Source organism: Lepidochelys kempii, chromosome 5 (assembly GCF_965140285.1).
Source record: "Lepidochelys kempii isolate rLepKem1 chromosome 5, rLepKem1.hap1, whole genome shotgun sequence".
Taxonomy (NCBI): domain Eukaryota; kingdom Metazoa; phylum Chordata; order Testudines; family Cheloniidae; genus Lepidochelys; species Lepidochelys kempii.
The window spans coordinates 135685424-135924743 of NC_136384.1; the positions used below are offsets into that span (position 1 = coordinate 135685424).

Below are 239320 nucleotides of genomic sequence, written 5' to 3' on the forward strand. Positions count from 1 at the left end.
GTTTGGGACCCAGCAGGGGCCCCAGAGACAGAGGGACCATCTCGGAGACTCTCCCCGGTGGGCTGCTCCCTGGCCCCTTCAAGCCCAAGGGCAGAGATAAAGGCTGCCCAGCCCTTCTCCCCTTAGCCCCCTGCCCCTAGGAAGCTCCTCCCTCCATCTGGCCCACATGTGGCAGGGCCACGCTCCAAACCCACTCCCCACTGAAGTGAGCTGCAAGTCTCAGTCCCAACCCCCTCCCACCCGCCCGGTGCACTGCCTGATCCCCACCCCACCCAGAGCTGTTCTTTCTCTTCCCCCACCCGGCTCATGGTGGCAGGCTCAGATTAGAGCAAAGCTCAGCGGGTAGTGATCAATGGCTCCATGTCTAGTTGGCAGCTGGTATCAAGCAAAGCGCCCCAGGGGTTGGTCCTGGGGCCGATTTTGTTCAACATCTTTATTAATGATCTGGATGATGGGATTAATTACACCCTCAGCAAGTTTGCAGATGATACTAAAATGAGGGGAGAGGTAGATACACTGGAGGGTAGGGATAGGATCCAGAGTGACTTAGACAAATTAGAGGATTGGGCCAAAAGAAATCTGATGAGATTCAACAAGGACAAGGGCAGAGTCCTGCCCTTAGGACGGAAGAATCGCAGGCACCGCTACAGACTAGGGACCGAATGGCTCGGCAGCAGTTCTGCGGAAAAGGACCTAGGGGTGACAGTGGACGAGAAGCTGGATATGAGTCAACAGTGTGCCCTTGTTGCCAAGAAGGCCAATGGCATTTTGGGATGTATAAGTAGGGGCATTGCCAGCAGATCGAGGGACGTGATCGTTCCCCTCTATTCGACACTGGTGAGGCCACACCTGGAGTATTGCGTCCAGTTTTGGCCTCCCCACTAAAGAAGGACAAATTGGAGGGAAACAAAAATGATTAGGGGGCTGGGGCACATGACGTATGAGGAGAGGCTGAGGGAACTGGGGTTATGTAGTTTACAGAAGAGAAGAGTGAGGGGGGATTTGATAGCAGCCTTCAACTACCTGAAGGGGGTGCCAAGGAGGATGGAGCTTGGCTATTCTCAGTGGTTGCAGATGAGAGAACAAGGAATAATGGTCTCAAGTTCCAGTGGGGGAGGTCTAGGTTGGATATCAGGAAACACTATTTCACTAGGAGGGTGGTGAAGCACTGGAAGGGGTTACCTAGGGAGGTGGTGGAATGTCCTTCCTTAGGGGTTTTTAAGCATCCCTTGGCTGGGATGATTTAGCTGGGGTTGGTCCTGCTTTGAGCAGGGGGTTGGACTAGATGACCTCCTGAGGTCCCTTCCAACCCTGATCTTCTACGATTCTGTCTGGGAGGCAGCGGGGTATACTTCTGCTGCAGTGACGGCTCTCCGGGGCGCTGCTGGCCCTGCCCTGTGGCCTCAGTGAGCAGAGCAGCAGAGAGAGAGAAGGGGGTGGGGGCGAGGAGAGCAGGAATGAATTTACTTCTCCGAAGGTTGAAAGTTGATTGGACCCAGTTGGGGACAGTAACTGAAGGGTTAATTTTTGTGCGTGGCTTGGAGCAGGACTGAACCCGAAGGCACGGAATGCGACGGAGGCGAGCGGACTCGCTGGGTCTGAGCTCGCGCTCTGCTCCGAGGGGTGGCGAGCTTTCCCCTCGGGCGCTCTCTAGCGTGGCTCTCTCCCCGGTGCCTGGCCCGGTCCCCGCTCTCTGTGAGCGAGACCAGTCTGTCCATTACACTGGTGGCCCTTGGCTCCTCCGCGTCCTGCTCTTGGTTCCATGGGGCTCCTTTCCCTTTCAGGGGCAGGGCCTCAGGAGGAACGAGGGGTTCTGAGAGTGGTAAGTAGGATCCTGCTGTTCTCGTCTGCCTTGCTCGTGTACGGCCAAGCGCTAGCCAACGCGCTGGGCAGGGCAGTGGGGAGAGAGCGTGGACAGGGGCCCTCTGCCACTGGGCTGTGGGGAGAACAAGGGCGGCTAGCACTGCCAGCCCTACGTGCGGAGAGAGGACCCGGGCAGAGCTGAAAGCACAAGAAGACACAAGCGAGGGGGTTCAGGAAGGGAGGAGGGCTCCCCGTCCAGGCTGCCCCATCAGTTCAGTTCATACAGCCCCCACCCTGCCACCACCATTCACTTTTCCCACTGCAGACACCGTTCATGCTGCCCATCCCCCAATTAGTTCCAGCTACCCTGCTGATGCAGGACCCCCTGCCAGAGCTCAGGCACTCAGCCATCCCAGGGAATCCCCACGGGGATCGGGAATAATTCTGAGCCACATCCCTGGCACAGTGGAGGCTGTCACCAGCACAGGGGCTCCCTGATTGCTGCAACACTAACACGGCAGGAATTAGATCACTGCTCTTTGGCTTCTGTCTTTCCAGCCGGCATGTGAGCACGCTGCCCTGGACCAGCGTGCCCCTTGAATTACAGGCCTGTCTGCGGGACTGATGGAAACCCGACAGCAGCGAGTGCCTTCTCTGCAACAGGCGAAGGTAAGGTCATGCCCAGGCTATTGCTCACGCACAGCTGATTACATGGTGGTGCGGAGAGTGCTTTGCCTTAGGATGTCAGGGCTGAGAAGGAGGCAGGGTTCACGGGCTGTCCCAACCCAACGTAAAGGCAAACGGTGATGTTCCCGAGCGGCTCCAGAGTCAGGGGGCCGCTCTAGCACACGGGCAGTTTCATCTCTTGATGGTAGATTGTGACTCAGGTAAGAACCCCCCTTTGTACCCTATCCAGGCTGCCGGGTCCAGCCACATAGGAGCCAGCGGGGCTGCTCCCTCCCGCTCTCTCCCCCTGGGCTGGGTGGGCTCCAGCCCTCTCTCACTTGCCCAAGTAGCTGAGCTGGACCAGTCTCTGCAGGTAACGGGAGCATCAGCAGGGAGTCTGGGGCTGCTCCTAGGGCAGCTGGCACACGGCCCCTCACTCTGGGCCATGCCCAGAATCAATTCTAGCCCCTTGCACTGACGCACTTCCTCACACACACAGCATTATCGCACGACACTCTGACCCTGTGCGTTAATCCAGGGCTCTCGCGGACTCCAGCCAGCTCAGCTGGGCTGGACCCTAGCAAATCAGAACAGCCCCACCATGAGAGGGGAGGAAGAGACTTCCTACCTGGCCCCAGTGACATTGCACTTTTCTGACTGAATTAAGGAAAAACCCTTGGGCTGGATTTTTAAATAAATTAGCAAAATCCACATACTGCCTTGTGCTTGGATTGCCCTTTGCAGTTACCACAATCGGATGCCTTGTCAGTTAGACATTGGCACACGGGTAGACATCGTACCTCATCCGCCTGATAGTGGCCTTCACCAGGAGGGAAATTGCGCTTTCTGAAATGGTCAGCTTGCCAGAATGTTTTCAGAGCAGAGTGAATCCCACTGCAGTTTCCTTGTATTTCCCACTCCAATATTTTTCTACGGTCTCACTGGGCCAGATTCTGCCCTGGTTTACATCCCATGGAAGTCAACAGCAAACAGACTTGGCTTCGCCAGTTTTGAACAGGATGTCAGCAATTTGACTGATTTCTATATAAACAGACACACAAAAAGCGCCATTGTATGCTTAATTTGTACATTAAATTAGCGGCATTAACTCTTCAAATTAAATAATTGTGCATACAAATAACCAATTATGCGTATAACTGGCTACTATGCTAATTCTGTATGCAGTTTAGATGTGTAATAATGCACACATTTTGAATGGAAAATTGAACAGTTTTTAGAAAATCAACCCTTTTTCTATTTGCTAGACAAAAATCCTAAATGTCACCTAAGGAATATTTTCTAAAACTCTTATTTTCTTATCTTCTGGTATTCTAGATTAACCAGAATTGTGAAGGATGAAATATGTTAATATTTGGAGCCCTCCAGGACACCTTATGAACCACAAGAAAGCTCCGTAATTGATGCTCTACTCTCTAAGTTGATTCAAAAGTACAAATAACAATAATTTCAGCTTGTTATTCTGAATAATAAAATTAGCATAGGAAGCATTCACAAGAAGCATTCTTATTTGAAACATTTAATTTTATGTACTGGAAAGACACACATGATCTCCTCAAGAATAGGGTGACCAGATAGTAAGTGTGAAAAATTGGGACGGGGGTGGGGGGTGGGGGTAATAGGAGCCCATATAAAAAAAAGTCCCAAATATCGGGACTGTCCCTATAAAATTGGGACATCTGGTCACCCTACCCGAGAAGACCAATTAAAGTAAGTTCTTGTCTCAGATTCACGGTGTGGATCTCTGAGCCATCATATGAATTGTTTTCTTCCCATGTTCTGTTGCTAAGAGGGCCACAAGAGGAACTAGCCCAGAATACAGAGGGCGTTGAGATCCAAGCATGGGAGGCACTACAGAAATACCAATTCTTGTTCCGTGGAATGCAGTACAGTTCTGCAGTGTGTCGAAGACAGAGGAATGCTAGTAAGGGTGTGAAAGGAGAATTTGGCCTTAAGTGGGCTTTTTTCCTTTTGCTAGGGGCCACCCCCCATTGGTGGAAATTATATATAGTAACAATGCTTTGTAGGTAATAATTAAAGCACCTTTCAGCCAAGGATCTCAAACTGCTTTACAAACTTCAGTCGACCCTTATGACACCCCAGGAGGTAGGTATCACCATTCGACAGCTGGTGACAAGGAGAGGGCGATTGACAAGCACCAAGTAGCACATCAAGTCAGCAGGAGAGCCAGGAACAAAGGCCATAACCCCCTGATTCCCTGTCCTCTGCTCAAAGCATGAGGCAACACAGCATTCCCAAAGTGAAACAACTCTCCCACAGCAGCTTGTGCACTGAAGTGTTCCTGCAATCACTCTCGCTTGCTGCTGAGAGGTTGCAGAATAAAATGATCCATTCACAATAGCGATGGGCCCAAGCCTCAAATTTCACCTTGAGTCAGTGTTGAGATTTGAATACTCCTGGGTGTAGGGGGTTTGAATTTGGGGCCTTGGCTGTGGCCTGTCTTTAATTGAACACCACTCAGAATGAAAACACACACACTCTCTCCCTCCTGTACCTACTGGTCTCACTACACTTTCTGCATCACCTTCCCCTCTCCCTCCCAATTGCGGGTGCTCGGACCTCAATCTGTACACAGAGCAAAATAAACCCATGTCACAAGGCTGCGATGTCATTCTAAACTGCTATGTGGCTGTCACTGCACCAGAGGCCTGGCCAAGAGCTCCCTGCAACCAACGGAAGGGCTTGCGTTGCCCTCCATGGGGTTTGCACCATGGGAAAGGTCAGAGGACAGCCGTAGGGCAGTGGTATGTTATTTATTGTCTATATTACCTGAGCGCCTAGGAGCCCCACTCCTGGAGCAGTGCAGAGCAACGTGCCATGTGCTGTACAAAGACAGGCTCTGCCTCAAAGAGCTGACAGTGTAAGAATAAGACAAGCCAATGGATGCCTACAGCCAGCCCAGTGGGGAGCACAAGGAGACAGTAGTGGCCAGTATGATGGGCCATGGTCTCAGCACAGCTGCAAGCAGCCTAGGACGGCTAAGACTAAAGTTAGGCCCCAATGCGGTGCTGCCCCATCAAAGGCTCCCTGGTGTGAACTGTGGGTTCAGGTTCCTGGCGTAAAAGCCTTCACGCTACCTATGGCAGAGCTCCCTAGGCAGACCCAGGAAGGGCCGGCGTGCTGGCTGTAGGGGTGTTGTCGGACAGGCTCGAGTCTTTTCTTTCAGGGGATCCTATTACAGCTTTGAAAGCACAAGGGGTGACTGCAACCCATCAGTTAGCTCCTGAACTGCAAGGGACTGTGCCAGCCAAAAGCAAATGGGGCAGCAGAGAGGGAGGGGGAGGGGTGATGAGTCCTCTTGGAGACTGCCAGGAAGACTCCATGTTGCATCTGCTGACAAACCCCTCAGCCTGGGGGAGTGGGGCCTACAGTCAGGGAGAAGGGGGAACTTCTTCCCACAGGCTCTGGTGGTCTGCTGGGCAGGGGCGGAGAGGGACTTCTGCTCACCTTGACTCCGTGTGTGTGGAACAACCAGTGCCCCAGTGGGGTGGAGGATCAAGACCCTGGCCCTAGAGAAGCTGAGGGTTAGGCCACCAGCGTCCCCAAGCCCTGATCTCTGGAGTGGTGGGGTGGAGAAAAGAATTGGGCTATGGGGGAGGTTTGAAGAAGTGCCCTGGCCTGACACTTTTGCTGTTGAAAGCCGTGCATGGCTGAGCACTGCTTCACAGGGAGGCAGCCCAGCCTTAGTTCTCCCTTTGGGCCGAAGGCTGGCTGCTGGTCATACATCCAGGGTGTGGGGCAGCCAACTCTGGGGGTGAGGAGAGGAGAGGGACACCACACACACCCTAGAACTAGATGGGAGTGGGAGGATCAGGTCTCAAGTTTACACCCAAAAGTTCTGGGATCCCAAGGGGCATGTGAGAGTGTAACACTGACACACCCCACTCATCGGCAGGTGGGACTGAACCTGGGGTCTCTGGAGCTTAGTGCATGACCCTCTACACCATGAGCTGAGCTAACTGTTAGCTAAGGCTGTAGCTGACTCATTAATTGCTCCGTAACTGGTCTCGGTGCCACTAGATGGGACAGAACCCCACACCCAGGAGGTGTGTTGTGTGAGCACCAGCCCCTCAGCTCTAAAGAGAGCAATGACACATGATGGTTGTCAGGTGATGCTGTACGGCTGAAGACTGCCTGCTGGCTCGCTAGCAGAATGCTTGTTATACACACAGGTGAAATGTGAGCTAATGGCAGACGCGCCATTCAGGGACTAACCCTATCCAGGCAAGAGGACCGTGGGGTCCCTAAGGATGCCTGCCCAGCACCTAGTTACACTGATTTCTGTGTGCCAGACATGGCACTTTGCTGCACTAGCCAGGACAAACCTTACTGAATTCAGGTAAAACTGATTGAATTAAGTTTAAGTAGCCTAGGCGTTCAGTGTAATCAAAATGTGAACGGTTGTGTGCTGGTGTGGGATCGTATGGAACATCTGTGGGGGGAGACATGGCCAACGTAACCCTTGGGAAGTGCTATGAGCTGCAAGGAACAGCTGAACCACTGTGAAGGTTTAAAGTTCAGTGAGCGTCCCAGGATGTGGCTAGGGGGAGGTGTGTGCAAATGTAACTCCTCCAGGTATCCAAGAATGCTGCCTTCTGCCACTTCGCCCTGAGGACGGGCCCTTTTGTCCTGTTCCATGAGGACAGAGCAGTGGCCCTGGTGGTATAAAGAAGTGACTCACAGATTCATGGAGTATGTGTTCTGAGCCAAGACGGTTATGAACCTGTAACCACAGGAGACCCCTGGGTGGGGTTTGAAGGCCTTTCTCGGGCCAGAGCCCTTGCTGGCATTGGGGTGATCATTGGTGAGCACATTAGCAGGTGTGTAGGTTCTTTTATTGTGCGCAACATGTTTTCTCTAGAATACTTTCACCCTATGACTAAATGTGCTTGCTTAGGCAGAGCCGTGTGGTGCCTTAGCACTGTGGCAGTTACGCGGGGGAGGAGGCAAAGCAGGCCGGCTTAGGCTATCTGGCTTGCTGGTCACTCACAGTGCAGGCAGGGAGCTGTGCAGCCTGGAATTACCTGGGTGAGGAGGAAGAGAGAGACAGATCTCCACCCAAGAGAGAACAGCTGAGAAGCCTGATGACTAGTGTAGGTGCCCTTGCCAGACTGCAGGGGGGAATACAGGTGCAGTTGCCCTGAACTGTGACATTTCACACCCTGAGCTGGCAAAGCAGGGCTAGATTAAGGCAATCTGGGCCCTAAACACCATGCCAGTGTCTTCCCTGCCCCCCCACCCACACACCCAGGCTCTACCTCTTTAGCCCTACTCCATGCCTAGTCCTGGTGAAGAGAAAGTAGATAAGGAAGTGTTGTTTACTACTTCTCATAACACAAGAACTAGAGGTTGGTCACCCAATGAAATTAATAGGCAGCAGGTTTAAAACAAATAAAAGGAAGTATTTCTTCACACAACGCACAATCACCCTGTGGAACTCCTTGCCAGAGGATGTTGTGAAGGCTAAGACCATAACAGGTTCAAAAAAGAACTAGATAAATTCATGGAAGATCGGTCTATCGATGGCAATTAGCCAGGATGGACAGGGATGGTGTTCCTAGCCTCTGTTTGCCAGAAGTTGGGAATGGGCGACAGGGGATGGATCACTCAATGATTACCTGATCTGTTCATTCCCTCTAGGGGACCTGGCATTGGCCTTGTCGGCAGACAGGATACTGGGCTAGATGGACCTTTGGTCTGACCCAGTAGGGCTGTTCTTATGTCCTACCACCACACCATATCCTCCTTGGTGTGAGGGTCTCATTCCCGCCCAGAGAGACAGAGGCAGTGGCATGGGGCCTCCTTCTCACTCCAGTGTGGCAGGAGGGCCACCCCAGTAGTTACGCTACCAATCAGGATGCAGCTGCTTAAGTGTGTGTGTGGGGGAGGGGGCGGCAGGAGATGCTGCTGCAGTCACAAAATCATAGAATATCAGGGTTGGAAGGGACCACAGGAGGTCATCTAGTCCAACCCCCTGCTCAAAGCAGGACCAAGCCTCAACTAAATCATCCCAGCCAGGGCTTTGTCAAGCCAGGCCTTAAAAACCTCTAAGGAAGGAGATTTCACCACCTCCCTAGGTAACGCATTCCAGTGCTTCACCACCCTCCTAGTGAAAAAGTTTTTCCCAATATCCAACCTAAACCTCCCCCACTGCAACTTGAGACCATTACTCCTCGTTCTGTCATCTGCCACCACTGAGAACAGTCTAGACCCATCCTCTTTGGAACCCCCTTTCAGGTAGTTGAAAGCAGCTATCAAATCCCCCCTCATTCTTCTCTTCCATAGACTAAACAATCCCAGTTCCCTCAGCCTCTCCTCATAAGTCACGTGTTCCAGTCCCCGAATCATTTTTGTTGCCCTCCGCTGGATGCTTTCCAATTTTTCCACATCCTTCCTGTAGTGTAGTCCAAAACTGGACACGGTACTCCAGATGAGGCCTAACCAATGCCGAATAGAGGGGAATTATCACGTCCCTCGATCTGCTGGCAATGCTCCTATTTATAAAGCCCAAAACGCCATTAGCCTTCCTGGCAACAAGGGCACACTGTTGACTCATATTCAGCTTCTCGTCCACTGTAATCCCCAGGTCCTTTTCTGCAGAACTGCTGCCGAGCCATTCGGTCCCTAGTCTGTAGTGGTGCATGGGATTCTTCCGTCCTAAGTGCAGGACTCTGCACTTGTCCTTGTTGAACCGCATCAGATTTCCTTTGGCCCAATCCTCTAATTTGTCTAGGGCCCTCTGTATCCTATCCCTAGCCTCCAGCGTATCGGCCTCTCCTCCCAGTTTAGTGTCGTCTGCAAACTTGCTGAGGGTGCAATCCACGCCATCCTCCAGATCATTTATGAAGATATTGAACAAAACCGGCCCCAGGACCAACCCTTGGGGCACTCTGCTTGATACCGGCTGCCAACTAGACATGGAGCCATTGATCACTACCCGTTGAGCCCGACAATCCAGCCAGCTTTCTATCCACCCTGTAGTCCATTCATCCAGCCCATACTTCTTTAACTTGCTGGCAAGAATACTGTGGGAGACTGTATCAAAAGCTTTGCTAAAGTCAAGGAATAACCCGTCCACTGCTTTCCCCTCATCCACAGAGGCAGTTATCTCGTCATAGAAGGCAATTAGATTAGTCAGGCATGACTTGCCCTTGGTGAATCCATGTTGACTGTTCCTGATCACCTTCCTCTCCTCTAAGTGCTTCAAAATTGATTCCTTGAGGAGCTGCTCCATGATTTTTCCAGGGTCTGAGGTGAGGCTGACTGGCCTGTGGTTCCCCGGATCCTCCTTCGTCCCTCCATCATCCTCTCCTGCCTCCCAGCAACTCTTGTTGGGTGGCTGGGCCCCCAAGTCGGTGGAGGGGCATGCTATTGGACTCTTGCAGCTAGTCAGAGGCTCAGGGGTGGAAAGGTTTTTATCGCCTGGGTTTGCAATGTCATCCGGTAACATTTTGCGGAGCCAAGGCTCGTTTATCATGCTTCCGCAGGCTGCAGGAGAACGAGCACATCCCCCCATGCACGAAAAGGAAGCCCAGGCAGGCCCGAATACGAGCCTCTCGGTTACTCAGCAGTTTTCCAACACAGACTATTCCAGAGCCTTCAGTCACACCTCAGCTGCTGGCCAGCACAGCCAGCCCCGCAAACTGTTGAACGCGATTATTCTGACAGGAACCCACAGATACCGCTTCTCCGTGTACCGTCCTGTATGTGGGGCCCCGAGGCAGAGCTTCCCTACTGCTACGTTTTCAGCAGGGCTGCTTTAGACTAGAATACCACCACCGCTGCTGTGTCGGCCCTCAGAAGGTATTGGGCCACCTAACTCCCATCGAAATAAATAGGAGTTGGGCACCTCAGTGCCCGTCAGGATTGGGGCCGAGGGCTTGCATGACCCCACTGCAAGGAAGAGGCCTGAGCCTGCACCCATTGCAGCCAATGTTGACTAATGTCGGGGGCTTTGGACCAGGCCCCTGTGACTAGGGCAATGGCCAGGAAGCATCATGCTTGTCTCAGGGTTAGGGGAACAGAGAAATCCCTCGTGTGTGTCGTGTGATCTCCCTGTCTGTCACTTGGGACCCCCATCAGGCCCACGTGCCATTCATCTTCCCTTGCTGGTGCCATTTGGGATGGGACTCCTTGGGTGCACGCTGCACACACCTGCCCTTCTGTTCCTACTGTGCCAGCTAGTTCCTAGGCATGTCTGTGACAGGCCTCATCAGGGCACTCGCAGTGCCCGGGGCTCCTCGGACATTGGTTCTCACCTCTAGCCAACAGGGTGCCCCTTTTCTTCCATGCACCCCCCCTGAAGCAACACAAAGGGGCTAGATGCGAGGCACTGGGGAATCCCTGGTGCACAAACATCCTCTTGAAACACCTGGGGATTCCTGCCCTCTTTTCCAGATTTCATATCACCCTAAAACCAGACACAGACCCTGTGAAACAAGACCCAGCCCTCACCCCCACATTCCTCCAGCTGACCCTGCGCCCTGCTCCCGGCCCTCCGCTCCCCAACCCTGTACCTAGGGCTTGGGTCCCGGCCGCTGCTCCCAGGCCTGCTCCTGGGGCCCCGCGCCCGGCCCTGCATGTGGGGTCCCAGCTGCCAGCCCCTGCCCAGGGTTCCATTCCTGGCTCCACACCCGCCCCCGGCTGTGGCCACAGCCCCAGCCCCCTGACCTCTGTCTGGGTCCCCCCATCCCAGAGACACGGCCCTAATCCCAGCCTCCGCTTGGGGGCAGGGGGGCGCGGACAGGGTAAAGGTGCCGCCTTTGAGCACACCCAAGGCTAAAATGTTCCATTGCCACTGCACTTGGGCACCCACCCTGGAGGGGGCGGAGAAGAGGTACGCTGTCCCTGCAAAGGGGTCTGAGCTTCTGTCCCCTCACCCCCCCTTTCAATTTCCTCATCTCACAGGCAGCCATGGAGTGAGCCTGATAACACCATGCATGCTCCACCCCGGTGGACAAAGAAGGCAAGCAACTGGAGTTTTATCGCCCACCACTGACACAATGATTCAGAACTCCTCAGTTCTTCCATCAGCAGCCCTATGAGCCTCTCACAAATAACAGAAAACCCAACGGCCCCCTTCTCTAGGTTCATCTCCACAGCCTTTAGCATCTCATACTCAGTCTTCGCAGAAGTGATATCTCTGAGTGCATCTAGAGAGCCACCAACCACCTTGCCTCATGCCACACGCCCATCTCACCCCCTTCAGGGGGCACCTAGCACTCTTCTTACCAGTTTGGAGTGCAGTAACGGGCAAGTGAGTCCTGGATGTCATTCAACATGGCCCTACGATCGAGTTCACAATGCTACCTCACTCATGTCCCCTGGCCACACCTCAGGGACCACTCTCAGGGCAGCGTCCTTGTGATGTTGTACTCCATATGATTTTATGAAAATATGCTAATCATAGAAACATAGAATATCAGGGTTGGACCTCAGGAGGTCATCTAGTCCAACCCCATGCTCAAAGCAGGACCAAGCCCCAACTAAATCATCCCAGCCAGGGCTTTGTCAAGCCTGACCTTAAAAACCTCTAAGGAAGGAGATTCCACTACCTCCCTAGGTAACCCGTTCCAATGCTTCACCACTCTCTTAGTGGAAAAGTTTTTCCCAATATCCAACCTAAACCTCCCCCACTGCAACTTGAGACCATTACTCCTCGTTCTGTCATCTGCTACCACTCAGAACAGTCTAGATCCATCCTCTTTGGAACCCCCCTTCAGGTAGTTGAAAGCAGCTATCAAATCCCCCTTCATTCTTCTCTTCCGCAGACTAAACAATCCCAGTTCCCTCAGCCTCTCCTCATAAGTCATGTGTTCCAGTCCCCTAATCATTTTTGTTGCCCTCCGCTGATGCTTTCCAGTTTTTCCACATTCTTCTTGTAGTGTGGGGCCCAAAACTGGACACAGTACTCCAGATGAGGCCTCACCGATGCCGAATAGAAGGGAATGATCATGTCCCTTGATCTGCTGGCAATGCCCCTACTTATACAGCCCAAAATGCCGTTAGACTTCTTGGCAACAAGGGCACACTGTTGACTCATATCCGGCTTCTCATCCACTGTAACCCTTAGGTCCTTTTTCTGCAGAACTGCTGACGAGCCATTCGGTCCCGAGTCTGTAGCGGTGCATGGGATTCTTCCTTCCTAAATGCAGGACTCTGCACTTGTCCTTGTTGAACCTCATCAGATTTCTTTTGGCCCATTCCTCTAATTTGCCCAGGTCCCTCTGTATCTATCCCTACCCTCCAACGAACCTCTCTCTCCTCCCAGTTTAGTGTCATCTGCAAACTTGCTGAGGATGCAATCCACGGCATTCTCCAGATCATTAATAAGATATTGAACAAAACCAGCCCCAGGACCGACCCTTGGGGCACTTCACTTGATACCGGCTCCCAACTAGACATGGAACCATTGATCACTACCCGTTGAGCTCGATGATCTAATGAGTGTGAATATAATGTAACTGGAATATGCTTCATGCAAAAGATCTCTTGTAAGGTATCATTACAAAGCTTATAATCTATTGAGTGTGGTCATCCAATTTGTATGAATGTATTGTTCTTGTATCTGAAAATAGAAATATGAAATATAACTCTGAGGTCCTATTGTAATTATGCAAAGTGTGGGCCATTAATGGTGATTTGGAATCTTAGTGGCTCCCATTAACCAGGACAATTGACTGTTAAATGGCTCTGTTTAGTTGCAAGTCTTCCTGTGAGTCAGGCTGGGAAGAATGAAGGCTTGGGGTCTCATAGGACATGTGACCATGTCACCTGGTACTGGAATCCATCTTAAACCTGGTGCTTTTCCATTTAGAAGGAGGAGTGGGGACCTAGAGAGACAAAAGATTCCCGCCTTGTGCCAAAGCTCTAAAAGGGGGTGGAACAGAACAAATGAGGCTGCAGTCATGAGAAATCCCCTAACTACCACCTGAGCTAACAAGAACTGTACCAGGGGAAATGATTGGGCCCAGACTAGGAAGGAGTCCAGTCTGCGAAAGAAGCTTATTGGAACACCTCTGAGGGTGAGATTTTATCTGTATTCAGTTTTCTACTGTATTAGGCTTGGACTTGCGGGTTTTTGTTTTATTTTGCTTGGTAACTTACTTTGTTCTGTCCGTTATTACTTGGAGCCACTTAAATCCTACCTTTTATATTTAATAAAAACACTTTTTGCTTATTAATTAATCCACAGTAAGTAATTAATATGTGGGGGAGCAAACAGCTATGCATATCTCTCTATCAGTGTTATAGAGGGCCGACAATTTATGAGTTTACCCTGTATAAGCTTTATACAGAGTAAAATGGATTTATTTAGGGTTTGATCCCATTGGGAGCTGGGTATCTGGGTGCTAGAGACAGGAGCACTTCTTAAGCTGTTTTCAGTTAAGTCTGCAGCTTTGGGGGACATGGTTCAGACCTGGGTCTGTGTTTGCAGCAGGCTAGGGTGTCTGGCTCGACAAGGCAGGGTTCCGGAGTCCCAAGCTGGCATAAAAAACGGGCTCAGAGGTAGTCCCAGAACATCAGGTGGCAGTCCCAAGGGGGTTTCTGTGACCCAACCCATCACAGTCCTCACCTTAGAAGTGGACTCCCTGCTGCAAAGCTGAGTGATAGAACCTGCTCCTACAACCTATCAGGGTGCAGGGTTCTATTCCAGCTAGTTCCCAAGAAGAAGGGTGGGTGGAGACCGATCTTAGACCTCAGTCATCTCAACCACTTCATATGCAAGCCAAAGTTTAGTACGGTCGCCCTAGCAACTGTCATAACTTTGCTTGAAAAAAGGCATGTGGTATAGAATCATAGAATATCAGGGTTGGAAGGGACCCCAGAAGGTCATCTAGTCCAACCCCCTGCTCGAAGCAGGACCAATTCCCAGTTAAATCATCCCAGCCAGGGCTTTGTCAAGCCTGACCTTAAAAACCTCCAAGGAAGGAGATTCTACCACCTCCCTAGGTAACGCATTCCAGTGTTTCACCACCCTCATAGTGAAAAAGTTTTTCCTAATATCCAATCTAAACCTCCCCCACTGCAACTTGAGACCATTACTCCTCGTTCTGTCATCTGCTACCATTGAGAACAGTCTAGAGCCATCCTCTTTGGAACCCCCTTTCAGGTAGTTGAAAGCAGCTATCAAATCCCCCCTCATTCTTCTCTTCTGCAGACTAAACAATCCCAGCTCCCTCAGCCTCTCCTCATAAGTCATGTGTTCTAGACCCCTAATCATTTTTGTTGCCCTTCGCTGGACTCTCTCCAATTTATTCACATCCTTCTTGTAGTGTGGGGCCTAAAACTGGACACAGTACTCCAGATGAGGCCTCACCAATGTCGAAGACGGGAACGATCACGTCCCTTGATCTGCTCGCTATGCCCCTACTTATACATCCCAAAATGCCATTGGCCTTCTTGGCAACAAGGGCACACTGCTGACTCATATCCAGCTTCTCGTCCACTGTCACCCCTAGGTCCTTTTCCGCAGAACTGCTGCCTAGCCATTCGGCCCCTAGTCTGTAGCGGTGCATTGGATTCTTCCGTCCTAAGTGCAGGACCCTGCACTTATCCTTATTGAACCTCATCAGATTTCTTTTGGCCCAATCCTCCAATTTGTCTAGGTCCTTCTGTATCCTATCCCTCCCCTCCAGCGTATCTACCACTCCTCCCAGTTTAGTATCACCCGCAAATTTGCTGAGAGTGCAATCTACACCATCCTCCAGATCATTTATGAAGATATTGAACAAAACCGGCCCCAGGACCGACCCCTGGGGCACTCCACTTGACACCGGCTGCCAACTAGACTTGGAGCCATTGATCACTACCCGTTGAGCCCGACAATCTAGCCAGCTTTCTACCCACCTTATAGTGCATTCATCCAGCCCATACTTCCTTAACTTGCTGACAAGAATACTGTGGGAGACCATGTCAAAAGCTTTGCTAAAGTCAAGAAACAATACATCCACTGCTTTCCCTTCATCCACAAAACCAGTAATCTCATCATAAAAGGCGATTAGATTAGTCAGGCATGACCTTCCCTTGGTGAATCCATGCTGGCTGTTCCTGATCACTTTCCTCTCATGCAAGTGCTTCAGGATTGATTCTTTGAGGACCAGCTCCATGATTTTTCCAGGGACTGAGGTGAGGCTGACTGGCCTGTAGTTCCCAGGATCCTCCTTCTTCCCTTTTTTAAAGATTGGCACTACATTAGCCTTTTTCCAGTCATCCGGGACTTCCCCCGTTCGCCACGAGTTTTCAAAGATAATGGCCAGTGGTTCTGCAATCACAGCCGGCAATTCCTTCAGCACTCTCGGATGCAACTCGTCCGGCGCCATGGACTTGTGCACGTCCAGCTTTTCTAAATAGTCCCTAACCACCTCTATCTCCACAGAGGGCTGGCCATCTCTTCCCCATTTTGTGATGCCCAGCGCAGCAGTCTGGGAGCTGACCTTGTTAGTGAAAACAGAGGCAAAAAAAGCATTGAGTACATTAGCTTTTTCCACATCCTCTGTCACTAGGTTGCCTCCCTCATTCAGTAAGGGGCCCACACTTTCCTTGGCTTTCTTCTTGTTGCCAACATACCTGAAGAAACCCTTCTTGTTACTCTTGACATCTCTGGCTAGCTGCAGCTCCAGGTGTGATTTGGCCCTCCTGATATCATTCCTACATGACCGAGCAATATTTTTATACTCTTCCCTGGTCATATGTCCAACCTTCCACTTCTTGTAAGCTTCTTTTTTATGTTTAAGATCCGCTAGTATTTCACCATTAAGCCAAGCTGGTCGCCTGCCATATTTACTATTCTTTCGACTCATCGGGATGGTTTGTCCCTGTAACCTCAACAGGGATTCCTTGAAATACAGCCAGCTCTCCTGGACTCCTTTCCCCTTCATGTTAGTCCCCCAGGGGATCCTGGCCATCCGTTCCCTGAGGGAGTCGAAGTCTGCTTTCCTGAAGTCCAGGGTCCGTATCCTGCTGCTTACCTTTCTTCCCTGCGTCAGGATCCTGAACTCAACCAACTCATGGTCACTGTCTCCCAGATTCCCATCCACTTTTGCTTCCCCCACTAATTCTACCCGGTTTGTGAGCAGCAGGTCAAGAAAAGCGCCCCCCCTAGTTGGCTCCTCCAGCACTTGCACCAGGAAATTGTCCCCTACGCTTTCCAAAAACTTCCTGGATTGTCTATGCACTGCTGTATTGCTCTCCCAGCAGATATCAGGAAAATTAAAGTCACCCATGAGAATCAGGGCATGCGATCTAGTAGCTTCCGTGAGCTGCCGGAAGAAAGCCTCATCCACCTCATCCCCCTGGTCCGGTGGTCTATAGCAGACTCCCACCACTACATCACTCCTGTTGCTCACACTTCTAAACTTAATCCAGAGACACTCAGGTTTTTCTACAGTTTCGTACCGGAGCTCTGAGCAGTCATACTGCTCCCTTACATACAGTGCTACTCCCCCACCTTTTCTGCCCTGCCTGTCCTTCCTGAACAGTTTATAACCATCCATGACAGTACTCCAGTCATGTGAGTTATCCCACCAAGTCTCTGTTATTCCGATCACGTCATAGTTCCTTGACATCACCAGGACCTCCAGTTCTCCCTGCTTGTTTCCAAGGCTTTGTGCATTCGTATATAAGCACTTGAGATAACCTGTTGATCGCCCCTCATTCCCAGTATGAGGCAGGAGCCCTCCCCTCACAGACGTTCCTGCCTGTGCTTCCTCCCGGTATCCCGCTTTCCCACTTACCTCAGGGCTTTGGTCTCCTTCCCCCGGTGAACCTAGTTTAAAGCCCTCCTCACTAGGTTAGCCAGCCTGCTGGCAAAGATGCTCTTCCCTCTCTTCGTAAGATGGAGCCCGTCTCTGCCCAGCACTCCTCCTTCATGGAACACCATCCCATGGTCAAAGAAACCAAAGCCTTCTCACCGACACCACCTGCGTAGCCATTCGTTGACTTCGACGATCCCTACCCAGGCCTTTTCCTTCCACGGGAAGGATGGACGAGAACACCACTTGCGCCTCCAACTCCTTTATCCTTCTTCCCAGAGCCACGTAGTCTGCAGTGATCCGCTCAAGGTCATTCTTGGCAGTATCATTGGTGCCCACGTGGAGAAGCAGGAAGGGGTAGCGATCCGAGGGCTTGATGAGTCTCGGCAGTCTCTCCGTCACATCACGAATCCTAGCCCCTGGCAAGCAGCAGACTTCTCGGTTTTCCCGGTCAGGGCGGCAGATAGATGACTCAGTCCCCCGGAGAAGAGAGTCCCCGACCACCACCACCCGCCTTCTCCTCTTGGGAGTGGTGGTCGTGGAACCCCCAACCTCAGGACATCGCATCTCATGCCTTCCAACCAGCGGAGTCTCCTTCTGCTTTCTCGCCCCAGACATATCATCTGGTCCACTCTCCGCAACGGTACCTGTGGAGAGAACATGAAAGCGGTTTACAGCTCTTGATGTGCAGGATACGTACTTTCACATGGATATCCAGACTATCCACAGGCATTTGAGCTTCATGGCAGAAACTCAACACTTCCAATACATGGTTCTACCTTTCGGCTTCACCGCTGCTCCACGGGTCTTCACCAAAGTTCCCTCGGTAGTGGTGGCCTACCTTCAGCACCAAGGGGTCCTTATATTCCCTTATCGCAGCAACTAGCTGATAGCAGCATGATTCAAAGAGGAGGCTCAATCCTCAATCTCCAGTCAAGCTGCTCACACTCTTCGCCTCCCTAAGGATGAGCATAAACATCAGAAAATTGACTTTGGATCCCAAACAGTCCCTAGAATTCATTGGGGCCCACATCAATGTAGTCTTCGCACGGGCCTATCTACCAGAGCACAGGTTCCAGAGACCGTACAAGAACGGATGGTCTCCACCGCCAGTTCTTCTGTTCCAGCCAGGGCTTACCTTCCCCTTCTTGGCCTCACAGTGGCCTGCACATATGTTACCGCCTTTGTTCATCTTCACTTTTGTTGCCTACAACTGTGGCTCCAGAGGGCCTGTTCTCCCATGCACCATACCGTGGACTTCCTACTGACAGTTCCCCCCCGCCCCCGCCCAGGGTCTCTCCTCTCTCCAATGGCAGATGGACCCAGGTCAGGTCTGCACTGGGATACCATTCCTCCCGTCCTCTGCACATGCCTAAGTGTTTTGCTGGGTTGGGGCCTTGGTATTGCAAGTAAGAGGGCTAACATGATCTGATTAAGGGCAAGACTGGGAAGGACTGCTTAAAATGCAGCACCGAGGGCACAGAAGGGTGTGCACGGTGCCTGCTGAGCGGGTGTCACCAACATTCTCACAAAGCGGGCCGCGGACTGGGAAAGACACTCCATGCACAGGCTTGTGGAGAACTGACAGCTCAGAAAGCAGGAACTGCCTGGGAGGCCATGCCCAGCCACAAAAGTCTTTCCCTGGGGGCAAAGCTGGTTGTCTTTACATGCTCTACCCCGGAGATTGGAGATGCACCAGTGTCCTCTGAAAGTGAAGTTCACCCCTGTGCTGAAGGCCTATGGCCACTTATGTCCCACTTAAGACCTCAAACGAGAGCCCTCTGCCTGGGGCAATGCCTCCTTTGTGTTGGGCTTGCTGCCATTTGATGTGAGAGGCAGAAGGGCAAGTAGAAGGGACTGCTTAGTTCCCTCCCCACACCTTATTAAACAAGAGGGTCTCTACACACAACAGCATCAGCCGCTCTTAACTTCCTGTTTGAGGAGCACCAGTCGTGAAGAAGCACACTAATGTTCCTTTGCAGCAAGACGACAGGACATGAGCCCAGGCTCCCCCAGCTCTGTGACATGATAAGAAGAACAGCAGTACCAGACCCGTGGCCAGGCCAGATAAGCCATGTTGCGTGGGCGGGCTGTGTTTTTCTCTAACTACTCCTTTTGCAGTATGTAGCCTAACTCCTGAGGCCCTTACTGCACAGCTAAGCTGCTTTTTAGTTAAAACCCAGAACCCCAGCAACAAACAGCAAAGAAAAATGGAGGGCTTAGAAAAGGACCATCCTTACTCGGAATCTTCCCAGCAGCCTCCACCAGCCAGAGAGGAACACACTGAGCCAGGTAACATTACCAAGTTAATGTCATGAGTGGTGGAACGGGAGCTTGTTATAGTCTAATGCGTCACTAGATTTCTTAGCAAAAAGGAGATAAAATTGCATACTAATAGCATACCAAAAAAGATTTAAATGATCAAAACTATGTATGTAAGCTACAGTAGATGCTTGGTATACAGAGTATGGAAGAAACAGATGATTGCCCTGCACAAAACAACAGTCAGGTTATTTTTCTCATTGTTGCAAAGGGGACAAGCATTTGGAAATGCTTCTCAGAGCGGTCAGAATCCTGTGCCATTACAAATACCCAGTAGGGCTATATAGAATTTTATGCCTCTTTGATCTGGACTTTACTGTGTGTATCAGTGTTCTTTTGTTAAAGAATATGGGCATTTTGCATCAGGTTTCTGTCCTGTGAGTGAGGTGGTTAATGCAAAGCACTGCCATTTGCTGTGAAACCCATCTAAGTTATTGCTTTTACCTGCACACAGGTCTTGGAATCAGGTGTGTAGTGAAACCTCTGCAGGGGGAGGGTTTGCAAGCATGCAGCTGAAATCAGAGATACCAGGGTATTTTAAGCAACAAGACAGTTTGCCATTCCAGTTTAAACAGGCCTCTCACAAGCAATAGGGGGACTTCATACACCAGACTTCAAATGCCAACATCTGGGGACTGTGGATAATAGAATGCATGCAAACCCTCGTCAGTCTGCTTCTCAGCCGTTCAGTCCTCTCTTAGAGCAACAAAAGATGGGCTGGAGGTCTTGGACTGATCAGTCAAAAACAACTTGCTTAGGCTGGTGTGTAAAGGTGGCACAGGTTTTATTACACTTAGCCTAGAATATTTTTCTCAGTTTGTTTCTCAGCAAGTTTTGACAGTCTCTTAGCTCGCAAAAGAAATAAGGGATTGATCTCGGTTACACATGCAAAGTATAACATGCATCACCAGCTAAATGCATCCTGGTTTAATAACCATCAGTGAATTCATCCTGTCAGCCCTGCGAGCGTCCTTCTACCATTCGACATGACCAGTCTTCTCAGCAAATCTCCTGCTGCTTTACTATTTGGCAGACAACAGGTTATCCGCTGATCACTGAAAGCCATGGCATGTCCCTAAAGTAATTCCTTTGGAGGGGCATTGTTATTAGGGATTGTCAATATGGCATTTTATACATTTAGAAGGGGATATTTCACAACGCTCATGTGCTGAGAATTAACGGCAGCCTCTGCCCTCGTATACGACGATCAGGCTACGGCACACACCCCTTACTACATATTGTTGTCTTTCTATTACACATTTTGAACCACATTGTGATCTCCCACCCCTTCCGTATCGTTTGTTTGGATTGTGAGCTTCTCATGGATGGGGACTGTCTCTTACTGGGTCTCTCTGGGGCCCAGCATGAGGAGGCATTCAGGCATTACTGTAGTAATGGTAATTCTGGACCCTGGTGCTCAGCTCAGGGTGGGATCCAAAGCACGTGAAAGCAGCATTCCCAGAGTTAATTTCCCATTATTCCCTCCTGTTCAGAGATACTGATCCAGAGAAGGTTATTCTTGGCTTAGCACACCAGCTGGGCAGTCAAGAGATGCTGGCTCTATTCCCAGAATAGTCAGATTCCTTGTGACCAAGTCACTTTGCCTCAGTTTCTCCATTTGGTGATAACAGCCCTTCTTGGTTCTCCCAGGGCTTGTTTGGGAAGCTTAATGCATTAATGTGCTTTGAGGCTGTTGGCTGGAAGGTGTAATTATTTAGAACAGTTGTCTGTCTTTAGTTTAGTGTGTATTCAGGAATGCTGTTGTGCAGGTCTGTTTGAAATTATGAAAGTCACAACTCATTTATTCTTTTAAATGTATATTGCATGCCTCATTCCTTACTCCTGACTTCACACCGTCCCTTGCTAGAGATGCATTTTTTCCTGCCTGCATGGCACATCTGCTGCTCTGAGTCTCAGCAAAGGAGTATGCTAGCAGCTCTGCCATGAGCCTTGTTTGTGTTGCACTCGCAGATGAGGCATAGGGAGGGAGAAACAAGGCATGTACATACGGACCAAGTTACCACAACTCGGTGACTCGGTGTTCCTAGTGGGCAGGTGTCCGTACCACAAGGATAACTTTGGGGCTGGGGGTTAGGAGATTGGGGTGGAAATCCTGGCCCCAGTGAAGTCAATAGGAGTTTTGCCATGGACAGCAGGCGTTAGGGTTTCAGCCCTGAATTCTGTCCCCAGATCTACCACTGGCCAGCCATGTGACACTGGGCAAGTCACTGAGCCCAAAACCACTAGATCACAGGGGCAGTGAGGAGTAACTCATGAATGGGTGATGTGCCCGGCCCTGTGCCCACTGGAGCCTTTCACACAGGGTTTAACTGGGGTCTTGTGCTGGGCCCTGCACAGTGGGGAATTGTGTCCTCCTTTCTGCAAACAGCCTTCAGCCCATGGAGTCACTCTGGGTGCATCTACAGTGCAATCAGACCCTGCAGCTGGCCCGTGCCAGCTGACTCAGGCTGGCTTGGGCTGCGGGCTGCTTCATCGTGGTGTAGACATTCAGGTTCAGGCTGCAGCCGGAGCTCTGAGACGTTCCCATCTTGCAGGGTCCTAGAACCCAGACTCCAGACCAAACCTAAACATCACAATGACATAGCCCCTTTGCTCGAGCCAGCTGGCATGGGCCAGCCAGTGCAGGTGTCTAATCGCAGTGCAGACATACCCTGTGACTGTCATTATTCCCTGCAGTGAGTGCTCAGCCCTGTCGGACAGAAATGTTCCTGTTCCCTGACTGGCTGAAACCCATTAGGCCTCAGTCCTGCCAGGTGCCAAGCACTCTGGCCCCGTGCCAACAAAGCCCAGGAACTCACTCCTGACTGAGCCTCTCCCTGCCCCCATCAGGACTGCTCGCCCACTGAGCATTCTGAGTGCGTTCCCGTACTGCCAGATCCGGGCCAGGGTGCATCGCCTCTCGCAGGATCTGGCCCTTCCACAGGAGAGGAGCTGTGAGAAGAGCCACGTGTGAGCACCTACTGCAGATTGTCAGATAGGGATCCCTGGCTCCTCTCACTAGTAGATCTCAAAGAACTTTGTAGAGGAGTTCAGCGTCATTACTGACAGGAAGTAAGAATGGCCACACTGGGTCAGACCAAAGGTCCATCTAGCCTAGGATCCTGTTTTCCGACAGTGGCCAGTGCCAGGTGCCCCAAAGGGAATGAACAGAACAGGCAATCAGCTAGTGATCCATCCTCTGTCGTCTACTCCCAGCTTTGGCAGCCAGAGGCTAGGGACACCCAGAGCATGGGATTACATCCCTGACCACCTGGCTAATAGCCACCGATGGACCTACCCTCCACGAACTTCTCATTCTTTTTTGAATGCAGTTCAAAGAGACTTCCCCAGGGTCATCCAGCAGCCAGTTGCAGAGCTGGGATTAGAATGCAGGTCTGATGAGTCCCAGGCCACCAGTGTGTATCCACTAGGCCACAATGAATACTCCGTGTAGGTAAAACAGGGTAAACCTTGGGATTCATGAATACCTGGCAGTTCTCCAAGTACAGATGAGCAATACATACATGAGCCTTCAAATAGCAGCAAATTCAACTCAGAGGGAGGTAACGCCACATGTCCAGGCCCACTCAGAGCCAAGGGAGCCAAGGGTGAGACTAACTAACAGACAAGGGAAGGGAGAGACTGAATGTCACCCTGCCAATCCAATGGGCTTTGGGTTAACAGCCTGCAGGCTTTCCAACTAGCTGCTATGCAATGATTTAATGGGAGACAATGTTCTGGATGCAGGACCCACTGCTGCCAGGTGGGAGCTATTGTCCAAGAAACTGGGCATGTCCAGTCCATCCCCAAAGCCCATCTGCTTTCATTAAGGTGTTATTTGCAGCATGAAGGATGTGATCACTTGCCCCTTATCTGTGGCCTCTAGTGCACTTCTGTCCCGGGTGTTATTTACATGATAGCTCGCTGTCTGGCTGAGGTGACTCCCTTCCACTAGGAGGCCCCACCCCAGGGTGCTCCCACTCGACTCACCTTGCTGTGTCCCTGTCATCGCCAGGAAGACTTATCACAGGTTAGTCTTCAGTCATGGCACCACATTTACACTTGGTCTGTTCTTGTAGGGGCCATCACACGCCGCCTGAGAGACCGAGAGCTGCTGAGGAAAAGGAAAGCGGAGGCACAGGAGAAAGATACTGTCCAGTGGGTTCTGGGGTAAATTATACTTACACCCTGGGGAAATTTTATCTTAGCGACAGGGAAGCACCCCTTGTATACAGGGAATGGCCACCTGCCACATTGTGACTTGGACTATGTGCTCACATAGGGGTGGGTGGCAGAAGAACCCCTTTGCACTGTTATGGGGAGTCCCCTCTGGCAGAGCGGGAAGTGGGCAGAGCCTGGGGTCTGATCCAGCACAGCTGAGCTGGTGCTGGGTGAGAGAGATGAGCCCCCACTGAGAGCTGCAGGGCTGTAACTCTCCTCCAAGGGCTACTCGTGGGATGCCACCTACACACCACCCCGGCTCAGGGTGGGGCCCCGAAGGCCAAGTCGTCTAGCCCTGTCCCTTTGAACATGTGCAGTGGTAAGTGCAATGAACGCCGCTACGCACTACTGCCCAGGGGAGGAGCACAAGTAAAGAAAAGACCCACAGATCCAAATCTTCTGCTGGTCAAACATTCACACGCCCTGGTGAGCTCAGGGATCACTCACAGAGCACATGGGGGAAAGCCAACCCGCTGGCCAACGCAGCCATGTGGTTTTACCTAGGGTGCTGCACACAGTAGGGCTCCAGATCATGCCATACGCGCAAGGGGGCTATTCTGCAGCAGGTGGCCAGGCTGGTGGACAGAAAGGAAAGGGTCTCGATACTAGCCCCAGGCTCCCTCCTGCAGACATCCTCCCACCACGCCCAGAGACAGCCCTAGTCCCCTGCCAGCCCCCAGGTAGGACTTGATACACATCAGCCTCCTCATCTACCTTCTAGCCCCCACTGACCCAGACACCCCAGCACCATCCCCACCTCCTCTGGTGCCCCAGACACCCTCCAGCCTACCCACCCCTCCACCTGCCCCAGCCTCAGAGCTTCCAAGTGGTGTGCAGCTCCATGTCCCATCTCCCACCACTGCTCCAGGCAGAGTGTGTTGCCCGTAAGCTGGCACTTATTGTGATATGCAGATTGTGCATATGCAAAGTAGCTCATTAAATAATTTGCATAAATGGTCAGACAAGGCACCACACAAAACTTGGCAGCTGTGGGAGACCTTGGGCAGGAAGGAGGAATTGTGATTCGGGGTGGGAGAGAGTCACGCTTTCTCTCAGGGCTGCTCCTGCTCCTTTGCTCTGGACTGGGCCATCTAGCCCTATCTCCGGTGACCACACCATCACAGCTCACGGCACCTGCCCCTGTTTTCCCTTGCTGTGGCCCAGCAAGGGCACCCACTGTAGGCTCCCAGCTTCCCAGCCATCTTTCTCCCTCCTGACCAGACTGCACAGCTCCCTGCCTACACTGGGAGATCCTCAGCCGTCTGGCGGCCTATGCAGCCTGCTTGACTTTTCTCCTCAGAGATGGCAAACAGGGTAGTTGCCATAGTTAAGTTACTACACGGCTCTGCCTAAGCAAGCACATTTATTCTTAAGGTGAAAGCATGCCAGAGAAAACAGGAAAAGAACCTACACACATGCCAGTGAGCTCACCAGAGATCACCTTGACTCCAGCAAGTCCTTCAAACCCCACTGAAGGATTTTCCTGCAGTCAGAACTTCACCCCAGCTTCAGCTCAGAACAAGCCCTCTCAGTCTTATGCTGTCTCAGTAGGCTAAATTCCTTCCAACTTTTCCCTAAGGACTGGGGGCCCCTTGGGACCAGAGATCTGGTCCGTTTACTGGTTCAGGAAGAAGGCCCCGAGTCAGTTTAAACTCAGGATATTTAACCTGAAGTCCTTTATTTGGCTGCTGGTCCCTGGAGAATCCAGCTTGAACCAGTATGTGTAAGCCTCTCTCCAGTTGGTGGTACTGCTCTGGAGGTGTGATTTTGCCTACTCACCTCCCATGGTTAGTTCCTGGAGGGCTGTGATTCCCCCTCCCCCATGGAATTACAGACAATCCCTGGCCCACATGGATACATAAATGCAATTCAATAAGATTTGTCCAGGATATTGCCCTGTCTCACACACTCTCTCTCAGTTCACTTCTAAGATCTGAACAGCTGTTCCCAACATTCCATCATGGCTTCAGGCCCCGCTCAGAAGGGGCTAAGCCCTGGACCCACCTAGGCAGAGGCTTCAGGCAAGCCCCTGTGTCAGACTGCTGGCAAGACACTTGGCTTTAGGCGTGAGCCCCTATTACCCAGGCAAGCTCAGAATTCACCAGCTGTGTGCATCAATCCATAGGGAAGGCTGTGCCGGCCATGGTGCGTTATTTTCCCAGGCAGTGATTTCTCACCCAGAATAGCAAGTTTGTCTCTGTAACCTAGAAGTGGGCAAAGGGGAGAGGCACTAAGGCCCAGGCCAGGTCTAGCGACAGACTTTGGCCAGCGCGGCTCTGTGAGGCCTGCGAGGGATGCAGCTGTGCCAGCCAAAGCCCCTAGTGCTGCCAGCTATAGCAGCAGAAGTGCACTTCTGGCAGTAGAGTTCGGGGTGCGTGGGCCAGGGGAGAAGAGGAGTGGCTGGAATAAGCTGCACCAGCGCTGAGGGCTACTGGCCTAGCTGTGTCCACAGCAGGAGCTCTTTGCTCGCAGAGCACAGCAGTACAGCTACACCGACAAAGCGCTCTGCACAGGGGAACCCACCGCCCAGCTCCCACTGACAGTGCCTGGCAGCTGGGGGCTTCCCTCTCCTATGTGCCCGCGAGGGCTGTCCCCTGGTTCACGGCGCTGTGCGAGATGCTGTACTGTTCCGACAGAGAGCGGGGAAAGAGCAAAGGGCCAAAGAGGGGCCGAGGAGCTGGAAGAAGAAGAGGCCGACAGCAGGATACAGAGCCGGAGCCTCAGCCTGAAGTGCAAGAGGAGGTGGAGAAGGAACCCCCAGAGAAAGCACAGGGATCTCCAGGGCACCATGAGGAGGAGCCCACCTTATCTGTGGCTCAAGAGCTGTCTGTTGGGACTCAGCAGGAGGCCGTGGAGGGCCCCCCAGCCGAGGATACTCTGCATCCAGTAGGTAAGTGGTTAGAGACCCTCTGGGATCAGAGATTATCAGGGTTGGAAGGGACCTGAGGAGGTCATTTAGTCCAACCCCCTGCTCAAAGCAGGTCCAATCCCTAATTTTTGCCCCAGATCCCTAAATGGCCCCCTCAAGGATTGAACTCACAACCCTGGGGCTAGCAGGCCAATGCTCAAACCACTGAGCTCTCCCTCCCCCTTCAGATCAGAGCATGTTTCCAGAGAACTCGCCCCTAGGTGCATCCTTTGGGAGCAGAGGAACTGTCCAGCCAGGCAATGGAGCAGTGACTCAGCAGCATCGGGTCTTTGCCTCTGGCTAGCTGCAGAGCCTCTTCCCTGCTCAAGCCTGCATTTGTACACAGCAGTGACAAAGCTGCAGCAAGCTCCTGGCATCCCGCTTGCTGAGCCAGTCTGTTCCAAATGGCAGCCCCTGGGAAGGCCCTGCTTCCCTGGCCACAAGGCGGGAGTGGAGCTGATGGCTCTGTCTAGGCCTTTGGGGAATTTCCCCACCCTTCAGGTCTCCCCAACAGGGATGTCCCAGACAGTCAGTGCAGAGCCGAGCCGAGCCGGGGACTGGGCAACAAGAAGGGGATCCCGCCAAGTCCAGTCCCAAGAGGAACCCATTCATCACCAGTGCAGTCTGGAAATGGCAGGTGTGGAGACTCTGGGGCCCAGGGCTTCTCCCCATAGGTGCCCCGTGGGACAGCTACAGAGATGACAGTGTCCCTGTATTACCTGGGCCCCTTCCTGGCTCACAAGGAACTCACTGGGACTTAGGGCTGTTGATATCAGGCCCTTCATATTTATTCCACAGGGGGCTATCTGGAGATTTGAGCTGAAATTCCTAAAACTGGCTATGGGATTTGGGTGCCCATTTCCCATTGACATTGATAGAAACTGAACATCCACCTCCCCTAGGGGCTTTGAAACCATCCCCTTAGGGCCAGCGTGTCAGAGGTGCTGGGTGCCTGCTACGCCCATCAACTTCCATTGGAGCCCAGAAGCCCTGAGTGCCCAATCCTGCATCAAGATCCCATGTGCCTTCACAGGCCCCCACTGACCTCCCAGGTCTCTGTGCAGGGGCAGGAGTCCCCCCCATGCAGAGCTCATTGCAGGCTGGGCCCATGCATGTAACCCTTCTATACAAAGGAGATGTCTATGTACCCAGAGGCCAGCATCTTATCTGCCACTGCTATGCAGGGTCACCCACCCACACATTTAAATATCTTGAGTCAGACCCCCCAAATCAGTGCACATAGAAACAAAAAGGTGTCATGGGATTCACCCACCCTTGGAGCACCTCCACCAGGTTGCTCTGGGAATTAGCTAGTTCCAGATCTGATACTCCCTCCTGTTGGTTCCTTGGCCCATGGTCTCCCTCTTTCTCTGGCACACAGGATGCTGCTTCTTCAGGACTCAGTCCTCCGGTCAGGTCACTATAGTCCCCCCCTTCCAGGGTAACAAAAGATCTCCCAACAGCAGTCCTAGGGAGTCTGAGCTCCACTGCCTGGTCCATGCCACTTCCCTAGTAGCTGGCAGGAGAACCTGGGTCCACCCACTTCTCCAGGTTCCCGCCCAGGGTAACTATACCTGCAACTGTGGTCTGCCTTCCCTCAGACCCTGTTGCTCTTTTCCTGGACACCTTCCTACTTCTGATCTTGACCTTCTGGTTCCCCCAATTTCTGGGTTTGCCAGTCCAAACCCCCTCCTCCCAGGCAGTAACTGTAGACTAAACACCATAGCCCCAAACACACATCCCCTCTCCCAGAACAGGACTACAGACTACTTTCCCCACAGCCCCCTTTCTGCTGCCAACTTCCTGGCTTTATTAACCCGGCCCAGCTCCTCCCCCAGCAGGACTTCATCAGCAATTAGGCTTTAGCAGTCCCTGGCTTTCCTCCAGAAGCAACTTAATTGGCCTAATTTACCCCTTCAGGCTTTGTGTGTGGAGGACACCCCCTCACAAAGGGATAGGAACCTTTCTTTCTTTCTTTCTTTCTTTCTTTCTTTCTTTCTTTCTTTCTTTCTTTCTTTCTTTCTTTCTTTCTTTCTTTCTTAATAAAAGCTGAGATTCTCAAGTGATCACATGAGTCCAGCAGCTGGGGAGTTAAGGAAAATACTGTGACACTCAACATGGAAATGGCTTTGCTCTTTCTCTTTTACAGAGCATGGGGAAGTGCCAAAGTCAGAAGAAGCAGGAATATCAGAGGCTTTGAATATCCCCCTGGAAAATGACCACACAGATAATGGATACTACCCCTCAGTTTTATTTTGATCTTTTTTTCCTTCCCATTGCTTTGGTCAAAGTCCAAGCACTGTAGAATGATTTAGATCTGCTATTCCTGTGTGAGAAATAAAAACTAAACACTTACACCATCGTCTACCATCACTGGTATTTTGCCTACCTAGGAATACTGGGGAAATCTGTTCATTCCCCTCCCCCTCCCCAGATATTATACCTCTAAAACTCAGCAGCTGCGTGCTCAGGACTATACCACAGACCTTGGGGATTCTCCTCCAGCCCCCTGCCCTGACCCGATTCCCTGTGCTGCTCTTCCCCAGCAGCCCCTACTCCCGCGGAAGGCCAGAGGTTTCCATGGCAGAGCCCATTTCTGGATTGGGCCTTGCAATGTAGACTTAGATCTCAGGCAGCACTGAGGAGCCCGTTCTTTATCCAGCTTTCCAGCCGCTGCTGAATGGGTAACTACAGCTTAGCTTCACATGACTCTCCCAGACAGATCCAGGAGATGGGAGCTGCCTGAGTTTCATCGAATGCCCCCAGCAGCTGTGGTATTCCTCTCTAGCGGTAACAAATCTTAGGCCTTTCCGAAGTCTCGTCACTTTGATCTATATTTTGTACTTTTCCTTCGTGGCCCCTCATCTGCTCCCCACAGCCCCTTCACGGACTATGAGGGTGGGAAGCTGTGTTGCACTTTCACCTTTCACTTGTCAAACTCACTCAGACACTCCCTCTTTAGCTGCTTTGCACAAACCGTGGACCTTGGACATGGCTTCCTGTGTCGACAGTGCTGGGAGCACACAGATGGCCAGGAAAAGGACAAGAAATGCACTGAAGGTGTCCCAAAGGCTTTCAGAGAGACAATGCTGGGTTTCTAGCCAACCAAAACCATAACAGTGCCCTTTAATCAGTGTCTGGATCACAGGGAGGATGTGGCTTACCCCCCTAAGCATTAAGCTGGGCACATATCTCCACATCCCATGGCTAAAGACAGCCATAGATTCCATGCTTATTGCTATGCGGAAGAAGGCTAGAGGCTGGCAATTTCTTATTCCATGCCTACATGTTATAATGGGGATAAGGGGTTGTCCAGGCAGGGTGGTCAGTGCCTTGCAGGACTGAGCCCAGAATGGCTTCAACTAAGTGGATGCTGCAGAATATCCTAGCACAATGGCCCCGTTCTCAGGGGTGCTGAGCTCCAGGGTGCACGTTGGCTTAAACAGGAGTTGTAGGTTCTCAGCACCTCTGAAATCAGGCACTGTGGCCAAAATCTTCATACTTGGGTGCCCAGAGATAGCCAGTTTGAGGGCCTCCTCCAGCTCCCACTGAACTCAGGGGAAAGTCTTCTTCTGAGCTCACTGGATACTGGCCTAATTTTCAGAGATGGGAGCCTCTGCAGCCACATTGATCTACTCAGGAACTGTGGGGTCTCAGCATGTCTGGAACCAGGCTGGGTTTATAGGGGCACCTACCTGTATCCTTGTTTAAAAATGTTAGCCTGTCAGTGCCTTAGTGAGACTGCAGCTCAGTAGCCAAATGATGTGTTCAGAAGGTCAAGGAGATTTTGGCTAAAATACATGGTTTCTAGTCAGCTCTGGATACTGTTACCAGCTCATTTGCAAACAGACTCTGGTGTGAGCGAGCAGGAGTGAGTGGCCAGTTAACATTACATTACACCAATCTCTCCTGCCCCTCTCCTGAGTCTGTCTCTGTGTTAAGGACAATCCTCCCTTCTGGTCCCTGCCAGGGCTCTGTGGATGCCCAGGACCCCCTGCCACTCCTGTGTGCCAGTCCCTGGCTCCCCATGGCAGGTGGAGCCATGCAGGGTTGGTCTGAGATCCCTCTACCCTGGCAGGACAAAGAGAGCTTAGTGGGCCCAGAGGATTGACTCCATACACCTAGCAGCCGAGTGATTAGCACGGATCAGGCCCTTGCATTCAGCTTAGCAGAACTATGGCCTGTTTCCACTGGGCATGGATCTTTTACTAAATTAATCAAAACATTTGCTGTGCGAAGAGACCTAGTTGTGGAAATGTGTTTCCTTGTATTCCCCTCTCTGTCCTCTTGCACTGCCAGCAACCGCTTTACAATCCCCTGGCTCCTGAACCCCAGTGTGACAATATCGCCACGGTGCTAGGGTGGAGCCGACGAGAAGTTCGAAAGCAGAAGCCAAGTGGCTGTTCCTGATCATTTCCAACTGAAAGCTCCCACTTTGCCATCACATCACTGAGTGCGGTCGATGGCTAGCCACAGACTGCGGTTAGAAAGGAGCACACTTTCCCCTTGGCACACTGCCTTATTAATGGAGTCGCCTGGTGAGATAACTCTGGTACAATCCTTGCTTATCTGTAAGAGTCAGATGCATCAGGTTTCTTTCCACCTAGCCGAGGGTAATATTTTTGCTTTGACATGTGTGCCCAAAGCTGACGGGAGCTAGGATGTGCAATGCAGGACACAGTCTCTTGCATTCGCCATATAAGGGATCTTGTTTCACAAAACTCCTGTTGGAAATGCCAAGAAGCCATTACCTAGCACAGCCCTGATGTCAGACGCCCCCTGAGAGCTTTCTGACGTCCCCGCAGATTGCAGGAGAACATGCTTCTCCTCTAGAGTGATTAAAATGAGAGTGCTACAGAGAGAGAGACCTCACTAAAAACCACAGTCCCAGTCCTACCGGGCCATTTAGGTCCCACAGTGCCATGTGAGAGTTTAGCTGGCCTGGGCTGCATGGCTCAGGGGGTTGTACCAGGCTGGCACTAGTATAGGATACGGACCTGTTACCCTGAATCGTTGGTTCTCTCCAGCCCAGCTATGTGGTGACAGAAAGACGCTCTAGCTGATGGCTGTTTGGCGACTTGTGTGACGTGTGTTAGTGGTGTGGTGCCATGTTGTTTGTGAACAGATGGCTCCGCGGAGCAGAGCCCAAGGCAGGATTGGCAAGGCTGCTGAGCTTCCTGAGAGAGGGGCTCCCTTCAGCTCAGACTGGGGGCCAAGCACACGGGGGGTGGGGGCAATGCGCTGGCCGTACTGTACCTGTGCAGAGCTGGAGAGACCTGGAGCAGTAGAGACACTGAACCCGCTATCAGCAAAATCTTGCTTTGAACAGGTGCTCTAGTGCGTTGCTGTGAGCAGTGCGTTCCCAGGCAGGAGCTAAGGTTACTAGGGGAGGAAAGTCCATGTCGCCAGGGAGCACTGGGCTGGGACCCTGGAGAGCAGCAGTCAGGCCCTTGCTCTGCCGCTGACATTCTCTCTGCCTCAGCGTCCCAGCTGTGCCAGAGGGATGATGGTGCTTGACCTCAATGGGAGTTACGTGCCCCGTCTGCTTAGCCGCCTAGTGGGGTCTTCAGAAGCCCCTCTCTGCATCTTCAGTGTCTACATCCCTTTGGACTCTGGCCCATAGCCCTGTGCAGACAGACAGTACCCCGTGCAATGGGGCTGGAGTCCGGCTGGGTCGGACTATACTACAGAGCATCCCAGCCAGGCTGGGCTCACCCCTTAGCACTGAAATCCTCCGCCACTGGGCTTGGTGCAGGAGGCTGCAGTGCAAACCAGCCCCCCACAAGAGCAGCAGGAGAGAGGACTTCATGGCTGTAATTAAATTATTTACTAGTTCCATACCAGACAGTTTTAGGAAGTGACAGAACACATATTGTCCTTTAATTGTCTGTCATGAGGAAGCCTTTTCTCTTAACTGTTACATTAATTATTAACAATGATTTACAGTCTGGCTCTAAAATGTTCACCTCCTATGTAGGTTGTGTAGACAACTGCTTTCACCTAGTCAGTAAACAGGATTATCTTGCTTTGGCTTGTTCTGACATGTCACTATAAAATCTTTGTTGATTTTCTGTTCAGAGAATCCTCATTAATCTAGCTGTAAATGCTGGGTCAAAGAAGAGTGATTGGGCTATAAGCAAACACAAAGAAAACAATGGCAAAGGCAAAGAGACTGGAGTTAGTCATTTGATATAGTTCAAAATTTCCCCCCTCCTTAAAAGTCCCTTGTGAAAGCCAGCAGCATGTCCAGGATCAGACATCAGGAATTCATCTTCCCCGTTATTTTACACCTCTCATGCTCCACAGCGGTCAGTGAGTGACACAAGCCATCAAAACTGGGGACAAGTGACCAAGAGCGGAATACCTTCCTTTGATCCAGCAGTATTTTGAATGATAAAGCCTGTCTTGCAGGATGTTCGCTCACTGTGTGAATTAAATAAGCCATTTTAAAGACAGCGCACAGGGGAAAATGCCATCGCGTGCAACTATTAGCCCCTCCCCAGGCAACAGAAGGGTTTAGACCTTCACATCCTAGCACAGACCTCTGTGACTGGAGCTGAAGGAACAACTTGTTTCTAGTCTGGGTCACTCCCTATCGGGGCAGTGCATACACTTTGCCCGTGAAGTGCATGCCCGACTGCTGGACAGAAGGAGGATGTAGGAGCTCAGGAATCCTGAGCTCTAGTCCTGGCTGTCTGGGAGAGGAGTGTGACCTAGTGGTTAGAGCGGTGGTGGGTTAGAGGAAGGGTAGCCCAGCACATAGATTTGGCACAACCTTTCTGCAAGGTTGAGTGAGTGAGTCTTGCATGCTTCCCAGTGGAGACCTTTGTTCTACTAGCAAGGAGCCTTGTACCTCATTTGTTAAAGGGGGCGGGGAGGGCACAGGCGCCGACTTCTAGTGGTGCCGGAGGGTGCTCAACGCCCCTGTACCTCCTGCCCCTTCCCCAAAGTCCCTGCCCCAACTCCGCCCCCTCCAGCCCTCATTCTAACCCCTTCCCCAATTCCCCGCCCCGGCCCCGCCTCTGCCCCTGAGTGCACCACGTTCCCGCTCCTCCCCCTCCCTCCTGGAGCTGGCTACAGCTGTTGAGCAGCGGCAAGGGCTGGGAGGTAGGCGGAGGAGCGGGGACATGGCGCACTGTGGGGGGAGGAGGTGGAGGAGGAGGTGAGGTGGGGCGGGGCGGAGAGCTTGGCTGGCAGAGCACCCACTAATTTTTCCCTATGGGTGCTCCAGCCCCGGAGCACCCATGGAGTCGGCACCTATGGGGGAGCGGAAGATACTTAACTGCGTGCTGAGTTATGGTGTGAAGCCTTGCTCACTAATAAGGACTTTGAAACACACAGCAGTCAGCAGAGTGAGACCAGAAATGGTCTCCAGGCCTGAGGGTATTTGGATGGGATGTCCGCTGAGTGCTAATGGACTTGGTGGAACAGACTGATTCTATTCATAGGAGGCATGTCCCACAGAATCTGAGATCTCTGAGCGCTCTGAATAAACACACAATACCTGCTGCCAATTTTTATGCTGATAAAATACCACAACGTGTTCATGTCATTAGTCAAGATGTTCCTTCACTGTAATTTAAAACTTTGTATGCAATTGTTTTAGGAACTGCAAGAAAAATATCTGTAGCAGTTAGTTCAAACGCCTTTCCCAAGACGTTGTTTGTAAAGGTGTATGTTATTTTGTAGAAAAAATATATTTTTGTTAATAACTAACAACTGCAATGTTGCCAGTTGTGATTTCATTATGAGAACAGTGAGACTGGATGTTCTTCATCAAGCACCAGCTCCTTAAGTCATTTTATTTTCTGAAAATCACATTCTTGTTTTTTTAAAGTAAGTTTCTCGCCCTAAGGTTGTAGAGAAAAGCTTGAACCCAGGGCCCCAATGTACACTGCAGCTTCCAAAACCAGACGGCAAATAGCAAGAACCCAGATTTCTTTTTTTTTTTTTAAATCTCTTGATTTTCATCTGGTCCCCTGATTCTCAGCACCTGAGTTCGGCACGGCTTCCGCTAGCAGTGCCCAGGGCTGCGGGGCACGTTCACCACAGCACAGGCTCCACACCACGCGCAGCAGCTTGGAGCCGGAGCAGTGCACAGGCCCTACCATGGCATCAAGGAGACTGACACGGCACATCATCGCTCTGTACGGGCACCTCGGCACGGGTGAGCGCCAGCCTCTGACTGGGGCAGGTCAGTGCGCTGGGAGCAGCTGCCTCTAGTGGCCACGGGGGGAACTGCAGCCACATACTGCTCTGCCTGCCGGCACTAAATGGCAGGAAATCTTGGACTCGGGAACGATTCCTAGCCCTGGCGGTATGCTGGTGGCAGGAGGGGAGTGTGGGCTGGGCACAGATGGGGCAGAGTGCTCAGGGCCATGATGCACTGTATCTGGGGGCTCTGGTAGATGTGGGTGGCAGGGGGGATAGACTGGTGCACACACCATTGCCTGGTGCCTTCACCAGCCTGCTCCTGGAGCAGGGCTAAGTGTGTGCACACGTGAAGCCCCCAGAGACTGATGGGTGGAGCAAGGAGACAGTGGGAGGAGCAGATCTGCACCAGGTCACTGGGGGCCTCCCAGCCCCAGATCACCAAAGCCCCAGGATGAGCCCAGGGCAGGAGACGGTGGTGGCACATGCAGGCTCCTGCATGTAGCTGTCTCTAGAGGACAGTGAGCGGGAGAGGTGCCCTGCAGCCCACCCACCCACCCACCCCCACACGACAGCCCTGGCCAGAATCCAAACTGCAGGCAGCCCCCCAAAACCTGATCCCCTGCCTCCCGTCCCACTGAGCATGCAACCCCCTGACACCCCTGCTTAACCCACAGGCGCCTCCCCCCCCCATGTCTCTGTGCTCTCAGGGGTCATGTCACTCAAGCTAGGGAGCTCCAGCACAAGCAGTGACCAGCATAGGCTCCACCGCCCAGCCCAGCACCTCCCCGCTGAGAGCCCGCGGGCTGGAACCACTGCAGGAGGGCAGCAGAGAAGCCCCATCTCCTGAGACTTCAGCCCGCGGGGTGCAGCGAAGGAGGACACTGCACAGGGATGGACTCTTACTCTGCTGCCCTGCCCAAGAGGGTGGGGCTGATAAAGGCACTAGGCTGGTGTCCAGCTTGGTGACAGCCGAAGGGTGGGACAGGCAGCTTAGGGGCACAGTGAAGCTCAGCAGCAGCTGCTGGAAATGGGAGGTGAAATGCACATGGGCACACACACATACACGTGCACACCCCCCGGCCAAGATTCTCAAAAGTGACTGGTGGTTTGGGGTGCCGCTCCCTGAGAGGCTTTGGCCTCCCCAGGTCTGAAACGAACTCTTGCTCTTCCCCGTGGAAGGAGGCTGGGGTTTGGAACCAGGCTACTGCTGCCTGCTCGCTAAGGTGGGTACATATGGACAGGGATTTACCATGCCCCCTCCATTCCTAGCACCTTTCATGGTACAGACCTGCTGAGAACACAGCTCCCATAATCCTAACTGCTGGAACGGTCCACTCAAGTCTTGCTGCCCAGTTCCCTCCCACACAAGGGCTTGGCCCTTCCTGGGGCAAACAAGGGCAGCGGAAGGACTGGGCTGAGAGAGGCTTGTTTGAGGACATGCAGACAGCCTTTGCCACAGTAAAATCCCACAGCAGAAATACTTCCTGACAGAACACTTTCCATACATCCGGCTGGACACACTGGCTGCTCCAGAACAGCCCGGCTCCCTTCTGAATTAACTGCTGGGGGGGGGGGGGTGTCTGCAGCCTGTGTGCAGTCTGGGGGTGCTTTGGTAGTACTCATGTCACATGGCACACAAGGAAGGAAGTAAAAAGAACAGGAGGACGTGTGGCACCTTAGAGACGAACCCATTTATTTGAGCATGAGCTTTCGTGAGCTACAGCTCACTTCATCGGATGCATGCTGTAGCTCATGAAAGCTCACGCTCAAATAAATGGGTTCGTCTCTAAGGGGCCACACGTCCTCCTGTTCTTTTTGCGAAGACAGACTAACACGGCTGCTCCTCTGAAAGGAAGGAAGTGCCCTTCAAAATGTCTGTCCCTTGCAGTATTGCATAATACTGGTCAGCGCTATGGGTGACATCCACTCCAGCCTCTTGCTCTGAATTAGTGAATGCATTTGGCACCCAGGCCAGCAGCGACACCTCGTGGTAGCATCAGTAATTGTGATAGTAAGTCCCCATGTCTGAGTTCATACAACTCAAACACCGTGTTTGCAACAACCTTGCAGTAGCTATTGGTACGACACAGCCATCCCTCAGAGCACAGCTTGCCGTAGGAATAAAAATACCGCTCGGGCTTGCAGCAGTGAAATCAGGAAGGCCAAATCACACCTGGAGTTGCAGCCAGCAAGAGACGTTAAGAACAGGAGGACTTGGGGCACCTTAGAGACGAACCAATTTATTTGAGCATAAGCTTTCATGAGCTACAGCTCACTTTATCGGATGCATACTGTGGAAAGTATAGAAGATCTTTTTATACACACAAAGCATGAAAAAATAGGTGTTTACCACTGCAAAAGCTTTTCTCTCCCCCCACCCCACTCTCCTGCTGGTAATAGCTTATGTATAGTGATCACTCTCCTTACAATTGTGGGGTGGGGGGAGAGAAAACCTTTTGTAGTGATAAACACCCATTTTTTCATGGTCTGTGGGTATAAAAACATCCTCACTGCATTTTCCACTTTTATGCATCCGATGAAGTGAGCTGTAGCTCACGAAAGCTCATGCTCTAATAAATTGGTTAGTCTCTAAGGTGCCACAAGTACTCCTTTTCTTTTTGCGAATACAGACTAACACGGCTGTTACTCTGAAAAGAGATGTTAAGAGTAACAAGAAGGGTTTCTTCAGGTATGTTAGCAACAAGAAGACAGTCAAGGAAAGTGGGGGCCCCTTAATGAATGAGGGGAGGCAACCTAGGGACAGAGGATGTGGAAAAAGCTAATGTACTCAGTGCTTTTTTTGCCTCTATCTTCACGGACAAGGTCAGCTCCCAGACTACTACACTGGGCAGCACAGCATGGGGAGGAGGTGACCAGCCCTCTGTGGAGAAAGAAGTGGTTCGGGACTATTTAGAAAAGCTGGACGAGCACAAGTCCATGGGGCCGGATGTGCTGCATCCAAGAGTGCTAAAGGAGTTGGCGGATGTGATTGCAGAGCCATTGGCCATTATCTTTGAAAACTCATGGCGATCCAGGGAAGTCCCGGACGACTAGAAAAAGGCTAATGTAGTGCCCATCTTTAAAAAAGGGAAGGAGGATCCTGGGAACTACAGGCCAGTCACCCTCACCTAAGTCCCTGGAAAAATCATGGAGCAGGTCCGCAAGGAATCAATTTTGAAGCACTTAGAGGAGAGGAAAGTGATCAGGAACAGTCAGCATGGATTCACCAAGGGCAAATCATGCCTGACTAATCTAATTGCCTTCTATGACGAGATAACTGGTTCTGTGGATGAAGGGAAAGCGGTGAACGTGTTGTTCCTTGACTTTAGCAAAGCTTTTGACACGGTCTCCCACAGTATTCTTGTCAGTAAGTTAAAGAAGTATGGGCTGGATGAATGGACTATAAGGTGGACAGAAAGTTGGCTAGATTGTCTGGCTCAACGGGTAGTGATCAATGGCTCCATGTCTAGTTGGCAGCTGGTATCAAGTGGAGTGCCCCAAGGGTTGGTCCTCGGGCTGATTTTGTTCAATATCTTCATAAATGATCTGGAGGATGGTGTAGATTGCACCCTCAGCAAGTTTGCAGATGACACTAAACTGGGAGGAGAGGTAGATACACTGGAGGTTAGAGATAGGATACACAGGGACCTAGACTAATTAGAGGATTAGTCCAAAAGAAATCTGATGAGGTTCAACAAGGACAAGTGCAGAGTCCTGCACTTAGGACGGAAGAACCCCATGCACCGCTACAGACTAGGGACCAAATGGCTCGGCAGCAGTTCTGCAGAAAAGGACCTAGGGGTGACAGTGGATGAGAAGCTGGATATGAGTCAGCAGTGTGCCCTTGTTGCCAAGAAGACCAATGGCACTTTGGGATGTATAAGTAGGGGCATTGCCAGCAGATCGAGGGACGTGATCGTTTCCCTCTATTTGACATTGGTGAGGCCTCATCTGGAGTACTGTGTCCAGTTTTGGGCCCCACGCTACAAGAAGGATGTGGAAAAATTGGAAAATGTCCAGCGGAGGGCAACAAAAATGATTAGGGGACTGGAACACATGAATTATGTGGAGAGGCTGAGGGAACTGGGATTGTTTAGTCTGCAGAAGAGAAGAATGAGGGAGATTTGATAGCGGCTTTCAACTACCTGAAAGGGGGTTCCAAAGAGGATGGCTCTAGACTGTTCTCAATGGTAGCTGATGACAGAACAAGGAGTAATGGTCTCAAGTTGCAGTGGGGGAGGTTTAGGTTGGATATTAGGAAAAACTTTTTCACTAGGAGGGTGGTGAAACACTGGAATGCGTTACCTAGGGAGGTGGTGGAATCTCCTTCCTTAGATATTTTTAAGGTCAGGCTTGACAAAGCCCTGGCTGGGATGATTTAATTGGGGATTGGTCCTGCTTTGAGCAGGGGGTTGGACTAGATGACCTTCTGGGGTCCGTTCCAACCCTGATATTCTATGATTCTATGATTCTATGATTTGACAATGTGAGAGATTCTGGGCAATGTGAATGTTCCTAGTATTCTGTGCTTTTAGCTAGCTGTGCCCCTATTTTGAGGGGGGGTGGGGGAAGAGGCTATGGGGCGTTTGCTCATAGTTAAGGGTGGTCTCACTGATATACTTGGTCCATGTGCTGCTTTTTATGCCAGCTTGGTTCTGCTCCTGGTATGGCACATTGAATCTTGGCAGGACACTCTAGTGAACTCAGCTACACTAACTGGCCTGAGTGGCTGTGTACATATGGACCCATGGTGCCCGTGCTCCACCAATGTTCAGAGCACGAGGGCCTGGCTCCACCAATGTTCAGGCTGGGCCTCTCCCCTGGCCCCGCCCCTGTGTGCTTCCCGCAGAGCGTCCCTCACCGGCTGCTGGTTGGCTCCTTCCACGCTGCGCCCACCAGTGCCACTCCACCGCTCCAGCTACAAGGGAGTGGGGTGGGCTGAGGCGGCTGCTGATGCAGTCAGTGGAGGAAGGAGGCACATGAGACGTGATGGCAGCCCTCCCCTGGGCCCTGACCCTTCACCAGTCAGGCCATTCGCTGACAGGGAGCATCCTCTTCCTCCACCAGGGCCGGTGGAGAGAGGCCCTAGGAGCACATGCGGTGAGGTGCGGGGTGAGCGTGTTGTCAGCAGCAGCCCACCGACAGCTATTCTGGGCCCCAGGACAGATCAATCAAGGGACCCCCTGCCCGCCTCCCTCCGTCAGGGCCACAAGCCCCCCTGCCCAGAGAAGCCCCGAGTGCTGCCCTCCTCTCCCCCCCGCCAGAGGAGCCCTGGGCCTGCCACAGTCCCATCCCCCACCTGCCTGGAGGAGCCCCAGGGCAGCGACAGCTGGACTAGGTGACCAGATAGAAAGTGTGAAAAATCAGGACGGGGTGGGGAGTAATAGGTGCTTACACAAGGAAAAGCCGCCAAAATTGGGACTGTTCCTATAAAATCGGGGCATTTGGTCACCGTAAGCTATGTCAACCTGCTCTGGGGAAAAGCTGCAGCATCTCTTGATTCAAAGACCCTTTTGATTCACCAAGGGCAAGTCATGCCCAACCAACCTGATTGCCTTCCATGATGAGATAACTGGCTCTGTGGATATGGGAAAGGGGTGGCCACGATATACCTTGATTTTGGAAAAGGTTTTGATACAGTCTCCCACAGTATTCTTGCCAGCAAGTTAAAAAAGTATGGATTGAATGAATGGACTATAAAGTGGATAGAAAGCTGGCTAGGTCGTCGGGCTCAACGGGTAGTGATCAACGGCTCAATGTCTAGTTGGCAGCCGGTATCAAGTGGAGTGCCCCAGGGGTCGGTCCTGGGGCTGGTTTTGTTCAACATCTTCATCAATGATCTGGAGGATGGGATTAATTGCACCCTCAGCAAGTTGGCAGATGACACTAAACTGGGGGGAGAGGTAGATATGCTGGAGGGTAGGGATAGGGTCCAAAGTGACCTAGACAAATTAGAGGAATGGACCAAAAGAAATCTGATGAGGTTCAACATGGACAAGTGCAGAGTCCTGCACTTAGGATGGAAGAATCCCATGCACTGCTACAGGCTGGGGACCGACTGGCTAAGAGGCAGTTCAGCAAAAAACGGACCTGGGGATTACAGTGGACGAGAAGCTGGATATGAGTCAGCAGAGTGCCCTTATTGCCAAGAAGTCCAAGGGCATATTGGGCTGTATTAGTAGGAGCACTGCCAGCAGATGGAGGGAAGTGATTATTCCCCTCTACTCAACACTGGTGAGGCCACACCTGGAGTATTGCGTCCCCTCACTACAAAAGGGATGTGGACAAATTGGAGAGAGTCCAGCGGAGAGCAACAAAAATGATTAGGGGGCTGGGGCACATGACGTATGAGGAGAGGCTGAGGGAACTGGGCTTATTTAGTCTACAGAAGAGAAGAATGAGGGGGGGGGGATTTGATAGCAGCCTTCAACTACTTGAAGGGAGGTGCCAAGGAGGATGGAGGTCGGCTGTTCTCAGCCGTGGCAGATGACAGAACAAGGAGCAAAGGTCTCAAGTTGCAGTGGGGGAGGTCTAGGCTGGATATTGGGAAACACTATTTTGCTAGGAGGGTGGTGAAGCACTGGAATGTGTTACCTAGGGAGGTGGTGGAATCTCCATCCTTAGCGGTTTTTAAGGTCAGGCTTGACAAAGTCTTGGGTGGGATGATTTAGTTGGGGATTGGCCCTGCTTTGAGCAGGGGGTTGGACTAGATACCTCCTGAGGTTTCCTCCAACCCTGATCTTCAATGATTCTATTTCCCATGCAGGTTTCGGGGTGGCTGAGGCAGTGGTATTTCCAACTCCGCTGCTCCAGAACCTGCACGGGGCATATCAAAGCATCTTTGAATCAAGAGACGTTTTTCCCCAGAACAGGAAGAGCTACCTTGGCAGCGGCCAGGGCCCCTGGACTCTTTTAAATTGCCCAGGCCCCTGGGCAATTGCCCCCTTTACCTCCCACACCCAATTGGTGGGCCTGGCTGGCGGGAAGAAGGGGACCCCTCCCCCAGAGTTCACTGCTGCCGGCGGGGAGAAGGCTGGGGGAGTCCTCCTCTGGCCCCAGCCCTGAGGCAGCCTGCCTGCACCCCAAACTCCTCACCCCCCCCCACATTGTACAATATAGGGAATCTGTTTCCAGTCCATTTTTACGTTATTTTTAAATATATATATCTGCTTAGAAGGCAATGGAGGGGGGGCAGGACTTGGACCCGTTCTGGGCACCACCAAAAATTATACAAACTTGGCGCCCATGGCTGTGTCAAGGAGGCGGGGCACGCACCTCGAGTGCCTCTGAGCGGCAGGGTGCAGTTCCACACGCCGTTCTCACCCGGGTGCCCCACGAAGGCTCTGGCCCACCTCGGCGGGTATTCAGCAGCTTAGGCCCCTGGCCGAGTGAACCCTTCTCGGGTACTAAAGAGCCCGATAGAGAAACCGTCTATTTGCCATCACTCGCATCACCCAGACCCAGGCCCTTTAAATTCAGCTCTTTGTTCGGGCTCCCAAATAAGCCCTGTCCCGTTCTTGGGGTTGGCAGCACCCTGCCTGCGGCTGGTAGGGGAACCTGGGCCCGCTCGCGCCTCCGGGCTCCAGCCCGGGGACCCTGGGCACAGCCGCCGCGCTCGGCGATCTCCGTCCCTTGGCGACGATATCCCCGGGCCTCTTCCTGCCGGGCCTCTGCTCTCCAGACCAGCCTCCGCGCCAGCCCCCCCCGGCTCCTGCTCCCTCTGCCCGCCAGCCACGAGGGCGCCCGCCTCCCGCCTCCGAGAGCGCAGGCCCCTTCCGCCAGCCGGCACCGGCCTGCCCCCGCCAGCGGGGCCCGGATTGGCTGTTGCTAGCCCCTCTAGCCCTTGGAAGACCGGATCCCCGTGGTTTCCAAAATGGCTGCTCAAAGGAGCGTCCTCTTTAGGCACGCTTGGAGGACCCACCTTCACTGCTCTTTTCCTCTCCACGTGCCGCTTCTTGGGGTTGAATGTAACAGGCCCGCAGGGATGCCATGACCCACAGGCCTCGAACCCGGGTCCACAGGAGCAGCCGTGCTGCAGCCCTCCACCTGCTGACCCAGGATCCATGAAGCCCAGCCCCAGTTTGAGGCTCCACCCCCGACGCCCCATTGCCGTTTTAGGAAGCTGTCTGAACAAAGCTCTCGGCATCCCATGGATGCCGGGCGGGCTCCGTTTCCCTGTCCTCACAAAGAGATCTCTAGGGACCCTCAGGGCAACCACATCCCATCTCCTCATGGCACTGCCCCAGCAGAAACTCAGGCAAGGGGTGGTACAAAAACTCCTTCGGGGTGACGTGCATGCTGAGGGACAGGGAGAGGCTATACGTGTCCTCAGCCCTTGCACAGGATGTGCTGAGAGTAGGAAGGCTCCTTGTGCCCTCCTGTCCTGCACGTGTGGGCCAGGGGCAGGGACAGTCTGGCCATAAGTGTCTGGAGTTTTCTAAACTCTTTGACTCAGCGGGTGGGGTCTCAGCCCTACCAGTCAGCACAGGTGGGGAGAGGTGCAAAGCTGGCTCCAAGCCACTTTGGGAGCTTCCCAGTCATGAGGCCATTTTGTGCTGCATAAGTAGAGCGGCCTCGTGGCTGCTCTGTATTATAGTACTTGCCAGTGGCCTGCAGTATGCTGGGCCTGGGGAGAGAGTGTAGGATTTGCTACAGCAGCTTTATGCCAGCTGGGGATTTACCCACGCCAGGGGAACCCTCAGCCCCAGCTGTCTGTTTAGGTCAGGTCTGTGTCATGTGATGTAACTATGAAATCTTTGCAGACAAATGCACAAGGACTCTGTGTATTTGTACAAACAATAGGAAGTGGAGATCAGTGAGGGGGTCTGTTGTGCTTTGCTAGCTAATCCAGTCTTCTCTTTATGCACGTTTGCATCATAGTCACCACCCTCACTGCCTTGCTGCTCCAGGCATTTGTTAATTGGTTTTCTCTTCTTAATACAAATCACAAACCAAGCCAAGATGAAGCCACTAGCTAATCATGTATTCTCTGGCTTGCTATTTTAGCCCGCAGCCATCAGATGGCAGTAGTAGAACTCTCCAACGATCACTAACCCTGTCTTACTAGGGCCTGGTCTACACCTAAAACGTAGGTCAACCTAGCTATGTCCTTCACCCCCTTGAGAAATGTAGTCAAGCCAACCTAAGCCCCAGTGTAGACACAATTAAGTCAATGGAGGAATTCTTACATCGACTTTGCTATTGCCTCTTGAGGGGTGGATTCACTACAGCGATGCAAACCCCCCGCCCGCCGTCGCTGTAGTAGGGGTCCACACGACCAGCAGCGTATCCCTAGAATGCTTTGGAAGAGGGCTGTAGAATATCTCTGTGACACTTCCCAGGGTCCCCAGGCACCACGCCACCCCCTGCCCTTAGCGGGAAGCAGTCTTGTCCGTGCCTACTGTGGTTCAGCTCCCTGAAACCACCAGCCTCTGTCCCCACAAACCTGGCTTCCAGTGCTCTGCAGGCCGCACTCTCTGCATGCAAGCTAACACTAGGTACACACCAAGCCGGGTCCTCAGAGCACTCCCTTCAGGGCCCAGCCTGTCAGCAGACACTCACAGTAATTACCAGGTAAGCTGTGCCCAAGTACACACAGCTTGACTGGAACAACTCAGGGTCAGACTCTTTATAACAGCACAGCACTGGAATCTGCTTATCGTGAAAACAACTATGAGTTTATTAACAAAGATTAAGGTTTAAGAGCTACTGAGAAAGGATAATGAGTGGAAAGAGAAGTGGTTCCACATATAACACAAAACAGAAAATGCAGACCTACATCTATTACTAATGGCATCATTCCTATTTTATAAAGTAGATTTTCTCCCAAGGATTCAGGTTTTGACAGAGCAGCTGGTTCTCAGTCAAAATTAGGATCCAAGTTTTCATTAATATCCCCATGCCCTACAGGAGGCTTTTTGCTTCTCCTCTCCACTAGATTTACAGCTTATTACAACAATCTCTAACCCATTAACCCCCCTTTTTGTCCTATGGCTGCACAGGCGTTAACGGGGCCACTCTACCTTGACTGGTCCCTTCGACTATATGCTAAGTTCTCACGCTAAACAATGTGTTCCACTTGGCCTTTAGCTGTGACACTTGGAGTAACTGTCCCTGACCTGAAGAGGAGCTCTGTGTGACTCAAAAGCTTCTCTCTCTCCCCAACAAAAGTTGGTCCAATAAAAGATATTCCCACATCCACCCTGTCTCTCTAATATCCTGGGACCGACACGGCTACAACACCACTGCATACAAGGTTTTCTTTACTTTATCAAAACCTTCCTGACAAGCCTTTGCCCAAACAATTTTGTTTGGGTCTGGCTTTTTGCACAAGTCTGTGATTGCAGACACAATATTACTAAACCTACATGCCAATCTCTGGTAATAGTTAACCAAACCTATGAAAAACTGGACTTGATTTTTGTTCTGGAGTATGGGCCAGTTAACAAAGCTTCTACTTTCAAGGAGAAATTTGGCCACCCCCACACCCAGTATCCTATGTAAGGAACTTTGGCAGCTTCCATTTTGCACTTTGACACCTTTACAGTGAGACGGACGTCTTTGAGTTTTGTTAAGCATGGAATTACTATCCAGAGATTTGACAGTACAGTTTGCTTCATTTAAGATTTTTACTACACTTGATTCTATGCTTTCTTTCACATATAGTGCCACTCCCCCCCGACCTGTTCTGTCCTTCCAATATATTTTGTATCCTGGTATCACTGTGTCTCATTGATTATCCTCATTCCACCAAGTTTCTGTGGTACCTATTATATCACTATCCTCATTTAATACAAGGCGCTCTAGTTCACTCAATCTTATTATTTAGACTCCTAGCATTTGTATAAAAGCACTTTAAAAATTTGTCACTTTTTAGCTGTCTGCCATAACATGATGTAAGTGAATGGGACTCTTTTTCATTTGACTGTTTCTCATCAGAGCCTACCCGTATTTTATCATCTTCCATCCTCTCCTCCTTACAAGGACATAGAGAATCTCCATTAATAGAACCTCCCCTAAGGGATGTCTCTGTCCGAACCTCATGCTCCTCCGCCCTTATCGGCTTTCCTCCAGCCCTTAGTTTAAAAACTGCTCTATGACCTTTTTAATTTTAAGTGCCAGAATTCTGGTTCCATTTTGGTGGAGCCCATCCTTCCGGTATAGGCTGCCCCTTTCCCAAAAGTTTCCCACAGTTCCCAAATGGTTTTTATGATATCACCACAAATTGCTATATATTGCAATATCAACAATATTAAGTCCATGCAAAGTCTTGTAATCTGTTTAACACTTGATTAATGAGCCTCTGCAAAGTGATTCCTGCATTAATGAACCCAAAAGGTAACACTTTGTACTCACAAAGTCCCATATCAGTAATGGAAAATACCTTTAGACAGCAAAGCATGGAGAAAATCTACTTTCAATAGCCTTTAACCAACCTAGGTATTTTGCCTTGCCTAAAGTATCTAACATATCGATTCTGGGCATAGGATAGTTGTCAGGTACTGTGACAGCATTAAGCTTTCTATAATGAACACAAAACCTTATAGTCCCAGCTCCCGTAGGAATCATAACAACTAGTGAGGCACAGGAACTGTCCAATTCTAATATATCTCCATTTCCAACATACTGTGTATTTCTTTACAAACCTGCTCCCTTATTTCTTCAGTGGTTTGGGAGGCTCTACTCGGGGCAGGCTGAGGTCCCAGTACCAATGAGAGACCACCTTCTGAGTCAAACCTGGCATGCTAGAGACAGGGCTGGATTAATTTTTTGTGGGCCCGGCACCAAACATATTTGTGGGCCCCCATGTGGTTGTGATGAGCCCCTTCCAAGTGTGAGCCCAGAGTGACAGCACCATTGATGGCATAGTAAATGTGGTGTTGCCAGGATGGGAATGAAAACATTTATTCAAAAACAAAATAAGATATTTGAAGCCACACTGAGACCTCCACTCAGCCCATAGAGAACAAACTGGACTAACATCAGTGTACCCAGAACACCACTGAATTTGGTTTGTGTGGGAGGGGGGTTGTTTGTTAGTTTTGTCTTTTTTCTTTAAACACTCGGTCTGCTTGGGGCCCTGAACACAAGTGCTTAATTAGGACACTTATGAGCTATATTAAGCCTGGACGAAGCAGTAAGTGGTGTTACACCTGCATCTCCCCACCACCACCTCCTCATTCCAAAGTTATGTTTCATAAATACATTTTTTGAAAGCTGCATTTTCTACTTTGGTACAATAATGTTTACAAAACTTTGGGGCGGAGTGTGGGGAGGAAAATTGCTGGTGCCCATCTTTTGCAGGGAGAAAGGGCCACTGAGAGACACACTTTACCACGAACGCCACCACAATCCAGGCTCAAGCTCCTACCCCAAACTTCACACCTGGCCACTCCCTCCCGTCCCTCCTACTGTCCCCATCCCACACAACTAACCCCCTAACAAAGGCTCTCCTCAATCTCCCTGCTACTGCCCCCCCACCCACTTTCACCCCAGGGCAGTCACCTCCCTCTCTTCTACTACCCCCCCCCACAAATACACTGAGCCAACCCCCACCTTCAAGCCACTCTCCCCTCCTTCCCTCTGCCCCTTAGAATCATAGAATCATAGAATCATAGAATATCAGGGTTGGAAGGGACCCCAGAAGGTCATCTAGTCCAACCCCCTGCTCGAAGCAGGACCAATTCCCAGTTAAATCATCCCAGCCAGGGCTTTGTCAAGCCTGACCTTAAAAACCTCTAAGGAAGGAGATTCTACCACCTCCCTAGGTAACGCATTCCAGTGTTTCACCACCCTCTTAGTGAAAAAGTTTTTCCTAATATCCAATCTAAACCTCCCCCACTGCAACTTGAGACCATTACTCCTCGTTCTGTCATCTGCTACCATTGAGAACAGTCTAGAGCCATCCTCTTTGGAACCCCCTTTCAGGTAGTTGAAAGCAGCTATCAAATCCCCCCTCATTCTTCTCTTCTGCAGGCTAAACAATCCCAGCTCCCTCAGCCTCTCCTCATAACTCATGTGTTCCAGACCCCTAATCATTTTTGTTGCCCTTCGCTGGACTCTCTCCAATTTATCCACATCCTTCTTGAAGTGTGGGGCCCAAAACTGCACACAATACTCCAGATGAGGCCTCACCAATGTCGAATAGAGGGGAACGATCACGTCCCTCGATCTGCTCGCTATGCCCCTACTTATACATCCCAAAATGCCATTGGCCTTCTTGGCAACAAGGGCACACTGCTGACTCATATCCAGCTTCTCGTCCACTGTCACCCCTAGGTCCTTTTCTGCAGAACTGCTGCCTAGCCATTCGGTCCCTAGTCTGTAGCTGTGCATTGGGTTCTTCCGTCCTAAGTGCAGGACCCTGCACTTATCCTTATTGAACCTCATCAGATTCCTTTTGGCCCAATCTTCCAATTGGTCTAGGTCCTTCTGTATCCTATCCCTCCCCTCCAGCGTATCTACCACTCCTCCCAGTTTAGTATCATCCGCAAATTTGCTGAGAGTGCAATCCACACCATCCTCCAGATCATTTATGAAGATATTGAATAAAACCGGCCCCAGGACCGACCCTTGGGGCACTCCACTTGATACCGGCTGCCAACTAGACATGGAGCCATTGATCACTACCCGTTGAGCCCGACAATTTAGCCAGCTTTCTACCCACCTTATAGTGCATTCATCCAGCCCATACTTCCTTAACTTGCTGACAAGAATACTATGGGAGACCGTGTCAAAAGCTTTGCTAAAGTCAAGAAACAATACATCCACTGCTTTCCCTTCATCCACAGAACCAGTAATCTCATCATAAAAGGCGATTAGATTAGTCAGGCATGACCTTCCCTTGGTGAATCCATGCTGGCTGTTCCTGATCACTTTCCTCTCATGCAAGTGCTTCAGGATTGATTCTTTGAGGACCAGCTCCATGATTTTTCCAGGGACTGAGGTGAGGCTGACTGGCCTGTAGTTCCCAGGATCTTCCTTCTTCCCTTTTTTAAAGATTGGCACTACATTAGCCTTTTTCCAGTCATCCGGGACTTCCCCGGTTCGCCACGAGTTTTCAAAGATAATGGCCAGTGGCTCTGCAATCACAGCCGCCAATTCCTTCAGCACTCTCGGATGCAACTCGTCCGGCCCCATGGACTTGTGCACGTCCAGCTTTTCTAAATAGTCCCTAACCGCCTCTATCTCCACAGAGGGCTGGCCATCTCTTCCGCATTTTGTGATGCCCAGCGCAGCAGTCTGGGAGCTGACCTTGTTAGTGAAAACAGAGGCAAAAAAAGCATTGAGTACATTAGCTTTTTCCACATCCTCTGTCACTAGGTTGCCTCCCTCATTCAGTAAGGGGCCCACACATTCCTTGGCTTTCTTCTTGTTGCCAACATACCTGAAGAAACCCTTCTTGTTACTCTTGACATCTCTGGCTAGCTGCAGCTCCAGGTGCGATTTGGCCCTCCTGATAACATTCCTACATGCCCGAGCAATATTTTTATACTCTTCCCTGGTCATATGTCCAACCTTCCACTTCTTGTAAGCTTCTTTTTTATGTTTAAGATCCGCTAGGATTTCACCATTAAGCCAAGTTGGTCGCCTGCCATATTTACTATTCTTTCGACTCATCGGGATGGTTTGTCCCTGTAACCTCAACAGGGATTCCTTGAAATACAGCCAGCTCTCCTGGACTCCTTTCCCCTTCAAGTTAGTCCCCCAGGGGATCCTGGCCATCCGTTCCCTGAGGGAGTCGAAGTCTGCTTTCCTGAAGTCCAGGGTCCGTATCCTGCTGCTTACCTTTGTTCCCTGCGTCAGGATCCTGAACTCAACCAACTCATGGTCACTGCCTCCCAGATTCCCATCCACTTTTGCTTCCCCCACTAATTCTACCCGGTTTGTGAGCAGCAGGTCAAGAAAAGCACCCCCCCTAGTTGGCTCCTCTAGCACTTGCGCCAGGAAATTGTCCCCTACGCTTTCCAAAAACTTCCTGGATTGTCTATGCACCGCTGTATTGCTCTCCCAGCAGATATCAGGAAAATTAAAGTCACCCATGAGAATCAGGGCATGCAATCTAGTAGCTTCCGTGAGCTGCCGGAAGAAAGCCTCATCCACCTCATCCCCCTGGTCCGGTGGTCGATAGCAGACTCCCACCACTACACTCTTGTTGCACACACTTCTAAACTTAATCCAGAGACACTCAGGTTTTTCTGCAGTTTCGTACCGGAGCTCTGAGCAGTCATACTGCTCCCTTACATACAGTGCTACTCCCCCACCTTTTCTGCCCTGCCTGTCCTTCCTGAACAGTTTATAACCATCCATGACAGTACTCCAGTCATATGAGTTATCCCACCAAGTCTCTGTTATTCCGATCACGTCATAGTTCCTTGACATCACCAGGACCTCCAGTTCTCCCTGCTTGTTTCCAAGGCTTTGTGCATTTGTATATAAGCACTTGAGATAACCTGTTGATCGCCCCTCATTGCCAGTATGAGGCCGGAGCCCTCCCCTCACAGACATTCCTGCCTGTGCTTCCTCCCGGTATCCCGCTTTCCCACTTACCTCAGGGCTTTGGTCTCCTTCCCCCGGTGAACCTAGTTTAAAGCCCTCCTCACTAGGTTAGCCAGCCTGCTGGCAAAGATGCTCTTCCCTCTCTTCGTAAGATGGAGCCCGTCTCTACCCAGCACTCCTCCTTCATGGAACACCATCCCATGGTCAAAGAAACCAAAGCCTTCTCTCCGACACCATCTGCGTAGCCATTCGTTGACTTCCACGATTCGATGCTCCCTACCTAGGCCTTTTCCTTCCACGGGGAGGATGGACGAGAACACCACTTGCGCCTCCAACTCCTTTATTCTTCTTCCTAGAGCCACATAGTCCGCAGTGATCCGCTCAAGGTCATTCTTGGCAGTATCATTGGTGCCCACGTGGAGAAGCAGGAAGGGGTAGCGATCCGAGGGCTTGATGAGTCTCGGCAGTCTCTCCGTCACATCACGAATCTTAGCCCCTGGCAAGCAGCAGACTTCTCGGTTTTCCCGGTCAGGGCGGCAGATAGATGACTCAGTCCCCCGGAGGAGAGAGTCCCCGACCACCACCACCCGCCTTCTCCTCTTGGGGGTGGTGGTCGTGGAACCCCCAACCTCAGGACAGCGCATCTCATGCCTTCCAACCAGCGGAGTCTCCTTCTGCTTTCTCGCCCCAGACATATCATCTGGTCCACTCTCCGCAACGATACCTGTGGAGAGAACATGAAAGCGGTTAGTTACCTGTGTCTGTGTTACTGGAACCCGGACATTCCGCTTACCTCTTCTGGAGGTCACATGTTGCCAAGCTTCTTCACTGGTCTCTTGGCTCCTCTGTGCAACCTGCTCTATATCTGTAGAGCTTTGTGCCCCTAGAAGCCTATCCTGAGTTTCGTCCAGGAAATCCTCAGTTTCCCGTATGCAACGCAGGGTTGTTATCTGTTGCTCCAGACCTTCAATCTTCTCTTCCAATATGGAGACCAGCTTGCACTTTGTACAGACAAAGTCGCTTCTGTCCTGTGGAAGAAAGACAAACATGGCACATCCAGTGCAGGTCACAACAGCTGAACCCCCCCCCCCTTCCATATCACCTTCCTACTGTGAGCTTCCTCAGAGCAGTTTGCAAGACGTAAGCCTCACTGGGCTCCCTCCAGGCGAACTCCCAGGCAAACTCCTGCTGTGTGCTGCTCTGCTGTCCCCGCCGCTCAGCTGGTTCGCGAAGCTCTGGCTATTTTTAAACGGCCAGGCTTCCCTGTCGCAAACAAACAGACACCCTACTGCCCGCCCCCTGCAGGCTAGCAGCCAATCAGACACTCACTCAGGCTCTCACACTGCCCCCCCAGCAAACACACGCTCGGATACTTCCTCAGCAAGCAAACAAACACAGACTCGGATACTTACCAGTCCCAGGCAAACTCCTGCTGTGTGCTGCTCTGCTGTCCCCGCTGCTCAGCTGGTTCTCCGCCGCTCAGCTGGTTCGCGAAGCTCTGGCTATTTTGCCCCACCTTAACACCCTGCTTCTCCTACACCCTCCACACAGAGTCACCCCAGCTCCCCCATCGCACCCCGATTTGCCCCACAACTGCCCCTTTCCCCCAACACTGGGCTGCGCCCCCTTCCCTCCCCGGAGGGCAGGGGGCCGTTTCTGGGCATTCCCATGGGCAGGGGGCGCGGCTACCAGCACTGACAGGCCCTGTTGTCCCCGCCCCCCTGCTCCCAGGGACCCCAGACAACCCCCCCCCAGGGTCAAGACAGTGCCCAGGGGCTGCCCCCAGCTCCCCCCGCCCCAGGAGAGGAGGGGAGACTCGGGGGGGAAAGCCAGGAGCTCCAAGGGGGAGGGCGTGCAGCGGGATGAGCGCCAGGAACCTCTCCCTGCACCAGGCCATCGCCTTGCGGGGGGTTTCTTTTTGGTCCGCTCTACCCACTTCCGCTGGGGCGGCTGGTAGCGTGGTGCGGGGCATGCTGGGACTCATAGTGCAGCTGACCACGCAGGTCCCAGGGCCCGAGCGGAACACAGCGGCCAGCACACCCTGCAACACCCAGTCCCTGCTGCACCTGTGCACTGAACCTGAGGGGTTCGGCGGGCGCTGGGGAGTTGCTGGGCTGTGGCCCAGGCTGGATTAACCCTTTGTGGGCCCCTTCCCAGTGTGGGCCTGGCGCCCCGGCACCACCGGAACCACTGTAAACCCGGTACTGGCTCGAGAAGTCCTGCTTGTTTCTTTGCGGCACAGCCGACATGCCGGCCCTTTCCGTCTGTGCGAACTCTGCACGATCACACTGCTCTCTCCTGGGGAGCCCTTATGGCAGTCAGCCAACGGCTCGAGGCGGGTGCGCTCTCAGAACCCTCCTGCACACAACACATCGTATTTACAATGGCTTCTCTGTCGGGAGAGGCTTTCAGCCCATTGACGTGTGTCATAAATTTAAAGGGAAGGGTAACCACCTTTCTGTGTACAGGGTTAAGAAGCTCAGCTAACCTGGCTGGCACCTGAGCCAAAATGACCAATGAAGGGACAAGAGACTTTCAAATCTGGAGGGGTGGGAATCAAAGGGTACATCTGTCTGTGTGATACCTTTGCCAGGAACAAATCAAGGATGCAAGCCCTCCAACTCCAGTAAAGTTAGTAAGTAATCTAGCCAGAAAATGCATTAGGTTTTCTTTGTTTTGGCTTGTGAAATTCGCTGTGTTGGAGGGAATGTATATTCCTGTTTTTGTGTCTTTTTGTAACTTGAGGTTTTGCTGAGAGGGATTCTCTATGTTCTGTAAAAAGAAAAGGAGTACTCCTTTTCTTTTTGCGAATACAGACTAACATGGCTGCTACTCTGAAACCTGTCTCTATGTTCTGTGTTCACCTGTACAAATTGGTGAGGATTCTTATCAAGCCTTCCCCAGGAAAGGGGGTGTAGGGCTTGGGGGGATATTTTGTGGGAAGACGTCTCCAAGTGAGCTCTTTCCCAGTTCTTTGTTTAAAACACTTGGTGTTGGCAGCATAGGGTTCAAGGTAAAGTTTGTACCTTGGGGAAGTTTTTAACCTAAGCTGGTAAGAATATGCTTTGGGGGTCTTTCATGCAGGTCCCCACATCTGTACCCTAGAGTTCAGAGTGAGGAAGGAACCTTGACAAGTTCAGTGGACTGAAGAGTGTCAAAAGGCCTTTAACCAGCTTAAAGCGACACTCATGTCTCACCCTGTCCTAAGGGCCCCAGACTTTGACAATCTGTTCCTAGTAACCACAGATGTGTCCGAGCATGGTGTGGGAGCAGTTTTAATGCAGAAAGGACCGGATCAAGAGTTCCATTCTGTCGTGTTTCTCAGCAAGAAACTATCAGAGAGGGAAAGCCACTGGTCAATCAGCGAAAAGGAATGCTACACCATCGTCTACGCGCTGGAAAAACTACGCCCATACGTTTGGGGACGGCGTTTCCACCTGCAAACAGACCATGCTGCGCTGAAGTGGCTTCACACCGTCAAGGACAATAACAAAAAACTCCTTCAATGGAGTTTAGTTCTCCAAGATTTTGATTTTGAAATACAATGTCTAACAAAGTGGCTGATGCACTCTCCCGTGAAAGTTTCCCAGAATCAACTGGTTAAAATCATCCTTGAAATGTGGGAAATATTGTTAGTTTTTATATAGTCAGTAGTATATTTAGAGGTGTATGTGTCTTATTAACTCTGTTTTCTCCTAGAGCTCCAGGAAGAAATCACAGCCAGTGTGGAACCAGCTGTCCAACACTATCTGTGATTTGGGGTGTGTGTCATAAATATAAAGGGAAGGGGTAACCACCTTTCTGTATACAGTGCTATAAAATCCCTCTTGGCCAGAGGCAAAGTCCTTTTACCTGTAAAGGGTTAAGAAGCTTGGGTAACCTGGCTGGCACCTGACCCAAAATGACCAATGAGGGGACCAGATACTTTAAAATCTGGAGGAGGGGGGAGGCTTTTGTCTGTCTTTGTGATACCTTTGCCAGGAACAGATCAAGGATGCAAGCCTCGAACTCTGGTAAAGTTAGTAAGTAATCTAGCTAGAAAATGCGTTAGGTTTTCTTTGTTTTGGCTTGTGAAATTCGCTGTGCTGGAGGAAATGTATTTTCAAGGTTCCTTCCCCACTCTGAACTCTAGGGTACAGATGTGGGGACCTGCATGAAAACCCCCTAAGCTTTTTTTACCAGCTTAGGTTAAAACTTCCCCAGGTACAAACTATTTTACCTTTTGCCCTTGGACTTTATCGCTGCCACCACCAAGTGTCTAACAAATATATAACCGGGAAAGAGCCCACTTGGAAACGTCTTTCCCCCCAAAATCCTCCCCAAACCCTACACCCCTTTTCCTGGGGAAGGCTTGATAAAAATCCTCTCCAATTTCCATAGGTGAACACAGACCCAAACCCTTGGATCTGAAGAACAATAAAAAATCAATCAGGTTCTTAAAAGAAGAATTTTTACTGAAGGAAAAAAAAAAGTAAAAGAATCACCTCTGTAAAATCAGGATGATAAATACCTTACAGGGTAATCAGATTCAAAACATAGAGTATCCCTCTCGGCAAAACCTTAAGTTACAAAAAGTCACAAAACCAGGAATACACGTCATATATATAAAGGGAAGGGTAAACACCTCTAAAATCCCTCCTGGCCAGAGGAAAAACCCTTTCACCTGTAAAGGGTTAAGAAGCTAGGATAACCTCGCTGGCACCTGACCAAAATGACCAATGAGAAGACAAGATACTTTCAGAGCTGGAGGGGGGGAGAAACAAAGGCTCTCTCTGTCTGTGTGATGCTTTTGCTGGGAACAGAAAAGGAATGGAGTCTTAGAACTTAGTAAGTAATCTAGCTAGAGATGCATTTGTCAAGGTTCCTTCCCCACTCTGAACTCTAGGGTACAGATGTGGGGACCTGCATGAAAACTCCCAAGCTTATTTTTACCAGCTTAGGTTAAAACTTCCCCAAGGTACAAACTATTTTTCCTTTTGCCCTTGGACTTTATTACTGCCACCACCAAGCGTCTAACAGACATATAACCGGGAAAGAGCCAGCTTGGAAACGTCTTTCCCCCAAAAATCCTCCCCAAACCCTACACCCCCTTTCCTGGGGAAGGCTTGATAAAAATCCTCACCAATTTGTATAGGTGAACACAGACCCAAACCCTTGGATCTTAAGAACAATGAAAAAGCAATCAGGTTCTTAAAAGAAGAATTTTAATTGAAGAAAAAGTAAAAGAATCACCTCTGTAAAATCAGGATGGTAAATACCTTACAGGGTAATCAGATTCAAAACCTAGAGAATCCCTCTAGGCAAAACTTTAAGTTACAAAAAGACACAAAAACAGAAATATACATTCCATTCAGCACAGCTTATTTTCTCAGCCATTTAAACAAAACAGAATCTAACACATATCTAGCTAGATTACTTACTAAGTTCTAAGACTCCATTCCTTTTCTGTTCCTGGCAAAAGCATCACACAGACAGAGAGAGCCTTTGTTTCTCCCCACTCCAGTTTTGAAAGTATCTTGTCTCCTCATTGGTCATTTTGGTCAGGTACCAACGAAGTTATCCTACCTTCTTAACCCTTTACAGGTGAAAGGGTTTTTCCTCTGGCCAGGAGGGATTTTAGAGGTGTTTACCCTTCCCTTTATATTTATGACATGTGTATTCCTGGTTTTGTGTCTTTTTGTAACTTAAGGATTTGCCTAGAGGGATTCTCTATGTTTTGAATCTGACTATCGGTAAATTATCTTCCTTTCTGATCTTACAGAGTTGTTCTCTTATCTTTTTTGTTCTTGTAATAAAGTTCTGTTTTTTAAGAATCTGACTGGGTTTTTTGGGTGTTAAAAATCCAAGGCTGGTCTGTGCTCATCTTGTCTATTCTCAAGCCTCCCCAGGAAAGGGGGTGTAAAGGCTTGGGGGGGGGGGATACTTTCTTTGCATTTTGTCAAACCGGCTGTGAAATTGTTCTTAAAATGAACATGTGCTGGGTCATCATCTGAGACTGCTGTAACATGAACTATATGGCAGAATGCAGGTAAAACAGAACAGGAGACAGACAATTCTCCCCCAAGGAGTTCAGTCACAAATTTAATTAATGCATTATTTTTTTAACAAGCATCATTAGCATGGAAGCATGTCCTCTGGAATGGTGGCCAAAGCATGAAGGGGCATATGAATGTTTAGCACATCTGGCACGTAAATACCTCGCAACGCCGGTTACAAAAGTGCCAGGCGAACACCTGTTCTCACTTTCAGGTGACATTGTAATTAAGAAGCAGGCAGCAGTATTTCCCATAAATGTAAACAAACTTGTTTGTCTGAGTAATTGGCTGAACAAGATGTAGGACTGAGTGGACTTGTAGGCTGTAAAGTTTTACACTGTTTTGTTTTTGAGTGCAGTTATGTAACAAAAAAATCTACATTTGTAAATTAAGCTTTTACAATAAAGAGATTGCACCACAGTACCTGTATGAGGTGAATTGAATAATACTATTTCTTTTATCATTTTATAATGCAAATACAGTAACTCCCCACTTAACGTCCTCTCGCTTAACGTTGTTTCGATCTTACGTCCCTGCTCCATTACAGAATATGCTCTTTAAAGTTGTGCAATGCTCCCCTATAACATCCACTGCTTTGTCCACGGCTGGCAGCCCCCTACGTGCCTGCTTTGTCCACGGCTGGCAGCCCCCTACGTGCCCCCTCTTGCTCCCCCCAGCCTCCTGAATGCTGCAAGGAGGCAGGGGAGGGAGGTGGGAGGCTGCGCACCCTGTCCTCACTCCTCCCCCCAGCCTCGTGAATGCCACAAGACAGTTGATTGCCGCGGGCAGGAGCGGGGGGAGCAGGGGGAAGGTGCTGATCCATGGGGTCCGCCGGTGGGCGAAAGGAACTGGCAGGGGGGCATAGGGGAGTTGATAGGGGGGCTGCCAGCCTGTTTAATACCTGTATTAAATTGCTTGTTTAAAATGCGTATAACGCCTTTTGTCTGGCAAAAAAAAATTTCCCTGGAACCTGACCCCCCCTTCCCCCCATCTACATTAATTCTTATGGGGAAATTGGATTCGCTTAACATCATTTCGCTTAAAGTCACATTTTTCAGGAACATAACTACAGCATTAAGTGAGGAGTTTCTGTATTTGTAATAAAAATAATAATATAAAGTGAGCACTGTACACTTTGTATTCTGTGTTGTCATAGAAACCAATATATTTGAAAATGTAGAAAAACATCCAAAAATATTTAATAAATTTCAGTTTGTATTCTATTGTTTAACAGTGCTATTAAGCACGATTAATGTTTGTTTAGTTAATCGCGTGAATTAACTGCGATTAATCAAGAGGCCTAGGTATAAGGTTTACAGCCTAAGTAGCTGTAGTTACTTAGTAAGTTAGGATAAGTGAGTAAACTAAAGTGACTATAAGTCACAAGATGGCATTAGAAGTGTTGCAAATGGCTGACAGGTAACCACAAGAAGACAGTTTGTACCAGTTTTTGGAGGGGAATATTAGCAGATGTTTAATTGCAAGTAACTATGGTAATCCAATTGATGTATATGTTAACGATCTTAACCTAATGAATACACTAATCTAGAGGATAAGGACACCCCAACAGTATGAGGGTGAGGAAGTTAAGATATGGTAAGGAGGGAAGAGCAATGCATACATCTGCATGAGGGACATCGAGGCCTATAAAACATCTGGTCTCTAGTACAGCCTTTGGAGTTCTTCACTGGCAATGCTGTAGCCAGCCTAGGATCTGACTCAATCTCTAGAGCTCCCCAAGGATAGTGCGAGGACAGATGTGTAATGGTGTGGGTTGCTCTCACAGAGTTGTGTTACCTCACTTTACTTGTTTGGATTGTTTGATTTATTGGCCTGATCACTGTAAAAATAAAACTTTTAGTTACTTCCCTGAGCGTGACTGTTGTTGTGGCTGTGTCCCCCCGGGCTCCCTCAGCAGTAATTCTGATAACACTGGCCTTGATCTTAGGACAAGAGGCTACCAAATTACAGACTGTTAATTGGGGAAACCAAATTAATACCTTAATCAATAGATCAGGCAGCACGGGAATTGTGATCATACCTGTTATGGACTGGAGTGTAGGGGGTCTGACCTAGTGGGCAGAGCAGGCATCCAGGGTGGGGAATGAAAGCAAGGGTCAGCACCGGAGTCTCCTGCCAGTTACCGGAGCCAGGCGTCAAGCCAGAGACAGAGTCAGAACTAGGACTCGCAACACATGACTGGAGGCGAGGGGTAAGGGCAGGAACTGGAGGAGAGGCAAGGATCAAGCACAGAGTAGGAGCATGGTGGGAACAGGAGCAAAGGAGGGGGTGAGGCAGAAACCAGGAGTGAAGCAGGAACAGGGTTGGGTGTGGGAGGCAGGTGCAAGCAGGGTCTGATGCAGCCACCACAGGAAACCACCGTGTTGCTCAGATAAACTTCCTGTGCCTCCTTCTGGCTTGGTTGCAAAAGGTAAGAGAGGCTTCTGGCACACCTGCAAGCTCTATTTGACCGTTAGGGCTAACCCAGGCTAAGTGGCTGGGGATCTCCTGCTTATGCCTAGAAATACCTTGCATCCCACCCCAGAATTCCAGCAGCACAGAGATCCTTAATTCCTTTGGTCTGCAGTTTTTATCCCCTTCCTGCCATGTGCTCATACTCAGTGGATGAGAGGGGTCCTCTTGCATGACTCATGTTCGGGGAGGTGAGCGGAACAACAATAAGAGTCTTTAGTCCTTTTGCTGATGGTTTCTCACTCCAGATGGAGGGAGTTTCCGGTTGTAAGCCGCACCCCTAGCCTGTCTGGTATCGATGGCTCTCCGCTTTCGGAAGGGGCGTAACAATTTTTGCAGAAGAGCACTCTTCACGCTCATTAATGTCCCTCTCCTGCATGGCAATTCAGATAGTCACAGGCGCTCACATGACACCCACTCCAATATTACATGACCACATGGAACACAGGTATTAGAAGTGAGATTAATTCATGCAGCAACTCCCAACTCTCAATAGAGCCTATCACGAAACGCTCGATAATACCTGTTTTATCAATATGAACCCACGAGTGAGCCAGGCAGATTCCGGCTCTGCACCTGTCAGTGTCCAGCTGAGACAGGGGGACCTTGGCATGAGCTGGCACCTAGCCTGCTGGCGCCACAGGTCTATCCAAGGCCACACAAGGAGCCTGTGGTAGAACCAGGAACTGAATCCAATCTCCTGAATCCCAGCGCAGTGCTCAAAACCATCAGCGTGCGGATGGACAGCTGCCAGCACCTTTGCTGGGTGGTACCTGCTGGCGCACATCCAGGGGCATTCCTGGAGTTGTGTTTTCTCACTCGCAGGATAATTACTTCAATTCCTCTACAACACGTTTGCTAAAAAGCATTTCTGTTCAAGTTCATGACTCATCCGTCCTCCTGCCTTGTGGAGGGGTTAAGGAAGGTTGTTTATATTAATTGAAGCCAGTTTGTTATTAAGCGGGGAAAAAAGTTTAGACCTTCTGTTTCTTGTCAGTATATCTGCACAATTGCAGGCCCAGGCAGGCCTCCCCTGGGAAAGGCAAAGCTCCTCTCCCTTGCACGAGGTCATGTATTCCTGCTGGGCTGAGGCAAGATTCTCTAGCAATTCTACCCGGCTCTGTGTTCAGAGGAGCGAGCAGCCTAGTACTGTGACAGCAGGGGAGAAGGGTGCTTGCTTTTTAGCTTCTAGTTTTATTAATTTGCACTCAGAGGCAATTTGTCACCAAGCAAAAATGTAATTAATGCTGGAGTTCCTGGGCCTGATCCCGCACTTACTGTCGTCAGCGGGAGCTTTACCAGAGAGCTCAAAGGGCGCAGGCTCCGGCCCCCCGGTGCCTTAGCAGTGTGTCCTTGTAAAATGTGCATACGCTCCTGTTGCGCGTCCACAGGTGTGGCGCATGCGGGACACAACACCTGCATTTTCTCTTGCAGGCAAAAAGCAGAAGTAAAGGCACAGATGCAGGACTTGCCTCTGCCTCTAGAGGTTGCAACGGCAATTTAGGCAACAATTATTATTTTTTAATGTGGCCCTTAGAATCAGATCCTGCGTTGGACCTAGGTTAACCCATAAAAACCACAGGTATGTTGACTGTAAGATTCTTGGGGCGGGGGCCATGGTACCATATGTGTTTGTACAGCACCTAGCACAGCAGGTGATGGATCCTGATTCAGGCCTCTAGCTGCTACTCTGACATAATTCTTTAATGCTAATGCATATAAACTGGGCAGGGGCATGCCATCGATGTATGCAACACATGCATTGCATGGCCCAGAATTAAAACATGGCTCACCTGGCAGCCTGCAGGCCAGATTGAACCCCTTGGATGATTCCTTCTGGCCCCCGAAGGCATATGCAGGATGCCATTTCGTGGAACGTCACTGAACAGGCATGCAAGCATTGAACTGAATACCTCAGGTTTTAATGGGGCCTTGCCATTATGTAAGTACAGAAGGGAGCATCTCTTTCTGCACGACTCAACAATTCAATAATTATTATTGAGACATTATGCTGCTGTACATTCTGGCAGTTGATTAGATTAAACGCACTACAGATGTTTAACCTAGTTCTTTGAGGTTTGCATTTGGATACCATGCATTTACTAAAACTCCACATGTGCAGATAAGATCAATTAGACTATAGCTGTATGGAAACATTGTTGAGTTCTTCAGGTGAGTTGATCTGCTGCATTTCTGCATGAAAGACTAAAAAGCCATGCAAGTGCGGGGCTGAATACACAAGGCATGCAAGTGCGGGGCGGAATACACAAGGCAGGCAAGTGCGGGACTGAATACACAAGCCATGCAAGTGCAAGGTGGAATACACAAGGCAGGCAAGTGCGGGGCTGAGTACACAAGGCATGCAAGTGCGGGGCTGAGTACACAAGGCAGGCAAGTGCGGGGCTGAGTACACAAGGCAGGCAAGTGCGGGGCTGAATACACAAGGCAGGCAAGTGCGGGGCTGAGTACACAAGGCAGGCAAGTGCGGGGCTGAATACACAAGGCAGGCAAGTGTGGGGCTGAATCATCCATGACAGAACAGAGCTATTTTTTATCGGCCACCTACAAAGTTGCTGCCTGCCTTACTAGCAATGTCACTGCACGCCCCTGAGGATGAAGCACTAGGCTACTAATTTGCACGGATTTGCTGTTATGCAAATTAGGGATTATTTGATGGTCCTGACATGGAATGGAGACTTTCTGGGAGATCCTTGTTTCTTCCAGTTTGTATTCCCATCAGTCTTGAGGAAGATAAGAATAGTTCTCTGAAAACGGAGGCCCTGCTCCTGCAAACACTTACACAAATGCTTCACCTTCACCTACCGTGTTCGAAGTCACTAAGGCACTCACACGAATAGCCACGTGTGTGCAGGCTCGGGGCCTTAGGGTCTGTCTACAGTGCAATAAAAGGCCACGGCACAGCTGCAGCTGATCCAGGTCACCTGACGGGGGCTCGCAGGGCTATGAAATTGTGGTATGGGTGTTTGGCTCCAACTGCAAGTGGGGCTCTGAGACCCTGCAAGGGGGGAGGGCTTCGGAGGCTGGGCTCCAGCCAGAGCCCAAACATCCACATCGGAATTGTATAGCCCTGCTGGAGCCCCACAAGGCCGAGTCAGCTGACCGGGGCTTTGAGACCCAGGGCTGCTGGGTGTTTATCACAGTGTAGACATCCCCAGAGTGATATTCTTCTACTGACAGGGTATTTGGAGGGGACTGAGCACATGCTGCTGCCACTCACTGTGCTTTTCTTCTACATTACATGATGCTAATTGTGTCTGCTCACCTCAGGATGTTGAACCTAAGGGTAGCTTACGCAGGCAAATGAGTGATGTGGCTTGGATCTCTCAATCACAGAAACAAGCAAACCCTAAGAGGGGAGATGAACATTTGTCCCAAATGGTAAGCAATTGGTCACTTTCCTTTTAGTTAGTTTGAGTTTCCAGGTAATCTTGGCGTATTAAAGAAGTATGGGCTGGATGAATGCACTATAAGGTGGGTAAAAAGTTGGCTAGATTGTCGGGCTCAACGGGTAGTGATCAATGGCTCCATGTCTAGTTGGCAGCCGGTGTCAAGTGGAGTGCCCCAAGGGTCGGTCCTGGGGCCGGTTTTGTTCAATATCTTCATAAATGATCTGGAGGATGGTGTGGATTGCACTCTCAGCAAATTTGCGGATGACACTAAACTGGGAGGAGTGGTAGATACGCTGGAGGGCAGGGATAGGATACAGAAGGACCTAGACAAATTGGAGGATTGGGCCAAAAGAAATCTGATGAGGTTCAGTAAGGATAAGTGCAGGATCCTGCAGTTAGGACGGAAGAACCCAATGCACAGCTACAGACTAGGGACCGAATGGCTAGGCAGCAGTTCTGCGGAAAAGGACCTAGGGGTTACAGTGGAGGAGAAGCTGGATATGAGTCAACAGTGTGCCCTTGTTGCCAAGAAGGCCAATGGCATTTTGGGATGTATAAGTAGGGGCATAGCGAGCAGATCGAGGGACGTGATCGTTCCCCTCTATTCGACATTGGTGAGGCCTCATCTGGAGTACTGTGTCCAGTTTTGGGCCCCAAACTACAAGAAGGATGTGGATAAATTGGAGAGAGTCCAGCGAAGGGCAACAAAAATGATTAGGGGTCTGGAACACATGACTTATGAGGAGAGGCTGAGGGAACTCGGATTGTTTAGTCTGCAGAAGAGAAGAATGAGGGGGGATTTGATAGCTGCTTTCAACTACCTGAGAGGTGGTTCCAGAGAGGATGGTTCTAGACTATTCTCAGTGGTGGAAGAGGACAGGACAAGGAGTAATGGTCTCAAGTTGCAGTGGGGGAGGTTTAGGTTGGATATTAGGAAAAACTTTTTCACTAGGAGGGTGGTGAAACACTGGAATGCGTTACCTAGGGAGGTGGTAGAATCTCCTTCCTTAGAAGTTTTTAAGGTCAGGCTTGACAAAGCCCTGGCTGGGATGATTTAATTGGGGATTGGTCCTGCTTTGAGCAGGGGGTGGGACTAGATGGCCTCCTGAGGTCCCTTCCAACCCTGATATTCTATGATTCTATGATTTTCTGTTCAGCTCAGCTCATGGAATTAGGAATTTCCTTCTGCAGGGTAGAGACACAACACGATTCTCAGGGGAGGCTGCCACAATTCCTGTGCCCCACCTCTCTGCCAGACAAGGAAAAAGGACCTGGGGAGCAACTCAGAAGTTGCCTAATAAGGATGCACTTAGCTAGCACGGAGCAGAATTTTACCCTTATTTAACAACTTAGTGAAGCAGGTCCGAGGCTGCAGGACATGTTGGCAAATAGAAATTCAGGGTATATCTCCCTATGTGCTCCAAGTGAACAGAATAATAAGAAATGCTGTCTGACTGCAGATGTGTAACCCGGGGGAAAGCTTGATTAGTTCAACTGGCATAAACCCCACCTCACTCTGTCTCGACGTGGCACAGTGCAGAGACACTGAGCACTGAGTTGATGCACACACACACTCACACAGACCCACATGGACACACACACGTTCTCTCAATACACACACCTCGACGTGCACACAAACACGCACAGCTACATGCATGTGCACACACGTGCTCTCTCTCACGCCTGTGCACATGTATGCATACACATGGCACACTCACACAAGCACACACACCAATGCACACATACACGCATGCACACTCACGTGCACACACACATGCACTCTCACACAAGCACACATACCAATGCACACATACACACATGCACACTCACACGTGCACACACGCTCATAACACATGTATGCGTGTTCTCTCACATACATTAGCGCACACACACGTACGCACACAGACACACATGCTCTCTCACACACGTGTACATACATGTGCTCTCACATGCACACAGCACACGCTCACCTATACATGCATGTGTATACACAATCCACATGCACGCACACACACACACAAACATTTTACCTTTGCTAAACTTCCTCTTGGTTCCAAGTGTTACCACTGCCGTGAACTGTCCCTTCAGACTTGTGCTGTCCCATCTGTTCAGAGCGAGGCCAGGCCCGTTGTTCCCAAAAGCCGAGTTGCCGCAGTCAGTGCTCTGGGGCAGATTCCCTGGCTGACCTGCCCCCCTTTGCGCTGCCCAGGTGCTGCAGAAACCCCCTGCACAGGCCCCTGCATGGGATTCTGCCTGCGTAGGGAAGTCCCCACCGACGTAGCTGGGCCCTACATGTCCTTCCCTGCAGCTCCTGGTGCCAGAGGCATACTGGGCATGTCATAACCGTACAGCTAAGGGCAGCCTAGACTTCCTCCTTACCTGTAAGGGTTTAAGAAGTCAAATAACCTGGTTGGCACCTGACCAAAAGGACCAATGGGGAAAGAAGATACTTTCAAATCCTGGAGGGGAGGGCTTTGTTTGTGCTCTTTGGTTGTGTGTTCTCTGGGGAAGCAGAGAAGCATCAGGTCAGAAAACTCCTTCTCCTAAAATCATACTAAAATGAGTCTCAATAGTGCAAAAAGAGTAAGTAAATAAGACAAGGTGCGTTAGATTACCTTTTGTTTTCAATTTGTGAATTTTCCCTTTGCTAGAGGGAGGTTTATCCCTGTTTTTTGTAACTTTAAAAGTTTTGCCTACAGGGGAATCCTCTGTGTTTTGAATCTGATTACCCTGTAAAGGATTACCTTCCATCCTGATTTTACAGAGGTGCTTCTTTTCCTTTTTTTTCTTCATAATAAAGTTCTGTTTTTTAAGAATCTGGTTTACCTGTTTGGTTGGTATATTATTCTCAAGCCTTCCCAGGAAGGGGGTGTAGGGCTTGGGGGGATATTTTGGGGGAATAGGAATTCCAAGTGGTCCTTTTCCTGATTCTTTGTCTAAATCACTTTCTGGTGGCAGAGTGGTAGGATCATTTTGAACCAAAAGCACAGTAGGATTTTAAAAGGACAATTTTTTTCCCCCTTTTGGCTGCTTGGAAAGCAGGGAGGTGATTTTTTTTTAAGCTGTGAGCACCTGGAGGTTTTTTTCTCTGCCTGAGTTCACTTCCTGCAGGGGAATTCACAAGTGTTTTTTTTTTTTCTTTCTAACTCTCAGGTATAGCTAGAGTTAATCACAAGAAAGCAGAAAAATGACTACCAGTGAAGCAGCGAATAAACTAGAGCTGGCTAGACTAGAAGCACAAGAGAAAGAAAATGAACATAAGAGACGGATGGAATTAAGAGAACTAGAAATAAATGCACAGGAGGCTGCCCACAAGAGAACTATGGAGGCAGAAGAAGCTGCCCACAAGAGAGCCCTGGAGTCACAAGGAAGAGAGAGGAAGCATGAACTGGAGTTAGAGATGGCAAGGCCTAAGCAAAATATACCAGACAACCCTAGCAATCCTTCTCCAGGTACCGCTTCCCATCCCAGAAAGTTCCCCACCTGCAAGGCAGGTGATGATACTGAGGCCTTCTTAGAAAACTTCAAAAGGGCCTGCCTTGGGTCCAGCATCTATACAGACCAGTACATGGTAGAGCTGAGGCCTCAGCTCAGTGGACCCTTAGCCGAGGTGGCAGCTGAAATGCCGAAGGAACACATGAATGGTTATGAACTTTTTAAAAAACAGGCCAGAATCAGAATGGGACGAACACCCAAGCCTGCCTGTCAGCGGTTCAGAGCCCTAAAGTGGAAACCAGATGTGCATCTTGCCGACACGCCTACTACACCGTGAAACATTGGGATGCCTGGATATCAGGAGCAAGCATTAAATCTCTGGAAGATCTTTCTTTCCTAATGCAAATGGAGCAGTTCTCAGAGGGTGTTCCTGAGGAAATAGAAAGGTACATCCTAGATGGAAGCCCAAAACTGTAATTGAGGTGGGGAAGATTGGAGCCAAATGGGTGGAGGTGGCAGAAAAGAAAAAAAACTGGTCACAGTTGAACCAGATATCAGAAGGGGCAACCCGAAATAAAACCCTATCACCGGGGGCCACCCAAGGCCCCACCTACATCAAAAGGAAAACCCCAGACACCTTATCGTCCCACCACACCGTTCTCCAGCAACCCACCTCGCCCCAGTGACCCGTCAGCTGGGTGATGTTTTAAATGTAATGAGCTGGGGCATTTGAAGCCCAACTGCCCCAAGAACCCCAACAGATTACAGTTCATTGCACCGGGGTCCCACCAAAGGTCCTCAGGCCCAGATGCCTCCCAGGTACTCTCAGAGCAAAGGGAAACTGTGAGTGTGGGCGGGAAGAAGGTCACCGCGTCGAGGGACACTGGAGCACAAGTGTCAGCTATCCACCAGTCCTTAGTGGACCCCGATTTCATCAATCCAGAGGCCCAAGTGATGATTCAACCCTTCATGTCAAAATCTTTAAACTTGCCTACAGTCGAGTTGCCTGTCCGGTACAAGGGCTGATCAGGAACGTGGACTTTTGCAGTCTATGGTGATTATCCCATCCCCATGCTGCTGAGGGAAGACTTGGCCAACCAGGTAAAGCTGGCCAAGAGGGTGGGAATGGTCACCCGCAGCCAGGCTAAACAAGCTTCCACACCTATCCCTGTTCCTAATCCTTCCACCAGGGCCCCGTCTGTGTTACCAGAGACCCAGATGGAGGTGGTGGAACCGGATCCCCTGCCAACGGCTGCAACGGCCGTAGTAGATCCAGTCCCAGAGACCCAGCCAGAGCCAGTCCCAAAACCGGAACTGGCGAAGCAATCAGCACCAGAGCCATTGCCAGCCCTGAGTCCAGCGCTTGCAACCCCGTCTACAGCTGCAACACCAGAGGGCACCACCGAGCCTGCCCTGGCAACAGCAGCCGATAACCCTACACAGGAGACTCAGCCGGAGCCTGAACCCCAACATAGTGTCCCAGCGGCGAGCGGTTCAGAGTCAATGGAAACAGCCCCATCACCTGCATCGCTTCCAGAGGGACCAAGCCCAAGTCCACAATCCAGTGAGGAACTGATGTCTCCAGCATCAAGGGAACAGTTCCAGGCTGAACAGGAAGCAGATGAAAGCTTCCAGAGAGCTTGGATGGCAGCATGGAGCAACCCACCACCTCTCAGCTCTTCTAACCGAAAGAGGACTTTTATACAAGGAAACTCTTTCTGGTGGGCACCAGGAAGACTGGCATCTGCAGAGACAGTTGGTAGTTCCAACTAAGTACGGGGAAAAGCTCTTGAGCTTAGCCCACGATCATCCTAGAGGCCATGCTGGGGTGAACAGGACCAAAGACCATTTGGGGAGGTTATTCCACTGGGAGGGAATGGGCAAGGACATTTCTACTTATGTCCTGTCTTGTGAGGTGTGCCAAAGAGTGGGAAAGCCCCAAGACCAGGTCAAAGCCCCTCTCCAGCCACTCCCCATCATTGATGTTCCATTTCAGCGAGTAGCTGTGGATATTCTGGGTCCTTTTCCGAAAAAGACACCCAGAGGAAAGCAGTACATACTGACTTTCATGGATTTTGCCACCCGATGGCCAGAAGCAGTAGCTCTAAGCAACACCAGGGCTAAAAGTGTGTGCTAGGCACTAACAGATATTTTTGCCAGGGTAGGTTGGCTCTCCGACATCCTTACGGATTTGGAAACTAATTTCCTGGCAGGGACCATGAAAAGCCTGTGAGAAGCTCATGGGGTGAACCCCTTGGTTGCCACCCCTTACCACCATCAAACAAATGGCTTGGTGGAGAAGTTTAATGGAACTTTGGGGGCCATGATACATAAATTTATAAATGCGCACTCCAATGATTGGGATCTAGTGTTGCAGCAGTTGCTCTTTGCCTACAGAGTTGTACCACATCCCAGTTTAGGGTTTTCACCATTTGAACTTGCATATAGCCGCGACGTTAAGGGGCCATTGCAGTTGGTGAAGCAGCAATGGGAGGGCTTTACACCTTCTCCAGGAACTAACATTCTGGACTTTGTAAACAACCTACAAAACACCCTCCGAACCTCTTTAGCCCTTGCTAAAGAAAATCTAAAAGATGCTCAAAAAGAGCAAAAAGCCTGGTATGATAAACATGCCAGAGAGCGTTCCTTCAAAGTAGGGGACCAGATCATGGTCTTGAAGGTGCTCCAGGCCCATAAAATGGAAGCGACGTGGGAAGGGCCATTCACGGTTCAGGAGCGCCTGGGAGCTGTTAATTATCTCATAGCATTCCCCACCTCAAACCTAAAGCCGAAAGTGTACCATGTTAATTCTCTAAAGCCTTTTATTCCAGAGAATTAAAGGTTTGTCAGTTTACAGCCCAGGGAGGAGACGACGCGGAGTGGCCTGAAGGTGTCTACTATGAAGGGAAAAGTGCTGGTGGCGTGGAAGAGATGAACCTCTCCATGACCCTTGGGTGTATGCAGCGACAGCAGATCCAGGAGATGTGCACTAGCTATGCGCTGATGTTCTCAGCCACCCCAGGACTTACTGAACGGGCATACCACTCCATTGACACAGGTAATGCTCACCCAATTAGAGCCCAACCTTACCGGGTGTCTCCTCAAGCTAAAACTGCTATAGAACGGGAGATCCAGGACATGCTACAGATGGGTGTAATCCGCCCCCTGGCAGTGCATGGGCATCTCCAGTGGTTCTAGTTCCCAAACCAGATGGGGAAATACGTTTTTGCGTGGACTACCGTAAGCTAAATGCTGTAACTCGCCCAGACAACTATCCAATGCCACGCACAGATGAACTATTAGAGAAACTGGGACGGGCCCAGTTCATCTCTACCTTGGACTTAACCAAGGGGTACTGGCAGGTACCGCTGGATGAATCTGCTAAGGAAAGGTCAGCCTTCACCACACATGTAGGGCTGTATGAATTTAATGGATTCCCTTTCGGGCTGTGAAATGCACCCGCCACCTTCTAGAAACTTATAGATAGGCAACTGCAGATTCTTCCAATCCTGCTAGGAGACTATCTTGACGACGTGGCCATATTTTCTGACTCATGGGCAGAATACCTGGAGCATCTCTGGAAGGTCTTCGAGTGTATACGAGAGGCAGGATTAATTGTTAAGGCTAAAAACGTATCAAATAAGCCTAAACAGAGTGACTTACCTTGGACACCAGGTGGGTCAAGGAACTATCAGCCCCCTACAGGCCAAAGTGGATGCTATCCAAAAGTGGCCCATCCCAAAGTCAAAGAAACAGGTCCAATCCTTCTTAGGCTTGGCCAGATATTACAGGCGATTTGTACTGCAATACAGTCAGATCGCTGCCCCACTGACCAACCTAACCAGAAAGAAACAGCCAAATGCAGTTCAGTGGACTGAAGAATGTCAGAAGGCCTTTAACCAGCTTAAAGCGACACTCATGTCTGACCCTGTGCTCAGGCCCCCAGACTTTGACAAACCGTTCCTAGTAACCACAGATGCATCCGAGCGTGGTGTGGGAGCAGTTTTAATGCAGGAAGGACCGGATCAAGAGTTCCATCCTGCCGTGTTTATCAGCAAAACGCTGTCTGAGAAGGAAAGCCACTGGTCAATCAGCGAAAAGGAATGCTACACCATCGTCTACGCGCTGGAAAAACTACGCCCATACGTTTGGGGACGGCATTTCCACCTGCAAACAGACCATGCTGCGCTGAAGTGGCTTCACACCGTCAAGGACAATAACAAAAAAACTTCTTTGGTGGAGTTTAGCTCGCCAAGATTTTGATTTCGACATACAACACATCTCAGGAGCTTCTAACAAGGTGGCTGATGCACTCTCCCGTGAAAGTTTCCCAGAATCCACTGGTTAAAATTGCCCTTGAAACGTGGAAATTATTGTTAGTTTTTATGTAATCAGTAGTCTATCCAGAGGTGCATGCATCTTATTAATTCTGTTTTCTCCTAGAGCTCCAGGAAGAAATCACAGCCAGTGTGGCACAGGCTGTCCAGCACCATCTGTGATTTGGGGGGTCTGTCATAACCATACAGCTAAGGGTAGCCTAGAATTCCTCCTTGCTCATAAGGGGTTAAGAAGCTCAGATAACCTGGTTGGCACCTGACCAAAAGGACCAAAGGGGAAAAAAAGATACTTTCAAATCTGGGGGGGAGGGGGAAGACATTGTTTGTGCTCTTTGGTTGTGTGTTCTCTGGGGAAGCAGAGAAGCATCAGGTCAGAAAACTTCTCCTAAAATCATACTAAAATGAGTCTCAATAGTGCAAAAAGAGTAAGTAAATAAGGCAAGATGCGTTAGATTATCTTTTGGTTTTAGCTTGTGAATTTTCCCTGTGCTAAGTGGGAGGTTTATCCCTGTTTTTTGTAACTTTAAATTTTTGCCTAGAGGGGAATCCTCTGTGTTTTGAATCTGATTACCCTGTAAAGTTACCTTCCATCCTGATTTTACAGAAGTGCTTCTTTTACTTTTTTCCCCTTTATAATAAAGTTCTGTTTTTTAAGAATCTGGTTAACCTGTTTGGTTGGTATATTATTCTCAAGCCTTCCCACGAAGGGGGTGTAGGGCTTGGGGGGATATTTTGGGGGAATAGGAATTCCAAGTGGTCCTTTCCCTAATTCTTTGTCTAAACCACTTTCTGGTGGCAGCATACCATCCAAGGACAAAGGATTTGTGCCTTGGGGATGTTTTTAACCTAAGCTGCTAGAAATAAGTTTAGGGGGGTCTTTCATGCGAGTCCTCACATCTGTACCCTAGAGTTCAGAGTGGGGAGGGAACCCTGACAGGGCAGGAGGAGGAGGCCTGGAGCGCGCTGTGCTCAGCTGTCTCCAGATGGTAGGTGGCCCCTGGCCAGCTGGAGTAAGTTAGAGCAGCCCCTGGCTCAAGCCCAGTCTGGGCAGAGAACCGGGGAGTGTAGCTGTCTGTTTGCTCTCAGCTTCTCTTTCCCACTGCTCTGGGCTGCCCAGAGCGGTTGTGTGGGGAAGGGGAGCCAGCCTGCACTCTGGGTAGGCTCAGGCAGAGCCCGTGGAGCTCCTGTGTCCTGCTCTCCCAGAGGTTTCTGAAGCCCGGTGGGAGCAGACCATGGGGCAGCCAGCTTCTTTCTGCTCCTCTAGGGCAGGGCAACAGGCAGCCCGTGGGGGCGCCAGTGAGCAGTTGCAGCAGGCCAGGGCCCACCTTTGCTCAGTGGTGCGGGGCTTTCCCCAGAGCTCCCCACCCAGGGCTGCAGGGCAGCGCGGGAGGCCCCTCCTGGCACTCCGCAGTGACAGGGCGGATGCCAGTGGGCGTGGCACCAGTTCATGGGCACATACCCAAGGGCCACAACCTTCAGCCTCCAGCGCCACCAGGGGTCCCCTTGGCAGGTTGGACCCTTTGTTTTATAACCGCAAGACTTTGGTTATAAGTCTGATCCAACCAAACCCAGCTTTCTAAAGCCCTTGGGCCAGATCCTTAGCTGGTGTAAATGGGCACAGTGCAGTTGACTTTACTGGAGTCACACTCGTGGAGCCTGGGGCCTTTTAATGCAAAACTAAGGCAATTTACAGACAGGTGCAAGTGGGGCTCACGGGAGCTGAAAAACCTTTCCAATGTTTCCAACAATCCAAAGTACCCAAAGTGAAGGCTCTCATCATCATATGTACCCAATGAACAGTCCATGGCCTGGCCTGGCATGCGGGGTCTGTCCGAAATGGCGATTCTCTTTCAGCCTGGGTTTAATTACCAACCAATCACAAACTCAGCAGAGTGGCTGAAGCAGCAGGCCCCTGGAAGGATGCTGCGGTGATGCTAAGCAGTGCCAAGGGGTTCACTCCTTCTGAGCCCGGCCTTCCTGACTTCATTAAACCCTCTTGGCCGAATTCTTCCCCTTCCTTCCACCCCTGCAGCCCTCAGTGTAACTGGCCCTAGGATTCAGACCTCCCTCGGTTTCATTCAGATTTGCGCCCCCAGAAGCCACAGGATTCACCTGCAGCCCGGCCTACTGCCCCGCATGTCAATGGGAGGATCGCCACAGGCTGCAGCCCTGACACGCCGGTGAGGGGGGTCATGAGAATGCCCGGCCGGCACAGAGACAGAGACAGACTTTCATTTCACTGCCAATTTCCGTTGACTGGAAAGTACATAATCATTTCAACCAATCATTTCGGGCCAAACGAAACGTTTTGTTCAACCCAACCCAAAACCTTTTGCTTCAATTTTGAGCATTTGAAAAGGTTGTTGACTTTTTAAAATAGAATTAAAAGAAACATTTAACTGGAGCCTTTCTGAACCAGAAACCAGAAATAGCGTCCCAAAATGTCAAACACCAAACGTTTTGATTTATTTTGTAAACATTTTTTAAATTATTTTTGACCAAAATGATTTGGCAAAACTGAGAACTTCCGGGAATACTGCCAGGCTGCCCCAGCTGGGGCGGTGGGGTTTGGTTTTGTTTGGTTGGTTGTTTTTTTTGTTTTGTTTGGTTTTTGTTTGGTTGTTTTTTTGAAAAACAAACAGTTTTGTACAAAAAGTTTGCCCCGCTCTCTAGCTAGTAGCGTACTGGGCTTCTAGCGAGAGTTTTTCCTGAGTCAGAACCATACAATTCAGATGCCACTGAGTGGCCGCGTTTCCCTATTGTAAGTGAAAAAGCATGGTACGTAGCCACCCTGTTTGCTTCCCGTCTCCTCCTGCGGCTTTGCGTTCCGCCGGGTTTGAAACCCGTCCGGCTGCCCTAGCCCACGGGAGTTCCAGCGGGGGGCGCACTTCCCGCCGGTGCTGGCATCAGCCCTAGCAGGGATGCAGTGACAGCGGTCGGGCGTGGCTCATGTCCTGAGCCGGAATTTCAGCAGCTCTCGCTCCTTGGGATCAACTGTACCGGGATTTCAAACCCCTTCCCCTTCAGCGTCCCGAACGGTATCCCACAACTCCCACGCAAATTCAACACACTCGATCCGCGATGGCTGAGTGGCCTGAATGACTATACTACAGACGGTCAGGATTTTGCTTGTATAAATATTGGGTAAATCCAGGTAAGGAACCTTCTTCTCTCTTTCGGAGGGCTGGGTTTTCTCCGACAGATTATACTATATTGTTACGTTTCTAGCAGTGAAGCATTTCAAATATGGGTACGATTTTCAAGCGTGGCGGGGACCCACTGTGATGCGCGGTAAAGGGGGCTGATTTTCAGAGCACCGCGGAGCGCTTGCTCTCTGAACTTCAGCGTCTCCGGCTGGGCAGGCAGAAAACATCATTTTCAGATAAAAATTTCCCAAACCAGAAAAGGGCTGGATCCAGCACTCGTTGCTCAGGTGAGTAATCCTTGCTCAGGGAGTTATGGTATTCATGTCAATGGGCCTACTCCAGTGAGTAAGAGTTTTGTGGGGTGGGGTCCATAATCTGCCCGCATCCCTTGTGCACTCAAATGATCACTCACTGAACTCAAGGGGCGCGTTGGGTGCAGGACACACAGTACACGTCCCTCTTAGAGCAAGAGCCTGGCGTCAGCGGGACTGCTCAGCTGAACAGAGTAACTCCGCTGCGCACCTAGGACCAGGATCAGGCCCTTAGACATCCAGCTGTGTGGGGCGGAGAGCAATTTGCTGCCAGCTCCTAAAGACTCGGGGCTGTACATAGTCGTCACAAATACTCATTGGCATTTCCAAACAGCGCGTTGCTGCCCCAGACGTTGCAAACCAGCAGGCTAGTGCTAGATGCTGGGGACAATTCGGGGGAAGCCCCCCAAGACCAATTGACCGGTGTGGGCTTGCGGCAAAATGGACGAGGGCAATACAAAAACAGAGCCGCAGCCTGGCCCGGCGGGCAGCGCCCGACAGTCTAATCCTGACGGTGACCCCGGGAAGTCTCTTTCCCACTCTGGGCCTCGCTTTCCTTCCCCTATCTGTGAAGGGAAAGTGCTCCTGGCATCTCCCCCCGGCTGGACACTCGGACCCATTCCGGCTGGGTGGCTTTTTTCAATTTAATTTAGGCCCCTTCCCACACAACAAAGTAAACAGAAACCGCACTTTTACACCTTACTAAGCGCACCCATCTGGGGGTGACACCTGTATAGCGGCATCGTTTTAATTCACCTCCCTTAGTTTGCACCAGTAGGCCTTCCCCATGTAGACACGGCAGCGAGTTCTGGGGGGGGGGGGGAGGTCTCTGTGTAGTGTAGCCCAACCGGTCTGTGCAGCGCCGAGCGCAAAGGTGCGCCACTCACTGAGGCAAACAACCAGTCCGTCTGGGCTGCCTCTCCAAACAGCGCTGAGTGAGTAAAACCCTGTTTCCAAAAGGCTGATTTCAGTGGGCTTTGTCTCCGGCCTGATTTCCCATTCACTAACCGGACTGGAGGGCAGAAGGCTCTGTCTGCGGTCAGGGTACAGGATCTCACGAACTTAATCCGGGAGATTAATCAAACCCAGAATGATCTGATCGCGCAGCGGCTCTGGAAACTCGCACGGCCCTTGCCCTGGAAGGAGCGGAGCGGAAAGCTGACCTGGGGCACGCGCGACTAATGAGGGAGAGGTCACAAATTAGCTCAGGGGATGGGGAGGTTAAGCTACTTGCCTAAAACCAGTGAAGACAAGTGGACAACTTGGCTTTAAAGATGAAAACCCCACGCGATGCTGCCGGCAGAGCCATTTATTGCAGTGACATGTCCAAGGCCATTAGGAACAGAACCGCTGACCCTCCCGCCCCCCTCTTTGGGATCCGAAGGAAACGGGAGTCAAGGGACCGATGAGTCCGGGCCAGAATGACTTTATGGTTCATGCGGAATTGGGTCTTCTGCAGGCACAGCTCGGATCCCTCTCCCTTTTCGGTGCTGCCCTGCACCCCGCAGGGCCCCGGCGGGAAGCGAGGACAGGGAGAGGCAGGCGATGTGGGGAACAGCCCCGCGCCCCATGGCTCCCCACGCCGGGCGAGTCCAGGAGCACAGTTCTGGGCGCTGACTACTCGCCTTGTCCTGGGCCGCGGCCGGGGGCTTCGGTCTCAGTGTCCCGCCCCGCCCCGCGGCCCGGGCTAGCCATGGCCCCGAGGGGACCCCGTGGAGCCCATGGGGCCGGCTCCCTGCCGCAGGGGACGCGGCTCCTCACTCCCGCGGGCGCGGCTCTGTCCCTCCGGCGGCCGCTCCAGCGCCAGCCCGGGCCCCCTCACATGGCCGGGACGAACCTCTCCACGGCGCCGGGGTAGGGCGCATGGCGCAGGTAGGCGCCGGGGCCGCCCAGCTGCGCGCCGGGGCTGTAGCCGTGGGCCAGCGCCGGGCAGGGTCCGGGGGACATGCGGCCGTAGAAGTCCCGGCTGTCGCCGCCGAGCTGGGGCGAGGCGGACAGGGCCAGGCGGCCGGACGGGTACAGCTGGCCGCTGCCCTGCGCGTAGGGCCCCTGGGTGAGCGGCAGCGGCGCGCCGGGGCCCGGGTACGGGTAGGGGCCGGGGCCCCCGGCGCAGCCCGGGCTGGCGTAGGCGGCTCCAGCGAAGGCGCAGGAGCTGGTGGGGGCCGGGGCCAGCTCCGGGCTGAGCGGGCGGGCCGGCTGCGGGGCGAGCTGGGCGCCGGGCGGGCCCCCGAGGCCGAAGAGGCGGCGCGGGGCGGGTGGCGCGGCGGGGTAGCAGGCGGCGGGGGCGCCGAAGGCCCCGTCGGGCGCGGCGCCCGGGTAGGTGGAGAGGTCGCTGCGCTTGAAGCGCTTCCTCCGGCGCAGGAAGCTGCCGCTCTCGAACATGCGGCGGGCCGCCGGGTCCAGCGCCCAGTAGTTGCCCTTGCCCGGGCGGCCCGGCTCCCGCGGCACCTTGACGAAGCAGTCGTTGAGCGTCAGGTTGTGGCGGATGCTGTTCTGCCATTTGTGCGGCCCGTCGCGGTAGAAGGGGAAGCGCTCGGTGATGAAGCGGTAGATGCCGCCCAGCGTGAGCCGCTGCTCCGGGGCGTGCGCGATGGCCATGGCGATGAGCGCGATGTAGCTGTACGGGGGCTTGCCCCGCTGTGCCGGCCGCTTCCGCCGCCGGCCGGCGCCCCGCGGCCCCGCCTCGGGGGGCCCCGGCTGCGCCTTCGCCGGGGGCATGATCAGGAGACCGGGCTCGGCTGGGCTGGCCCCGCACAGGGGCTGCTGGCTCTCCGCCGTCATCCCCGACCGGCGCCTGCCCCTGGCGCCCCAGCTGCGCCCGGGGGGCTCCCGAAGCTCAGTCCAGGAGGGGCGCGGGCACTCACTGCTGATGGGCGCGGCGGAGGCTCGGTGCCCGGGCCGCCGGGGGCAGGGAGGACGGTGACTCCAGACCCAGGGCTGCGGGAGCCGCTGCCCCCATCACCATGAACTTGTGCCCGGCTGGCCGCTGGGCAGGGAGCCCGGGGCGGAGGGGCGCCGCTGCACTAGGGGTATGCCATGGCCGCAGCCCCCGGCGCGCAGGTACCCTCGCCGGCCCGGCAAAGGAGGCGTGGGGGCGGAACTCCCTCCTTTTATGTCTCCTGCTGAGCCGCGTCCTCCGGCTCCTTCTGCGCCTGCCGTACCTGGCAGCCGGCACTCCCACCTGCCCGGGCCTCCGCCCCCAGCGCCTTAAAGAGACAGGCTGGTCCCGGGCCCAGCCTCCCTGACGCACCTGCAGGAAGGCGCTGCCCTGCCCAGCGCCCTGGCAGCCGGGGGGATGCCCGAGCCCTTCCCGCACCTTCCCAGGTAACGCCTGACTCCGGAATGGGCGCGGCGCAGGACAGGAGCCGGCAGCCCGCAAAGCAGATCACCTGCCACGCCGGCTCCTGCCAAGCCCGGAGCTGGGCCCATGCCCGCGCTCAGGCTCGGGAGCCCCGTGGACAGCTGCGCTCTGGAGAAGCGCTGGAGCGTGGCCAGGCGGGGTTGGCGCGTAGCTCTCCGCTGGGTCAGCGCAAAGCGCCAGGAGAGGGGCGCCCTGGGCTGGGGAGAGGCACCTGGAGCCCGCCCGGCGCCAGGACATCGTGCCCAGGGCTCCCCCACTGCTCTGGCAGCGCCTCCCGAGAGTGGCGCCCCGGGGCTGTAACCCTGAAATAGCGCCTTGTGTCCTGGAGCGCAGTCCCCGAACCCTCCGGGGTTTGCACCGCCGGGGATCGGACCCCTACAATCGGCCTCGGATCCCCTGCGGCCGGCGCCTCCTTGGAGAGAGGGGCCCGAGCGTTCTCCTGGGTTTGCGCAGCGCCTGGCACGGCGGGGGCCCCGCGGCCAATCACAACAGCTGCGTGAACAGAGCATGGATGATAATCGCCGGGATGCGCGTTTCTGAAGCGCCCCTCACTCGGCTCAGGGCCCCACCGGCCGGTAGCGGCAAAACTCTGCCGGCGCCATAAGAACCGCGGCGAGCGAATCACACAGCAACGAAATCCGCGTCCGCGCCAGGCCCCCCCCCCCCCATCTGATTCGTTCGGTGCTGGGCTGGGACCTGTGCGGAGTAGGAGGAGCGCAAAACTGCGGAAAAGCGGGGCCGAACCCGTGTCCAAGCAGGGAGAACGGTTTAAGATCGACACGAGGAGCAGGCTGGTCGTGTTCAAACGGATTCCCTGTGCTCAGTGCATTTCGCTTGCAATGAGTTAAAGTGACCAGAGCCTAAACTTTTCTGTCTGCAGGCCATAACCTATTTCATGCAGTGCTGAAATGCCCCGTATATATATGCCGTCTGGGGGGGGAGTGTACAGGGCTATCTCTCACTCCTGCGCACAGCGGATGTAGGCACCAGAGAGCCGAGCTGGGTGAGGAATGATCTTTTATTGAACCAGCCTACTCCTCAGAACTTTCCTTCTGTTCTAGTCTTGTTAATTAGCAGATATTGCTCCAATCCCAGATATTACCTCACCCACCCTGTCTCTCTGATGTCACAGAGTCATAGACTATCAGGGTTGGAAGAGACCTCAGGAGGTCATCCAGTCCAACCCCCTGCTCAAAGCAGGACCAACCCCAACTAAATCATCCCAGCCAAGGGAGGAGATTCCACCACCTCCCTAGGTAACCCCTTCCAGTGCTTCACCACCCTCCTTGTGAAATAGTGTTTCTTAATATCCAACCTAGACCTCCCCCACTGCAACTTGAGACCATTACTCCTCGTTCTGTCATCTGCCACCGGCTCCTGTCTCCAGCTCCATGCTCTTACCTTACATTTTAGACTCGGGGCCAGGACATCTGGGTTTGGATCCCGGTTTTCGCACCATTTTATCGGGTTTTGCACTTTCTCGGAGATTTGCCAACCTGTGGCTTTTAGTGACTTCTCCCTAGTAAATTAAATATGAAAAATAAGGCACAGGCGCCATCCCCTGCGGTGTATTTTAAAACCCCAGGTAATGAACCAGAGAACAACCCCGACCGAACAGGCCCCTTCCTTTTATGCTTTCAAAAGACAGACAGTCCGGTCCAACTCTGCGGTGTGAACACATGCAAAACCCGACCCCAGCCCTACCTCTGCTCCTCCGATTTCCCAGCGCTGCGTGTGTGTCTCTTCCTTGTTAACAAGACGGTGACATTAACACACCCCCGGGGCACGGTGCTGTACAGTACCGGAGGAGGAAGCTATTCCCAACGAAACTGAAGCAACGTGGCTTTGGGGATGCCAACGGGGAGGCTCTGTATCTTCGCACACAAACGCACCGTGTATCAGGTTCCTTCCGCAGAGCGTGCTGGGCTGCGGATGGATTCTGATCATTATGAATTAGGGACAAGAATAAATACTGCCCTGCGAGGTGACACCCGTTTGTTGGTGGGGGGTTGGTTTTCTTTCCAGCATTGCAAACACATTTTTCAAGTGGAGAGCAGGAGAGAGGCAGGCAGCCTGCTTCCCCCCTTGCCCTCCCCCCCGCCGCCCAGCAAAATCAGTCCCTGTTGGTGCCAGCTGCCATAAACGCTTGGGGTATCCAAAGGAGCCACCAAGCCCCAGGGCAAAGCCGGGGGCAGACCCTGAGCGGGTGGGAAAGGGGGTTGTGATTCTGGGCGGCAAACCTCCGCCTTCCACTCACAGGAACAACGCAGATATGAAGGGCCTGATCTTACAGACCCAGGACAGTCACTGTTTCAGTACACTGTAATCTAGATCTCGCCCAAACCTGTAAACAGTGCCCTGGATCCAGCACCTTTAGAGCTGACAACATTAGAACCTTCCCTCTACAGATCCTTGTTGGTTCCTGCCCAGGGGGCTGTATGAGGGATGGAGTCTGTAGAAGAGAAGAGTGAGGGGGGATTTGATAGCTGCCTTCAACTCCCTGAAGGGGGGTTCCAAAGAGGATGGAGCTCAGCTGGCCTCAGCGGTGGCAAATGACAGAACAAGGAAGGCAGGGGAGGTTTGTGTTTTGCCAGCAAAGGGAAAGGGTTGCAGGCTAAAACCCAGGTGCGGTTCCGATTTCTAACCCTGAGCGTTCGCATGTACTGAGAAAGGAGGGACACTGCCCAAGGAACTAGTTTAATTCCAATTCTTCAAGACCTGCTCCCGTTCGATTGCCCCTTCCCCGCAGCGCCGCGTGTCCAGAGCAGCGTTCTGCGTCCCCGGTGCCTCTGTGCGCAAGAGCGCGCCGCGTTCGCACGGACAGCGCCCAATGCTCCGGTTCCACTGCGGAGCTGTAGAAAGGGTCCTCGCAGAGCCTGGCCGATTCCAGTGGTTCCGTTAGTGTCTTTGCCATTCACAGGCAGAGAGAGTCAGTTGTCAGCTGCCCTCAGCCCAGGCCCATGGCTCCCACGCCAGACACGGCTGCAGTTTAGCTCAGTGGGCAGAATGGCTGGGCTCCCTCGGGTTCAGCTTTTGGATTTTCTCAGCCAGCTGAAAGAAAGGGAGTACTTGTGGCACCTTAGAGACTGTTAAACCGCAGGCTGACTGTCGGGCTCTCCCTGTGCCCCGCTTGCACTGCCTCGCCCGCACCCTAGGGAATCGCCCCAGCCAGCCTGCGCGCCTGCAAACCAAACCCCGCTCCTAAAGCACCCGGGCACCTGCTCCCCGCGGGGAGCCAGGCGCTGAGCCCGGCGCTCGGTGCGCGCAGGAGGTAGGGAGCAGCAGCCCGGCACTTCGGAGCTGAGGAAGCCAGGTTTCCGGCACTGTCCAAGCCCCGCCATCATGGGGACTGACAGCAGGCAGGAGAGAAGCGCCGCCAAAGCCTGGAATGAAAGTGGTCTGGCCCTGCGTGAGGGCTAGCGGTGTAATCCCGCGCCGGGCTGGGAGGCCTGGAGCGGGGCGCGCTCTCCCCTGGCGCCGAGGTGGGGCACAGGCAGGTTATTTGGCCTGTTTACATTTGGCGGCTCAGTAAGTTACACCTGAGTGTTTCTTCACAGCTACAGTAACAGCGTTTCCAGTCTTCCAAGGCGAGTAAATAACAGTTCTAGAGCAAGCAGGGAGAAGAGAACCTAAAACCCGAGAGAGGAGGGAGTTAGCTTCGCTCGTGTCCCCCTGGGAAGGACGAACGCGCTTCTCTCGGTGGGTAGCCTGGACATCACTTGGAGATGCTGTGTCCTCTGGGATCACAGCAGGAATGGCAGAAATTCCAGGAGGAAATGGGTTATGTGTAGCCCTGTAACATGAGGACAATCACAGTAACACAGTCTGCTGCTGACCTGTAGCCTCGGAGACCCTGGCTCCTGTTTTAAAAGGCAGTTAGGTCCCGGGGAAGGACTGGAATAACGCACCTTCCTCATGCCACCAGCGATTTGCTGCTGTGGCGGTCACTCGCTTTGCCACAAGCTAGAATTGACTCTAGCAGCGCGGGGACAAGACACCTGGGGGACCTGTGCTGGGGCCAATGCCGCAGCCTGCAGCCAGAACTGCTGACCACGGAGATTTGAGGAAAGGCACCATTAGACAAAGGAGGAAGAGCTCTGCCCGCTCTCAGAGCCCGTCTTTGCAAGGCTGGCAGTTAGGGAAAAAACCCAGCAATTCATAACTTTTAAGTGGAGCAAATCTGATACGGGAATCGTTGAACAAGATTAAATATGGGACCCTGCCAGGTGATTTGACAAAGTCACTGGTAAGAATATAATAGCACATGAAAGGTTAATATTTCAGTGAGCCTTGTGTATTCCCAAAGTTGTGTATGCAATTGCACACCTACATTCATTCATGCATTCACCACAGCTGTATACCCAAATGGCTAGACTCCCAAATACTCATTTGGTATAAACCAATTGCTACTCAGATTGTAGATCTTTGAGGCATTGACAGTCTTTTTGTTCTGTCTCTGTACAGCTCCTAGCACAATGAGGATGGTCCATGGCTAGAGCTCTTAGAGACAACAACACAAACCACAACACAAACAATGATAAATAATAATCAAGTACACACAGTTTCAAGAACTCTGCATGCAATTACAGTAATTGCACATGGAAAAGTGGTGCTGTTTTGCATGAATTCTTACACATGCTTCTGGGCCTCTCTCTACTGAAAATCTGGGTCTGAAAAGTCCATCCGAACTTTCTGATTCCAGAAAGCGCCCAGATATTATCCTAGAGTATCCAACATCTCCCTCCTTGTTCTGCTGAAATTTAAGGACAAAACTACCATTGACGTCAATTGTCAACCCAAATGCACGCAGGAAGCTCTCCGGTACCTTTGAAACACCTGACACTGATGTGCCCTGCTGCCCACCATGATCCTGTAGGGCCCAGTGCTGAGCACACTAAAGTCAAAGGCAACATGCCATTGCCTTCCATGGGAGCAAGATCAAGTCCTTAGGTGGCTCATTTAACCGTAACATTATAACTTTGTATATAGGGCAGCTTCCTTTCCTTTGGAATATAAAACACCCAGAGACAAATAGGAGTTGATCTTTGTGTTCTGCGGGTGCATCAGTTAGGATCTGCCTTCTGCCTTTTGCATAGCTGGGTGCATAGATAAACGTGGCTTTGGGCAGGGGTTCTCTGTCACTGCTTCTGGGAAATGTGGTCAATGTTTCATTCATACCCAGGCCCAGCAGTGTCTTTTGCTGTGTCTATCACATGTCTCTTCTTGGCTGGCTAAGTCTAAGGATCCAGCCCTGTGTAGAGCAGAACTTCCCTTTGTTCTAAGCCCCATTGCATTTTCATTTCACACTGTGTCCCCTTCTCCTCGACCAGATTTTTAGCTGAATCCTGCCAGCATGCAGGTAGAAAAAGGGCATTGGCCGCACTACACTGGGGTTTGGCTGCCAGGGCACAGGCCGCAATGAGCACTCAAGAAAGTTCTAGGAGAGCTGGCTGGCTGCTGTACCCTGCATAATAGATCCCTCTCCCCAAGGGGGATGTGGTTTTTGAAGCATGGTAATTGGTCGCCCTCAGCTTCTAGTGAGAACTGCACGCTGTCATCACTGGCAAATGCCAGCTCTCTGCTACTGGTCAGAGAGATAGCAAAGCCCCGGCATGTTGCCCTGAGGTATCCTGTAGGATCTTGTCCTGAGCTGCAGGACACTCTGCTCTTGCTCCCTATGGTCATTATGGGCAGGATTTGGGCCATAAACAGAGCAGGCTGGACACTGCAAAAATGGCATTCGCCAACTGCCATTCACATTAGGAAAGCTAAGCTGTGTTCCTACCCCTCCTTATTCACTGCCCATGGGAACAGAATTGGGTTGGCACAAATGTCTGGCTGGTCTTTGCATGAACAGTCACGTGTGGAGAAGGGTGTTCGTGGACGTTCAGGAATACGTGCTCAGTTCACTACTGTCATTGTCCAGTCAGGGAGCAAAAATACCACCACATGACTCAGTGGTAAACACACATATGCATACACGAGCCACCCACCCCTCCACCCCTCCATAGTTACTTGGCGGGCTGTTGCAGTTGGACATAGCCAGAGATAGGAGAGAAAAGGCCGGGACATCAAGATGCGACGTCTTTCTAAAGGATCTGCTCTAGCTCAGCAGTAAGTTCTGAGGCTGATGCAGGAATCAGTGGGTGAGGATCTTAGGCCTTAAAATCTGTCAAACAATAAAGGGGGTGCAACTGGTTGCAACCCGAGGATTGGGCCCTTATTTAAAAAAAAATCTTGTCTCTCCTCCACGGTAATTGTATTGGGGGAAGAGATTAATTTTTTAAAAAGAGAACAAAAAGACAGATGCTTTTAGCTATCCCTCATCTGCACTAGGTCTATTGACTTAACAAACAGGATGAACAATCTGTTGTTGATTAAAGAATTGGAGGTCATTTTTTTAATGTGACAGAAACTGTGCTAAATTTGGATCAGTGTTGGCCACAATAAACACACTAGCGTATTTAATTCTGCCTCTTTGACAAATAAAGTTTTGAAAAATTAATCTGGGTCAACATTTTTCCATCCAAATTTCTCAGTTTAAATTATGTGTGTGCCAAGATCTGCAGTCCTCAACTGAGCAAACCTGGAACTGACTTTCAGGATCAGGCGCCGCAGAATTTAGCCATATGTGTCTGCCCTACTGGCTGTCATTCCCCAGCCTCTGCAGAGGGGTGCTCGTTAGTTCTACTACATGTAAATGAATAATTCTAGCCAGAACGACACACTTTTGGAACTCCTAGACATAATTTCCACACTTGGAAAGGTTCTAACCTCTTTTTTGGGTCCGATTTCCCTTACACTATTCCAGGTTTACAAGCGAGGACATTGAGATCCACGGAGTTATGTGGGTGTGAATCTGCGGTAACCTGTTGGGGAGTCAGGCTCCATATTTGCTATTGAGGGTTTTAAAAAAAATTGCTTAGAATCTAAAATGTCGCAGACTCTCCTGTCCCTTTGCTGTCTACCAATAGTGGCTACAAATATGGACCCACAGAGGGCAAATCCTGCTCCTCTCACCCTCTCAAGCAGGCTCAGTGAGGAAGAAAATCCATCCTAGTGCACAACCTAAGCCCTGCCTCAGGGCTGTGGGAGGAGAGAGCCATAGCGTTAGCAGCCCTGAGCATGGAAAGCCTTGTTCGCTGTGTAAGATGGCTACATGTAGGCCAGCACAAAGGACTGTGATGGGAACAGGCTGGAAGCTGGTTCACAGGATGCCCATTTGTCTGCATCCGGTGGCTTTAGCACCTCGTACAAATGATGCCGAGTCTGCCCAGTGCGTGTGTGTGCCCGTATTCGGGGGTGTTTGGCCGTGTGGAGGCCCAGAGCCTGGCTCTGGGTAGGTCAGGTGGATTTCACCTCAACAGCCGCCTCCCCCCTTCCTCTCTGCCCAGAACCTGATTGCTTGGTCTCTGTGTGGGTGAAATGGCCTTCACTCTGAGGCAATACACTGAGAGAGGTTTGGCATCATGATTAGTAATAGTGCATACTAATCCTTCATTAGTCCTAGACAACACACCATTCATCCATTATCCTGGTAACGCAAATCACCACGTTTAAGCAGCAGATTAAATTTATTAAACACCTATGGAAACTCACAACCAGTGATTGCTTTATCTATGACTACGAAAGACGCTGAATAACAAAACAGGATGGGCAGCATAAATAGGAGCTAAGGAATCAACACATCTCTCAGCCCTAGAGTGATGTCCCTTTATTGAGAGGAACCCACTGAGTGTAGATTTAACACTAGGTTTTGTCTTCTGTTAATATAGCTTTTATCACTGAACAGTGACAAGGGCAGGGTCTTGCCAAGTGTTGCTATTTTGCGAACAGCAGCTATGCAAATCCACCATGCCCATTAAAAAGGAAGACCTGACTCTGGCAGGGAATAGGCAAAGCATTTTAATGCTCTCTTTGGAAGCTGAAAGTTGCTTGCTATGCTTGATTGCAGACCTGGTGAGTTTTGCATCACTGCTGTTCCACCCACATCACTATATGTCAGCTCCTCATGAAAATCCCCAGGCCGGCATCTTTGAATAGCTCCTAGGCTGCCAGCATGAGAACAGGCTCTTTATATTTTGCCTATCAAATCACCAATTTGGTCTGTCTGTTTACAGGTTAGTAAAGTGTAATTCCATAATAATACTAACAAATCAGTGATCCAGTCCAGCTTTACTTGGAAGTTCTGCCTGGCTTGAGCACCGTAGCTGAAATTCACTACTTCGCAGAGAGCCTGTACCAGCCTATACGCCACTTCAGTCCCGCTTAGCGTGGCAGAGAACATTGCAATAACAGAGCTTAACAAAGGCTATTGATAGATACCCTTGGACCCAACTTTACACAGTGAGACAGCATTCATAATCCATCTCCTTATGCTCCCGGGGGGTTGTTAGACCAGAACAATACCCTTTGGATTACAAGATCCGTCAGCCACTTTCCAGAGACTGATGGACTGTCTGCTGAAAGAGCATCTAGGAATCTGTGCTGCAAACCATGATGGTTTTCAGGAAGGCTTGGAAGGAACCTCTGGAGCACTTATGAGCAGCATTTCAAGAGGTGCTAATGACAGGTGTGAGTATGGACCCAAACAGACATTGCTAAGGGTACAGAGAAATAAAATCTCTTGGGTATTTTCATGGATCAGAAAGAAAAGGCAATGACCCAGGCAATGATGGAGGCTAAATCTCCTACGAATAAGAGAATAGAGAAGTCTTTATAGGGCTTCCTCCACCTCACAAACAAGGAACACCCCCAGGCCATTTTCAGAGCAACTTTTCAGAGAAGAGCCCCCCACTTGAACACTTACATAACACTTTATATTTTCAAAGCACTTTACAAACTTCAATTTATCTAAGTGTATTGAACTGACAGAGGCTAAGATGCTGTTAGTTGATGGATTTGATAGTAAATATCTCAGGAGACTTACCTAAGGCCTTTAGATAGCAGAGATGAGAGACTTGGGAATGAGTAGACAAGTTCTAAACCCGTCTCAGGGTCGGCTCCATCATATACATGAAGAGAAGCTGGATCCTAACAGCAAGTATTGACTGGAGGCCAGATGGAAGAAAACACGGTGGAAGCCAAAGTTGGATAGATTTCTCAGTGACACAATGAAGGCAGAAACTGATTGGAATGAGAGGTGAACAGAAGTAAGATAATCAGTATGGCCAACCTCAAAAGTTTGAGTTAGGCCCTTCACAAAACCATGAGAGTGGCCCAACAATTATAAGATTTTATTTTAAAACAATGAGATCATGTTCGTTGTCTTTCGATTTTTGAAAAAAAAAGAAAAAACCCTCCCACCCCCTGCTTGTGTGAGACCATTCCAGAGCAGCCGGCTCTGGCAGATTTGTACCCAGGAAGGAGACTTTGGCTCTGGCCTCAGGAGCTCTCTCATTAGCAACACCCTGAGGGATCCAGTCCCTCATCGGCACTAATCTTATTTGAGATTAAGACTGCTTTCTGGACATTTAAATGTACTAAACCAAGTTCCAGGCTTTGTTAGCCCTACCTCAATTAACATTGTGCCCCAGAGTTCCATATTTGCCCTTTCCTCCAGCCCTGCATCAACCTTGCCCATGTAGCCCCATGTTAGTCTTGCATGGCACCAGCCCCACATCTGCTGCCCCCTGCAGCTATAGTCCCACCAGGCCTGAAGTTGCAGGGAGGGAGAGGGGAGGAGGGAGCAGACTGACCCATTGCTCACAGGAGGGGAAGGAGGAAGGGAGCCACCCTGAGCTGCTGAGCTCTTTCTGCTCCCTCCTCCCTCCTTTGAAAATGGCATCCGCTGCTCCCTGCCCTACCCAAAAACATGTCAGTCCTGAGGGTAGAGGAGATCTCTCTGTTTGCCTCCTGCTGTAGCTCTGATTGGCTGCCTTCCCCCACTTTCCCACCTCCAGGGAAAGAAAAGCCAATCAGAGGGGAGTTCTTGGAAATTCTGAAAATTGCTGGTAGGTTGAAGCTTTCCCATGGGGTGGAGAGAGCCCTGCAGGAGGGGCTGAGTTGGAAGTTCTGTGTTCAGAATAATCTTGGCGCACGTCAATAGCTATGATATGAGACAGTCTCCAAGGAAACGTCCTTAGTTCCCCCTCTTCCTTCAAGACACCTTGGGGACCTCCCAGATTCTGTTCAGGGCCGGATTTCCAAATCGGCATGTCTAGGGGCGCTGATGTTCTAGGGGCTCCTTACCTCTCCAAAACTGTGTGCAACAGAAGGTCAGCTGTAGGCAGGGCGGGTGCTGAAGATCCTGTCCCTAGGGGCCCGTAAGGTGTAAATCTGTCCCTGATTCTGATAGTCTTATTTGGAGACTGATTCTGAGGCAACTTAAACCATGGGTCCTCATATACAATCAGCTGACAATGTCGAAACCCCGGTCATCTACATATCACACCAGCTGGAAGGCTAAGTAGATATCAGGATGGAAACTTTTTGCCCCACACCAATTGTTTTTTCTCATAACGTCGACTCAAAGTAATAGAAATTAGACACTTCACCCCTACATTCTGCTCCCTTGTGCATATGCATTGAGATACAGCCATTAATTAACATACACAATTATTTCTGCCAGTTCCTTGCCTCATTTACTGCACAGGGTGAATGGGTTATAATGAATGAAGCTAAGAGTATGTAATGAATGGGGCAGGGATCCCTGGCTCATTCTGGGCCAAATTCTGTTTGCAATTACAACTGTGTAGGGCAAATGGCACCCTGTGTGAACCTGTATTTTGGCACCCTTCCGCTGGCTGCACCTACCCATAGTGGTGTGCAGTGCCATTCCACACAGAGGAATCCTCCCCCAAGGACTGGGTCAGAGCCAGGGGATTCTGGATCTCGAACTGGGCTCTCTCCTTCCTCCTCCCCTCCCAAGCTCCTGCTCTGCCGTGGTATGTAGCTGCCCCCCACCCACCCACCGTCACCCATCCCCTAGGTCAGTGGTTCTCAAACTTTTATACTGATGGCCCCTTTCACACAGCAAGCCTCTGAGGGTGACCCCCCCCTTATAAATTAAAAATTATATATTTAACACCATTATAAATGCTGGAGGCAAAGGGGGGGTTGGGGTGGAGGCTGACAGCTCGCAACCCCCCATGTAATAACCTCGCGACCCCCTGAGGGGTCCCGACCCCCACTTTGAGAACCCCTGCCCTAGGTGAGTGGGCACAGGGACACACCTTGGGACAGATTCTGTGCGGGAGGATGGAGGGGGAAGATCTCCTGGGAAGAGGCAGGGAGGCATTACCCCAGCTCTTGGCTTGGGAAGCTGCTTCTGCCTTGCTGCCATCTGGGCTGGAGCAGGTGAGAGATGTGGGTGGACAGGGCGGGGCTGGGCACGGGACTACCTGCTGGCTCCCGCTTGCCTTTGGGCATGTCTTGGGGAGGGAGCAGGGATGTGTGGGCACATGCAGCCCCTGGCAGGCAGCCTGAGTGCACAGCAGCGGGAGAAGACACAGTGGGGAGCCTCAGAGCAACTCTGCAATCCTGCGTCTCCTGAAACCCCTGGAGCTGGGCTGGGCTGGGCATAGCAGCCCCCTTCCTTGCTCCCTGCATGAGACCCCGGCAGCTTGTGCCACACTCCGGGGAGCCAAAGGAGCCGCGACCACCATTGCTGTGACTGCCACGGTGAGTTAACGCCCTGTTGACCACGGTGCCCCCTGATCACAGAGCCCTGGAAGGTCGCCCACCCGTAAGGCAAGCCCTGCACCCATGTAAATCCACGGTCTGAAATTACACCAGTGTATTTGGGAGCAAAATGTTCCTTTCACAGGTTGGATGGTACACAAACTGATCAGCAAAGATAAGAACAATTTATTACTAATACCAGTTTTACAAATAATAATAATTTGAATTATTAAAATAATTGGTTTTATAATGAGAATTTAATTTAATTTTCACAGAAAAAATAAATTATAATTTTGGTATGGGCAACCTTAATTCTGGCATTTCCTGACTTTTGGGTGCTTGACTTTGCCACCTAAATAATGTTCTTTTAACACAGTTTGTTGTGCGTACAATATGCAATTTTATATTTAAAAGTTCATTAGAATATTGCAATTAAAAAATCACCAAAATCTTTGAATGTCAGGAAACAAACTTCACTCGGCCCACACCCATGACCACCTGGCACCTCCCAGCAAAGTCCTGGGACACATCACCAGCACAGCGCAACTCTGCTACACTTCTGCTGTGACCAAGGTGTCGCCACTTAGCTATCTCACACTCTGGCTACCTAGGTGCAAACCACCCACGCTTTCCATATTCGCCAGCTACGGAACCGAAGCGTCTCCTGCACTTCACCCTCCTGTTTCTGAACCAGACACCACATCTTGCTTTCTTTCCATGCTCCACAGGCAGGCCAAAAACCAGGCCGTATCCCTTCTTCTGCCAAGAGATTGCAACACATTCATATAATTCCCTCCCCGTCACTCTTTCTGTTCCACATCAGTTCACTGTAAACCTGCCTTGTCCTGCCTTAATTTACAGACTAGAGACACCACAATCTTAATCCCACTTTAGCAAACGCTGGGGAGCGACTAAAGGTTTTCGCTCTCCAAGCACTTCTCAGCAGCATGACGGTGCTCCCCCGGTAACGTGTTAGGGTTTAATGCTAGTGCCCACCACCGCAGTCTCTGAGCACCCTCTCGATTGGCAGTGCTGTTCTAAATGGGCTTCCTGGAGCCTGTGGCTCTTCTCCCCTTGGGGTTAAAGGAAACTGCTTGTGGGAGGGACGGTGTGTGATGGTGTGGCCAGCACGACGCAGAGCGCACTCGCAAATGTCACGCTGCTCATGATGGAAAAGCATTACCAGGGAGGCAGGCTGAAAGATATTGGTTAGGGACTTCAAGCCCATTGAACTAAAAATAGCTGGAATTACAAAGACAGAATATGCTAAATAGCCCCTTTAGGTATTTTGAAAACAAAATTTAAAACAGAAATGGTTAGAGCTTGTTGGAAAATGGGGAATAAAAACCGTGAAAACTTTCACAAACAGTTCATTTCAATTTTTCTGTAAAAATTGTGGTTTTGTCACCATTTTCTGGCCAGCTCTATAAATACTGGGATATGATGGACAAATCCCACCATCCTTACTGGAGCAGAGCTCCCATGGAAGTCAGTTTGCTTAAGTAAGGACCACATCATTTGGTCCTAAACGAGGAAAAGTGGTTATTGCACATGCTCAGTAACTATTCTTCTTTTGACCAACTGTACAGCTTCTTGGCCAGATCTTCATCTGGCATTCCTCTCTTGATATTGGCCTTCAACACTGGTTCTCCACTTGTAAGGTAACTCCCTTCTCTTCATGTGCCAATATATATTTATGCCTGTATCTGTAATTTTCACTCCATGCAACTGATGAAGGGGGCTTTTTACCCACGAAAGCTTATGCCCCAATAAATCTGTTAGTCTTTAAGGTGCCACCAGTCTCCTTATTGTTTTTGAGGACTTCTATTGAAGCCAATGGATCTGTAACAATTTATGCCAGCAGAGAATCTGCATCTTTACTTTTAGTATGCACATGCTCTATATGTGTACAATCCAATTAGTACATGTTTTAGAAAGAGTTCTTCTGTGTGTTGGGTGCATTTTTAAATAGCAAGGGGAGTTTTAAGAGACTGACTGTCTGCCTTAATTTTGAACGTCCCCCTTTTATCAGTTCTATTGTCACTCCTTCATCTCATTAGGATTTAAACATCTTTTCATTTTTGATATTTGTCTCTCAAAGGCTGCATCATATTTTTTGGTGTAGAGCAAGAAAATGCATCGTTAAGCAGGTTTATTGCTATAGTAGGGATCTGTTGCCGTGAGCTTCACCATATGGTTCACATATGAGTTCCAGTCTGGTCATTTCACATCCGTCATAGCAAAGAAATAGGGAAATGACCCTAGAATGCAGGCAAAATTATTTCTAAAAATACCAGCTGGTCAGATCTCATTCTTCTCACCTGGCTTCAGTAGTTTTGCTTATTCAGGTTATGTTTCTTTCAGGGCAAATCATAGATTTGCCAGATGATAGACCATTATTCACAATTATTTCTTCCAGCCATAATTTATTTAGGAACTCATAACTGTTACTTGTAGTGCAATTGTCATCCACAAAAATGGGACCTTGTAATATCAGGGTACAAAATATATGGGAATGACAGAGTAGGTGGGGGCATGATACTTTATAGAACCATAGAACTGGAAGGGACCTCGAGAGGTCTCTAGTCCAGTCCCCTGCCTCATGGCAGGACTAAGTATTATCTAGAACATTCCTGACAGGTGTTTGTCCAACCTGCTCTTAAAAATCTCCAATGATGGAGATTCCACAACCTCCCTAGGCAATTTACTCTAGTGCTTAACCGCCCTGACTGTTAGGAATTTCTTCCTAATGTCCAACCTAAACCTCCCTTGCTGCAATTTAAGCCCATTGCTTCCTGTCCTATCCTCAGAGGTTAAGAAGAACAATTCTTCTCCCTCCTCCTTGTAACATCCTTTTATGTACTTGAAAATTGTTATCATGTCCCCTTTCAGTCTTCTCTTTTCCAGACTAAACAAACCCAGTTTTTTCAATCTTCCCTCAGAGGTCATGTTTTCTAGACCTTTAATCATTTTTGTTGCTCTTCTCTGGACTTTCTCCAATTTGTCCACATCTTTCCTGAAATGTGGCACTCAGAACGGGACACAATACTCCAGTTGAGGCCTAATCAACATGGAGTAGAGCGGAAGAATTACTTTTTGTGTCTTGCTTACAACACTCCTCCTGATAATACATCCCAGAATGATGTTCGCTTTTTTTTGCAACAGTGTTACATTGTTGACTCATATTTAGCTTTTGTGATCCACTATGACCCCCCAGATCCCTTTCTGCAGTACTCCTTCCTAGACAGTCATTTCCTATTTTGTATGTGTGCAACTGATTGTTCCTTCCTAAGTGGAGTACTTTGCATTTGTCCTTATTGCATTTAATCCTGTTTACTTCACATCATTTCTCCAGTTTGTCCAGATCATTTTGAATTTTAATCCTAACCCCTCCCAGCTTGGCATAGTCCACAAACTTTGTAAGTGTACTCTCTATGCCATTATCTAAATCATTGATGAAGATATTGAACAGAACGAGACCCAGAACTGATCTCTGTGGGACCCCACTCGTTATGCCCTTCCAGCATGGCTGTGAATCACTGATAACTACTCTCTGGGAATAGTTTTCCAACTAGTTTTGCACCCACCTCATAGTATTTCACTATATGTGAAAGAAAGCATAGCGTCAAATACAGTAAAAATGTTAAATGAATCAACGGGATGCAGAGATTTCTAGACACCATTAATGACGGCTTGTTGGAGCAGCTAGTCCTGGAACCCACAAGGGGAGGCAATTCTTGATTTAGTCCTAGGTGGAGCACAGGGTGTGGTCCAAGAGGTGAATATAAATGAACCGCTTGGTAATAGTGACCCTAATGTAATTCAATGTAACTTCCTTGGGGAGTGGGAGGGGGAGGAATACCAAAGAAGCCCACTATGGTAGGATTTAATTTCGAAAAGGAGAACTACACAAAAATGAAGCTAGTTAAATGGAAATGCCTGCAAGCTGCATGGAGACTTTTTAAAAACCATCATAATAGAGGTTCAAATTCAATGTATACCCAACATTTAGAAACACAATAAGAAGACCAAAAAAATGCCACCATGGATGAACAACGGAGTGAAAGGCAGTGAGAGGCAAAAAGGCATCCTTTAAAAATTGGAAGTCAAATTCTATTGAGGAAAATATAAAGGAGAATAAACTCCGGAAAGTCAAATGCAAAAGTATAATTAGGAAGGCCTGAAAAAAATGTGAAGAGCAACGTGCAAAAGACACAAAAACTAACAGCAATTTTTTGTAAGTACATCAGAAGCAGGAAGCCGGTTAAACAAGCAGTGGGGCCGTTGGACGGTCGAGGGGCTAAAGGAGCACTCAAGGAAGACAAGGCCATTGTGGAGATGCTAAATGAATTCTTTGCATCAGTCTTCACTGTAGTGGATGTGAGGGAGATTTCCACACCTGAGCCATTCTCATTAGGTAACAAATCTGAGGAACTGTCCCAGGCGGTGGTGTGAGTAGAGGAAGTTTTGGAACAAATTGATAAATTAAATAGTAATAAATCACAGGACCAGGTGGGATTCACCCAAGAGTTCTGAAGGAACTCAAATGTGAAATTGCAGAACTACTAACTGTGGTATGTAACATATCACTTAAATCAGCTTCTCTACCTGGTGACTGGAGGATAGTTAATGTGACGCTAATATTTTAAAAAGGCTCCAGAGGTCATTCTGGCAATTGCCGGCCAGTAAACCTAAGTTCAGGACCAGGCAAATTTGTTGAAACTATAGTAAAGAACAGAATTATCAGACACATAGATGAGCACAATTTGTTGGGGGAAGAGTCAATATGGCTTTTGTGAAGGGAAATCATGCCCCACTAATCTATTAGAATACTTTGAGGTTGTCAACAAACATGTGGACAAGGGGGATCCAGTGGATATAGTCATCTTAGACTTTCAGAAAGCCTTTGACAAGGTCCCTCACAAAAGGCTCTTAAGCAAAGTAAGCAGTCATGGGACAAGAGGGAAGGTCCTCTCATGGATCAGTAACTTGTTAAAAGACAGGAAACAAAGGGTAGGAATAAACGGTCAGCTTTCAGAATGGAGAGAGGTAAGTAGGGGTGTCTCCCAGGGATCTATACTGGGACCAGTGCTGTTCAATATAGTCATAAATGATCTGGGAAAAGGGGTAAACAGGGAGGTGGCAAAATTACAGACAATACAAAACTACTCAAGATAGTTGAGTCCAAAGCAGACTGTGAAGAGTTACAAAGGGATCTCACAAAACTGGGTGACTGGGCAACAAAATGGCAGATGAAACTCAATGCTGACAAATGCAAAGTAATACATATTGGAAAACATAATCCCAAGTATACGTATAAAATGATGGGGTCCAAATTAGCTGTTACCATTCAAGAAAGAGATCTTGGAGTCATTGTGGATAGTTCTCTGAAAACGTCCACTCCATGTGCAGCGGGAGTCAAAAAAGCGAACGGAAGATTGGGAATCATTAAGAAAGGGACCGATAATAAGAAAGAAAATATCTTGTTGCCTCTCTATAAATCCATGGTGCGCCCACCCCCCGAATATCACGCGCAGTTCTAGTTACTCAACCTCAAAAAAGATATATTAGAAATGGAAACAAAAGGCAACAAAAATGATGAGGGGTATGGAACATCTTCCATATGAGGAGAGATTAAAAAGACTGGAACTTTTCAGTTTGGAAAAGAGATGACTAAGGGGGAGCGTGACAGAGTCTGCTCACTGCAGCTGGTACCTCGTCCTGGCTGTCCTAGCGATTAGGTCTACCAGGCATTGCACCCTCCTCTGGAAGTGTCATCTCCCACCCTATCTTGCCCTGTGGCCCCTCTTGCTCCAGGAACTGCAGCTACTCTTCATGACTTGGTCCTCCGGCTGGATTACCCTTCCAGGGGTAACAAAGTCTTTCCTGAACAAATCATACCAGTCAGTCAGCTGTCCTCTGCCTGGTCTGTGCCACATCCCCAGTGCCCGGGCCCACCTCCTACTCCAACTCAGGGACCCTCTGATCAGAAAGCCTAGGCCTGCACTGACCTGCCTTGCTCGTTTCCCTTTGCACTTTTCCCTACTTTCCTGGCTTCCCCCATTTCTGGGCTCACCAGCCTCCCATCTCCTTCCTCTCAGGGAGTGACTACAGCCAGGGAACAGACAGCAGAAAGGGGCTACAGCCCTGCAGCCCCTCTCTGCTGTCTGTTCCCTGGCTTTATGGCAGTCCTGCCTGTTCCTGCCCAGCTGAGCCTGTTCCCAATCAATCCCCTGCTCCCTGGCTCCTCCTTCAGGTGCAGCCTGTGGAGTTAATTGGACCACTTAGCCACCTTAACCCCTTCCAGTCCTCTGTGGGGTATATATCCCATCACAGGGAGATATAAGGGTCTATAAAATCATGAATCGTGTGGAGAAGGTAAATAAGAAAGCTTTATTTTATCCCCTTCGTGTATCACAAAAACCAGGGGTCACCTAATGAAATTAATAGGCAGCAGATTTAAAACGAATATAAGGAAGTACTTCACACAATGGCCAGTCAACCTGTGGAACTCATTGACAGGGATGATGTGAAGGCCAAAAGTATAAGTGGTTTAAAAAAACAATTGGAAAAATTCATGGAGGACAGGTCCATCAGTGGCTATTAACCAAGATGGTCAGGGACTTAATCCCCATGCTCTGGGTGTCCCTAGGCCTCTGATTACCAGATGCTAAGACTGGATGACAGGGGATGGATCACTTCATTATTGCCCTGTTCTGTTCATTATTGCCCTCTGAAGCATCTGGCACTGTCCACTGCTGGAAGACAGGACATTGGGTAGGTGGACCATTGGTTTGACCCAATATGTCCATTCTTATGTTCTTAATAACAAAATTTGCTCGAAGAAAGGGAAGAATTTTGAAGTTGTAGCTTTTTGAGAACTCAACCTTCCTTCTGCATCTCTTGTTTTCTTTGCATTCAGCTGGGCAGTAGCAGTAACCCGGGGTTTTTTCCATGAAATTTCTTAGTTATCTTTAAAAATTAAGAAAGGAAAATATAGGAAACAAAAAGTAAACAAATACACTTTTTAACACAATTATTTGAATGGCAATCTGTACCAGAAATGCATTATTCACTGTCCTTTATTCTCTTATATGAAATGTTTCTGTCATTCAGTCTGGGAACGGAGATGCATTCGTGATTCAGTTCCATAGATTATTTTAAAGAGTAATTGCTATAGACTCCCTGCTGGTTTAATTCTTCCTTAATGCTCTCGGACTTTTCCATAAAGGCATGCATGGGGTACATCTGCTGCTTGAGCGATACTGGGCAAATGTGGGGTGTCCTCATTAGGTGTGTTTATACGTGTAGTGTGTGTGTAAGAGGAGCTGGCCCCAGCTGCAGCACTATGGAGTTATACAATGGTGCTGCTGGATTCCACACTGCAATAGGGGGTGCCCAAATCTTGCCCCTTGCACAGCAGCTCAGGGGGTTCCCCCGCAAATCTCACCCTCACCGTGCACAAGAAAAACGTCATCAGTTCTGCAGCACCTTAAGGCCCCTTTAACCTTGGTGCTAAGTATTCGGTACTTGACGCCCCCTCTGGGACCATAAAAGCCAGGTACCTGCAGAGTTTTTAATCCTTGGCACATTACTGCTTAAAGATTTCAGTGCAGATAAACCTGAGGCTTCGTGCAGTGTGATTTGCATCCAGGGAAGTCTCTGTCCCACAAAGGGCTAAATTCTGCCCTGGCCACTGGGTGGGGAGGGAGGGCGTGGAGAGTGGTGTCCATGAGAGACTGATTCAGGGCACAGACTGCTGTTCCTTCAGGCTGGACCCGAAGGCACCAGTGGGAGCACTAAGGGGTTTACAGTGGGCAGAGTGCAGGGGGTTATGAGGTGCAGGGGCGAGAGCTAAGCTGCAGACAGTACCAGAGCAGTGCTAAGCTCTGAAGAGGACGAGAAGCCCAGAGGGAGAGAAGTGCCCAATGCCCACTGGCATTCGCTGGCAATTGGGTGTCAGAGGCCCTGAAGGAGGCACCCAGCACCCACTGATGCTTGCTGGGAGTTGGGTCTCTGATGGCCTGAGGCCCCTGTGAAAATCACAGCCCATGTGCCTCCTTCTTCTCTGCCTGTCCCATGCCCACCTCCCACCAGGAAAAGGGCTGGGAAGGGAGAGAGCAGAGAGTTCCCCTTCCTCCTTTCCCACCCCATCCCATGTCCAGGGGCCATGCAGAACTGGCCCTGTGATGAAGGATGAAGGACGAAGGATGATCTGAGAGAGAACCCGTGATGTCTTCTCCATACGTGCACACACACAGACAGACACACACAACACACACACACAAACACAACCTATAGACACACACACCTAAACTATACACCTAGCCACGCACACAGACTGTAAACACAGAGAAGAGAGAGACTGTAGACACACAAACTATACACAGTCACACACACATACACTCACACGTGTTGCAATAACTGGGCCTATAAATTTACCCTAATTGTGATTTTAACTGTAAAAAAGGAGTAAAAATGTATAAAATGTTACAATAACCTACAACAACAAATGTTGCTGAGAAAAGATATGAAAGGGAGACCAAAAAACTGAATTAGCCAAAGGAAAAAGTCTCCTGGTATAACTCAAGGATTGTGTTGAGGTCATGATGGTAAACCAAGGAAGCGTGAGATCAGAAATCAGTGAGCCAAAATTGGTGTGTTGGAAAGGAGGCCTAATTGGTGGACAAAATAATGATAGGTTGTTCCACCCACCACTCCCCTTGTGGGCCCTCAAAGAGATAGACTTTGTGGAGAAAAAATGGTTACTGGAGCAAGCTTCACCATCACGGCAGCTACCCCAATATTCTTCATCCAAATCCTGACGGATGTCCTGACCAGACCAGGCCAGAGAGAGGGACCCAGATGATATTGACATCACCAGCAGCTCCAGCTGAACGCCAACCATCACCTGGGATGTGTGTAAGATTTTGTTTCCCCCCACATCCCAACATGTCCTTTTCCTTCCTTCCCTTATTTCTTCTTTCCAACTTCTTTCCTTTTGCCGTCTGTCTCATTAGGATACGCCAAGACTGCGTATTTTGTAACGCTGCTGTAGGCCTGTGCCCAGGGAGGCAGCTACCAGTAATGCCCTAAACAGCCCAGTGCTGGTAGAAGTTTGTCATGTCTGGTCTCGGCGTGCCTGCTCAGACCCAGTGCCATTCCTGTGTTTATCCAGCAAGGAGGCTGCAAGTGAAAGTCAGCACCAGAGACAGATGCTGCTTTTTCTGTCTTTGCTGTTCTTTTCTCTCCCCTTGTGTGTGTGTTTGTCTTGTTTTGTTTTCTAGGAAACAGGATCGGACTTTAATAACACCAGCACCAATGACAGCTCCAGCCCAGCTCCCCTAACTTCTCTTCTGCCCACAAAGGACAGCTATCAAAATCCTTAAAACTGACTCAGAGGCTGCCAAACAAAGGGGTTTTTCCCTCTAAAAACTCTCTCCAGTTCCTGGGGAAGGGAAGAAAGAGGGCTGTTGTAAAGTATTAAGTCGGGCTTTCATGTGTACATGTGAAAGGCTTTAGCTGTTTTTCCTTCCTTTCTAAATCTTCAATAAAAGGATTTGTAATGGTGTGTTTCCCATGGCACTAACGCAGGCTAACGTCTCTGTATGCCAAGCCCCAGACCTTGTTGAATGCTGTTTAATGTTGGACAGTGACTGGGTGGTGTGAACACCTTTGGGCCACACGTTCCCTCTAAATTAATACAACACACTACAAACACATGACTAATCGTACATATCCAACACACCCATTCGGGCACACCACACTATCCATGGGCACACACTATTCAGATACGTTTGTATACACATGCACACGCTATACACAAACACAAATACACATGTACATACCCTATACATATATGTACACACACAGACACAGAGTTGGTCAAATTGCTCAGAGCTTTGGCTGCATGTTGACTTCTGGGCACTTTGGGCATCCATCCTTTATTTAGATGTGTAAGCAGGAACTAAGCTTTTGGGGGAGCCCAGCCCTGTATGCAGCATGTTCGGGTGCGTGCCAGGCCACAGACTTGGCAGCAGAGAGCCCAACACCTTTGGCCAGTTAGTATCGGGAGAAATCCCGAAGGTAGCATGAAGTCTCCATTGCCGTAGGACTAATATTAGAATTGCTGTGCAAAAGGCAATCAGCCACACGCTGCCAGCAGGGCTGTGCAACAGCCAGGCAAGCCAGTGGCAGGAAGAGGCTTTTCTTTACTGGCTGGAGGCATTGGGGTGGTCCCTGCTCTGAGCAGGAGGTGTTTTGTTCCTGTCACTTGTAATACAGCTCCATTGTTTGGGGAGTGTCAATTCTTTCTCCAAAACTAGTCTGGGCAACACCACCCAGGAGGTCTGAGAAGGAAGAGTTAATCCTGGGGGAATGACTCATTTTGGCTCTGGGATTGGCAGAAGGAGGCGGTGGGGATGAGAAGTTCAGGTAAAACAAAGGGGAACGGAGGCTGTAGTAAAACTCTGTGGTTTGGAGATTGACAGTAACTGCTGCACAATCAACGTTTGAAAAAACCCAACGAGTTGCCGCTCCCGGAGGTGGTTTTATTAAGCGGACAGGAGAGCTCTCTGCCATTAGCACGGAGAGTCTTCAAGAGACGCACTGTAGCGGCCCAACTGCACGGGTGCGGCTGCAGCACGGCTGGTGTAGACCACTCCTTGTCAGCGCACAGGAACGGAGACCCCTTTTCACAGAAACAGCTCAGACACTTAGATTCGTCCATGGCATTGAAACAATGGTCACGTAAGCCAAGTCTGCTCCCAGAAGGCTGGAAGGCCCAGGGACTCTGAGGTGCTTTGGCACCTACCCGTCCCTCAGGCTCCTAACTCCACTCTTTAGGCACCAGGGACATTTTCAAAACCGCCACTCGGCTGCCACCTAACTCCGTAGGTTCCTAAGTCCCTGCTGGTCAGCGTTTGCCATGCTGATGCTGTCTCGCCGCAAAGAAGCAGCTCAGAAGCCTCGCTCCAGCCCCAGCCTGGGAGGCCCCGAAGTGGGACTCTCCAACCCTGCGGGTGAATGCCCAGCTCAGCAGTGGGGCCCGATCCTGTCGGTGTGCTGAGCACGCCTGACAGCTGTCAGGCCCCAGCAGGAGGGCGGGACGCAGGCCACCAATGGGGGGAGCAGCACAGCACAGGCACGAGACAGCTGGGGGACCACGGACAAGTACGGCAAGCCTGAGAGGGGCGCAGGTGCTGGAATTAGAGGGGCTGGGGAGGTTGGCTTGACGTGGTTTCCATCATGTATAGATTTTACAGTTGGGGTCAATGGCTCTCGGTACCCCCACTTTACACACTGCTCCAGCAGCCCTGGGAGAGATCTTGAGCGTGAGCAGAGGGGGGGGGCGTTTCAGTGGGCAGGGGCTACCTAAGCGCCTAACTCCAGGAGAGGGCTCACAGCAGAGGACCCTGAGCAGCGGGAGGGGCCTCTCTCTTGTCCCCACCGTTAACCTCTGGCCGTGATGAAAACGGGTCATTTAATCCTGCTCTTTGCTCTCTGTCTCCCAGTCAGTTTTTTATCCGTGCCAATGGTTTGCTTCTCTCCCCTCTCCCCAGCCTCCCCTGCCCCCTCCCGGCTATGCAGCTTCTGTAGCAGCCTTATGTGCTGGACCTTGGCCAGGGCTTTTTTGAATCTAAATAAATTATGCCCTCTGGTTCTCCTTTTCTCCACTGCTTCAGTGACGTGTTCCAAGAATTCTCAGAGGCAGGTGAGGCATGATTTTCCTGTGCAGAATCCACGCCGGTTGGACCCTATCCAACCATTCCAAGTGTTTGGTTAGTCTATGTTGGAGATCATTTCAACGAATGCAACAGGTACAGATTGAAGGTTTATTGGGCTATAACTCCATGGATCACCCCTTGAGTCTGTTTTAAATATAGGAACAACCTTTGCTCCCCTCTAATCCTCTGCCACAGTCATTGTGTTTAATAAGAGATTGCATATTTTTGCATATTTTTGTTAAATATCTAAGGTCCTTCAGAAGGCTGGGCGGTAACCCCACTGGGCCTGGCAACCTCTCGCTTTATAGACCATCAGTTTGTTCCAGCACCTCTTCTTCTGATCTTTCAATCTCTGAAAATACTTCACGTTCATCACCAGGAAAAAGGGAGGTCCAGGGTAGGCGTCTGCCCCGTATCATCTGTGGCGAGGACGAACTCAGAGATATCATTTAGCATCTCAGCAATGTCCTTACTAGCCTTGAATACCTACCTTGCCCTCCTCAGCTCAGACCTGAGACCTTGCTTCTCTGTGTAGCAGAACTCCTGTAAGGCCTTGCTTCAGAGGCTGGTGTAACAGGAGCTCTGCTCTTTCTCTCGATAAAAATGCCAGCACTTCGACCCAGGCCCTCACAGGCATTTAGGTGTTGCTCCACTTAGCCTTGCAATGCGTGTCCCTGAGGTGCTCTGCTGCTGAGTGAAACTCTCAGCCCTGAACTCAGCACCTAGGCTCCCCACACAATGCATGGGCAGTGAGGGGCCTAGGCCAGGGGCCCTCAGAGGCCAAAGCTGAGCAGGGAGCTGCCTAAGCCAGCCAGGAGGGGAACGGCAAGGAGATGAGCAGGAAGGGACACCCTGGTGTACTGGGCTGATAGGCCAAAGACGGGCACCTCCCTCTGCTCAGGCTCGTCAGCCATGAACCCTCCTTCATACTTCACTACGTTCCCCTGCATCCCCAGCGGCCATTTGTTCTGGTGCAGTGCTGCCCTCCTGCTGCCTGCCCCGCCAGCAGGGCCTGCTCCAGGTGTGCTCTGAGCACAGCTCACACCTGGACGCTGACAGGCCGCACAACAGGAGGGATGGATGCAGGCCACCCATCCAAGGCATCTGCTATAGCGGGCATCCTCCACCTTGCTCTGCAGCACCTGGCAATGGCCATGGCCAGACAAGAACCTGGGCAAGATGGAGCTCGGGTCCCATCCAGTCTGGCAATTCCCATGTTCCCATTAGTGAGATTTTTCAAAAGCCTTGGCACCTAACTCCTATTGATGGCAATGGGAGTTAGGCACCTAATCTGCTGAGGTGTTTTTGAAAATCACACTCGGTGTTCCTACATTTGCAGCTTCCTGCCCCATTGATAGCTGCTGGGAAAGGGCACTGGCCCGCAGGAAGATCCAGACCCTCCAGACAGTAAGATGGAAAAGCACAGGGCAAGACAGGTGAGAGACCACCAGAGAAATGTTTTTTCTGAGACAGTCAGGGCAGTCCCAGCACCAAACATCTAAAATGGCGATACTCAGACCTCAGGGGTTCAGGAGCCAAATTAGTGCTCAACATTACCCAAAAGAGCCACAGAAGGGTGAATTCATTGGCTCATTTGCCATAGATTCAGAATGGCAGGGGACACAGTTAGTTGACTAATCTTTCACATTCTCACAGCAAAATGACTGACCCAGGGTTATTATTTTATCAACTACAATTGGTTAATACCATCGTAACAGCGTCCTGATTGGTTAATAATTAAATCACACCGTGTTGTAATATCATGTGCAGCAAAGAGCTGCAGGAGACACGTTATAGAGCCCCTTGTGGCTCACGAGCCACAGTCTGAGTATCACTGCTCCAAAATCACATTGGTCAAAACCGGGTCATGCCCCCCAACACTTATGCATCACATTGTCAATTCTCTCACCACTCTGACACTCAGTACACAGACTCGCTCAGTGATTTTCCCAATGGCATTTGACCAGGCGAGGATATACCAGCCGGTGACCGGCAGCTGACCCTCCAAAGGCTCTGTATATTCGGCAGGGGTTGTAGGGCAAGAATCATGCGGTTTGCCTCTCGAAGAGAGGAGGAAGGAATGGTTTTGCTGTCTATTTGATAGAAGCCTTGGGTGATGTGAGTTGGGCTGTAAGTGGCTGATCACACACATAGTCCTAAGTACCATGATTGCCCATGGGCTGTTTTCTCTGACAACGGTGACCACCGACACATTCTCCTGCTGATTGTACCCAGAGGAAGTGTAGCACTCCTGGCAAGTTCACCCCGTGCCATCTGAAACCACTGACGTCTCCAACCCTGAAAAACCGAATTGATCATCGTAGTCCTGACAGCACTATCCTGGCTTGCCACTGCCACTGGGCTGCAGTCACGCAACGAGAGACCCACTGCATGCTGCCTTCTGGGGGACTTGCCTCGGCTCTGGGTGGTGACGGAGGGCACAGGGCCGAAGACCTGGGGGTAAGTCTGCACTGCAGCTGCGAGCGTGCCCCCCAGCGCAGGTGAACAGACACGCTAGCTCTGCGCAAGCTAGCTCGCTAAAAATAGCAGCGTGGCCGTCGTGGCTGGGGGCAGCAGCCCGAGTATGGACCAGGGCGTCAGGCAGGCTTGGACGTAGGTGACAAGCCCGAGCCGCGGCCTGTGCACAAAACCCGCGGAGCTAGTTTAGGCCCAGAGCTCGCTTGGACAGAGCTGGCGTGCGTCTGCCCCCCCGGCTCCCCGCTGCAGCATAGACACACCCTGCCTGACCTGAGCCAACCAAGGGATGGCAAAATAATTGTCCCAAAAAGCGCTACCTGCCATGACTTCTGGGTGATATAAAACAGAATTTAGACAGAAAACGACGACATCAATGACAGCCAATCACAAGCCTCCCTTTTGTGCCAAACCACCTTCTGCCCAGCCCTCTCTCCATTCAGAACACCAGGGCCGCATCACTGCCATGGCACGTACTGGACGGACTGGATTTTTAAGAAAAATGGATTTCATCTCGGTACATCTGGGCCTCACCTTGCCAGCTCTTTCCTAATCTGGCCAGCTGCTCAAAAGAGCTGTCAGTGGAGCTGTTAAAACTAGCTTGTGAGTCATCATTACTCTTCATCCATATCCCACCAAGACCATGGGCGGCAACAGGAAACTCCACGGCTCGTTCTTTTGTACATACCCATGTCAAAGAAACGAACGCTTGGAAGCACAGCGGCGGCAGCTTGCTTGAGGCACTGACTCGGGCAAGGCTTGGGAGCGGGCAGGCACGGTACGAGAGAGAGCAGTCTGGCACCTATTCCGCCCTCACACGTGCTCTGTCTCTCCACAGCCCTGTCCCAGACCCGAGGAAGAGCTCTGTGTAGCTCCTATGCTTGTCTCTCTCGCCAAGAGAAGCTGGTCCAGTAAAAGGTATTCCCTCCCCGGCCTTCCCTCTCTCTGTCACCTCGGTTTTTCAGGCAAGTGAGGACGGAGGATGACATCCTGGCCCCAGCGAAGTCAACAGGCGTTTTGCCACTGGGGATAATGCACCTGAAAAATCAAACCTAAAACCTCACATCTCACTCTCTAAGTGTCTCCTGATGATCTTCCAGTTCTTCCTGCTTTAGGCGTGCTCCTCCTTTCATGGACCTTCGGCTGACTCCTTGGCTTTCTTTTCACACTATTGTATATGCAGTGTAGTTGTAGTTGTGTAGGTCCCAGGATTTTAGAGGAGACAAGGTGGGTGAAGTCATATCTATTATTGGACAAACATCTGTACCTTGCCCAGACTCGTTCAAAAGCTCGTCTCTCTTACCAACACAAGTTGGTCCAATACAAGGCATTACCTCACCCACTTTGTCATACTATTCTATAGATGGAGAACTATGTCTTAAGTGATTATTCAAGGGACTGACAACAATTTGCTGCTGAACCGAGGTGCTCTCCGGCCACAGGTGGGACAGTGGGTGAGATTTTTCAGAGCAGTTTTGGCATTTTAGACGTGTGTTTTCCATTCAGATGTACACTATATGCTGCTTTGAAAATCTCAGCCAGGCTGTGGATTCTCTGGGTGGCCTCTTGGGGCAGGTGGTTACCTAAAACTGGTGACCTTGGAGCTACTGGCATCTACTGCATAACAAATAAGGGAGCCATCCTTCCTCCTTCCCACGTGACACATGAGGTAAGGCCAGGGGTGAGGAAAGAGGGCAGATCTCACAGGGTTCCTCCATGCACAGCTATTTTCCAGCAAGGTCATGACCAGGGCATAGCCAGGGTGCAGGTAAACACAATGCTAACACTGTAGTGCCCACACACAACATGGCTGCCAGCTGTGGTTTGTAACTGCTCATAACCAAGCTCGTACACGGCTGTTGCTCAACCTAGTTACAGAAACAGTTATACCACAGTGCAGACAAGGACACACATCCACGTCACGCTCTGCACTCCTCCCAGCTCCCTCTCTCCAGGAAGCAAGGGCACAGGGAACTGCACCATGCACTCTGTCTCCCTTGAGCCATCCCTTCCAGAGCGCTGCCTGCATAAACAGTGGGATCAGGCTGGTTTCTCTTGGCCAGTTTCTGCTGCAGCTACTGCAACATGCATCTGATTGGCAGCACCCAGTTTCATTAGGCAGCTGAGCTGTTATGCTAGCTGCTGCCCCCCGGTGCAATGGAGACCCCGTTAGCGTGATCAGACACTGCAGTAAGGAACATGCTTGGGTCTGTGGCCAGGAGACTATCCAGAGTTCCTGCTGGAGGTACCAGCATGCGTATCATTAGATTTCAGCCAGACTCACTGAACCCAGATAAAGAATGCTGCTTGAGAATCAAGGCATCGCAAGGCTGAGATAGCCAGGTGTAGGAGCATTATCCAAAGCCCTTGGGTGTGTGGGTACCTGCCTGTAATCTCAGCCATGATTCCTAGCAAACACCCAAACCTCCCCATGTGCACATTAGCCACCTGCTGTGACAGGGAGACCATCAACAGCATCGCGCAGAGCAAGGTCATGGGGATGGTCAAGGGGACAGGAGAGTGCGCTGCCTTCTGAGGGCCAAGACATAAGACATCATGCTAAAACTGGATAGGCTTTTGAGGTCAACAGGAAAGGATCCATTGTTGGTTGTTCATATTGGCACTAATGACACTGTATTGCAGGATATCTCACGGATAGTAGATGAATTCAGGAAACTCGGAAGTGTGCTGAAGAAGAATGTCTAAGCAATCTTCTCTGAGACCCTTCCTGTCCCATGAGCAAAGGAAGACAGAAGGCAGAAGATTCTGGAAGTAAATCCCTGGCTAGATAAGTGGTGTAGAGTGGAGAGTTAGGGTTTTGTGGAAATTTGTCCACCTTCTATGGAGGGAGGGGACTGGACAGTTTGAACGGCCTCTACCTCTAGAAGGGGGACCAATCTTCTCAGGGACAGGCTGACTAGAGTAGTCTGGAGGACATTAAACTAATAACAAAAAGGGAGTGGGGGAAGAGGGAAGATCGGAGCACTCAGCACAAAATCGAGATGTTGAAAACAAAATAAATTAAAGAAAGCAAAGGATATGAAGAGAAAAGATTCTTGAATTGCCGATTCACCAGTGCTTGGAGCCTGGGTAACACACTAGGGACTTAGAACTGCTCATTTATAAGCATGAATTTGATCTCGTGCTATTATTGAAGCCTGGTGGGATGATTTCTGCGATTGGAATGTTAAGATCAAGGGTTATAACTTATTTAGGAAGGATTAAGTGGGCACAAGGGGAGAGGGAATGGCACTCTATGGCAGAAATGGCATTACCTGTTTCTGAATCACTGATAACTCAGTAGAAAATGACCTTGAATGGATACGGCTCAGTGTCCTAGCAGACAGAGCACACAATGGGGTATTAGTTGGTGTCTGCTACAAACCACAAACCACACTAGGGAACGGGATGACCGGCTCCCTATGCACCTATCTGTAAAGCGTAGGGGAAAGGCTGTGTTATCATGCGGGACTTCAATGTGAGTGACATCTGCTGAAGGTCTCATGCTGCGTATGGATATAAGGCCACTGTAATAGCAAGCCCAGCTCTATCATCTGATCGGGGCTCAGAAACAATGTCCTGTGCCTTAGGGGAGTGGCCACCTACCACACATAGTAAATATTCAGGGCGCAGTTTGTAAGAAATCCATTAGCTAAGAAGCTATTCCGTGAACACCTATGAACAATGGCTACCTTCAGTGGGAACCAAGATCAATCTGAAAACAGCTCACTAAACAGAAGTGGGACAAACTTCATGACAGTCTTCATGATAGCTGCTTTCAACTACCTGAAAGGGGGTTCCAAAGAGGATGGATCTAGGCTGTTCTCAGTGGTAGCAGAGAACAGGACAAGGAGTAATGGTCTCAAGTTGCAGTGGGGGAGGTCTAGGTTGGATATTAGGAAAAACTTTTTCACGAGGAGGGAGGTGAAACACTGGAATGGGTTACCTAGGGAGGTGGTGGAATCTCCTTCCATAGAGGTTTTTAAGGTCAGGCTTGACAAAGCCCTGGCTGGGATGATTTAGTCGGGGCTTGGTCCTGCTTTGAGCAGGGGGTTGGATTAGATGACCTCCTGAGGTCCCTTCCCACCCTGAGATTCTGTGATTCTAAACAGCTCAACCATCTTTGGTCAGTAGGAAGATTGATATTGAGTACATTTTCACAAATGCCTAAGGTGTTTAGGTGCCTGAAGGTTTGGGGAGCACCACCACCCTACAGTCTGAGCACAGCTGCCATTGTGTCTTGGGAGCCTGGTTTTCTGATCTGTTTAGCCATCCCTATAGCAATGGCAGATGGCTGTAAGGCAGGGATCAGGAACCTTTGACCCGCAGCCAGTCAGAGAAATCGGCTCGCGGGATGGGACGGTTTGTTTACCTGCAGGGTCTGTTCCAGGCCAACGGGGGCTGTGGGAAGTGGCGGCCAGCACATCCCTTGGCCCACGCCGCTTCCCGCAGCTCCCATTGGGAGTGGACGCCAGTGGGAGCTGCAATCGGCACAACCTGTGGCCGTCCCAGCCTGCCAGCAGATTTCCCTGACAGGCCGCATGCCAAAGGTTGCCGGTCCCTGATGTAAGGCCTGCTGTTTCTGGGAGCAGGCAGAAGAGCCTACGCTACACCATATACTGGAAACTGAGGCAGTCATTGTGGGTGGAGCTAGCTGCTAGAGTTTGAGTGTCAGTGAAGTTTGTGGTTTCTTGGCTGGCAAATTCTACCCACTGCTGGCTTCTGTCCCTAGAGGCTTAGGCTCCTTTGTTGCAGACTTTGCAAAAGGGCAAGAAACTCCCACCCACTACCCTGCATCTCCACACCCTGGGGAAACGCTGCAATATTTGATCTGGGATTTCTTGACCTCTTGAGAATGAGGTCGTGGCCTGGGAGGAATCAGACCTTGGGTGATGATTCAGACCCTGGTTTACCAATAGTCCCATTACATGTGTTTACACATATCACTATCCACCCCGTCCCTGACTTGGGCGAGTGCTGTTGCTTTCATTTTTTAAAAAACTGTGACCCCTATTTCCTGGCTTTGGTGACACACCAAGTCTCTGCCATTGTGGCTTTGCTATATGATGGGGTGCATGTATTTATAGATCCCAGTTCTACTTCCTAAACTCACACAGAAGAGTCCTTTACTCTGTGACTAGTCCTATTGGTTACAGTGGGACTGCTCACAACGTATGGGGTCAAGCCACAAAAGGACGTAGGTGTTGCAATGCTCAGGGTATGTCTACACTACGAAATTAGGTCGAATTTATAGAAGTCATTTTTTTAGAAATCGGTTTTATATATTCGAGTGTGTGCGTCCCCACAGAAAATGCTCTAAGTGCATTAACTCGGCGGAGCGCTTCCACAGTACCGAGGCTAGCGTCAACTTCTGGAGCGTTGCACTGTGGGTAGCTATCCCACAGTTCCCACAGTCTCCGCTGCCCATTAGAATTCTGGGTTGACATCCCAATGACGCGGGTGGTTCTGGGTACATAGCGTCAGGCCCCCTTTCCCTCCCTCCCTCCCTCCCTCCGTGAAAGCAGCAGCAAACAATCGTTTCGCGCCTTTTTTCCTGAGTTACCTGTGCAGACGCCATACCACGGCAAGCATGGAGCCCGCTCAGGTAACCGTCACCCTATGTCTCCTGGGTGCTGGCAGACGCGGTACAGCTTTGCTACACAGTAGCAGCAACCCATTGCCTTCTGGCAGCAGACGGTGCAATATGACTGGTAGCCGTCCTCGTCGTGTCCGAGGTGCTCCTGGCCACGTCGGCTGGGAGCGCCTGGGCAGACATGGGCGCAGGGACTAAATTTGGAGTGACTTGACCAGGTCATTCTCTTTAGTCCTGCAGTCAGTCCTATTGAACTGTCTTATGGTGAGCAGGCAGGCGATACAGATTGCTAGCAGTCCTACTGTACCATCTTCTGTCGGGCAGGCAAGAGATGAGGATGGCTAGCAGTCCTATTGTACCATCTTCTGCCGAGCAGCCATGAGATGTGGATGGCTTGCAGTCCTTCTGCACCGTCTGCTGCCAGCCAAAGATGTAAAAGCTAGATGGAGTGGATCAAAACAAGAAATAGACCAGATTTGTTTTGTACTCATTTGCTTCCCCCCACCACCATCTAGGGGACTTATTCCTCTAGGTCACACTGCAGTCACTCACAGAGAAGGTGCAGCGAGGTAAATCTAGCCATGTATCAATCAGAGGCCAGACCAACCTGCTTGTTCCAATAAGAACAGTAACTTAGGTGCACCATTTCTTATTGGAACCCTCCGTGAAGTCCTGCCTGAAATACTCCTTGATGTAAAGACACCCCCTTTGTTGATTTTAGCTCCCTGAAGCCAACCCTGTAAGCCGTGTCGTCAGTTGCCCCTCCCTCCATCAGAGCAACGGCAGACAATCGTTCCGCGCCTTTTTTCTGTGCGGACGCCATACCAAGGCAAGCATGGAGGCTGCTCAGCTCACTTTGGCAATTAGGAGCACATTAAACACCACACACATTATCCAGCAGTATATGCAGCACCAGAACATGGCAAAGCGATACCGGGCGAGGAGGCGACGTCAGCGCAGTCACGTGAGTGATCAGGACATGGACACAGATTTCTCTGAAAGCATGGGCCTTGCCAATGCATGCATCATGGTGCTAATGGGGCAGGTTCATGCCGTGGAACGCCAATTCTGGGCTTGGGAAACAAGCACTGACTGGTGGGACCGCATAGTGTTGCAGGTCTGGGACGATTCCCAGTGGCTGCGAAACTTTCGCATGCGTAAGGGCACTTTCATGGAACTTTGTGACTTGCTTTCCCCTGCCCTGAGGCGCATGAATACCAGGATGAGAGCAGCCCTCACAGTTGAGAAGCGAGTGGCGATAGCCCTGTGGAAGCTTGCAATGCCAGACAGCTACTGGTCAGTTGGGAATCAATTTGGAATGGGCAAATCTACTTGCTGCTGTGATGCAAGTAGCCCACGCAGTCAAAGATCTGCTGCTCTCAAGGGTAGTGACCCTGGGAAATGTGCAGGTCATAGTGGATGGCTTTGCTGCAATGGGATTCCCTAACTGTGGTGGGGCTATAGACGGAACCCATATCCCTATCTTGGCACCAGAGCACCAAGCCGGCGAGTACATAAACCGCAAGGGGTACTTTTCAATAGTGCTGCAAGCTCTGGTGGATCACAAGGGACGTTTCCCCAACATCAACGTGGGATGGCTGGGAAAGGTGCATGACGCTCGCATCTTCAGGAACTCTGGTCTGTTTCAAAAGCTGCAGGAAGGGACTTTATTCCCAGACCAGAAAATAACTGTTGGGGATGTTGAAATGCCTATATGTATCCTTGGGGACCCAGCCTACCCCTTAATCCCGTGGCTCATGAAGCCGTACACAGGCAGCAGGACAGTAGTCAGGAGCTGTTCAACTACAGGCTGAGCAAGTACAGAATGGTGGTAGAATGTGCATTTGGACGTTTAAAGGCGCGCTGGCGCAGTTTACTGACTCGCTTAGACCTCAGCGAAACCAATATTCCCACTATTATTACTGCTTGCTGTGTGCTCCACAATATCTGTGAGAGTAAGGGGGAGACGTTTATGGCAGGGTGGGAGGTTGAGGCAAATGGCCTGGCTGCTGGTTACGTGCAGCCAGACACCAGGGCGGTTAGAAGAGTACAGGAGGGCACGGTATGCATCAGAGAAGCTTTGAAAACCAGTTTCATGACTGGCCAGGCTACGGTGTGAAAGTTCTGTTTGTTTCTCCCTGATGAAACTCCCCGCCCCTTGGTTCACTCTACTTCCCTGTAAGCTAACCACCCTCCCCTCCTCCCTTCGATCACCACTTGCAGAGGCAATAAAGTCATTGTTGCTTCACATTCATGCATTCTTTATTCATTCATCACACAAATAGGGGGATGACTACCAAGGTAGCCCAGGAGGGGTGGTGGAGGAGGGAAGGAAAATGCCACACAGCACTTTAAAAGTTTACAACTTTAAAATTTATTGAATGCCAGCCTTCTTTTTTTTGGGTAATCCTCTGTGGCGGAGTGGCTGGTTGGCTGGTGGCCCCCCCACCGAGTTCTTGGGCGTCTGGGTGTGGAGGCTATGGAACTTGGGGAGGAGGGTGGTTGGTTACACAGGGGCTGTAGTGGCAGTCTGTGCTCCAGCTGCCTTTGCTGCAGCTCAGCCATACACTGGAGCATACTGGTTTGGTCCTCCAGCAGCCTCAGCATTGAATCCTGCCTCCTCTCATCACGCTGCCGCCACATTTGAACTTCAGCCCTGTCTTCAGCCCGCCACTTACTCTCTTCCCACCACTTACTCTCTTCAGCCCGCCACCTCTCCTCCTGGTCATTTTGTGCTTTCCTGCACTCTGACATTATTTGCCTCCACGCATTCGTCTGTGCTCTGTCAGTGTGGGAGGACAGCATGAGCTCAGAGAACATTTCATCGCGAGTGCGTTTTTTTTCTTCTAATCTTCACTAGCCTCTGGGAAGGAGAAGATCCTGTGATCATTGAAACACATGCAGCTGGTGGAGAAAAAAAAAAGGGACAGCGGTATTTAAAAAGACACATTTTATAAAACAGTGGCTACACTCCTTCAGGGTAAACCTTGCTGTTAACATTACATACATAGCACATGTGCTTTCGTTACAAGGTCGCATGTTGCCTCCTCCCACCATGTGACTACCCCCTCAACCTTCCCCCCTCCCTGTGGCTAACAGCGGGGAACATTTCTGTTTAGCCACAGGCAAACAGCCCAGCAGGAATGGGCTCCTCTGAGTGTCCCCTAAAGAAAAGCACTCTATTTCAACCAGGTGACCATGAATTATATCTCACTCTCCTGAGGATAACACAGAGAGATAAAGAACGGATGTTGTTTGAACGCCAGCAAACATACACTGCAATGCTTTGTTGTACAATGATTCCCGAGTACGTGTTACTGGCCTGGAGTGGTAAAGTGTCCTACCATGAAGGACGCAATAAGGCTGCCCTCCCCAGAAACCTTTTGCAAAGGCTTTGGGAGTATATCCAGGAGAGCCACGAATGCCAGGGCAAAGTAATTCTTTCACATGCTTGCTTTTAAACCATGTATAGTATTTTAAAAGGTACACTCACCGGAGGTCCCTTCTCCACCTGCCGGGTCCAGAAGGCAGCCTTGGGTGGGTTCGGGGGGGTACTGGCTCCAGGTCCAGGGTGAGAAACAGTTCCTGGCTGTCGGGAAAACTGGTTTCTCCACTTGCTTGCTGTGAGCTATCTACAACCTCCTCCTCATCATCTTCTTCTTCGTCCCCAAAACCTGCTTCCGTGTTGCCTCCATCTCCATTGAAGGAGTCAAACAACACGGCTGGGGTAGTGGTGGCTGAACTTTCTAAAATGGCATGCAGCTCATCATAGAAGCGGCATGTCATAGAACCATAGAATCATAGAATATCAGGGTTGGAAGGGACCTCAGGAGGTCATCTAGTCCAACCCCCTGCTCAAAGCAGGACCAATCCCCAATTAAATCATCCCAGCCAGAGCTTTGTCAAGCCTGACCTTAAAAACTTCTAAGGAAGGAGATTCTACCACCTCCCTAGGTAACGCATTCCAGTGTTTCACCACCCTCCTAGTGAAAAAGTTTTTCCTAATATCCAACCTAAACCTCCCCCACTGCAACTGGAGACCATTACTCCTCGTCCTGTCCTCTTCCACCACTGAGAATAGTCTAGAACCATCCTCTTTGGAACCACCTCTCAGGTAATTGAAAGCAGCTATCAAATCCCCCCTCATTCTTCTCTTCTGCAGACTAAACAATCCCAGTTCCGTCAGCCTCTCCTCATAAGTCATGTGTTCCAGACCCCTAATCATTTTTGTTGCCCTTCGCTGGACTCTCTCCAATTTATCCACATCCTTCTTGTAGTGTGGGGCCCAAAACTGGACACAGTACTCCAGATGAGGCCTCACCAATGTCGAATAGAGGGGAACGATCACGTCCCTCGATCTGCTTGCTATGCCCCTACTTATACATCCTAAAATGCCATTTGGCCTTCTTGGCAACAAGGGCACACTGCTGACTCATATCCAGCTTCTCATCCACTGTCACCCCTCGGTCCTTTTCCGCAGAACTGCTGCCTAGCCATTCGGTCCCTAGTCTGTAGCAGTGCATTGGATTCTTCCGTCCTAAGTGCACTTATTCTTGTTGAACCTCATCAAATTTCTTTTGGCCCAATCCTCCAATTTGTCTAGGTCCCTCTGTATCCTATCCCTACCTGCCACCGTATCTACCACTCCTCCTAGTTTAGTATCATCCGCAAATTTGCTGAGAGTGCAATCCACACCGTCCTCCAGATCATTTATGAAAATATTGAACAAAACTGGCCCCAGGACCAACCCTTGGGGCACTCCACTTGATACCGGCTGCCAACTAGACATGGAGCCATTGATCACTACCCGTTGAGCCCGACAATCTAGCCAACTTTCTACCCACCTTATAGTGCATTCATCCAGCCCATACTTCTTTAACTTGCTGACAAGAATATTGTGGGAGACCGTGTCAAAAGCTTTGCTAAAGTCAAGAAACAATACATCCACTGCTTTCCCTTCATCCACAGAACCAGTAATCTCATCATAGAAGGCGATTAGATTAGTCAGGCATGACCTTCCCTTGGTGAATCCATGCTGACTGTTCCTGATCACTTTCCTCTCGTGTAAGTGCTTCAGGATAGATTCCTTGAGGACCTGCTCCATGATTTTTCCGGGGACTGAGGTGAGACTGACTGGCCTGTAGTTCCCAGGATCCTCCTTCTTCCCTTATTTAAAGATGGGCACTACATTAGCCTTTTTCCAGTCATCCAGGACTTCCCCCGTTCGCCACGAGTTTTCAAAGATAATGGCAAATGGCTCTGCAATCACAGCTGCCAATTCCTTTAGCACTCTCAGATGCAACACATCCGGCCCCATGGACTTGTGCACGTCCAGCTTTTCTAAATAGTCCCTAAATGTTTGGGGCTCTGACCCGGAGCGGCCGTTCGCCTCTCTGGTTTTCTGGTAGGCTTGCCTCAGCTCCTTAAGTTTCACGCGGCACTACTTCAGGTCCCTGTTATGGCCTCTGTCCTTCATGCCCTGAGAGATTTTGACAAAGGTTTTGGGATTTCGAAAACTGGAGCAGAGTTCTGATAGCACGGATTCCTCTCCCCATACAGCGATCAGATCCTGTACCTCCCGTTCGGTCCATGCTGGAGCTCTTTTGCGATTCTGGGACTCCATCATGGTCACCTCTGCTGATGAGCTCTGCATGGTCACCTGCAGCTTGCGACGCTGGCCAAACAGGAAATGAGATTTAAAAGTTCGTGGTTCTTTTCCTGTCTACCTGGCCAGTGCATCTGAGTTGAGAGTGCTGTCCAGAGCGGTCAGAATGGAGCACTCTGGGATAGCTCCCGGAGGCCAATACCGTCGAATTGTGTCCACAGTACCCCAAATTCAACCCGGCAAGGCCGATTTAAGCACTAATCCACTTGTCAGGGGTGGAGTAAGGAAATCGATTTTAAGAGCCCTTTAAGTCGAAATGAAGGGCTTCATCATGTGGACGGGTGCAGGTTTACATCGATTTCACGCTGCTAAATTCGACCTAAACTCCTAGTGTAGACCAGGGCTCAGAGTTGCAGCATGTACTGTTTAGGCATCTAGCCACTCAGCGGAATCCGCAGCCCCCAGCTAGATGCCCAGGCTCCCTGTGCAATGCATGGGGAGAGACAGCCTCCTATAGGAGCCAGCAATCTGAGCAGGGAGCTGCCTACGATAGCCGGTAGGATCTGCTGAGGAGAGGGGTGTGGCCTAAGCCCAGTCCCTCTAAGAGAATTAGGGTGCAGGGAGGCTGGTGTTGGTGTCTCTTATAACCTTTAGTCCTGTGGTTACGGCACTCACCTGAGATGGGGAGAGCGAGGTTCAATTTCTCCTTCTCTCCCAGAAGTGCCCTACCACAGGGCTGTTCTGGGGTGGATCTCTCTTGGTCTCGTCTATAGAAGCTGTTCCACTGTGTACAAATAATGAAATCTTCCCTGGGCCAGTGACAGAGTGAGTGACTGTAGAGCACTGGAGGTGGGAGATCCAGGGAGATATTTATATTCAGTGGCCCAGCTTCGATCCTGGAAAGGGACGTGCATTGATAGCAGGGGCTGAGCATGCTTGGCTCCCATTACACACGGTGGCAGCTGCAGGCAGGTGCTTTGCACTATGCAGGATCAAGCCTATTTTTAGGAGTGACACCTAGATTCATAGAAGGTAAGGCCAGCGGGGAACATTGTGATCAGCTAGTCTGACTCCCGTAGAACTCAGGCCAGAGACCCTCACCCACTGACTTGTAAATCCAGCCCAGAACTGCCTTCCGGCTGTGGGAGGGAGAGCAGATCTCTTACAAAGATATCCAGTCTTGATTTAAATGCTACAAGTAACAGAGACTATGCCCCAACCCTTGGAAAGTTGTTCCAATGTTTAATTACTTGGTTAAAAAAGTTACACCTTATTTCTAATCTGAATTTGTCTAGTTTCAGCATCCAGCCATGGATTTTGTTCTCCTCTTTTCTGTTAGATTAAAGAGCTTTCTGTTCTCAGGAACCTGCTCTCCACCTTGGTACTTATAGCCCATGATCTGTCACCCCTTAACCTTCTCTTTGTTATGCTACATAGATTGAGGTAGGTTCTCCAGCCCTCAATGTAGCTTTTCTCTGAATCCTTTCCAATCTACCAGTGTCCTTCCTGAAGTGTGGACACAAGAACTACCGGTAATGGTCTCACCCCTGCCTTATACAGAAGTGATACCGTCTCCCTACTCCTACTTTGATTGCCCTGCCTACACATTGCCCTGCCTACGCATCCACGGGTCACATTTGCTCTGTTGAATATGACCGCCCAGTGTGATGCAGTAGCTGGTCATGTTCAACAGGTGACCCACCATTACCCCTCTGCCCCCAACTCCTTTTCAGAGTCGCCACTTTTCAAAATGCAGCCCCCACTCCTATAAGTGTGACCTACTTTCTCATGAGCCCAGTTTATGAAGCAATCCAGATTGGTATGTCCTTATTATTTACCACTCCACCAGTTTTGTATCATGCATAAACTTTACTAGCAATGATGTTATATTTTCTTTCAGATCATTGATAACAATGTTGAATTGCATCAAGCCAAGAACAGATCTCTGTAAGACTCCACTAGAAACACCCATTGGACGATGATTCTCCAATTTGGACGATGATTCTCCAATGACTACTTGAGATCTATCATTTAGCCTGTGTGGCAAAATACCTTGTTCGCTTCTATAGGCTCAGTCCTTTTTAGCCTTGGAGACTCAGGTTTGGGGCAAGACAAATCCTTATAGGTGGCACAGGGTCCAGCTACTCCTCTCCTCAGTCAGTCTCTTGTGCTTGTTTTCCTTCCCTTTTGGGGAGCGAGTGCAGCCTCCCTACTGGGAAGGTCTGGTGTCTTGCTGCAAACAGCCTACTGGCAACTTCCCTGCTCCCCTCACTCCCTCACTCTCCCCCTCCTACTACCCAGGGGAGGGTTTAAAAAGGTCCCAAGTAGTTGGAGTCATCTGAACCTAATTGGTTCCCTAGCAACCCCTTTTCCAGCCGAACCTTATTGCCCTGTGGTTCTCTCTCCTCAGTGGATAGGGAGGGGCCTTTTAATCTCCTGGGACTAATTACTACCCCCCTTTTGTAGCTCTTTGTCCTGGGTTTGCCACATCAGTTTATAACCATCTCACACATCGTGCACTGAGTTTTGCTTGTCTGTTGAAAGTGGTGTGCAGGTTTCCTTTGAGGCTGAGGACTGATAGGTCAGATATAGAGTGATCGCTTTGCGAAAAGTGTTCACCCACAGGTGAGAGGGTGGTTTTGTCTTTTATCATTTTCCTGTGTGAGTTTATGTGAGAGAGAGCATAGTGATTGTCTGGTTTTACCCACGTAGTTATTAGGGCATTGAGCACCCTGGATGAGGTACACCACATATTGTGATTGGTATGTGTAGGATCCATGGATCTTGAAAGGTATGTCTTGGGAGGTGTTAATCATTGTTACAGTGGAAATATGTCTGCAGGTTTTGCATCTGTTGTTCTAGAAAGGTGTTGTGCTGTTTTGAGTTGGTGTGTCTTGGTCCACAAAACCAATGATTTACATCAGTGATATTTTCATCCTCTGGACAGACGGCTTAAACTCCCTCATACATTTCCACCACAACTTCAACAACCACCCCTCATCCATTCAACTTTCTGGAACACTCCCACACCAGCATCAGCTTCCTGGACACCATGATCAGCTTCAACAATGGAACCCTACAGGCAACCATATGCAAGAAACCCACGGATCAACACATCTACCTTCACAGAGCCATGAGCCACCCCAAATACATCAAAAAGTCTTGTCTACAGCCAGCCACTCGTATCACAGAAGAGGCTCTGAACAGAAAGTCCAGGATACACACCTTAACACACTCAAAACCACCTTCACCAAACAAGGACACTCCACCAGAGAAATGAGCCATCCAGATACCCCAAGAGAACCTGCTTTGATACAGAAATAACCCTCCCCCTTCTGACCGTGCTCCCTTTGTGGTCACCTACAACCCCACACTGGAACCCATACAGGGTATCAGACAACTACAACCCATACATGATGGGGACCACATTCCAAAAGAAATCTTTCCCAACCCCCCATTTCTGGCCTTCAAACAACTGCCCAACCTCATCATTAGAAGCAAGATCTCCCCAGACAAGACACAACAACTTCAAGTAGCACCAGACTCTGACAGAAAAACAGATGCAAAACCTGCAGACATATCTCCACGGCTGCAATCGTCAATATCCCCCACAACACCAATGGATCCTTCACATGTCCATCCCAACATGTGGTGTACCTCATCCAGTGCATTCAATCCTCCAATAACAACTATGTGGATGAAACCTGTCTGGATTCATCCACATAGCAGGAGTGTTGTAAGCAAGACATGAGAAGTAATTCTTCCTCTCTATTCTGCACTGATATGGCCTCAGCTGCAGTATTGTGTCCAGTTCTGGGAGCCACATTTCAGGAAAGATGTGGACAAATTGGAGAAGGTCCAGAGAAGAGCAACAAAAAATGATTAAAGGTCTAGAAAACATGACCTATGATTGAAAAATTTTGGGTTTGTTTAGTCTGCAGAAGAGAAGACTGAGTGGGAGACATAATAGTTTTCAAATACATAAAAGGTTGTTACAAGGAAGAGGGCGAAAAATTGTTCTCCCATGGACAGGACAAGAAGCAATGGGCTTAAATTGCAGCAAAGAAGGTTTAGGCTGGACATTAGCAAAAACTTCCCGTCAGGGTGGTTAAGCACTGGAATAAATTGCGTAAGGACAGAGGTGAAGCGTGGGAGGGGGGCAGGCGAGGTCCCGTGTCCTCCCAGATTTCTGTGAGTGTCGATCTGCCCTAGCAGAGCTGGATGGACCATCTCATCTCACCATGCAGGGCATCTGGAAAGCTGGGGGAAGGGGACAGGAGGAAGATAGTGGGGGGTGGAAAGGAACCCATGAGTGAGGGAAACAAAGCAGGATCTCACTTTTTTCAGACAGGGTCATCGTTGGTGCAGCGATGATGGTCAGGCTTCCCCACAGGTGCGCTGAACTCTGGTGTCATGGTGATACAGTGCTCCTTGAGGCTCTCCAGCAAAGGACAGAGACTCTGGACTGAAGCAGAGGCCTATTGGCCTTTCCCCCAGGAATCTCCCAGGCACCCCCCTCCATTTGAGCCCCCTTTCCAAAGTACCATTTTAAGGACCCCAAGGTGAGACTAATGGGTGGAACAGCCCAACCCCGTGTTATTTTGTCCATCAATTAGGCCTTGTTTCCAACATATCAGTTCTGGTGCACTATTTCCAGTGTCACCTTCCTCTAGTTCACCAGACATGATCTCACCATCTCAGTCCTTGGGTGGGCTCAGGAGGCTCGCCCAGTCTGTGACCCCATTAGCATGGTCTGTTATAGGGAAATGGAGCATTTCATAAGCTGTCACCCACTTTCCAGAATTGAGCTCACCCCTGGGGGCTGCCTGCCTGGTCCCAGTTGCTATGACAATAGCCACACCCTATGCTGGAGCACATTTACACAATCCACTCCTCAAACATCATGAAACAAGCAGGTTCCCAAGTGTCCTGGTCTGCCTCAGGGTGATTCAGACAGAAACGGGGCCCAGGCTGCCCCATACATTGTTCACCCAGCTCTGACCAGACCCCAACTCCCCACTAACCATGGCTGTACATCCTCCACACCCCATCTTTCCCCACGTCCATTGGGCTCAGTTCCCTCTGACCTACCCCCTCTACCGCATTCATCCCCTCAGAGCTGGGAAGAGATGACACTTGTAGCCTCCCTCTCCGCAGTGTAGCCAATGCTAATGGCTTCCCAGTAAGGAACTGCTGACATGACACCTTTCTCCCAGCCAGTCCCGAAGAGCTGCCTATTCCTGATAGTCAGGGGTGGCATATCCCTACGTTTCCTCTCCGATAGCCCAGAGAGGGTAGGCAAAGCAACAAAGCCCACTCACCAATCCCACCCCTCCTCCCAGGGTTCTCCCCTGCTGGGATGTAATTACTGATATGCCCCTGGTCTTTCCTATGATGCAGGCAGTGGTAGATAAGCACATGCATACCCTGCACTGTGCATGCCTGAACGAGACCCCTCCCTCAGTCACTGAGCTGTAGATCCAAACTCTGACTCAACTTTCATCAGAGTTATGAAAAAGTCCAGGCCATGTTTGTTTTCTGCTGCTGCGCCTTTTCATTTCCCTAATTCTCATCCACACAGACCCTTGGCTGAGATTATGCAGGATACTCACCTGGGAGCATAGCAGTTCTTTCTCAAGCCCATTGAGTCACACTCAGCAATGCACTTAAAAGCTAGTTTCCTTTTTTCAACTCTGCTGAGCCTCGTGTGGCTGCTCTCAATCTAGGAGTCACACCTTCTTCTCCCACCAACCAGCATAAAGGAAATGGAGTTTTCTGCAGCTCCGACCTAATCAAATGCTTTTTGCCACTCAGGTATCACAAGAACAGCTACCCAGGTAAAGGTCAGACACACCATAAGCTTAGCCCTAAAGGAATCGCAATGCCACTAACGTACCTGAAGACAAATGGAAAAGTCTCACCAAACATCTGGACCTTGTCTGCCAATCATGAGTCTCACGCCATCTCCTGGGAACTTTGCAGCGATGTTCTGGAGTTCAGCACCCAGGCGTGAGAGTGAGAGACTTGTGTGCACATGAACATGGCACTCCAGAGGAGGTCGCAGCATTCAAACCAACATGCTGGGTGCATTCCTTTTCATTTCAGGTTGTGCATGCGAATCAATGCCTGGGCATGGAGATTTGGGGCCAGGTACCACCCTCACACCAGTGAAAAGCTGGGAAGTTTCCACTGGAGTTTAGGGTTTTACTCTGGACACCAACATAACAGACAGCAGAGGACCAGGCTGTGACTAGCCCCAGTGTGGATGCCACCCCTGCAGCCCTTCCCCTCTCCTGAGTGCCAAGCCCACTCCTGGATAGCCTGGGCTCCAGTACAGACTGGGAGGGGAGGGACTGCGCCTACCCATGGGGGGCAAGGAGGGATGGTGAGGAGGCAGGGCCACAGCCAGTGCCTGCCCACGGAGGTGAGCTCCCTCGCCCACATGGAGCTTGCCCCTAGTGTATCAGGTGCTAGCAACTCAGAACCTTCCACCCACTTATACGGGGGGCAACATTTCCACCCACTACCCAGGCATACGTGACCTACAGGGTGCAGGGCACTAGAGAATCAGGCACACGATGGGCACATTGGTCGGCTCCACACTGCCCCCCACGGGCCCATGCCTTACATGCACAGCTGAGCCAGAAACCGGTCCAATCCAGTTGCTAATTGCAGTACAGTGGCTGGGGCTTGAATTTGCCTCCTCTCCCCCCACACAATACCTCCCGGGAACCACACGGGGAGGAATCAGCACTGGTCATTACACTGGTACCTTCTCGTCTCACCACGTGACCCGATGGATCCTGGGCTGCACCATTATCTCTGTATATCTTCACATACTTGGCACTTAACACATCTCCCGAGTCGTCAGCCCTTCCTTGGGATCACTCTAGCTGTGGCCTCAAGGCACTACTTTCTATAATGGAGAGGCCTTGGGAGAACCACTGGCTAATCTGGACTTCTCTGTTTCTCTCTCCTGATCATTTCTCCAGCCTGCACTGTCGTCACCCGGGCGATATACAGGCCGCCATGCGTAGCAGGATATATTCAGCTCCACCATGGCTCTATAACAGCTCTTTCCAAAACCTCGCCCCTAAATGTTCTTTGGAGCCTGAATTAGCTATTTTCGGTGCTGAGACCTTGTATACCACTTCCCCGCTTTTACTGCTAAGATATAAGCCAGGGGATTTAGGAGGAAAATGACGACATCGCTTTCACTGTTGCCAATTAGCATGGCTGCCCTTGGGCCAGCACATCACATGGGGAGGTAAGAGGCAATCTGAACTCTGGGGCCCAGAGCCACAGTTGGTGTATATTGGTGTCAGACCACTGGTTTCAGTGGCGTGAGGCCCATTTACACCTGCAGAGGATCTGGCCCTGAAGTTCCCTGAAAGTTTAAATCAGAACGGAACCACACGCTCTGTGAACCCTGCGATGCATGCTCCTTTGGCATCCATTCTTCAGCACCAGCACAGAAAGTACAGTGGGGGTGTTTAAGGGGTAGTGGGTATGTGGCTATCAACCAGAGCAGGAAGAGGAAGTCACCTTTTCCACAGGAGGGGATTTGCTTGTCTTCCTGGCTGTATTACCTGCCGGCAACTCACCCCTCAAGGTCAGTGAAGAGAAACATTCCAGAGACGCTCTAGGCCAGGAGAGAGGAGCAGGCTCAGTCTCACTTGCTAGGCCCCTTTTTGCCTTTGTTGTTCGTGTGCTTGTGCTCTCCCCTGGGCTGTGACAAGAGGGCAGGGGCATGCCCACGCCGAGCACCACACTGCATTAACTCTTGAAGGAGGTATTGTCCCTGGGCAGCCATCTCCTCCTTCCTTCTCTCCACTTGGATGGGCTGCACTCTCCAGCATCTTGAAGCACTTAAGTGTAGACCCAAGCCTCCTCCTTGTCATAACACACCAGGGTCAGGATTTCTTTAGTAGGCCCCTGCCGGAGGGGAAGAGCTGGCGGAGTCTGACTCTGACAGCAGCTTTTGGCAGTCAGTGAAGCATGCAGATCTTTGGAACTCTTGCTTTCCAATTTGCTTCCCTCCTGAGAGGCAGTGTAGCCCAGCAGGGCCCTGAGCCCTGAGCTGGGGGCTCCCCTCTTCTGGAACACAGTGCAAGACACAGCTCTTTTGAGGCCATTGCCAATACAGGCAGTTTCAGACTAGCCAGTGAGATTGTTCCTCTGCAGATATGTTTTCAGAGGGACCCACGGAAATGCATTCCAGCCGATGAGTGGAGAAAGCTTCTATTCCTGATCATTCTCATATGACCGGATTCAGCCCCCATTCAAGTCAGTGGAAAACCTGTCATTGGCTGTATCAGGCCCTTTGTCATTCCAAAGAGGTCCATCTGTTTGCTCGATGTCTCCTTCTTCCTGCATCCTGCAACCCCACATAAGGCAATGGGCAAAACCCAAGAGGAAACATTGTGCTCTCTCGTCTGAGGTTCTTGGCCAGCCCAGAGCTTTCCCCCCGACTGAACTATCAGCGGCTGGAGCTTAGTGGAACCTAAGAGACTTTACCAGTGGTAGGATCAAGCGGGTTGAGACTGTGCAAAGACAGGGCGCCCGAGAGGCCTGACCCAGACAGCTGTGGCCAGGAGTCTCTTGCAAGGCAATGATTGCATCACACAGGGTATAAGGCTAGAGCATTTTTTATTTTTCCAGGCTTATTTATCCCACTCCCCCCAGCCCTGTGCTCTTGAACTGTGGCTGCAGGAATGAGCGCAAGCGGTCTTGTACAGATACCGAGAACGTGCAGACAATTCAGTATTTCTAGATATTGCAGTTAAAATAATATTCACCACGCCAGACAGAAAATGCTTCATTTGTCTGTTTCCTGAACATCCTCACCTGCAAGAGAAGCAGTGGAGCCCCCGAGAGCCGTCAGCACACAAACCCCTCCTCACGACTGGATCCTAGGGCACGGCCGCTCTGAGGAGACTTGAAAGGCGAGCTAGTCACGCGTGCTGCCCATACATGTCTACCCAGGATTCCGGCTCCCCTCGGCAGCCTAACCCATGTACTTTTTGTCAGGTTTGTTGAAACAAGTACAGCTGAGGATCAACTGTTGCAGAATTCCCTGAGTTTCAGTCATGCTAACCTTGGGTTACTGACATATATTTTGCAGGACTCTTGCCAGGTTTGGTTCACTGATGAAGCAGATAGGTGCAGTGAGAAAAGTGCTGTTTGCCTCTTGTGTGCCAGTCCTGTGCACTTTTGATGAACTGCTGTCATTTTCTGTGAAGGCTCTGCTTCAAAATTCTCTTTTTAATTAACATACACCTGCCATCTGTGAAAAGAACTACACAACTTTTCACTGAGTTCAAAACATAGATCTTCCCAATGGACAATGTCCACCTAATAGATATTTAAATCACTGCTGTCTCTCTCTCATTCATTAAAAAAAGTGAAAATTAATAAGTATCCTACTCAGTAGAAATAAATTCCAAATAACCCAAAGGAGGGATACTTTGTGGTGGAAACTGGAGTCGCTCTTTCAACCCAACCCGATAGGTCTAGAGGAAGAGCAAAGTATAGTTTGCACCAGTGAGATTTCACACAGCAGGGCCTTTCTTTACACAGACAAAATGGTAAACTCTGAGGAAGTACTTTCCACGCTGTTTTGTGATGTGCGGAGCACAACCCAGTATATGTAAAAATCATAAATGATAATTCCACAGTGCAAAACAGCCCAGGATGCTACTGACTTTGAGAAACCAGGGCGGAGCAAACAGGTGTTGTGTGGTGAGCGTTTCTGAGCTGTAAATGCTGAAGTCCATGGAGATGCACAAGTTTACATCAGGCTTTCAATGTGGTCCACTATTCTGTAACCCCCATAGCCCCTGAACAGAGGCAGAAGGGGACCCATTGCAGGGGCAGGTATGATTCATACGTAAGCCAACCCTTAAGATAAAAATCTCAGCAAGCATTTGACATCAACAGAGAGAGTGTCCTGCCACTAACTGTGATGTTACAGAAGATCTGTTCTCTCATTTCCCAGAAATCTGTATGCTGCTCCCCCCACCAATAACTCCGTCCCATCCAGCTGTTCTTCATCGTCGTCTATTCAGTGATATTTCCAGCTCCTGACAAGATGCAGTCTCGTGTGTTTCACTGCTACACAGCCTTCTGCAGCTGTCCCAAAATATGGCCTCTACTAAAACAATTGGAGAGATTCATTAACTTTGTAACTCCATTTGACCTTGATGGGAAACACCGGAACAAAGCACTTGGATGGATACAAAGACAACCCCCGAAGACCAGGGCAGGGCAAGGCAGAAACTGATGGGGAGCAGGCTGAACCCCACCACCCAGAGATGGGGGTGCCGGAGGAAAGCGAGGACCAGCTAAGCCTACAGGCCAAGTGGATACGCATGTCAGCCTTTAAAAACCCTTCTTCCTTGCTGTGCTTTGTTCCTGCTGTTGAGACTAAATACTCTGTTCGAAAAGGCTGGTTTGGGTCACTGCGATCCACAGGTCAAAGCTCCTAGAAAAGCAGACTTTTTACATGGCCAAACCATTTGGGCCTGCTTAGTAATCATGGGTGGCACACTGAGGGCTGCAGCCCAGGGACATGCTCAGCAAATGGGAGAATTGTGGGGTTTCACCCTAGGCCAGGGGAAGGCACAGGGCCTGTCACCTGAAGGGGTGCTCTCAGGAAGGAGCCAAGAGCTCACTGCACCCTGTAGCCATGAGAGCAGAGATTACACTGACATCAAGCAGCCAGATTCTCAGCTGGTGTGAGCTGAGCTAGCTGCCCAGAAGTCACTTCATGCAGATTTGCACCAGCTAAGGCTGAGCCAGGTAGTGTTCTCCCTGCATTGGGGCTGCAGGTCCATGCCTGCACTTATTTGCACTCAACTGTGCCCACGGCAGCATTAGGGATTATCTTTGCGCGCTCATGGAACGTAACTACTATGACAGTAGCATCCAGGGGCCAGCTGCAATGTGATGGGCAAGGTACTAAACAGAGACATGAAGGGACTTGCCAGAGGTCACAGACAAGGCCATTGATGGAGCTGGGACAAGAATATAGATCTCCTGGCTCCCAGTCCAGTGCCCGATCAACTGGGCCATCCTGCCTCTCCACGCAGTGTGCCCATAGGTCCATAGCAGTTTTGGCTTGAGGAGCCAGCCGCTACGGTTGGGCTCTAAGTGGGCGAGCATTACCTGTGTCAATGGAGTGGTATGCCCGTTCAGCCCGTCCTGGGGTGAGAACATCGGCGCCAAACTAGTGCACAGCTCCTGGATCTGGTGTCACTCCATACGTCCGAGAGTCATGGAGAGGTTCACCTCTTCCATGCCACCATCGCTTTTTCCTTCATAGTAGATACCTTCGGGTTACTCAGCATCATATCTTCCCTGGGCTGTAAACTGAAAAACCGTTAATTCTCTGAAATAAAAGGTCTTTAGAGAATTAACATGGTAAACTTTAGGCTTTAGGTTTGAGGTGGGGAACGCTATGAGATAATTAACAGCTCCCAGGCACTCTTGGACCGTAAATGGCCCTCCCCACAATGCTTCCATCTTATGGGCCTGGAGCGCCTTCAAGACCATGACCTGGTCCCCTACTCTGAAGGAACGCTCTCTGGCATGTTTATCATACCAGTCCTTTTGTTCTTTTTGAGCATCTTTTAGGTTTTCTCTAGCAAGGGCTAAAGAGTCTCGGAGGTTGTTTACAAAGTCCAGAACGTTAGTTCCTGGCGAAGGTGTAAACCCCTCCCATTACTGCTTTACCAACTGTAATGACCCCTTAACCTCACAGCCATACACAAGTTCAAATGGTGAAAAGCCCAAACTGGCATGTGGTACAGTCTGTAGGCAAAGAGCAACTGCTGCAACACTAGGTCCCAATCATTGGAGTGCTCATTTACAAATTTACGTACCATGGCCCCCAAAGTTCCATTAACTTCTCCACCAGGCCATTTGTTTGATGGTGGTAAGGGATGGCAACAAAGTGGTTCACCCCATGAGCTTCCCAAAGCCTTTTCATGGTCCCTGCCAGGAAATTAGTTCCTGAATCCGTGAGGATGTTGGAGGGCCAACCTACCCTGGCAAAAATGTCTGTTAATGCCTGGCACACATTTTTAGCCCTAGTGTTGCGTTGAGCTACTGCTTCTGGCCATCGGGTGGCAAAATCCATGAAAGTCAGTATGTACTGCTTTCCTCTGGCTGTCTTTTTCGGGAAAGGACTCAGAATATCCACAGCTACTCACTGAAATGGAACCTCAATTATGGGAAGTGGCTGGAGAGGGGCCTTGACCTGGTCTTGGAGTTTTCCCACTCTTTGGCACATCTCAAAGGTAGAAACATCCTTGCCCATTCCCTCCCAGTGGAATGACCTCCCCAAACAGTCTTTGGTCCTGTTCACCCCAGCATGGCCACTAGGATGATCGTGGGCTAAGCTTAAGAGCTTTACCCTGTACCTAGTTGGAACTACCAACTGTCTTTGAGGATGACAGTCCTCCTGGTGCCCACTAGAAAGAGTTTCCTTGTATAAAAGTCCTCTTTATACAACAAACTGGGACCTATTAGAAGAGCTGAGAGGCTGTGGGTCGCTGGAGAATGGGGTGGTGGGATGAGATGTCTGGGGTTTTCCTTGGGGTGTAGGTGGGGCCTTGGGCTGCCCCCAGTCGTAGGGTGTTGTCTTGGGTTGCCCCTTCTGATATCCGCTCCAACTGCTACTAGCTTTCTTCTTCTTCACCACCTCCACCCATTCGATTCCGATCTCCTCCCCCTCAATTACAGTTTTGGGCTTCCCATCTAGGATGTACCGTTCTGTTTCCTCAGGAACACCCTCTGAGATCTGCTCCATTTTCATTAGGAGAGACAGATCCTCCAGAGATTTAACACTTGCTCCTGATATCCAGGCATCCCAATTTTTAACAATGTGGTAGGCGTGTCAGGAAAATGCTACATCTGGTTTCCACCTTAGGGCTCTGAACCGCTGACGGGCATGTTCGGGTGTTAGCCCCATTCTAATTCTGGCCTTTAAAAAAAAAAAAGTCCGTAGTCATTCATGTGTTCTTTAGGCATTTCAGTTGCCACCTCTGCTAAGGGTCCACTGAGCTATGAACTCCGCGCCACCGTATACTGGTCTGGAGGAATGTTGTACCCAAGGCAGGCCCTTACAAAATTTTCTAAGAAGGCCTCTGTATCATCACCTACCTTGTATGTGGGGAATTTCTTGGCATGGGGAGCGGTACCTGGAGAAGGATTGTTAGGGTTACCTGGTAGACCCAGTTTAGCCCTTTTCAGCTCTAAGCACCTTAGCTCTAACTCCATCTCCAAGCGCTTCGCCTCCTTTCTCTCTTCCCCCTACAACTCCAAGTGCTTTAATTCCATTTGTCTTTCATGTTCCTTTTGATTTTCTTCAGCCTCCAATCTGGCTAATTGCAGTTTTTTCTGGACCTCACTTTCAGTCATTTTTGCTAACCTTCCTGCCCTTACTGTAACCTAGCCCAAGAGCTATGGAAAAAAAAACACCCAGATTGTGAATTCTCTTGCTGTAGCTTAACTACTCTGCCTTTAGGCAAAGAAAAGAAGAAGAAGAAAAAGCTCCAGCTGCTCTCAGAAAAAAAAAGTGTCCTTTAGAAAACCTCCCTGGTTTTCATAGAATCATAGAATCTCAGGGTTGGAAGGGACCTCAGGAGGTCATCTAGTCCAACCCCCTGCTCAAAGCAGGACCAATCCCCAACTAAATCATCCCAGCCAGGGCTTTGTCAAGCCTGACCTTAAAAACTTCGAGCAAACTTTTCAAGCAGCCAAAAGGAAAATGTGTCCTTTTAAAATCCTGAGGTCTGTGCTTCTGGTTCAGAATGATCCCACTGCACTGCCACCATGTCAGGGTTTCCCCACCCCCCACTCTGAACTCTGGGGTACAGATAGGGGCACCCACATGAAAGACCCCCTAAGTGTATATTCTACCAGCTTAGGTTAAAAACTTCCCCAAGGCAAAAATTTCTTTCCTTCACCTTGGATGGTATTGCTGCCACCACCAAGTGATTTATACAAAAAATTCAGGGAAGGATCACTTGGAATCCCTATCCCCCCAAAATATCCCCCTCAAGCCCATTCACTGTGTTAGAATATAGCTATTCAGGCCTGTCTGTAAAGGCCTATACTTTAAGAATGTAGGTATATGTTTATCATTTAGCTAGTTATAGAGGTATAAAAGAAAGAATAAAAATCACTGTGGCAGTCTGAGGCCCTGTTCTTAAGCTAAGGCCTTTGGATAAGCAGCAGAGGCAGCCATAAGCTGGGAAGTGTATGGTCACATCCTCACATTTCAAACCAGTCATACTGAAATAAGGCAATCTGGAGCTGTTAGAAAGGTGATCTATCACCTCCAGATAAAGGGAAGAGCCTAGAAGATGTAAAAGGAAATTTAGGTTGATAGTTTTCTGTCTGGTTAGAACTCACTTATCAATAGACACAGCTGGAAAACCCTTATGTCTTTATAGATGTAGTTGTGAAATCCTCACTTCTGTATTGTTTTGTCATTATAGTTTCCACTTTGCTATTGTTTATTTGCATGGTCTCTGTCTGGTTCTGTGATTGTTTCTGTCTGCTGTATAATTAATTTTGCTGGGTGTAAACTAATTAAGGTGGTGGGATATAACTGGGTAGCTAATCATGTTACAATATGTTAGGATTGGTTAGGTAAATTTCAGTAAAATGATTGGTTAAGGTATAGCTGAGAATATTACTATATAATTTAGGGGCAAACAGGAAGTAAGCTGGGATTCAAAAATAAGGAAAAAGGAACTTGGATTTAAGCTTGCTGGAAGTTCACCCCAACAAACATTGAATTGTTTGCACCTTTGGACTTTGGGTAGTGTTGCTTTAGGGTATTGTTGCACAGAGGTTCATGCAAGAAGGACCAGGGAAGTGGGAGGGTTAAGGAATAAGCCCTCTAACACACCCCCTTTCCTGGGGAGGTTTGAGAATAATATACCAAGCAATTAGTTAGCAATGCAAGCACAGACCAGACTCTTTGGCTTTAAGACACTGAAAATCAATCAGGTTCTTAAAAGAAGAACTTTATTATAAAGAAAAAGTAAAAGAATTACACCTGCAAAATCAGGATGGAAGGTAACTTTACAGGGTAATAAAAAAGATTTAAAACACAGAGGACTCCCCTCTGGACTCAGATTCACAGTTACAAAAACAGGAATAAAAAAAATCTTCGTAGCATAGGAAAATTCACAAGCCAAAACAAAAGATAACCTAATGCATTTCCTTGCCTTACGTACAATTTCTGTAATTTTAGATGGATCATTCCAGTTATGTTTTCAGGAGATGTGGTACCTGCTTGGTCTCTCCCTCCAGCCGGAGAGGGAACAAACGAAGTGAGCCACAAACAAATTCTTCCCCCATCCCAGATGTGAAAGTATCTTCTTTCCTCATTGGTCTTCTGGTCAAGTGCCAACTAGGTGATTTGAGCTACTTAACCCCTTACAGGTAAATTGATTCAGTACAGCTGCTAAGGAGGGATTTTATGTGGTCCTTTTCTTTATATTTATGACACAGACCAAGGTAGAGATCAAACTCTCTAGCTGTTCACAGATCCTGTGCAACCCAAAAACTAACACCACAGCAAGTTTTCCGAGGAGTCAAAACTTGCTCACACACTAGGAAAAAGGTGGGGAGGTCAGGGAAGTATGGAGTACACTGAGGCAGTGCCATCCTTTAAGGAACAGGTATCTGCTTTTCTTAGCGCAAAGCTGGGCACAGGTTGGAAGAAATGCCTCCGTCCTGGGACTGAGCATGGGGCCGCCATTGTTTTACTTGGGAGCAGCTGCTGGGCGGCAAGGGAGTGCTGATTCGAAACTCAAGCATCTTGCTGAACTGGGGTGACAGCACAGCTCACCAGCTGTAACAAATCGTCGGACGCAGAGCTGTGTCCGTAAAGTTACCATTGGCATGTTATGGGATCAAATCGAAATCCTTTCATTGGCCCACAACAAACCTAATTCCACTTCTAATGCCCTTCAATGAGCAGCGATTGTAGAGAGCAGGAACAGGGACCATGGCTTATTCTTGCTACGCATAAAATGACATATTTGACATTCAGGTGCAATATATCAGATCCAGCTTTAGGAAATGGTGTAAATGTTCAGGATTTACTGGCAGGTCTTAGAGGGTTTCATGGGTTCTTTAGTTAAAAAAGAAGCTGTTTTTTGCATTTATTTTGGAGGGGAAGGCCCATGTGCCTTTTGAAGGTGAGAATCTTTCCTGCGGAGCAAGTGACACCCAAATGGCATTCCAAATCCCATTGGTGAACTCTCTGGGGGCAGTCCCAGTCCTAGTGAAGTCAATCTGAGTTTTGCACTGACTTTGATGCAGCCAGGATTTCATCCTCTGCCTGGTAAGCCACTTCTTCCCCCCCAGAAACCTGCTCAGCACCTTTGAAAATCAGGCTACTTATGTAGGTGCCCAGGGGCCCCCACCTGCCACCTGTTGCTGGAAATCTTGGCCCACAGCACCAATCACTTGAGAGGCTTTTACACAGGAATAGTTAGTAAACTTCCCTTTATCATTGTAGAGCCAAGACCCTAGCCCAGACGCGCAATTACTCGTGCGTTAATCTGGATTTGAAAGGGACTGTTGGAGAAAGGATTACTTGTGCAAGGAAAGGGTGTGGAATTGGGCCCTAAGTCGACAGCTGACCAAAGAGAGCACTCACCCGCCGGTATTTAGTCTGCGATTGTTTTGGCAGATGAAGGTGCTGCTATATCTGAGAAACACTTTGGCTGGGAGGGCTAAACGCCTCCCTCCATGGCCGTCCCCCCTGAGATAAGCATGGCCTGAGCTGTTGATGCTGCAGGGGAGTTGTGCTGCACTAGCAGACAGTCCGTGGTTCATGGATTTCTAGGACAGAGAGGGTCCAGAAATCCAGGATCCATTTTTAAGTGGTTTCAGGGTCTTGTCTAGTGATAGAGTTGTCAGTTCTCCACGCTGCAGCTGAGTCTTGTGTCATCGAATTGCCTGCAGGAGTCAGGCAGGAATTCATATCTTGGTGGGTAGAAGAGGTCAAAGTACTGACCTCTGCTCAGAGCCTCTGAAAACCAGGCTGTCAGCCTATAAGCCCTGCTTTGTGAAATTCTCTAGGTACTTTCTGGGGTCACTACCTTCCTCTGAATCACCAGGAACTGACCATCGCAGCAGACTGCATGTGTAATGCCAACAGACCCCCAGTCATCAGTGGGCAGGATTGAACCGGGAACCTCTGGAGCTTAGTGCATGAGCCTCCACAGCCTGAGCTAAAAGCCAACTGCCTCTTAGCTAAGGCTACAGAGCAGACTCATTTTCTCTGTCTCCCTAAGTGGTCTCGGTGCCGCTAGATGGGACAGAACACCACGCCCAGGAGATGTGTGGGTTACACATGGACCAGTCGTCTGATCTGCTATGGCAGTCCCTGTTTATCTAGGTAACCTACCAAAATGGAAAAGAAGACCAATCAGCGTCTCTTGACAGGAGGGGCAAAGGAGATGAGCTCTCGGACTGATGATGCACATGACTAGAAAGTCTGGTGGGCTGGAGGGCAGACAGGGAATGGAATTTGCTAGCACAGCTGGTTGGGAAACGGGGTGTCCATCCCAATTCCCAAACTGGAACACATTTTTTTTTTAAATGTTGACATTTACAATGGAATAAAAATTCAGAAATATTTCACTTCAGAAACATCAAAGTGACCTGACTGAAACATTTCCTCAATGTCAAACAACATACAACAGTAAATAGTAGAGCTAAAATGTAATATTAAAAATTAAAAGTTTGGAAAGGTAAAGTAAAAGTCAAAACAAAATGCAATGCTAAAGTCAGAGTGAATCAGAACAAAAAAGTCAACATGAAATACTCCAATTGTTCCATATTCTTTTTATCAAAAATGCTATTGAACGCAACATGTTCCTGTGAAACATTTCAGTTTTGACAAATCAGCAATTTCGAATAGAGAGCTGTTCTGTTCAAACCGTTTTGATCAGCTCTGTTTGCTAGGTACCTTGGTGGTAGGTGCCAGAGAGTAACCTAAGAAAAATTCTTCAGAGAACTTAAAGCTTGGCTCATATGTAAATGAACTTTCCTTTAACCTGCCTGTTGTCCTGAATGTCCTATTGTGGGGGAAACTACACACTGTATTCTTTTTCTTCCCTGCTGCATAAGAATTCTGTGATGATGTATGGAAACTTGCAAGGAAATCCACCCGTTGTATCCATCAGAGTTAGAAAGTTCATGTATTGTTGATCAGATAAAGGGTGTAAGTAGCACATAGGACATACAATAATAAAAACTAGCAAACAGCTTCTCTCATTAGAAAAGGTGAGTTTTAATGCTTTCATTATCTCAGGACAAAAAGCAAGCTACTGGAGTGGGTTTTGTATGGCAAAGACATCAGATGTTCCCAGCAGGCTGGGTGTTCTTTTGTCTGATATCATGACAAAGCCATACAGGGACTAATCCCTGGAGAATACCTGCTGAGGACTGACAGCCAGAAAGCATTTCCCTGCCCACCACTCTGAATGGGATGAATGGATTTCAGGGCCTTCCCTTAATCCTTCAGGTACTGTACGGGCTGCAGGTTCTGGCTGCTGCAGCAGGGAGCAGAGGATGTTGCCTTCCAGGTTATTGCAGGTGTGCAGCATGCTCTCTCTCTCTTGCTCTCTCTCACAGACGCACACACACAGAATTGCTCTTGCCCTGGCTTGGGCAAATATTTCTAATGAAGAGTGTTGTGACTGGCTCTGAGGGCAGCCACCATTCACCACCCAACGCACAAAGACGTTTTCAGTATCAATACTGCCTCGTTCGTGCATTTTACTGGAAAACCCAAAACGTCAGTCTCTTGCCTCCTGTACTGCGAACAGACCTCAGGCCACAGACATGGGGCATTAGGGAATTGCCCATGGCACGAGGTGCAGGAAGCATTTCTTTCACTGTGCTCACAGGCCACATCACAAAGGACTGCAGCCCCTCCTGTCTAAGGCTGGGGAAGGGCTGTCACGCCAGCTAGGTGGTCAGTTTTCAGAACGGAAAGAGGTAAGTAGTGGTGTCCCCCAAAGGATCTGTAGTGGGACCAGTGCTGTTCAATATAGTCATAAATGATCTGGGAAAAGGGGTAAACAGTGAGGTGGCAACATTTTCAGGAAATACAAAACTACTCAAGATAGTTAAGTCCAAAGCAAGACTGTGAAGAGTTACAAAGGGATCTCACAAAACTGGGTGACAGGGCAACAAAATGGTGGATGAAATTCAATGTTGATAAGTGCAAAGTAATGCACACTGGAAAATGTAATCCCAACTATACATACAAAATGATGAGCTCTAAATTAGCTGTTTCCAGGTTCCTGAGTGGTGTCATCTTGGATAGGTCTCTGAAAACATCCATTTAATGTGCAGCATGAGTGAAAAAAAATAAAAAGCTAGCTAAATTTTAGGAACCATGAGGAAATGGATAGATAATAAGACAGAAAATATCATAATGCCTCTATATAAATCCCTGACACACCCATACCTTGAATATTGCATGCAGATGTGGTCGCCTTATCTCAAAAAAGAGATATTAAAAATGGATAATGTACAGAGAAGGGCAACAAAAATGACGAGGGGCACGGAACAGCTTCCACGTGAGGAGACATTAGAAAGACTGGCACTGTTCAGACTGGAAAAGAGACAACGGGCGGGGGGGTATGATAGAGGTCGATAGAATCGTGACAGGTGTGGAGAAAGTGACCAGGGCTGTGTTATATACCCCTTCACCTAACAGAAGAACCAGGGGTCACCCAATGAAATTAATAGGAAACAGGTTTAACACACACAAAAGGAACTACTTCTTCACACAGCTACACAGTCAGACTGTGGAACTTGTTGCCAGGGGATGTTGTGAAGGCCAAGACTATAACAGGGTTCAAAAAACAATTAGATCAGTTCATGGGGGATAGATCCATCAATGGCTATTGGCCAGGATGGGCAGGGGCACAACCCCACACTCTGGGTGTCCCTAGCCTCTGATTGCCAGAAGCTGGGACTACACAACAGGGGATGGATCACTCGAAATTGCCCTGTTCTGTTAATTCCCTCTGAAGCATCTGGCACCAGCCAATGTCAGAAGACAGGATACTGGGCTGGATGGAACATTGGTCTGACCCAGTCTGGCCGTTGTTATGTTCCCCAAAAGACTAGAAACAAATATCATCTTACACCATAGACTCATACAGTTTAAGGCAAGCAGGGACCACCAGATCATGGAGTCTGACCTCCTGTACAGCACAGGCCACCAACACCACCCAGCACCCACACACTAAACCCAATAACTGCAATTACAGCCCACAGGAGATTAGGCTATTGTGTGCCGTAAGAGGGAGGGACTGAGGTGTACCAGTGCCCAAAGCCCTTGCAATAGCAGGAAATTGGTTATGTGAGACATACCCAGATAATCCTGGCAAGTGATCCACACCCAGGGGCTGCAAAGGAAGGCAAAAAACCTCCAAGGTCACTGCCAGTCTGGCCTTGGGAGAAATTCCTTCCCAATCCCATCAGTAGCAACAGTTTGGTTCTTGCTCACAAGCTGAGAGTCTGCCACCAAAGCGCCTGAGAGAGAGAATGCTCAGTGCCACCTCAGAGCTCTGGCCCTCCCCAACCAGTGTCCCATCTCCAGCTGGGGCCACCCCTGATGCTTCAGAGGCAGGAGACAATAAATAAAAATCAAACTCCAACACACGTTTGAGGCGGGGTATCCCTTCCCGGCTCCTGTAGGTGGCTGGCTGAAGCATGAGATCAGCATGTCCAGGAGGGTACTAGATCTGGATTATTATACCCTAGGAAATGAGGCACATTCCAACATTGACGGGCCTTCCCACAGGGCAGTCCCCTCCTTTCTTTGTCAAAGGGGGCTCTCAGACAAGGCCCTCTGCTGACTGCAACGGCAGCAGAAAGGTGCAGGGAGAGAACAGCCTTTGCAGCCCCAAATCCCACCCAGGGTTGCCTGTTGTGCCTTAAGGAGAAGTAGGAGCAGAGAGGTTATTTCACTTCTATATTTGGCACTGGTGCCACCACTGCCAGAATCCTGTGCCCAGTTCTGGTGCTCGCAGTTCAAGAAGGATGTTGGTAAATTGGGAAGGGTTCAGAGAAGAGCCACAAGAATGATTAAGAGATTAGAAAACCTGCCTTAGTGAGAGAGTCAAGGAGCTCAATCCGTTTAGTTTAGCAAAGAGAAGTTGAAGGGGAGACTTGATCTTAGTCTCTAAGTACCTAGATGGGGAACAGAAATTTGATGGTGGGCTCTTTAATCTACCCGACCAAGGTCTAACATGATCCTGGAATGGCTGGAAGTTGAAGATAGATGAATTCAGACTAGAAATAAGGTACACCTTTTTAACAGTGAGGACATCTGAACAATTTACCAAGGGTTGTGGTGGATTCTCTGTCACTTGAAATATTATAATTAGGGCTGTCAATTAATCAAAATTAACTCATGCAATTAACTCAAAAAATTAATCGTGATTAAAAAAATTGTGTTTAATCGCAGTTTTAATCACATTGTTAAACAGTAGAATGCCAATTGAAATTTATTAAATATTTTAGTTGTTTTTTATATTTTCAAATATATTGATTTCAATCACAGCACAGAATACAAAGTGTACAGTGCTCACTTTATATTATTATTTTTCATTACAAATATTTGCACAATAAAACGGATAAAAGAAACAGTATTTTTCAATTCACCTCATACAAGTACTGTCATGCAATCTCTTTATCGTGAAAGTTGAGCTTACAAATGTAGAATATGTACAAAAAAACTGCACTCAGAAATAAAACAGTGTCAAAATTTAGAGCCTACATGTCCACTCAGTCCTAATTCTCGTTCAGCCAATTGCTAAAATCAAAGTTTCTAGCCCTCATGGCTGCAGAGAAAGGCTTGACACCCTAAGGTTCAAAAACAGAAGACAAATAAAAAGAACCCAACTTCTTATTTTAATCTCATGAGTTTTAAGCTAGACTCATGATTTTTGAATGCTTGGAATTGGCAATGCTGTGGGTGATCTCCCTACCAGGGGAAAGGGTACATATTTAATTTTGTATCTGTAGGTATACGGTCTAGCTATTTAAGAGGGGCCTTAATCTGGAGTATTTTGTATGTGGTACCCTAGGTGACAGCGCCCATTGCCTATTACTGAACCCAACTCTGATGGGAAATGGACCCTCTCCATCCCAAACACAACTTCACATGATTGCTTCCACTTGGCGGGTCTGCCCCTGGCATTCAAAGACATGGGGGACAAACACACGCTAGTTCTGCTCAAGCTAACAATAACAGCGTGGCCATAGCAGCATGGCAGCAGCTCAAACTAGCCATCTGAGTGCAATCCCACCCGAGCCCCGGGGATGTACTCGGCTCCTCACCGCAATAGTTCTCAGTAGCTTTTTAAAATGGCTGCATGGGTGCCAGGCTTCTTGGACAGCTCAAGAGGCTGAAACCAACCGAAAGACATCATTCATTAGCCAAAGGCAGACTCCAGCTCCTCCTAGATTTCCTTTGCTGTGTGACCCAGCTGGGGACAAGCAAAAAAAAAATAACCCCTCCTCACAGGGAAAGGATGAAAAATGCATCATACGCATCACCCTAAAATTCAGAGCTCAGATTGGGCACTTCAGTGTGCTCACTGAGAATGGTCTCTGAGGAGGTGGGGACTTGCAATGAATCGCCATAGATTTACAGTGCAGAGGACTCAGTCAATTAGTGACCACTGGAACAGTTGCTGGTGATGGGAGAAACCTCAAATGCTCGGCAGAGTCTCTCAACCTATCTTGTTGATAGAGGAAATCAACTCTTGCACAGCTTTTTAAAAAATCCCACTATCTTGGTAGGAGCAAATAGAGAATTCCTACCAGAAGAGGCTTATTGCCTTTGCCTGAGCTCATCCCTCGTGGAAACTGTATCTTGCTTCTCTGTGAAAGTCAGATTTTCTGATAGCCAACCTACAGTCCTGATTCACCTCCCCCTTGCCCTAAGCCAGTGTGAAATCAGGAGTCACATCTGTGTAAGGAGGAGAATGAGGGCCTACATCTGCTGTGTTAATCTCATCAACGACCTGTCGCACCTCTGTCAAGTCCTGCAGCCAGCTCTTCTCCTAGAGATACATGATGGAAGCGTTTGTGCCCTCGTGAAATATTTGCCTTAACAAATGCAGCTGAAATCCCTCAAGCCGGCGCAGCTTCTGCTGCTTTAATGGGCATGTTTATTACGCAGTTGCTCGGTATGCTCTTGAGGCTCACACTGTATGTCAGTGCGGAAAACCAGTTTGATCAACTGCTGGCAGCAGAACCCAGCGTTCCGTACCACTGCACTTGTATGGAGCCAGTCAGACTTGACTAAGTACACAAAAAAGTGGATCCCACATTTCAGCAGCTCAAATCAGTGGGCAACAGAAAAATGTAGGTGCGGCAATTCCTCCCCCCCCCCCCCCCCACACAACTCTTCCTAATTAAGTCTAAAACCTGTGCCTGACAGACGAGCCCAGCCCAGCCCAGCCCAGCCCAGCCCAGCCCATCTGCAGCCAGTCAGTGCATGCACTTGTCAAGAGAAGCCGGGGCAGCTTTCACTCTTTTGACAATAAATTCTGGTTATCAATGGAAAGAATGAAAATGTGGCACTGAACGATCCAAACAGCCAGCAATCTAGAGGAAAGTCTGAGCAAACCAGACACACGCAGCCCAGGCCCGATGTAGTGTAATTCCCAGTGTTAGTTCATGTCCACACTCTGAGGATGAAAGGTATGAGCTGGGCTCCCTTTACAGTGCACCTCTGATCCTCACCTTGTGTGGTGAGACTGCAGAACGCAAACATATGCATTGCACTGCAGGCTCTGGGCCTGATCCTAAACTGATGCAAATCAGCGACCTCCATTGACCTCAGTGTAGCCAGGTCAATCTCCCACAGCTGAGGATCTCGCCCGGCGTTTTCTCTGAACAACTTTCAGATCCAATGTGCTCAGAATCCGAGATTACAAGTGAAGTGAACTTTTGGGTGCGTCACTTGACACCTGACAAGGGCCTGAGTTTCAGAGGGTAGACGAGCAGCATTTCTGAAACATCAGGCACTTTTCTCAAGATGGGCCCCCCAAAATCACTTGTTGCTTTGGAGGATTCTCAGGCACATTCCCACGCCGGGAAACCCCACATCCCCGTGCGTCCTGGGAAAGCCAGCTGCGACAGAGGGACGAGGGGAGTACCTGGTATAAGCAGACTCTCGCATATGGACTGAGATACACCCTTTCGATCCACTAACGAGGGATAACCTGCCACGCTGCCCAGGGCTTGCCTTTAGTTAGAAAGTCATTCAGTGGATAGATATATTCACATCAGGAAAGGCAGAGGCACTGGAACAAGAGAGGGCTAGAGACAAATTCTGCTGAGCCTGAGGGCACACACCATTTGGGGGTGTTTCTAGGGAAAAATCTGGTCATTTGTCCCCCTTTGCATTGAAATGGAGCCCACTGGTTAAAACAGAAGCGACTGCAAAATGGACACATTCTCAACTTATCTCACACATTGTCCAGCAGATTTAAAATAACCAATAGCTCAGGTGGTACCAAGGGGCCAGGGGCCAGGAGACTGGGTTGTAGGTAGCCAGACTTAGTGGGCAGAGTCCAAATGACAGAGCCCAAGGTCAATGCGGAGTCAAAGATCAGGGCAGAAGGTCAGAACCAAAGTCCAGATGCCATAGCCAAGGGTCGAGACAGAGGCAGGCCCAGGAATCAGAGCTGAGGGTCAGACCCAGATCACCTGAAGAAGACAGGAGCAGGGCTGGCTCCCTTGGAGCAGGGGCAAGACTGGAAGAAGGCTGGGTGCGGGCAGGTCTCGGCTGGAGCAGGGCTTGGAGGGAAGCAGAGAATCCACAGACGTGTGGGTTGGGGAGCCTCTGTTTGCCTTAGACAATCAGGAGGTTGTGCTGTGGCCCAGCCGCGCTCATTGGCTGCCTGGCAACAGGGCAGGCACAGCTGCAGGCCCTCATCCCTGGCCCCAGGCTTCGCCCAGAGCTGGCCGGCAGTGATTCTTTGGCAAAGGCGAGCTCTCCAGTGGCAGAATGGGCTCCTGTCCCGACGCCCCCTGCCCCAGCAGCCTAGAGCGTCTGGTCAGGAGGGAAAGCTCCCAGCAGAGCCTTGCTGCACTGAGCGTCCCTGACAGAAAGTCCGTTAGAGACCACGGCCCGGTGGAGTGAGGTTGAGCCACCTCATGTCCAGTCTGACTCATGCTGGAACCAGCGCAGAGCAGCCCGTGGGATCAGACCCCATAGCCTGCTCCCTGTCGCCACCCACCCTACTCCCATGTGCCAAGCGGGGCTCAGACATGGGGAATCTGGCCCCACGTCTGCCGCCAAAGCTGCCCTAGGCTCCCCGCTGGGTTTCGCTGTCCCTTAGTGGGTACAGCAGGGTCATCCCCAAGAACTGCACATTCTGGCCCCAATCCTGCCACCGCTACTCACTCCCTTCTGCTCCCCCTGTCATGAGGCAGGCAGGGGCCAGCCCAGTCTGCGGCACGGCTGAGACCTGCTCCAGGGACCATTCTGCCAGCCGGGGATTATCCCATTCCTACTGGAGCCCTGCCCCAGGGCACTCCTTATGCTGGGCGATGGGGCCACTCGGGGATTCTCCTTACACCAGGGAATACACAACAGCCCCCTTAGGGCAGCTGACTGGCTGAGAGGGTATATTCACCATGGCATGAATGGGAATAGAGATTTTACATGGTTTCTTTTGCTACTGTCAGTGAAGAGCCTTTCCAATGTTGATATGCTCCAAGCTCTGAGCATGACACCCATGCACCGGAGTGGAGCAGCAGGTGCATGGCGCTTTGGAAACCCAGGCCACTTATTCAGGTGCCTAAAGTCTGGATTTAAAGACCTTCCCCACCCCGCATTTTGCAAATCTTGGCTAAATTGTTCCTGTGAGTTAATTATGCATGAGACATTTAAGCCAAAAGAAGATCATTTTATAAGACCGTTGAAGGCAGCGGAAAATAGCCGGGTAGAAGGGAAGCGCCATTTCTGTCTCAGCTGTTGCTAAACAAACTTCAGTGGATGTGGTGCTCAGTGATCAGGCTTGTGCCAGTCTCATTCGCTCTTTCTCGTGTAACCCTGAGCTAAGTATCAAAGCAAGCGGGGAGCACTGTTGTTCTCAGGCATTGTCCCTGCCCAGGGAGCGGCTGCTGGGCTTTAGGTCTGCATGTGTGTTTCAGGGTTATGATGATGTACGGGTTAGCAAAGTCAGTCATCCTGATTGCGCTTTAACAGCCGGCAGGGGTGTGCAGAGGACCTGTCACCCGCACCAGGCTCCTCCCAGGGCAGCCAGTACATCCCGGCAGCGGCCCCAGCACACAGCTTGGCTCACCAATTATTCTTAGCACCAAGTTCAGCGAAGGGAACCATTAAAAGTGAAACAATGAAGCAAATAGCACTGAAGTAGGGTCTAAACCGCACAGCACACAGATAGGTTCCAAACTGTTCAGAAGAGCTGTCTGTCTGTCTGTCTGTGGCTGCTGTGACAAAAGAGACGCAGCTGAACACAACACGTACAAGGGCTCAGCCAGGCACTTTGCTGAGCCTGAGCAAAGGTTAGAATAAATAAATCCCAACCACTGGTCTCCTCTCCTCCCTTTTTCCCAGGCTCCTTCCCTTTCTTGTCACACGCCTCTACCCTAATTCTCTGCTTTATTAACATTCCTTGTTCTGAAAAGCTCCTGTCCATCCAGCCAGCCATGTGCTGGCCAGCCGTGGTCAAGCCTGTCTGTCTGATGCTACTTCCTGGCCAATTCTGGGCTCTGCCTCCTGGTCCGTTGTGCCACACGCATGATGTAAAGAGACCAGTGCATACCTGAATCCCACCTGGCAGAAGTCCCCAAGCAATGTAACCTACCTCACACCAGCATGGGGGCATGAGGCGTGCCTGGCGTGTCTTCTGGGCTGCAGGAGCATTGCACTGGTGGCACTGGGAGGCCACCATGTCCACAGCAACCCCTGGAGATGTTCTCACTAACAAGGCCCAGCTGACCCCAGAATTGTATCTTTGTCCTGACCACCCCCAGGTGACGCACAGCTCAGAGTTGGGCCCAGCCTTCCAGAATCCGGACACGCAGTACTAAATTCTCCCCCAAGGGCAGCCAAAGGAGATCCCAGCAAAGATGGGCCATGAATATTCTTATGGAGTGCTAAGGACACGAGCAAGTTAATGAAGATCAGTTCTGATATTAAAAGCCTCAAGCCTCCGAGTCTGGCCCCGTGCTGCCAAGGAGCTGCTGTCTCCTCCTGCTGCATGAGGGCTTCCTCTTTGGTGTGCTCGTCCTTTTCGAGGGGAGGGAGGCAGGTGTGATGCTGCCACAGGGTCCGCTCAGACCATGCTGCCAGACTGGAAGCTGCCAGTGCTAATGGGAGGCTGATGGCTCCTGGGACAGGGGCCCAGGGGTTGAAGCATCATGTGCATTGTGCTTTGTTGAGAAGCTGGTGAATTAGGAACCCTCCCTGCTTTATCTCAGCCCTGTTTGGGACCGTCACAGGTTCCCTCCTGTACCTCCAGCCAGTGTCTCCCTTCCACACACACATGCCATGACTGAGGTCGCAGGCCGATGTGCTGGCATTGCACAGGAGTGTGAGACTGGCTTGTGCGGGGAAGGGCCAAGAACACGATGCCTGCTTGGGCCCTGCCATTGGGAAGCCTGATGAAATAGGCCCCATACTTGCTTGAAGTTGGCCTGATTTTGAGGTTGAATGATGTGATTTGAGCATATAATGTAACTGTACCTCGGTACAACCCACATTACTTCTGTAGGTGCAGCCTGACGGCCTGTGTGCTCCGTCACTACCCTGGTGAATGTTGCATAATGCAGGATGTGTAGCTTTTTATCAAAACTAAATTAACAAAGGAAAAAAGGCCCTTTTACCACCCAGCCATTATCCGCACTGGCAAAACACCCAGGGTGTTGGACACCCAAGATGCCGATCCTCTGTCTTAGATGCCAGGCTGGTGTGCCTTGCTCACGTGCTCACTGTCACGGGGATGCCCGCGTTTGAGGTAGGGAAGGAATTTCCCCCCAGGCTGATTGGCAGGGACCTTGGGGGAGGGAGGGGTTGCCTTCCCCTGCAGCATGGGGTGTGGGGCAGTCATTACGACAGAGGTGGGAAAACTACGACCCCCGTGTCCCCCCCCCGCTGTCCCCCTCCCCCGCAGCCTCACCTCGCCGCCAGCGCTCTGACTCACCGCTCCTGCCAGGCAGTGTGGGGGCGGGGCTGGCTCCGGCCGGGCGGCGTGGGGGCGGGGTTGGCTCCGGCCGGGCGGCGTGGCGGCGGGGCTGGCTCCGGCCGGGCGGCGTGGCGGTGGGGTTGGCTCCGGCCGGGCGGCGTGGCGGCGGGGCTGGCTCCAGCCGGGCAGCGGGGCTGCGAGCGCCTGCTGCTCTGAGCGGCTTGGAAAGGGGGCAGGGGGGTTGGATAAGGGGCAGGGACTTCCAGGGGGCAGTCAGGGGACAGGGAGCAGGGGGCAGTTGGATAGGTGTGGGAGTCCCGGGGAGCCTGAGAGGGTGTGTGTGTGGATAGGGGTCGGGGCAGTCAGGGGACAGGGAGTGGTGGGGGGGCTGGATGGGTCAGGGGTTCTGGGGGGGCGGTCAGGGGACAGGGAGTGGTGGGGGGGCTGGATGGGTCAGGGGTTCTGGGGGGGCAGTCAGGGGACAGGGAGTGGTGGGGGCTGGAGGGGTCATGGGTTCTGGGGGGGCGGTTAGAGGACAGGGAGTGGTGGGGGCGCTGGATGGGTCAGGGGTTCTGGGGGGGCGGTCAGGGGACAGGGAGTGGTGGGGGGCTGGATGGGTCAGGGGTTCTGGGGGGGCGGTCAGGGGACAGGGAGTGGTGGGGGGGCTGGATGGGTCAGGGGTTCTGGGGGGGCAGTCAGGGGACAGGGAGTGGTGGGGGCTGGAGGGGTCATGGGTTCTGGGGGGGCGGTTAGGGGACAGGGAGTGGTGGGGGGGCTGGATGGGTCAGGGGTTCTGGGGGGGCGGTCAGGGGACAGGGAGTGGTGGGGGGCTGGATGGGTCAGGGGTTCTGGGGGGGCGGTCAGGGGACAGGGAGTGGTGGGGGGGCTGGATGGGTCAGGGGTTCTGGGAGGGGGCAGTCAGGGGACAGGGAACGGGGTGGTTGGAGTCGTGGGGGTGGATAGGGGTCAGGGCAGTCAGGGGACAGGGAGCGGGGGGGGGTGTCCCAGGGGGTGGTTAGGGGACAAGGAGCAGGGGAGGTTAGATGGGTCGGAGTCCTAAGGGGGGCGGGAAGTGGAAGGGGGCGGATAGGGGGCGGGGGCCAGGCTGTTTGGGGAGGCACGGCCTTCCCTACCTGGCCCTCCATACAGTTTAGCAACCCCGATGTGGCCCTTGGGCCAAAAAGTTTGCTCACCCCGTGCTACGATCATCTGGGTCTCTCTGACCTAAACAATACCCTCCTATGGCAGGGGCAGCTCGGTCCCTCCTGTTCTCTGCCTGTGGCTCACAACGGTTGGACTCCTAAGGCCTGAAATGCTGCAGTTTAACTGAAGGTGTTGGGCTCGGCACAGGGTTATCTGGGTGGGATTCTCTGGCCTGTGCTGAACAGGGGGTCAGACCTGATGGTCTAATTGCCCCTTCTGGCCTGGAACTCTGTGAAGCCATGTAACTGCCGTACCTAGTCCCCTCATCACTTTTTCATGCTTGCCTTCCCAGAGCCAGTCATACCTGCAGGTGCAGGGTGGTGTAAATTATACCTCCTGGCCCCAGCTTTGCCTGCTGCACCTAGAGGTTAAACACTTCCTGTCCTTCTGTGCTTCCTCCAGAGAGAGCTGCTCCAAGGGCTGCTAGCAACGTGCTGCCCGGGCTTTAACGGGAGGTGTCATAGGATCGTAGGACTGGAAGGGACCTCGAGAGGTCATCTAGTCCAGTCCCCTGCACTCATGGCAGGACTAAGTATTATCTAGACCATCCCTGACAGGTGTTTGTCTTAAAAATCCCCAATGATGGAGATTCCACAACCTCCCTAGGCCATTTATTCCAGTGCTTCACCACTCTGAGAGTTTCCTAAAGCATTTCATAGAATCATAGAATCATAGAATATCAGGGTTGGAAGGGACCCCAGAAGGTCATCTAGTCCAACCCCCTGCTCAAAGCAGGACCAATTCCCAGTTAAATCATCCCAGCCAGGGCTTTGATTTCCCCAAGGATTTTCCCCAAGGATTTTCCCCAGGATTTTGATTTCCCCAAGCCTGCGATGAACCGCGCCCCGTGCTGCAGGGCTCCCAGCATGGAGAGGTGAGGGGATGGGGAACCTATCTGGGAACTTTTTCAGATTTACACAAACTCTTTCTCACGCCCCAGGGAGCAGGCAGCACCACGCAGTGAGCTCGTTGCCAATACTGATTCCGCACTTGCTGCAATTCAAGATGGGCTGAGGAGATGCTGTTTAGACTCAGGTTTGGTGGTTTGAATCTGAGGCTCAGTCAGGGCTGTTAGCATGAGATTAGACCCATAATGGCAGAAATCACACAGGCCCAGTTGATCTTGCCTGACTTCTGTCATCTTGATTGATGTAAATCTCAGGCAGTCGGCAATACCCACAAGATTTCTACCACCTTGGGCTACAAATGCAGGAGACCGGCTGTTCCTCTGAGAGCTGAGCCAAACCCAGACTGCCCTTCTGTTTCTGGGTCCCAAGTCTCAGAACCGAAATGGGCAGTGAAGAACCGGGATCGGAACCAGGGATCTGAATCAAACACTCCTTCCCAGCCCGACATTCCAGACAGCTCATATTTGAGGCTCTGGCCTCCCTCTGCTGGTAAGATTTATACTTTCTTTCTGAATCGGTAGTCGAATGTGAAGAGTATTTGTGGGAGGTGGAGATCTGGAACTGTCGTCTTCAGGAATACCCACTAATTTGCTGCTAGCTGGTCCATTCTAAAGGCAAAATCTTTGCTCTGCACCCGTATTTTTATGCATCCCAGGGATAAAACATCATCCCAGGCAGGGTGTCTGAGCACTATCCAGCGAGGGGATTAGAGGCCGAGAAAATCGCTCCAATCCTTCCTTTCCATTGCCTGGCAGAATTCTAGCAAATGTCTCCCAAGAGCGTCCTGCAGCACATCACTGAGCAGAGGCTGCTGAATCAGTGCATGCTGCATCCACAGGCTTCCCTACCTTGTCTGTAGGCAGCAACGGACCCTGTAGGCCCCCAGCAGAGGGGAGATGGCAGCCATTCTGTGCCATGGCAACCTCCATCTGGGGCACTGTTTGCATATGGGGGCAGTGCCAGATCTGGACCACCAGAAACCAGGGAGCCCAGTGATGAATCTGTCTGTATAGACGTACTCAGTGCAGGGTTGGCTCAGAAACATACCGAAGATGGGTAACTACTATCCGTTTCCTAATATGGAATTATTGAATCCTTTTCGGTGGCGTGTGGGTTTAATACCCCTCTCCCCCAACACACACAGAGCGCTTCTGCCTGGAACAGAGCAGTGGGGCCCTCACCGAGGGGGCCTTGTCTTCCCCAGGTGAGCTGGGAATCTGCTCCTGTCATGGCAGGAGTGTCTGAGGAGCAGCTTTCTATCAGTAAAACTACTTAGCTTTGCCAATTTGCAAAGTCTGGTATGGTTCCAACTGAACATGCATGGCCTGAGGTCAAAGAGTATCCTGCAGGAAGCATCCCATGGGGAGGTCTGACTCCAGTGCTGTGTGTGTAGGGCTTTTGGGTGACCACTGCACTGTCTCCACGAGAACTGCGTGCTCCCCAGCAAGTGGTTCCCTACCTGTGTCAGTTTATGGACCCCTTCATCAAGGACAGATCCTCCTGTGGATCATATCACCATAGGTGGACTTGATCACCACACATGGGAACTGGCCGGGTTCTGGAACCATTTTCTGGGGAAAGTTTTCCAGTAACACGCTGTGGCAAGCAGTGACACTCCAGGTGAGTAAGGTGTAACACTTCTGACATGTTCATGAGAAATTTCGCAGGATCATTTAACAGCCATTTTAAAAAAGTTCTGCCCTGTCCCTCAGGGACAACACGCGGGTGAAATAAAACTTGAAGTTTCTTTCAAACTCCTCAGAGGGACAGAAAACACTTGAAGGGTATGCTTGTGTTCATTTTAAGCAAAATGTGATTTAGAAGGTACGTGTGCATAAAGAAGCATGCTGTGGTTCACCACCCTAGGAACATTCTAGAAAAGGCCAAGGGGAGGGGGGGGCGAGCTCAGCATGTGGAGTGGAGAAGTATAAGCATGTGATGAACAAATCCATATGTAGAAAGGTTAAATGTGATTGGCTAGAGGTTTGTGTTATGTAACTTATGTGCTATAAACTAGCAATGGGAGGGGCTCCTTGCTGGAGGGACTCTGGCTGGTGTTTGGACCAGGGGCTCTCCCTCTGTGCGCATTGAAAAAAGTCTTGTCGGGTCGGATTGGATCGGGGACCCTGGGTTCTGCCCGGCACCTGACTCATTTGCTTATTGCTGGGAACCACAAAATCCCAACACCCTCCGCAGCTTTTTGGTGTCTATAGACTGAGCTTCCCATGAGTCTAGTTGCAGACTGAATCTTGCAAATGTTCCCATACAACTGACAAAACATTATGCAGGCCGGGGCGGGGAGGAATCTGCAAATGGATCAAAGGTGGTGTAGGATAAATGCCTTTCATTGACACAGGTTGCTCTGTCATTGGCATTCCTGTTGCCATCTTATTTCCTCTTGTCTTGCTGGCATTATTAAGGGGTGCAGGGAGTCATTAGCCTGGGCTCTTTGGCTCCTGAGAGGAGACCACAGTGCCCAGTTGCTGGGGTGCATAAGTCTATTTTCACCAGGGATAGTTCCGAACACCTCACGCACCAGGCAAGTAATCAGGACAGGAGCACGGCCACAACTGAAGGACTGCCCCAAGAAAACTGAGGCACATGGCTCTCCTGGCATGTGGAATTCAGCTCTCTCCAGCATCACCACTACAGTGTCCTACTGTGACCTTTGCCAAAGCTGGCTGCCACGATCCTGGATGATCAACTAATTCTTTCCCATTTCTTTGCAAAATTCCCCAAGGAGGGAAACACAGGAAGTGGCTCCTTATACACATAGTTTTTCACACCTCTCCTGTAGTGCTCTCGACATAAGAGAAGAGCCCAGCGGGACTGCATTAGATAGTTCCATGCCACTGCTAACTTCCTGAAAAGCTTTAATGACATTCTCCAGCCATGTGATTTTATCAAATGTGCCCAGTGCCTCAAGCACAATGCTGCAAAACTGATCATTCTTCACTGTTTTTTACGAGTTCAGTGGGGACCTGGTAGCATCCCTATGTGGCATTCTTGACTGGTACAGAACTGGCATAGAGGCTCCTTTCCCCTCCTGCCATAGGAAAGGGGGGTGGCCTGATGCCCCATGTTACCCTGATGCCCACCTACACTTTCATTCACTCCCTTGTGGGCCCTCCGCAGTTGGCACCAGTCCAAGCATGGGCCTGGATCAGTGGATTGCAAAGTGCTCGAAAGCCTGAGGCAGTTTTTAGAAAACCACTTGTAGTTACTGAACTGAGAACTGGCTAAAGTGGTCAAACCATCTACGGTAGGTTGAACTATGAAGAAGTTAAGAAATTATTGAAGCCAACTTAACCAGGAGAGTTATATTTAGGACCCTTCATAATCCAATCCTCAAGTTACACCATTTGGGGGATGTTTTAAGGCTTTAGAGAAAACCAACATAAAATAGACCTGAAATCAGTTTCCATCTGTTTCATTATTAATGACTATATTATGGTGGGTCCTGGAGGCCAGAGCCAAGATTGGGGTGCGGCACGTACCGTACGAGCCAGTCCCAGCTCTCAAAAGCTCACAATCTAAGTAGTCAAGACAGACAAACAGTGGGGAAAGAACGCACTGATCAAGAAGGGGAAGAGCATCTTTATACCCCAACTTGCCAACCTAGTTCGGAGGGCTTTAAAGCAGGTTCAGAGGGGTCAGGTGACAAATGCCCACAGGTAAGATTAAAAAAGGTGACCTTAACAGAGGGCTAGGAAGTATTAGCACATAGGCTAATTTATGACTTAATTGGCCTCACAGAGACTTGGTGGATTAAGTCTTACGACAGGAATATTGGTACAGGGAGGTCTAATTTGTTCAGGAAGGACAGACAAGGAAAAAGGGAGGTGGGGTTGCATTATTCGTCAGGAATATATACGCTTGTTCTGAGGTCCACAAAGAGGTAAGCAGCAAGACTGTTGAAGGTCTCTGGGTAAAGATAAGAAGGGAAAATGGGGGTGACAACATGGTGGGGGTCTATTGTAGACCAGCAAATCAGGAAGAGGAGGTTGATGAGGCATTTCTAGAACAAACAACACAAATATCCAAAACACAAGGCCTACTAGTAAGGGAGGGACTTTAACAACTCAGGCATCTGTTGGAAAAGTAATACAGCAAAACACAAAATGTCCAACTATTTTTTGAAATGTATTGGGGAGAGATTTTGTTTCAGAAAGTGGAAGAAGTAACCAGGAGGACAGCCATTTTACACTTGATTCTGACCAACAGGGAACAATTGGTAGCAAATCTGGAGGTGGAAGGCATCTTTGGTGAAAGTGATCCTGAAATGATAGACTTCATGATTCTAAGGAAAGGAAGGAGAGCAGCGGAATAAAGACAATGGACTTCAAAAAAGCAGACTTTAACAAACTCCGAGAACTGGTAGGGAAGGTCCAATGGGAAGAAATTCTAAAAAATAAAGGAGTTCAGGAGGGCTGGCAGTTTCTCAAGGAGATAATATTAGAGGCACAACTGCAAACTGTCCTGATTCAAAGGAAAGACAGGAAGAATAGCAAGATGTCAATATGGCTCCATCAGGAGCTCTTTAATTACCTGAAAATCAAAAAGAAATCCTACAAAAAGTGGAAAGATGGATGAATTGCTTAAGACAAATACAGAAGAATAGCACAAGAATGTAGTAATAAAATCAGAAAGGCTAAGGCACAAAATGAGTTACACCTAGCAAGGGACATAAAAGGCAATAAGAAGAGGTTCTTTAAATACATTAATAGCAAGAGAAAGACAAAGGAAAGTGTAGGTCTTCTACTTAGCGGGAAAGGACAGCTAATTTGATAGCAACCTTCAAATACCTGAAGGGGGGTTCCAAAGTGGATGGAGCTCGGCTGTTCTCAGTGGTGGCAGATGACAGAACAAGGAGCAATGGTCTCAAGTTGCAGCAGGGGAGGTCTAGGCTGGATATTAGGAAACACTATTTCACTAAGAGGGTGGTGAAGCACTGGAAGGGGTTACCTAGGGAGGTGCTGAAATCTCCATCCTTAGAAGTTTTTAAGGCCCAGCTTGACAAAGCCCTGGCTGATTTAGTTAGGGATTGGTCCTGCTTTGAGCAGGGGGTTGGACTAGATGGCCTCCTGAGGTCTCTTCCAACCCTAATCTTCTATGATTCTAATCACTGATGACATCATGAAGGCTGCAGGGTTTAATGCCTATTTTGCTTCTGACTTCACTAACAAGGTTAATGGTGACCAGATTAACAATAAAGGGGAAGGAACAGGTTAAAGAATCTTTAGACAGGTCAGAGGTATTCAAGTTGGCAGGGCCTGATGGAATTCATCCTGAGGTACTTAGGGAACTAGCAGAAGCAATCCCGTGACGGTTAACAATTATCTTTGAGAACTCTTGGAGAACAGGTGAGGTCCAAGAAGACTGAAGAAGGACAGACATAGCACATATCTTTAAAAAGAGAAAGAAAGAGGACTCAGGGAATTATAGACCAGTCAGCCTAACTTCGATACTTGGAAAGCTACTGGATCAAATTATTAAACAATCCATTTGTAAGCACCTGGAGGTTATAAGGAATAGCCAGCATGGATTTGTCAAGAACAAAATTTGCCACACCAATATAATTTCCTTCTTTAACAGAGTTACTGGCCTAGTGCATGGGGGGGAAGCAGTAGACGTGATATATTTTTATTTTAGTGAGGCTTTTGACAGAGTCCCTCATGACATTCTCATAAGCAAACTAGGGAAATGTGGTCTAGATGAAAATACTATAAAGTGGGTCCAAAACCAGTTGAAAGACTGTACTGAAAGGATAGTTCTCAGAGGTTCACTGTCAAACTGGAAGAGTGTATCTAGCAAGGTTCTGCAGGGGGTCAGTCCTGGCTAGGGTGACCAGATGTTCTGATTTTAATGGGACAGTGCCGACTTTTGGGTATCTTTCTTATATAGGCTCCTATTACCCCCTACCCCCATCCCGATTTTTCACAATTGCTGTCTGGTCACCCCAGTCCTGGCTCTGGTACTAGTCAGTATTTTCAGTAATGACTTGGATAATGGAAGGGAGAGTATGCTTCTAAAATTTGTGGATGACGCCAAGCTGGGAGGGGTTGCAAGCACTTAGGAGGACAGGATTAGAATTCAAAACATGCTTGACAAACTAGAGAACTGGTCTGAAATCAACAAGATGAAATTCAATAAAGACAAGTATTACACTTAGGAAGGAAAAATCAAATGCACAGCTACAAAATGGGGAATAACTGGTGAGGCTAGGTTGTAGTGCTGCTGAAAAGGATCTGGGGGGTTAGAGTGAATCACAAATTGAAATATGAGTCAAAAATGTGAAGCAGTTGCAAAAAAGGTTAATGGCATTCTGGGGTGTATTGACAGTGTTGTATGTAAGACATGGGAGGTAATTGTCCTGCTCTACTTGGCACTGGTGAGGCCTCATTTGGAATACTGTGTCCAATCCTGAGGAAAGATGTGGATAAATTGGAGAGTGCAAAGGAGAGGAACAGAAATGATCGAAAATTTAGAAAACCTGACCTATGAGGAAAGGGTAAAACAACTGGGACTATTTAGTCTTGAGAAAAGAAGGCCGGGGGCGGGAACTGACAACAGTCTTCCAGTGTGTTCGGGGCTGTTCTAAAAAGGGCTGTGATGAATTGATCTCCATGTCCATGGAAGGTAGGACAAGGCGTAATGGGCTTAATCTGCAGCAGAGGGAGATTTAGGTTCGATATCAGGAAAACTTTCTAACTCTAAGGATAGTTAAATTCTGGAACAGGCTTCCAGGAGAGGATGCCAGGGATGGTTTAAGTTGACTTGGTCCTGTCTCAGCACAGCGGGCTGGACTTGATGACCTTGTGAGGTCCCTTCCAGCCCTATATTCCTGTGATTCTGTGATTCGACTGTTATCCCCATTCACAGATGGGGAATCAAGGCCTGGACCCACAAAAGGACTTGGGTATTGTGTTGCTGAGCGTTGCAATGCCTAGGAAATCACAGGAAGAGCACTGAGACCCCCACAGCCCGAGTTCGGCACCTAGGCCTCCTGTGCAATGCACGGGGAAAGACAGGTACCTTAGAACGTGATTCACAAAAGCCAGCATGGGGAGCTGGCGAAGCTAGCCAATGGGAGATGCCGATGCCAGGGATGTGTGCTAAGCCCCGCCCCTGTCAGGGAGATGGGTGCCTGACTCGGGGCGGCCGGGAGGTGCTGATCTCTGCTAGCGACCCGTGAACAGGCCCCAGCCGCCTGGAGTCTGGCGGCTCGGGCGCCTCAGGCATTTCCTGCAGGGATGAGTCAGGCGCCTGCCTGGCTCCCCCTGGAATGGGCGAAGGAGGAGGAGGTGCCACCTGGTGACTTTCAGACCGGTGGTCAGAGCGCTCAGCTGGGGTGTGGGAGACCCAGGCTCAATTCCCGCCTCTCTGCCAGAGTGGGAGCCAGGGTCTGAAGAGCCTCTCTCACCTCTCAGCCGAGCGTGCGAAGCACTGGGCTCTGGGGTGTGCTGCTGTGGGGCTCCCTTTGTCGGTCTCCACTGCGGAGAACTACAAAAAGAGTGATTGGAGCAGGGAGAGTGGACCCTGGGCCTCCCACCGCCGAGGGGGTGCCCTGAGCACTGGGCTACAGAATCATTCTTGCTCTTGCTTGCCCAGTGGCTGTTTACACATTTGTCCACATTGGAACAGTCACTGGCTCACTAGTCCGTGGTTAGGGCACACACATGGGAGACCCCTGTTCAAAACCTCTCTCCCACTACGGCAGAGGGGGGAATTGAACCTGTGTCTCCCACATCCCCACTGAGTGCTCTAACCACTTACTTACAAGTGATCGGGTGGCACCGCCTCCTCTGGACAGATTGTGCATGGGGCCCCGTCAAGCACTTCACTTACTGCAGGAGGACTCCTTGTGCCACCTGGCCTGGTGTGGCAGCCGTCTGTCTCTCTGGTGCCCCTGCCAACGGTCGCCCTGTCACTGTAGTGGTGTCTCTTCCGTAACTGCACCCTCCGGTCAGGTCACAATATTTGTGTCCACCCCTTTTGGGGTAACAAAGTTCAACAAACAAAAGTCCAACCAGTAATTCCAAGGCCTTGTGTCAGGTCTCTGTCCCCTGACTCTGGCCCAAAGGTCATTGCATCCTTCCAGGCTCTGAATTATCCTTATCCCCTTATATCAGAGGGCTTTAGGCCACCTTCCCTGTGGCTTGTGGGGAACCCAGGCCCTCTCTTTACACTGGGTGCCAGCCCTGGGACCCTGTAACAAGCGGCCAAGGTCTGCACAGTCCTACTCATTGCTTCAGTTCTCTTGGGATTCTTCCTCCCCAGCTTTTCTCAGGCTTTCTTCCCCACAATTTCTCTGGGTTGACCCTTCTTGCAGGACTAGGATCTGAGGGCCTATGTTCCTGCACAGGTTTCTTCCTCACCACCTCTGTGTTCCCAGAGAATCACTGCACACTCCCTGCATGCAGCCCCCTTCTGCTACAAACTTCCCCACTTTTGCTAACCAGCCTGCTCCTGCCCAGCTGGGCTTCAGGATCAATTTAGCCTGACTCTCCCGCCAGGTGCAGCCAGACATAACTGGCCTCTTAGCCCCACATTAATTCATTTGGGGCCTGTGTATGGTACATACCCCATCGCAGGCCCATTTGTGGATCACTCTGGGGCTTGGACAGGAGGTAAGCATCCGAGCCCCTAGAGCAGGGGAAGGCAAACTATGGCCCGCGGGCTGGATTCTGCCTGTCAGGGCTTTCAATCCGACCCGCGGGATTGCCAGCCCTGTGGCGCAGTGGGGCTAAAGCATGCTCCCTCCCTGCCTTCCCTCCCCGCAGCTCCCATTGGCTGGGAACGGGGAACCGCTGCCAATGGGAGCTTCAGGAGTGGTACCTGCAGACAAGGGCAGCGCGTGGCAGAGCCACCTGCCCCACCCCATCTCCAGGAGCCACTTCCAGACACGCTGGCCACTTCCAGGAGCAGCGCTGGGCCAGGGCAGGCAGGGAGCCTGCCTTAGCCCCGCTGGGCGCCTCTGCCACCCTGGAGCTGCTTGAGGTAAGCGGTGCTGGGCCAGAGCCCGCACCCTGAACCTCTCCTGCACCCTGCACTCCAACCCCCTGTCCTAAGCCCCCTAGCCCCCTGCCTTGAGCCCCCTCCCGCACCCCTTCTGCACGCAACCCCCTGCCCTGAGCCCCCTCCCAGACTCTGCAGCTTCCTACGCCCCAACCCCTTGCCCTGAGCCCCTTCCTGCACACCACACCCCCTCCTGCAACCCTCTGCCCCAGCCCTATATTCATGGCCCTGCATACAATTTCCTCACCTAGATGTGGCCCTTGGGCCAAAAAGTTTGCCCAACCCTGCCCTAGAGGGAGGCAGTGGTGCACATGGCCAGAGGCAGGAACATAGCTGTCAAGGGAACTTTTACCCACAAAACTGAGGTGCTGAGTGGCTTTAGGCACCTCCAGTGTTCAGCGGGAGTTTTGTGGATTGCAGCAGAGCCTAAACTGGAACATGGGCACCTATACACGTGATTTAGGCCCCCAAGTCTGGGGCTTAGGTGCCTAAATAACTTTGTCGATCTGGGCCAAAGTGACAAGCCCAAGACCGCACAAAATGTCTATGAGAGCTAGGAATTGAAACTAATTCTCCTGAGTCCTAGTAATGTTCCTTAACGAAAAGACCCCACGATCTCCTTCCAATAGCATGCACACCCCACCGAAAGCTCTATCTAAAGCATCTTTCAGGGATGGGTCCTGGCAATATTTAGCTTTCCTGTCTCTTGAATTATCATTTCACTGAAAGGAAAAACACTGGAAGCACTGCTGGTAAATCTTGTAATGAAATGAAGATTTGAAGAGATTCTTCTTTCATTAGCACCGAGCCTTAGGGAACAGAAGGAGCACTTGAGTGAGCTTAGTAAAACTTGAAGAACCTCTCCACTCATTCACTTACTAATATGAGACTAAAAAGACTCAAAAAAAAAAGACAAAAAAAAGACAAAAAAATCCCCAACAACAAGCCAAGACCCACTTTCCGCAGCCTCAGTTTTCAGCACACTTTAGGCTTTTGTAAAGCAAACTCATGTTTGCTCAGCAGCTGAGTGCACTGAGACGGGATGCAGATGCATTCTCCAAGATTAGACTAACTCACATTACAAAATGCATGTTTGTACTGCTGGCCTCGCAGCCGAAGAGATGGATGGCTTTGTTCTGTGCCTTTAGCCAGCTGCAGAGATTCAAGCATGACCCTAACCAAACTGATTGACTAATGAGACTAATGTTATTACACTGGCAAAGATTCTTTTGAAAGGTTGGGGAGACATTCTTGCTGGGATAGAACTTCTCCGAGCATAGATTAATGTAAGAGATTAGTTCAGAGGCAGCACTGCTGGACATGGAAGGTGGGGAGCTTGGGGCTGCAGGTACAGTGTATTGAGTATTTTTGGGGCTAGTCAAACTCCAAACAAGGGGTATTCCCATATAAATTATTAACATTCCTGGAGATATGAGAAGTGCTACTTTTTCCCCAAGACAACACTGAATGGCTGAGATTGTCATGTCACTCTTAGGAGTTGTCCACCCAGATGCAGCATTTTTGGACATCAGAACAAGGCTGGAGTTCTCACACCTCTACTGCAGATAGTTTAGGGGTAATGAAACCATCTCCTGCCATAATATAGGAAGCCATACTTGATAGCTCACTAGAGGTCTTCAGGGCTAACGTTGTCAGGAGGGGATTAGAATTGATGAATGAACACTAATGATTCCATCAGCTGAACGATCCCATGAGGAGATGTAAAGAAACCTCAAAGGGAGTTGGTGGTTCCAGATTCTGTTTAGTTAGTTTGTTCCAGGGCTTGCTCAGGATGGCTGCAGGGGTCTGGGCCTTTTAAAATAAAATTATGCTCCATTTTAAGGGAGGCTGCAAGTCCTTTATCCTTTTACTGCCCTCCCATTAATGGCTATCTCCACCGGTGGTGCCAGCCCAGTGGCAGCTGCAAAGATGTTCAGAACTAGGAGTGTATAACATGATGATTTGTGCACCTATATTTGCCAAAGGGAGGAGGAGGAGGAAAGACCTCAAGAAATTATAGATGGAAAGGACCCATTAGTAGAGCTGGGCAGGAACTAGAATTTTCAGTTTGTGAGAAATTCCACCATTTCTGAATTTGTTTTCATTCTGAATTGGAATGAAAATGAAGAATTTCAGAATTTCCCTTGAAATAAAATTTTTGAAAACAATTTCATTTTGTGTCAATCAAAACGTATCATTTTAATAAAATCAAAACATTTCATTTCAATTTCAACTTTTTTATTTTTTCCTGTAACATAATATCAAAAACAACCCTGGAAATGAAAAGTCATTTCTCCACGAACACTCAAAATGTTCCATTCTGATACAGCCAGACCAGAAAGTTTTGATAATGCTTCATTTCAACTGTTTGGTCAAAAAAAAATTCCATTGAACTTCGCATGTTCTCATGGAATGTTTCAACTTTGAGGAATCTTCGTTTCCTGACCCAAAAAAAGAGTTCCATCTAAAACTTTCCAGCCAGCTCTCCCTGTTGGGTCACACACAGCATCTCGGCCATTACAGGGCTGCTCTGCACAGAACAGATACAAAATCCTGGGCTATGTGCAGCTTTTGTACCAAATTAAGCGTTTTGGTGTGGGATGGGATTTTCACCAAAATAATGAAATGACTAGAACCTCCAGTTAAAGGGCTCTCGCTCCACACAGGAATAAGCTCTACTGCTAGAAGCACCTTTATTCCGGGAGCCGAATCTGCCCTGGACAAGATTTCATTGCTGTGCAAGTAACTCTTGTGCGCAGACAAGCCTCACGAGTTGTTCGGTCCAGCTTTACCTGGGTGTGGTTTTGGTTCGTTCCAAAGTGCAGCTGCCCTCTCTTCAGTTGCTGCTTCTCTCTGACCTCCTTTCTTCAGTTCTGAAAACAAAACAAAAAATAGCAGCCAGCAACTAAACAAAGCTGCACTGCCCCATTCGAGGCCGCCCAGTGTGGCCTTGAATGGGGCAGTGAAGTCATCTCACCACCTTCAAGTTCCGCAAGGGGAAATTTCCCTCCTCTAATCTTAACGTTCTTTCGCCAGAAGCACGAACACACAGAAAACTGAACTTTGCCACCATTATTTGCATCCATTGTTCTACAAATGACAGATTTCGAAAGAGGTGGAGGGAAAAAACCAACCCAGAGGTTGTCAGTTGTGTAAAAGCATTCCTGCCTTCTTTTCAGTGTGGGTGGTCCACTTGGCAGTTACTATGGTTCCAACATAAATCAGCACAAAAGCAGATGAGTAATGTGTGTGCAAATGCAGCAGTCTAATTGCATTGTGCTTTTAAACCAGATTAGCCGAGTGATTCATCAGTATATTGAATGGTGTTTAATGCATGTATTTCACTAACTGGTGATCAGGTGAGAAGCAGTGCACTGATATCATTACTACCACAGAGTAACGAAGAAATGTAACTATTTAGCTCTTTAAAACAAAGGTGGGCATATCACCGACTGGTTTAATGGGCGACCTTGGACAAGTCACTTCACCTGCCCATGTCTCTGTGTCCTGTAAAATGGGGACCTAATGATACTGACCTCCTTTGTAAAGCACTTTGAGAGCTAGGGGGTTTATTATTAACTGTTCATTATTAATTATTATTTTATAGAGGGGGGAACAGAAGCAAACAAATTCAGGCCAAACATTTCAGAAGTGCTCACTGATCTGGGATGCTTCAATTGCACCCAAAAGTTCACTGCCCAGTTTGAGATACTAGAGAGACAAGGTGGGTGAGACCGTATCTTTTATTGGACCAGCTTCTGCCGGGGAGAGAGAGCAGCTTTCAAGCCCCACAGAGCTGCTCTCTGGGTCTATGGCACCATCGCATACAATTTGAGATACCTCGAGTGTGATTTTCAGAGATGCTGATGTCATATGCTCCATAGTTGCGTCCTGCCTAGCTCAGCATGGCCCTGTCCGGGATGCAGCTCCTTGGCACTTCAACTATATACGTGCAAAATCACGCTATGTTGAAGCTGTGAATGTTCATTGCTCTGAAAATTAGGCAAAGGGTATCTAAAGCTGCGCCCCCAAAGCTGAGGTATCCAAACATAGTGACTTTTGAAAATATTGCTCTAAGTGACTTGCCCAAGGTCACCAAGTGAGTTACTAGCAAAGCTGGGAATAAACTACAAATCTTTCAACTGCCAGTCTTGGGTCCTTCTCCACTGGACCACCCAACACAGAATCTAGGGTGTTTCCCTGACAATGGGAAATGCTGAAAGTCTATTGCTTTTGAAGACACCTACTCATTCTAACTCCCCCATACAAGAAATCATTACAATGAAGGCTTTATTATTAGGGTATTTATAGGTACGATGTAGGAAAAGTCTCCCCTTTTCCTCATTTTTTGTGTCAAGTAAGGGGGCCACAAGTGACGTTATTACTCAGGCAGAGGAGAGCGTTGTTTGCATATGGACTACAGAATCAGGCCTTAGGTCTAATTTAATAAATCCTGGCATGCCTGTATTGAATAGAAAATGCACATTGAAATGTAGACAATTTCCTTCCATGTTTTAATTAGTTTCCCTAGTAGATATTATAATAGCTCAGGTGCATTCACTGACAAATAATTGCACCCTCCAGTGGTGAAAGTGTAACCCTGATCATGCGTGCAAGTGTTAATCAGCATCTGTTTAGTTTAGTGGTTAATATGCCTGCTTTGTAATTCAAAGAGGCTGAACTGAAAGGTGACTTAAAGACAGCACACATTTTTCGTTCTGTATCCATCAGATCACTACATTTTTAATATTACCTTTTCTTTATCATCCAAAAACTCTGCAATTAACAAAAATATTTTAATTCTTTTAATTGAAGAAAACAAAAATAATCTTAGCTTGCTGGTACTATTCTAGATATCCAGGGAAGTCCCACAGAGTCCTGTAGAGATCAAAGTAGGGACTGACTTGCCCTAGGGATCCATGTATGCAGATGACACTAAGGCCTGGTCTACACTACAAAGTCAGGTTGATATAAGTCCACTTGTGTTGACCCAGTTATTCATGTGTCTACACTAAAATGTGTCTCCCACCAATGCAAGGGGTCTGTTACAGTGATGCCGTAAAACCCCCTCTTCAAGCGCCACGGAGTTCCAGTCGACCTACTTAAGACAACACAGCATGAATGCAGATACGGCACCATTTGGGTCGACCCTAACAATCCTCCATCAGCTGTCCCACAATGCCCCTGTCCCTACAACAGTGACCGCTCTGTTCACAGTTTTGAACTCCACTACCCAAGGGTCACAGAAAATGGAAACCACCTCTTACCTCCCCCCCCTTAACAATCTCTGTGTGTTTCTGAAATGCCTTTTCCTGACTGCCCACCATGGCTAGCACACCTAGCAGCTCACCTTTGTTGCGTGCATCCAACTGACCAACCAGCCATGCCAGCTCCACACACATGCAGAGCTGCTTGACGCGTTCCTCGGGCTTGTGAAGAAGAGGCTGGTGCAAGCTCAGCTATGGAACAGCCTTGGAAACAGTGACATCTCTGAGCAGATTGCTGGCAAAGGGGCACAACCTGGATCAGCAGCAGCGTTGTGTGAAAGCAAAAGAGCTGAGCCAGGCATATCACAAAGTGAGGGAAGGCAACAAGAAATCTGGTGCTGCCTCGCAGACCTGCCCTTTTGCACACTGCATGCCTTCCTTGGCAGTGTCCCCACCAGCACCCCGCAAATGACTGTGGATATCCCGGAGGAGCCCCAGACACAGACACCTGCCATGAACAGCAAAGATGGGAGGGACACAGAGTAGGACTCAAACTATGCTGTGAGCCAGAAACTGACTGAAAATCTGCAGGATCTAGCCTGTCCCACAGATGAGCCTGCTGACAAACAGGAAGGGAACTTGGGTAGGTGTGTACATACATTATACCTTGCAATGTTTTATGGTCTTTTCTTTCCCTTAGACCTCATCTCCCTCACTTCTGCTCTCCTCCCGCCGCCTTTGTTCCCCATTTAAAAATGGCCCCCAGCCCACCCACAAGTTGAGACAAAGGTATCAACTTTTTATTAGGTTTCAGAGTAGCAGCCATGTTAGTCTGTCTCTGCAAACAGAAAAGGAGGACTTGTGGCACCTTAGAGGCTAACCAATTTATTTGAGCATAAGCTTTCATGAGCTACAGCTCACTTCATCGGATGCATTCGGTGGAAAATACAGTGGGGAGATTTATATACACACAGAACATGAAACAATGGGTGTCACCATACACACTGTAAGGAGAGTGATCACTTAAGGTGAGCTATTACCAGCAGGAGAGAGGGGGGTGGGGGAGAAAACCTTTTGTAGTGATAATCAAGGTGGGCCATTTCCAGCAGTTAACAAGAATATCTGAGGAACAGTGCGGGGGCACGGGGGTGGGGGGGACGGACGGAGAATAAACATGGGGAAATAGTTTTACTTTGTGTAATGACCCATCCACTCCCAGTCTCTATTCAAACCTGAGTTAATTGTATCCAGTTTGCAAATTAATTCCAATTCAGCAATCTCTCCTTGGAGTCTGTTTTTGAAGTTTTTTGTTGTGATATTGCGACTTTTAGGTCTGTAACTTTTTATTACTTTACTGGTATAATGTTAGAAAATAAAAGCTTGGAGATGACGTTCTGTGAAGGGTTGTGTGGCAGCCCAGTTACACATTCCACAGCAGATCCGTGTCCTGTACTTGGGTAGAGGCCCAACAGAGCGGCACCCGCTTCTCACTCCGCTGGCTTGTTGGACGAGACGGGGACCATGTGGAATATTCTGTTTATCAGAACAGGGATGTCCCTTTCATCGTTTTGAGAGATCTTGATTCATCTTCCATGGAGATACTTAGAAATCCTCTCCTGAAGGTTTCTAGGGATGGGCCGGTGCCACGTGGCCCGCCTCAAACCCCGGTTCAGTGCGGGGTGGTGGAGGGAAGATAGCAGCCCCTGGTGGGTCGGGACAGGGAAATACAAAGGCCGCTCCCTGGGGTCATCCTCTGGGAAATGGAAGGAGTTGGCCCTAGGGGTGGCAATGGCATCATGGAAGGTGGAGGGGATAAGGACGGTGTTGGCATCAGGGGCAGGGCAGGGCAGGGGTCAGGAGCAGAGTCAGGGAGAGGGACAGAGGCAGGATCTTTAGCCCCAGTAGCTGGGCCGCTGGGAGGTTGCCCCTCTTGGTTCAGCTCAGGGATCTGGGGAGTGGGAAGGGGGCCCTCAATGATGCCGGGCTCAGGCTCTTTGGCTGGTGTGGCAGCCACGGCATGAGGAGGTGGACAGTCTGCAGTGGGGTCCTCGCCTGGGAAGGAGGTCGGTTGCCCCTCGCCCACGAGGGATACCCCATGGGACTCGGGTCCCGGCTGTGAGGCACTGGCTCAGCAGGCTCGGTGGCCGCCAGCGGGGTACCACCTGCGGCCGGGCAGATGGAAGAGCCCAGGGGACCCTCGGAGGCGGGAGCAGAAGCAGTGGTTAGGGGGAGGGAGCATGGGGAAAGGGGGGCCGGGGTGAGGTCGCTCAGGTCGAGGCCCGCTGGCAGAGCGTCGTCCTCCCCCTGGGTGACCGGGGTCAGACCCAGGGCCTTGATCCCCTCATAGATGGAGGGGAGATCACCACCCACCACCCCGGGGTCCACCCCACCAGCATCTGAAGCGACGCTTGCCTCAGGGCTCGCAGGGGCTTCAACTGTTAAGGGGGCAGGAGGGGCTCCATCGGGGGCCTCTGAGGGAGGGGACTCCAGTGCAGGTGGTACTGCCTTGAGGTGCTGCCACGTCTTCCCCAGCCGGTACCAGTGGACAAACTCCACCCGGGGTCAAGGCAGAGGGCTCGGCATCGGTGCCCCCTTCCTGGTCTTCCAGGCGGCCTCTGCATCGGATGGGAGGAGCGGAGCTCGAGGCTTCCGCTTGCCCCACTTCCCCTGCACTAGGGCCCAGCCCTCCATGGCATCATCTGGGGGCTGGCTAGCAGGGGTCGGGTCAGGGGCGATGGCTCAGGGACTCGGGGGGGTAACGGTGGGGCAGCACGAGGGAGAGAAGATTCCCGCTGGGACGGGCCCTCCCCCATGCACTGAGCAAGCGTCAGGGGATCCAGCCAGTCTCCCTGGTCGTAGTCCAGGAGGTCTCCGACTCTCGTGACTTCTGCCAGGACCAACCTCTGGTGCACCGAGGGGGACTCCGCCACCAGCACAGGGAGCTGGGGGTTCTGTAGCAGGGGCTCCGCGAGGAGATCTGCCCCCTCGGTGGCTACCACGGACCTGGTCGCCGAGAACAGTTTCCAGGTCCGGAGAAGGTCCTGGTAGAAGACCAGCAGCCCGGAGGGGTCTCGCGGAAGACCCCTCGGATGGAGATAAAGGAGCTGCCAGTCGTATTGGAGCCCTCGGAAACGGCGCAGGAAGGCATGCGCCAGTATGCTCCATGCCGGACTCCCTGCACCGTAAAGGAGCCTCTGCAGGGCCTGGAGGCGGAAGACACGGACCTGAGTGTGCGGACATTTCAGGCCCTGCCCTCCCTCCTCCAGGGGTAGATGGAGAACCCCTGCAGGGACCCAGTGCAGTCCTGACCAGAAGAACTCCAGAATCCATGTCTGGAGGATGGCCAGGAAACCCAGGGCCGGGACCAGGGTGCTGAGCCGGTACCAGAGCGTGGACAGGACTAGTTGATTAAGCACCAGCGCTCTCCCTCGAAGGGAGAGGCACCTGCAGGAAAACCACAGAGTACCCCCCCTCCCAAAGGAAGGAGAGCACCTGGCACCTGCGGAGACCCATCCTACAGCCTCGGGTGTTCAACGTTGTGATGGTGAGAGGTGCCATGAGGAGGGCTGGGGGGGGATCCTCGCCGGCAGGGACTCTCGCGGCTCCCAATGGGCCGCGCAACAGTCCGTGACCTACCCCGTAGGTAAGTAAGGAGTCACGGAAGAGGCGGACCTGCTGGTAGGCCGCAGCAGCCTGCTTCCTGGTCCTTTTACCCTCCCCCATGAGGGCCCTCGCGGCCCGGAGGATTTGATGGAAATCCCCCCATCGCTAGAGAGCAAGCTGCACCTTGTTACGGGAGCCACGGACGTCCTCAAGGAACTCCCGCAGATCCTCTCACAGTGTATGAGGGACTGGGGTCACTAGGCCCCAGCTTTCCCCCGGAGGGACCACTGACACAGGAGAGTGATTTTTTTTTTGAAGCAAAAGATATTTTTATTTGCATAACACACTTACAAAGTAAAAACAGCAGCAACCAGTGTGTAACACAGCAACCAGTCACAATTGTTTTCTCATTAGCTTCAGGGGAGGGAAGTATTCAAGCTTACCCAGGCCCAGAGCGGGGGGCTTCCTCGACTCTTGTGGTCTTCCACCCTTCCGAGTTACCTGGTGGCCCAGAACGGGGGGCTTCCTCGACTCTTGTGGTCTTCCACCCCCTCGAGTTACCTGGCGCCACGCCCGAGTGTCACCAACAATTCCCTCCTCTGAAAGCACCCAACAAGAGGGGCAGGCTGTGGGGTGGACAATCCGGGGGGGGGGGCACGTGCACCCACGTGTGAAAGGACCCCTCTAAGGTGGTGGTGTCCGCAGCAGCAATGGCTGGGGCTGGGGTCCCTTACTCTCTCCCCCAATCAAAGGGTCAGACACAGGGACCAGGACGGGGACACCAAGGAGAGAACCTCAGACAGCGCCCACCGCTCCTCAAAAGCATCAAGGGAGTCGGTGGACGCCGCCCAGAGGAACTCCGCCCGGATACGTGAACGGACTGAGGATCGGAAAACGGCCCCACAGTCACAGGAAACTCCATCAGCCAACCACCTCTCTCTGGTTTTATAGATGGCCGTTTTAGCCAGGGCCAGGAGGAGGTTAACTAGGAGATCCCGCGACTTTGTGAGGCCACGGATGGGGAGTGCATAAATAAAAAGGTGAGGGGAAAAATGCAACCAAAAATGTAATAGGAGATTTGTGAGGAGCTGGAACAGGGGCTGCAGCCTGGCGCACTCCAAATATACGTGCGCCAGGGTTTCCCTCACACCACAAAAGGGACAAGTATCTGGGATGGGGTTGAACTACGCCAAGTAGGTGCCCGTGCTCACAGCTCCGTGAAGGAGCCGCCAACTGATGTCTCCGACGAGCCTCGGAACCAAGGTGGAATAGAGGCTGGCCCACCGGGGCTGCTCACCCTCCAAAGGTGGCAGGAGGTCCCACCATTTTGTATCGGGGCGGGATACGAGGGTGACGGCGTGAAGGGTGTGGAGCACAAGCGTGTATAGATGTTTCCTTGGCACGGTTTGGAAGCGTACCGGCTGCAGTTCATGCAGCTGGCTCGCAGTGAAGGGGTGAGAGGGTCAATTGGGTCTGTGGGGCAGGGGTCCAATGAAAAGAGCCGGCGGGCCTGGGGTAGAGGGTGGGCGGGGCGTGCCCTCGAGTACGACCCGGTCGAGGTAAGCTCGAGCAGCGGGCGGCAAAGCAGCCTTCACCTCCTGAAGTACGCGCCGGGGGGGTACGAGGTCTGGAGAGCCCCATGCACCGGGCGAGCATCAGGAGATCCAGCCAGTCTCCCCGGTCGTAGTCCAGGAGGTCTCCGACTCTCGTGACTTCTGCCAGGATCAAGCTCTGGCGCACCGAGCGGGACTCTGCCACCTGCACACGGAGCTGGGGGTTGTGTAGCAGGGGTTCCGCGAGGAGGTCTTCTCCCACGGAGGCCGCCACGGACCTGGTCGCTGCGAACAGTTTCCAGGTCCGGAGAAGGTCCTGGTAGAAGACCGGCAGCCCGGAGAGGTCTCGCGGAAGACCTCCCGGATGGAGATAAAAGAGCTGCCGGTCATATCGGAGCCCTCGGACGCAACGCAGGAAGGCATGCACCAGTGTGCTCCACGCCGAACTGCCTGCACCATAGAGGAGCCTCTGTAGGGCCTGAGTGTGCAGACACTTCAGGCCCAGTCCTCCCTCCTCCAGTGGTAGATGGAGAACCCCTGCAGGGGCCCAGTGCAGTCCTGACCAAAAGAACTCCAGAATCCAGAACTCCAGAATCCAGGGCCGGGACCAGGGTGCTGAGCCGGTACCAGAGCGTGGACAGGACTAGTTGATTAAGCACCAGCGCTCTCCCTCGAAGGGAGAGGCACCTGCAGGAAAACCACAGAGTACCCCCCCTCCCAAAGGAAGGAGAGCACCTGGCACCTGCGGAGACCCATCCTACAGCCTCGGGTGTTCAACGTTGTGATGGTGAGAGGTGCCATGAGGAGGGCTGGGGGGGATCCTCGCTGGCAGGGACTCTCGCGGCTCCCAACGGGCTGCACAACAGTCCGTGACCTACCCCGTAGGTAAGTAAGGAGTCACGGAAGAGGCGGACCTGCTGGTAGGCCGCAGCAGCCTGCTTCCTGGTCCTTTTACCCTCCCCCATGAGGGCCCTCGCGGCCCGGAGGATTTGATGGAAGTTCCCCCATCGCTGGAGAGCAAGCTGCACCTTGTTACGGGAGCCACGGACGTCCTCAAGGAACTCCCGCAGCTCCTCTCGCAGCGTATGGGGGGCTGGGGTCACTAGCCCCCGGCTTTCCCCCAGAGGGACCACTGACACCGGAGCGTGATCAAAGGGAGAGCCAATTAAGGCAGACAGGCTAATTAGGACACCTGGAGCCAATTAAGAAGCTGCTAGAATCAATTAAGACAGGCAGGCTAATCAGGGCACCTGGTTTCAGAAGGAGCTCACTTCAGTCAGTGAGGGGTGTGCAAGGAGCTGAGAGTGAGAGGGCATGCTGCTGGAGGACTGAGGAGTACAGACGCTATCTGGCATCAGGAGAAAGGTCCTATGGTGAGGATAAAGAAGGTGTAGGGAGGAGGCCATGGGGAAGTAGCCCAGAGAGTTGTAGCTGTCACACAGGTGTTAGCGAAACACTGTAGACAGCTGTGATGCACAGGACCCTGAGCTGGAACCCAGAGTAGAGGGTGGGCCCAGGTTTCCCCCCAACTCCCTATTGGATACAGGAGGTGTTGACCTGGACTGTGGGTCCCATCATAGGGGAAGTTCCCTGCCCTGTCCCCTGACCCACTAGGTGGATCAGCAGAGACTGCGGGGATTGTTCTCCTTCCTTTTCCCCATGCTGGCCAGTGATGAGGTTAGCTGAGCGAACAGCAGGTTTGAGCCACTAGCAAAAGTGGCCAAACTGAGGGCTACCGTGAATCTCTGAGGTGAGCAAATCTGCCAATAAATGCAGGACCCACCAAGGCAGAGGAGGAACTTTGTCACAACTGGTGTCAGGAGTGGGATTTGGTGCGCACACACAGAGGAAGAAGGAGGGTGTTTTTATTATTTAAAAAAAAAAGAGAGGGTATTTTTTTCCCCACCACAAGGGAGTGCGGGCACTGATACAAGCCACGGCTGCCCAGCAGGAGGCTCCCCGTGTCCAGGCAGCCGCCCAACAGGAGGCCGTGCGGCTGCAGCAAGAGGCTAATCGCCTGCTGATGGACCAGGCTGCTCAAGACCGGGCTATGTTGCGGGAACTGGTAAACCAGGTAAAGGCCCTTACAGAGCTGAACTGCGGCCATGATGGGACGCAGATTATGTGGGCCAGCAATTGGCTGCATAAAATGACGCGGGAGGATGATGTAGAGGCATACCTCCTGGCCTTTGAGAGGACAGCCCTGCGGGAGGCTTGGTCCTGAGAACAGTGGTCTGGCATCCTCGCTCCATTCCTGTGTGGGGAGGCCCAGAAGGCCTACTATGATTTGCCTGAAGAGGCTGCGGCAGACTACCCCCAGCTGAAAGCAGAGATCCTGGCCAGATCTGGGGTAACGACCGCAGTGCGGGCCCAGCAATATCATGAGTGGAGGTACCAGGAAAACAAAACCCTGCGGTCCCAATTATATGACCTCATCTATCTCTCATGAAAGTGGTTACGAACTGAGTCCCGGAGTCCAGAGGAGATACTAGAGGTTCTGGTCATCGACCGGTACGTGAGAGGACTACCGCCAGACCTTCGCACCTGGGTAAGCCAGAACGAGCCCTCCCCCTACGACGAGGTTTTCGTGCTGGTAGAAAGGCGAAGGACGGCAAGGGAGCTGACCTGACCGGTTAAGGAAGAGGCACCCCGGGTTAAACTAGCAGCGCCAAGCCCCAGAGCTCGGGTGACTGGGCCGCCAGGAGGGCCCAGGTGGAAAAAGAGAGGGGCTGAAGGCCCCCCAGAGGCCATAAAGAGTCAGAGCAGTGAGGGGGAAGAGGATAATGTCATTGGACTCCCCAAACCAAGAGACAAGGAAATGCCTAGGGCCCCATACAGATGTTACACATGCGGGCAGTGGGGACACATAGTTGCATAGGTGCCAACTCCGTGGGTTCTCTGGGGTAGAGCACCCATGGGGAAAAATTGGTGGGTGCTCTGCACCCACTGGCAGCTCTCCGCCCCCTGCCCCAGCTCCCCTCGGCCTCCGCCTCCTCCCCTGAGCACGCCGCCGCGTCCTGCTTCTCCCCCATCCCGCCCAGTGCTTGCGCCATGAAACAGCTGCTTTGTGCGGCAAGCACTGGGAGGGAGGGGGGAGGAGGAGGAACGTGGCGCGCTTGGGGAAGAGGCGGGGCCAGGGCGGCGATTTGGGGAGGGGCCCAATAGGGGCAGGGAGTCGGGTCAGGGCCAGGGGCGAGGAGGCGCGAGCACCCACTGGCGCCGACAAAAGTTGGCACCTGTGCATAGCTGCACAGTGTCCCAATGCCGAGGAGCCGATGCAGTGTAACCTGGGGAACTGGGCAGACCCATGCTCCCTAAGCCACCTGATGGGGGTCACACTAACCCCACATATGTACACCAGGCCAATAAAACTAAATGGGGCAGAGACCACGGCACTGGTTGATTCGGGGAGTCTGATCACGCTTATTTCAGGGAAGCTTGTGAAATGTAGTCAGCGGCTGCAGGCAAAGCGCACCGGGGTGACATGCGTCCAGGGGACAGTTAGTTACTGCCCCACATCCTGGTAAAGGCTGAAATCCAGGGGAACACCACTGAGGTAGCAGCAGGTATAGTCCCTAAACTCCCACACCCGGTGCTCATAGGGAGGGACTTCCCAGGATTTGGAGACTTACTCCCAGTAGGGGGATTGGAGAAAGGGGGAAATCTTGAAGTTAGTGAGGCATCCACCGTAAACTGTCAACCCCCAATCTTCTCTGAAATATCCCCCGATTTGTCCTCTACTCCCAGGCAGGGTAGAAAGATGAAAAGGGAAAGACGGGCAGCTAAGGCCTTGGGGACCCGGATCCTGGCCCAGGGACAGAGGGTCGCCCTTGTGGGCAGGTGGACCAGGGTAGCTGGAAAAGAGGCTGCCCCAGAGGAGGAAGCGCCTGAGCCTGACCCCCACCCTAATGTCTCTGAACCAGGAGAGGCATCAGAGACTGGCCCCTAGAGCTTGGGCAGATTAGCCCCGGGAGAGAGGATTTTGGATGGGACCAGGCTGAAGACCCAAGGTACGACAACATTAGGAAGGAGCTGACTGAAATAGATGGGGTCCCCGTGGAAGGGAAAACCCAGGGACCAGGACCCTACTTCATGATGAAGAATCTCTTGTATTGCACCAGTACAGGGGCAGAAGGTACAGCAGATCCTAGTACCTCAAAAACACCAGAATGCTGTATTAAGCCTGGCCCATAGTCATCTTTTTGGGGGGCATTTGGGGGTAGAGAAGACCCTGGCACGGGTCCTGCGACGATTCTTCTGGCCCGGAGTACACGGAGAAGTGTGGAGGTACTATGCGTCCTGCCCGGAGTGTCAGCTGCACAGTCCCCGTCCCCACTTGAGGGCACCGTTAGTACCCCCTCCCATCATAGAGGTCCCCTTCGAGCGAACAGCCATGGGCCTAGTGGGGTCCCTGGAGAAGACAGCCCGGGGCCACCAATATATACTTGTTTTGGATTATGCTACTCGCTACCCAGAAGCCGCCCCCCTGCGGAACACGGCCTCTAAAATGATAGCTAAAAGGTTGGTGGGGATCTTTGCCTGAGTGGGGCTACCAACGGAGATATTAACAGACCAAGGTACCCCATTTATGTCGGAGCTAATGAAGGACCTCTGTACGCTACTCCATATACATACCCTGAGGACTTCAGACCCAGATCTGCAGACCGATGGGCTGGTAGAAAGGTTTAAACGAACCCTCCAGACAATGATATGGTAAGGTGGTAAGTCAGGATGGGAAGGATTGGGACGCCCTACTACCTGACCTTATGTTCACCATCTGGGAGGTATCTCAGGCCCCAACTGGGTTTTCCCCCTTTGAGTTATTGTACGGGCGCCACCCCCATGACATACTAGATATCGCCAAAGAGATCTGGGAAGAGGAACCCAATGAGGGGAGAAATATAACTGAATGTGTGTTGCAGATGCGAGAACGCATAGCCCAGGTCACCCCGATTGTACGGGAACATTTGGAAAAGGCGCAGGAGGCCCAGCGAACCCATTACAGTCACCAGACAAAAGGCCGACAGTTCCAACCAGGGGATCGGATGACGGTGTTGGTACCCACAGCAGAAAGCAAGCTTTTGGGCCAACGGCAGGGGCCCTATGAGGTGGCTGAATCCGTGGGGGAAGTAACCTATAAGGTGCGGCAGCCAGGATGCCGGAAACAAGAACAGATTTATCACATTAACCTCTTAATAAGCCTTGGCACCAGCGAGAGGCATGTGTAGTGGCCCAAGAGACTCCGATCCAAGGAAATAACCTGCAGGAGCAGCTCAGGATATCCACTGATCTGACACCGAACCAGAAGAAGGAGGTAACTGAGATGATCAACTGATACCAGAATGTGTTTTCCACCAAAACAGGCCGGACCACCTTTTCCCCACGCTGGGCAGTGATAAGGTTAGCTGAGTGAATGGCAGGTTTGAGCCACTGGCAAAAGTGGCCTGACTGAGGGCCGCCGTGAATCTCTGAGGAGAGCAAATCCGCCAGTAAGCGCAGGACCCACCAAGGCAGAGGAGGAACTTTGTCACACGTCGTAGTATCAAAGATGGTACAAAAACATTCCCCAGTAATAACAGAAACACACTGACCTCTCCTAAAAGATGTCAGGATAATAGTACATAACTTGTTTATATCCGGGTATAAAGATGTATTTCGGAGGGAGTATCTTTGGCTAGCCTAGGGAGCAGTGGAAAGTCCCACCACTGACTGAGCTGCATCCATTGTCACAGGCATCCATGTCTTAGTAGCCTCGTAGAGTCTGCCAGGTGCTATTACCGTGCTTCGTCAACAATAAACCTGGCTGGGTGCCTCTGTACCTTAACGGATCTCGTGGTCATTGGGTGGTTTGCTCGAGGTCTGCTGTGCCAACTGTCTGCGGAGAGCTAGGGCAGCACACAGGGAGAACACACCCACAGCCGAACATCTAACAACATTAGCGTGAAGATTTTTCATCTCTTTGCGATTTGGATTCTCACAAAGGTTGGAGCTAAGAAACAAAAAGCAGAGCGCCCCAGGGTCGACATGGGTTAAGCCCTAAAATACATTCAATGCTGACAGTTTGCTACATCTGCCACCTTTTGAATCACAGACAAACTCACTTGTGTGTATATGTTTGTTTGCTTTAACCTGTAGATAACCCTCTTATTTTTTCCCCTAGTTATTTTTTCATGCATCCGATGAAGTGAGCTGTAGCTCACGAAAGCTTATGCTCAAATAAATTGGTTAGTCTCTAAGGTGCCACAAGTCCTCCTGTTCTTTTTGCAAATACAGACTAACACGGCTGTTACTCTGAAACCTTTCCCTAGTTAATAAACCTTTAGTTAGTTTATTATAGTATTGGCTACAGGCGTTGTCTTTGGTGTGAGATCTAAGGTATAAATTGATCTGAGGAAAGTGACTGGTCCCTTGGGCAGGGCCGTCCAGGATTTATGGGGCCCTACGCAGTATTAAACTGGTGCCCCTATGCCCGACAGCAGCCCGGGCTCGCAGAGCAGGGGTGGGCGGGACGAGGCAGCAAAGGATACCGAACCACCCGGCTGCCTCATGGCAGCGGAGAGTCACAGTTCCCTGCAGAGACCCCCGTATCCTCTCCCTCACACAGAGTGCGCGGCACGGGAGCATTCGGCTCTGTGAATACGGCCCCTGCCTAAGGGGACCGCAGCGTGCGCTGGGTGTGCGGGAGCCGAACCGCTCTTACCTGCTGTCATGGGCGGTGGCTGAAGCTGCCGCTTGGGGAGGCTAGCTCTCCAGCCCACCTCTTCTGCCGGTGCCCCCCCCCCATACTCCACCCCTGCTCCACCCCAGGCCCAGCCATCTCCCCACTGTCTCCCTCCTCTCTTCCCTCCCCCACCCTGCTCACCCCCTTCCAGCCAAATCCCTGAACCTAAATGAAGCAAATGACAATTGAAAAAACCACTCTTCTGCAATTTCTTTCTAAAGAAAATGAAGTATGTTTTCCACTGCATGCCAGATGGTGACGACTGGACATGCAGAAGGTACCTAGTTAAAAGCACTAAATTTGGGAATAAAAAATGTCAGTCACAGGTTTTTTTATATGCCCTGAAGTTCGTCAGAGATTTATTTGCAAAAACTTTGTAGTGCAGGGAAGTCAGCTGTCCTGCTGAACACAACATGAAATATTGTGGAATACAAGAGGCAGCTCTTCTCTGTTTTACATTTTCTGAATCAGTATCTCTGAGCTGATTTGATATTTTAAATGTACTCTTAAGCCTTCATAAAGTAATCATTCCAGATTACTACATCTTGAACTCACTGAAACAAAGACATCATTTTAAATTAATCAGTCACAGAGGTTTAGTGTGTTCGTAACAATGTTCACTGCTTTTAGAAAAAGGGAACACTAATTTACTTTGTGTGATCTCCATAACAATAGACACGTTTACGAAATTTCATCAATTTTAAAAAATATGTTTCCAAAGATTTTAGGCATAACAAAGGATTTTATATCTTACTAGATACTGATTTTGCTGGAGGATTCTCTTAAAACTAGTTCATCAGATAGTTTCCCTTTCTTTACTTCTGACTCTTTGTCCAGCCATCGGGAAGGAAAGGGCTGTTATTCCTTTAAGGATTCTTTTCAATGGGACTGTGGGGAGGGGGGATGAAGGGAGAAAGGGATGGACAGAAAGGACAAGAAGACTTTGGAAAGAAGTCTTTTTTTACTATAGTAATTTAAAAATTAAAATGTGTAGTTTAGATAAGGATTTATTTAAAAAACTATTTGTCTGAAGATCCAAGCATTTAAGGCTAAAGTTGATTGTGCATCTAAAAATCTATACAAGGATTTTTTAAGAGATGTGATTTTATAATCTTCACCAACTCACTGATATATTTTTAAAGCAAATTTTAAATGAAGGTCCTGTAGACTGACATGTTCTGCGTAAATATTACAGTAATGCACAACTGTTTTGTCAGTAAATTCAGAAACTGACAGTATATACCTGGGGGTTGGCAAATGCCTGTTAAAGGGCTTCATTACCACTTGAGTGGCTCTTTAACAGTTTCAATGTTGTGCTAATAGGGCTGGCAGGCTGGAGGCTTTTTCTCTTTTAAGTTACTAGATCCTCTTTGGAGTAATGACAGGTTTCAGAGTAACAGCCGTGTTAGTCTGTATTGTGGGGGGGGTGGAGGGCGAGAAAACCTAGATTTGTGCTGGAAATGGCCCAACTTGATGATCACTTTAGATAAGCTATTACCAGCAGGACAGTGGGGTGGGAGGGGGTATTGTTTCATATTCTCTGTGTGTATATAAAGTCTGCTGCAGTTTCCACGGTATGCATCCGATGAAGTGAGCTGTAGCTCACGAAAGCTCATGCTCAAATAAATTGGTTAGTCTCTAAGGTGCCACAAGTACTCCTTTTCTCTTTGGAGTAAGAGTCACCAGGCTGCAGCAGCCAGCTGTGGGAGCCTGCAGGAAGGGTCAGAACAGGGATAGGAAGAGGCCGGGGGGGGGGGTGGATGTGGATGTGGACACTAAGACCCAGGGATGCCCCAAATTTTCAGCTGTCCTACGCAGCAGTGTATGTTGCATATGCCTGAGAACGGCCCTGCCCTTGGGACTGGAAACAACCTGAACCTTTTGTGATTTTTGGTGTAAGTGACCATTTATCATCAAGTCCAGCTTGCCTGCATGGCAAGATAGACTGGTGAGCCCAAGGGGACTGTCTGTGACTCTATGGTAAGATTAGGAGGACTTGTGGCACCTTAGAGACTAACAAATTTATTTGAGCATAAGCTTTCGCGAGCTACAGCTCACTTCATCGGATGGTAAGACTGGTGATCTAGAAGTTTATATTTGTTACTGGATTGGTGAAATCTAATTATAGAATATACCACTAGTTTGCGGTGTCTGCCCTGCTTTTGACAGTCTGCTCTGAGGCTGGCGCTCTTGGTCATGGACCACTCCAGACACCATGACAATAATAACAGCAACTTACATTAAAATCTCCTGTCAAGGAAGGATGTCAATTTTTGTCCATTGCACATTTACACTTCACTTCCTACATACCAGTTCTTTTCAAATCTGGTGCTGTGGCTTTCATCAGTTTACATGTTTCCTTAATTACCTATCAGTCAAGATTGGAGACAATAACTGGGCGTGATAAATGAAGCAGAAAGACAGGTCAAAGTACTGAGAAGATTCACTCCCACAGGCAGTGGGCAAATGAGAAAATCCCAGCAGAAATATGACAAATATAATTACCTTTGCAGTTCCCATTCTGTGTCCTAGTGAGATGACTCACAGCATCAATCCCTGATGCATGGCCTAAGGTATAGGCTAACTTGTAAAGAGGACGTACAAAGTGGAACAGGTGCACTCCTTTTGTATTAGGAAATCATTTTATTTCGCATAAATTCTGTGCTTATTTTTCACCAATAACCCAGAGATATTTTACCTCAAATAAAAACACATTTAATAATGGCAAAAGTAGAAAATATGCATGACAAACCAAAAAATCTTGATAGAAGAGCTATCTCAAGGACTATGCATATAAAGCTTTAAAAAGGAAATCAGTTGGTCTGTCAAAGTGCTACTCCAAAAACGCACTGGTTAGTGCGCTGTTACCAGCTAGTGAATGGCTACCGCGCTGAGAACTAGTTAGTACACAGCTAGCATTTAGTGCATGGCAGCAGTCGAGTATTAATTAGTGCATAGCTCCTAGTGAGCAGCTGCCAGCAGATTAGTATTAGTCAGTGCCTGGCTTCCAGAAGCTGAGCACTAGTTAGTGGTTACCAGTAGTCAAGTACTAGTTAGCAGACAGCTACCGGTAGTGAATACTAGCTAAAGCATGGCTTCTTTTATGAGTACTACTAGTGTATGACCTCCAGCTAGTATGTGGCTGCTAAGTGGGAGCAGAGGCGGATTAAGATTTATTAGGGTCCTGGGCACAAAGAACATTTGGCCCCACCCCAGGGGCCAGGGGCATTGCAACCAGAGGGACCAAGGGGGCTATGCCCCCCCCACCACACACACTTTTTAAAAGTGGGAGGGTCATGCCTGCCCACGTTTTAACATGGGCATAGTAGTGTAGTACTGGGTGGCAGCGGCAGTCTCTTCCCAGTTCAGGGCTGAGCCCCACTTGCCACAGGCCCTGCCCCCTGCTCCTCCTCTTCCCCTCAATGCCCTGCCCCTTGCCAGCCTGGAAGCTGGAGCCAGGCCATTGTAAGAGCCGAGGGATGTCGTTTCAGATTTGGGGGGGGGGCCTTTAACCATGATTCCACGGGCTACTTAGGCACCTAAAAACTGCAGGGTTTTTTGCAGATAACTTAGAAATTAGCTGACAGGAGGACTGTATCTAATTCCTACATAAAGAAAGACATAAAAGATATACAAACACCAATTAAAGTCCTATTTTAAGTTTATATGTAAGTTTAGAACAATCAGGAGAGAATACAGGAAGATATTACTAATCCCAAGACTTGAGGTAACATAAGAACGGCCATACTGAGTCAGGCCAATGGTCCATCTAGCCCAGTATCCTCTCTTCCAACAGTGGCCAATGCCAGGAGCTTCAGAGGGAATGAATAGAACAAGCAAGCATCGAGTGATCCATCCTGTCGTCCCCTCCCAGCTTCTGGCAAACAAAGACTAGGGACACTCAGCGCATGGGTTACATCCCTTCCAATCCTGGCTAATAGCCATTGATGGACCAATCCTCCATGAACTGATCTAGTTCTTTTTTTAACTCCGTTATACTTTTGGCCTTCACAATGTCCCCAGGCAACCAGTTCCACAGGTTGACTATGCAGCGTGTGAAGTAGTATTTCCTTTTGTTTGTTTTAAACCTGCTGCTTATTAATTTCATTGGGTGACCCCTAGTTCTTGTGTTATGTGAAGGAGTAAATAACATTTTGTTATTCACTTTCTCCACACCAGTCAATCACTTTCTCCACTAACGTCGATCATATCCCGCCTTTAGTCGCCTCTTTTCCAAGCTGAAAAGCCCCGTCTTTTTAATCTCTCCTCATACAGGAGCTGTTCCATACCCTTCATCATTTCTCTTGCCCTTTTCTGAACCTTTTCCTATTCCAACAGATCTTTTTTGAGATGGGGCAGCCAGATATGCACATAGTATTCAAGATGTGGGTGTACCATGGATTTATATAGCTAACACTACAGAGAATATCATAATGCCTCTCTCTCTTTCCTAAGGGTTCTTAACGTTCTGTTTGCTTTTTTGACGGCCACCGCACATTGAGCAGATGTTTTCAGAGAACTATCCACAGTGACTCCAAGATCTCTTTCTTGAGTGGTAACAGATAATTTAGACCCCGTCATTTTGTATAGTTGGGATCATGTTTTCCAATGTGCATTACTTTGCATTTACTTTCCTATATCAGTTTTGGAGCCTTAATACAAGAACTTTAACAGATAAATAAAATCATGCAGAATATTTGCTCAATATCACTGTCCTTACAACATCACACCAATCACCCTCAAATACCCACATACCTATTTTATTGTCATTTATATTACCTTCTGGAGAATTATAAGCAAGCAAACATATGCACTCTTAATTTGTGTATATTATTTCTCATTAAAAAGTTATGAAGTCTAAAGTAGTTGAGTTTCCCCTCAAACATTCTTCTAAAATATGGAATAACTAACAAATTAGAGAACAAATTCATTTTGGCCCTAGCTTAAAAAAAATAAAAGATGAAAAGCTTTTAAAGTGATAATTGGAAAGAAAATACTACAATTGGTTGGCCAACATGGGTTTCCTATTAGCTCTGACACACCGGAAGGTGTATTTCCAGTATATAAAAATGTTATCACTTTTTCCCATGGCAATGTGTTTTCTTTTCCTAGTAAGTTACTCAGTAATTAGAAATAAAGTCTTAAACATTGTAATCTGTTTATGCAATGCATTTGATATTTCTCCAGCACCAGCGAAAACACACTTCATTTCAAGGTTCTAAACGTTTAAAGATTCAAAACATAAAAATGAATTTAAAAATCAAACTTGCATTTCATCATCATCATTTTCCTATTATGCCTCCAGCATTTAGGGCAGTGATGAAGCTCCTCCACTCCTGTCTGTTTCTGGCAAGTCTTTCAATAGTCAGTTTCAATCCGAATCAGTTTTCATCCAAAGCACATGACCTCCTGAGGTCTCCTTCAACCCTAATCTTCTATGATTCTATGACCGATCCATCTCCAATGCCTGCTGGCAATGATGGTGCTCAGATCCTCTTGGCTGCACTGTGTCAATAGATCTTGGTTTGAGATTGTTCTGGGCCAAAAGATAGGGAGGATTTTTCTGAGGCAGGTTGTATGGAATGAAGACAGTTTGGACGTGTCACACTTTCTCATTCCCTAGCATTCTGCACTATAAAGCAGCATTGAAAGTATGCAGCTCTGATAAACCTTGAGTTTGGTTTTGGTGTTGTATTTTGATGATTTCCAGGCTGTATTTAAGCTCCTGAAAGTGCATTTACAAACAACTAAATCAGGGGTGGGCAAACTACGACCCGCAGGCCGCATCCGGCCCATCGGACCTTTTAATCTGGCCCTTGAGCTCCTGCTGGGGAGCAGGGTTGGGAGTTTTCCCTGCTCTGGTGTTCCAGCCAGGGAGCGGGGTTGGGGGCTTACTTTGCTCTGCTTCGCTCATGCAGCAGCTCCGTGCAGCTCCCAGAAGCAGGTGCAGCCAGGGGGCTCTGCACACTGCCCCCACCCTAAGCACCAGCTCTGCAGCTCCCATTGCCTGGGAACCGTAGCCAATGGGAGCTGCGGGGGCGGTGCCTGCGGACAGGGCAGCCCGCAGAGCAGCGTGGCCCTGCCTCCGTGTGGGAGCAGGACAGGGGGGATGGGCTGCTCTTTCCAGGAGCCATTTCAGGTAAGGGCCACCCAGATCCTGCACCCCTGAGCCCCACCCTGCGCCCCAACTGCCTGCCCCAGCCATGATCACCCTTCAAACCCTTTGATCCCAGCCTGGAGCACCCTCCTGCACCCCAAACCCTTAATCCCGAGCCCAACCCCAGAGTCTGCATCCCCAGCCAGAGCCCTCATCCCCCCGTACACCCCAATCCCCTGCCCCAGCCTGCCCTCCATACAATTTCCATACCTAGATGTGGCCCTCAGGCCAAAAAGTTTGCCCACCCCTGAACGAAATACTAGTCTTTAAATCTTTCCGATGATTATGATCGGATAGTAATTCTATGTTTGGACTCTTCTGATATGATCACATTCACAAGAGGAACGTCGTTTCATGTTCACAGCATGCTGCTTTAACTCCTCTACGTCAGTGTTTTTCAAAGTTCGGGTCGTGACCCAGTACTGGGTCACGGCATGTAAGGCACTGGGTCACCTTGCTCAGCACCCAAGGGCCCTAGCGGATCTGGTCAGCGCTGCCGACCGGGACATTAAAAGTCCCAGCTAAAGCAGGCTAGTGCCTACCTGTTCCGACACCGCGAGGTGCCCTGGAAGCAGCCAGCAGTGGGTCCGGCTTCTAGGCAGAGGGGCCACGGGGTTCCCCTCGCTGCCCACGCCCCGAGCACCGGCTCCGCAATCCCATTGGCCAGTTCCCGGCCAATGGGAGCTATGGGGGGTGGTGCTTGTGGGCGAGAGCTTGTGCGCCTCCACCTAGGAGCCAGACCTGCTGCTGTCTGCTTCTGGGGCGAAGCGCAGTCCATGGTTCCAGGACAGGCGGGAAGCCTGCCTCTGCACCTCGGCTCTGCCGCTGACCAGGAGCTGCCAGAGGTAATCCTGTGACCCAATCCCCTGAGCCCCCCCAAACCCAGAACCCCTTCCTGCACCCCAAACCCCTCCCCCCCGGCCCCACCCCACAGCCCTGACCCCCTCCCGCAGCCCAACCCACTGCCCCAGCCCAGAGCCCCCTCCCACACCCTGAACCCCTCATTCCCAGCTCTGTTGGACTGTAGGCATGAATAATTTTCTTCAGTTGGGTCCCCAGAAAAAAAAGTTTGAAAACCACTGCTCTATGTGACACCATGAAGAAAAAAGATTAAAATTCTAATGTCCTTTTAAATATCAGTCTCATCTAATAAGACTATAAACACCATTATGCATCAATCATAATCATATGGTTATTACATGGCATCACTACAGGGCCGAATTAAGACTGATTAGGGGGATTTCATCTGTTTATGTCAACATTTCTTTTACGTTTAACCCTAACTCTGAATTTCCTAGTTTTATAATGCTTGTTTTTGGGATAATTACAACATTCCTATAATATTTTTACCTTAAGTTACTAATGTGTACACTTAACCTTAACTCCATTTAAATTTAGTTTTTGTCTGTGAAATTATATAGAGCTGTAGATTTGGGTGTAAGGGTCTTGATGCAGTTCCATAAAGGGCTGCAGGATTTTAATCTCATTTTTGGTGGGTTCTGCTGGTCATTATGCAGTAGGATCCTCATGTTTGCATTGACATAGTTAAGGGAGATGTCTGAGCAGCTCTTCTAGTCTGTGGAGGCTGGATGTGTGATAAATTGACTGGAGTTGATTTGAATGACCCTGACCCTATGTGCACAGTGTTATTGTGTGTCAAGGAGTTTAGTTTGACAGTTGTGAGACCACACTGGCACACAGTATTCAGCTGCAAAATATACCAAGGCAATTGTTCCAGTTCGTAAGGTCTGTGGACTGGAGCCCCATGATGTTCCGGCCAATTTTCTGATAAGCACAACACGAGACCTGACCTTAATTATGGCTGTTCTCAAAGTGTTGTTGAAAGGTATAACTCTGGTCCAGTATAATGCCAAGATACTTTGGATTAGCCTCATGGCTGACATGCTCACCACAGAACTGCACATCAAGTTTGGTATTAGCCATTTTATTGTTCAGAGGGAAAGTGGTTACCATGGTTTTTTTGGGGTTAGGCCTAAGTTTTCAGTGTTGGAAATAATCAGCCATTGGGCTAAGATCTTGGGTTAGGGTGCAGCTGATGGTGTGAAGGCTTGTATGCTGAACAGCTAGGGCAATGTCATCCGCATAGATGAATTTCCTTGACTCCATCACTGGTCTGTCTGTGGTGTACAGAAAGTCAGCCATGGCTATAAAGGATTGGTAAGAAATCTACCTTGAACCAAGGCTGTATCTTATTGAGTTAAGTCTTAGCACTAGAAAACATATTTTCCTTTTATTACCTTGTAACCATTCTGTCTTTATCCCTTAAAACCCTTCTGTCGTTTAAAGTAAAACAAATTTATTAACAATCTAAACCAATCCAGTGCTGTGTTGGAACTGAAGTGATTAACTCCAGTTAAGGCACTGGACACAAGTGAGGACCTGTTCCCTGGATGCACCTCTTGCCAATCATCCAAGCACGGGTACATGTGAACTCCCCTTCTTCTGAGAAAGGCCACTGCCACCACCACCACCCATTTGGTAAAGATGCACAGGGCTGATGACAGGCTAACGGAGAGAACCATGTACTGGTTGTGTTGGCTGGGGATGAGGAATCTCGGGAAACTCCTGTGGTGTTGAAGGCCACCACATGAAAACAGGAATTTTGGAGATTGAGAGCAGCAAACCAGTCATTGTGATTGAGAGCGGGAATAGCAGCAGCCAGGGTAACCACGTGGAATCTTATGTACTTGATCAATTTGTTGAGACTGCAGAGATTGAGGATACGTCTTATTCCAGGGGTCTCAAACTCAGTTTACCTTAGGGCCAGTGCCAGTTCCCAAATCCTCCCAGAGGGCCAATAATGTCACTGAAGATGGTGTTCAGAAAATGTTTATCTTGTATTTTTCATTTCGAATTTCTTAGAAATAATAAAACTGTCATACAACTTTATACAATTCTTTCCTTCTAGAGAGTTTTTAGTGTTGGCCAGCCACCTGGCAATGCTTCAGTTCTGTCAGTTTGTTGGTGTTTGGCCTCAGTGACTGAGCAGTTGAAACCATCAGGATTGCAGCAAGGTGGGCATCCGATAGTTGTGTTGAGTATGTTGACTTGTATTCATTGTGGGGGAAAAAGTGATACGGCCTCTATGGCTGACTCTCCCCAGCAACTCATGATGCTGCCTCCATGGCTGACTCTGCCCGACAACTAGTGATGGTATCTCTGTCCCTCTCCCCCAGCCAATGGGAGCTGTGCGGGGTGGCACCTGCAGCAGACGTGGTGGGCAGCCTGTCTGCCTGTGTCTCTGCTCCGTGGGCCACAGTGGGGAGGTTCTCAGGCCGCAGATGGCCCACGGGCCGGGACTTTGAGACCCCGTCTTATTCCTTCCTTGGGGATCAGACAGTACCGAGAATAGAACCCCTTTCTGTGAAGACGATGAGGAACCTCCTCTCTAGCCCCCAGAGCACACAGGGTTGTACCCATAGGCATGCACAGCACATTGCATGAGGGTGTGCACCCAGGGAGCCCTGCCCTAGCCCCGCCCCATCCACTCCCTCCCACTTCCCACCCCCTGACTGCCCCCCTCAGAACCCCCAACCCCACTGCTCCTTGTCCCCTAACTGCCCCCCAGAACCCCCTATCTAAGCCTCCCTGCTCCTTGTCCCCTGACTGCCCCCTCCTGAGACTCCCCCAGTGTAACTGCCTCCCTAGGACCCTACCCCCTACCTGTCCCCTGACTGCCCCCACCCTTATTCACACCCACACCCCCACCCCCAGACAGACCCCCAGGGCTCCCACACCTATCCAACCACTCCCCGCCCCCTGACAGGACCCCCAGCACTCCTGACCCATTCAACTCCCCCTGCTCCTTGTCCCCTGGCCGCCCCCTCCAGAGACCCCCCCCTGCCCCCTAATCACTTCCCAGGACTCCACCAACTATCCAACCCCCCTGTCCTGACTGCCCCGGGTCCACACCCGTGCCCCCTGACAGGCCCCCTGGGACTCCCACGCCCTATCCAATGCCTCCGTTTCCCATCCCCTGACTGCTCCCGAGACCCTCTGGCCTGTATCCAACCCCCCTGACCTGACCCCCGTACCAAACCGCCGCTCAGAACAGAGTCCCCACCAAATCCCACCCTGTTAGGGTTCCCTCCCCACTCTGAACTCTAGGGTACAGACGTGGGGACCCGCATGAAAGACCCCCTAAGCTTATTTCTACCAGCTTAGGTTAAAAACTCCCCAGGCACAAATTCTCCCTTGTACCTTGGGTTTAAGTAACATTGCCACCACCAAGTGATTGAACAAAGAACCAGGAAAAAGGACCACTTGGAGTTCCTCTTCCCCCAGCAATCCCCCCAAATCCTTACACACCCTTTCCTGGGGTGGCCTGAGAATAATATCCTAACCAATTGGTTACAAAATGATCAAAGACCCAAACCCCTGCGTCTTGGAACAATGGAAAAATCAATCAGGTTCTTAAAAGAAGGATTTTATTTAAAGAAAAGGTAAAAGAACCACCTCTGTAAAATCAGGATGGTAAATACTTTACAGGGTAATCAGATTCAAAACACAGTGGATTCCCCTCTAGGCAAAACTTTAAAGTTACAAAAAAACAGGATAAACCTCTCTCTAGCAAAGGGAGAATTCTCAAGTTGAAACAAAAGGTAATCTAACATGCCTTGCCTTATTTACTTACTCTTTTTGTAATATCAGAGACTTGTACAGGATGGTTTACAGGAGAAGGAGTTTTTTTGACCTGATGCTTCTCTGCTTTCCCCAGAGAACACACCACAAAGCCCCCCCCTTCCCCCCCAAGATTTGAAAGTCTCTTCTTTCCCCATTGCTCCCTTTGGTCAGGTGCCAACCAGGTTATTTGAGCTTCTTAACCCCTTACAGGTAAGGAGGAAGTCTAGACTACCCTTAGCTGTATGGTTATGACACGCCCCCTGGACATCCCCTTGACCAAAGACGTGATGGCACTTACCGGGGGGGGGGGCGCAAAGAGCGCCAACCAAGCCAGAGCACAGCGGTGGAAGAGCGCTATGACTGACGTAAGTCAACAAAGGTCACGTGTAGTGCTGGGGAGGCGGCGATTGGCTGGGTGGGCCCGGCGGGTGGGGGGCCAAGGGGGGTCATGGTAGCAGCGTGGGGTTCGCTGTGTGACACAATTACAACAACTTTGTGCAGCTGCTGGGGAAGTTTGTACAGGCAATAAATACAACCTGCGTGGGCGGCAGGGGACCCTGTCACCCGGGGTGGCAGGTTTGTAGAAATTTTGATGGTGCCCAGAACCCGCCCCTGCCCATACTCCACCCCAACAAACTCCGCCCCCCACCTGCCCAAGGCTCTGGGAGGGAGTTTGGGTGGGGGAGGTCTGGAGTGCAGGCCCTAGGCTGGGGCAGGGGATTGGGGTGCAGGCTCTGGGAGGGAGTTTGGGTGGGGGAGGAGGTGCGGAGGTGAGGGGTGTGGCTGCAGATGAGGGGTTTGGGTGTGGGAGGGGCTCAGGGTGAGAGTAGGAGTGTAGGGGGTGAGGGCTCTGTCTGGGGCTGGGCATGAGGGGTTTGGGGTGTTGGAGGGGCTCAGGGTGAGAGTAGGGGTGTAGGGGGTGAGGGCTCTGTCTGGGGCTGGGCATGAGGGGTTTGTGATGTTGGAGGGGGCTCAGGGCTCAGGGTGAGAGTAGGGGTGTAGGGGGTGAGGGCTCTGTCTGGGGCTGGGCATGAGGGGTTTGGGGTGTTGGAGGGGCTCAGGGCTCAGGGTGAGAGTAGGGGTGTAGGGGGTGAGGGCTCTGTCTGGGGCTGGGCATGAGGGGTTTGGGGTGTTGGAGGGGCTCAGGGCTAGGGTAGAGGGTTAAGGATATGTGGGGGGTTGAAAGCTCTGGCTGGCGGTGTGGGCTCTGGGGTGGGGCAGGGCTGCGGATGAGTTTGGGGTGCAGGCAGGCTGCTCCTTGACAGGGGCCAGAGAGGAGGACTCCCCCCAGCCCTTTCCCTGCCGGTAGCAGTGAGCTCTGGGGGAGGAGCCCCCCTTTCCCGCCCCCCCGAGCAGCACACTCCCCCCGCACCACTGTCACTGCACGTGTCCTAGGGCCCCTCTCAGGCCCAGGAATCTCTCTCCCCTCCCCTGTGGTGGGTGCCGGGGGGAGCTGCATTCGCCTCCTCCCCTGCTGTTGCCCCTGCCTGTAGCCGCACTGGGGGCGAGGGATGGGGCTGCCCCTTGCCCAGCATGGGGCAGGAGCAGTGACTGCGGGCGGGGGGCCCCCTGTGCTGGTGGAGGGTCTGGCCGGAAAAGGGAAGGGTCTGAGGTGGAAGGGCAGGCTCAGTCCCTCCGCCCCGGCAGTGGAGATGGGGGCGGTGGGGACTAGGACCCTGCGGCAGCAGTTGCTGCAGGGAGGCAGCATGGAGCTGCAGGGCAGAGGCAGGGATGCTCTGCTCCAGGGCCCGGGGAGGTGTGTGGGGGCAGCAAGAGGCGGCTGGGGGAGGCGGCCGGTGGGGCCGGGGGACGACGACACCCAGCCCCAAATATTGGTGGAGCTGGGCAGCCTTCCCAGACGGAGCTCAGGCCATTAGGGTGGGCCTGGGCACACCCAGCACACCCCACACGCACGCCTACGGTTGTACCTACTGCAAAAGCAGTGACTCGCGAGATGGGTCCCTGACAAAGGAGGGGCGGGGTAGACAGGAGATGAATGGCATCACCCAATCCCACCGTGCTCAGGAGCCATCGGCCCATGGTTATGGTCTCCCTAGCACTGCAGAAGCGAGACAGCCTGTCTCTCTATAGAGGGGACAGGGATATGATGTTCACAACTGGAGCGATGCTCTTGAAACACAAATCAAATAGGCTGTCTAGTCAAACATGGGAAAGAACGGGCCATTTGGCTAAAATTAGACCCAGAAGGTCTTCTCCTGTGATTTGTGCCCCCTTTCTGGGGAAATACTGCTGCCTTGAAGGTTTGGAGGACTGAAGGAAATATCAATGGGGATAGCCCAGGGGCTATAAAAAATCTAATGTCTTGTCAGTTTCTCCGAGACCAGAAGACAAACAACAAACTGTAATTCCTTGGCTGGATCTCAGGAGCTATGCCAGGAGTTTTGTAACCGTGAGATTCTTCTCATTACTTCAGCTGAGGCCATGCCTGGACAAAGCATCTGTTATATGCAAGGCTGACTGTAAGGATGTCTTGGCCCCTAAACAGCCCTCTGTAACAATGGCCTTGAACTCCTCTCTGGAGGATTCTGGTAACTTATCCACACATTTAAACATACCATCCCAGTTCACAAAATCACACTTCAGTGTAAGCAGATGGCGGAACTATTTAGGCCCCTTTCTGATACCCCGGTGCTGCTGATGAGACCCCCCTGTGATGACAAACACAGGTTATTGGACAATGGGGACAGACAGGTAGAGGATGTCCTGGGCACCTTGGACCCTCCAGCGTTAGAACTAGGAGTGCAGGGGCCTACGCCAGTAGCCGAGGGACCCTCCAGGGAAGCCTCTCCATCCGTCACTCAAGAGGATGTTCCCCTTACTTCGGCAACAGAGATTCTCAATAGACGAGACAGGGTGATAAGACCAGTGAAACGGTTAACTTATGATGCACCTGGGGTGACTAGTGAGGAGCCAATACATTTAGCACACAGGCTTGTGGAAGCTAAAGTGGGCTTCCTGAGGCCCTTTGGAGGAAACCAATGAGTTGGTATAAAGGGAGTGTGATTTGTCGGGACGACAAAGTCTCGGCTGGGGGGAGGATGTAAGCAGTGTCAGGATGAGCTCCACCCTGACATCTGGTGGTGAGGTGTGGCAAGTTGTGGAAAAGAACTTCAGGGGCCGATCTCATTTGCATAGGCACACCCACCACGCCTAGAATGAGACCATAGCTGCCCAAATGGTCACTTTGGCTGCTGTGGGATCCCCAGTGTCTCTGTTATTGGGGCAGGAAGAATAAATTGCTATTACCCTGATTATGGGAACTGTGCTTGGAACTGTACGTGGCCTTTTGTTATGATGGAGGGATTCACCATCAACTAAGTAGCACTCGCTAGGCAAGGGTCATGGGTTCCAAAACTGTGTGAATAGAGAGAGGCTGGGGACAAGTATTAATACTTGGTGGCATGGGCCCCTTGGTGAGGGCCTTACATGCTGATTGCACTTCCTCCTCTCTCCACTGTGGAATGTCAGAACTAATTTTGATTTCATTTGAAGTCTAGTTATAGGCTGCTGAGCTCACTTTGGGCTGACAGTGCACCAGCACTGGGGCTTCCCTACTATAAGCTGAATTCACCTAAGAGCTGAAATCACTGAGTGTTGTGTTAAGTAGTGGGGGAGCCTGAAGATATATTGTGGAGCAGTTTGCGGGACGGCTGGTGAAGCAGTTCGACGTGGAGCAGTGTGTGGATGGCAGGAGCTGCTTGTGGGCCGTGGAGCTGAGTGAAGGAGTTCGTGGGGTGGCTGGCGGAGCGGAGCGCAGCTGAGCGAAGGAGTTCGTGGGGCGGCTGGCGGAGCGGAGCGCTGCTATGGAGCTATGGGGCGGTCAGCTTCAGATCACGTAAGGTGCCTCTTACCCCCGTCCCATTTCCACCCAGATTGGGAGGTAAAGCTCCGCCGATAAACTTTCGAACTCTGGGGCTGCCCTGACCAGGGACAGAGACTTTTGGGGCATTGGACTTTTGGGACTTTGGGTGATTTGGGGTTGCTGGACTCAAGAACCAAAGGGAAAGGGGCATGCCCCAATTTGCCTGGGGTGGGGTTGTTTTTGCTCATGGCTTGTGTTATGAATCCTGTTGGTGGTGTTTCCCCAACATAATGCCACATTGTTTCTCTCTGTTATTAAAAGACTTTTGCTACACTCAGACTATGTGCTTGCGAGAGGGGAAGTACTGCCTCTTGGAGGCGCCCAGCGGGGGTGGTATATAATTTGTCCCGGGTCACTGGGTGGGGGCTCGAGCCGGTTTGCATTGTGTTATTGGAATGGAACCCCTAGATATTGAACCCGGCCCTTGTTGCTGCCAACTCTGACGGGCAGAAGGGTTACATCAGCAACAGAGCTTGCTAGTTGGCAATAAGCATCTGCAAGGAGGAAGTCAAGTAGATCTTCCTCCTCATCAAATCAAGCCTTTTCAACTCTTTTTCTTTAGGCACAGACATTTTCCCCATCTCAGTCACTCATTTGCAGTCATCACAATCTGGGCATTCGGAACTGGATGAGAGATTAAAACATCTGAAAACCTGCATGGGTAATACAGTATCTTTTGTCGCCGCATTGTGCTGTGGGCCATTCATGAAGCAGGGGATTTAGCAGGCTCTCATACTACTTCATTGACAGGGAGGGTGACTCTCCCAGGAGCTGAGGGCTGGAGGATACCCATCAGTTATCAGCGTTTTCCTGAACAAACTCAGCTTTACTACCTAAGGCTGACATGCATCTGAGCGGATCCTGAATACGATCTGAAATCCGAGGTGCCAGAGAGGAGAACCGTGTCATCTGGTGACGAGGAGGAAGATGGAAGTGAGAGGAAGGGACTCCTTTGTAGTATAACATCCGACAGCCCTCATGCAGTGGTGGAAACGGGGCCAGGAGGCCACCCTCGGGCAGTGGATGGGAGGGGGAAGGAGGCCAGGGGTGTCTCTGTGAGGTGTGGGGGAGGTGGGAGATTCCCCATGGGGCAGTGCGGGAGGAGAAAGGGGGCGGGGGTGGCTCCCTGTGAGGTGGCGGGGAGGGGGGCCTGAGGGATTCTCCATGGGGCAGCGGGGAAGGAGCCTCAGAGGAAGGATATCAAGTATCAGGGTTAGCCGCGTTAGTCTGTATCCCACCAACAACAATAAGGTGCCACTGGACCCCTTGAAGACTGACCCATTTATTTGGGCATAAGCTTTGGTGGGTAAAAAACCTTGTTGTTTCAGAGGAAGGGGCGGGGGGGGGTCTCCCTGTGCGGTGTGGGGGAGTGGGGAGGGGGCCAGGGAGGGGGGGTCTCCCCGGGAGGTGGGGGGGTGAGCGGTGCCCCCACGGGGCGGGCGGGAGGAGGGGGGTCCTCTCTGCGCGGTGTGTGGGGAGAAGGCCGGGGGGGTCTCCCCGGGAGGTGGGGGGGGAGTGGGGAGAGGGGTCTCCCGGGAGGTGGGGGGGGGGCCGGGGGGTCTCCCTGTGAGGTGGGGGGGAGTGGGGAGGGGGCCAGGGAGAGGGGGGTCTCCCTGTGAGGTGGGGGGAGTGGGGAGGGGGCCAGGAGAGGGGGGTCTCCCTGTGAGGTGGGGGGAGTGGGGAGGGGGGCCAGGGAGAGGGGGGTCTCCCTGTGAGGTGGGGGGAGAGGGGACGGGGGTCTCCCCCGGGAGGTGTGTGGGGGGTGGGCGGTTGCCCCCACAGGGCAGGCGGGAGGAGGGGGGTCTCTCTGCGCGGTGTGGGGGAGGAGGCCGGGGGGGTCTCCCCGGGAGGTGGGGGGGAGTGGGGAGAGGGGTCTCCCCGGAGGTGGGGGGGGGCCGGGGGGGTCTCCCTGTGAGGTGGGGGGAGTGGGGAGGGGGCCAGGGAGAGGGGGGTCTCCCTGTGAGGTGGGGGGAGTGGGGAGGGGGCCAGGGAGAGGGGGGGTCTCCCTGTGAGGTGGGGGGAGAGGGGACGGGGGTCTCCCCGGGAGGTGTGTGGGGGTGAGTGGTGCCCCCACAGGGCAGGCGGGAGGAGGGGGGTCTCTCTGCGCGGTGTGGGGGAGGAGGCCGGGGGGGTCTCCCCGGGAGGTGGGGGGGAGTGGGGAGAGGGGTCTCCCCGGGAGGTGGGAGGGGGCCGGGGGGGGTCTCCCTGTGAGGTGGGGGGAGTGGGGAGGGGGCCAGGGAGGGGGGGTCTCCCTGTGAGGTGGGGGGAGTGGGGAGGGGGCCAGGGAGGGGGGGTCTCTCTGTGAGGTGGGGGGAGAGGGGAGGGGGGTCTCCCCGGGAGGTGGGGGGGTGAGCGGTGCCCCCACGGGGCGGGCGGGAGGAGGGGGGGTCTCTCTGCGCGGTGTGGGGGAGGAGGCCGGGGGGGGTCTCCCCGGGAGGTGGGAGGGGGCCGGGGGGGGTCTCCCTGTGAGGTGGGGGGAGTGGGGAGGGGGCCAGGGAGGGGGGGGTCTCCCTGTGAGGTGGGGGGAGAGGGGAGGGGGGTCTCCCCGGGAGGTGGGGGGGTGAGCGGTGGCCCCCACGGGGCGGGAGGGAGGTCTCTCTGTGAGGTGGGGGGGAGTGGGGAGGGGGCCAGGAGGGGGGGGTCTCTCTGTGAGGTGGGGGGAGAGGGGAGGGGGGTTCTCCCCGGGAGGTGGGAGGGGGCCGGGGGGGTCTCCCTGTGAGGTGGGGGGGAGAGGGGAGGGGGGTCTCCCCGGGAGATGTGGGGGGGTGGGTGGTGCCCCCACGGGGTGGGCGGGAGGAGGGGGGTCTCTCTGTGAGGTGGGGGGGGAGTGGGGAGAGGGGTCTCCCCGGGAGGTGGGAGGGGGCCGGGGGGGTCTCCCTGTGAGGTGGGGGGAGTGGGGAGGGGGCCAGGGAGGGGGGGGTCTCTCTGTGAGGTGGGGGGAGAGGGGAGGGGAGTCTCCCCGGGAGGTGGGAGGGGTCCGGGGGGGTCTCCCTGTGAGGTGGGGGGAGAGGGGAGGGGGGTCTCCCCCGGGAGGTGGGGGGGTGAGTGGTGCCCCCACGGGGCGGGCGGGAGGAGGGGGGTCTCTCTGCGCGGTGTGGGGGAGGAGGCCGGGGGGGGTCTCCCCGGGAGGTGGGAGGGGGCCGGGGGGGGTCTCCCTGTGAGGTGGGGGGAGTGGGGGAGGGGGCCAGGGAGGGGGGGTCTCCCTGTGAGGTGGGGGGAGAGGGGAGGGGGGTCTCCCCGGGGAGGTGGGGGGGGTGAGCGGTGCCCCCACGGGGCGGGAGGGAGGAGGGGGGTCTCTCTGTGAGGTGGGGGGGAGTGGGGAGGGGACCAGGGAGGGGGGGGTCTCTCTGTGAGGTGGGGGGGCCGGGGGGGTCTCCCTGTGAGGTGGGGGGGAGAGGGGAGGGGGGGCCAGGGAGGGGGGGTCTCCCTGTGAGGTGGGGGAGAGGGGATGGGGGCCAGGGAGGGGGGGTCTCCCTGTGAGGTGGGGGGAGTGGGGAGGGGGGCCAGGGAGAGGGGGGTCTCCCTGTGAGGTGGGGGGAGAGGGGACGGGGGTCTCCCCGGGAGGTGTGTGGGGGTGGGCGGTGCCCCCACTGGGCGGGCGGGAGGAGTGGGGGTCTCTCTGCACGGTGTGGGGGAGGGAGGCCGGGGGGGTCTCCCCGGGAGTGGGGAGAGGGGTCTCCCCGGGAGGTGGGAGTGGGGAGAGGGGTCTCCCTGTGAGGTGGGGGGAGAGGGGAGGGGGTCTCCCCGGGAGGTGGGAGGGGGCCGGGGGGGTCTCCCTGTGAGGTGGGGGGAGAGGGGAGGGGGGTCTCCCCAGGAGATGTGGGGGGGTGAGCGGTGCTCCACGGGGCGGGCGGGAGGGAGGAGGGGGGGGTCTCTCTGCGCGGTGTGGGGGAGGAGGCCGGGGGGGGGTCTCCCGGGAGGTGGGGGGAGTGGGAGGGGGCCAGGGAGGGGGGGTCTCCCTGTGAGGTGGGGGGAGTGGGGAGGGGGCCAGGGAGGGGGGGTCTCCCTGTGAGGTGGGGGGATTGGGGAGGGGGCCAGGGAGGGGGGGGTCTCCCTGTGAGGTGGGGGGAGAGGGGAGGGGGGTCTCTCCGGAGGTGGGGGGGGCTAGGTGGGCGGTGCCCCCACGGGGCGGGCGGGAGGGAGGAGGGGGGGGGTCTCTCTGCGCGGTGTGGGGGAGGAGGCCCGGGGGGGGGTCTCCCTGTGAGGTGGGGGGAGAGGGGAGAGGGGAGGGGGGTCTCCCCGGGAGGTGGGGAGGGGGCCGGGGGGGTCTCCCTGTGAGGTGGGGGGAGAGGGGAGAGGGGAGGGGGTCTCCCCGGGAGATGTGGGGGGTGAGCGGTGGCCCCCACGGGGCGGGCGGGAGGGAGGAGGGGGGGGGTCTCTCTGCGCGGTGTGGGGGAGGAGGCCGGGGGGGGTCTCCCCGGGAGGTGGGGGGGAGTGGGGAGGGGGCCAGGGAGGGGGGTCTCCCTGTGAGGTGGGGGGAGAGGGGAGGGGGGTCTCTCCGGAGATGGGGGGGGATGGGGGGGAGAGGGAGGGGGGGTCTCCCCGGGAGGGTGGGAGGGGGCCGGGGGGTGGGGGGGAGAGGGGAGGGGGGTCTCCCCGGGAGGTGGGAGGGGGCCGGGGGGGTCTCCCTGTGAGGTGGGGGGGAGAGGGGAGGGGGGTCTCCCCGGGAGATGTGGGGGGGTGGGGGGGAGAGGGGTCTCCCCGGGAGGTGGGGGGAGTGGGGAGGGGGCCAGGGAGGGGGGGGTCTCCCTGTGAGGTGGGGGGAGAGGGGAGGGGGGTCTCCCCGGGAGGTGGGAGGGGGCCGGGGGGGTCTCCCTGTGAGGTGGGGGGAGAGGGGAGGGGGGTCTCCCCGGGAGATGTGGGGGGGTGGGGGGGAGAGGGGAGGGGGGTCTCCCCGGGAGGTGGGGGGGTGGGCGGTGCCCCCACGGGGCGGGCGGGCGGGAGGAGGGGGGGGGGTCGGGGGGGGTCTCCCTGTGAGGTGAGGGGAGAGGGGGAGGGGGGTCTCCCCGGGAGGTGGGGGGGTGGGCGGTGCCCCCACGGGGCGGGCGGGCGGGAGGGGGGGTCCCTCTCTGCGCGGTGTGGGGGAGGAGGCCGGGGGGCGTCTCCCCGGGAGGTGGGGGGGAGTGGGGAGGGGGCCAGGGAGGGGGGGTCTCCCTGTGAGGTGGGGGGAGAGGGGAGGGGGCCAGGGAGGGGGGGTCTCTCTGTGAGGTGGGGGGGAGAGGGGAGGGGGTCTCCCTGTGAGGTGGGGGGAGTGGGGAGGGGGCCAGGGAGGGGGGGTCTCCCTGTGAGGTGGGGGGAGAGGGGAGGGGGCCAGGGAGGGGGGGGTCTCCCTGTGAGGTGGGGGGAGAGGGGAGGGGGCCAGGGAGGGGGGGGGTCTCCCTGTGAGGTGGGGGGGGAGAGGGGAGGGGGGGTCTCCCCGGGAGGTGGGGGGGTGGGCGGTGCCCCCACGGGGCGGGCGGGGCGGGAGGAGGGGGGGGTCGGGGGGGTCTCCTGTGAGGTGGGGGGAGAGGGGAGGGGGCCAGGGAGGGGGGGTCTCTCTCTGTGAGGTGGGGGGGAGAGGGGAGGGGGGTCTCCCCGGGAGATGTGGGGGGGTGGGGGGGAGAGGGGAGGGGGGTCTCCCCGGGAGGTGGGAGGGGGCCGGGGGGGTCTCCCTGTGAGGTGGGGGGAGAGGGGAGGGGGGGTCTCCCGGGAGGTGGGGGGGTGGGCGGTGCCCCACGGGGCGGGCGGGGGAGGTGGGGGGGTCTCTCTGCGCGGTGTGGGGGAGGAGGCGGGGGGGGTCTCCCCGGGAGGTGGGGGGGCAGGCGGGAGGCGGGGACAGGTGTCCCGGCGGGGGCGGGCAGGAGGCGCCGCCTGAGGAGGACGCAAGCCGAGCGCGGAGGACGCCGCGCGCCGGGCCCCTGCCCCGCCCCCTTCTCTTGGCGCATGCGCAGGCGCCGCCGGCCGCCGTGCGGACTGTGGCCGTTTGTTGGCCCGCGGCCTGAGCCCGGGGGGTGCGCGGCCCCCCCCCCAGGTGATGCGCGCGTCGAGCGCCGTGGGGCGGGGACTCTGGAGGGAGGGGCGGCCCCGGCAAATGGGGGCAGGGCCGGGCGGGGTCCGTGGGGTGAGGCGGCCCCCCGGGGAGGGTCGGGGGCCGTGGGGTGAGGCGGCCCCCCCGGGGAGGGTCGGGGGCCGTGGGGTGAGGCGGCCCCCCGGGGAGGGGGCGGGGGCCGTGGGGTGAGGCGGCCCCCCGGGGAGGGGGCGGGGGCCGTGGGGTGAGGCGGCCCCCCGGGGAGGGGCGGGGGCCGTGGGGTGAGGCGGCCCCCTGGGGAGGGGCGGGGGCTGTGGGGGAGGCGGGCCCCCCGGGGAGGGGCGGGGACTGTGGGGGAGGCGGCCCCCCCGGGGAGGGGCGGGGGCCGGGTGGGGGCTGGGGCCGTGGGGTGAGGCGGCCCCCTGGGGAGGGGCGGGGGCTGTGGGGAGGCGGCCCCCTGGGGAGGGGCGGGGACTGTGGGGGAGGCGGCCCCCTGGGGAGGGGCGGGGGACTGTGGGGGAGGCGGCCCCCTGGGGAGGGGCGGGGGCCGTGGGGTGAGGCGGGCCCCCTGGGGAGGGGCGGGGGGCCGTGGGGTGAGGCGGCCCCCTGGGGAGGGGCGGGGGCTGTGGGGGAGGCGGCCCCCTGGGGAGGGGCGGGGGCCGGGGGTGGGGGGCGGGGCCGGGGGGGGGGCCCCCCGGGGAGGGGCGGGGGGCCGTGGGGTGAGGCGGCCCCCTGGGGAGGGGCGGGGGCCGGGTGGGGTCGGGGGCCGTGGGGTGAGGCGGCCCCCTGGGGAGGATCGGGGGCCCGGTGGGGGGCGGGGGCCGTGGGGTGAGGCGGCCCCCTGGGGAGGGGCGGGGGGCCGGGTGGGGGGGGCGGGGGGCCGTGGGGTGAGGCGGCCCCCCCGGGGAGGGCCGGGTGGGGGGCTGGGGCAAGCGCTGACGTCTCCCCCTCCCCGGCTGTAGGTCGCCGGCCATGGAGGGCGCTGGGCCCGCGGGGGCGGCGCCCCCCCTCTCTGCAGCCATGCGGGCGAAGATCGAGCGGAATCGCCAGCGGGCGCTGATGCTGCGCCAGGCCCGGTTGGCCGCCCGCCCCTACCCGGCCGCCCCCAGCCAAGGTTTTGCTCCGACCCGTGACCGCTTCTTGGCCTGTTCCCGGGCTGCGCGGGCTGCGGGCCAGCCTGTCCTCGTGCCGGCGGTCCTGGCCCACGGCAAGCGCGCCTCACCCGGCGTGCGCCTCGGTCCTCCAGAGCAGCCCTGGGGCTGTGTGACCTGCAACTGGTGACTCGCCACTGCGCAGCCCCCGGCGGGCTCCCGCCTGCCTTGCTCCACCCTGGTCGTCTCCACGCCGAGCTAGAGGGCGCAGGCAGGCTGGAAGGTCTGGGGCCTGCCCAGAATAACAAGATAGTGCATCGTGTAGTGTTTGTGTTAAACAAAACTTGATGAATCACACCTGGTGATCCCCTGTTCTGCTCATTCCCTCTGGGGCACCTGGCACTGGCCATTGTCAGCGGACGATACTGGGCTAGGTGGACCTTTGGTCTGACCCAGTCTGGCCGTTCTTATGTTAAAACCAAGTTAAAGCCAGTTAAAGCCAGCCGATATAGATGTTAGTAGTACTGAGTTATATTGGCTTGTATTCTAAGAAGCAGTGGAATCATGGGATGGGAAATATGCATGGTTGCCAAATGGAAAAAGCCAAAGTTGGCAGGGCAACGAGCGTTTAGGCTTCTAAGAAAGTAATGTTTACAACTGAAAATTTAATTGATTAAAACTAGAAAAATGAATACAAATTATTATCTTGTTATGGCTGAGCGTGGATAAAACTGATTATTCATGCTCATTCTATGAACCTTTCTTAATCTGTTTTTTCCTGTTTGTGAAAATACTTTAGAAATATGAGTTTACCATGTCATTTAAAATATATTTAGCATTATCTTTTTATTTGGATCACAGAATACAACAAGAATTTACAGGCATTATTTACACTAACTTAAGATGTTTTGGAGAGCAAAAGGTGTCCGGTTTTGTTGGTTGTTTTTTTGTTTGTATGTTTTTTTAAAAAGCCCAAACATTCATTTGTTTTGGCAACTTGTGCTTTATAAAACTTCATGGGTTTTCTGTTATATAGTTGACAAATAGGAAAAGTCCATCTGGTAAATGTTAAGTCTTATACGATCACATAGTTCAATGTACATTTATTTTGCTGCAGAACTGATTTCTTTCAAAAGGCTTTTCAGCTTCATCTTGTACTAAAGCTTTTGCACTCTGGCTCCCAAGTATAGAAAAATGCTTTATTAGATTTCTGCTTTCTAATACACACTTCTCTGTTTGTTTCATTTAATTTGGTAAAAGCATGCACTTTATAATCTCTGGACCTATGCATCACAGGCATTAGGTATAGCTAAGGTTAAGATTTGTCACGGTTATTTTTAGTAAAAGTCAGGGACTGGTCCGTGGGCAATAAAGAAAAATTCACAGAAGCCCTTGACCTGTCCCTGGACTTTTACTAAAAATAACAGTGACAAAATGGGGCTGATGGAGTATGAGAACCCTAGCCCTGCTGCTATAATTTAAAAAAAAAAAAAAATCAGATTTTTTTTATTTAAATAGGTTTACTCTGAGATAGCGCGTTATAGCTCAAAGATATCTCATCATGGAATAGGGATTATAAATTGTAATTCTATAGTATAAGACAATATATCCAGATCTGGCCCGCGGAACCCTCCTGCCTGGCCCCTGAGCTCCTGGCCCAGGAGGCTAGTCCCCCGGCCCCCTCCCCCGCAGTCTCAGCACGCCGCCGGCGCAACGCTTTGGGTGGCTGGCCAGCGCAGTTGCAGAGCCACAGCCTGACCTGGTGCTCTGGCCGGCGTGGCTGTAGTGCTGCCAGCCACCGGTGCTCAGGCAGCGCGGCAAGAGTGTTATACCAATAAAATAAAAACCAGCAGGATCTTACGAAAGGGGAAAAGGCAAAATGCCACATTTACTGTGAATACAGAAAGAATCATAGTAAGCAGTTCTGATGAAGTGAGCTGTAGCTCACGAAAGCTCATGCTCAAATAAATTGGTTAGTCTCTAAGGTGCCACAAGTACTCCTTTTCAGTAAGCAGTTAGTTATAGCTATAACATTCCATTCAATTTCATATTTATTCACATATTCATTCATACAAACACACACATACGCACGTTCTGCAAGGTTGTTATCATAGTTACCAGCCTTAGAGTTGCTCATGCCAAGCCGCTGGCCAGGTGGCCTGGACACGAGGAGGGAGCAGGGCCTCGTCAGATGCACATCTGATGCTCCTGAAGTTGGTTTGCAGAATCAGACCCCAAAGTTCTCACCTTTCTAGAATCCATTTTTATAGGAATTTCTTCCTATGTCAGTCTATGGGAATTGCTTCATCATGCTGTTGCTGAATCAATCAGCAGATGTCACATTCCTGACGGCTTCGTGCTGCCAGATGTTATCTTGTTCTTTGGTTCTCCCATTCTTGAGGCTGTTGGGTGGATTCCAGTCTGCCCTCTGGGGGTCCTCTGGTTATTTCCACTTGACGCCTTCTTCAGCCGATGGACGCTGCATTCTTAGGCTGGCACCTCCCTGATCGTTCAGTTATTATCCACACCAAGCATCCATCCACATACATACATCCTCTATCTCTATTTTAATCACAATTGTTAATAAAGCTAGATGAATACAACAAAAGGGCGGGGAGTCTCTGGGTGCTGCTTCTGTTGTTACAGAGTATTGCTTCGAGTCTCTCTCTGTGTGAGTGGTGGTTGTTACAAAGAATTGCTTTGAGAACAGACTCTGTCTTAGAATGTACTAACACAATTAGCAGCTTGCAAGTTTCACACACAAAGGGAGAGAAACAGTACCAAAAACCAAGAGACCTTTTAATTAGTAATACCCTAGAATTTAAACTATGGGGAATCAAACTCATCTGTGATTTTAATACAGAACTTCTTTAATGTGATCCAATAAGAGGGTGTTGGATAGAGGGCAGGGGAGTGGGTGTGGGGTGGGGGTAGGGGTCGGGGCAGTAAGAGAGCAGGGGAATGGGGGGTTGAATGGGAGCAGGGGTCCCAGGGGGGCAGTCAGGAGGGGGAGGGTTGGATGGGGCAGTGGGGGGCAGTCAGGGGCAGGGGTTCCGGGGGCGGTCAGAGGACAGGAGCAGGGGCTGGTGGATGGGGTAGGAGTCCTGGGGGGGCCATCAGGGGACCGGGGGTTGTATGAGGCAGGAGTCCTGGGGGATCTGTCGGGGCGAGAAAACGGGGGTGGGGGGTCAGGAGGCGGGGGCTGGGCCATGCTTGGCTGTTTGGGGACACACAGCCTCCTAACCGGCCCTCCATACAATTTTGGAAACCCGATGTGGCCCTCAGGCCAAAAAGTTTGCCAGCCCCTGCTATTGTCCCTCTGCAAATTTGTGTACACCTCTTACCTCTCTCTCAAAATGCAAAGTTTCAAAAAGTTCAATGAATAGAAGATTGTAGTGGGCGGAATAGATCTGGACAAGGAGAAGAAGTCTGGAGATAAATGTGAGAAGGGAGGGACAGGCAGTAGAAACAAAAGTGAAACTGTTTGGGCAGTATATTCCAGCAGTCTTGAGGTCTTTCTGAGTGTAGCCTTCATTGATTTGAGATCTACCATACCATTCTCTCACTAGAAGGGAAATACCTACAATGGCAGCAGGCCGCAAAAGAGACCCAGTTTGGGAATATTTTAATGAAGTTCCTCTACCTGTGGGTAAAACAGGCATGCATACAAACAGTGCAACAAAGAAACGCAAAAGGCCTGGTTGCCCAAATGAAACAACATTGTGAGAAGTGTTCCTTCTCAGGAGGAAGCTGCATTGAAGATGATGAAAGGAACATGTCTGAACATGCAGGATCTTCAGGTTGGTAAACTTTTATTTCATACTTCTTTCTTAAGGACTGCCTGTCTTCGTTCTGAACTATTCTTAAATTCTCATGTTTGAGCAAAAAATATAGTTACTCTATGGTGCTGTCATTTCAGATGCAGCTGTGATAAAAAATAAATAGGTGAAATCGTCAGATCTTCCTTTTACAATTTCACCTTTAAAGCACTGCTGAGTGTTAGTGAATGCAATGAGTAATACTAAATGAGCAGTATTGTAATAATAATTAACTGCACTGACTTATTTTGTTTAGGAGAATCCATCCTCAACATACAGGATTCTGAAGACTATCCACCTTCAAGATCACCATCATTTTCTATAGTTTCAGAGTTATCTGCCAATGACAGTGTTTCAGTCACATCATGTATGTCACATAGCTACAGTGTATCACCTGTAGCAGAAAGAAAACAAAATCTCCATCATCTAGAAACAACCATAGATAAGTTTGTGATAAGAACCAGCAGATTACGAAAAGAGGTAATTGATGAAAAAATTGCCCGGTTTGTTTATGCAACAAATTCTCCTTTCCTTTCCGTATGATTGAGAACCCACTCTTCATTAACATGGTTCAGTCATTAACACCAGGATACAGTCTACCCAGCGGAGCAGATGTCGCAGGCAAATTCCTGTGTATGAAAGAGAAATTGAGCAGTGTGCAACAGGTCTTGATTGGTGGAGCAATGTCCACAATGATCCAGTTGTATGTGCTTGTGTGACAACAGAAGAAGAGAATGTCTTCCTTACAGAAACAATTGCTATATCAGGAAATGCACACACAGCAGAATACTTACAAGAAGTAGCAATAAAAGCTATAACAAACTGTGGAAAAAAAATTCAAATGTCTGAAACCAAGCTGTGTACTAGACAATGCTGCAAATGTATCCAAGATCAGAAGAAAGAAGAGAGTGAAGAGAGTCCCAAGCTAATAACATACGGTTGCATTGCTCATTTGATGTACCTCCTAGCCAAAGACTTCAGTGTTCCACAAATAAAGGCTAATGTTGAAATTGCAAAATACGTCCGTAACAACCATTTTGCAGCAGCTGCTCTGAAAAAAGTGGAAGGAACCAAGCTAAGTGTCCCACAAGACGTGCGATGGAACTCAGTAGTGGACTGTTTTAAGCACTATATCAAGAACTGGCCTAATCTGATGACAGTTTGTGAACAAAATCATGCAAAAATAGGTGGCCCTGTCACAGCCAAAGTGCTCAACATTGGGCTTAAGAGAAATGTTGAACACATGCTGAGTACTCTGAAGCCTACTTCTGTAGCCTCGAACAAAATGCAGGGAAATAGCTGTTTTATTGCTGATGCTGTTGAAATTTGGAAGGAACCGAGTGAGATCTTAAAAAGAGAAATCTGCAATGACAGAGTTAAATTACAAGAATTTAAAAAACAAATGGGACAAGCACTATCTCCAGCTCATTTTCTTGCAAATATTCTCAATACTTGGTACCAGGATCAAACCTTAACTGCTGAAGAAGAGGAGTTGGCTATGACATGGACATCCAGCAACGATCCCTCCATAATGCTAACTTCAGAGCTAAGGGTGAACCATATGTTTGCTGATGATCTTTTAAAGAAAGTCACAGCAGTGAACAGGTGGAAGTCACTTAAGCACTTGGATTCAGAGACTGTTGAAGTGATGATCTCACTTTTAATAGCAATAGCTTCTTTTGCTGGTGTAGAAAAATATTTTCTTCCTTTGGACTAATTCATTCTAAATTGAGAAATCATTTGGGACCTGAAAAAGCAGGAAAGCTTGTTTTTCTTTTCCAGATTATGAACAAACAGGAAAATGAAGGTGAAGATGACTGAGTTAGCTGCAGAAGCCAATATTTTAAGTTTCACATGTTGACCTGGCTGACATAATCAATTAAATTTTTTTTTTAATATTTCATTTAACTATTTTAGTTAAAAAGAATTTTTACAAAAACAAACCTGATTTAAAAAAAACTTGAATGTTTAACTAAATTCAGGTTTCAGAGTAACAGCCGTGTTAGTCTGTATTCGCAAAAAGAAAAGGAGTACTTGTGGCACCTTAGAGACTAACCAATTTATTTGAGCATAAGCTTTCGTGAGCTACAGCTCACTTATGCTCAAATAAATTGGTTAGTCTCTAAGGTGCCACATGTACTCCTTTTCTTTTAACTAAATTCAAATTTCATATGCTTGTTTTGTTGAAATATTATGTTTGCTGTTTAAAAAGATATCCAGAATACATAACGTTGTTGTTTTAGTTAAATAAAACAATGTAAATGTCTGTCTGGTGATGTTCTCCTCCTAATCCAGCATGCAAGAAAATATTAATGATTAACCTGTTGAATTAGAGATCGTTCACCTCCCAATGACTTCATAAGTATCTGCTTTATTTATCTTTGGTAAATGAAATAACCAAACAATCATTCATTTTCGGATATAGCTGTAAAGCTAATCTGAAAAGTTTTCAGAATAAATCACTTTAAAAATGTGTAGTATGTACCTCCTAAAAATGAAACCTACATCTATCTCTGAGTTGTGAAGAATATGTATTAAGGTTATAACAATCAACAAGAATGCACTTTCATGTAGAAATCCATGATTAAATAGAGTCTTCCTGACTAGTGATTTAAATCAAATCCACCCTGACGGCAACTGCTGTCCATGGGGACTCAGCAGCAAGGAACCCTTGCCACCTGTGGTGGCTCAGAGCTGCAGGGTTGGTGGTTCGGAGCTCTTGGGTCCCTCCGGTGGCTGGGAGATGAGGGGGAGGGCAGAAGTGGAAAATGTCACAGATCTCTGGAAATCATGGAATTCGTGACCTCCATGCCATAAGCTTAGCCTTAGGTATGGCTTTCAAGAACAGTCTTCCACCAAGTTTGGTTCTTTTGTTGCTTTCCTTGCTCTGCAGTAACAAACATAGTGCAACCTATGCATGTATATTTTCCTTTGTACAATAAATGAATTACTTTCAATTATTAGAAACCTGCCCTCGGAGTTGAATGGTTCTCCGCGTACCCTGCATCTCCCGGTCTCCTAGATCTATGAGTAGTACTGAGAGTGTATTTTGAAAGCAGAAAGATCTCCATGCTAGCTCATGAATGTTGGATGTGAAGGTCACATTTTGTAAATTAGTTTTTGCAAATAATTTTTCATTTACATTGATGCATGCAATTCTTTTAGCCTTTAAATATGCTGACTTCTCTTGTTTGTTTTTTCAGGAAGTGCTAAAGTTAAAGCACCTCCAAAGATAATTGACACAGGGGGAGGGTTCTTTCTGGAAGAGGAGGAAGAGGAGGAACACAAGGTTGAGAAAATTGTGCATCAGCCAGGTAAAACATGATTCGTTTTGCAGAAAATGGCTATATTGGTCATTTATAGTTAATATGAACACACTAGTAAAATGAATAAGCTGCTCCATTTTGTGGCACGCTAGCTGAACAGGAATTATGAAAAGTCAGCAACGGCTTCAGAGAAACCTGAAATACATTTGTGTAAAAAATGTGGCTGCTTATATGTCCTTATGTTGTTGTTAGTGAAAATGGTCATGTATTTTTCAATAATTAACCAGACAAACTCTTAATTTAAGATAAATAAATGTCTGATGGGGGAAGGTGAGGACCCTAAGTAATAGAATAGCCACAGTCTACACTTTTCTGGGCACTAACAGTTTTTACCGAGTATATTCAGATTCCTCATTCTCTAGTAACAAATACTGATGCAACAGTCCCCTACTGTATAAAAGATCTGAACACACTGAACCAGATCCTTAACTGGTGTAATTCAACATCTGCATTGATTTCAGTGGTGTTGATAAACTGTACAGTCAATTGCTTGACCACACTTGGGTTTGTTATTTTGTTAAGAAATATACTTGAGACCAAATAGCCACCAGACAGGCTTAATTAATACGGTACAGGAAACCAGTTCTATACAATGGCAGTCTCCAAAGAGCAGATTGGTGCAGCAATATTACATTCTCCTTATGTAGGGATGCGTCCTAAAGTTACAGCGCTAAAGTAGTACTTTTACACTCTAAATTGTTGCTCAGTAAAAGGTGTGATGGGTTGGACCCCTTGGGAAGTCACCTGATGTGCTGAGATACCACTGAGTCTACCTGTTCTGCTAGCATGGGCCCTCTTTTACCTGTCTTGCTGAGCCAGGCACTTAAAACCTCCTCTAACACACACACACACACACACACACAGGCAGGGCCACACCCAGCTGCAGATCTGCTCTGGGAAGACTCCGTTTAAGGGACTTGTGCCAGCATGCGGATGTCCACCTTCCTTGCAGTACAGACCCAAAGATATATTATATTCGCCTCTTTCTTCAATCTGGAAGAGGGTATGCACAATTTCTCGTGCACACATCCTGTTAGAAATCGCATATACTGGGTTATAGTATAAACCAGAAATAAATGTATTAACTATAACAGGTATATTTTAAGTAGTCAAGGTGGTAGCAGACAGAACAAGGCAGATTACTAAAAAAATAAAACAGAGCATGCAAACTAAGCTTAATACACTAAAGAAACTGATTACATGTAAGTTCTCACCCTCAGTGTGGTTCTAATAATATTCTTCACAGGCCAGATGCCCTTCCAGCCTGGGCCCAGTTCTTTTCCCCCAGTTCAGTCTTAGTTGTTTCCAGCAGTCATCTCGGGTCGGGTAGCAGGGGAGAACTGACTACCTGGATTACCTCACTCCCCACCCTTAAATAGGATTTGCATATGGCAGGAGTCCTTTGTTTCCTAGTTTGACCCCCCTTTCCTTACAGTGGAAAGTTACAAGAAGTCCCAGGTAATGTTTTAGCATCAGGTGACAAGACCACCTGACTCTGTAGGGCCCTTGTAGCCATTCTTCACAGGCTGACCCACACGTTCACAGAAAAACTAAGCTCTTTTACAGTCCATTGTCCTTGTTGATGGGCCATCCACCCTGACTGGCTTTTCTATTGTTGTGCCTGAAGTGTTCGCAGTGGGTGTCACTCAAAGTAGTGTAGTTGAAATACAGATACATAGTCAATGTTCCTAATTTCAGATACAGAAATGGTACCTTCATACAAATAGCATAATCACATTCAATAAATCATAACCTTTCCAATGATATCTCACATGAGCCATATTGCATAAAGTATATTTATGTCATAGTCACATCATAAGCATATTTTCATAAAGAATATGGAATGACATGTCACAAAAGGTACCATATACATTATTTGAAACTGGATTTAATTAATTTAATTTAGCTTTCTACCTTGTTTGTTTCTGGTACCATGGTGTAGCCTTTTATCTTTTGTTCTGAGTGTATGCATTCCAGGTACTAAGAGGCATAAAGACACCTCTTAAGTTTGTGTGGGTAACTCCTTTCCTGCTGCTGTGAGTAAATAATTGTATGTCCAGATACTGACAATTTTCCTATCTACTCAAGCCAAGGTTTACTTCAGCTAATGCAAGGTGTTATGGGATACTTAAATAAATTAACAGGATTATGGTTTAGGCCAGTTTAGGTAATATCACTGTTACAGTATTTGTGCTTAATGTTATTGGTGCTTCTTGCATACTAATATATATATGGTGCAGATAATACATAATATCAATGATATTTATATACTAACCAGCATATATTAATCAACAATGGGGCTGTAGCAATTTATAACAGCAGAGGATCTGATCCATGCTGTCCTGTAGTCCCATTCTAGCAGTTGATACTTGTGGGGGTGCTTGCTTAGGAGTGAAGTCAGCATTGTGTACCATTACACAATTAACAGCACTTCTTGTCAGTCACAGAAAGGGTGCTGTCTCAAGAATGATGGATTCAGGCATGAGGAAGTGGCAGAAGCAATAGGGAAGGGCCAAGTCACCTGATAGAAGGTAGGCTAACTGGGGTGGGGAATGAAACTAAATGACAAAAGTGAAGAAGGGTGGGACAGGTGCTATTTTCTTGGCTCTTAAAATGCTTCCAGATTGCATCATTTCCCCACACTTTTCTGGGGAGGATCCCATGCATGTCCATGAGCCCTACCTACATTTTTTCCATCCCCACATCTAAATTAATGAATAAAAACCTCCAGCAAAACCAACTGCTTCCTTTGTCTCTTCTTGCTTCATTCCATTCTGAATCCGCTGCAGGGCAAGTAATCATGTACGGGGCTTTGCCACTGAATCTCAGCCGTCAGTCGTGCTGCCCCAGATGCTCCAATATGTAAAATTTTAATAAGTGGGGTAAGGGCATCTACACTTCCACCATTGCTGTTCAACCACTGGTAACTTCATTGTATTATTGTCCTAATAAAAATAGCTTTATACTGTTACTAATTAGTGGAAGTCTGCTCTAATAATTACACAGCCTAATGCTAAAATTTTATTTTGAGACATGCTGAACGCCTACACTTTCCAGTATAAAATGCAAATTGGGATAACATTTAATTTTTGCTAGGTTAGGTCTGCTGTAGATCTAAGTCTATAATTAGAAATGCTTAACTGTCAACAGTTTTAGGGTTTAAAAAAAAATCTAAAATCTAAAGCTCTTCATTTGGTCTGAAGCAAATAGAAATGTATTGAAAGTATAGTTAACTTTGTTTTTCCACTCTAACCTGGTGCCGTGTTAAGGGAACACTTCCCATATCTGCCCTATCTGTAACAATCTAAATCAGAACTCCTTCTTGCAAGCTGTGAGTGTGTGCACGTGCACACATGCATGCGCTTCAAATGCTGAAATCAGAGAACTCCTTTTTAGAACTTTTATTCTTAAGATCTGTTACTTGTTATTTTGAAAGATAAAATGGCTTCAGATAAAGATAAAATGGGACTCCAGACAGACAGAGGTCCAGCTGCAAGGATCCGATTGCAATATCATAGCCTTAGTTTGTACTACAGAATTTTAGAAAACTCTTCAGAAGGGAAAACATGAATAGTGCATGTTAAATATACGATATAAAAGCCACATTGTAAATTAATGTTAAGCCCTAGTAAGATCAAGCCCATATACTTTACCTAACTAAAATTATTTGTTCCCTTCCATTAGGACCTGTACTAGAATTTGATTACCTTATTTGTGAAGAATGTGGCAAACAATTCATGGACTCATATCTCATGCAGCACTTTGATTGGGCAACATGCGATAATTGCAGGTATTGTAAATAATGGGCAAAAACAGTTTGGTAAATATATTAAATTAACTATTATTTTACTAGAATCAGAAGTTGATGTTAATGATTAATACAGTTCTGTTGTAAAAACACATTTACATTAAAGAGCTATCAGAGGAATCAGAGTAACAGCCATGTTAGTCTGTATTCGCAAAAAGAAAAGGAGTACTTGTGGCACCTTAGAGACTAACCAATTTATTAGAGCATAAGCTTTCGTGAGCTACAGCTCACTTCCTCAGATGCATATCGTGGAAACTGCAGCAGGCTTTATATATACACAGAGAATATGAAACAATACCTACTCCCACCCCACTGTCCTGCTGGTAATAGCTTATCTAAAGTGATCATCAGGTGGGCCATTTCTAGCACAAATCCAGGTTTTCTCACCCTCCACCCCCCCACACAAATTCACTCTCCTGCTGGTGATAGCCCATCCAAAGTGACAACTCTTTACACAATGTGCATGACAATCAAGTTGGGCTATTTCCTGCACAAATCCAGGTTTTCTCACATCCCCCCCACCCCCATACACACACAAACTCACTCTCCTGCTGGTAATAGCTCATCCAAACTGACCACTCTTCAACTTTAAATCCAAGTTAAACCAGAACATCTGGGGGGGGGGGTAGGAAAAAACAAGAGGAAACAGGCTACCTTGCATAATGACTTAGCCACTCCCAGTCTCTATTTAAGCCTAAATTAATAGTATCCAATTTGCAAATGAATTCCAATTCAGCAGTTTCTCGCTGGAGTCTGGATTTGAAGTTTTTTTGTTTTAAGATAGCGACCTTCATGTCTGTGATTGCGTGACCAGAGAGATTGAAGTGTTCTCCGACTGGTTTATGAATGTTATAATTCTTGACATCTGATTTGTGTCCATTTATTCTTTTACGTAGAGACTGTCCAGTTTGACCAATTGTATATGGCAGAGGGGCACATGATGGCATATATCACATTGGTGGATGTGCAGGTGAACGAGCCTCTGATAGTGTGGCTGATGTTATTAGGCCCTGTGATGGTGTCCCCTGAATAGATATGTGGGCACAATTGGCAACGGGCTTTGTTGCAAGGATAAGTTCCTGGGTTAGTGGTTCTGTTGTGTGGTATGTGGTTGTTGGTGAGTATTTGCTTCAGGTTGCGGGGCTGTCTGTAGGCAAGGACTGGCCTGTCTCCCAAGATTTGTGAGAGTGTTGGGTCATCCCTTAGGATAGGTTGTAGATCCTTAATAATGCGTTGGAGGGGTTTTAGTTGGGGGCTGAAGGTGACGGCTAGCGGCGTTCTGTTATTTTCTTTGTTAGGCCTGTCCTGTAGTAGGTAACTTCTGGGAACTCTTCTGGCTCTATCAATCTGTTTCTTTACTTCTGCAGGTGGGTATTGTAGTTGTAAGAAAGCTTGACAGAGATCTTGTAGGTGTTTGTCTCTGTCTGAGGGGTTGGAGCAAATGCGGTTGTATCGCAGAGCTTGGCTGTAGACGATGGATCGTGTGGTGTGGTCAGGGTGAAAGCTGGAGGCATGCAGGTAGGAATAGCGGTCAGTAGGTTTCCGGTATAGGGTGGTGTTTATGTGACCATTGTTTATTAGCACTGTAGTGTCCAGGAAGTGGATCTCTTGTGTGGACTGGACCAGGCTGAGGTTGGTGGTGGGATGGAAATTGTTGAAATCATGGTGGAATTCCTCAAGGGCTTCTTTTCCATGGGTCCAGATGATGAAGATGTCATCAATATAGCGCAAGTAGAGTAGGGGCTTTAGGGGACGAGAGCTGAGGAAGCGTTGTTCTAAATCAGCCATAAAAATGTTGGCATACTGTGGGGCCATGCGGGTACCCATAGCAGTGCCGCTGATCTGAAGGTATACATTGTCCCCAAATGTGAAGTAGTTATGGGTAAGGACAAAGTCACAAAGTTCAGCCACTAGGTTAGCCGTGACATTATCGGGGATAGTGTTCTTGACGGCTTGTAGTCCATCTTTGTGTGGAATGTTGGTGTAGAGGGCTTCTACATCCATAGTGGCCAGGATGGTGTTATCAGGAAGATCACCGATGGATTGAAGTTTCCTCAGGAAGTCATTGGTGTCTCGAAGGTAGCTGGGAGTGCTGGTAGCGTAGGGCCTGAGGAGGGAGTCTACATAGCCAGACAATCCTGCTGTCAGGGTGCCAATGCCTGAGATGATGGGGCGCCCAGGATTTCCAGGTTTATGGATCTTGGGTAGTAGATAGAATATCCCAGGTCGGGGTTCCAGGGGTGTGTCTGTGCGGATTTGATCTTGTGCTTTTTCAGGAAGTTTCTTGAGCAAATGCTGTAGTTGCTTTTGGTAACTCTCAGTGGGATCAGAGGGTAATGGCTTGTAGAAAGTGGTGTTGGAGAGCTGCCGAGCAGCCTCTTGTTCATATTCCGACCTATTCATGATGACAACAGCACCTCCTTTGTCAGCCTTTTTTATTATGATGTCAGAGTTGTTTCTGAGGCTGTGGATGGCATTGCGTTCCGCATGGCTGAGGTTATGGGGCAAGTGATGCTGCTTTTCCACAATTTCAGCCCGTGCACGTCGGCGGAAGCACTCTATGTAGAAGTCCAGTCTGCTGTTTCGACCTTCAGGAGGAGTCCACCTAGAATCCCTCTTTCTGTAGTGTTGGTAGGGAGAACTCTGTGGATTAGTATGCTGTTCAGAGGTATTTTGGAAATATTCCTTGAGTCGGAGACGTCGAAAATAGGATTCTAGGTCACCACAGAACTGTATCGTGTTCGTGGGGGTGGAGGGGCAGAAGGAGAGGCCCCGAGATAGAACAGCTGCTTCTGCTGGGCTGAGAGTATAGTTGGATAGGTTAACAATATTGCTGGGTGGGTTGAGGGAACCATTGCTGTGGCCCAATTCCAATTCAGCAGTTTCTCGCAATCTCTCTGGTCACGCAATCACAGACATGAAGGTCGCTATCTTAAAACAAAAAAACTTCAAATCCAGACTCCAGCGAGAAACTGCTGAATTGGAATTCATTTGCAAATTGGATACTATTAATTTAGGCTTAAATAGAGACTGGGAGTGGCTAAGTCATTATGCAAGGTAGCCTGTTTCCTCTTGTTTTTTCCTACCCCCCCCCCCCCCAGATGTTCTGGTTTAACTTGGATTTAAAGTTGAAGAGTGGTCAGTTTGGATGAGCTATTACCAGCAGGAGAGTGAGTTTGTGTGTGTATGGGGGTGGGGGGGATGTGAGAAAACCTGGATTTGTGCAGGAAATAGCCCAACTTGATTGTCATGCACATTGTGTAAAGAGTTGTCACTTTGGATGGGCTATCACCAGCAGGAGAGTGAATTTGTGTGGGGGGGTGGAGGGTGAGAAAACCTGGATTTGTGCTAGAAATGGCCCACCTGATGATCACTTTAGATAAGCTATTACCAGCAGGACAGTGGGGTGGGAGTAGGTATTGTTTCATATTCTCTGTGTATATATAAAGCCTGCTGCAGTTTCCACGATATGCATCTGAGGAAGTGAGCTGTAGCTCACGAAAGCTTATGCTCTAATAAATTGGTTAGTCTCTAAGGTGCCACAAGTACTCCTTTTCTTTTTATCAGAGGAATGTTATTGAATAAGATATTGTCAGTTAAAAAATTATATGAATAGAATTGAATAACTTTGTGTTTTAAAGCAAAAGAACGACATCTATCACACATGCTTCTTAGTGCAAGATGTGAAAAAAATACATAGTATGTTAGAAATGTATAGTCTCTTTGCTTTCCAGCATTCATATTGCATTGTTTAAATATGGTAATGGAGATTATTATCCCATCAAGATTATTACATATGTTCAAAGAAGTGAAATTAGTAAATAACAGATTAGCCATATAAGGATCTATTTTTAAAAAAACACTGTGGTAGAAAGTGTTCAGCTATTTAAATAGTCAAATTAAACAAGACTTTTTATAGCTTCTGTAAATTGGAGTATATCTGTGATGGGGATGATCAGCTGAGTTAGCCCTAAGTATGCCTTTTAAATTTTGAAAATTGAATATTGAATAATTAGTTCTTGATATGGTTATTTATTGGATCTTGTAGACGTCACCTGACTGAATCCACTGTTTTTTTCCACTGACATATGGCAATTTTTAAAATTTCACTATATCTATAAATTTGTAGCAAATTGAGGAATATATTTAAATGATCTCTCTGATAAGGATTTCATTTATGTAATCATTTGGGCATATGATAAAGAGATTCAGGTGATACTTTGGATCAAGACAGGTGAAATAAATTTGTTTCAGATGCTCACTAGGACCTTGTGTGACCAGAATGTTCAAATTGTCTCATTACTTAGCCAATAAAAAATGAACTTTTTTTTTAATTAAACCTTTTGCTTTATTTTATTATTCCTTGTGCATGCCAAATGTCTTGCATTTGGAAACTGCTTTGGCTGTATAATTTGTATCTGAAACAATGAAGATTTGAAAATATAGTATCCAGTTATCCCCTCTTGTAGGAAAAACCTGTGGTAGAATTGAGGTAGAAACTTTGAGATGATCCTGGTAGGATCCTGTTCTCTGTGCTTCCCCCCCAAACAAACAAACAACCACCAGAGGGTGTCTAAACTACTGGGTTGATACTGGAGTTTAGGAGGACTACTCACATGCCTGAGTTTGCAAGATCAAGGCCCACATTACAGTAGGGGTATAAGGTGCATTGTACAGTACATAACTGGACTTTAATATTAGCCTGTTACATAATGCTTTTCACCTGTCTCTTTTAAAAAAAAAAATCTGTTCCAGAGATGTTGAAGGTAAGCATAAGCTTATAACAAGGACTGAGGCAAAGGAAGAGTACCTTCTTAAAGACTGTGACTTAGATAAGAGAGAACCGGTGCTCAAATTCATTTTGAAGAAAAACCCTCATAATTCACAGTGGGGTGACATGAAGCTTTACTTAAAATTACAGGTATGAAAATGTTTGTAAATTTTTCAAAATATATGGTCCTTTTTTTGCATTTTCATGACATTACCACTACCATCCATAATTTAATCATTGTGGTACTGAACCCAGAATCTGTACCATTTAAATAAATGGTACAGTACATGTGATAGAATTTCAGTTGTCCCTGAAATAAACGGGAAAGGCTGAGTTTCTCCTATACAGTAAGGAAGTTCTTTAGTGATAACAAAACTGAGAGAACTAGTATGATGCAGAGGAAAAAATAACTTTTCTTTAGTGACACAGAATCACAGAATATCAAGGTTGGAAGAGACCTTAGGAGGTCATCTAGTCCAACCCCCTGCTCAAAGCCGGACCAATCCCCAACTAAATCATCCCAGCGAGGGCTTTGTCAAGCCTGACCTTAAAAACCTCTAAGGAAGGAGATTCCACCTCCTCTCCAGGTAACCCATTCCAGTGCTTCACCACCCTCCTAGTGAAAAAGTTTTTCCTAATATCCAACCTAAACCTCCCCCACTGCAACTTGAGACCATTGCTCTTTGTTCTGTCATCTGCTACCACTAAGAACAGTCTAGATCCATCCTCTTTGGAACCCCCTTTCAGATAGTTGAAAGCATAGAATCATAGAATCATAGAATATCAGGGTTGGAAGGGACCCCAGAAGGTCATCTAGTCCAACCCCCTGCTCGAAGCAGGACCAATTCCCAGTTAAATCATCCCAGCCAGGGCTTTGTCAAGCCTGACCTTAAAAACCTCTAAGGAAGGAGATTCTACCACCTCCCTAGGTAACGCATTCCAGTGTTTCACCACCCTCTTAGTGAAAAAGTTTTTCCTAATATCCAATCTAAACCTCCCCCACTGCAACTTGAGACCATTACTCCTCGTTCTGTCATCTGCTACCATTGAGAACAGTCTAGAGCCATCCTCTTTGGAACCCCCTTTCAGGTAGTTGAAAGCAGCTATCAAATCCCCCCTCATTCTTCTCTTCTGCAGGCTAAACAATCCCAGCTCCCTCAGCCTCTCCTCATAACTCATGTGTTCCAGACCCCTAATCATTTTTGTTGCCCTTCGCTGGACTCTCTCCAATTTATCCACATCCTTCTTGAAGTGTGGGGCCCAAAACTGCACACAGTACTCCAGATGAGGCCTCACCAATGTCGAATAGAGGGGAACGATCACGTCCCTCGATCTGCTCGCTATGCCCCTACTTATACATCCCAAAATGCCATTGGCCTTCTTGGCAACAAGGGCACACTGCTGACTCATATCCAGCTTCTCGTCCACTGTCACCCCTAGGTCCTTTTCTGCAGAACTGCTGCCTAGCCATTCGGTCCCTAGTCTGTAGCTGTGCATTGGGTTCTTCCGTCCTAAGTGCAGGACCCTGCACTTATCCTTATTGAACCTCATCAGATTCCTTTTGGCCCAATCTTCCAATTGGTCTAGGTCCTTCTGTATCCTATCCCTCCCCTCCAGCGTATCTACCACTCCTCCCAGTTTAGTATCATCCGCAAATTTGCTGAGAGTGCAATCCACACCATCCTCCAGATCATTTATGAAGATATTGAATAAAACCGGCCCCAGGACCGACCCTTGGGGCACTCCACTTGATACCGGCTGCCAACTAGACATGGAGCCATTGATCACTACCCGTTGAGCCCGACAATTTAGCCAGCTTTCTACCCACCTTATAGTGCATTCATCCAGCCCATACTTCCTTAACTTGCTGACAAGAATACTGTGGGAGACCGTGTCAAAAGCTTTGCTAAAGTCAAGAAACAATACATCCACTGCTTTCCCTTCATCCACAGAACCAGTAATCTCATCATAAAAGGCGATTAGATTAGTCAGGCATGACCTTCCCTTGGTGAATCCATGCTGGCTGTTCCTGATCACTTTCCTCTCATGCAAGTGCTTCAGGATTGATTCTTTGAGGACCTGCTCCATGATTTTTCCAGGGACTGAGGTGAGGCTGACTGGCCTGTAGTTCCCAGGATCTTCCTTCTTCCCTTTTTTAAAGATTGGCACTACATTAGCCTTTTTCCAGTCATCCGGGACTTCCCCGGTTCGCCACGAGTTTTCAAAGATATTCTTTTTCAAAGAAAGCAGCTATCAAATCCCCCCTCATTCTTCTCTTCTGCAGACTAAAGAATCCCAGTTCCCTCTGCCTCTCCTCATAAGTTATGTGCTCCGGCCTCCTAATCATTTTTTTGCCCTCCGCTGGACGTTTTCCAATTTTTCCACATCCTTCTTGTAGCGTGGAGCCCAAAACTGGACACAGTACTCCAGATGAGGCCTCACCAATGTCAAATAGAGGGGAACAATCACGTCCCTCGATCTGCTGGCAATGCTCCTACTTATACAGCCCAAAATGCCGTTAGCCTTCTTGGCAACAAGGGCACGCTGTCGACTCATATCCAGCTTCTCGTCCACTGTCACCCCTAGGTCCTTTTCTGCAGAACTGCTGCCTAGCCACTCAGTCCCTAGTCTGTAGTGGTGCATGGGATTCTTCTGTCCTATGTGCAGGACTCTGCACTTGTCCTTGTTGGACCAAAAGAAATCTGCTGAGGTTCAATCCTCCAATTTGTCTAGGGCCCCCTGTATCCTATCCCTCCCCTCCAGCGTATCTACCACTCCTCCCAGTTTAGTGTCATCTGCAAACTTGCCAAGGGTTCAGTCCACGCCATTCTCCAGATCATTAATGAAGATATTAAAACCTGTATGGATATGTTCTTTGAGTAAAAACAAAACAAAATATCTATGGATCTGTTCTTTGAGTAAAAACATTTGCAACCCATGTGTCTGGATGTGTTCTGCAGGAAAGGACCTGGGGATTACAGTAGACAAGAAGCTGGATATGAGTCAGCAGTGTGCCCTTCCTGGATATCAGGAAACACTATTTCGCTAGGAGGGTGGTGAAGCACTGGAATGGGTTACCTACGGAGGTGGTGGAATCTCAGAAGTTTTTAAGGCCCAGCTTGCCAAAGCCTTGGCTCGGATGATTTAGTTGGGGATTGGTCCTGCTTTGAGCAGGGGATTGGACTAGATGACCTTGGAGGTCTCTTCGAGCCCTAGTATTCTGTGAAAAATATCAAGCTGCTTAAAGACATGTATATCTTAGAAGAAAACAACTGTCTTGAAATATGTTGGAGAACCTCAGTACAATGCAATTTAAAGTGGAATTTTATGTATTTTATGTATTTTTATTAGCACAAATTAAAAGTCTGGCTTTCAATTCTGATTATTTAGCAGGTCAATCAAGTTTTTGGGTCCCTTAGAAATATAATTCATGCCTTAATATTCTTAAATGTGTATGCATGAGAAATCAATTAGAGTTGGATTAGGCCCTTAATTAATAAGTAACACTAGTTTTCCATGCATGAAAATCCATTTCAAACAAAGTAACCTATCTTCTGTTTTATAAGGAAGCTTTATTAATGGGTGGGAGTGTCACAGGGTGCTCTACTCACAGCTGGGTGGCACCCCGTTCTGGCACTTCTGGGGTTAGCTCCGCCAGGTTCAGTGCCCCCTCTCCAGTCTCCCACTGTTGTTGCTCTCCTCCCACTCATGATGTCACAGTACGGCTGCTTCATTACTCATCCCTCCTCTCAGGTCACACTGTGATTTCCCCTTCCACACGAGTCTTTCAAAATCTCTCTGTACAATCGGCATCAGTCCTCATGCATGTTTCCCTGACCATGTCACTCCCACAGTGATTCAGGCAGTCTTCCCCTTCACTGCTTTTAGCAATACCAATCCGCAGTGGATGGTATGGGAACCTAGGCCCACCCTCTATTCTGAGTTTCATTCCAGGGCCCTATATCAAGCAGTTAAGGTCTGGGTCATCACCAGCCCTGCTGCTCTCTTCCCTAAACTACTTCCTACCATGCTGCTTTAAACATTTTTCCCCAGCCTTCCTAATCAGACCCATCTCTCTCAGGCCTGCTCAATAAACCCTTCTTCACAGATTCCTGTTCCCCCTTCCTTCTCCCTTACCACAGGGAGAGTGACTGCAGGGTTCCTCCCTGTTGCCAGTCTCCTGGCTTTATAGGTGAGCTTCCTTCTAATTAGCACCCTCTACATCATGGGTGGGCAAACTTTTTGGCTTGAGGGCCACATATGGAAATAGAAATTGTATGGCGGGCCATGAATGCTCACATAGGGGTTGGGGTGTGGGAGGGGATGAGGGCTCTGGTTGGCGGGTCCGGGCTCCAAGCTGGGGCTAGAAATGAGGAGTTCAGGTTGCGGGAGGGGACTCTGGGCTTGGGCGGGGGGTGAGCTCTGGGGTGGGTCTGGGGATGAGAGGTTTGGAGTGCAGGAGGGTACTCCAGGCTGGGATCGAGGGGTTCGGAAAGTGGGATCAGGGCTGGGGCAGGGGGTTGGGGCATGGGAAGAGGCTTAGGGGTGCAGGCTCGGGGCAGTGCTTACCTCAAGTGGTTCCCGAAAGCAGCGGCATGTCCCTTGTCCGGCTCCTAGGCTGAGGCGCGGCCAGGCAGCTCTGCATGCTGCCCCGTCTGCAGGCACCGCCCCTGCAGCTCCTTTTGGAGCACTGGAGGGGGCCATTGGAGCACGTAGGAGCCAGAGGGGGGCCATGCCACGGCTTCCAGGAGCTGCGTGGAGTGGCCCCCGAACCTGCTCCCCGGCTGGAGTGCACCCCATCACAAGGGTCACAAGCAAAGAGGGAGCTAGCCAGGTGGTGGAAGTGGGATTGATGGTGGGATATGGCAACACAATAAAATTGTGTAAGAGAGAGTTCTGTTCTAAACTAGAGCAGCTTATCCACTTGTGATCTATCCCATAGGTAATAAAACGTTCACTTGAAGTTTGGGGTACTGAAGAAGCGTTGCAAGAAGCAAGGGAAACCCGCCAAGATAATAGAGAGAAAATGAAACAGAAAAAGTTTGATAAAAAAGTTAAAGGTAAATGGTTAGAATTTAAACTAAGGTTATTTTTTTAAGGTTTATCTTTGATAGGCCATCAAATAAAACCAGGTAGTAAGTGGTTGCTTCTGGACATGGAGAGTCAGTGCAAATAATTTTTTGCTGCAGCTAAAATAGCATCTGTCTGTATTCATATTTATTTCCACATCTAGTGATGTAGTGGGAAACTGACACTTAAATAATATGGCCAGATGAAAACTTTTATAACCATTAGAAATATGGACACAACTTTGATAGTTCAGATCACTGTTGTCTTATTTATGTTCTCTGATGTACCCCCACAATATATCATAAATCTGCCTATCCAGATAACTTTTTCCTCACTTTGTCTGAATGAGAACATGTATTTTGTCTCTAGGAGCCTAATTTTGCATTACTTATATGCTTGCAGCACTATCAGTGGGAATTGACCCTGTATATGAAATTTACATCTGTAAGGTACAACATGCCTTTCCTTCCGTATATTTAGAACATTCAGCTCTGTAGTTTTTACTCAGCTGCATTGTCTTTCTAGGTTAATAAATTGAATACCTTGCAGTTTAATATCGAGGGGAAAGATGTTAATAACAGAGATCCAGTTTGAAAATATATTTGAATGAGGCTATAGTGATGTAGGTGTCTTAGCAGCAGTATTATATTGATAGTAAGAAAAAGGCTATACTGGCATGTTTGAGTTTCCTTTACAGTATCTCTAATTTTGAGGTGGATAAGAGGTATTATAGGTCAGGACTGAGGAGTAATGAGGAATTTTACAAAATTACTCCTTTTAACTCCAATTTACCAAATTAAGTAATTTCAGTAACAAACTTTATAGGTAAGCAATGGGGCCTCGAGTACTCAAGACAAAGTCTGGCATATGAGATCACATCTTGGTTTTGTAAGTCAAAAAAGTAAAAATTAAAACCTGGGAACCTGGCAGCTTTAAGGACTCGTATAGTCTCACATAGCCTTGCCTATTCTATTACAAAAAGAAATACCACACAATCTCAATAATAAACTTGGAAGACTAACTAACCCGAATGCTCTTTCAGAGTTATTAGTATTTCTTCATACAAGTAGTCCGTGTGGCTTCAATGGCAATAGTTGCATGAATAAGGCAATCAGAATTTGGCTCTAGATATGTTGCAGAAATAACAGACATTCTCTCAGAATACATAAGTAATGTGAGTCTGCCTAAACACTAAGTTTCTTGTCCCTTAATCTGTTCTCCTCACAAAGGTGTTTGTCCTTAGTGCTGGCTCTTTTTTTTAAATAACTACCATTTATTAACCAAAGACTGTCTAAGGGACCTGTGTTTATATTTTTCATCAGAGCTCCGTCGAGCTGTTAGGAGCAGTGTGTGGAAAAGAGGAACAAGTTCCCACTTGCATGAGTATGGACCAGAAGAAAACATTGAAGAAGATATGTACAAAAAGACATGTACTATATGTGGCCACGAATTAACATATGAGAAAATGTAATAGCCCTTGATTGATTTTACATAATATGCACTTTTGTAATGTTAATATTTTGTATCAAGTAAAATAAAAATGATCGAGAGTAAATCTGTGTGGAATTGCACAGAGAAAATAGTACTTTTTAATCACAGATGGATCCTTTGGACAAAGTGGGTTTTGTCACAAATCACCCATGTCTTAAATCAAGGGGTTTTGATGAGTGGTCAGCTGGCAGGTGGGGCTGTAATTTAAGGGTATGTCTACACTGCAATTAAAAACCTGTTGCTGGCCCATGCCAGCTGACTAGGGCTTGCGGGGCTCGTGCTAAGGGGGTGTTTAATTATGGTGTAGACATTTTGGCTCAGGCTGTAGACCAAGCCTGCATGTTTACACTGCAACAGTCCCTAAGCCCAAGCCCTGCAAGCTCAAGTCAGCTGCCAGGGGCCAGCTGTGGGATTTTTAATTGCAGTGTAGACATACAGTAAGTTCCCATCCCTGTAATGTAGCGAAGAGTTGGGATTGGAAGAAATGAGTCCCAGCTCACTGTCTTCTCTAGTGAAGATCTTGGCAGGTATAATATTACAATAAATGTGTCACGGCTGAATCCCTGCTCTGTCACTTTGAGTACAGAAGGTGGAGGCCTGCAAGGATTTTTAAAATTAATACTGGCCACTCCAGGCTTGTATTAAACTCCTAGCGTTACAGCTTTTCTCTGACCTTGGCTTGGTAAACGCTCCCACCACCCAAATGCAAAAAACCGCCTTGGACCCAGGAAGGAGCACTTGGGAATTCCTCCTTGTGGGGTACCCTCAAGCCCTTTCATCCCCCCCCTCCTCCCCCTGGGGAAGAGCTGAGAAAGAAAACAAAGGAAATTAGCTGTTGCTACCAGCTAATCAAACATGCACAAACCTCTTAGGACCCCAAAAATCCAATCCTGTTCTTAAAAAAAGTAAATTTTATTAAAAACAAAAAGGAAGACAATACATCTTGAACTTAGGCTTTTGCTAGATTTTAAAAGAGCAATTCCAAAAATTAAGCACCCAAAATAGTTTTCTTCGGGGTTAGCTTAAGGGTTACAAGCAAACAAAAGCATCTGGGGTTAGCACAGAGGAGTTCACAAGCCTTAAAAAATAAACAGAAATAAACCTAATCATGTCTTCCTAAACATTCCTAATTTACTTACATATCTGGGTTGTTAAAAGTAGTTCTAGATATGATCTGATTGATGGTTTTTATATCTGGTTCAAACTTTACACAGCATTCCTGATGCCTGGCTCTTCTGCCCAGAGAGAGCAACAGACAAAGGGAAACTTTCTTTCCCAATTTTAAAAGTTCTAGCCTTTTCATTGGCTCTTTGGTCAGGTGCCCACTTTTTTTCTTCTTTACCTGGGGGACTTTTTAACCCTTTACAGGTAAAGCAAGTAGAGAACAGTTACCGAGAGGGATTTTACAACTAACTGGCTGGCTGGGTGTCCATCAAAGGGAGCTTCCTCCTCCCCCCCCACTTCATTTATCACAAAAAGCGAGGGGGGAGAGTGGCAAAAGGAAAGTCACATTTTGATATCAAACTTTGATTAAATTTATTACATTCAAAAGTTTCTGTAACTTAGCAATTCTTTTTCCTAACCACTCCCCAAAACCAGCATGGTTTATTCTGAGCCTGAGCACATTTATGCCTCATGCCTTGCCAATGAAGGTGAGGTCATGGGAGCATGCCTACTTAGTCTTGTCTGGTTTTGGGAAAGCTTCATCTCTGTACAGTCCTACTTATAATCAATATGCTTCTGAAATTTGGCTTTATCTGTACCTGGTGGGAAAGAGGAAATTGGTTTTTTCCCTTTGTCTGATTCTCTGAATTATTTTTTAAATTGGACATTGATGAAGTTCTCAGGGGTATGTTCAGATTGCTACTGTGGAACTTTCTTCTTGAAAGAATTCTCCTCATAAGCTTTTTATTTATTTACTTATTTAAACTGACCCTATCTGGTTTTAGAAAAGCCTTTTGGTGGCTTCACCGATTAAAAGTTGACAGGAGTCTTTCTTGAAAACTAACCCTAAATATAATAGGGGAAATAGTTCTTTGATACAATTCTTGTAATTTGGGAAGCTTCTTTCACTCAAATTCTTGGTGGGTGGGTTTTTTCTAAATAAACCAGTTCATTTCTTCGGAGAACAAACTTGAAAGGGAAACATTAAAGTAAGCTGACCTGGAAAAGTACACAATCTGTAGAAAAAAATAAAATTAAGAAATTCACACTAGTAAAGAATAAATGCTTGTTAGAGCTTTAATTAAAGATAACAGGTGAACTCTTTGTTCTACTGAAGTCAATGGGAGTTTTGACAATGCAGTGGAGCCATGATTTTCTCCCTGGTGAATTATGCTAAAATTTATAATGTACAGAAACTCCTCACTTAATGTTGTAGTTACGTTCCTGAAAAATGCAACTTTAAGCTAAATGATCATAAGCAAATCCAATTTCCCCATAAAACAATGTAAATGAGGGGGTTAGGTTCCAGGAAAAAAATTTTCACCAGACAAAAGGCTATATTATATAGATACACACACACTAAGTTTTAAACAATTTAATACTGGTACTCAGTGATGATGATTGTGAAGCTTGGTTGAGGTGGAGGAGTCAGAGGGTGGAATGTAAAAAGAAAAGGCATACCTGTTCCACCTTAGAGACTAACATTTATTAGAGCATAAGCTTTCGTGAGCTACAGCTCACTTCATCAGATGCATGGAATATTTCCCAGGGAATGCCTTACTGCTAAATGATGAACTAGCAGTTGGCTGAGCCCTTAAGGGTTAACTCTCACACTCTACAAGGCAGCAGGAAAGGAGGGCACACAGAGACATGCACTCGGTGTGTGTTTGAGAGACAGAGATGCACGTTTCCCCTTTAAGTATGAAGAGTGGGATCAGAAGTACACTGCCTTGTTAATTAGATCAGCAAGCTGAGACCTGATTGCAGCTGCTACCAAGGCAGCAGCTGCCTCCATCTGTGTGTCCCCCCTGCTCTATGGAAGATGGGGTAAATGGGATGGAGGAACCAGGGGGAGGGGGACACCCTGACAGCCCCCATCTTCTTCCCCTCCCCCCCCCCCCGAGCAAGCAGGAGTGTCAGGGAGCAGTTCCAAGGCAGAGTGCAGGAGCAGCACATGGCAGTGGGGGGAGGGACAGCTGAGCTGCTGGCAATTGATAGCCTGCTGAGCAGGGAACTTATGGGAGGGGGGAGCTGATGGGGACTGCTAGTCCACCCTGGTTCCAACCACCTACCAGCTAGCTGCAATGGGCTGCTCTTCCTGCAAGCAATGGACAAACCAGGCGGCTGCCAAAAGACATTCGAAGGGAGCATTACACAACTTTGAATGAGCATGTTTCCTAATTGATCAGCAACATAACAATGAAACAACGTTAACCGGGACAACTTTAAGTGAGGAGTTCCTGTATTGGGTTTTCCTGAAGTATATGAGGGACAGCAGTGCTTCCATAATTAAGGGTTATGTTGAGATTGCATTTAAAATATTATGTAATGTGCAACATGGGGCTATGACCACAGGAATGTTTTCCTCATTGAGGCCTAATCTGCCATAAAGGCATCGCCAGCGCACCTTTAATCTGCCAAATGCACATTCCATGGTCATCCTGCACCTATTCAGCCTATTGCCGAACTGCTCCTTACAGCTATCCGGGTTTCCCACATATGGCTTCATGAGCCATGGCATTAAGGGGTACACCAGGTCTCCCAGGATCACTATGGGCATTTCAACATTCCCTGTGGTGATCATCTGGTCTGGAAAGAAAGTCCCTGCTTGCAGCTTTCCGTAAAGTCCGGTGTTCCTAAAGATTAATGCGTCATGCACTTTTCCAGACCGCCCCGCATTGATGTCAGTGAAACGCCCACAGTGATCCACAAGCACCTGCAAAACCATGGAGAAGTACCTCTTCTGATTGATGTACTCCATTGCAAGATAGTCCCATGCCAAAATTGAAATACACCTGTCATCTATTGCCCCTCCACAGTTAGGAAAATCCATTTCTGCAAAGCCATCCACAATTTCATGTACATTGCCCAGTGTCACGGTTGTTCGCAGCAGGATGCAATTAATAGCCCTGCACACTTGCATTAACGCAGCCCCTATGGTCGACTTCCTAACTCCAAACTGATTCGCAACCAACTGGTAGTAGTCACAACCTTCCACCCTGCAATCACCCTGTGCTTCTCCCTCGAGAGGGCAGCTCTCATCTAGGTGTCCTTGAGGCGCAGATCTGGGGCAAACTCAGCATGCAGTTCCAGGAAGGTGGCTTTCCGCATCCGAAAGTTCTGCGGCCACTGCTTGTCATCCTAGACCTGCAGAATGATGCATTCTTCGAGTGATTGCTCATGTGCATTCCACACTGGTGTGCGTGCTCGCCCTGTGCACCGGTGCCAGAGGTTTTTCCCCTAGAAGTACCCATGGCGGGGAGCGTCCCCGCGACCCCTGGAATGGTGCCTGCCTGGCGCAGTATAAAGGTGAGCTGCACGCTCCCCCCACCCTCCGTTCCTTCTTGCCACCAGTGAAGGTGTGTCGGAACTGCTCTGCTCCAGCACTGCTGTAGCTTCCCTCCTTGGACTCCGTTAGTTCGTAGTTAGTTCGTACCTGTAGGTTTGGGGTTTTTTTTGTTTTTTTTTTTTAAAAGAGAAGATGTTAGAATATCAAGCACACCCAGGTCGGGGCATGCCCCGCGCCCTGGGCTTTAAGTCGTGCAACACTTGTAAAAGGCCTATGCCCATGAGTGATCTGCATGCTGACTGTTCACGCTGTCTGGGGGAAACCCACCTGAGCGACCGCTGCAAAATTTGCAGATCCTTTAAGCCTCAGACCAAGAAGGAGCGGGTCATACGGCTCCGAGCCATTTTGATGGAGTTGTCCCTGACCCCAACACCGCTCCGAAGCGGCACCGAGCACCGCAACATCGATGTGTGGTGACCCATCGGTGCCTTCCACTAGTCAGCACCACTCACTGTCCACAGGACACTGTAAAAAGGCAAAGAAGAAGTCTTCTCCTCCAAGGCGCTGGGGGAGAGACTAGACCCATGTTGGGCAGCTCTCCATCTCCATCGAACTCACAGCCTCTGACTCAAGTTGAGCAGAGTAGCCTGGCCCACTCCGAGCCAACCTCCCCAGGTGCCAGTGGCCACATTCAGGTGCCCTCCATGCCAGAGGCCCTGCAGGTAGCTCGAGACATTATATCTCTACCAGTACGGGTTGCAGCAACGCCAGCAGCTCCCTGGTCCAGAGGCAAGCCAGCGTTCGGACCTCCACAGTCGCCACCCAGACAGTACCGCTCGCAGTCGAGGGAAAGTTCCCGACGCTGTTCTCCACGCAGTGATCGTCCTGCGCGCAGCCCATACCGGTTCCCGTCGACCCCCACCAGGTTGTCTGGCTGGGTGCCGAGCAGCAGGGGTTCCAGGCACCTTTCCGCCTCAAGGGAACGCAAACCTTGCGATCAGAGCGTGCCCCACCGGGAGCAGGACAGACGACGGAGATCGCTGACTCTGAGAAGCTATCATAGTCCCTTGCGGTATGGACATCAACGCCACTCCCATTCTTTGTCCCGTTCGAGGTCCCCACCGCAGCACTGCTCCCGCAGCCCCAGGCGTAGATCGCTGGCACCCAGCTGCCCTCGATCTCCAGGATGCATACTTCCACATTCACATATTCGAGGGCCACAGGCATTTCCTCTGCTTCACGGTAGGGCAGGAACACTACCAGTTCGCTGTCCTCCAGTTTTGCCTATTGACGGCTCCCAGGGTCTTCACAAAGTGTATGTCTGTGGTAGTGGCCTCTCTCAGGCGTTGTGGGGTCCAGATTTTTCCCTACCTCAACGACTGGCTGGTCAAAGGCAGCTCCAGATCACAGGTGCAGGATCACTTAACACTCCTCCTGTCCACATGCTCCAAACTGGGGCTGCTGGTAAACAGCACCAAATCCATGTTGGTACTGTGCAATGCATAGAGTTAATTGGAGCGATTCTGGACGTGACATCAGCCAGAGCCTCCCTCCCCCGTGACAGATTCGAAACCATGAGGGAGCTCATCGGGGTGATCACGAGGGTTCTGTGACGACTGCCAGAGCGTGCCTCCAGCTCCTGGTCATATGTCAGCATACTCGTACGTGGTTCATCATGGCAGACTCAGGATGCAGCCCCTTCAGCTCTGGTTGGCTTTCTCCCAGTCCAGAGACAGGATGGACAAAGTCCTCACTGTGCCTGAACCTGAACTAACCTCCCTCTGCTGGTGGTCCACGCTGGGGAACATGCTCCAAGGAGTCCCGTTCCGGGACCGGCCCCCGACTGTAGAGTTGGTGTCCGATACGTCAGATTTGGGGTCGGGGGCCCATGTGGGAAACCTCCAGACCCAAGGTCTGTGGTCCATGCAGGAACTAGCCCTGTACATAAATGTCAGGGAGGTTCATCGAGCCTGCGTGGCCTTTTGCTCATGCCTAGTAGGCAGGGTAGTCAGGGATCTCATGGACAACATAGCCTCGATGTTCTACATCGATAGGCATGGCAGGGCCTGCTTCCCAGCCCTCTGCCAGGAAGGCCTCAGGCTGTGGGACTTCTGTATAGCCCACAATATCGCCCTGGAAGCCCACCACTTACTGGGCGTCTGAAACTTTCGGGTGGATTGGCTGAGCCGGGACTTCTCCTCTCAGCGCGAGTGGTCACTGCACCCGGAGGTGGTGCACAGGATTTTCCACACATTGACCTCTTTGCAACCAGGCAGAACCGCCAGTGTCCCCATTTTTGCTCCGGGCCGGGGGAGGGGGGAGGGAGAGAGAGGGCTGGGCATGGGCACGATCTCCGATGCCTTCCTTCTGTCCTGGTTGGGTCAGCTTCTGCATGCCTTCCCCGGCCATTTCCGCTGATCAGCAAGGTCTTGGAAAAGATCAAGACGGACAAGGCTCAAGTCCTTCTGATAGCCCTGGCATGGCCCAGACAGCACTGGTATGGGACTCTCATGAGCTTGGCTGTCGCCCTGCCGTGGCCATTGGCAACCCTCCCAGAACCGAGGTCACCTCCTCCACCTCAACCTAGCGGCCCTCTACCTCACAGCATGGTTGCTCAATGGTTAGGCCAGGAGGAGAGGACTTGCTTGGAGGGGGTCCAGCGCATCCTACTGGAAAGCAGGAGGCCCTCCACGCATCAGGCCTTCTTGTCAAAATGGTCTCGGTTTTCCCGGTGGGCTACCGATCAGGGCGTTTCACCAGTGACTGCCCAGATCCAGCTCATACTGGATTACCTCCTTCATCTCAGGGCTCAGGGCCTAGCGCCCTTGTCTGTCAAGGTGCATCTGACAGCCATATCTGCTTTTCACCCACCGGTGCAGGGCCACACGATATTCTCTCATGCCATGACCGGTCGATTCCTTAAGGGCTTGGATCACCTCTTTCCTTACGTTAGGACCCTGGTCCCTCAGTGGGACCTGAACTTGGTGCTGGCCAGGCTAATGGGACCTCCATTTGAGCCACTTGTTACATGCTCCTGGTCCCACCTCTCATGGAAAGTAGCCTTTCATGTGGTGATCATGTCTGCTGAGCAGATCTCTGAGCCCTGACCTCCGAACCCCCGTACACGGTGTTCCATAAGGAAAAGGTCCAGCTCCGATCACACCCTTCGTTCCTCCCTAAGGTGGTCTCCACCTATCATATGGGCCAGGACATTTTCCTGCCAGGGCTCTGTCCCAAGCCCCACACATCCAGTGTGGAGCACCGCCCGCACATGCTAGATGTGAGACAGGCTCTGGCCTTTTACCTGGAACATATGAAACCATTCAGAAAGTCTTCGCAACTGTTCATCGCCACGGCTGAACGCACGAAAGGTTGGCCAATCTCCACCCAGCGGCTCTCCAACTGGATCACTTCATGTATCCGGACTTGTTACAACCTGGCGGGAGTTCCCCCGCTGCCGATTGTGAGGGTGCATTCGACAAGGGCGCAAGCCTTGTTGGCTGCTTTTCTGGCTCACGTCCCTATTCAGGACATTTGCAGGGCTGCCACGTGGTCATTGGTCTACACGTTCACCTCGCATTATGCGATCGTCTCCCAAACTAGTGAGGACGCCGGGTTCAGCAAGGCAGGGCTCTGTCCTGAGTGTCTGTGAACCCACCTCCAACAGATATAGCTTGTGGAATACACATGAGCAATCTTTCGAAGAAGAAAAGACAGTTACCTTTGCCGTAACCGGTGCTCTTCGAGATGTGTTGCTCGTGTCTGTTCCACATCCCGCCCTCCTTCCCCTCTTGTCAGAGTTGACTGGCAAGAAGGAACTGAGGGTGGGGGGAGCACGCAGCACCCCTTATATCGCACCATGGTGGCACCACTCCAGGGGTGGCTAGGGATGCTCCCCTATGAGTACTGCTAAGGGATAAACTTCCAGCACCGGTGCACGTGGCAAGCGCACACGCTTATTGTGGAACGGACATGAGCAACACATCTCGAAGAACACCAGTTATGGAAAAGGTAACTGTCTTATCCTACCACTCAGTACTAGCTTCCTGAACCCAAAAGCGACATTCCACCGTGTTCAGCTGTTCCATGAATGCCAAAAGCAATCTAATGTTGCTGCTATCCATGTTGGACTGTGCATCAGGCAACTGTGATTCCTGCATGAGGCCACATCAGGGGAATTGCTCAACCTTGCCTGGGGACTCAGCAATATCCCCAGACATGCCCGGACTTGTGTTCTTCAAGCACATGGACTAAGGGTGTAAAACAGAACATGGGGCCCACGCTTCACCTTTCTGCTGCCCCCACTTACGCTGCAAGCAACAAGGACACTGAGATGACTTAAGACTCTAACAGAGAAGACTGGCCCAAGTTTCAAGGGTGAAACCTGTGTACTATGAACTGCAATATCCAGTGGGGTGAGAAAAGCTGCTTAATCTAGATGTTGCCCAGTCTAATAGGGTTGAAAGTTTAGACTGTGTGCTTATATTTTATTTTCTGTTAGTAACCACTCAGATTTGAGATGTGAGAACCTGGATTTATGCAGGAAATAGCCCAGCTTAATTGTCATGCACATTGTGTAAAGAGTTATCACTTTGGATGGGCTATCACCAGCAGGAGAGTGAATTTGTGTGGGGGGGTGGAGGGTGAGAAAACCTGGATTTGTGCTGGAAATCACTTTAGATAAGCTATTACCAGCAGGACAGTGGGGTGGGAATAGGTATTGTTTCATATTCTCTGTGTATATATAAAGCCTGCTGCAGTTTCCACGATATGCATCTGAAGAAGTGAGCTGTAGCTCACGAAAGCTTATGCTCTAATAAATTGGTTAGTCTCTAAGGTGCCACAAGTCCTCCTTTTCTTTTTGCGAATACAGACTAACACGGCTGTTACTCTGAAACCTGTCAGATTTTAAGTGACAGGCAAAAAGTCAATCTTTTGTAGTCAATAAACTTCTTTTACTGTTTATTTTTACCATTGAGTTTGCCTGAAGTGTGTGGCAAATTTGCTCAGATTTGCAAAGGCTGGTGTATAGCCACTTTCCATTGAAGAAGTGGTGACCCAATTAATAAATTTGCAATGCTCAGCTTGAGCAGTGCAAGACGGCCTACTCCTGAGGTACAAGGCTGGGAGCTGGGGGAGGAGATGTGGCTGGTGCCTTGCTCTGTATGATTCATGAGTGGCTCTGGGAGCATTCATGCAATCTAGCTGCGTGCGGGGCTCCACATGTGGTTGTGCTGAGTGATCACAGCACCTGGAGGGGTTTGCGGCTTATCACTAGGCAGGGCATTGTGAGAGACAGCCCAGGCTGGTGAGTTCAGGGGGCGCAGTGGTCCCACAGTCCCAGGCTGCACCCCAGGGATCCCAGCACACACAAATTTAGAAATACTGAATTGATTTTCTCAAACTTGGCTTGTATTGTAGGTCTCTTTGCTGGATTAAGCAGCAGATTTCTACATCTGATTACATACGGTTTCTTATCATTATTTGACAAGGCTACAGAATCATATGCTGGGAAAATTCATCAAATTGACCCAAACCCCCATATTCTGCCCTGTTGGGGAATGACGTGCCTAAGGTAGTTAGGGGCTGTCAGGAATAGAAGGCTGTTAACATGCTTCAGGAGGGGAACTGGTAGGCTTGTTATCTAGTCCGCAGACACAAATGTTTTCTACTGTTTGGAAGCTGATTACAGGAAAACCACCATTCTGGGATCAATAGGCATCTTTGAACAAAGCTGAGCCTTACTGTATGGGCTGGCCTCCTCAGTGGGAGACAGCAGGCAATAAAGGATGATTGGATTCTCCTGTGTCTTCGTGAAAGTGACCACCAGCTTTTCTCTGGAGCACTTCCCTCCAGAAGCGATTTCTCAAGCTTTTGCTGCACTTCCTGCTGCAGACCAGAAGCTACAGCAATGCACGTCTGCAGACATACATCCTGTAACTTCTGTCCGATGGCTGCTTTGCAGACATCAAGGGACGATCAAATAAACCAACTGTTTGACATTCTCTGTGTACTCACAAAGTTATATATGATACCAGGGTCTTTCATTCCATAATCACACACTACTGGTCAATGTGACATAGAAGCACAGCCAAAGATACAGTGTAATGTAACAAAAGAACTGCACCACAGCTAAACGTACAAAGGCAGGACCCCATCCTGCAATGACCTTCACATGTGCTTAACTTTAAGCAGGTGATTAGTCCCATTGACTTCAATAGGACTTTCCTGCTTAAAATTACACACGATTGTGAATAAGTCTTTACATAATCAGGGCCACAGCTTGTACCCTATTGTCAGGGCAGGGACCGGGTCTGTAAACTGGTCTGCACATATAGGGTGATGCGGTCATACAAAAAAGAACAATGAGGTACAGTACAGTTATATGAATGTGCTGGGCTGGGTCACAATATCTGGATATTTAAAGCTGCCTGTGTTTGTGGACACTGGTTGTACATTTTTAATACATTTTTGGAAGGGCTTCTGCATTCCCCTGGGCAATTTTTCAATAATGAGATTTTATGATATAGGCAACCATCAGGGGAATGTTTATCTTTAGGATAAATCTGCCCTCTCTATTTAGATCCAGCTTGAATTTCCTAATTGTCATTGAATTAAAGTCTCATACTTAGCAGTGCATTAAGAGTAGTCGCATATAATACGGTATGTATAAAATATACGGTGGCTTGTTTATATCATTTGTATCACAATATATACAATAAATGACCAAGTTTTGATACCAGTGATCAGTTATAACCACTCTCCGGTAATAGGCTTTTTTTTTTTTAATATTTCCGTAGAAATATTGGCTATCAGAAAGGGGTTATGAGTATGGAGTATAGCTAAACTGCACCCATGGTAGAGTGGGAGCCAATAGCAGAGGCTAATCCTTATCCAGAATGAATAAGTATTTGAGGAGTAAGAATAATATTCCTATTCCCCTTGAAAAATGTAATCTCCTTTTGGAAAGGAAGGAGATGAATTGCTAGGTTCTTTGCATCATCATATTTGTTTCCCATTCAGTATTAACCTCAAGTCTCCTGACCTTTGAGCATTTATTTCTGTTAATGTATTTCAATTAGGAAGGGGGAGGAGGACAAAAGAAACCCTGTTGAATAAACTCTTATGGTGAACAGAAATACGGCTAGGGAGGAAAGAGATGAAAAAAAGCTCGTTTTTCTCTCAATTCAGGACCAAGATTTGTTTCAACCCATTTTGTCACCAGCAAGTTTACTAGCCTTTGTACAGTGCTTAGCCCAACAGGGCGCTGGTCTATGGCTACAGCCGGGCTGTCTTTGCAGGTGCAGCAAGCAGAGGTGCAAACCTTACACTCTGGAAAATTTGGCCAATGAGAGCGAGTCTCTTTCTGAGCCCTCTGGGGCAACGGCTAGATCCACAAAGAGACTCAGGCACCTAACGGACGTTTTAAGTGCCACTGAGATCCTCAAAATCCCTGCTCAGCTGCCAGCTAAACTTGTAGGTGCCTCAATTCCTTAGGCACCTAAATCTCCACTGGGGGGCACATCCAAAACTGCCTCTAAACCCTAAAGCCACAGAGCAGCTCAGCACCTTAGCTTGCATCTGAACCCCGCTGGGATTCTCAAACTAGGCAGTCCCCTGTCAAGCCTGATCTGTCAGGTGTTCTCAGAGCATGCCTGCGAGGCCTGGCCCCACACCAAGGGCAGCAGCCAGTCCGCAGGGTGTGCGTATAGACCAGCCAGTAGCTCAGTGGTGCAAGCACTCACCCGTAACGCAGGGGAGCTGTCCTCAAATCTCTTCTCTGTCCAATTTGAAGCAGGGACTTAAACCTGGGTTTCCCACCTCAATACCCTATCCTCCAGGCTACTGGTTATTTTGGGGTGGGGCCTCAATCTCTCCTACTGAAGCTATTCTACGTTATATAAATGAAATACTCATTGGGCCAGACAGAGAGAGTCCACTACAGCCTGGTGGTTTGGGCACTCCCCCAGGCTGTGGGAGACCCAAGTCTTGTCTCTAATTAATTACTCATACAGACTGGAACCCCTCCCACAGGTGAGACAGAGAGGCCCACCCCAGAATACCCAACACCCCAATGGGTTAAGCACACCCCAGGGATGTAAGACGTGTTCAAATCCCTGTTCCAGAGCACACACCTGAAAACGGGTCTCCCATGTCCACAGAGCATGCCCTAACCACCGGGCTACGGGCTGTAAGGGGACAGGGAACCCCAGGCTGGTTTGTCACAGAAACAGGCTGAACCTCCAGGAGAGGGTCTCTGGATGTGAATTCAGAGCTGAGAGGTGTGCCTCCCGGCATCTGAGCGGAGCAGAGCCTCACCCCGCTGCTTGGCATTTCCTAGGCTACTTTAGGCTTCTGTGCAGCCCACACTTAGGTACCTCACTCCCCCTGCATCGTAAGGGGAACCTGGGCACCGAACTCAGGCCTGAGAATTCCCCTAGGCGGCATGACAGGTAGCAGTCAGGTTACTGCACTGCTGAGCCTTGCAATGCCCTTTGCGGATTAGCCCAAGAGCTTTGCCATCAGCTCCGTACAGGGTGTCCCTGCTCCATGACCCCCCTGTGGGGCCAGCACCTCGAGCAGCATGCCTTTCCCCTCCAAACATTGGACAAGACCCTTCGGGCCTGAGGCTGTAGCTGACGGGGTTCAGCATGGGAGTCACCACACTACAGAAAGGGACCCCAGCTTGGCCAAGGCCAGCAAGTTTTTGGACTGTGGCCACCTGGAGGTGAAAAGGGTGGCCCAGCAGTAGGGGACCACCACAGCCAGGTGTGCTGGGCAGGGAGAGAAGGCCCTGTGCCTGCCCTTGGTCAAGTGCAACCTCAGGATAAAAAAAAAGATGGAGAGAATGAAAACACAGGAAACAAAGATGAGCAGCAGGGGAGCAAGCAGGAGGGAGAGGCTGCAGACCACCACGATCACTTCATTGAGACAAGTCCACATATGCCAGCTGCAGGATGGCCAGGATCTCCCATGCAAAGTGGTCGAGGATGTTTTGCCCACAGAAGGGCTAATGCAGGTTGCTGGCTGTGCCAACAGCTTGATGACTCCAGTAACCCAGCACCTTGCATGCACCGTCTCCTATTCCTGACAAAGGGGTAGTGCAGGGGGCTGCATATGGCTATCTAGCATCTGAATGCCATGACAGTCAGAAGCACATGTTCCACTGGCCCCCAGGAGAGGGAGACAAACAGTTGGAGATGGTTTTCATAGACTATCAGGGTCTTTCATAGACTTTCATAGACCACCCTGCTAGTGAAAAAGTTTTTCCTAATATTCAACCTAAATCTCCCCCACTGCAACTTGAGACCATTACGCCTCGTTCTGTCATCAGCTACCACTGAGAACAGTCTAGAGCCATCCTGTTCGGAACCCCCTTTCAGGAAGTTGAAATCAGCTATCAAACCCCCCTCATTCTTCTCTTCTGCAGACTAAACAATCCCAGTTCCCTCAGCCTCTCCTCATAAGTCATGTGTTCCAGTCCCCTAATCATTTTTGTTGCCCTCCGCTGGACTCTTTCCAATTTTTCCACATCCTTCTTGTAGTGTGGGGCCCAAAACTGGACACAGTACTCCAGATGAGGCCTCACCAATGTCAAATAGAGGGAAACGATCACGTCCCTCGATCTGCTGGCAATGCCCCTACTTATACATCCCAAAATGCCATTGGCCTTCTTGGCAACAAGGACACATTGTTGACTCATATCCAGCTTCTTGTCCACTGTAACCCTAGGTCCTTTTCTGCAGAACTGCTGCCAAGCCATTCGGTCCCTAGTCTGTAGCAGTGCATTGGGTTCTTCCGTCCTAAGTGCAGGACTCTGCACTTGTCCTTGTTGAACCGCATCAGATTTCTTTTGGCCCAATCCTCTAATTTGTCTAGGTCCCTCTGTATCCTATCCCAACCCTCCAGCATATCTACCTCTCCTCCCAGTTTAGTGTCATCTGCAAACTTGCTGAGGGTGCAATTCACACCATCCTCCAGATCATTTATGAAGATATTGAACAAAACCGGCCCCAGGACCGACCCTTGGGGCACTCCACTTGATACCGGCTGCCAACTAGACATGGAGCCATTGACCACTACCCGTTGAGCCTGACAATCTAGCCAACTTTCTATCCACCTTATAATCCATTCATCCAGCCCATACTTCTTTAACTTGCTGGCAAGAATACTGTGGGAGACCGTGTCAAAAGCTTTGCTAAAGTCAAGGAACAACACGTCCACTGCTTTCCCCTCATCCACAGAGCCAGTTATCTCGCCACAGAAGGCAATTAGATTAGTCAGGCATGACTTGCCCTTGGTGAATCCATGCTGACTGTTCCTGATCACTTTCCTCTCCTCTAAGTGCTTCAGAATTGATTCCTTGAGGACCTGCTACATGATTTTTCCAGGGACTGAGGTGAGGATGACTGGCCTGTAGTTCCCAGGATCCTCCTTCTTCCCTTTTTTAAAGATGGGCACTACATTAGCCTTTTTCCAGTCGTCCGGGACCTCCCCCGATCGCCATGAGTTTTCAAAGATAATGGCCAATGGCTCTGCAATCACATCCGCCAACTCTTTTAGCACTCTCGGATGCAGCGCATCCGGCCCCAGGGACTTGTGCTCCTCCAGCTTTTCTAAATAGTCCCGAACCACTTCTTTCTCCACAGAGGGCTGGTCACCTCCTCCCCATGCTGTGCTGCCCAGTGCAGGAGTCTCTGTGCTGGGCAAGGAGATGGTGCAGTAATGGTGGGACAGAGATGGCCATGTAACACATCCAGGCCAGAGAGAAATACTTGGCGGTTTGAAGACCAGGATCTAGTTTGCTTAGGGCATTGGCCAGCAGGGTGATCAGGTACATGGCCAAGAAAGCACAAGCAGGGCCTTCTTGAGTTTCAGGTGGGTGGAGAGCCCCTACTGTGCGAGAGCCAGCCTCAGCTTCTCCCACAGCTGGAAACACAGGTTGCTTCTTCTGCAGAAGAGCTAGAGACCTTCCCTTCTACCCTCAGCAGTTTATGGGACTTTCCAGCTCCCCTCCAGGACCCCAGCCCAGTATTCCCTTTGGCTGCGGATTACCACGCTACTAGCCTGAGCCATACGTAAAATAGCATCCCCACTCAGCATTTCAACAGGGATAGTCAAGACCCCTTCTAAACTTTCACATTGCACCTTGGCTAAAGACACAGGAATCTTATGGCCACCTACTGCCAGAAACTCCACTTTCTGGTCAGGTAACAAGACAGTCTTTTGGACTATACTTCTCTCGAGCAGAGAGATCTGGGGCCCGGTGCGTCTGCCCTAGGCACTGCTTGGCAACCTTAATAAATTCTGTATCCACCATCTTAAGGTCAGTCCTCACAAGACTCACCAGGTGAACTGTAGGGACCACTGGGGCTTGTGTGCTAAGGGCAGCTGCATTAATATGGGTTAGATTCTTTTAGCTTGCGGCCCTGATTTCTCATGTTCTCATGAGAGTTACACTGGAAACACCTTCTTGGACCCTCTTCCTTCACAGGAGGTTTGTGAGAGCGATTTCCAGGAATGGAACGATTCAAGGGCAGGGGGACGAGTGCTTGAGCTCCCAGCCACCCTTTCTTCCCAGGGGGTAAAAAAAGATCTCCCGCTTTATACTGGGTTTGTGCCCTTTGTTCCGTAGCCTGGGCTTGCACAAAGAAATTAGCCAGAGTGGCCATTGCTTGAATGGAATCTCAAGATTTATCCCGGAATATATTCCTAACCTCATCGAGGCATCAAAAGTTGGTTAAAATCCTCAGCCCCCTTCCCCGTTTACCCAGTTTCACATGAGGCGACATTGTGTAGGCAGGTGGCTTGACTCATGGCAGCACTTTTCTTAAGTTTCCTAAATTTCAGCCTATCGGCAGCAGGAGTAACTTGAAACTTGCAGAGCAGATTTTTTTTAAATTCAGAGTCTCTCAGAACTTCTGCCTCTCACGTGTTACATTCAAAGCTTTACAAGAGTTTTGCAGTCAGTGTGGGACTTATCCTCAGGATTATTATGAGCCTCACAATCTTTCAAAAGTGGAAAGGTGTTCTTCAGTGTAGTCTATTTCCTGGTATTCAGGGCACATCTTGTCCACGCTGAGGGTTTCTTGAATGGAGGGAGAGAGACTGGTGACTGTGGGATCTGTCCACATTTTGCCAGCATGTCCAGATTGTACGTCCACTCCTTTTCTAGGGCCTCTTTCTTTCAGCTCCATGGCTTGTTTGTGGGCTCCTTGGAAGCTGAGCTGTTTCTTTTTCCTTCAAGTCCTCAGCTCATCAGTGGGCAGCTTCCTGCTCTTTGATTTGCATCGCTGCTTGCCACTTTTGGCATTTACGTTCTTTGCCTCTCTCTTTCTCCAGCCTGGCCAGCTCTTGCTTTGCAGCTGTTTCGCTGGTGCTCAGATTGTTGCTTTCCTGTTTCTATTTCCCTTACCCCAAATAAGCAAAGCAAAACAAAACACACACTGACCTTGCTTTATCTGGTTCCAGCCAATACACTTGAGCCTCCCTTAACATTACTATCTCAGTGCTTAAATTGTAAACCTTATAGCAAACTGTGCGTAACCCCTAGTTTGCTGCATCGCTGACACAGGGCACAACCCTGACTGGTGGGGGTTGTCACCCCTGCCCTGCAGCCTTGGGTTCCTTACAAAGCCTTGCTGTAGTGGCTCCCACCTGGGCTGCTTACAAACAACCTGCCAGCCGGACCCTGAGTGTGTGTGTTGGGGTCACCCTACAGTATAACCCAGGCTGGTGAGAGCCAGGGGGTAGCTGGCAGCCTAGAGTTACACCCAGACAGTCAGAGTGTGGCTTGCATGCCTAACTGCAAGGACACTCACTTACAGAAAGATGAACTACAGAAGATAGTTTTATATGGAGGGGATGGTTTTGGATTGGTGCACAGCCAGCAGTAATCAGTTTGCTCACAATCAGCCAACCTAACGGAGCTGGGGATGAGGGGTTCGAAGTGTGGGAGGGGCTCAGGGCTGGGGCAGGGGGTTGGGGTGCAAGAGGGAGTCAGGGCTCTGGGCTGGGGGGGTTGGGTGCAGGAGGGGGGTTTGGGTTGGGGGGCTCAAGGCTGGGGATTGGGGTGTGAAGTTGGGGCAAGGGCTGGCTTACTTCTGGTGGCTTCTGGTCAGTGGCACAGCTGGGGTGCAGAGGCAGGCTTCCCGCCTGTCCTGGCACCGTGGACCACGTTGTACCCCAGAAGCGGCCAGCAGCAGGTCTGGCTCCTAGGTGCAGGCACGCGCAAGCAGCTGCGTACGGCTCTCACCCACAGGCACCACCCCCACCCCCCATTGGCCGGAAATCAGCCAATGGGGGTGTGGAGCCAGTGCCGGGGCAGTGTGCAAAGTCCTGTGACCCCCCTGCCTAGGAGCTGGACCTGCCACTGGCCACTTCGGGGCCCAGCGTGGTGTGAGAACAGGTAGGGACTAGCCTGCCTTAGCCGGGCAGCACCACCGATGGGACTTTTAACGGCCCGGTCAGTGGTGCTGATCAGAGCCGCCGTGACCCAGAACTAGGTCGTGACCCACAATTTGAAAACCACTGGTCTACTGCTGAGCCTAGTTACCTGCTAGGCAATGCTGAGCCCTTCCTAATGGGGCTCTAATCCTGTCCTTTGATCCTTACCCCCTTTAGGGTCCCTTGACAAGGGGGCTGGGCTAATTAAGGGTGAAGAGGAAGTTACTCACCTTGTGCAGTTGCGAAGGTTCTTTGAGATGTGTCCCCCTGTGGGTGCTCCACTGTTGGTGTCTGTGCGCCCCGTGCCTCTGATCGGAGATTTTTGGTAGCAGTGTCCGTTGAACCCACGCATGTGCTCTCCCTTCCTCGTGATCTGCTTCAAGGCTATTTAGCCCTGCACGGGCGAACCCCCCCTCACTTCCTTCTCTACTGCAGAGCCCTATAGAGAACTTCGAAGTAGAGGGGACGAGGGTGGGTTGTGGAGCACCCACAGAGGGATACATCTCGAAGAACCATCTTTACTGCACAAGGTAACTTCCTCTTCTTCTTCAAGTAGTGTCTTTATGGGTGGTCCACGGTAGGTGACCCCCGAGCAGCACCCACCCCTGGAGGCTGGGACTTCGGAGCAGAGTCTTTTACTACAGAGACTACTGTGGAGTCGAAGATGGTGTCAGCAGTCAAATCTTCAGTGATCGCATAAGGTTCTGCGAAAGTATGGGCAGAGGCCCAAGTCTTTGCTATATAGATAAGGGTATCCCTACGGAATGTGACTGAGGTAGAAACTGACCTTGTGGAGTACGTATGGACTCTGGATGGAAGCAAGTTGCACCCTTGATAAGGGATTAATGCAACTAAAGACCCATTTGGATAGTCTTTGAGCTGATATCACAGAGCTTTTGGATCTTTCTGTGGACGAAAGGAAGAGTTTAGGGGATTTCCTGAAGTCTTAAGTTCTGTCTAAGTAGAATGCTAATGTCCTTCTAATATGTAGCATATGCACAATTCTTTCCCGGTTGTCACAATGTGGTTTTGGGGAAAATCAGGGAGATGGATCTGTTGATTCATGTGGAAAGTGCACAGAAAGTAGGGAGAAACTTGGGATAGGGCCTTAGAGTTATTGTCTTATTTTATTTTTTATAAAAAAAAAAAGGGCCGTGAATGATGGATTTGCCATGAAGGCCGCTATTTCTCCTATGTGCCTAGCTGAGGTGATGGCAATTAGAAATGCTGTCTTCATGGACAGCTGTAAGGGAGAACAAGTTGCCCTAGACTCAGAGGACTAGCCCTGAGAACTAGGTTAAAGTCCCAGGCTAGAGCGGGGTGGTGTCGCAGGAAGAGAATCCCAATGCCCTTAAAGAATCTACGCATTAGTGGGAAGCCGTTTTTGCCACGAGATGCACCTTAAGGGAGCTGAGTGAGAGTTTAAAATGTAGTGCAAAATCAGAGGGAGGAGAGATGAGGTTGGGTCTGTGCGTCTGGAACGACACAAATGTGGAATCGTTTCCATTCTGTAGGTAAGTATGTCGAGTGGTCAACTTTTGGTTGTGTTGCAACGTGTCTTTCAGCTGAAGGGTCAGCCCATTGTTTTGAGAGAGTGGGTGAGAAATGGGCTGAAGAAAAACAGGAGGGCATATCGCCATCTGTGTCAGGTAAGGGAGCCAGACTTGTCATGGTTAAGACAGACAATCAGAATAATTCTCGTTTTGTCTCGTTGAATTTTCAACAGAACCTTGGATCGAGTAGGAAACTGGGAAAAACATACAAGTGGGCCTTGTCCCATGGGAAGATGAGGGCAATGAGCTGGTCCTAACTGCTGTGAAGTAGGGCTTCTGAGTGGCGTGACAGGTGTATAGATGGCAGCTGATGCTGTAAGGTATCATTGTTCAGGCTCTCGACCAGCTCATCAAAAGTGCTTACAAAAGAGGCAGTTTGAGAGGTCACTAACTGCGATGCAGACTGTTCCCACTTTTGAGCCTTGGTCCTCTTACACTGTGGCTCATAACAGCACAGAGATGGTGGGTATTGAGAAGATTGTGTCCTGTGGTGTGGTTGAGAGGTCTATCTGCTCTTCTGTCCCACAGTATGGATTCCTAAGGAGTGTAATGTGGTCTGAGAATCCTTCAGGATGTGGAGAGAAAAATCTGTCTTCTCCGCAAAGAGTATGTCCCTTCAAACTGGAAGTCTGTAGCTCTTTGTGCAATCTAGAGAGGTGTAGCCAAAAAAACCCAAATCACAAACCACAACCCACCTCAGTACCACTGTCATGGAGACTGGGCAGGCAGCTGTAACAGCTACATCCAGTGCTGTCTCTAGGACCAGTCTGGCTATTAACTGACCGTCTCTAAGAATGGTCTGAATCTGTTCTTTTTGTGACAGATTTCAGAGGGGTAGCCGTGTTAGTCTGTATCAGCAAAAACAACAAGGAGTCCTTGTGGCACCTTAGAAACTAACAAATTTATTTGGGCATAAGCTTTCGTGGACTAGAACCCACTTCATCAGATGCAATGGGTGGAAAGTACAGGAGCAGGAATAAATACATGAAAAGATGGGAGTTGCCTTATTAAGTGTGAGGTCAGTCTCACAAGACAATTCAATTAACAGTAGGATACCAAGGGAGGAAAAATAACTTTTGCAGTGGGAATGAGAGTGGCCCATTTCAGAAAGTGGACAAGAAGGTGTGAGTAACAGTAGGGGGAAATTAGTATGGGGGAAATTAGGTTTGGGTTTTGTAATGACCCAACCACTCCCGGTCTTTATACAGGCCTAATGTGACGGTATCCAGTTTGCAAATTAATTCCAGTTCCGCAGTTTCACAGACAGTCTCTACGCAAAAGAATAAATGGACACAAATCTCACATCAGGCATTAAAACATTCAAAAACCAGTAGGAGAATACTTCAATCTCCCCGGTCACTTAGACCTAAAAAAGTGGCAATTCTTCAACAAAAAAAACTTGAAAAACAGCCTCCAGCATGAAACTGCAGAACTGGAATTACGTTGGATGGGGTGCCGGGGGGCAGTCAGGGGACAGGGAGAAGGGGTGATTGGATGGGGCAGAGGTCCCAGGGGGGCAGTCAGGAATGAGAGGAGGGGTTGGATGGGGTGGCCGGGGGCAGTTAGGGAGTGGGGGTGTGTGGATGGGGCAGGAGACCCAGGGGTGCGGGGTGGATAGGGGGGCAGGATGGATAGGAGGTGGGGGTCAGGCCACGACCCCTGCCCCCAACCAGCCCTCCATACAATTTCCGAAATCCGATGCGGCCCTCAGGCCAAAAAGTTTGCCCGCCCCTGGTCTACTAGATGCCTTGGGTGTGGGGGAGGAAAATGCTCCCAGACAGGGCAGGAAACTGAAGTTCTTTTCCTTTCTCTCTCTTTCCCCCCTCCCCCGACCAAAGGAATAAAATAAAATAAAGGAACACTAGCCTAACTACTTCTAAGGAGAACAAAGGTAACAAAACGAACACTACTTATGCTGATGACACAGATAAGGAAGGGACGACTGCTCTCTGAGGCCAAAGGCAGCAGAGAAGGAAGTGAGGGGGGTTCGCCCGTGCAGTGCTAGACAGCCTCGAGGCAGACCACGAGGGAGGGAGGGCACAGACGCGGGCTCAACAGACACTGCTACCAAAAATCTCCGATCAGAGGTGCACAGACACCAACAGTGGAGCACCCACAGGGATGCTACTCGAAGAACAGGGGGTTAAAAAGCCAGCTTGTAAGTGACCAGATGGGCAGCGAACACAGGGCCAGCAAAGGGCAGTTTTGTGAGGGATGGGAGAGAGGGATTGTGAAAGCCAGATACACCTGATTAACATTCTCTGAACTTAGAATCATAGAATCATAGAATCATAGAATATCAGGGTTGGAAGGGACCCCAGAAGGTCATCTAGTCCAACCCCCTGCTCAAAGCAGGACCAATTCCCAGTTAAATCATCCCAGCCAGGGCTTTGTCAAGCCTGACCTTAAAAACCTCTAAGGAAGGAGATTCTACCACCTCCCTAGGTAACGCATTCCAGTGTTTCACCACCCTCTTAGTGAAAAAGTTTTTCCTAATATCCAATCTAAACCTCCCCCACTGCAACTTGAGACCATTACTCCTCGTTCTGTCATCTGCTACCATTGAGAACAGTCTAGAGCCATCCTCTTTGGAACCCCCTTTCAGGTAGTTGAAAGCAGCTATCAAATCCCCCCTCATTCTTCTCTTCTGCAGGCTAAACAATCCCAGCTCCCTCAGCCTCTCCTCATAACTCATGTGTTCCAGTCCCCTAATCATTTTTGTTGCCCTTCGCTGGACTCTCTCCAATTTATCCACATCCTTCTTGAAGTGTGGGGCCCAAAACTGGACACAGTACTCCAGATGAGGCCTCACCAATGTCGAATAGAGGGGAACGATCACGTCCCTCGATCTGCTCGCTATGCCCCTACTTATACATCCCAAAATGCCATTGGCCTTCTTGGCAACAAGGGCACACTGCTGACTCATATCCAGCTTCTCGTCCACTGTCACCCCTAGGTCCTTTTCTGCAGAACTGCTGCCTAGCCATTCGGTCCCTACTTAAGCCAATATTAGCCCCCCATCGCCTACAAAAAAGCTGAAGGAGCAAAAAGAATGCAGGCAGAAGTCCAGCAGCAGCGTGGGGGCTCTCCGATGTACTGCCCTGAACACAGCACCTATGAATACCTGCCTTGGGGGCAGGTGGCGGATGTGTGCGCTTGCTGCAAGCATGCTCATGGCCTTCAGAGACGGAGTACAAGCTCTGGAGGCCAGAGTGGCTGAACTGGGAGACAGAGAGGAACAGAGCAGAGCAGTCCTGCCCTCAATCTGAGGCTGTTTCTACAGTACCGCGACAAGTCGACCTATGCTATGCAACTCCAGCTACGTGAATAAATGTAGCTGGAGTCGACGTACCTTAGGTCGAGTAACCACGGGGTCTGCCCGGCCTTCTCATCTCGGGTAGAGTACAGAGATCAACTGGAGAGAGATCTGCTGTCGATTTGGTGGGTCTTCACTAGACCCACTAAATCGACCGCTGGCGATCAATCTCAGAGTGTTGATCCGGGTTGTAGTGAAGACCTGCCCCGAGAGCCGCTGTGCTGTTAAGGAAAGAAGAATATCTTGGGAAAGGAGATCAAACTGGAATGAAGGGAAATGATCCCATAGTTGGGATCCTCCTTCCGGATGAGGTCATGGTGCCCACTTGCACGGAGGATACCGCTCCGAGAGAGGGGAGCCCCGTTATTAGGAAGAGACAGGTAATAGTAATGGGGAATTCAATCATTAGCAATATATATATAGCTGGACTTGCTATGAACAGGAGACCATGAAATGCCTGCCAGCTACATGGAAACTTTTACATTTTTAATAGAGGCTAAAATTAAATGTCTATCTCAAATACAAAAAATCCAGTAAGAGGACCAAAAAATGCCAGTGGCTAAACAGAGTAAAAGAGGCAGTTACAGACAAAAAAAGCATCTTTTAAAAATTGGAAGTCAAATCCTTCTGAGGAAAATAGAAAGGAGCAAAAACTCTGGCAAGTCAAAGTATAATAAGCAGGCCAAAAAAATTCAAAGAACTAGCAAAAGATAAAAACTAACAGCAAAAATGTTTAAGTACCTCAGAAGCAGGAAGCTGCCAAACAGTCAGTGGGGCTGATGGACAGCGAGGTGCTAAAGGAGCGCTCAGGGAAGACAAGGCTGTAGCAGAGAAGCTAAATGAGTTCTTTGCATTGGCCTTCACTGCAGAGGATTGAGGAACATTCCCACACCTGAACCATTCCTATTGGGTGACAAATCTGAGGACTGGTCTCAGATTGAGGTGTGAGTAGAGGTGGTTTTGGAACAAAATTAATAAATTATATAGTAATAAGTCACTGGGACCAGATGGTATTCACCCGAGAGTTCTGAAGGATCTAAAATATGAAACTGTAGAACTACGGTTATAAATCTCCCCACTGTATTTTCCACTGAATGCATCCAACGAAGTGAGCTGTAGCTCACGAAAGCTTATGCTCAAATAAATTTGTTAGTCTCTAAGGTGCCACAAGTATTCCTTTTCTTTTTGCAGATACAGACTAACACGGCTGAAACTCTGTAATCAGTAGAACTACTAACTGTGGTATGAACTTATCACTTAAATCAGCCTCTGTGCCAGATGACTTGAGGATAGCTAGTGTGACACCAATTTTTAAGAAAGGTTCCAGAGGTGATCCTGGAAATTACAGGCCAGTAAGCCTAACTTCAGTACCATGCAAACTGGCTGAAACTACATAAAGAACAGAATTATCACACAAGTGAATATGATGTGTTGGGGAAGAGTCCACACAGCTTTTATAAAGGGAAATCATGCCTCACCAATTATTAGAATTCTTTAAGAGGGTCAACAAATGTGGACAAGGGTGATAGTGCACTCGGACTTTTAAAAGCCTTTGACAAGGTCCCTCAAAGGCTCTTAAGCAAAATAAGCTGTCATGGTGTAAGATGGAACGTTCTCTCATGGATCAGTAACTGGTTAAAAGACAGAACACAAAGTGTAGGAATAAATGGTCAGTTTTCAGAATGGAGAGGGGTAAATAGAGCTCTCCAGGGATCTGTGCTGGGACCAGTGCTGTTCAAAATAGTCATAAATGATCTGGAAAAAGGGGTAAATGGTGAGGTGGTAAAATTTATAGATGATACAAAATTACTCAAGACAGTAGAGTCCAAAGCAGACTGCGAAGAGTTAAAGAGATCTCAAAACTGGGTGACTCGGCAATAAAATGGTAAATAAAGTTCCATGTTGATATATGCAAAATAATGAACACTGGAAAACATAATCCCAACTATACATACAAAGCGATGGGGTCTCAATTAGCTGCCCAAGGAAGGGATCTTGGAGTCATCATGGACAGCTCTCTGAAAACATCCATCCACTGTGCAGCGGCAGTCAAAAAAGCTAACAATGTTAGGAACCATTAGGAGGGATAGATAATAAAACAGAAAATATAATACCTCTATATAAATCCATGGTACATCCTACACCTTGAATA

At 50.2% G+C, this 239320-nt stretch overlaps 3 protein-coding genes across 9 annotated transcripts; 2 read left to right on the forward strand and 1 right to left on the reverse strand.

The window, feature by feature from the left end:
• The first annotated feature begins 19202 nt into the window (after positions 1–19202).
• Positions 19203–70656, forward strand: HEMGN (hemogen). 4 transcript variants are annotated; one of them, XR_012159192.2, is made up of 7 exons: positions 19203–19553; positions 23663–23741; positions 26441–26694; positions 28862–34879; positions 60306–60453; positions 62160–62270; positions 65435–70656. XR_012159192.2 is itself a non-coding variant. In XM_073346041.2 (4 exons), the coding sequence occupies exons 1-4, from the start codon at positions 19472–19474 to the stop codon at positions 28969–28971; spliced, it is 537 nt and encodes a 178-aa protein (XP_073202142.1). In that variant the 5' UTR covers positions 19236–19471; the 3' UTR covers positions 28972–29074. The 4 variants fall into 4 exon arrangements, 2 of the variants coding, with proteins under 2 accessions (XP_073202142.1, XP_073202143.1); XR_012159191.2 differs by lacking the exon at positions 62160–62270; XM_073346041.2 differs by lacking the exons at positions 60306–60453; positions 62160–62270; positions 65435–70656 and having other exon boundaries at positions 19236–19553; positions 23663–23753; positions 28862–29074.
• A 4672-nt stretch (positions 70657–75328) lies between these two features.
• Positions 75329–76291, reverse strand: FOXE1 (forkhead box E1). The gene has a single exon (XM_073346326.2). It carries the CDS (start codon positions 76289–76291, stop codon positions 75329–75331), a length of 963 nt encoding a protein of 320 aa, XP_073202427.2.
• Positions 76292–77529: 1238 nt separating this feature from the next.
• XPA (XPA, DNA damage recognition and repair factor) lies at positions 77530–214464 on the forward strand. 4 transcript variants are annotated; one of them, XR_013635860.1, is made up of 8 exons: positions 190975–191028; positions 191988–192139; positions 199138–199248; positions 202945–203050; positions 207824–207989; positions 212782–212899; positions 213279–213358; positions 214232–214319. XR_013635860.1 is itself a non-coding variant. In XM_078852977.1 (7 exons), the coding sequence occupies exons 2-7, from the start codon at positions 191998–192000 to the stop codon at positions 214378–214380; spliced, it is 792 nt and encodes a 263-aa protein (XP_078709103.1). In that variant the 5' UTR covers positions 77530–77536; positions 191986–191997; the 3' UTR covers positions 214381–214464. The 4 variants fall into 4 exon arrangements, 3 of the variants coding, with proteins under 3 accessions (XP_078709103.1, XP_073202141.1, XP_073202140.1); XM_078852977.1 differs by lacking the exons at positions 190975–191028; positions 213279–213358 and adding an exon at positions 77530–77536 and having other exon boundaries at positions 191986–192139; positions 214232–214464; XM_073346040.2 differs by lacking the exon at positions 213279–213358 and having other exon boundaries at positions 214232–214464.
• The last annotated feature ends 24856 nt before the right edge of the window (positions 214465–239320 follow it).

Excerpts from the sequence above, each read along its gene's own strand:
- HEMGN (XM_073346041.2), top strand. The coding sequence starts at position 19,472 with ATGGAGGGCTTAGAAAAGGACCATCCTTACTCGGAATCTTCCCAGCAG. Across the intron at positions 23,754-26,440 it reads ACTGTCCAGTGGGTTCTGGG|AGAGCGGGGAAAGAGCAAAG; the intron begins GTAAATTATACT and ends CTGTTCCGACAG. Across the intron at positions 26,695-28,861 it reads GGATACTCTGCATCCAGTAG|AGCATGGGGAAGTGCCAAAG; the intron begins GTAAGTGGTTAG and ends TCTCTTTTACAG.
- XPA (XM_078852977.1), top strand. The coding sequence starts at position 191,998 with ATGGAGGGCGCTGGGCCCGCGGGGGCGGCGCCCCCCCTCTCTGCAGCC. Across the intron at positions 192,140-199,137 it reads CCCGGCCGCCCCCAGCCAAG|GAAGTGCTAAAGTTAAAGCA; the intron begins GTTTTGCTCCGA and ends TTGTTTTTTCAG. Across the intron at positions 203,051-207,823 it reads GCAACATGCGATAATTGCAG|AGATGTTGAAGGTAAGCATA; the intron begins GTATTGTAAATA and ends AATCTGTTCCAG.
- FOXE1 (XM_073346326.2), bottom strand. The coding sequence starts at position 76,291 with ATGACGGCGGAGAGCCAGCAGCCCCTGTGCGGGGCCAGCCCAGCCGAG.